Raw genomic sequence first — 288358 nt, forward strand, 5'->3', positions numbered from 1 at the left:
TTTTCAAACATGGATATTTAATAATTGAACTGGTAAATAATTGCCTTTTTACATGCATGAGTTCATTATTTCATCCCCAAAAGGTACTTTGTCTTTTCACACAAGTTGGATGAGATTTTCACATTTTATTTTGTCAAAATCCTGTATTTTTATGATGTGGCATGAATTAACCAGTTTGTCTGGTACTTGCTCATCCAAATAAATGCAGTATAATCATATAAAATCATTTATTTTAAAGAAATTGTGTCACACAAGGTGAAAATATCAGCAGCTATGTACATTCACAGTGGGTTCCTTATGCCACAGCTCAAACAGCTTATACCAACAATGAACTTCAAAGCAACTCACTGACGTGGGCAAGTGACCTTTATGATGACCTTTCTGCTCTTAATATACCTTGTTTGATCCAACATGGGGAATGCATTTAAATATAAAGACCACACATTGGTGGGCTTTTCTGTTGTTTTTATTATAGGATATCAAGTATTTTTTTTAAATGGGCACACATTTACACAAAATTTCTGGTTTCTTTACATTTTAAACGTGTTTGTTAGTATTTAGCATTTTAGTATTACAGTAGACACAAATCTCCACAACACATTCTAAACACAATAAAATATAAATCAAATAAGTGTGCATAAAGTGCACACACCTTTAATATAACAACTAAATTATCACTTTTACAGCCAGTTTATTTTAGGCAAATGAATAAACAAACAAACAAATAAAAAAAAAAAAATCCAATTCACAAAATATCCATATTTGTAAAATGCTAGCGCCGAGTCACAGCCCAGACCTGAATCCGACTGAACATCTCTGGAGAGATCTGAAAATGTGTGTGCACCAACACTCTCCATCCAACCTGATGGAGCTTGAGAGGTGCTGCAAAGGGGAATGGTCATAACTGCCCAAAGATAGGTGCACCAAGCTTGACATCATATTCAAGAAGACCTGAGAGTGGGACTTAAGGAGGGCTGTCAATCAAATCTCGTTCTTCAGAAACGACGAGTCACAGCAGAGCCAGTACCGATCCTTGTTCCCTCCCTGATAGTGCCTAAACCATCCCCCAGGTTTTGAGCGAGGAGAAAGCTGGAATCCACAGCACATGAGCAGAAATCAACTTTGAGAGGGCTGGTGCACGCTGGTCACATATTCCTCCTCAGTCGGAGCACCTTTTTCATCGCTCGACGAGCAGTTTCCTCTGAGTGCGTGCACGCAGAGATAATTTATACATGCACAGTTAACATTTATGCCTGTGAATATAATACGCCTGAATGCAGAGTAGTTTTGGCACCAATTTGACGCCATAGCTCTGACGTCTGGTTGGGCCACTCAAGGACATTCACAGAGTTGTCCTGAAGCCACTCCTTTGGTATCTTAGCTGTGTGCTTAGGGTCATTGTGCTGCTGAAAGATGAACCATCACCCCAGTCTGAGGTCAAGAGGGCTCTGGAGCAGGTTTTTATCCAGGATGTCTCTATACATTGCTGCACTCATCTTTCCCTCAATCCTGACTAGTCTCTGTTAAGTGACATTCTTTTATTTAGTGTACTCAGTTGTTATGATGAGATTGTAGTTGTTTACTAATGTGCAGTATTTTGTTTTCACCACTGTGAGGCGCATGTTTGCGGGGCTGCTTGAAGTGCGGGCTTCAAGCACGAGAGGGCGTCATAGCAACCGGGAGTGACAGCTGTCACTCGTCATCAGCACCAGCTGTCACTCATCCACATCACCACCACCATAAAGGCCGGACTGCAACTCCACCTCCCAGCCAAGAAATCAGCTACCTTGGAGGTAACTTCTCTGCTGAGTGTGTGATTGGAGGTGGATGTGCTCCCTCCCAAAAGAACACAGACTGTGGGATTACTGAGTGTGCGTACTCACACTCACCTGTGCTGTTTTTGTTCTCTGCCAGCAGTGCCAGGTCTGACAGCTGGAGACGGTGGCCACCTGGGGACTCAGGACTTGGCGTCTCCGGTGTTCTTCAGATCCGTTGGTGGTGAGCGCCGTGTGGGATCTGGCTTTGTTCTGGACGGGCGTCTCCTATCCTCAAGCCTGCCCACACGTCACCCAACGTGTAATTGACTGTAGTTCCAAACTTGTTGTTGTCTGTATTCCGTTGTGCACAATTTACAACATTAAATTGTTACTGTTTTGGCTTATCCATTGCCCGTTCATTTACGCCCCCTGTTGTGGGTCTGTGTTCCTACACTTTCACAACAGAATTTCTCGGCCAGCGTCATGGATCCCGAGGGGCGTCAACCATTGCTTGAACAGCCAATGGAAGAGCGAGGTGCACAGGCGCCAGCAGGAGGCGTGTTAGGTGAGCTGCAGCACATCTTAACCGCTTTTACTGCTCGGTTGGACTTAGTTACCGAGCAGATCATTGTTCTCAATCGAAGGATGGAGGCTCTCACCGCCCAGGTGGAAGCGCATGCCCAGGGTGCTGCTGCAGCACCTCCTCCTGCTGACCGAATGCTAGAAACAGACATTCCACTGGTCATTCAACGAACCCCCCCACCTTCCCCTGAAGCATACATAAGCCCTCCGGAGCCGTACGGAGGCTGCGTGGAGACGTGCGCGGACTTCTTGATGCAGTGCTCGCTCGTCTTTTCACAGCGTCCCGTCATGTATGCGTCAGACGCTAGCCAGGTGGCTTACGTTATAAATTTGCTTCGAGGAGAGGCACGCGCCTGGGCTACGGCGCTCTGGGAGCAGAATTCACAGCTCCTAGCGACATACGCTGGGTTTGTGAGGGAGTTCCGACAGGTGTTCGACCACCCTCAAAGAGGCGAGACCGCTTCAAGTGTGCTGCTGTCGATAAGACAGGGGTGTCGGAGCGCAGCGAAGTATGCAGTCAACTTCCGCATCGTGGCAGCGCGAGCCGGCTGGAATGCTGTTGCGCTCCACGCCGCCTTTATAAATGGACTGTCTCTGGTCCTTAAGGAGCACCTGGTGGTGAAGGACGAGCCGCGGGATTTAGACGGGCTTATCGACCTGGTTATACGGTTAGACAACCGATTAACAGAACACCGATGGGAGCGAGACGAAGGGCGTGGTCAGGCACAGGCCGTCCCTCTCCCTCCCGGGTCCGAAAGGGAGCCGACTTCCCCACGCTCCACAGCCAGGGCACTCCACATGACGACAGCTCCCCCTGCTGACGTTGCTATGGAAATGAGCAGGGCCAAAAGGCGATCAGATCAGAGACAAAGGAGGCTGATCCGTGGGGAGTGTTTTCTCTGCAGCTCAACCGAGCACACACAGAAAAAATGCCCCAAACGGTCAATACAGCAGCACTTGTCCTTAGAGACTGGGCTAAGGGTGGGTCACAATACCCATGCGGGGAGACCCCGAAAATCTGCACGCATCCCAGTCACGATCCAGAGTGGGGATCTAACCCTTCACGCCCCAGCACTGGTGGACACGGGGTCGGAGGGGAATCTGCTGGATAGCACATGGGCAAAGGAGGTTCGGCTCCCTCTAGTGGCCTTACCGTCACCATTGTCGGTGCGGGCACTAGATGGCACCCTTCTTCCACTAATCACACACCAGACACAGCCAGTGACATTGGTGGTGTCTGGAAATCACAGGGAGGAGATTGTGTTTTATGTAACACCTTCTACCTCCTGAGTGATTTTGGGTTTTCCATGGGTGTTAAAACACAATCCCCGGATTGATTGGCCGTCTGGGGTTGTGGTTCAGTGGAGCAAAACCTGCCACCGGGAGTGTTTAGGATCCTCGGTTCCACCCGGTGTGACAGCTAAAGAGGAGGTTTTAGTCCCCCCCAATCTGGTGGCGGTGCCAGCCGAGTACCATGACCTTGCAGAAGTCTTCAGCAAGGATCTGGCACTCACGCTGCCCCCGCACCGTCCGTACGATTGTGCCATTGATTTGATACCGGGCGCTGAGTACCCGTCCAGCAGGCTGTACAACCTCTCACGTCCGGAACGCGAATCAATGGGTGCTGGTTTCTTTTTTGTGGGCAAGAAGGACGGCGGACTCTATCCATGCATTGATTACAGAGGGTTGAACGAGATCACGGTTCGCAACCGATACCTCTGTTGGATTCAGTGTTCACGCCCTTGCATGGAGCCCAAATTTTCACAAAATTGGATCTTAGGAATGCTTATCACCTGGTTCGGATCTGGGAGGGAGACGAGTGGAAGACGGCATTTAACACCCCATTAGGTCACTTTGAGTACCTGGTCATGCTGTTCAGCCTCATCAATGCGCCCGCGACGTTCCAAGCGTTGGTTAATGACGTCTTGCGGGACTTCCTGCATCAGTTTGTCTTCGTATATCGAGACGATATACTCATCTTTTCTCCGGATCCTGAGACCCATGTCAAGCATGTACGTCAGGTCCTGCAGCAGTTGTTGGAGAACCGGCTGTTTGTGAAGGGCGATAAGTGCGGGTTCCACCGCACTTCTTTGTCCTTCCTGGGGTTCATAATCTCCTCCAACTCCGTCGCCCCTGATCCGGCCAAGGTTGCGGCGGTAAGAGATTGGCCGCAACCAACAAACCGTAGGAAACTGCAACAGGTCCTCGGTTTTGCAAATTTCTACCGGAGGTTCATCAAGGGCTACAGTCAGGTAGTTAGCCCCCTGACAGCCCTGACCTCCACAAAAGTCCCCTTCACCTGTTTGGATCGGTGCGAAGCCGCGTTTAGGGAGTTGAAACGCCGGTTCTTGTTCTGGTGCAGCCCGATCCCAATCGCCAGTTTATAGTTGAAGTGGAAGCCTCTGACTCAGGGATAGGAGCTGTGCTATCCCAGAGTGGGGAGTCCGACAAGGTTCTCCATCCTTGTGCCTACTTTTCCCGCAGGTTGACCCCGGCTGAAAGGAACTATGACGTCGGCAATCGGGAACTTCTTGCGGTGAAGGAGGCTCTTGAGGAGTGGAGACACCTGTTGGAGGGAGCATCGGTACCATTTACAGTTTTCACAGACCATCGGAACCTGGAGTACATTCGGACCACCAGGCGTCTGAACCCCAGGCAAGCCCGCTGGTCACTGTTCTTCAGGCGTTTTGACTTTCGGATCACCTACCGCCCCGGGACGAAGAACCAACGATCTGACGCCCTGTCCCGGGTGCACGAAGAGGAGGTCAAGACCGAGCTGTCAGACCCGACGGAAACCATCATCCCCGAGTCCACTGTCGTGGCCACCCTCACCTGAGACGTGGAGAAGACCGTCCGGGAGGCCCTGACAAGGAGGCCGGACCCGGGGACAGGTCCGAAGGACAAATTGTACGTCCCACCAGAGGTCAGGGCTGCGGTCCTAGACTTCTGTCACGGTTCCAAGCTCTCCTGTCATCCAGGGGTGCGAAGGACTGTGGCAGTGGTCCGGCAGCGCTTCTGGTGGGCGTCTATGGAAGCCAACGTCCGGGACTATGTCTAGGCCTGCACCACCTGTGCCAGGGGCAAAGCCAACCACCACAAGGCCCAAGGCCTCCTCCAGCCTCTGCCCGTGCCTCATCGCCCCTGGTCTCACATCGGCCTGGACTTTGTCACGGGCCTCCCGCCGTCCCAGGGCATGACTACCATCCTCACGATAGTGGACCGGTTCTCCAAGGCGGCCCACTTCGTGGCCCTCCCGAAGCTCCCGATGGCCCAGGAGACTGCAGACCTCCTGGGCCACCACGTCGTGCGTCTGCATGGGATTCCATCGGATATTGTCTCAGACCATGGTCCTCAGTTCTCCTCTCAGGTCTGGAGGAGTTTCTGCAGGGAACTGGGGGCCACCGTGAGTCTCTCATCCGGGTACCATCCTCAGACGAATGGACAGGCAGAGCAGGCGAACCAGGAATTGGAGCAGGCCCTCCGTTGCGTGACCTCAGCACACCCGACGGCCTGGAGTAACCATCTGACCTGGATCGAGTACGCTCATAATAGCCAAGTATCGTCTGCTACCGGCCTCTCCCCGTTTGAGGTGTGTTTGGGGTACCAGCCCCCATTGTTCCCGCTAGTGGAGGGAGAGGTCGGGGTGCCCTCGGTCCAGGCCCATCTGAGAAGGTGCCATCGGGTGTGGCGTACCGCCCGCTCTGCCCTGCTCAAAGCCCGGACGAGGGCCAAGAACCATGCAGACTGCCGGCGTGCCCCGGCCCCTACGTATCAGCCTGGGCAGGAGGTTTGGCTTTCCACAAAAGATATTCCCCTGCAAGTGGAATCCCAGAAGTTAAAGGACAGATACATTGGACCTTTCACCATACTCAAAATCCTCAGTCCAGCCACAGTGAAGCTGAAGCTGCCAGCTTCGCTGCGGATCCACCTGGTTTTCCATGTGTCACGCATCAAACCTCACCACATTTCACCCCTCTGTACCCCCGGACCGGCGCCGCCTCCTGTCCGGATCATCGACGGGGAGCCAGCTTGGACCGTGCGCCAGCTCCTGGACGTCCGTCAGAAGGGCCGAGGGTTCCAGTATTTGGTGGACTGGGAGGGGTATGGACCCGAAGAACGCTCCTGGGTGAAGAGGAGCTTCATCCTGGACCCGGCCCTCCTGGCCGAGTTCTACCGGCGGCACCCGGACAAGCCTGGTCGGGCGCCAGGAGGCGCCCATTGGGGGGGGGTCCTGTTGTGTGGGCCGCTGAAGAGGAGGTACTGCTGGCTCACCACCACCAGATGGCGCCCTGCTTGAAGTGCGGGCTTCAAGCACGAGAGGGCGTCATAGCAACCGGGAGTGACAGCTGTCACTCGTCATCAGCACCAGCTGTCACTCATCCACATCACCACCACCATAAAGGCCGGACTGCAACTCCACCTCCCAGCCGAGAAATCAGCTACCTTGGAGGTAACTTCTCTGCTGACTTAAAACTGAATAATAGTCTGGACTCTTTTGCAGCTGTTTTCCTGTGGTGTTTCCTTATCTGCTGGATTGGCTTTTGGTGTGATTAGCGACTGCTTCGCCTCACACCCCAACCAGATAAGTGGTTAAACAGGAGCTGCACGAGTGTGTGTGATTGGAGGTGGAGGTGCTCCCTCCCAAAAGAACACAGACTGTGGGATTACTGAGTGTGCATACTCACACTCACCTGTGCTGTTTTTGTTCTCTGCCAGCAGTGCCAGGTCTGACAGCTGGAGACGGTGGCCACCTGGGGACTCAGGACTTGGCGGCTCCGGTGTTCTTCAGATCCATCGGCGGTGAGGGCCGTGTGGGATCCGGCTCGGTTCTGGACGGGCGTCTCCTATCCTCAAGCCTGCCCACACGTCACCCAACGTGTAATTAACTGTAGTTCCAAACTTGTTGTTGTCTGTATTCCGTTGTGCACAATTTACAACATTAAATTGTTACTGTTTTGGCTTATCCATTGCCCGTTCATTTACGCCCCCTGTTGTGGGTCCGTGTTCCTACACTTTCACAACACAGGGGCTCTTGCTTGTTTTGTTTTTTTTTTTTTTTGTGCAAGGTTGGAGTTCATCCCTTCATGACCAAAGAATTATAATGAGGTTGAGTCCCCTTTAAATAAACATTCCATAAAGAGCTAAAGAGTATCTGTTGTGTGGGCCGCTGAAGAGGAGGTACTGCTGGCCCACCACCACCAGTCGGCGCCCTGCTTGGAGTGCGGGCTTCAAGCATGAGAGGGTGCCGAGACAGAGAGTGACAGCTGTCACTCATTTACACCAGCTGTCACCAATCACCTGCAGCTCTACAAAAGCCGGATCATTACTCCACGTCCTCGCCGAGAAATCACCTACCGTTGAAGGTAAACCTCTCTGCAGTTTTGGTGCCGATCGCACAGTGAGTTTTTGATTGCCTTGCAGGTGTTCCTGGACCTTTCCTCAGCTGGAGGCTGGGATTGCAGATCCAACAGGAGACGACGTACTTCTCTCCTCACGGATAAGTAGTATCAGGACCTGCACGTAATTGTTTGGAGGTGGAGGTTTTCCCTCCTTGAAGACCTGTAGAAAAAGGATTACTGGGTGTGTGGATACACACTCATCATAACTGTTTTTGTCATCTTCTGCCAGCAGTACCAGGGTCTGCAACAGAAGACGGTGACCACCTGGGGACTCAGGACTTGGTGGCTCCGGTGTTCTTCAGGCCGTTGGTGGTGGAAGCTGTGTGGGTCCCGGCTCTCCGATCGCCAGAGGTCTCCTATCTTCGAGCCTGCCCGCATGTCACCTTGTGTACAATTGGCATTATCTGTGTCTGTATTCAGTTGTGCATTTCACAACATTAAATTGTTACTCTTTGTCTTATCCATTGTCCGTTCATTTGCGCCCCCTGTTGCGGGTCCGTGTTACGACCCTTTCCCAACAGGATTTCTCAGCCATTCGTCATGGATCCCGAGGGGCGTCAACCACAGCTTGAACAGCCAATGGGAGAACAAGGAGCGCAGGCGTCAGCAGGAGGCGTGGTAAGTGATCTGCAGTAAATCCTTACCGCTTTCACCGCTCAGTTAAATCTGGTAGCCAAGCAGAATGCAGTCCTCAATCGGAGTGTGGAGGCTCTCACCGCCAGAGTGGAAGCGCGCGACTCAAGCGCTGCTGCAGTGACTCCTCCTGCTGGCTCTGGGCCACAGATAGACGTTCCACTGGCCGTTCAACAAACCCCCCAACCGTCCCCTGAAGCTTACATAAGCCCTCCAGAACCGTACGGAGGCTGTGTTGAAACGTGCGCAGACTTCTTAATGCAGTGTTCGCTCGTTTTTGCACAGTGTCCAGTTATGTACGCATCAGATGCCAGCCGGGTGGCTTATGTGATTAATTTGCTTCGAGGTGAGGCACGCGCTTGGGCTACGGCGCTTTGGGAACAGAATTCGTGGCTCCTGACGTCATACGCTGGGTTTGTACGGGAATTCAAACAGGTGTTTGATCATCCCAACAGAGGCGAGACCGCCTCGAGCGTGCTGCTGTCAATGAGACAGGGGCGCCGAAGCGCAGCTGATTATGCAGTCAACTTCCGCATCGCGGCTGCGAGGTCCGGCTGGAATAATGTTGCGCTCTGCGCCGCCTTCATAAACGGACTGTCTCCAGTTCTGAAGGAGCATTTACTGGCTAAGGACGAACCGCAAGACTTCGATGGGCTTGTCAGTTTGGTTATACGCTTAGACAACTGGTTGAATGAACACCGTCGGGAGCAGGCCGGGGGGCGTGGTCGGGCACAAGCCGTCCCTCTCTCCTCCGGGTCCGAAAGGGTGTCGTCTTCCCCACGTTCCACTGCCAGAGGGCTCCGTGTGGCAACAGCTCCCCCTGCTGACGAAGCCATGGACACGAGCAGGGCCAAATTAAAATTAAATATCAGACAAAGGAGGCTGGCCCGCGGGGAGTGTTTTTTCTGTGGCTCTTGTGAGCACATGTTAAAAGACTGCCCCAAACGATCAAACTCCAACGCCCATCCTTAGGAACTGGGTTAAAGGTGGGCCATAATATGTACATGGGGAAAACCCATAAATCTGCACGAATCCCAGTAACAATCCTGAGTGGGGATTTAACCCTTCACGCCCCAGCACTGGTAGACACGGGGTCAGAAGGGAATCTGCTGGATAGCAGATGGGCCAGGGAAGTAGGGCTTCCTCTGGTGGCTCTGCCTTCACCACTGAAGGTGCGAGCACTAGATGGCACTCTACTCCCGTTAATTACATATCAGACACAGCCAGTGACCTTGGTTGTGTCTGGGAATCACAGGGAGGAGATTGTGTTTTTTGTGACACCTTCTACCTCCCGAGTGATTCTGGGATTTCCATGGATGGTGAAGCACAATCCCCGGATTGATTGGCCGTCTGGGGTGGTGATGCAGTGGAGCGAAACCTGCCACCGGGAGTGTCTTGGATCCTCGGTTCCACCCGGAATTACAGCTAAAGAGGAGGTCAAAGTCCCCCCCAATCTGACGGCGGTGCCCGAGGTGTACCACGATCTTGCTGACGTCTTCAACAAAGATCTGGCACTCACTCTTCCCCCGCACCGACCGTACGATTGTACCATCGATTTGATTCCGGGCGCTGAGTACCCGTCCAGTAGATTGTACAACCTCTCACGTCCGGAACGCGAATCGATGGAGACCTACATCCGGGACTCCTTAGCCGCCGGGTTGATTCGGAACTCCACCTCCCCGATGGGTGCGGGTTTCTTTTTTGTGGGTAAAAAAGACGGCGGACTCCGTCCATGCATTGACTACAGAGGGCTGAACGAGATTACGGTTCGCAATCGATTCCTGTTGCCCCTGTTAGATTTGGTGTTCACGCCCCTGCATGGAGCCAAAATGTTCACCAAACTAGATCTTAGGAATGCGTACCACCTGGTTCGGATCCGGAAGGGAGACGAATGGAAGACGGCATTTAACACCCCGTTAGGTCATTTTGAGTACCTGGTCATGCCGTTCGGCCTCACTAATGCCCCCGCGACGTTCCAAGCATTGGTTAACGACGTCTTGCGGGACTTCCTGCACCGGTTTGTCTTCGTATATCTGGATGATATACTCATCTTTTCTCCGGACCCTGAGACTCATGTCCAGCATGTACGTCAGGTCCTGCAGCGGTTACTAGAAAACCGGTTGTTTGTGAAGGGCGAGAAGTGTGAGTTCCACCGCACTTCTTTGTCCTTCCTGGGGTTCATCATCTCCTCCAACTCCGTTGCCCCGGATCCGGCCAAGGTTGCGGCGGTGAGAGATTGGCCCCAACCAACAAGCCGTAGGAAGCTGCAACAGTTCCTCGGCTTTGCAAATTTCTACCGGAGGTTCATTAAAGGTTACAGTCAGGTTGTTAGCCCCCTGACTGCCCTGACCTCCACTAAAGTCCCCTTCACCTGGTCGGATCGGTGCGAAGCCGCGTTTAGGGAGTTGAAACGCCGGTTTTCGTCTGCACCAGTTCTGGTGCAGCCTGATCCTACCCGCCAGTTCATAGTGGAGGTGGACGCCTCTGACTCAGGGATAGGAGCCGTTCTGTCCCAGAGCGGGGAGTCCAACAAGGTTCTCCATCCATGTGCCTACTTTTCCCGCAGGTTGACCCCCGCTGAACGTAACTATGACGTGGGCAATCGGGAACTCCTCGCGGTGAAGGAGGCTCTTGAAGAGTGGAGACACCTGTTGGAGGGAGCTACGGTGCCTTTCACGGTTTTCACGGACCATCGGAACCTGGAGTACATCCGGACCGCCAAGCGGCTGAACCCCAGGCAAGCCCGCTGGTCCCTGTTCTTCGGACGCTTTGACTTCCGGATTACCAATGTCTTATCCATTGTCTGTTCATTTGCGCCCCCTGTTGCGGGTCCGTGTTACGACCCTTTCCCAACAGTATCACTGCCTCGGTCAAGTTATTCCCCAAATTTAGCAGCTGCAAAGCTCAACAGTCTCCCAGTTTCTGGTGCTGACAAACATCACCACAGTATGATGCTGTCACCTGAGTTCAATTGTGAACTTCCTGGCAAAGGCTGTGAATGCTTATTTGAATGTCATTTCTTAGGATTTTTTTATTTTTAATAAATTTGCAACAATCTAAATAAAATTCCCATTGTCATTATGGGGTGTTGTGTGTAGAATTGTGATAAAAAAAAGAAAAGAATTTCAACCATTTTTGAATAAGGCTGTAACACAAAAAATGTGGAAAAAATGAAGCGCTGTGAATACTTTCTGGATGCACTGTAACACTAAGATAAAATAAGGAAAAACAGTGAACCAGAGGAGTGAAACCAGAACACAGAGCTATGGCACACAGAAAAAAATATCAACTGTAGCTGCAAAACTGGAGGAGATATCGAACAAGACAAAAACAAGTCATATATGTCGCACTTGTAAAAAAATACCCCTTGAAGAGGAAAAGAACACCGGAACTCACACCGGAATATAAGTCACACTTTTTTTCTGTATTATCAGCTCTTTAATTTGTTATTTTTGTGCATTGTCTTATTTCTAACGTTTATTCTTTCATTATTGATGTTTATTTTGTTTAGTGTTTTGAATCCTCCATGACTGTACCGGAAGTGAGTAGATGGTTTCATCAGGTTGCCACCTGAACGGTGGTTGCCGCCTCAGTGTCCTAACGGTGTGATAAACTCATTTCTCATTGCCCCAGGGCCGAGGTGCCTGTTTAACTCTGATGTACGACGGCATGCTGCAGCAGAGCCCCATTTTTTGTTGCTGACGTCAGAATGAGGAATTCTTCCTGCTAATGAGCTCTCACACAGTCCCTGTTCTTTTCTGACATTCTCTTCCTTTCTTTTCCATTTTTCTGTGCATGTCAGATAAAGGTGAGAGCCATACAGCTTCTCTTCCTCCTCCTCCTCCTCCTCCTCCTCCGTGGGTTCTGATACAAGTGAACCGAGGAGTTCTCTCTCAGTCAGCAGCAATCACTTTACAGCACCAGGCCTCAAAGAAATAATGATCCTCCTAGAATAATGAAAGCCTGCAGCGTACACTTGCAGGTATTAGGTGATAATTCACATCATATTTTGCAGTCTTGTCAGATTTACAATAACGTTTGGAAATCTGGAGATTAAAGCTGATATTTTGGTCATCGGAAGGAGCTCAGTCGAATATCTCATGTCAGAAGACATCAGTCGGCAAGAAAATTGTTTATATCAAATCAACTTAAAGCAACAGTGTGTAGGATTTAGATGCATTTAATAACATAAATGGAATCTAGCTTTCAGAGCATCTGTTCATTAGTGTATAATTACTTGTAACAATGAATGCACATGTTCAACGAGCCCTTCATATCTACATGGAGGCCGTCATGTTGAAAAATGAAGAGGAATCAGTGGCATAATGCAAGTGCAACTTCACCACTAGATGATACTAAATTCAACACACTGTAGCTTTAACGATATTGTTAAAGTTATCCCTTGAATAAAAGTGTATTAATGTTTCAATGTTTCTGGTCACTGTGAATTAACAGAAGGTCATTGATGAGGCAAACTATACATTTTTGGATTTGTTCTGATGTGGATTGTTTGTCTACCTGAGTGGTGGTTGCCACCCAGGACCAACGGCGGTTCCTTGGTGTGGTGGATGCAGTGATGACTTGACTCTGTATGAAAAGACAGGTACTTTTTCTCACAGGGTTGGAGCATTTTGAATTTCAACTCCCCAGTTGACCCCAACTATAAATCCCTTTAAAGAGGGGCAACAAAGCCAAAATTGTTCAGTGTCCCTCAGGCAACCACAAAACACCCCTTGTGAAAGTGTCATGGAAGATTAAGGTTGTTTCTTCAGTAGAGATCCTTTGATCGTAGTTATGTTTGTAATTACACTTTAATTCGACGCCGCATTGGGCTGCCCTGTTTGAGTAAGACAGAGAGAAGGAAGAAGACTACCTCGACCACAAAGTCCTTCCTGTGAGATTGTGTGTATTTGTAGATATGTTATATCAATAGTATAACATAACTGGTGTTAATCCAGAAACAGTTTATTTCTCTGATTTAGTAAATGTCTGTACATTCACACTCTCTCTCACGGACCGCATCTATTGTGTACCTTGGTCAACCATCTCCCTCTCTTTGTCTCTCGCAGCCAAATTCATACAAAATCTTTTCTGCTGGATTGTGCGGATATATGATCATTGTCATTTGAATTTTATAATGCAACCACTGTTAATCAGAGAAAATAAAAGCTTACTTCTCTGGTTTAATGCAGTTTTGTGCAGAAAGTGTTTGTCTCAGTGAGTGAGGAGCACAGCTGTTACTAATCCAGCATCCACTGACCGTCCAGCAGGTACCAGCTACATCTATTAGACCTTACACAGGCAAATCAAAGTTACTTTTTTAAGTGATCTGGTGTGTTAAAGTTAAAGGACTATCATCATCATATTGTTTATTTTTTTAGTTTTGTGACCTATGAAATTATTACATTTCTTGTTTTTGAGTTATCATGAAGAAACTGGAGGTGATTCAATCATTCATTCATTTATGTGTTCACTCTGTATTTTCAAGGCATGGAAAAAATTTTTTTTAAATAATCTGATGATAGAAAAAGCACACATTTTAAAATGACATTCTCCACTTTACTTGCAGCAAATGATTAAGTTTTCTCACAAACCATCAACAAGTTAATTATTGACATTTTTCATAACTTTTAAATACATACAAATATTTCCTTTTTGTTATTTTGAAATGACATAGTATTTCATAAATTTAAATAGATTCTTCCTTCCTTCCTTCCTTTCTCGTCTTTTTTTTTTTATACTCACCCGTCCAGAACATAGGTTGCATATCCAGAAAGATTTTTTTTTAATCAACGCAGAGCTAAATAACAGCATTTTGTAACATAAAACGACAAGACGACGCGTCACTGTCTACGCGTGCTTTGTCGATAAAGTTTTTTTGAAAGAAAGATGGCTGCGTGCACGGTGAAGTTGTGAGTCAACAACCGGGTGGGTTTAAATTTCTTTAAATTCTTTTTTTTGACATGCTAATATGATGAACTGCTCGTTTAAATTGCTTCATACCGTAACGGCGAAATCACGGGACTGGAAATAGAAGCCGTTTTAATCTTTCGTTTTGTTCTTCATGTTATAAGTTCAACAAAAGATAAAAGTCTGATAAACACAAAGTATTATTTGGTTTTTGATGTTGGTTATTGTTTCAATTCCATAATAGAAACTGTTTATTTACGGTGTGTGTCAAAATGTGCTTGTAATGTAGACGGTTAGCTTTAATACAAAGGGTTAAAAAAAAAAATCAGATTTACTATTTAGGAATTACAGCCATTTTTAGACGTTCTGCCTTCATTTTCAAAGGTCATGTAATATGACAGACAAAAAAAAGACATGATTAAAAATACACACGACATCACATTTACAGCTAGTTTTCTTTTGACATGTCAGTGGAAGGATACATGAACATTTCCAGGTCACTAAATAGATCTTGAGCTTCAGTTACAACAGTCAATAATAAATGCAAACGAACTTCACTGGAAAGTAAGTTTGTCTGGAGCAGGCAGACTTGTGAGGGAAGCCACCAAGGTACCCAGACAGCACTGAAGGCATTATTAACCAAACCACTGTGGCTGTGATTGGAGAAACTACATGATGCAGCTTTTGTCTGTTCCATCACCAGTTAAACAGCTTCATGATAGATTGCAATTAAAGGAAGATGTGAAATTTCAGCTGCAGTTTGCCAGGAGGCACCTGTGAGACTTAACCATATGTTTAATCTCTTTTCTTCTATGAAAATCCTTTTCTGTGTAACTCCAACATGAAGTTATGACCAGCAGTGGTGATGTCATTTGAAATTAGAGCTGCAGTGATTCATTTTTCAGTGTTTTCTGACTTTTTAGAAGAAAATAATTGGAGAAAATAATTGATTTATCGATTGTAAAAATAATAATGGGTTACAGCCTTGTTTGAAATGCTACAAATGTTACAGTACCTTATTTTAACTGTTTGGCATTGAACATTTGCTTATGCCAAAAACAAACAAAAAAGTTTGTCCAGATATCAGTTATGAATTGTGTCCTTGGTTTGAAAATGGCAAATATCTATATGCCTAGAGGTAGATTTTAAAAAATAAAATTGAGAACACTTGGTCTATCACCCCAAAATGAACACACCTGACATACATAAAGTTTTTATTGTTCCAATACGAATTCTGTGCAGTGTGTCCTTGCGCAGTCTAAAATTTTTAAATTACATGAATACTTTCATATTCATGTAAAGTATGTTCCAATATAATGTTTGCACATTATCCAAGGGGACTGGAATTTTTGAGACAAAATATGGGGTGGTCCAAAAAACTGCTCTATTTTCTTTTTGATCTCATTTTTTACTCAGATGAGATATTTTGAAAATTCTTTCAACAAACATTAGCAGAATGGATAACATTAGCCAGAGATGGGAGAAAATCAGCAAACTCAATTGTACAAAGCAGAGAAAAAAATAAATATCACATTTTTGACAGTGATTAAAAAGAAGTTATTGATTACTTTTCTGCCAATCAAGCAATTAAAAGATTAAATTTTAAAAGATATAAGATGTAATTTTTTTGCCAAAGAAGAAATTTATTGTTACAAAGCCCCATAGAGGCATTTATTCTTGATTTTACTTGGCTAAAACCGGAAGCACAGTGTGTCACTTTGGGGAAAAAAAAGGTAATTTTGGAAGCATAAATTACATCCACATTCTGTCCAGTTCATCCCAGAAGTCTTAATTAGCAGTAAAGCGCTACCTGTGCTGTATTGCTGCACACATGGTTGTGCATATATATATATATATATATATATATATATATATATATATATATACATACACACACACAACCTTAAGTGTTTGACTCTCCTGGCCTAAACCTGAGGGAGGAGTGTTGGCTGCTTGGCCTGTCCTCAAGAGAATTTATTGAAAAACACTTTCCCAGAAGCATGTGGGTGGCAGAGAGGAGACATAGATCTTTTTTCTCTGGTTTTGAAGTAATTTGGCTGAAAAAGCTCAACTTTATCTCATGAAACACTATACACCTTGCTCAGGGAATGTTAGTTAACTTGTTACTGACTGAAGTCTTATATTTTAACATTTGAGTGAAATTTTTCCATAAAAGAACCCCCCCCCCCCCCCCCCCCCCACACACACACCAAAATGCAATTTATTCCTAAAATTAACAAAATTGATATCTCTTTGGCTTTAGATTATCAGTCATAGTAAGTCCCTTCGGCTGCTCCCTTGTTTGCACTTGGGGTCGCCACAGCAAATCCAAGGTGGATCTGCATGTTGAATTGGCACAAGTTTTACGCCGGATGCCTTTCCTGACGCAACTCCACATTACATGGAGAAATGTGGCAGGGGTGGGATTTGAACCCAGAACCTTCTGAACTGAAACCAAGCACATTAACCACTTGGCCACCACCCCTTTTAGATTATCAGTCATATATTTTTTAAATTCTGTTTTTGTTGTGCAAATGCTTGCTGTAGTTTGTATGGTCAGTGATGTCTGACGGCCTTGTTATTAGGGATGGGTATTGATAAGATTTTATCGATCGATGCCGTTATCGATTCTGCTTATCAAGCTGATTCCTTATCGATTCCCTAATCAATACCTCTTGTGAATTTTCTGTGTACTAAAAGTAGGCTTTACAGGCTTTCTATGTATTTTATTGAGTCTTAAAGTAAATAAATTTGAAATTGGTCACTGTATCCTTGATCTCTGGACATAAATAAAAATAAATAAAATCTGTAGTTTTTGTCAAAAGCATTTCCTTTCAGACATTTTGGCATGTATCTCTCCATACCTCTGAGCTGAGCTCAGCCGGCTGCTGCACGTCAGCGCAGGACGTCTCATTTTGGGAGGAAAAGACGTTTTGATCGATTGCAGTTTGTTTGTATTACAACATTTGGAAAGAGGTGTCAATTGATTTAAACGGCATTTCACTTTGAAGTTATTAATTCCGACTGGACTCTATCGTTCTAACTTGACTCGGCAGAGAGCCGCGCAGCGTTTGTCGCTGTGTGAACAGAACGGAGGCCACTCTGAAGGACCGATAAGGGAATTGTTAAGCAAAAAGGTTATTGATGCCGGTGGATCAAATCATTTCTTAACGATACCCGAAAGGAACCGGTTCTCGATACCCATCCCTACTTGTTATTAATTTGCTGTAAAAGCCCTGGCATTCCAAAGGTGCTTCGACAGTGAAAATAATCAAGCCAGGTTAGCAGCAGCTGTCTTCTGCAGCCACGGCGACACAGAGTGTGCCAATATCTCAAGTTACCTTGTAAACGCTATATGATATTGGGTGTTTAGTTGTGTTCTAGAGAAATTTAGGTCAAATTGTTTTCTCACATGTGCTTACTGTGACCTCCATCAGGACATTTCCAAGCCTTTTTTTCAAATACCTCACAATTAAATTACATTATTAATTGTGATTCTGTTTGGAATTGTCATTGTTTCTCCAGTAATCCTGTTCTGAATTAATCCTCTTTTTGCTAATCCCATAATTTTCCACCATTTTCTTCTTTGTAAGGGTGGCTGCCCTTCAGGGTGTTACAGACCAACTAAATAGCGATGAGAATTGATGCGATTTTATCTATTGATACCATTATATATTCTGCTCCAATTCTTTAATAATTCCTGATCAATTTTCTTTGCTCAAAAATGTAGCCCTCTGCAGTTTTTCAGCATCAATGCAGTTGTGTTCTTTTTTCTTGGACCTAGTGGTTTATGCCACAACATTACATCTGAAGTCATGACGCATAAGTTTTTGCAGCGTGGAACTGTCAGAAAAAAATGTACTCAAAAATTTGGAACAAGTTCTCATTGGGAACTGGTTCTCGATTCACATACTTGCTAATAAAGCATGTGATTAATAGGGAACTTTTTTCTTTGCACCTCTTGTTTATACATTCACTGGCCACTTTATTAGATACGTCTTGCTAGTACCCGGTTGGACCCACTTTTTGCCTTCAGAATTGCCTTAATTCTGCATGACAGATTCAACAAGCTGTTGGAAACATTCCTCAGAGATGCTGGTTCATACTAACATGACAGCATTACACAGTCACCCATTCAACCAGTCTGCCCATTCTCCTCTGACCTCTGATAGCAACAAGGTATTTTCATCCACACAACGCTGCTCACTGGATATCTTCTTTTTTTCAGACCATTCTCTGTAAACTATAGAGATGGATGTGCGTGAAAAGCCCAGTAGATCAGCAGTTTCTGAAATACTCAAACCAGCCCATCTGGCACCAACAACCATGTCACGTTCAAAGTCACTTAAATCCCCTTTCTCCCCATTCTGATGCTCAGTTTGAACTTAAGCAAGTTGTCTTCACCATGTCTAGATTCCTGAATACACTGAGTTGTTGCCATGTAATTGGGCGATTAGCTATTTGTGTTAATAAGCAATTAAACAGGTGTACCTAATAAAGTGAGTGTATATTACTTTTTATTTTATGAGTAATGCATAATAATGCTGAAAGCGAAGAAATGACACATTTACATGGTCATTGATAGGACATCATAAATGTGGCATAAGGAAGAAAGAGCAGTTTGACTGAAAAATGCTTGGAATATGAATTAGTTTAGGTATTAGTAAAGAGGATTTTATTTGTATATCTTAAGTGGGAGATATGTGAGTATACGTGTGGTAAGAGTATACTCATGTATTGATGTGCATGTGTGTGTCCATGCAGCATTTTACTGAGTGCAAAATATTTAACAGATAATTTGAAAATGTCAAACAGCTTGGGACTCCACCCCCAAGCTTGGTTGTGCGGCATGAAGCTGCTGCAACCCACACTCACATTGCCTCAATTCTGAGTTAATTGGGTGTGATATGAAATGCCCTTTTAGAGATCAATAAAGTTGTTTGAATCTTGAGTCTTGAAACATTCTTAATTTCAGCACCTCAAATATGAGAAAGTGGTGAAATTCTTTATTTCAGGTTGCCATATGTTGAATCTGGACAAAGCAAGCAGTCAAAAGACATGTCCTTGGGCTATGAGAAATTGTATTGGCCTTTTAGACACCAGTCACTTGATAGAAAAATAAGACTGTATTTTTGCTTGTACCTGCTACAGATTGCCCCTAGTTCATCTGCCTGCCAGCTGACAGACAGTTATATTCAAAGAGAGAACCATGCAGGGGGTGGTAAGAAGGCTTGTTGTGTATCCACTGGGCGTAACCTGGTTGAGCAGAACCAGCGGTGCACTCCTGGCCCTAAGGATACGAACCCTTTTCAGTGAGACAGGAGTGTGGGAGAAAGACTATCGACCAGAGACTCGATCCAGATTGGAAGAATGGTGGCACCCACGGATCATGGCACAGTGGCAGAAGGATGCTCTGAAAGAGGTAGGAAGTCCTTTATGTTCAAAACAGACTACAGTAAAACTCGCATATAATGGATTCAGGTGGACCAGCGAATTTTGTCTCTTATCAAAATATATGTATAAAACGGACAAAATCCGTTTTTTCTAAGTCCGCTGTGGAGTAGTACCTTAACATCCTAAAGCCTGATTAATGCTTCTTCAGCTCTGTAACTACAGTGAAGAAAATAAGTATTTGAACACCCTGCGGTTTTGCAAGTTCTCCCACTTAGAAATCATGGAGGGATCTGAAATTTTCATCTTAGGTTCACGTCCACTGTGAGAGACATAATCTTAAAAAAAAAAAAAAACATCCGGAAATCACAATGTATGATTTTTTTAATAATTTATTTGTATGTTACTGCTGCAAATAAGTATTTCAACACCTACCAACCAGCAAGAATTCTGCCTCACACAGACCTGTTAAATTTCTTTAAGAAGCCCTCTTATTCTGCACTCTTTACCTGTATTAATTGCACCTGTTTGAACTTGTTACCTGTATAAAAGACACCTGTTCACACACTCAATCAATCACACTCCAACCTGTCCACCATAGCCAAGACCAAAGAGCTTTCTAAGGACACCAGGGACAAAACTGTAGACCTGCACAAGGCTGGGATGGACTACAGGACAACAGGCAAGCAGCTTGGTAGAAGACAACAACTGTTATGATTATTTATTAGAAAGTGGAAGAAACACAAGATGACTGTTCTCCCTCGGTCTGGGATTCCATGCAAGATCTCACTTTGTGGGGTAAGGATGATTCTGAGAAAGCTCAGAACTACACAGGAGGACCTGGTCAATGACCTGAAGAGAGCTGGGACCACAGTCACAAAGTTTACATTAGTAACACATGATGCTGTCATGGTTTAAAATCCTGCAGGGCAGCAAGGTCCCCCTGCTCAAGCCAGCACATGGCCAGGCCCGTTTGAAGTTCACCAGTGACCATCTGGATGATCCAGAGGAGGCATGGAAGAAGGTCATGTGGTCAGATGAGACCAAAATAGAGCTTTTTGGAATCAACTCCACTTACTATGTTTAGAGGATGAGAACAACCCCAAGAAAACCATCCTAACCGTGAAGCATGGGGGTGGAAACATCATACTCTGGGGGTGCTTTTCTGCAAAGGGGACAGGAAGACTGCACCGTATTGAAGGGAGGATGGATGGGGTCATGTATTGCGAGATTTTGGCAAACAACCTCCTTCCCTCAGGAAGAGCATTGAAGATGGGTCATGGCTGGGTCTTCCAGCATCACAGTGACCCCAAACACACAGCCAGGGCAACTAAGGAGGGGCTCCGTAAGAAGCATTTCAAGGTCCTGGAGTGGCCTGGCCAGTCTCCAGACCTGAACTCAATAGAAAATCTTTGGAGGGAGCTGAAACTCCAAACCTGAAAGATCTAGAGAAGATCTGTATGGAGGAGTGGACCAAAATGCCTGCTGCAGTGTGTGCAAACCTGGTGAAAAACTACAGGAAACGTTTGACCTCTGTACTTGCAAACAAAGGCAACTGTACCAAATATTAACATTGATTTTCACAGGTGTTCATACTCGTATACGTATTTGCAGCAGTAACATACAAATAAATTATTTAAAAAAAATCATGCATTGTGATTTCTGGAATTTTTTTTTAGATTATGTCACAGTGGACATGCACCTAAGCAGAAAATTTCAGACCCCTCCATGATTTCTAAGTGGGAGAACTTGCAAAATCGCAGGGTGTTCAAATACTTATTTTCCTCACTGTACATGGACATGTAATGACGTCAGCATACGCGTGACCCTTTTAAAATTCTCCGTTGCATCTTAATGCAGCTTGCTGCAAGAGAAGCAGCTTTTTCTGGATTAATTTGTCCCTCAACCAGCTCCACTTCTTTATACAATCATCAACCTCCAAACCAATGTACGCTACGTGCAATTTTCCTCCGTAAATTATGGGTCATTTGAGCATTTTTTTCTGACTTCTTGTTGGGCAGTTGGTCATATTTGAGGACTTTTTTGCCAAAGGTGTTTGATCCATGATCAAAATGTAATCGGCGGGCACACTGCAAAAACTTTTAAAATATGATGGGAGAAGAAGGAATGGAAATGTAAAAGTGACAAATCACAGCCATTGTGGTCTCAATCATTAAAGCAGGTGCACGTCAGGCGACAGGCTCCGGGGAGGGTTTGCAGCCAGACAGAGGGCTCTGATCTAAAGCAGTTTGGTTCGTCACACCCAGGGATATGTGTGAAAACTAACATCATATTACATTGAAGGCAACAAGCAGCATTTTGTTAATAATCACCGCCTTGAATTACGCCCGGCCTTGTTTAGGTGCCGGTTTGAGCACGGTTTGAAAAAATAAATGGCCGGGCTTTTAATCAAGGAAATATGGCACTGACATTCTTCGATTTAGCAAGTGTCAGTGCTGAACTTCATTTTGTACCTCTTTTGTGGCTGGGCACACCCAGACTGCTCTGTCCAGGACATGCGAGGGGTTTTTAATGGTAATGCATCACGGTCAGATAGGATGTTTTGTCCGATGTGAGTGAAAATCCGTTATACAAAATACAGTATATATGCTGTTTATTACATGGAAAACCATACAAAAGCATTGGCAATGTGATTATCTGGTTTATACGATGATGGTTTAGGTGAGTTTTACTGTATCTGTCTGGTGCAGTTTCTAGAATGTTTAAACAGCTACTAGGGATGGGTCTGACAAAGGTTACTTGCCAGCATCGGCTGGTACTGTGCACCTGGACGGACTGGGCAAAAAAGGTTTACTCTGGTAGCTGGAATTCTTGTTTTTCTTTGAGTGCTTCACCACTCATCCAAGCATTTTCTTCAGTTTTAAAAAGTGAGATGTCCAATGTACACCCCTAGGGAACGGGTGGGTAACAGTGGGCCATGAAGGGCCAAAATGGTGTAGGTTTTCTTTGCAATCAATCGCCTCAGCAGGTAGTTTTCCAGATGAGCTCCTTCTCTCCTCAATGTAATGTCCTGATAGTCATCTGTACAGTGATTGCTAGTCAGGACACCCTGCACCGTTCGGGCCCTTCATGCCCACCAATTTTGTCGTCATCTGTAGGTAACCCCACTGTTTTAGTCTGCAATCTATACCATTGAGCCACATGGTTTGCAGTCCTGGATGGCAAGCACCCAAGTAATTGTGGGGAAAAAAATCTCTAAGTATTCCTTAACAATTCCTTAAGTATTCTTAAGTTTTTTTTGTTTTTTTTGTAGTGGCATAGCCTCCCTCTAGTGGTTTTCTTTTCAGCACTGCTAAATGGAAAAGAAAATGTACTAAATCCATGGTTGACATAAAGTCGGTAGAGAGATTGTCTAATGCAGTAATGGACAATCCAGCTGTGTGAGCATACTTATGTATTTCCCTTTCCCTATTAATTGACTGACCTGTTACAGGTCATTATCGATTATTATTATTTCTGTTCCCGTTATTGGCCTGTGCACAGCTTGGCCCCAAAGCTCTGCTCAATCATACAGCCTAAAGGTCCTACCGCACCTGTCTGGGTGAGGCTGTCATTGATTAAGTGCATTCATGACGGCCTTGGTCCTAATTCATTTACTGAAAAATTCATGAGTCAGGATTCTTGTAATCTCATAGCGGTCTGGGTATAACCGGTATGTGCTGTGTTGCCGTGGTAACAGTGTTGTGACTGTAAACCATCCATAATCAGCGCCGCCACATTTCAGATTCTGACCGTGTGTCAGATGCGATTAGAGACTCCAGCTGCAATATGGAACCAGACGACACCGCTGTCACTTTGTACTTGATGAGTTATTATACGTGTTATGACCTCACTAGGTTAATGCAGTGTCTATTACTGTCACCAATTAATTATTTATTTATTTATTTTACAAGGCTTTTATAATCTGTTCCTCATCCTGGAGCATTTCTCTGTATATTACACCCGTCAAGACGATTTTTCTTGCGTGGAGTTTTTCAATGGATTTTGGGTAATTTGGGGGAGTTGAATCCAAATCTGCTGTTAGTTTTTGCCAATCACATCACGATTTTGAGATATGAAACATATTTCTCGTATCAAGCATTGAAGCAAAAGCTGCAGTCTCACACACCTCTTCGGCGCCACAAATTATATTACTGATCTTGTTCACATTTTACGAACCTGGTTTAAAAACTATGCTTTCGAAGCTGCTTTTGTGCATGATTAGTGGCATCAAACTCGTGAGTGAATGAGCAACGTTTGCAGAATCCATCAATATGGAACATGCAGATTGTAAAACAATTGTGATGTGATAGAGGAAATCTGAACAATTGTGATGTGATAGAGGAAATCTGAGCTCAGATTTGGATTCAGTGCCCCAGAATTGCTCTAAATCAGTTCTCAAAGTCCATGCAAAGTCCATGTTGACCAGTGTTATTATGGTCCCCCAACCCTCTTGTTTTTCCAGGGTTCTGATAAGAAGAAGTTTTACGTCCTCTCAATGTTTCCATACCCATCAGGGCGACTGCACATGGGCCACGTACGAGTGTACACCATCAGCGATGTGATCGGACACTTTCAGAGAATGAGGGGGCATCAGGTATGTCTAGTTTATTTTTAAAAACATCATCACACTGTTTCTGTCCTCCCTAAAAGACGAGAGATTTTCACTCATGTGTTTTAATAAGGAATAAGCTTCACTATGATTTTATTTGTTTATTTTTTGCCAAATTGCTATTTGCCTCTTTTATTCCCAAAAAAAGCACAGTTGCTGTAACTTGTGTTATCAAGTCTGCATGCATTGACAAAGGCACTGATCTATCAGGAGCAATAACATGCTAGTCAGTTGTCGCACCAAAATCAAGTCTGTTACTGTATTCTCAAGAAAACTAAATCAGATTTTTATGATGCGCAGCACATATTGACTGTTAGTTAGTGGTGATTATCTGTGTTGTTTTAAATGGAAGGATTCCAGCCTGCAGTCTCTGGCCACTTTATTTAGGTGAAACCTGATTGTGACAGACTGTGAACAAACATGCAGAAAGCTCTAAATGTTCAGGTGTTCTTTTCAAGATGGAGTCTAAAGGGGTGTCACCACCTGTGGGTTCAAATCCTGAACCTCCTGGCCACTGTTGTCTTTCCTTGTATTGGTCTTTGCGTGCTTCTTGTCTGTACTGTTGTCTGGGGAAGAAATGAGCATGAGTTTCATCGTGGAATGATTTTCAGTGCAGGACAGTGTTCAGGCCTCTCAAATACTGCACATCTGGTAACATTTTCAACAGTCTTAATACAGAGATTTTTTTTTGTTAAAGCTATTTAAGGAGACTTTATTAGGCCCAGTTGTACTTAATAAAGCGGCTGTGGGCTCCACGTTTACTTTGTACACTCTGTGGGTCCACTTAATTGTTGACGGTGATGAAGCTTGACCTTCGAGTTGTTTAGGCTGTTGCTGCTCACCTTGCTCATTTAGTCTCTTCCACACATGTGCACGCACATACATATACAGCCACTCTCTCTAATTTGTCTTCAGCCATGCCATCCATCTTTACCTTTGTTCTCATAAAGTACAGAAGTTGGTGTGTGACTCTCCTCTCCTCTCTCTCCTCCTTTTTCATTTGATTCAACACATAATGCAAGATTTACAGTTTGTTCCACAACTTCATGAACAACCATCTTGTCAAGAAGATGTCTATATTAGTTATGTGCCCCACTCACAGTGTGGGTGAGCATGGAAGCCATCATTTATCATCTTGTATTGCGTTGATACTGTGTGGCTGCATACAAAATAAATAAATGTGCACTTTGCATGGAGCTGTCTGACCCCGTGACCCTGCTTGAGTGAGATTCAAACCAGTAGAAGAAGAATTAAACAGATGTTTGGCTGAGCGCTGATCTCCTTTACCCGCCATCTTCCGCCTGGTTTTTCTAGCAGCACAAATGTGGATTCACATGACCCCCAGCTGCTTTCTGCCCAAGAGAGTAGTTTCCATCAGCATCTGTCATCACGAGCAACTTGTTCCGCTGTTTGCACGCAGTCTCATTATTCTATTATAGTTTATTAAGGAAGGCAGAGACAAATTTCCTACTCTTCTCTAGCAGTGACTTGCAACCAAAACATCATAAATTGCTTCATTGTAGGGTTCCCTGTTAGGGTTGCAAGTAATGGTTAATTCATTTTACTTAGTTTTTTGGCCTGTGAAATCTGTTTCAGTAATCCATCACAGGTTTTCCAGAGCTCACGCTTCAGTATTTTGTTTGGTTAAAAATGCATAAAAGGAGGAGAGCATTTATTTGCCATTTGTACATGCATACGGCAATGTTTCTTCTCTGCACACATCCTAATTTCTAGTTACAAAGTCCAGTCACTAGATGCATTAGGCAGCTATACTTCAGTGCCCTCAAGGAGCACCTTCTAGTCTAGAGACTTGGCCTTGGTCAAGAGTAGAGAAAGGAGCACAAACCTAATGAGCATTTTATTTATTGATGGTAGGAGGAAACCAGAGTGCTCCAGAAAAACACACGTAGACATGAGGAGGATATGCAAACTCCACACAAAAGGGAGCTGGGCATGCTGGAATTGAACCTAGTGCCACCTTGTTGCGAGGAAAGAGGCCTAACCAAATGCATTCAATTTACAGCCAAGATTACGCGTTAGTGCTTATAGTTCTTCCAAAGAAAATAAGTCCCTTTGGCTGCTCCCTTGTTTTCAGTCGGGTCATCACAGCAGATCCAAGGTGGATCTGAAAGTTGATTTGGCACAAGTTTTACGCCGGCCCTTCCTGACGCAACTCCACATTATATGGAGATATGTGGCAGGGGTGGAGTTTGAACCAGGAACCTTCTGCACTAAAACCAAGCGCACAAACCACTTGGCCACCACCCCTGCTAGCGCTCCCAAAGAAGTATGCAAAAAAGAAGTTATTTCAGCTATCCTAAAGCCACATCTTTTATTCACTAACCCTAAAATTGATAAGATTTACTGTATTTCCAACCAGTTTCTGTTATCTAACTTTCATTAAAATTGTTTCATTAGTGCTTGAGTAAATGGATTGTATAGAATGGTAGTGTAGAATGGGAGGCAGAGCCTTCAGCTTTCAGGCTCCTCTCCTGTGGAACCAGCTCCCAATTCAGATCAGGGAGACAAACACCCTCTCTACTTTTAAGATTAGGCTTAAAACTTTCCTTTTTGCTAAAGCTTATAGTTAGGGCTGGATCAGGTGACCCTGAACCATCCCTTAGTTATGCTGCTATAGACCTAGACTGCTGGGGGGTTCCCATGATGCACTGAGTGTTTCTTTCTCTTTTTGCTCTGTATGCACCACTCTGCATTTAATCATTAGTGATTGATCTCTGCTCCCCTCCACAGCATGTCTTTTTCCTGGTTCTCTCCCTCAGCCCCAACCAGTCCCAGCAGAAGACTGCCCCTCCCTGAGCCTGGTTCTGCTAGAGGTTTCTTCCTGTTAAAAGGGAGTTTTTTTCTTCCCACTGTTGCCAAGTGCTTGCTCACAGGGGGTCGTTTTGACCGTTGGGGTTTTTACATAATTATTGTATGGCCTTGCCTTACAATATAAAGCGCCTTGGGGCAACTGTTTGTTGTGATTTGGCGCTATATAAATAAAATTGATTGATTGATATTTCTGGAGAGCTGTTCCATCTGATACAGCTGTTCAGAGACACACATGCACGTACCATGCAAGATGCTCAACTGCAGTTGCTCAAGGGAACTTCATTGAATTTGGTCTCTGACCAGTAATCGAACAGAAAATCCTCTGGTCACAAGCGTGGTGGAAGTTGACCTTGTTTGACCCTTACTTTGAAGACCAAACATTAAACACTGTCAAATCTATTACATTTATTAATCCTATTGTCTCAACTAATAATTTTCATCACTTTTTTTTTTACCAAAATTTTGCCCAACTTACCATTTTTGTGCAATTTAAAATTGGCCTTTTGCAGTTTTTACCCAATAACTCTATCATTTAGTCATAGTCCAAACTGTACCTTTTTCCAACCCCTGTGATATACAAATAATGTGGCATGATCGGAGCATTTCAAAATTTTGACCCCCGTTTAATCCTTCATCTTCCATTGACCCTTACCTGCCTACAGCGGCCACCCTCGGAAGACTATCATACATTTTTGTGGAGGCCATGAGAGACTGGATAGTAAGTATTGTTTAGTCCCCTTAAATGATACAGATTAGGTCAAAATCAGCTTAGGCCTCATCAACTAACACAGACGTAGGTAAAATCCTAACATCTTGGCGACAGTAATGGTGTAATACAGCGAAAAACAAGAAACCTGCTGGAACCAGACAGTGTTTGGCCTTCCTTTACGACCAAAATGGTTTTTGATTCATTTTCTAAGAAATGATCCACTAGAATATGTTCTAGTGGTTAAAGCAGTGAGCTTGAGACCAGAGGATCCTCCTCAGTTTCCCTATCAAACTGGAAAATCTCTAAAAGCTCTTTGGGACAGTCCTTAATCCCCAAAGTTGCTCACGGTGTAGTTGAGTGCCTTGTGTGGCAGCACACTGACATTGGTGTGTGTGTGTGTGTCTTCATGCAGTATTTTTCACAATGCTGTGTATTTGAGTTTCTAAATATGGCTTTCATACCTTTGTGTGTGATACTGAATTTGCATCATTATACTGTGAGTGCTGAATATTTTAAGTGCTACTATTTAAGTGTAGCTCTAAGAGTTTGGTTTGAATCGTTAGTGGAGTGAGGAAATATAGAAAATCCCGGCGTTATATTCAGAGCTGCCATCAACATGGTGAAGCTGCTTGCGGTCGCTGTGTGGGTGGACACATGCGCGATACTGTGTAGTTGTACGTGCACCGAGTCATTCCGCCGGCATTCCTCTCCTGTTTGTTGTCAAAGTGAGGCTCTTGCGAATGGATCAGTCCGTCTCAACACATTGATTCTCTCTGAATAACAGCACACAGGTTGTCATAAAATCAGCTTCAGTCATCACGGGCTCTCGTGTCTGTCTCCATCTGCCTGTTGTCACTCATGCACTGGCTGTCTCCATGGTAACATCTTGGTACTGAGCTTGTGAAATACTTGAGCTGGACTTCTTCTGCTGTGTGAGAACACAAGAATAAGTGCTCCTGCAGCTCACAGTCTAGTGATAATGTGCTACGGCCTCTCTGACTCTAGCTTATCCATCACAGCCAGTCCCTGTAACCAAACCTGTTTAGTATTTACATAAAATAAACAACATGGGAGTCTATTCATTCCAATGAGGTGTATGTTTGTCTTTTTGTTGTTTGCACAGGCCATCCTTGGCTTCAGCCTCGCTCTCAGCGTGCATTCATTACTCCTTCCAAGCATTCAGCATGATCTGCTGTGCTGAGCTCGCTTAGCTCTAACACCGTTTACAGCTTTGCTTTGGAAATCAGGCCCATGTAGTTACCAGGGATACCAGTTCGCCTGAAACATCAGACCCCTTAGAGTCCACGCAGTGATGTTCTCCAGTCCTTGACTTCTTGTCACTCTGCTTCTCTCCTACTTCACTTGCATCTTCCACTCTTGTGCTTTGATCTTGTTCCTGTCTCAGTAAACACGAAAACACAGCCAGAGACCAAAAGAGATGCGAGGAACATTATCTGAGTCCCTGAAGATTTATGTCAAGGAGGGTGAATGTTACAGGTGGTAATAATGTAGCTGTGGATGAAAAGCATACACACACACAGAGACAGAGAGAGAGAGAGAGAGAGAGAGAAAATAAAAGGCAGATGCAGATATAAAGCAACAGAAGATTAATTTAAAGGTATTAAAGGTAGTACATACTGCTAATAAGGAGCAAAAACTTAGCATTTTGAAGTCTCTTAATGTGTCATGACTCTTTCACGACTTTGCAGAAGATGCTGGTATCTTTGCAAAATCTATGAATCTCAAATGCTGATTGCAGCACCTGAGAGGCTGAATGAAGAAACAGAGTTTGTGAGTTTGCAGTTGTCCTAGACTGAGACTATGATCCAGGCTTTTCAGTGTTTTGTTTTGTTTTGTTTTACTTGGCTATCACAGGTGTATCTGTATGTGGCAAAAGTTTTGAACTTGTGGAGAAGCTTATTTATTTTGGCAGTGGCACTCATGTCACTGTGTCCTTGGCCTTTGAGATCAAGAAAGGCCTGGGAGGATCTTATGGAGTCATGAAGTCACTGGACAAAGGTGTTTGGTGATGCTAATATCTGCAGGAGAGCGAAGGTCCAAGTCTTTAGGGTCCACGTGGTGATGCTTAGGTGTCTTTGATACCACGTGTGATCCTTGGGTACTGATGCAATAATTTTGTTTCAAACAAATGGGTACTTGGAGAAAGTCAGATGAGGACTGTCGCTTGGCTTGTGAGGGAGTGTCAGTTAATGACATTTTGGCCTTGTGGTGTTTTTCTTTGGTTGTTGGACTTGCACAGTGGGTGGGGCACGTAAAAGATAAATGTGGAAAATTCATTATAGAAATACAGTGCACGTACCCTGTATTCCTGAGCATGCAGTTTTTAAATGAGTTTTGTGAAAAAGAATGCTAGTAATAATCTACTTTGCAGTTTAAAAACAAACAAAAAAAAATCCTTGATTTACCCTTTTTTTTTTTACATACTGTAGTTTTCTTTTTTTGGCTTTTATTTTGCAGATTAACCCCAAAATGTTTTGATTTCTTACCCCCTGAAAGCCTGGTGAGAGCCAGTTAATCTGTAGTTTTTAAATGCAGAGATGCAGGTATGAAACATCAGGCAAAAAAGGAAATAACAATTAAAGAAATTCTAGCAGTTCCATGTTATGCTGATCTGTGCTGACATGCAGCCACACCTATTAGCGTATATAAATCCTTCAATCCTGAGCTTTCATTTATGTATAACATTCTTGTTTCATTGCACTTATGTGTAGAAGCTTTGAGACAGCATGCATTAACAGCAGTGGATAATAGACTTGAGATCCTAATAGTTTGCAGCACATTATTGATTAGGGTTCACTGTACTGTAATTGAGAGGAAGTAGCAGTATTTTGTTGAAGAAAATTGCCTGCATGGGGGGAAAAAAAAAAAATCAAATACTTTGGGTATTGATATTCATTTTGTACAGAAGCTTGCCACTTATGAAAACCAGAGATTCTCAGTCATTCCCCATATACATAGTAGTCATGTAAGCTTTGGTCACTTTATATTGACTTGATTTGGAGTTTCCAACTGCATCTACAGGTATTAAACCCAATGGGTTGGGATGCTTTTGGGCTTCCAGCAGAGAATGCAGCCATTGAGAGAGGTCTTAACCCAGAGGAGTGGACTAAAGGGTATGGGGGATTATTATACCTCTTCTTACAAGCTTTCATTATTTATGTTCTGAGTACGCTGATGTACTCTTGCGGTTCTGTTTCCTCAGTAACATACAGTCCATGCAGGAACAGTTAAACAGTCTTGGCCTTTGCTTTAACTGGGACCGGGTGAGTTATTACAAGAAGTTAGAATCAACATGTCTGCATAGCTCAATTTTTCCTTAACCTAATGACTAGTTTGTATACTAATGACCTGACTCTGATTTTTCCTGACAGGAAGTGACCACCTGTCTTCCAGAATACTACAAGTGGACTCAGTACCTCTTCCTGAAGCTTTTTGAAGCAGGGCTGGCATATCAGAAGGAGGTACGAATGGACTTTGGATGAAAATGCTTATCCTGACCCTCCTTTGGAAGGAGTCAGAGTATTTGTATGTGATGTGCTATTGAAGTTCAGCTGTTACTGTTGAGAGAAAATGGATGTTATGAAAAAAGTAAACCCCATTATTTGTGTTGAATGGGGGTGACTTTGAAGTCTGCCTGTGAACGGTCTATTGAATTAAAGTTACTTCTTAAGCTTTGTGAAAGCTCTACTTTTTCAGTTTAGCTGTCTAGTTGTGTGTGTCTGTCTGGGTCCCTTTAAATACACTGTGTGGGAGGAAAAAAGTCTGTTTGCATAGTTGCTGTATGTTGTATCCTTACCTGCCATGCAGAGACAAAAACTTGTTGCCACAAGGTTAAACTTTCTTACCCATGTTTCTGGATGTTTGTGTGAGTAGGATGACCGGATCCATATGCATCTTTCTGTACGTACATTATGCATCCATTCATTCATCTTCAACTGCTTTTCCAGGTTCAGGTCGTGGGGGCAGCAGCTCTAGCAGGGGACCCCAGACTTCCCTTTCCCGTTCCACATTGACCACCTCTGACTAGGGGATCCCGAGACGTTCCCAAGCCAGTGTGGAGATATAATCTCTCCACCTAGTCCTGAGTCTTCCCCATGGTCTCCTCCCAGATGGACGTGCCTGGAACACCTCCCTAGGGAGGCGCCCAGGAGGCATCCTTACCAGATGCCTGAACCACCTCAGCTGGCTCCTTTTAACGCGCAGTAGCAGCGGCTCTACTCCGAGCTCCCCACGGATGACCGAACTTCTCACCCTATCTCTAAGGGAGACACCAACCACCCTCCTGAGGAAGCCCATTTTGGCCGCTCGTACCCGCAATCTAGTTCTTTCGGTCATGCCCCAACCCTCATGACCATAGGTGACCATAGGTTACATTATACATTTTAATCCAATTACATTTTTTCTGCAAATCTGATTGGTTAATCATGTGAGATTTCAGGCCGTATAATATCAGGTGTAAGGTTGCAAAATATTCAGCCGTTTCACATTTAATGTATTGCTCCGCGTCCTGACCGGCTGCATGCGCTGCTATGCAGATGTCAATAATGGCACTGTTAGATGAGAGTGAGAGAAAGTCACGAACCGATGACTATGCCGAAATGGGTGAATTTAAGCTACCATCCGACAGTATTGATGTGGATTCTGATACAGAATTACTGTTTCACATTTGATGGATTTTCACATTTAATGGATTACGCCGCGCCCTGACCGCTTTTGGAGTGATGCTGACTCGACGGTAAGCCTCGCTGACCGAATTCTTACAGAAAAATAAACCGTGCAAACTATCAAATTGGATTAGAATGGGAATAAACCCCTTGTGTCTGATTTGCAGACATTCATGCTGGATTACGGTAGCAAATATCCCTTTTACTGGGATCGCGTTAGCTCAATTTGCGACCGTATAACCAGCATGAACATCCGCAAATCAAACACAATAGGGTTATTCCCTAATTTTGATTTGACAACATATGATGCTTGTGGACCATAAATCTAGCACCTGTGGCTTTGTTTTGGATTAAAACTCAAGGTCTCAAGCCAGTAAAGAAAGTTTAAATTTACATCATTCTTTATAAAGTCTGTCATAGTATGTGCCGTCACTAGATGTCCTAAAGAGGGGTAATTTACAGATTACAGCCCACAGAAATCTAGGAAATACTCATGGGATTAAACTGGAAAATAAAACGTTAAACAAAGGGCTTAAGTGTTCAGTATTTCTAGTATGTATAATATTTTCGGTTAGTGTTAGGTGACAGGCTTATGCAGGATGTGATGGCTTGGTGATTATAAGTCTTCAGGGAGTTAGTTTGTCAGGTTAAGTGACAGAAACTACAAATTTCTTTCAACATCTCGTATTTTTCTTGAGTTCACCACAGTGAATCCCAGCCACAAGAAATTAGTTAGTTCCTATCACGTACCTTGACTTACTAACTCCTGCATGTTGCTTTGGCACAATTTTTATGCCAGATGTCCTTCCTGATCCAACTTCAGATGTACAGAGAGGTTGGGGGCATTGGTGGCCTTGAAGCTTGGAAACAAGTGTTCAGTAGGAGTGTGCAAACATTGTAGGTTTATGTTGACTCTCTTCCATCTTGGCTAGTGCATTTTACAATTAGCTAACACTCCACATGTTGTCTTTGTAGGTGAAGCAGTAAAATTGTGGAATAAGTTGTATTTTTAACTACAGCCCAAATAAAGTCTAGAACTGAGTTCCTAAAATATCAGCCAAGTATTAGCTTCATTTGACAGGTATGTTAATTTGCTAACCTCTTAATATACACTGTTTAGACCTTGTATATTTGGACATTATCAGAATCCTTTCTATCTTTGCTGTCTATCACAGCGTAAAGAGTTTGCAGGCTCACAGTTTTAATTTGCATCCAAATTGGATGAAGTGTGTAGGAATTCCCCCCCCCCTTTGTGTATCGCCCACAGTTTTAGGTTGCTAGAAATAATTGGACAGCTGGCTGCTGAGCTGTTTCTTGACCAAGTGCATGTTATGCTCACTATTTTATGGGCACATCTAACCATCAGTTTCATAGAAGTTGAGCCCTGAAGCAAATATTTCCCATATGCAAGAAAGATTAAATAACGGGAGTGACTACACAGACCTTAGTTGAGTTGGTACTTGTGTCTGTGTTGTAAAATGGAGGCATTAGTGGGAAAAAAGGACACATTCATCATGAACAGACATAACTTGTTGTGTGTGTTCTGTTTCTCAACAAAGGCAGCAAAGCAGTAAATTATGGTTGTTGTAAAACTGAGGTATTTCAGAAAAAAAGGCACATTTGGCATGGAACGTGATGTATGCCTTCCTTGTGAGCACATCAAATGTAGGTTATACCAAGAATCAAACTTGCAGTACCCAACTGACAGTCTACAGTCTTAATCCCTACATCCTACAATCTTTAGATCAGAAGAGGAGATTGTAGGCACATGTAAAAGGAAATATGAAACTGTTGTCGGTATCCTGTTAAAGAAGTATGTTCAAGGTTCTCTGTGATCCTGGTAGGAGATATCTAAAGGTTTATTCTTTCAGCTGGACTTCTTGGTGTTCTTCAGATGTTCCATCACTCATCCAAGTATCTTCTTCATTTTCATTCTCAAAAAGTGAGATACCCAATATATAATCTACAAATTTAGTGATAATAAATAAATTATCACTAAATTTGTCTAAAACCAAAATAATGTTATTTGGGAATTACAATAAAAGACATACAAATTCAGTTAAATATACAAGGGGGTAATCATAGAGCGTGTCAAAGAAAATAAGTTCTTAGGTGTTATTATTGATGAAAGAATTAATTAGAAAGCTCATATTCAACATATTCAAAATAAAGTGTCAAAACGTATTGCAGTACTAAATAAGGTAAGGCATGTACTTGATTACAAAGCACTTCATACTTTCACTGTTCATTGGTTGCTCCCTAATTGACTTACTGTCCTTAAGTATGGGGCAACAATTATAAAACCACATTGCAATAATTATTCATTCTATAAAAAAGAGCTTTAAGAACAATTTACAATGTAGGTTATCGAGATCTCACCAATTCATTGTTTATTAAATCTAAAATATTAAAACGTCATGATATGATTACATTTAAAACTGTGCAATTAATGTATAAAGTGAAAAACAAGCAACTAACCCTCAGAATTCAATTTTTTTTTTAAGGACAGAGAGGGAAAATATAATTTAAGGGGCTTGTATCATTTTAAAATTGCTGGCATTCGGACGACCAGGAAAGGCTTTTGTGTTTCTACTTGTGGCCCTAAAATATGGAATAATCTGATGTCCAAATGTCAATCAGTTTAAACGCCAATATAAGGAACTGATGTTCTCTGAGTATGTGAAAATTGTCTAAATTCTTTGAAAATTGAATTTATGGTTGAAGGACTGTTGGTTAAGTTAAGTAAGTTATTAATTTTGTATTATTATTATTATTATTATTATTTTTTGGATTATGCAATGTGTGCTGTTATTGGTGTGGATATGATGAGGAATTTGAGTTTATTGATTATTTTAAGATGTCTTTGTTTGCTGTTCTGCTCACTTTGTTTTGTTTGGTTTTGTTTCACTGTGATAAGTAAAAGTTGCTGAGGTAAAAGGGGTAGGTGTTCATAAGCTTTGCTTCTACCTACACCCTTTCAATTGCATGGGTTGACTGGCTGAGAAATCAGTTTTGTTTTGTTTTATTTTATTGCAAAGTGCTGAGTAACCCGAGTGAAGGGGTAAGTGCACAGGAAGCTTCACTGGCTTCCTGTCCCTGTGAGATCAGATTTTAAGGTTCTGCTATTAACCTAAAAAAACGATTCACGGACTAGCACCTCTCTACTTAGCTGACTTAGTTAAACCCTATGTACCGGCCTGGGCTCTGCGTTCTCAGGGTGCAGGACTACTTTGTGTCCCTAGGGTGAATAAAAAGTCTGCGAGTCACAGAGCTTTCTCTTATTGTGCACCTGCTTTGTGGAATTATTGCTGTGCATCAATAAAACAGATTCTGTAGAGACTTTCAGGTACAGACTTAAGACGCACTTATTTTCCCTTTTGTATGGTTAGCATACTGGCATTGCTATGCCTCCTACCCTTTTAAATTAATTTTATTACTACACAGAATGGGCCGTGGCCTCAACTTTATCTAAAGTCTGGGTCTTTTAGTGAAGCTTATGGCTAGTGGCCGGTGATCACCTTAGAATTTCTTCTGTTTTTCTTGTTGCTTAATGCTGACAAATTATACTGTATTTGTTGTCTTTCTGCCGCCAGATTCTGTTTTTTTTTTTTTTTTCTCTGTGTTTAAGGTGCGGCTCCAGAGATGGAAGTGGGTGTCTTCTTCTGCAGGCCTCCTGTCCTGTACACCAACATGGACTCCGAAAATTTCCTGTATATTTAAATTGTAAATTGTATCAGTAGCATGGCCCAAGTAGAGGGTCACACCTTTGAGTCTGGTCTGCTTAAGGTTTCTTCCTCAAATCATCAGAGGGAGTTTTTCCTTACCACTGTCGCCTGTCTGCTTGCTCTAGGGGTTGGTAAGGTTAGACTTTACTTGTGTGAAGCGCCTTGAGGCAACTTTGTTGTGATTTGGTGCTATACAAATGAAAATAAATTGAATTGAATTGGACCATGAAGGGCCAAAATGCTGTAGGTTTTCTTTGTAACCAATCACTTCAGCAGGTGTTTTTCCTGATGAGCTTCTCTCCTCAACATAAAATCCTGATAGCCATCTATCAGGTGATTTCTAGCCAGGAATCCTGCACTGTCCTGGACCTTCATACCCACTCCTGCTTTAGGCAAGATGAGAGTCTCTGTTGTAGAACGAACACGGTCAACCTGTTGAACAAAATGATTATACATTTTCTCTTAAGAGTTGATCAGATGTATTTGTGTCTGGAGGATTATTTGGGTATGCACTCCCTGATGCATGTGAAGTATCTTTAATCTTCTCCCGGAACAATGAAAGAACTTTGTTCTAAGAGGGGAAAAATATGGGGGTCTTTTCCTATTTCACATAGACTCTTTTACACTCCTCTCAAACCACTGATCCTCTCTGTTCAAGATGTGTGCCTTGTTGTCCTCTCCATATAAGTCAGGTAGCGCACCTCTAACAATCCCCTAGAGACACATGGACTTTATTGATTCTCTAAAGAAACTCTGTGTATGATGATCCTTTTACTGACTCGATTTACCTTGTTTGTCTGATAATAGAGACTCTTTAAGCCTCAGGTCATACCACACAATCTTATCTTTTTAAAACTGATCCCTTGAATGTGTGGTGAAAGGTCTTGAAGACCAACAAGATGTTCTGTTGCGGTAGAGTAAACTTTTAGACAGTTGGAAGTGTAGTTAATGATTAGTTATAGGATTTTTTATTATTATTATTATTATTATTATTACCAAATCAGCAAGACCGTACTTGGGCAGTTGTCATATGTGGAGAACCTCCTATATGTTATATCTCTGTTAAATGTTACAAGAATTCTGTCTGTGTTTTTTGTGATTTCTCTTGTCTATATTTATGTAAAATGAAGAATTGTTTTGTGGTGCGTGTTGTCCAGGCCATAGTGAACTGGGATCCTGTTGACCAAACGGTACTAGCTGATGAGCAGGTGGATGAAAATGGTCACTCCTGGAGGTCTGGAGCTCTGGTGGAGAAGAAAATGCTCAAACAGTGGTTCATCAAGACCACAAACTATGGAAAGGTAAATGTACACACGTAGGCAAATGTTTACAGGCACTCATTATGGACAAGAATATCATGACAGTGTTGGGCATTCAGTATTGTCTGTCTTGTTCTAGGCCAGAATGCTTTTTACAACATCTTTAATAGAAGAAAAATTCTAGAATTTGGTGCACAAACTGTAATTACCTTCACCAAGGATGTAATGATTTCACTCACATTTGTCCCTTCAGTTGCTCCCTTGGTTTATGTTTTTTCCACTTGGGGTCACCACAGCAAATCCAAGGTTCATCTGCATGTTGATTTGGCACACGTTTTTTTGCTGGATGCCCTTCCTGACATAACCCCATATTCCATGGAGAATGGGCAAGGGTGGGTTTAAACCAGGAACTTTCCCAAGTGGAAACAAGTGCACTTAAACACTTGGATGTCACGCCTGCAGGATAACTCAAAAAGTAATAAATGGATTTCACTGAATTTTGGTGAGCTGGTAGAGAATATGCTAGGAAATATGTGATTAAATTTTGGAAGTGATCTGGAATATACTCTGGAACTGAGATCCTGAAGAATGTTTGACACACAGCAACATTTAACACAAACTGTTGGGAGAACATGATGAAATTTGGTGAGCAGATGGATAATCTGATAGTCCTAGAAAACAAAGGATTTTATTTTAATTTGATTCAGAACATATCTGGTTTTGGTGGAGGTATGTGCTGTCTTAGTGCTTTCTAGTTTATTTTGTGATTCCTGAAATGAACACGGTCAATATTGTACATGCACCCACTTGGACTATTAATTCAGTGGTGCTGAAGGTTCCAAAATGTCTTTTAACTATCACAGACGTTGTAACTCGTGTTCTACAAGCATTCTGCCCCAGAAAAAGAACGGTTCATGACATGATAATCAAGTCCATGATGAGTGTATGTAAACTTGAGACATAACTGCATATATTCAACACATGGTGTTTGTGTAATCAGTCAGCTCTCTGATGGGCTAGAATGAGCAGCGGACCTTTGATGTCGAGCATGGGTGACATTTGAATAAAAAAGCTGCAGATCTGCCACTCTTCTGTTGCAATCAGACCCTGGAGACCAATGTGTATTTTGGTGCTCCATGGTCGAGACCAAAGGCCACCAGGCTGGTCCACCTTCTCAACACTCAGCGGGGAAGGTACCTCCTCCAGACTTCTATTAGCCACTCATGGGAGGGAAGATTTGTATTGGTGGTGAGGTGTAATTTATTGTACATGCAACGCATATACGAGGGCTGTCCATAAAGTATAGGTCCTTTTTATTTTTTTCAAAAACTGTATGGATTAAACTATATGGATTTCATTCATATGTTTTTACGTCAGACATGCTTGAACCCTCGTGCGCATGCGTGAGTTTTTCCACGCCTGTCGGTGACGTCATTCGCCTGTGAGCACTCCTTGTGGGAGGAGTCGTCCAGCCCCTCGTCGGAATTCCTTTGTCTGAGAAGTTGCTGAGAGACTGGCGCTTTGTTTGATCAAATTTTTTTCTAAACCTGTGAGTCACATCGAAGTGGACACGGTTCGAAAAATTAAGCTGGTTTTCAGTGAAAATTTTAACGGCTGATGAGAGATTTTGAGGTGATACTGTCGCTTTAAGGATTTCCCACAGTGCGAGACGTCGTGCATCACTCTCAGGCGCCATCATCAGCCTGTTTCAAGCTGAAAACCTCCACATTTCAGGCTCTATTGATCCAGGACGTCGTGAGAGAACAGAGAAGTTTCAGAAGAAGTCGGTTTCAGCATTTTATCCGGATATTCCACTGTTAAAGGAGATTTTTTTTAATGAAAGACGTGCGGACGGGTCCGCGCGTCGGGACGCAGCCGGCGTGGTGCGGCGGCACAGGAAAAACACCTCCGTGTTGATAACCATTTGTAAAATCCAGGCAGCTTTTGATGACTTTCAGTGGAGTGAGTATATGAGAAATTGTTTAACAGCTGGACATGTTCCAACTTGTCCTTAAGGCTTCCAACAGAGGTGTTTTTCCTGTGGCGGAGCGTCGCGGCGGCTGCGAGCCGACGCGCGACCCGTCCGCACGTCTTTCATTAAAAAAATCTCCTTTAACAGTGGAATATCCGGATAAAATGCTGAAACCGACTTCTTCTGAAACTTCTCTGTTCTCTCACGACGTCCTGGATCAATAGAGCCTGAAATGTGGAGGTTTTCTGCTTGAAACAGGCTGACGACGGCGCCTGAGAGTGATGCACGACGTCTCGCACCGTGGGAAGTCCTTAAAGCGACAGTATCACCTTAAAATCTCTCATCAGCCGTTAAAATTTTCACTGAAAACCAGCTTAATTTTTCGAACCGTGTCCACTTCGATGTGTCTCACAGGTTTAGAAAAAAATTTGATCAAACAAAGCGCCAGTCTCTCAGCAACTTCTCAGACAAAGGAATTCCGACGAGGGGCTGGACGACTCCTCCCACAAGGAGTGCTCACAGGCGAATGACGTCACCGACAGGCGTGGAAAAACTCACGCATGTGCACGAGGGTTCAAGCATGTCTGACATAAAAACATATGAATGAAATCCATATAGTTTTTGAAAAAAATAAAAAGGACCTATACTTTATGGACAGACCTTGTATGTATATATATATATATATATATGTGTATGTATATATATATATATGTATATATATATATATATATATATATATATATATATATATATATATATATATATATACACACACAGACAGTAGAACCTTGGTTTTAGAACTTGATTGGTTCCTAAATGTTGTAAACCAAAACCAGTTTTCCCATAACAATGTAAAATGGATTAATCTGTTCCTGGCCCCAAAAAAGAACAGTGTGTTTTTACCTTTTTAACAGCATTTCATGCATAAAAGGCAGACAAAATACAAAGAATATGCATAGTATTTTATATAAGATACTATGCATATTCTTTGTATTCTCTTATATAAAATATTGTACAGTAATTATAATAAAATAGACAATTTAATTTCACCTTGCCTGTACGGAGGAAACTTGATGGCGTAGACGGATGGTGAAGGGGATGGATATTACTGTCCGCTAAAACATTTCATCGCACAACAAGCCAGATTATTCAAGATGTTTGTCATAAAACACTCCAAACTAGACCGATCAGCCGCTTCTGTTGCAGTGAAACTCTGGTCGAATTTAATGTTGTGTGCTAACAGCATTAGCACTTTATACAGCTGTCGGTAGTTTCACCCATGGAAATAGAGACCTGGAATGGACGTGCGCGCCTCAATCTATTAGCGTCGCTCAGGACAGGAAGGCGCCATTACTCAGGGTGGAGATGTGCAGATCATTAATAATAAACTGCCCGCTTTTTTCGCACTAGCGTCGCTATTTCTTAATGGATTTTAATAACTTTAGGCTTGTTTTAAAGCCCTTTGTAAGCTCTTTCCAATGAACCTATGCATGTGTGGGTGAAAAAAACTTTTATGTAAAATGTAGAAATTTGGGGAAAGTATGACAAACTGTGCTGCTTCTCTCGCTCTATTGTCACTATTTGTTAACAGATTTTAATAAAAGTAGGCTTGTTTTAAAGCCCTTTAATTGGTCTTTCTAATGAACCCATACATGTCTGGGTAGAAAAATTTTTTTTTATGTAAAGTGTGGAAATTTGGGGGGAAATATGCCATTCTGTTCATTTACTGTGATGGTTTTTTCCTGTCATCATAATTCTCGATGTATTTTTATAAATGAAGCCTTGTAAGTTGTATTCAAGCTGATTAAAAGCTCTAACGAACCCATACATGCCTGGATAAACAATCCTTATGTATTAAAATATAAATCTGAAGTATGCCTTGCCATTGTGCTCATTTACCTTGCTGCTTTTTCCACTGTAATATTATTCTTTTAATGACAACAACATATATATGATTTTTACTAACATGTTATTCCAAGTAGATATAAAGCCATTCAGAAATTAACTTTTGACCCTCAGTCAGGGTAAAAAGTACCTCCTCCATCCCCCCAACCACACTGTTAAAATTTAAATGCCGCCTGTGACCACCATGTACATATCATATTAAACAACAACTGCAAGTATATATACATAAATATATTTAAACATTTTTGTTTCCGTATCTGTATGCATGTGAACGCAGCTTAATGAAAAGAACTTGTGGCGTTGAGTTATAGTCTCAGTATATCGATATTAGATTGTGACATAACGACTTTAAAATAGACATTTATTTTACATAATTACATTAAAACTCTTGTACAGTTCATTTTAGTATTGGAGAATTTGTTTTTGTAGTTGGTGCAGTTGATGGTGAAGCACTGGCTGCCATTTCCCCCTCATTTCGCTTCTGTTTAATAGGTGCCTTAACTGGCTCAAGGTCTCTCTCCACCCTTAGTAATGGCCGCCGTGCGGCACGGCACTAGTCACGTGACGTCCATTCCAGGTCTCTATTTCCATGGTTTCATCTGTTGGCTCCACTTAATGTATGATTACTGGAGAAAATACGCAGCTCAGAACTTAAGCTCACAACAAAGTAAACCGTTAGGAGAACCACCGTGCAGTCTCCAAAAATATTTAATAAACAACTGAACACAAAACAAAAATAATCCTTCTCCTTCTTTTGAGCTTATTAGTGGATTGCAGCGCAACATAGTGCATTACTGCCACCTACTGCAGCGGAGGTGTTTGTGTACCAAGACTTTGAAAAGTGATGCATTTTTTGTCAAAAAAAATCTGTTCGTGAATTCACAGGGAGCCGTTCTAAAACCGAGGTTCCACTGTATGGTTCCACTGTATGTATGTATGTGTGTGTGTGTGTGTGTGTGTGTGTGTGTGTGTGTATATATATATATATATATATATATATATATATATATAAACAAAAATCTGAGGTAGCACGCTGGCTTAGTGGTTAGCACTGTTGCCTCACAGCGAGAAGGTCATGGGTTCAATTCCTGCCTATGGCCTTTCTGTGTGGAGTTTGCATGTTCTTCCCGTGTTTGCATGGGTTTCCTTACTTCCTCTGATGCTCCGGTTTCCTCCCATGTCCAAAGACATATGGGTTAGGTGGATTGGAATCTTTAAATTGTCCGTAGATGTGCGTGTGGATGTGACTGTGTTTGTCTGTTTGTGGCCCTGCGACAGACTGGCCTCCTGTTGTGGGTGTACCCCGCCTCGTGCTCTATGACTGCTGGGATAAGGCTCCAGCCCCCCCACAGTCACACCTCGCATGATTTTGGCAGCAGCGCTGCACTTGCCCATGTTTGTCCATGTCACACATGTGAGTGGAAGCAGCCCACTGTGACAATGTGTTCCTGCATTTCTAATTTTCTCTGATGAGCAGAGAAGTGGGAAGGAAGGGAGTTAACGGTGTTAAAGGAAAGAAAGAAGTGAGAGAACCAGATGGATGAGAAAGAATGACAGGATTGAGCGAGCCAAATAAAAACACATAAATTGGCCTGATTTTCCACGTTTCCATTTCTGTGCTGGCATGGACGTGTATTCAATCAGCTGAACAACATTAACTTCAGAAAATATTTATTCAGCAGTCATCACTTTAGTCTTCAAGGCTCATGTGGTACTGAAACTGTTTTCCTTAGGAGTTGTAACCATGTTGTTCCTCTTGGTCACAGATGACTGCATATTATTACTAAAATTGAGTTTTTGTTGTTGATGTGGCAGATGCCAATAATGGTTTTCAATTTCATGGCTAATCACACATGTTGCACTCGTGCACGGGTGCTGTCTGCCTGTTAACGTTAAAATGATTCATAAACTGAGCACAGTGTGTCATTCACCTACAGTTTTGCTCAAACATTTGCTTTGTAAACATTTGTGGAGACGCTGACTGGTGGGGGAAAAAAAGGAGAAGCAGACGGAACTCACTATCAACAGTATTTTATTTTAAAATAGCCAAAATCCTAAAAGGCTTTTGCTTCTTGTTCATGCAGTGATTAACGAATGTCTGTCTGGCCTCATCAATCTTACCTGTGCTTTAATTCCCTCGTCCATGGCATTGTTCTGCAGTACAACCTTTAAGACATACAGTAGTGTTCAGAATAATAGTAGTGCTATGTGACTAAAAAGATTAATCCAGGTTTTGAGTATGTTTCTTATTGTTACATGGGAAACAAGGTACCAGTAGATTCAGTAGATTCTCACAAATCCAACAAGACCAAGCTTTCATGATATGCACACTCTTAAGGGTATGAAATTGGGCTATTAGTAAAAAAAAAAAAAAGTAGAAAAGGGGGTGTTCACAATAATAGTAGTGTGGCATTCAGTCAGTGAGTTCGTCAATTTTGTGGAACAAACAGGTGTGAATCAGGTGTCCCCTATTTAACGATGAAGCCAGCACCTATTGAACATGCTTTTCTCTTTGACAGCCTGAGGAAAATGGGACGTTCAAGACATTGTTCAGAAGAACAGCGTAGTTTGATTAAAAAGTTTATTGGAGAGGGGAAAACTTATATGTAGGTGCAAAAAATTATAGGCTGTTCATCTGCAATGATCTCCAATGCTTTAAAATGGACAAAAAACCAGAGACGTGTGGAAGAAAACGGAAAACAACCATCAAAATGGATAGAAGAATAACCAGAATGGCAAAGGCTCACCCATTGATCAGCTCCAGGATGATAAAAGACAGTCTAGAGTTACCTGTAAGTGCTGTGACAGTTAGAAGACGCCTGTGTGAAGCTAATTTATTTGCAAGAATCCCCCACAAAGTCCCTCTATTAAATAAAAGACATGTGCAGAAGAGGTTACAATTTGCCAAAGAACACATCAACTGGCCTAAAGAGAAATGGAGGAATATTTTGTGGACTGATGACAGTAAAATCGTTCTTTTTGGGTCTAAATTGTTCTTTTTGGGTCTAAGGGCCGCAGACAGTTTGTGAGACGACCCCCAAACTCTGAATTCAAGCCACAGTTCACAGTGAAGACAGTGAAGCATGGTGGTGCAAGCATCATGATATGGGCATGTTTCTTCTACTATGGTGTTGGGCCTATATATCGCATACCAGGTATCATGGATCAGTTTGGTTATGTCAAAATCAGAATCAGAAGAAGTTTATTGCCATTGCCAGTGAACAGGATTCACAGACTAGGAATTTGCTTCGGTACAATGGTGCAACATTAAGAAGAGATAAAATGCTAGGATAAAATATAACATATGTGTCAAAATAAGATAAAATATAAGATAAAAAAAAAGAAATATGAAAGGCTGTGTGCAACAGAAAAACAGAGAAACAGAAAAAACAGTGCAGTGGGAGGAGTGCAATTAAAAACCAAAGTACATTGTCTAAAGTGACCCGTGATAAAATGATAAAGTGACAGAGTTAAGCTTAAGGTGACTGAGTTATGAGGTGTTCATGAGTCTAACGGCAGAGGGGAAGAAACTGTTCTTATGGCGGGAGGTTCTGGTCCGGATGGACCGTAGCCTCCTGCCCAAGGGGAATGGTTTGAATAGACCGTGAGCAGGGTGAGAAGGGTCAGCTGTGATCCGACCTGCTCGGCCCAGAGTCCTGGAGACGTGCAGGTCGTGGAGAGATGGAAGGCTACAGCCGATCACCTTCTCAGCAGAGGCCACAATGCGCTGCAGTCTGTGTCTGTCCCTGGCTGTGGCCCCGGCGTACCACACCATGATGGAGGAGCAGAGGATGGACTCGATGATGGCCGTGTAGAACTGCACCATCAGCTGGACAGGCAGCTTGGCCTTCTTCAACTGCTGCAGGAAGTACATCCTCTGCTGGGCCTTCTTGATGAGGGAGCTGATGGTTGACTCCCACTTGAGGTCCTGGGTGATGGTGGTGCCGAGGAAGCGGTGACAGTCCACAGTGGTGATGGGGCTGTTGGTGAGGGCGAGGGAGGGCGGGGGGGCTGTGGCTTTCCTGAAGTCCACGATCATCTCCACTGTTTTCTGGGCGTTGAGCTCCAAGTTGTTGCTGCTGCACCAGGTCACCAGCCGGTCCACCTCCCTCCTGTAGGCAGACTCATCCCCATCCGAAATGAGTCCGATGAGGGTGGTGTCATCCGCAAACTTGATGAGCTTTACAGAGTCGTGGCTGGAGGTGCATCAGTTAGTGTAGAGGGAGAAGAGCAGAGGGGAAAGGACACAGCCCTGTGGAGATCCTGTGCTGAGAGCCCGAGTGTTCGAGACATTTTTTCCTAGCCTCACACGCTGACTCCGGTCCGTCAGGAAGTCTGTGATCCAGCTGCAGGTGGAGTTGGACACGTGGAGCAGAGAAAGCTTGTCCTGGAGTAAAGCTGGAAGGATGGTGTTGAATGCAGAGCTGAAGTCCACAAACAGGATCCTAGCGTAGGTTCCTCGGGAGTCCAGGTGCTGCAGGATGGAGTGCAGGGCCAGGTTTATGGCGTCATCTACAGACCTGTTGGCTCTGTAGGCAAACTGCAGGGGGTCCAGGAGGGGGTCGGTGATGGACTTCAGGTGGGATAAAACCAGGCGTTCGAAGGTCTGCATGACTACAGACGTGAGAGCCACAGGACGGTAGTCATTAAGTCCAGTGACGCGTGGTTTCTTGGGGACTGGAACTATGATTGAGGACTTGAAACAGACTGGAACATGGCATGACTCCAGGGAGGTGTTGAAGATCCCCGTGAAGACTGGGGCCAGCTCATCAGCGCAGTGTCTCAGGGTGGCAGGAGAGACACAGTCTGGGCCCGGGGCCTTACGTGGATTCAGCCTTTTGAAATGTCTCCTCACGTCCTCCTCTTGGACCGAGAGGGCAACAGGGGGAGTGGGGAGGGCAGCAGTGAGAGGGGGGAGGTCCAGAGTGTTTGAGTATCCAGTTGTGTGGGGGGTGGGGAGGTGTGAGTACTTGTCTTCAAAGCGTGAATAGAAGACGTTCAGGTCGTTGGCCAGCTTCAGGTCGTCAACAGAACGAGGTGCTTTGGGCTTATAGTTGGTGATCTCTTTCAACCCCCTCCACACAGAGGCCGAGTCGTTGGCAGAGAACCTTTGCTGCAGACGTGAGCTGTACATGGATTTAGCCTTTGCCACCTCCTTGCTAAATCTGTACTTTGCACCTCTATACTTGAAGAGGTCATATTGCCTTATGCTGAAGAGGACATGCCCTTGAAATGGGTGTTTCAACAAGACAATGACCCCAAGCACACTAGTAAATGAGCAAAATCTTGCTTCCAAACCAACAAAATTAATGCCTTGCAGATGTGAAGAAATCATGAAAATCTGTAGTTATACAACTAAATACTAGTTTAGTGATTCATAGGATTGCTAAAAAAGCAGTTTGAACATAATAGTTTTGAGTTTGTAGCGTCAACAGCAAACGCTACTATTATTGTGAACACTCCCTTTTCTACTTCTTTAACTAATTGCCCAATTTCATAGCCTTAAGAGTGTGCATATCATGAATGCTTGGTGTTGTTGGATTTGTGAGAATCTACTGAATCTATTGGTACCTTGTTTCCCATGTAACAATAAGAAATACCTAGATTAATCTTTTTAGTCACGTAGCACTACTATTATTCTGAACACTACTGTAAATAGAAATATAGAAATATATTTACTGAGAAAAATGGTGACATATTGTGGTGTGTGTGTGTGTGTGTGTGTGTGTTGTTCAAGCTCAGGTCCGCTACCAGAGGCCTGGGAGTTTGATGGTTTGGCGCAGCATCTTAGCTGTTCCTAGGACTGCACTCTTCTGAACAGAAACCTCTGATGTTGTGCCTGGAATCTGCTGGAGCCACTCTTCCAGTTTGAGGGTTACAGCTCCTAGTGCTCCTATTACCACTGGGACCACTTTGGGCTTTACCTTCCACATTTGCTTCAGGTGTTCTTTTAGCCCTTGGTTCTTCTCAGGTTTCTCATGCTCCTTCTTTCTGATTTTGCTGTTAGCTGAGGTTGCCACATCAATCACAACTGCAGTCTTCTTTTCCTTGTCAAGCACTACTATGTCTGGTTGGTTGGCCAGCAGCTGCTTGTCTGTCTGGAATTTGAAGTCCCACAGGACCTTAGCCCTGTCATTCTCAACCACCTTTGGTAGCGTCTCCCTTCAGGACTTGGGGATATCTAATCTGTATGCGGCACACATGTTTATGTACACTATTCCTGTCACTTGGTTGTGTCTCTCTGTGTACGCTATCCCAGCTTGCTATTTGCACCCCACTTTTATGTGCTGAACTGTTCCTGGGGCACATTTGCACAACTGTGGTAGATTCCTGCCTCTATGGATCTGGTATGTAGAGCTTGTTGTTGTGCTGCCACAATCAGAGCCTCTGTGCTGTCCTTTAGGTAAATGGACTGCATTGATATAGTGCTTTTCCATCCACATCAGAAGCTCAAATGTGCTTTACAGTTATGCTTCACATTCACCCATTCACACAAATACACTCATACACTGATGTCAGGGTGCTGCTATGCAAGGCACTCACTGGGGGATTAAAGACCTTGCCCAAGGGCCCTTAGTGATTTTCCAGTCTGACTGAGTTTTGAACCCCGAATCTTCTGGTTTGAAGCCCAATTCTTAACCACTAGACCATCACCTCCCCTTTAGGCCGGACTTTTCTAGCCACTGGTGGGACTTCTTGATGTCAGCCACTTCTTCTGTTTGTCGATGGTACATCCCATTGGAGGGGCTTGGTCTTCCATGATGTCTCCTCCTCCTGTTTCTTGTCACTGTCTGTCTTCAGCTGTCTGAGGGGGACCATCTTTGTGATGTATTCATGGATGCTCCTCGTCTTGTCCTGGATTGTGGCTCTGACACTCATTAATCCCCACCCTCTTTCCTTCTGTTGCTCATAGAGCCTCAGGGTGCTGCGCTTTGGGTGGAAACCTCTTAAAGCACATTTTATATCACTTCAGTTGCTCGTCACTACTTTCCTGATTTTGTTCTTGCTGATAGGATCATTGTACTGTATCTCCTGTGAGAATCTGTCATGCCAACACATATTTATTTACAGTGATTTATGTCTCTCTTCTTCCACTCTGGAACAAATCCTGAGCTGAAACACTTAGCTGTCATGCTACGATGAGTATACCCAGTGTTTATGTTTGTCTTGATATCACAGCAATCGTTTTCTGCCTGCTGAGAGGATCTGTGAATAGGATTGTGGGTAAGAGACTGAAAAGAAATGGAGAGTCTGCCATCTCTGGCCTGAGCCCATCTCTGGCTTTCCAGCGTTATCCTTGTTGATATGCATAGCCTCCTTTACTCACACAAAATAACCGTTGTTGTGCAATAGAGCTTTATCTGCGATGGCTTTGTGATATGAAGGGAAAAGAGGGCAAGTGGAGGGATTTTAGAAAATTCCTCTTTCTTTGCATAATGTGACCTGGCCGACTGCTGCTTTGTCTAAATAAATTGGCTGGGGTTTAGAAGCTGTAACCCTGAGATGGAGTCTTGCATTGTTTGTTTATATAATGAGGAACTGGTAGCTCTTCCACAGTAGTGTGGATATTTTGTCGGTTTTTAAATGTTAAAAGCAGTAAACTAATCTCAGTTACTCATGTGTCCAAAAGCTTTTTTTTTTTTTTCCTGTTTTTCTCCTCAAGTCTCTCCTGGATGCCTTGGCAGAACTTCCAGAGTGGTATGGGGTCAAAGCCATGCAAGCAAACTGGATTGGAGAGTGCACAGGATGCTACTTTGATTTCAAACTCAAGGTGAATTTGTTTTCTTCCTCCCTTCATTCTTGCTTTCTTTCAATCTGTCAGCCTTTGTCGCTTCGTGCTCTGCTCTCCGTCTCATTTCCCTTTCCAGCCTTTTACTTCCCAAGAACTGACTGCATACTTTTACTGTTCGCATGTGTTTATTTTCTTACATCTATTGAAAATCATGTGGCAACACATAAAAATTTTCACTTACTGTTCACACTCAGCAGGTGCATCCATCTGCAAGCTGCAATTTACCCAAACAGATGATGTCAGACACGAAATTCTGTTGGGATTTCTAAAAACCAAATGTAAAGTGTGTTTTCCAACTGAACTATTGTTTAAAGCCCCATGGGCCATTTCTTAAGCAAAGTCCTTGAAAAAGAAATGGAAAACGATAACTCAAGTCAATTTTTTTTTTAATTTTAAAATGGTATTTGAGTGAGTTTGTGTGATGTGATTTTTTTTTTTTTTTTTTCCCACAACATGAAACATTATTTTATAGAAAATGAAAGATAAGGCTGACAGAATGTATAATTGAAATTCAAAAAGAGGATATTACACAATTCTGTTTTGTCACAAAAACCCTTAGCTCAAGTACTCCTCTAATGCAGGGGTGGGCATGAAGCGCCAAGACGGTGCAGGTTTTCCACGGTTCACAGATGATCTGAGGAACTCATCCATAAAACCACTTGCTAAGAAAAATCTGCACCGTCTTCATCCTTTGTGGCACACTGTTGTTTTTGTTTTATGTACTTTTTTTAACCTGGGATTCTAACATTTATAGAAGTAGTTCTCAGGTTGTGGGGTACAGAGCTTTTGGGTAGAAGGTACAGTGAGGAAAATAAGTATTTGAACACCCTGCGATTTTGCAAGTTCTCCCACTTAGAAATCATGGAGGGTTCTGAAATTTTCATCTTAGGTGCATGTCCACTGTGAGAGACATAATGCAAAAAAAAAAAAATCTGGAAATCACATTGTCTTTTTATAATTTATTTGTATGTTACTGCTGCAAATAAGTATTTCAACACCTGTGAAAATCGATGTTAATATTTGCTACAGTAGCCTTTGTTTGCAGTTACAGAGGTCAAACGTTTCCTGTAGTTTTTCACCAGGTTTGCACACACTGCAGCAGGGATTTTTGTCCACTCCTCCATACAGATCTTCTCTAGATCTTTCAAGTTTGGAGTTTCAGCTCCCTCCAAAGATTTTCTATTGAGTTCAGGTCTGGAGACTGGCCAGGCCACTCCAGGACCTTGAAATGCTTCTTATGGAGCCCCTCCTTAGTTGCCCTGGCTGTGTGTTTGGGGTCATTGTCATGCTGGAAGACCCAGCCATGACCCATCTTCAATGCTCTTACTGAGGGAAGGAGGTTGTTTGCCAAAATCTTGCAATACATGACCCCATCCATCCTCCCTTCAGTATGGTGCTTTTGTCCTGTCTCCTTTGCAGAAGAGCACCCCCAGAGTATGATGTTTCCACCCCCATGCTTCATGGTTGGGATGGTTTTCTTGGGGTTGTTCTCATCCTCTAAGCATGGTGAGTAGAGTTGATTCCAAAAAGCTCTATTCTGGTCTCATCTGACCATATGACCTTCTCGCATGCCTCCTCTGGATCATCCAGATGGTCACTGGTGAACTTCAAATGGGCCTGGACATGTGTTGGCTTGAGCAGGGGGACCTTGTTTCCCTGCAGGATTTTAAACCATGACAGCATCATGTGTTACTAATGTAATCTTTGTGACTGTAGACCCAGCTCTCTTCAGGTCATTGACCAGGTCCTCCTGTGTAGTTCTGAGCTTTCTCAGAATCATCCTTACCCCCAAAGTGAGATCTTGCATGGAATCCCAGACCGAGGGAGATTGACAGTCATCTTGTGTTTCTTCCACTTTCTAATAAATAATCATAACAGTTGTTGTCTTCTACCAAGCTACTTGCCTATTGTCCTGTAGTCCATCCCAGCCTTGTGCAGGTCTACAGTTTTGTCCCTGGCGTCCTTAGACAGCTCTTTGGTCTTGGCTATGGTGGACAGGTTGGAGTGTGATTGAGTGTGTGAACAGGTGTCTTTTATAGAGGTAAAAAGTTCAAACAGGTGCAATTAATACAGGTAAAGAGTGCAGAATAAGAGGGCTTCTTAAAGAAAAATTAACAGGTCTGTGTGAGCCAGAATTCTTGCTGGTTGGTAGGGGGTCAAATACTTATTTGCAGCAGTAACATCACAAAAAAAAATCATACATTGTGATTTCTGGATTTTTTTTTTTTTTTTTACATTGTCTCTCACAGTGGACATGCACCTAAGATGAAAATTTCAGACCCCTCCATGATTTCTAAGTGGGAGAACTTGCAAAATCGCAGGATGTTCAAATACTTATTTTCCTCACTGTAGAAAGACATGCACAAAAAAGCAGTGGTCAACGTTTTCTGGGAATTAACAAATTTCATTGTTTTGGAGACTAAGAAGTGAGTCTGATATAGACCCTGATGTCCTTTGATGATGTGCTTATCACTGGACAACTGTCCCCTGGACCCTTTACAGTTGTATGGATTGGGACAATGCAGATGAAGTATCCTACTTGTCCAAGGACATCAATGTTTCTGTGTAGGCTCTCAGTTGTCTAGGTGGTTTCCATAGTAGAGAAGCTTGAATCTTCGACTGGACTGGGTTGCTTGACGTGAGCACGTTTCGCTTCAAATCGCAGAAGCTTCCTCAGCTAAAATTCTTGCTCTGGTAGTCTGACTTCTAGACTCTTGCAGAGAAGAATAAACAGAAGCCACAAAAGCTGGAGTTTTAAACCTAACCAGACCCCTCCTACTGAGAGGCAGACTGCTATAGGATAGTGATTAAACAATAGCGCTTATTAGCACCTATTGTGCTCTAGTTAGCACCCTCCTAATGACAGGGCAGCTGTCCCTCCTAATCATGGGACGGACGCCTCTCCTGATGGCTCCCTTGATGACTCTCCTGATGACGTGAATGACTCATTCCCATGAACAAAAGACTGAAACTGCTTTGACCTGAGTACCCCATTGTAAACAGGGGACAAAGCGTGTCTCAGACCCCCTCCCCGGTTAAGGCCAGAGAGAAGAAATGGTTTGAGAGAGGGGTCAAGGAGGCATTCTGTGTGAAACAGCTGAAACCCAGCCTTAACCGGGGAGGGGGTCTAAGACACGCTTTGTCCAATTTGTACATGGAGCGAGTGGAGAAGACAGCCTTGACGTCTTTCACGGGCATCCCTCTCAGTCACTGGTTCAGATATGTCGATGACATATAGGTTAAAATCAAGCAACAGGAGGTTGAGGACTTTACAGAACACATCAACTCGGTGGACTCCAATATCAAGTTCACACGTGAGGATGCCAGAAACAACCATTTAGCCTTCTTAGACTGTGATGTTATGATTGGAGAGAACAGGCAGCTCCAGACAGAGGTTTACAGAAAACCAACTCACACTGACCAATATCTGCTCTTTGGCTCAAACCACCCCCTTGAACACAAGCTCGGGCTGATCAGGACTCTTCAACACAGAGCCCTACAGGTGCCCACAACTGCAGAGGGAAGGGCTAAAGAACAACTACTTGTCTGGAAAACCCTCACAGGATGTGGGTACCCACGATGGTCCCTGGACAAAGTGCAGAAGTCCCAGAGAACAAAGAGACCCAATAGACAGGAGACGGAGACAAGAAGAAGAGTGTCTCTCCCTTATTTAGCAGGAGTAGGGGAAAAACTACAGAGGATCTTCAGACAGCACAAAATCGCAGTTTACTTTAAACCGGTTAACACCTTGAGACAGAAATTAGTTCACCCTAAGGACAGGATCCCTAGTTACAAACAGAGCAATGTAGTGTATTCTATCACCGCAGAGAGAGTGCCAGCAGACCTCAGTCTGCAGTTCATCTCCACCTTAAAGACACTAACCACACGTTTGAGGACAAGGAAGTTAAAATCTTAGCCAGAGAGAAGAAATGGTTCGAGAGAGGGGTCAGTGAGGCATTCTATGTGAAACAGCTGAAACCCAGCCTTAACCGGGGAGGGGGTCTGAGACACGCTTTGTCCCCTGTTTCCAATGGGGTACTCGGGTCAAAGCAGTTTCAGTCTTTTTTTCATGGGAATGAGTGCTAATTAGAGCTAGTGTTTAGTCACTAGCCTGTAGCAGTCTGCCTTTCGGTAGGAGGGGTCTGGTTAGGTTTAAAACTCCAGCTTTTGTGGCTTCTGTTTTATTCTTCTCTACAAAAGTCTAGAAGTCAGACTACCAGAGCAAGAATTTTAGCTGAGTAAGCTTCTGCGATTTGAAGCGAAACGTCCTCGCGTCAAGCAACCCAGTCCAGTCGAAGAATCAAGCTTCTCTACCAAGAACATCAAGTCACATGAAGAATTGCGGAATTCTGTGGACTTCTTCTTTTCCTGTAACACTCATCAGCTTTTGCTACGCATATGACGGAGGCTCTGTGATGAGAACACGATATGTTTGTGCCTATGCTATAAATGAAGCTCTCACAGCTTGGTTGGAATTTATTGTAAACAATGAAAAAAAAAATATCCCTATATGGAGTTGAGTTCTGTCACAAAATTCATATATTGGTATCTGTTCCAGACCAGGCCCAAGATTTTATGAAAACTGATTGTAGTCAGGTGTTCCATGTTTATTACGTATCTGTAATTTCCTGGCTTCTCCTCAATTTTGGTGGATGAAAAATGGCTTAATTTTTAGGTAATCCTGTGAACAAACAAACCCAGATGGGAAGGTAATGTCCTGAGCGGAGTTAATTATATGCATTACAGAAACAGAGCAATAATTTGATGTTTTTGTTGTATGCATTCATAAAACAGTAATCATGAGTAGTTTCTGTTGCCTTTCTGTCTACTGATTAATAAGTTTGGATTATGTCTAAACATAGATGCATTTATGCCTCAAATAATATTGATCAGGTTGCTTGTTTTCTAAAATGTTCCAGAATTGTGACTGAACCACTTTATGTAAATCAAACAACAGGTTTTCACCAATGGCAGCGTCATACATACTGATGTATAAATATCGATCTGCTTCTCTTGACCTCCCAGATGGGGGGTGAGGAGACGGGGGAGACGCTGGCAGCCTACAGCTCCTCTCCAGAGATGGTTTTTGGAGCTTCTCACCTGTCCATCCTTCCCTCACACAGACTGTTGCACGGCAGCAGCTCAGTGCGCGCTGTGCTGGAGGAAGCCTTTCAGCCCGGCAGAGGTGAGCTCCTCCCTCCCTCCTCCGAATGCAGACGGCCGTTGATCTTTAGACATGACTGCCTACTTCAGGCAGGGGATACATACGTGCGTACATACATTTAGACTATTTTTATTACCTCTTCCAACCACCAGTAGAGGGCAGAATCTATATTAAGGTCCTGACATGAGGACATGCCGGACACCCTCCTTCATCTGTTAGCAAGGATACTAATGTTGTTGGTTGCCATTGCGTTGGGGCATTTGTGTTCTCTGAGTGCTCTTCTAACTTTAAGAAAGTAATTAGATGATGCCAGTTGCACGATGTGCAGCAGTGTTCCCAAATGTATTCAGTGTAAAAGACAAGTTAAAAGGAGTTAAAGGTATAGTGCCACTGGGGTCATAAAAGAATTTCTTTGGCACCACTATAATTTTATTCCTTAGCATTTAGATAAGGGATTCATAATATGATATTGCCAATATGCTCAAAATTAATGTTGTCTGGAATCAATTTAGGGAGAGAAATTCATGAGATCAGATGTTATGACCAACATTTTAATGAATTGGAAGTGATTTACTAGAAATGTTATGGATGTTAATGTAACATGGGTCACAGATAATCTCAAAACCTTACGCAACCTTCCTCCTACAGTTAGTCTGCATGACGGTAATGAAGGAAAAGACAATATTCACTATGGAACTTCCCCCCAGATAAATATGTCTTCTTGATTAAAAAGAGCTGTAATTTTGCAACATGTTACAAAAATAAACCTACATTATAATTGCTTGGATTTCAGTAGAAACAACATTTTCTCAGTTTTGTGAAATTTGAAATGCCATATGGCTTTAATTATTTTTAAAGCCCATATAGTGACAGATTCGGCACACCCTACAAGTGTTGTCGTAAATATAAATTAACGTGTACACAGAACAGGTCAGAGCTTGTGATGACACTGTTTTCTTTACAGTGTAATTTGCAGGTTGGATTTCATTACATTCATAGAGTGCATTGACATCCAAGATATGTCAGTGATTTCTATCCAAATTTTTTTCCAAGTACTCATTTTCAACATTTCGATTTTATGTGAAAAATTTAATTAACCTAAAATTAACATGAAATTAACAGAGGCTGCTGAGAGCGGAGCTACACTGTGCGCAGTGCATGCTGGGACAACCATTTGAAGACGTTCTAATACAGTCTACGGTCATAAACAACTATTAACTGTTATATTTGTGTGCAGCATATACGTATTTTGCTGATGCTAATTTCTTTTCCTTGTTTGGACGCGTGTATCGGATTGTATGCATGAATGTTTCAGCATAGATTATAAAGGCATGGCTGTACTCATTAAAATTTCTGATTTGGGATTCCCTTGATTGTTAATAATGAGTTCCCAGGAGAATGAGCACTACCTCCCTCACGCCTCCTCTTATAATCTCCAGACTCGCTGACTGCGGTCACTGCTCACAACCTGTTTACTGGTCACGAGGTCCCCCTGGTCATCTCCCACAAGGAGGCATTTGATGGTTATCTGGACACAGTGGTTGGTGAGTTCTTGTTTGTTTACACAGTGTCACCAGATTTGATTATGTCCGTGCCTTGATACCGCAGACAAAATATATTAAAGCATGATTTAATAAGAATACTTTCCCTGTGTGTGAATCATTATCTCTTATTGTTTTTTTTTTTTTTGTAATTATGTTTTTATGAAGGCTCTTTTCATTTGCTTGTTAGCTTTTTAGCAGAATCACTCAATTAGGCAGGTCCAGAAAAAGTTGTACTATATTTTTAACACAATTTCTGTAATTTTTAATCGAAATGAAACACTGAAGATGTGCTGGTAGTGTCGTCTTTCAGCTTTAAATCAAAAGGTTTCACAAAAACGACATGGAAGAATTTCATAATTACAGCCATTTTTATCCCCCGCTGGCTGAAGGCCTGAAGGACGATTATCAATCAATCAATCAATCAATTTTTTTATATAGCACCAAATCACAACAAACAGTTGCCCCAAGGCGCTCCACATTGTAAGGCAAGGCCACACAACAATTATGTAAAACCCCAACGGTCAAAACGACCCCCTGTGAGCAAGCACTTGGCTACAGTGGGAAGGAAAAACTCCCTTTTAACAGGAAGAAACCTCCAGCAGAACCAGGCTCAGGGAGGGGCAGTCTTCTGCTGGGACTGGTTGGGGCTGAGGGAGAGAACCAGGAAAAAGACATGCTGTGGAGGGGAGCAGAGATCGATCACTAATGATTAAATGCAGAGTGGTGCATACAGAGCAAAAAGAGAAAGAAACAGTGCATCATGGGAACCCCCCAGCAGTCTACGTCTATAGCAGCATAACTAAGGGATGGTTCAGGGTCACCTGATCCAGCCCTAACTATAAGCTTTAGCAAAAAGGAAAGTTTTAAGCCTAATCTAAAAAGTAGAGAGGGTGTCTGTCTCCCTGATCTGAATTGGGAGCTGGTTCCACAGGAGAGGAGCCTGAAAGCTGAAGGCTCTGCCTCCCATTCTACTCTTACAAACCCTAGGAACTACAAGTAAGCCTGCAGTCTGAGAGCGAAGCGCTCTATTGGGGTGATATGGTACTACGAGGTCCCTAAGATAAGATGGGACCTGATTATTCAAAACCTTATAAGTAAGAAGAAGAATTTTAAATTCTATTCTAGAATTAACAGGAAGCCAATGAAGAGAGGCCAATATGGGTGAGATATGCTCTCTCCTTCTAGTCCCCGTCAGTACTCTAGCTGCAGCATTTTGAATTAACTGAAGGCTTTTTAGGGAACTTTTAGGACAACCTGATAATAATGAATTACAATAGTCCAGCCTAGAGGAAATAAATGCATGAATTAGTTTTTCAGCATCACTCTGAGACAAGACCTTTCTGATTTTAGAGATATTGCGTAAATGCAAAAAAGCAGTCCTACATATTTGTTTAATATGCGCTTTGAATGACATATCCTGATCAAAAATGACTCCAAGATTTCTCACAGTATTACTAGAGGTCAGGGTAATGCCATCCACAGTAAGGATCTGGTTAGACACCATGTTTCTAAGATTTGTGGGGCCAAGTACAATAACTTCAGTTTTATCTGAGTTTAAAAGCAGGAAATTAGAGGTCATCCATGTCTTTATTGTCTGTAAGACAATCCTGCAGTTTAGCTAATTGGTGTGTGTCCTCTGGCTTCATGGATAGATAAAGCTGGGTATCATCTGTGTAACAATGAAAATTTAAGCAATACCGTCTAATAATACTGCCTAAGGGAAGCATGTATAAAGTGAATAAAATTGGTCCTAGCACAGAACCTTGTGGAACTCCATAATTAACTTTAGTCTGTGAAGAAGATTCCCCATTTACATGAACAAATTGTAATCTATTAGACAAATATGATTCAAACCACCGCAGCGCAGTGCCTTTAATACCTATGGCATGCTCTAATCTCTGTAATAAAATTTTATGGTCAACAGTATCAAAAGCAGCACTGAGGTCTAACAGAACAAGCACAGAGATGAGTCCACTGTCCGAGGCCATAAGAAGATCATTTGTAACCTTCACTAATGCTGTTTCTGTACTATGATGAATTCTAAAACCTGACTGAAACTCTTCAAATAGACCATTCCTCTGCAGATGATCAGTTAGCTGTTTTACAACTACCCTTTCAAGAATTTTTGAGAGAAAAGGAAGGTTGGAGATTGGCCTATAATTAGCTAAGATAGCTGGGTCAAGTGATGGCTTTTTAAGTAATGGTTTAATTACTGCCACCTTAAAAGCCTGTGGTACATAGCCAACTAACAAAGATAGATTGATCATATTTAAGATCGAAGCATTAAATAATGGTAGGGCTTCCTTGAGCAGCCTGGTAGGAATGGGGTCTAATAAACATGTTGATGGTTTGGATGAAGTAACTAATGAAAATAACTCAGACAGAACAATCGGAGAGAAAGAGTCTAACCAAATACCGGCATCACTGAAAGCAGCCAAAGATAACGATACGTCTTTGGGATGGTTATGAGTAATTTTTTCTCTAATAGTTAAAATTTTGTTAGCAAAGAAAGTCATGAAGTCATTACTAGTTAAAGTTAATGGAATACTCAGCTCAATAGAGCTCTGACTCTTTGTCAGCCTGGCTACAGTGCTGAAAAGAAACCTGGGGTTGTTCTTATTTTCTTCAATTAGTGATGAGTAGAAAGATGTCCTAGCTTTACGGAGGGCTTTTTTATAGAGCAACAGACTCTTTTTCCAGGCTAATTGAAGATCTTCTAAATTAGTGAGACGCCATTTCCTCTCCAACTTACGGGTTATCTGCTTTAAGCTACGAGTTTGTGAGTTATACCACGGAGTCAGGCACTTCTGATTTAAAGCTCTCTTTTTTAGAGGAGCTACAGCATCCAAAGTTGTCTTCAATGAGGATGTAAAACTATTGACGAGATACTCTATCTCACTTACAGAGTTTAGGTAGCTACTCTGCACTGTGTTGGTATATGGCATTAGAGAACATAAAGAAGGAATCATATCCTTAAACCTAGTTACAGCGCTTTCTGAAAGACTTCTAGTGTAATGAAACTTATTCCCCACTGCTGGGTAGTCCATCAGAGTAAATGTAAATGTTATTAAGAAATGATCAGACAGAAGGGAGTTTTCAGGGAATACTGTTAAGTCTTCTATTTCCATACCATAAGTCAGAACAAGATCTAAGATATGATTAAAGTGGTGGGTGGACTCATTTACTTTTTGAGCAAAGCCAATAGAGTCTAATAATAGATTAAATGCCGTAATTATGTCGTACCGATTTCCATCTGTCTGTCCATCCGTCCGTCCCAAAAAAGGTATAAGCATTCTGAAATCAACTCCTTTCACATTTTTAGAAGGAATTTTGTGAAACTTGGTACAAGTCCTTGTCATAGGTTATTAATATGCATATTGTAATATCGTTCAAGTTGGGCCCATTTTACCAGAATTATGGTTCTTGATTAACAAATCTAGACTCCGTCAGTTTCATGAGTGGGTGCCTGCATTCTGAAATCAACTCCTCTGACATTTTTAGGAGAAATTTCATGAAACTTGGAACAATTCGTTGTTATAGGCTGGTAATGTGCATATTATCATATTATACAAGATTGACACATTTTGGCAGAGTTATGACCCTTGATTTTCAAACTTAGACACTGCCAGCTGGATGTCTAGTAACTTCCTACTTTTAAACTCTGATAAGACTGAAATGATGGTTCTTGGTACAGCGAGACATCGACATCAATTTGACCGGCTGGCGCTCAGCCTGGGTTCCTGTGTCATACATCATACGGACAAAATGAGGAACCTTGGGGTAATTTTCGATTCCACATTGTCCTTTGGCCTCCACATCAGGGATGTTACTAGGACTGCTTTTTTCCATCTGCAAAATATAGCGAGGATCCCCATCCCCATCCTGTCTATGGCTGATAGTCCGGTGGCTAAGGGACAAATTTTAGGGGAATCATGCACTTTTATACAAATGCGCCAAAACTTTATCAGAGGTACTTTATAGTGTCCTGAAGTATATAAGATCGGGAGACATTGAATCCATAAACGTCTAAATCAAATCAGTTTTATTTATATAGCGCCAAATCACAACAAACAGTTGCCCCAAAGCGCTTTATATTTTCTACACTCTAAAAACTAAAGAGAATAACCATTTTCAGCCTTCTACAGCATATAATTCATGACAAACTCTTATCCAAATGTCTTTTTAAGTTCATAATATAAACTTGAAGGTTATGAAAAATGTATTAAGGCTAAGTAGGGATGATTCGAATGTACTTCAGTGTGCTTACACTCTTAGAAAAAGCATTAATCTAGGGAAAGTGACTAAATATTGTCTAACTCATTGTGAATATCAGTATACCTATGCAATATAGCTGTTTGCAAGCATAGGGCAAAGGAAAGATGCTACTCATGCACTCTAACATATTTACACTCTAAAATAACAGTGTTTGAACGGAAAGAAATGCTTTTTTATTAATTACAAGAAATCAGTTTTGTTTTTATGGCCATAACCATTATTATTATTATTGTTGTTGTTGTTATCGTTATTATTTTATGTTATTGGTATTAAGACGATTATCACCATATTTTTTAACTGAAAACATTGTAAATACCTGGTTGGCAAACTTCCTAGATATGCACAAATGTTTCATGAATATTTTTAATGAACTACTCTCCACAGCTTTCATGCTAGGAAGATCACACTGACCTAATTTTATGTCTCGGAGGTAGAGGCCTGTTAAAGATCCCTACAGGCCTGAAATGATTCCTGTACCTCTTTCCATTTTGAAACATACCACCCTGCTAATGTATAAGGATGTATGACGACGTACTATGCCGCACGACGAACGATACATGATCACATAAGCTCAGTATAGCTTTGCACTAGTTGCGGTAGCCATTCTCTACAGCTTAACAATGTCCAATCTTGATCACTGGCCCCCTACATAATAACCATATGATCGTATTGTTATATGAATAGCAAAATATACACTGTATTATAACCATGCAAACACCCTTTAAAAAAAGCAGGATACAGGGCTAAAATCAAATGTCTCCCGCTTTGACATGACTTAATATAACCTAAAGAGTCCCTGGACAAAGTTTGGCGCTTTTGTAAAAAACTGCACGATTCTATCCCTTAACTGCTGGACTATATCATTGCCGTAATGGCACAACCCTCAATCGAAATTGACCTTTTTGCTGGTGTTTTGTCATTATTGGCAACAACTTTTTTTGCAGTTCATGCTTACTCTGGAATTTTGCCTCAGATATGCCCAAATTTGCTCCAAGAACCTCCTGTTTTATAAAATTAGCCAGCCCCCTCTGCACCTTCCCTGCATGCCATTCCAGCTTTTTCCACAAAAATCCCAAATTACTCACGTTTTGTGCCTCGTACAATAACATTAATTTGCTCCTTAGCATCTGCTTGCTAGCAGTGCTTTTGTTTTAAATGAACAACGCGCTGAGTTTTCAAATCCTTATAATGCAATATTTCTGTTTATAAATAAGCAGTCTGCCATGCTTCTTGATGTATGAAGAAGTAGCACCATGTTTCAAAATAAGTGTGACCTATAGAGCAGTGTGAAGGTAATGTTGTTTTTTTTTTTTTTTCCTCTCTCTCTCTTCAAGATGCATTTTTGGATAGTGCAACTAATACTTCAGTGTGACTTATAGTTTAAGAATAATGTCTAAGAATACTGTAATTTGATTGTGCACAATATGCTGCACTTCAGTGTCAAGATGATGTTTCTGGTGTTTTGGAAATTAATTATATTCCTCTACCATCTTTTACTGTGGATGCAGTTTTGACGTAAAACCTGTAGGTGTTTGTTTCTCAGAGGGAGGAGGTGAAAACAAAGAGGTTGACTATTAGTCACATCACAGCTTCATCACAGGAGAGATTTATGTTTATTTATTCATTTATTTGTATGAGTGTCTTCCCGTGTTTCTTCTTTGCATTGTTTTCCTGCTGATCCTGTCTGACAGGTATCCCAGAATCCTGTGAGGAAGATCTGTCTGTAGCTACAGCACTCAATCTGAAGTGGACCACTGTGTTAACAAACCAAGATGAAGATGGAACCCAAACTCTGCTCAACTCTCATGAGGTCAGTGCTTTTGATAATGACTGCAGCACTGATCAAGATCCAAAACACTCATGGACTGTGACTGTGCTGGATACATCATCTATGTCTTTCCTTTGTATATAGATTTGTTCACTCAACACTGTTATTTAGTTCACAGGCCTTACCAGAGAGCAGGCATTTCACTCAATTACCCAGAAGGCCAGAGAACAAAAGGTCGGTGGACATCTCACCAGTTCCAAACTCAGGGATTGGTTGATATCAAGACAACGGTACTGGGGCACACCCATCCCTGTGGTGCATTGTGGAGCTTGTGGTCCAGTTGCGGTCCCTGAAGAGGAGTTACCAGTTATTCTGCCAAAGCTGTCATCGCTTACAGGAAAGGGCGCATCGCCTCTGGAGACTGCACATGACTGGGTCAATTGCAGATGTCCCAGGTAAGAATTTCAAGTTTGATTTGAAAGCAAAGCTGTAAGTGGTGTGGAGGCACCGCAGTAGTGCTCTTGCCTTCCAAAAAAGACATCTTAGTTCAAAACCATCCGTGTGCTGGAGATCTGTTAGATTTGATCTGATCTGGAGACTTGTTAAGAAGGGCAACCGGCATTAACTCAGTGTGGGGATCCATCTGTGCGACCCCAAGTAAAAAGGGGAGCAGCCGACAGAAAATCAAAGTATCACATCTAGGATTGTGCATATGCTGTTGTTGCATCTTCTTATAAGAAATATTATTTTTGATTTCCGCAGGGGAACAAAAATACATCAATGTTTGGTTATAAATTATGCGTTATTGTGCAGAAATCTTTTTTCATAGAATCACCAAAGATAAAGTGTAAAATGTATCAGATCCCACTCCAGAGATACCACCCGCGGGTTGCAGGAGGCACTTGGACCAGCTCTCCGTCACAAGGGTCCGACCCTCAATCCCCCACTGGTATTACCGGGTGGGGTTGATCGAAGGCTGTTTAAACTGGTGGCGAGGAGATTCGTCTAGCTGCTGCTCACTGCCTCCATCCGGATGTCCATTCCACTGAAGCTGGACTCGCACCCCGATCAAATAGCCTTCAGTAGGACCAGGATACGAGCCGGCCACGCCCGGTAATGGCAGCTCTCCTTTAATGGACCGGGGCTCTTGGAAATTGCTAGATTTAGGTTTTAGTGATCCATACAGCGGATCTCAGGGGATGTGTTAATTTTGTTAAAACTAGACCAACCCTTCAGAACTATTTGATGTTAAACACCTAGCCACCTTACTTTTACACTCTGAGAAGATTTAATGATCCACTGTCCACAACCAACACTTTAACTACAAGATCATTTTATTGCAGAATTAGCAAGTGCTGGTAAGTAGTTTAAAACAATTTCTCACTTATTTGATCAGATCAATTAAAATAAGGAAAAATCACATTAAATTTGATTAGAATAATGATCCAACAATAATTAGATAAAGTCCTGATTATAAAGTCCTTAAAACTGATCACTTACTTGACTGGGTTAGGTCTCAATTAATTGTAAAGTCCAATTGGGAGAGAGAGGGAAAAGTCCACTGGCCATGTGGGCTTATCCTTTGTTGCCAAGTCGTGATCCTCTTGTGGTTACATTCAACTTTGTCCAAAGTGTTTGTAATCCACACAGATCCTAATAGTTGTAAGGTGGTGGAGCTGAGGAAGTCTTCAATCCAATGATTCCATCCTGGCTGAGGGGTCGCTTGGTTAACCTCTGTAGCCTGAATCCTCTGTTAGCTTCTTAGCATCACCAGGGTGTTGTCTGAAGTTTTTCTCTTATGTTGAAAAGTCTTGTTCAGCAGGTTGAGGTGGTCGATCCTACAGCCACTAGATCTACACGAGGTCTGTTAGAAAAGTATCCGACTTTTTTATTTTTTGCAAAACCTGATGGATTTGAATCACGTGTGCTTGCATGAGCCAACCTTGAACCTTCGTGCACATGCGTGAATTTTTTCACGCCGTTCGATTGTGTCATTTGCTTGCAAGCGGCCTTTGTGTGGGATGGGTGTACAACCCCTGGCAAAAATTATGGAATCACCGGCCTCGGAGGATGTTCATTCTGTTGTTTAATTTTGTAGAAAAAAGCAGATCACAGACATGACACAAAACTAAAGTCATTTCAAATGGCAACTTTCTGGCTTTAAGAAACACTATAAGAAATCAAGAAAAAAAGATTGTGGCAGTCAGTAACGGTTACTTTTTAGACCAAGCAGAGGAAAAAAATATGGACTCACTCAATTCTGAGGAATAAATTATGGAATCACCCTGTAAATTTCCATCCCCAAAACGAACACCTGCATCAAATCACATCTGCTCGTTGACATTGACCCTATGTCATGAAATTGACCCTATGTGTCTTTTTGCAAGGAATGTTTTCACAGTTTTTGCTCTATGGCAAGATGCATTATCTTCTTGAAAAATGATTTCATCATCCTCAAACATCAGAAAAGTGTCCAAAATATCAACGTAAACTTGTGCATTTATTGATGATGTAATGACAGCCATCTCCCCAGTGCCTTTACCTGACATGCAGCCCCATATCAACAATGACTGTGGAAATTTACATGTTCTCTTCAGGCAGTCATCTTTATAAATCTCATTGGAACGGCACCAAACAAAAGTTCCAGCATCATCACCTTGCCCAATGCAGATTCGAGATTCATCACTGAATATGACTTTCATCCAGTCATCCACAGTCCACGATTGCTTTTCTTTAGCCCATTGTAACCTTGTTTTTTTCTGTTTAGGTGTTAATGATGGCTTTCGTTTAGCTTTTCTGTATGTAAATCCCATTTCCTTTAGGCAGTTTCTTACAGTTCGGTCACAGACGTTGACTCCAGTTTCCTCCCATTCGTTCCTCATTTGTTTTGTTGTGCATTTTCGATTTTTGAGACATATTGCTTTAAGTTTTCTGTCTTGACGCTTTGATGTCTTCCTTGGTCTACCAGTATGTTTGCCTTTAACAACCTTCCCATGTTGTTTGTATTTGGTCCAGAGTTTAGACACAGCTGACTGTGAACAACCAACATCTTTTGCAACATTGCGTGATGATTTACCCTCTTTTAAGAGTTTGATAATCCTCTCCTTTGTTTCAATTGACATCTCTCGTGTTGGAGCCATGATTCATGTCAGTCCACTTGGTGCAACAGCTCTCCAAGGTGTGATCACTCCTTTTTAGATGCAGACTAACAAGCAGGTCTGATTTGATGCAGGTGTTAGTTTTGGGGATGAAATTTACAGGGTGATTCCATAATTTATTCCTCAGAATTGAGTGAGTCCATATTTTTTTCCTCTGCTTGGTCTAAAAAAGTAACCGTTACTGACTGCCACAATCTTTTTTTCTTGATTTCTTATAGTGTTTCTTAAAGCCAGAAAGTTGCCATTTGAAATTACTTTAGTTTTGTGTCATGTCTGTGATCTGCTTTTTTTCTACAAAATTAAACAACTGAATGAACATCCTCCGAAGCCGGTGATTCCATAATTTTTGCCAGGGGTTGTAGTCTCTCGTCGGATTTTTATTTCAAGGAAAATGGCGGAATGACTGGAGCAGCACGACTGCATCAAATTTTGCCAGAAACTGGGCGACAGCCAGGTGGAAACCATTCGGAAGATTCAGACAGCTTTCGGTGACGATCCTATGGGCATCACACACATTAAGGAACGGTACAACTGGTTTAAAGACAGCCACACAACGGTGGAGAGCGAGCCACTCTCCGGTTGGCCATCAGCATGCTGAAATGACCAGATCATTTCCAAAGTGAACACTGTGGTGATGCGGGACTGTTGTGTGACTATCCGAGAAATTGCAGAAGAGGTGGACATCAGCACTTTTTCGGCACATTCCACTGTGACAAGATTTGGCCATGAAAAGAGTGGCGGCGAAATTTGTGCTTCGGTACGAAGCTGATAATGGCGGAGCAAAAGCACCTCCGTGTTGAAGTCTCACAGGACATGCTGTGACATGCCCACCTCTTCCACCATTCGGAAGATTCAGACAGCTTTTGGTGGCTTTTCAGTCGTGTGACTATCTGAGAATTTGTGGAAGAGGTGGGCATCATTTTTCGGAGACCAGCATGGTGTACTGGTTACATTAGCATACTGCCATTGCACTATTGTATTTAATGTTATATTGTTTACGTCAGCATAATGCTATTGCACTGTTGTATTTAATGTTATATTGTTTACATGATCATACTGCCATTGCACTGTTGTATTTAATGTTATATTGTTTACATTAGCATACTGCCATTGCACTGTTGTATTTAATGTTATATTGTTTGCATCACAGTGGCGGCTGGCCCATAGGGGGCGCTCGGGCGCTGCCCTCCTAGATGTGGAGGGGAAAAGTCATATTTAAAAAGTATTATCAATGTCAGTTTTACTTAATAGTATGTGCCTACATGTAATATGAATGATTAAAACAACACTTCCTCCAACTGACTGTCATTCAACAGTGCATTTCCACCGACAGAAGCAGAAAACGTATCATTCCTCGTCTTGGGCGATCATTCAAAGCGCCCTTGAAGTTCAGCGAAATAACCAATTGTATGTAGTTGCTAGGGAAAATTAATAAATATTTGGCAAATCAACATTGCCAAAATTAATGGCGTTGGGGCGCCGGAATTTTAGCCCCTGCTACAAAAATGCGGGAACGTTAGATTGCTACAGTCAGTGATATACGTGACGCTGCAGCTGCTGCTATCAGTCAGTCAGGCAGGAAGAGATGATGGTGACGACGACGTTTGGGTTATATTTATTTATTTTTATTTTGTCTCCGAGTGTTTTGCTGGAGTAAGTTGAAGAACTCTTCGGAGGTTTAAAACGGGACAAAACTAATCAAATCAATGACACCAAAGTTTGGCGGGGATCCTTTTGGAGGCGCATGGAGGTGCGCACAAAAGATCTTTCTCGTGGTTTAATGACAATTGCACATCCCGGTTGGAGGAGAGACGTTTGTCTGACTCGTGATAAACCGTGTCAGGCTTCATTCACACTGTCAGCGCGCACACGTCACGGAGGCTGCTGATCTGCGCTCTTTACTGGGGGGTGGAAAGGAGCGCATCCACCTCTGCCAGCTGCAGACTGACTCCTCTGGATCCACTTCAGCTCAGGTGAGCTGACGAGCTGCTCAGATTTATTCCCGAATGTTGCTCCTGGTGTGGAAACAAGGACGAAAATTTAAGATAAAACGAATGAGTGACGTTTTTTGTTTGTTTTTAGGGGGTCAAAGCTGTGATCTTTTTTGGGACAGCGGACCAGTTATAATGGTAATAGGGGAGGCCGGGGCTGTTTGTAACAGTGTTCAAAGCTGCAGCCATGCTGGTATTTTGATTTCACTTTACACGTTATGAGGATCAGTTCACAGAAGTGAAATATTCTTTGGAGTATTCCACACTCTAAAACAAATTATTTGCTCAGTTTAAAAACAAAACAAAACCCTGAAATAGCAATTTGCATGTTTTTTTAAAGAAATTGTAACTCAGCCACTGAGTACACACTCAGTGGCTGAGTGGCTCATTCTCTCTCTCTCTCTCTCTCTCTCACACACACACACACACACTCTCTCACACTCTCTCTCTCTCTCACACATGAACACTTTCCCTCACACACGAACACTTTCTCACACACACACAAACATTTTGTCTCTCTCACACACACACACACAAACATTTTCTCTCTCTCTCTGAAGGTGGTATGAACATTGTAGTATGTACAAAATGTTCTTTTGTCAATTGAAGAATTTTTCCATATTTTGAAAGAGTGTAAATTTGGTGATATTTTCTATTTTGTTAAGGTCGGTGTCATTGGTAAGGTTAGTCCTTACTGGCATAAATTGCCTTGATTTGACTTTCTTGTGATCTGGTACTATATAAATATAATTATAAGTGAATAGTATATTGATGTGTATGTCTGTGTGTAGACATGTAGTAGTGAATTTATATTTATGTAAATATGACTGATTAGAATTGTTGGACTTGTACTAGCAGGGGTGGGCGCTAATAAGCTTTGCTTCAGCCCACACCCTTTCGGATTCACTAGTTTTGTCTGTGTTTGTTTGTGGAATTGTTCATTTTTTTCTATTTGAATATTTTGTGTGCCGAATAAAACTTTGTCAAACTTGTCAAACAAACCCCAGGATCTGTTTGTCTGAAGATGATGGCAGTGCAGTACAGTTTGGTGTACTATGTGTGTAATTGGTGTCAAATGGTGAAATGTTCTTTTCTCAAGAACTTGAGTGTTGTATTTGATACTGTTCCTTTCCAAAGTAGAAATGGGGCCTAATATAGCTGTAAATGGTTAACTTTATCTGTAAAACTGCTGATTTTGAGGAGGACATGAAATGATTATTGTGGAATTGTAGTAATTTTCCGAATGTTCACTTGAATGCCTGTACTGGACAAGGCAAGGGAATCTATTGGCACAGCAGCCCCACCAAGACTGTTTTTTACCAGCCGCCACTGTTGCATCAGCATACTGCCATTGCACTGTTGTATTTAATGTTATACTGTTTGCATCAGCATGCTGCCATTGCACTGTTGTATTTAATGTTATATTGTTTGCATCAGCATACTGCCTTTGTACTGTTGTATTTAATGTTATATTGTTTACATCAGCATGCTGCCATTGCACTGTTGTATTTAATGTTATATTGTTTACATCAGCATGCTGCCATTGCACTGTTGTATTTAATGTTATACTGTTTGCATCAGCATGCTGCCATTGCACTGTTGTATTTAATGTTATATTGTTTGCATCAGCATACTGCCATGCTGCAGTATGATACTGCCATTTGCACTACAGTATCATACTATTATACGTACACTGCTTACATTGTTTATACTGTTTTATATTGTTTTATTTTTTTGTAAATTAGTCGTGTTAAGGTAGTGTTTTTTACTTAGCTTAGTAGTAGTTTTTATTCTATACTTTGCACTGCGGTCTGAGAGGACTGAAATTTCATCTGTGCTGTATGTTGAGCATGTATAGCATATTTGACAATAAAGTTGACTTTGACTTTGATTGAGATATATATATATATATATATATATATATATATATATATATAATATAACCCCAAGAAGTCTGTTGACTTTAGAGTGAAAAGGTCAAGTTCACTGTAGTGTACTTTGAAAAATATTTTGAGCTCAGTAACTTCTTTTTTAACTGCCTGATGGTCAACAAACTTGGTTTGTATGTTCGGTTTATTTACCCCAAGAACCCTGTTGACTTTGGGGTCAAAAGGTCAAGCTCACTGGAATGTACATTTGTAAAAATTTTGTGAAATCAATAACTTATTTTCTAACTGTCTGATTGTCATCAAACTTCGTCTGTATGTTCAGTTTATTTACCCCAAGAAGCCTGTTGACTTTGGGGTCAGAAGGTCAAGCTTACTGGAGTGTACATTTGTAAAAATATTGTGAATGGAATAAGTTTTTTTTTTTTTTTTTTTTTTTTTTAACTGCTGGATTGTCATCAAATTTGGTGTCCCCAACCTCAAAGGTCAAAATCTTTATTTTGTAAAAGCCTTCAGTAGAAACGCGTCACTTGTCAATGGTAAGATTGTCAACATTTTTCCAGGGCACTGTGGGTTAGTGCAGACTTTGCCCTTGTTGACCGACTGATTGTGGAATTGATCTTTTCCATTACAATGCTTGTGGAGTGAGAAACGAATTGTGTGTCAGTTGTTTGTTGTGACAGTGACTTCTCCATACTTCTTGTTTTGCCTCTTGAGACCGACACCAAGAATGAGTCCACTGTCAGCCCAGCCTGAGAGAACTGACATCTTCACGAGAACACAGAGCGCTGACAACAAGGCTGTCCTTTTGTTCTAACAGTCTTATGTAATGAGGAGCATGAGCTGATGGTTGGGGTTACATAAGTAACTGAGTGTCAAGTGTTACTACACACACGTGCATCACTCACCAGACTTGCAACAAGTCATCTGAGTCAGCGTGTCCTAAAAATACTCGCTTGTCTTCTTAAGTTGCAGGGACACGTGGGAATTCCTCTCTGAATGACACTAATCGCGATCAATGAAGCCGTGCTGATTAAAACAATGGTGCTGTTCACTCACAGATGGCACCAGTTGCAAAATTGTGTTCACTCGCTTCCACAGAGCTCTCGGAATTCCTTCCCTCAGTGCAGATTGATGGTTGTAATTGCTAATGCGCCGTTATCTCCTCTCTTCCTGCCTCTCCTTTGCTGTTAAGTGTCTTTGGAAATTTGTTCTCTTCACTTGCCATCCATGTCCAATTAAAGTTTGAGATGAGAAGTGTGATGAGAGATGGGCGGCAGAAATGGGGTTTTATCTGTCCTCGAGGAAGTCATTTCCTGTGCTCCTGTCTCATCTCCGGCCCTGTGTCCCACTGCAGATTGGCCCGCCAGCCAGACCCTGTCTCAGCTTAGAATGGCTAAGAAAGGTAAAGACTGGCACGTCATAGTTTGCTCAGCTCACACATTCACAGACGTGCCATGTTTGAGGACGGCTTTCTGTTGGGAGTGGGTTTTTGTGGAGTGGAAAACCTCTCGTTCTTCATCTGTTCAAGAGCCTTTTGCATTCTTCTGGCTGCTCCTCCTCTACATGCAGGTGACCTTCCTACAGATTTAACTAGTTTTAGAGTTTTGGTGCTTTGATCACTTGGAGATGAGCCATTTGTCGCCTAATCTGAGCTGTGCGGAGTGTGTTCCAGCTGTCTGTCGGATAGTCATAATCTGGCCTTTGATTGGCCGATCTGCGCTGAGAACGAACATGTGAAATCTCACTTGCTGAAGAAGAATTCCCTGTTAGTGGCTGCTGTTTTTGAAAGTTTTGTGCCAAAAAATGGCTTGCACGAGTGCCGGGTTTTCATCATAATGCCTGGCTTCCAGCGATTAACCTCTCTGTGCCATGTTTTTGTTGCTAGGCAACCACCCCAGCTTTCACCCCAGCTTCACAGCCATGTTGTAGATGGTTATGGTCAATGGCCAAGGGGTTTTGCCTCTTAGTGTTTGTGTGCTTAAAGGGTGTAATTGAATATTAAAATCTCTGCTTGAGTGAAACTGTGTGACTGATAACAAAGAACCTTCCTGTAAAGTCCATGGTGCCTATTTTGTTGCACATCACAAAACTTGTGAGCTCCGTCTTTGTTTATTTTTCTGGGACGGTGATTTTAACTCTGAGACTCATTATGAGATGAGAGGCAGATGCTTTCATTGTAACATTAAGTATAAAACTGAACAAAAGAAACCCCTTTTTCGAAAAGTTATGTCCACATCTTTGCAAATGTCCTCTCCTCCACACTGAGGGAAATGTTGGCGGATGCACATCACGAATACAGTGCTGTTTAACTTGGATTGGAGGAGGCACGAGGTGGCATTTCCAACACAAACGAGCGCTCGTGTTAGGCCCACTGATTCTCTCCTTGTTAGCACAGCATGTTAGTCCAGGCACAGAATCAGCTCTCTGGTTGCCAGTCTGGCTTCTCTGCAGGGACGTGACCTCCACAGCCAGATGGAGGCGGCTTTACACAGGCTCATGCATAAACACATCAAATAATGGATCATTTGTCTGAGCATTTAAACAGAAATTGTTCACTTAGTAATTTTCTAACTTGTTAGCATTATAATTTTTCTTCTGCCTCTGTCAACTCTTTCTGTCAGATGTAAAGGTCCAGCGAGGCGGGAGACGGACACTATGGACACATTTGTGGACTCGGCATGGTATTACTTCAGATACACAGATCCTCATAACCACGGCAGGTATGAACAGCAACACACACACACACACTCTTAATCCTGTCTTCACTCTACATCCATGCACAAGTTCATTTATTCCTGTTTGGCTATTTTATTACGGTGAGGCAAATAAGTATTTGATCCACTGTTGATATGCAAGTTTTCCCACCTACAAAGAATGGAGAGGTTTGTAATTTTTTATCTTAGGTACACTTCAACTGTGAGAGACAGAATCGAATTAATGCAGAAAATCGCATTGTATAATTTTTAAATAATTCATTTGTATTTTATTGCATCAACTAAGTATTTGATATAAAAGAAAAACAGACCTTAATATTTGGTACAGAAACCTTTGTTTGCACTTACAGACATCAAATGTTTCCTGTAGTTCTTGACCAAGTTTGTACACTGCAGCAGGGATTTTGGTCCACTCCTCAATACAGATCTTCTCCAGGTTTTTCAGGTTTCAGCTCCCTCCAAAGATTTTCTATTGGGTTCAGGTCTGGAGACTGGTAGGCCACTGCAGGACCTTGAAATGCTTCTTACAGAACCACTCCTCAGTTGCCCTGGCTGTGTGTTTCGGGTCATTGTCATGCTGGAAGACCCAGCCACGTCCCATCTTCAGTGCTCTTACGGTGCAGTCGTCCTGTCCCCTTTGCAGAAAACCACCCCAAAAATGATGTTTCCACCACCATGCTTCACGGTTGGGACTGTGTTCTCGGGGTTGTTCTCATCCTCCAAACATGGAGAGTGGAGTTGATACCAAAAAGTTCTATTTTGGTCTCATCTGACCACATGACCTTCTCATGCCTCCTCTGGATCACCCAGATGGTCTCCGGTGAACTTCAAACGGGCCTGGATATGTGCTGGCTTGAGCAGGGGAACCTTGTGTGTCCTGCAGGATTTTAAACCATGACGGTTTTCTGTGTTACTAATGTAATCTTTGCAGCCGTGATCCCAGCTCTCTTCAGGTCATTGACCAGGTCCTCCTGTGTAGTTCTAGGCTTTCTCAGACTCATCCTTACCACATGAGAAGAGATCTTGCATGGAGCCCCAGACCGAGGAAGATTGACAGTCATCTTGTGTTTCTTCCATTTTCTAATAATTACTCCAACAGTCGTTGCCTTCTCACCAAGCTGCTTGCCTGTTGTCCTGTAGCCCATCCCAGCCTTGTGCAGGTCTACAGTTTTCTCCCTGGTATCCTTAGACAGCTCTTTGGCCTTGACCATGGTGGATAGGTTGGAGTGTGATTGGTTGAGTGTGTGGACAGGTGTCTTTTATACAGGTAACACGTTCAAACAGGTGTAATAAATACAGATAAAGAGTGCAGATTGGGAGGGCTTCTTAACGATAAACTAACAGGTCTGCGAGAGCCAGAATTCTTGCTGGTTGATAGGTAATCAAATACTTATTTCCTGCAATAAAATGCAAATTAATGGCTTAAAAATCATACAATGTGATTTTCTGTATATACAGTGCCAAATCACAACAAAAGGCCCATGGTGCTTCACAAGAGTAAGGTTGAACTTTAACCACTCTGTGTACAAGCACATTGGCAGCAGTGGTCAGGAAAAAAATTCCCTCAGATGTTTTTGATTACAGGAGGAAACCTCAAGCAGACTAGACTCATTGGGTTGGCCATCTGCTTTGGCCATCCTGTCAGTATGAAAATAACAAACAAGCAAAGCACAGCAAAGAAATGTCAACATGCAGACACAGAAATGTTGCAGTAAAGGAACCCTGTACATATAGACTCCAGTGATCACAACAATCACTGTCTCAAAAAACACCCACATGATGCAGAGCAGAGTCTCAGTAAATGGAATATAAGTGGCAAGTGTGGGTTCAAGTAGGAAACTAGTAGGAACATTTTTTCAGAATTCATCATTAAGTCTTCGCCATCCACAGCAGAGTCTGGATTTCCAAAGTTCACCCAAAGATCTCATGTGTCCCAGTTGTATAAGTACTGCTTTTTGCTTATTTTTGTGCATAAACTGATCAGATCATGTCCAACTCACACAGGTGAAAACCTGCTTTGGTATATAAATATTAAATGAAGATAATAGAAAGTCTTTTTGCAGTGGGTGTTTTTTTTTTTCTTTAGTCTGTAAAAATCTCTTTGGAAAAGCAGCTACATAATTTAGAAAACCAGTTGCCCTCTGCTCTCTCCAGTGCCGTTCAAGTGCAATTGCAAATGTCTTAAACACATAATTATGCTAACACGGTGGTCACGACTTACTTATTTTAAGCATGCATATCCAGTTATGACCATAAATAATTGGATGTTGCTACATTAGATGTGTGCCACAGTGTTTCGGAGTTGAAAGTTCATCTTTCTGATGGTCTGCATCAGTGGACCTGAACTATAATAAACTCATCCTTGCCATTCAAAATGTTGTTAATACATGGCATCTGCTAGTACCGTTTGTTGTTTTTAAAACCTGTGCCCTGTTGTCCCATCATGGCATGTGTTTTGATTCCAGTCCTTTACATTTTGTGGTACGTCATCTGGAATAAGTCATCTCATGATTGCAAATTTAAAGCTCTTTCACACATGCTCCTGAACTTGTTCAGACATTGCTTGGAGGAGCTATATGTGAGGATCAGGTCAGGTCTTGGACCATGTGCTGGTGTCCAGCACACTATGAAACAGGCTTGGGTCCTGAGTGGCAGCCATCCTGGCAGACAATGCCACATACATCTTAATCTCTTGAAACTACCAATCTATCTGAGGCAGCCCTGAAAAACCTGGGCGTCCTCTTGACCTTTTCCAGATGTTTGGGTCCCCAATACTGAGGCACCAGTGTGCTGGATCATGTTGACAGAAACGCACCATATACACTGAATGTTGTAGCTGACGTTCCCTCACAATGTAAATGGTATGTGTTGAAGTATGCTATATATACTAGTTAGTATATATACTAGTGTGTTGCCCTTTAGGCTCTAGATTGAGTAGTGTTTATCAAATAGGTATCTGACGTTTTTCAAGGGTGGTAATAAATTGTGCAAAGTTTCTGTAATGAGGGCTAAAGTACCCGGGCATCCTGGGATCTTGTACCAAAGACATCCAGTCATCTCCTTCGATCACTGGTTAGCATAAAAGCATCACAACCAATACAGTAAGACTGGAAGCGTTGGTCTTTTATTCTCTTGCAAAGGTATCTGCATCACCAAACACGTCTGCCTTGGGAACTCATGACCCCAGAAGCTGTTCCTGAGAGCCTCTTGATCTCAAAGTCTGAGGACCCAGAGACATGAATGCCACCGCCAGGATAAGTGCATGTAACTGCAAGTTCAACAGTTTCCCCACATATAGATGCACTTCTGATGGCTATGTCCAGAAAGTCATTGAAAAATTTTTAGATCCAGTACAGTTGCAAACAGAGATACTACGATTCATCACTCAGCTTCTCAAGCGCTGTGGTCAGGGTGTCCATTGATTCAGTGAAGGTCACAGCATCATCTGCAAAGCCAAGGTCTGTCAACATTTCCTGACCGATAAAGGTTATCAGTGTCTGAATCATTTGGATCAGACAGTGAATGGACTTTAAACTGCAGGTGCCTTTGTACTGCATCATGTCTGATTTAGCCCGTGCATGCATAGTGCAGGTCATTGTCTGGAGGATTCACTGCAAATGTGTGTTTGTTTTGGTGATGGAGACAGCACCAAAACCAGACTCTTGCAACTCTTGCAAAAATAGTAGAATAAAAGAATCGAAGAATAACCAGTCACAGGACGTCGCCTAACAAAAATATCTAACTGGACAGATGATGAGATTCAGGAACAAATCGAGCAGTGATAGGGCCCATGTCAGACTAAATCACAAAACTTCTAAAGTGGTTTCTGCAATGTACTTTTTTTCTCATCCTTCTTCCTGCAAACCCTCCTGAGGTGAAATGCATTGCCTAAACCACGTGTCCTTAACATTGTCTGCATTTATATGAGAAATCACCTTCAGCTGCAAATATCCCTGACGTCCCGGAGGGTGTTCTTGATCTGGACACCGATTGTGCAGGAGGTTTTCTTCTCAGAATTTCTTGTGCAATGTGTTCCACTTGTTAATTGTTCCTTTGTTCCTGAGCCCAATAGGACACTCTTCATCTTTAAAATGTTCCAACGGGTTGATGTGACTGTACTCAGTCTTCTCTCACGAGTGGATTTGCTTTGGTTTTTCAACCCTGACTGACTTGCTTCATTGGCAATAACAGCATTTTGTACTTCTTAATAACACTTAACGCCAGTAGAATAAAATCAACTGTAGACTGCTTGCAAATGTACTAATTAGGGAATGACAAACACATGGCCGTGAAACAGCTCAAGATGGGACCATATACAGAAACTTTAGTAACTCATACTCTGTTCACTCCATCTGGTCAACACCCTCAATCCTGACGTTGTCCACTTTGTGTTCTTATTCATTTTACTGTCATTATTTTCAGTAATGCAGTGATTTATTTCTAAAAGAATAACCTGGTTATCGTGCCCAAATATTTATGAGCTTGACTTCGACGCTCCTGCTGCTTCATATTCACATGCGCACACATGCTTTAAGTAAGATTCACTTTCAGAAGCGATTATGAAGGCGTAACTGCCACCTGCTGAGATGATGGCAACACTGTGCGCTTAACAAAAGAGATTAATTTTGCAGTGGCCTGAGCGAGCTGTAAAGCTGCTTTAAAAGGGAGAGGGGCTGCTCTCGCTCACTTAACTCTTCTTGGTAGGACAGATTATGGAATAACAGAAAAAGCAATTACAATGTTTGTACATTTCAGTTGGGGCGCTGAACTTTCTCTGCAAAGTGGAAAGATTGAAGGTATGAATCGAAAAATGTTGATAGTGTAAAATGAGAAAAAGGGGAGAAGGCAGTGTGTGTGTGTGTGTGTGTGTGTGTGTGTGTGTGTGTGTGTGTGTGTGTGTGTGTGTGTGTGTGTGTGTGTGAGAGACAAATAGGGCAAATTATTTTTAGGCTTGTGAGTTCATAACTTTCTTCCTGGTTTAATTATCCCCGCACAGCATAAAGTCTGAGAGACATGAGGGTGGCAGGCAGGGTGTTGTAGAGCGGATTAATGGCTGATGTGAAAGGTGACACACAGCGATAGCAGTCTGCCCCCCAAAAAAGCGTCATTAAGCAGAATCCCTGCCTCTGCTGACCATAATGGCTGGCGGGTAAACGGCGAGCATTTGCCCTATGGGAATTGAAAAGAAATGGCCCAGTCTCAGTTAATTTCTGATGTGATTTTTCTCCACAGCTACTTCATTTTGAGGAAGCTGTCACAGCTGAACATTCCTCACTTTGGTTAGACTTTTTTTTTTAGCTTCAGACTGACTGCCCCCTAGTGGATGCATGCATGTGTGTCTTATGAAACACAAGTAGCTCTGCCACCTGGTAAAAGGTGTGTGTGTGTGTGTGTGTGTGTGTGTGTGTGTGTGTGTGTGTGTGTGTATATATATATATATATATATATATATATATATATATATATATATATATATATAATACACACGCATACATATTTCCACTGTTCCACCAGCTTCCACCGGTGAGCAAATAAGTCTGCAATATGCACATGATCAAGCAGCAGAGAAGCTTAGTAGAAGTTCAACACATTGAGATGTGGAGGTCTTCAACTCTATTACATTTTAATCACACTTGATACCAGCATAGACTCACCCAAGAGGCTAACAGATGATTGAATTTCAAACCTTCTTTCTGTCCAGACCCTTTGAGCGCCACCTAGCAGACTACTGGCTGCCTGTAGACGTGTACATTGGAGGGAAGGAGCACGCTGTCATGCACTTGTATTACGCTCGCTTCCTCTGTCATTTCTGCAAAGACCAGGGTCTTGTGGGTCACAGGTAGAGAACACAGTGCAATATCTGCTTTGATTGTGTATTCATGATTGTCAGTATGTGTTATTTATCAACACAAACCTCCGTCTGCAACAGAGAGCCTTTTCGGAAGCTGCTGGTCCAGGGTCTGATCAAAGGCCAAACTTTCAAACTGGCAGACAGTGGGCAGTACCTGAAGAGAGAAGAAATAGACTTCACAGGTATACACCACTGAGTCTGCTAGGTTTTTGTCCGTGTGACAAATTTAAACAAGAGAGACCGAGAGAGACAGTGTTTTTTTTTTTTTCTTCATGTTAAAGGTGCAAAATTATTTACAGCGTCACTACAGAATAAAGTTAAATTAGCCTGTTTGATCAGTACATTATATAATATATAGGGGCTATCTTTCTGATGTATATACATTAGAAAGATGGCCCCTGAGATCAGCTCAGATCTCAGATCAGATCTGCCTGAGAGACAGCTGAAGACAGACGGTGATAAGGAGCAGGGGGAGGAGATATCATGGAAGACCAAGCCCCTCCATGGACTGTACCATTGACTGATAGAGGAAGTGGCTGACATCAAGAAGTCCTACCAGTGGTTAGAAAAGGCCAGCCTAAAAGACAGAGGCTCTGATCATGGCAGCACAAGAACACGCCCTAAGCACCAGATCCATAAAGGCAGGAGTCTACCACAGTTGACAGGACACAAGTTGCAGGCTGTGCAAATGTGCCTCAGAGACAGTCCAGCACATAGTAACAGGATGCAAGCTGGTACACTGAGGGGTACAACCAAGTGTCTGGAGTCATGTCCAGGAACATCTGTGCCGCATACAGATTAAAAGTCCCCAAGACCCAATGGGGAAGTGCCCCCAAAGGTGGTTGAGAATGACAGGGCTAAGGTTGTGTGACTTCAAATTCCAGACAGACAAGAAGGAGCATGAGAAAATCAAGAAGTACCAGGGACTGAAGGAGCAAACGGAGCAGATATGGAAGGTAAAGTCCAAAGGTTTCTCAGTGGTAGTAGGAGCACTAGGAACTGTAACCCCCAAATTGGAAGAGTGGCTCCAGCAGATATATATATATATATATATATATATATATATATATATATATATATATATATATATATATATATATATATATATATATATATATATATATATATATATATATATATATATATATATATATATATAGTTTACGTCTGTCCTCTAAGTCTTACTTGACTCTACCTGGTAGGTACGGAGCCATTGACGTTGGACGGTGGACGTGTTGAGGTGACATGGGAGAAAATGAGCAAATCCAAATGCAACGGACTGGATCCCCAAGAAGTGGTGCAGCAGTATGGTGTGGACACTGTTCGACTCTACATCCTTTATGCTGCACCACCTGAACAGGACATTCTCTGGAATGTCAAGAGTGAGTTGAGACCTTGCTGCAAACACACAAGTTACTGTATTTTCTGCAGTGTTCAAACTGCATTCCAAGAAAATGAGAATGAGCTGCTGTTAATGTTACAATTTGTCATGTCATAGTTGATTTTTTTTTTTTTTTTTTTTTCTCCATTTGGCTTTTTGCATTGTCCTCCAGTCAGGTTTATCACTTAAAGTTCCAATAATGCATCAGTCCAATAATGTTCCAATAATGCATCACAGTCTAGAAAAAAAACAACACTGTCTATCCTTAGATCTATTTTTGTGTCAGCAATTAGCTTCTCATCCAGAATGGAATTGTTACAAACAATGGAAACTTCACTGTTAAAGGGTTTTGTATGTATCCATGTTCTGTATGTTCATGTTGCTTTCATTTAGCGGATGCCATTCCTGGGGTCCTGCGATGGCAGTCTCGACTGTGGCGGCTGGTCAGTAAGCTGAGGGGGGCTCGAGAGCTTGGAGATGTACCTGATCCGTCCCTTCTGAAAAAGAAAGAGCATGAAGAAGTCAAGACGATCTGGTCAAACAAGAACTGTGCTATTCAACAGGTAGCAACATTATTCCCTATAAACATATATGGTCCCCACAAATCCATCAAAAATCTTAAATGTTCAAAAATTTTGTTTTTGATATTCCACGTCTTAAAATGTCTTGAAATGTCTGGTGTTGTAGGAGAGGTGACATTCAGTTTGAACTCGGACAAAATGAACGAGATTATCTATTTTTCTGTTTTTATTTTGTATCCTGCAACAACCATTTCCAAACTGTCCAATACCTGGTTATGTATTATGTTGGTTACACTTGGTAGGTGGCAGTAGTACACTTTGTGTGGCTGCCATTTGCATTATTTACTAGAGTAATGTTTTTCTTCAGCGTTGTCCTGCAGATAAAACAAGAATGCAAAAAAAAGAGGAAAAACAAAATGACAGTGTGAGCAGGCACTACAGGCTCAACCATGGCAAAATGCTTATTCAGTGTCAATTGGTTCCAGGATGACAGTGGCTGAAACTTTTCTAAATGGCTGAAACATCTAGTGATTTTATATGAAGTGTGATGTGAACTTCATCACAAAACATTCAAACTTGAGACAAAGGGTTGTGAAGTACTGGATTCTCATGTGAAATCTGAAAACCACAAGTGCTATACTACAACCCCTGGCAAAAATTATGGAATCACCAGCCTCGGAGGATGTTCATTCAGTTGTTTAATTTTGTAGAAAAAAAGCAGATCACAGACATGACACAAAACTAAAGTCATTTCAAATGGCAACTTTCTGGCTTTAAGAAACACTATAAGAAATCAGGAAAAAAAAATTGTGGCAGTCAGTAAAGGTTACTTTTTTAGAACAAGCAGAGGGAAAAAAAAATATGGACTCACTCAATTCTGAGGAATAAATTATGAAATCACCCTGTAAATTTCATCCCCAAAACTAACACCTGCATCAAATCAGATCTGCTCATTAGTCTGCATCTAAAAAGGAGTGATCACACCTTGGAGAGCTGTTGCACCAAGTGGACTGACATGAATCATGGCTCCAACACGAGAGATGTCAATTGAAACAAAGGAGAGGATTATCAAACTCTTAAGAGGGTAAATCATCATGCAATGTTGCAAAAGTTGTTGGTTGTTCACAGTCAGCTGTGTCTAAACTCTGGACCAAATACAAACATGGGAAGGTTGTTAAAGGCAAACATACTGGTAGACCAAGGAAGATGTCAAAGCGTCAAGACAGAAAACTTAAAGCAGTATGTCTCAAAAATTGAAAATGCACAACAAAACAAATGAGGAACAAATGGGATGAAACTGGAGTCAACGTCTGTGACTGAACTGTAAGAAACCGCCTAAAGGAAATGGGATTTACATACAGAAAAGCTAAACGAAAGCCATCACTAACACCTAAACAGAAAAAAACAAGGTTACAATGGGCTAAGGAAAAGCAATCGTGGACTGTGGATAACTGGATGAAAGTCATATTCAGTGATGAATCTCGAATCTGCATTGGGCAAAGACCAAGCATTCATGATTTGCACACTCTTAAGACTATGAAATTGGGCTATTAGTAAAAAAAAAAGAAAAAAAAGTAGAAAAGGGGGTGTTCACAATAATAGTAGTGTGGCATTCAGTCAGTGAGTTTGTCAATTTTGTGGAACAAGCAGGTGTGAATCAGGTGTCCCCTATTTAAGAATGAAGCCAGCACCTGTTGAACATGCTTTTCTCTTTGAAAGCCTGAGGAAAATGGGACGTTCAAGACGTTGTTCAGAAGAACAGCGTAGTTTTATTAAAAAGTTGATTGGAGAGGGGAAAACTTATACGCAGGTGCAAAAAATTCTAGGCTGTTCATCTACAGTGATCTCCAATGCTTTACAATGGACAAAAAAACAGAGATGCTTGGAAGAAAACAGAAAACAACCATCAAAATGGATAGAAGAATAACCAGAATGGCAAAGGCTCACCCATTTATCAGGTCCAGGATGATCAAAGACAGTCTGGAGTTACCTGTAAGTGCTGTGACAGTTAGAAGACGCCTGTGTGAAGCTAATTTATTTGCAAGAATCCCCCGCAAAGTCCCTCTGTTAAATAAAAGATACGTGCAGAAGAGGTTACAATTTGCCAAAGAACGCATCAACAGGCCTAAAGAGAAATGGAGGAATATTTTGTGGACTGATGAGAGTAAAATTGTTCTTTTTGGGTCCAAGGGCCGCAGACAGTTTGTGAGACGACCCCCCAAACTCTGAATTCAAGCCACAGTTCACAGTGAAGACAGTGAAGCATGGTGGTGCAAGCATCATGAGATGGCCATGTTTCTCCTACTATGGTGTTGGGCCTATATATCGCATACCAGGTATCATGGATCAGTTTGGATATGTCAAAATACTTGAAGAGGTCATGTTGTCTTATGCTGAAGAGGACATGCCCTTGAAATGGGTGTTTCAACAAGACAATGACCCCAAGCACACTAGTAAACGAGCACAATCTTGGTTCCAAACCAACAAAATGAATGCCTCGCAGATGTGAAGAAATCATGAAAAACTGTGGTTATACAACTAAATACTAGTTTATTGATTCACAGGATTGCTAAAAAATCAGTTTGAACATAATCGTTTTGAGTTTGTAGCGTCAACAGCAGATGCTGCTTTTATTGTGAACACCCCCTTTTCTACTTTTTTTACTAATAGCCCAATTTCATAGTCTTAAGAGTGTGCATATCATGAATGCTTGGTCTTGTTGGATTTGTGAGAATCTACAGAATCTACTGGTACCTTGTTTCCCATGTAACAATAAGAAATATACTCAAAACCTGGATTAATCTTTTTAGTCACATAGCACTATTATTATTCTGAACACTACTGTAACTTGGTAAAGGGGTGTGCGTACACATTATTATATGAGAAATACATTGGCTGGGGGTTTTTCCACATTTGCAGGAATGTACAAAAGAATGCATACTTAAGATCGTGGTCTGCTTGCTGATGAATGGGCCCAGTGTTAATCGGGAGCTTGTGAAGGTCTTACAGTAAGAGCATGGTGAGGAGTTTCATGGGGGTCAATTAGAAAATGTGGGATGGTGTGCCCTCTATACTTCTGGATGTCATTTACATAAATCATTAATGAATACAAGCAATGTGATACTGTATGGTAAATCCATCTGGAATAGACAGTTCTTAAAAGGTGGGTGACCGTGCAAGAAGGAGACGAATGAGAGAAACCAGCAAGACACCCATGACTCCTCTGAAGGGACTATCAGCTTGTGCGGCTGTGACTGGAGAAACTGCATTGTTGTATTTCATCTGTTTTCTTTTAAATAAAAAAAAAAGGTCAGCCTTTATGCCAGGTTTACCTGAAGTTGTTGTTGGTGAAGCACCAGACGACAGTATGTCGTTTCTCCAGTCACAATTGCAGAAGCTTGCTCATTCAGAGTTGTCATTGGACTCTTTGAGGCTTTCCATTTCACTAATCTTCTTTGTTTACTGTCATTCTTTTTGAAACCAACCTGTGCAATATGAGTGTCAACATCAGTAAAAATGCATGAATTATATGAACCCCAAGCGATAGTTGTGATCTATAATAATAATAACCTTTATTTAACCATGTAGAATTCCATTGAGATCGGAGCCTCTTTTACGAGGATGAACTAGCCAAGAAAGGCAGCAACATATGTCATAATGGACAGGTTAACATTGCACATGAAAATGTTGGTGATAAATAAAATACAATCAACTTGGTCATAATAACATTGCACATAATGTAAAGTCTCAAACAGGTTTATATTTAGAAACATAGACATTGCAGAAAAGAATCCCATTCACGATCTCATAAAATAGACTTTAAGGTGTGCAAGGAAGTCAGTCTGGGCAGTTTATTATCCATTTCCTGACTTGTCTTAAAAAACTGTCTGGAAAAGTGATTAAATTGAAGGGTTTGCATACTTGCATGAGTTTTTTTTTTTGGCACTGAGGTTCAGTTTTGGGGTCCTCTATTTTCAGTGTAATTGTTCTAAAGTATTTGTTTTTGATAGTTTATCAACGGAAAACACATCAACTTGGACAGAGTATTTTGATATATTAGACTTTTGAATTTTTTGACATTTAAATAATATTGCAGAGTGGTATGACCACCTCTGTGTGTACTGTACATAGTTAACCTGGCGATTTGCTGTCGGTAGTGTTTTACTATTTTTTTGCCTGTATATGCTGCAATTGTAGGTGGTGTGATTTCATAGCCAAAGCCATAAACTTCATGTCCTTCATTCCGCAAAACAGAGGTTTCAGGTTCGATGTGTTTTTTTTTTTTGTTTTTTTTTTTTTTGTTATTCACATTTTATTGATTTTTCGATTGTATACAAATACAAATAGAACAGAACACGAACACAGTGGGGTTTAGTACAAATCAGACAAAGTCAGGCCTAATTACTATTACAAAGGATAACCATTTTTTCCAGAATTCTTCAAAAACGTTCGTCTGGAATTTCACCTTAAATGTCAGATGTTCCATAATGAAAATCTGATGTATAATGTTAATCCACTCTTTAATAGTTGGTCTTTCTTTCTGAAGCCAGTGCCTGGTTATACATTTTTTCCCTGCTACCAATAACACTTTCATCAAATAGAGTTCTGCTTTCGCAAGTTTTAATTCTAACAAATCTCCAAGATATAGTATTTCAAATTTTCTATGAATTTCTTTTTAAAAACTGTTTCCAAAATAATATGCATTTCATCCCAGAATGGAGTAACAGAAGAACAATTCCAGAATATATGAAAATGGTCTGCCAACGTTTGACCACATTGCCTCCAGCAGTTGATCTGATCTGAATATTTCAACCTTTGGGCTGGTGTACGGAAATAATGAATTGCATTTTTCCAAGAAAATTCTCTCCATGAAGGGGCACTGGTGATAGACCATTGTTGCTGACATATTCTCTCCCAGCTGTCCAACGTTAAAGAAAGATTGCACTCTTTTTCCCACCTATCTTTTAAATGTGTGGAGTCATTACCTTGTAAGTTTTGAATCACCATATATAATTTGGAGATAATGTTTTGGATTGGGGCATGGTTATATGCACTTGACAGGATATCAAAAATGTCCCCTTTCTCAAAAATTGGTTTATGAATAAATTTTTTATTAATAAAGTCCCTAATTTTTAAATACCTGAAGTGGTCCTGATTTATTAGTCCGAACTTTCTTTTAGATCCTGGAAGCTCATTATCACACCTTTCTTGAACAAAGTATAATATGTAGTAAGGCCCTTACTGCACCAGGTTTTAAATCCTGAATCTACTTTCCCTGTTATGAAATCTGAATCATAAGCAAACCATTTAAAAAATTCTGATTTCTCAGAAATGTTGTATTTTTTGATGATGTCCCTCCATACCTTCAGTGAACTGTTAAAGATTGGGTTATTTATATCTAATACTACATTTTTCATCAAGGGATCTCCAATAAGTGTACTAATTGGACATTGTGCCATTAAACCCTGCTCTATCTCCTTCCATTTTGAATTGTAACTTGGGTTACACCAGCAAACTAATGGTTGCAGTTGTGCTGCTTTATAATAATCAATGAGGCAAGGTAAAGCAAGCCCCCTTGTTCTTTAGACAGTTGCAGTGTTTTAAACTTTACTCTGGGTTTTTACCAGCCCAAACAAATCTGGAAATACTTTTGTCCCATTCTATAAAATATACTTCTGGTCTTGTAATTGGAATTGACTGAAATAAATATGATTAATAAAAAATAAATTCTCGGAAGGATGTTCATTTTTACAGTATCCACTCTTGAAGTAATATTCAAATATGGTATCAAATTCCATCTCGCAACATCCTGAATAATTTCTTTTTTTAAAGGATCATAATTTAATTCTTCAAGGTTAGACAGATCAGTTGGAAAATTGATACCTAAATATTTAATTGATTTTTTTTTTGTTTGTTCCAGTCAAATTTAAATGCTTGACTCATATGGATGGAAGGGCAATAATTAAAACACAAGACTTGGGATTTTTGTTTGTTCAGTTTGTATCCAGAATAACTCCCATAATCTCTCAGGGTTGCAATTAATTCTGGAAAGGTCTCTGTGGGATTTGACAGATAAACCATGACATCATCTGCAAACAGAGCCAATTTTTGTTCTTCTGCTGTCATTTGAATACCTTTTATTTTTTTTATTTTCCCTTATACTCTGAGCCAGAGGTTCAATAAATACTGAAAACAAAAGTGGACTGAGCCCACATCCCTGTCTCGTAGATCTTTCAAGCTCAAAGGGGTCATAAAGAGCACCATTTATCTTTAATCTTGCAACGGGTTTGCTATATAATGCTTTTAATGTCCTAATAATCACTTCATCAAATTTGAATGTTTCCATAACTTTAAACAGGAAATGCCACCTCACTGAGTCGAAAGCTTTCTCCGCATCTAAACTCAATAAAATTGCCTGTGTTTTGTTTAAATTTATATGTCTAATGATTTGTAAAGATCTCCTCACGTTGTCGTGAGTTTGCCGTGCCTTAAATCCAGTTTGGTCAAAATGTATTATTCTGGGTAAGATCCTTTCCATCCTCCTGGCTAAAATAGATGTGAATATTTTATAGTCTATATTAAATACACTTATAGGACTATAATTTAAGCATTCAGTTTTGTCCTTGCCCTCTTTAGGTATTAAAGAAATGATTGCCTCATTCCATGAGGGAGGAATCTCTCCTCCTCCAAGAACCCAGTTATAAGTTTTCAACAAAATTAGAGTTAAAGCAGTGCTTAATTTTTTTGTACCACTCTGCTGTGAATCCATCGGCGCCTGGACTTTTATTGGATTTAAGTCTACCTATAGCAGATTGTATTTCTTCCTTTGTGATTTCAGAAATCAATTTTTTATTTTCCTCTTCTGTGACAGAGGGTAAAGTGAGTGAATTCAGTAATTTCTCCATGTTTTAATCGGTGCCCACGGGTGGTTGGGAGTATATATTTGGTGATATATTTCTTTTGTTGTAGGGTCTTTTATCTTACTAATTATGTTTTCAGATGTCTGTTTTCTAAGTTTATAAGCTAATTGTTTCATATGTTTAGTGCCTCCTTCATAATAATTCTGTTTAGTAAATAAGATTTTCTTCTGGATTTCTTGGTCATATAATTCCTCTATTTGATTTGTTTTCGTTTTTATCTCTAATTGTGTATGTTCATCTAATGTCCCCTTATGTTTAATCTCTAGCAATAACAACTCAGATTGTAATGTCTTAGGTTTTTCATTTCTTTGTCTTTTAATATATGAAGATTTTGCTATAATCCTTCCTCTCATAACTGCTTTACAAGCATCCCATAATATGTGCACCAAAGTTTCACCATTGTCATTTATTTGTAGATATTCTGATATTTCTGCAGATAGCTGCTCACGTATTTTGTTATTCAGTATACTATTATTTAATCTCCAATAAGTCTCTTTTCTACTCTGATTCATGGAAACATGGAGACAAATATAAAGGGGAGTGATCAGATATGTCCATGGCCCCAATCGGAGCAACTCTGTATTCTATCCATATCTGTTTTAAATGTAAGAAAATAATCAATTCTTGAATAACAGGAATGTGGGGATCAATAGAATGTATAATTCCTATCAGCAGGATGCAAATTTCTCTAGATACCAACAATACCCATTTCTTCCAACATTAAATTTATCTTTTTAGTCATTTTTTGAGGTTGAGAGGCTCTATTCCCAGATGAGTTGGTCCTCTGTCTCAATGCCATATTAAGGTCTCCTGCACAAACAAGTAGCCCCTTTGCCTCAGTCACTGCTTTTTCTATTATTTGAATATATTGCTCTGATTTGGAGCTGGGGGGGACATATATGTTGTATAGTGTAAATAATTCTCCATCTAATTTCCCTATTACCATTACATACCTCCCCTCTTTATCCTTGATTGTTGAAATATGTTCAAAAATGACCCTTCCTGTTATTAATATTGCTACTCCTCTTGCATGATTTGATCCATTGGATGAGAAGAAAACATGTTTATAACCTTTCTTTTTAAGTCTCTCATGCTCTAATCCGGCCACGTGTGTCTCTTGCAAAAATGCAACATCAAGTTTTTCCCCCTTCAATTTACTCAATATTTTACTTTGCTTATTGGGGCTCAAAAGCCCATTTACGTTAAGAGTTAAAAAAAATTTAGCATATATGTGTAATAAAAATCTTGATAAGAATATACCCTTTATGTTACACCCTGAACTTGACGGTATGAGTTTCTTGACTGCAATACACATAATACCCACTGTAAACTGAACTATCAAAAACATTAAGAACACCAAACAACATAAAATAAAATGAAATCAGAAAGTCTTCCTTTTCCTCAGGATCCCTGGATACCTGGATGTCTTTGCGGGAAAGTGGGGAGAAAGGTCCCTCCCTATGGTCAGGGCTCCCCCTTGTGGTGAAATGTCTGACCCACATATCCATCCCCCACATTAAGTCCAACAAACTGCGCTGCTTCCGCTAACGCCCAACTGGCCACGTTTAACTAAACAATTTACAAAGGACAGCTAACAAAGCACTCATACCTATATTTTTTCCCTTTTTTACCTTCCTTGTTGAACTATACCCTCTTTCTATTTTCTCGTTGACAAATCTCTCTCTCCTCTGCGGAATTCTTGAAGTCTCTCTTTCGCTCTCCTCTCGATAGTTGATTCACGGCCTCCTGGGCGTACTTGTTGCCATGGGAATGCGTCGTTGATTCTCTCCTCGATGTCCACGTCTGGAGGCGTCTTCATCCTGCCCACTGTCACCTCCAGCCCTCGGGCCCATAACTCCCGCGTAGCGTCCTCAGCGTCATTGTACATTCTTGGCCCATCGCTCCAGTGAATGCGTATCCGCGTAAAAGGTGTTTGGAAACGGATACCCTTTTCCTTGAGTACTCGCTTAATGTCTCCGTATGATCTGCGTTTCTCCATCACCTCCAACGCATAATCATGATCAAAGTAGATCTGTTTATTATTCAGCATTACCTTTGTCTTCCATGCCAGTCTCAAAACTATTTCCTTCACCTCAAACTGCAAAAAATTGACTATTATTGATCGCGGAGGTGAACCTGTCTCAGGTTTACGTGCGGTTGACCTGTGTGTATGCTGGATTTGAAGTGAGGTGCCTTCAGGTAATGGTAACTCCTTGGTGAGGAGATTATTCACAAAAGTCACCATAGAGCCGCTTTCAGTGTCTTCCGGGATTCCATATATGCGAATATTGGATCTTCTTGAATGGGATTCAAGACTGATTACTTTATCTTGTAGTTTTCTTTGCTCTTTCAGCAGCTTGAGTAGCATTTCTCTTGTTACCACGCCACAAGCCTCGAAATCCGCAATGCGCTACTCGGCACTGGCTATGGCTTTGCCGTGTGTTTCCAGAGTGGCTGCTTGATCTATCAGCCTTTGGTTCAAATCTTTAGTAAATACAGCAAGTTCCGCTCTTATGGTTTCTGCGATATCTGCTTTCATGCCCAGGATAGCCTCCCTCATTTCCTTCAAAGTTGGAGAGTCTTTGCTTGAATCTGCCATTGACACGGATAACGCGCCGCCATTTTCATCCTCCTCGTCTTCGAGTTGTTCCTCATGCACAATTTTAGATATATCCTCCTCATTTGTTGTTTTTCTTGGATTCCGCTGTCCTTTTTTGGATTTACCCCCACTCATAATGTCCTCTGTTAAGTTTCAGCGTATTTCTCAAGTTTGGAGGGATGTTTTAAGCCAGTTTTAGACGGAGCGAAACGACTATGCACCCGTCTTGTCGGTAGCCATTCCGGAAGTCCCCAGGTTCAATGTGTTTTTATATCAGTACTTCCTTACTCTGAGCTCTGGAGTTTTTTTTCAAGAAGTTGACGCTCTTGTTCAATAGGCAGACAGATGTCAAACAGGGATTCTCTGTTGATGAAAAGGTGGAAATATGCAACATAACAGAGGACACCGTTACCAGACTCGACTGTTACTGTGTCAGAGTGTATAACGCCATGACCAAAGGGCCTCTTACAGAAGAAATGCTGAACTACTGTGAAACTGCAGGTATCAGCTACACAGCTCACCAGAACCAGGCAAAAAGCAAAAGCTAAAGGGAAAGAGTGCTGAGGAAAACCTTGAGAACCTGAAGAAAGAGAGAGAACTTCTATACAAGATATGTGGATGTGTCTAAAAGGAGACTGACAACTTTGTAGAATAATAAGAGAATACTGAAGGTCAACAGCATTGGTAAAAGGCAAACGTACTGAAGAGACAAGTAAAAGAAAAGTGAGAGCACTTGCTAATCCTAAAGAGTAAAATTGATAAGAAGGTTATGACACATGATGAAAGATTTGAACATGAAAATACGGGGTCAAACTGTTCTGACAAGGAAATCCAGTAAGTTTGATGCTTATTGGATGAGAAATGAAAAATTGAGGAACTCAAGGATTATAACTCTCAAGAAATTACCCAGGGCTGGCTGACATTTAAGCGTTCATTGGACTTTTATAGAACAAGTTGATGGTTTATGTGCACATTTTTGTCATAATAGGTCAGAAGGTTGTTGAGATTGGGTTGTCAGGTTGGTTCTATTTGATGGTGAATGAAGGGAAATGTTTTCCATTTGACTATCTGCCGTACAGTTTTATTTCCTGTAATAAATTCAATTTATTTCTGCGGTCACCCAAGGCTGTCCACTAAAAATATCTAGACCTTCGTAACCTTCCTGGTATTAATGACATTTACTGTAGTGGTACAGAGTAGCAGTACATAAAATTTTTTAAATGTCATTGAATTTGTACTTAAAATGTACTGATAACATGGTGTTTGTTGTGAAGGTGTAGGAACACGGATCCACAACAGGGGGCGTTAAATGAACGGACAATGGATAAGCCAAACAGTAACAATTTAATGTTGTGAAGTGCACAACGGAATACAGACAAACAGTTTTGGTACCACAGACAATTATATGTAGCGTGACGTGTGGGCAGGCTTGAGGATAGGAGACGTCCGTCCCGAACCGAGCCGGATCCCACACGGCCTTCACCGCTAATGGATCTGAAGAACACCGGAGCCGCCAAGTCCTGGTTCCCCAGGTGGCCACCGTCTCCAGCTGTCAGACTTGGTACTGCTGGCAAAGAACAGAAACAGTATTGATGAGTGTGAGTTCGCACACTCAGTAATCCCACAGTCTGTGTTCTTTTGGGAGGGAGCACCTCCACCTCCAATCACACACTCGTGCAGCTCCTGTCTAACCACTTATCTGGTTGGAGTGTGAAGCGAAGCCGTCGCTGATCACACCAAACACCAATCCCTCAGATAAGGCACACCACAGGAAAACGGCTGCAAAGAAGTTCAGACTCTAAGTCAGAGTTAAGTGTAGCAGGAGAAATTAACCTCTCTAGTGGCTGATTTCTCGGCGGGGAGGTGGAGTTGTAGTCCGGCCTTTATGGTGGTGGTGGTGATGAACTGTGGATGAGTGACAGCTGGTGCTGATGATGAGTGACAGCTGTCACTCCTGGTTGCTCCAACGCCCTCTCGTGCTTGAAGCCCGCACTTCAAGCAGGGCACCATCTGGTGATGGTGGGCCAGCAGTACCTCCTCTTCAGCGACCCACACAACAGGACCCCCCCCCCAACGGGTGCCTCCTGGCGCCCGACCAGGCTTGTCTGGGTGACGGGTGTAGAAGTCGGCCAGGAGGCCCGGGTCCAGGATGAAGCTCCTCTTCACCCAGGAGCGCTCTTCGGGTCCATAATCCTCCCAGTCCACCAGATACTGAAACCCCCGGCCCTTTCGACGGACGTCCAGGAGCCTGCGCACGGTCCAGACAGGCTCTCCATCTATGATCCGGGCAGGAGGCGGCGCCGGTCCGGGGGTGCAGAGAGTTGATGTGTGGTAGGGTTTGATTCGTGAAACATGGAACACTGGATGAATCCACAGTGAAGCTGGTAGCTTCAGCTTCACTGCGGCCGGACTGAGGACTTTAAGTATAGAAAATGGTCCAATGAACCTGTCCTTTAATTTTTGGGATTCTACCTGTAGTGGAATGTCCTTCGTGGATAGCTTCGTGTCTGCATGGGCCTTAGCCCTCGTCCGGGCCTTGAGCAGGGCAGAGCGGACGGTACGCCACACCCGACGGCACATCCTCAGATGGGCCTGGACCAAGGGCACCCCGACCTCTCCCTCCACTAGCGGGAACAATGGGTGCTGGTACCCCAAACACACCTCAAATGGGGAGAGGCCATTAGCCGATAATACCTGGCTATTATGAGCGTACTCGATCCAGGCCAGATGGTCACTCCAGGCCGTCGGGTGCGCGGAGGTCACGCAGCGGAGGGCCTGCTCCAGTTCCTGATTCATCCGCTCTGCCTGCCCGTTCGTCTGAGGATGGTACTCAGACGAGAGACTTACGGTGGCCCCCAGTTCCCTGCAGAAGCTCCTCCAGACCTGGGGGGAGAACTGAGGACCACGATCTGAGACAATGTCCGATGGAATCCCATGCAGACGCACGACATGGTGGACCAGGAAGTCTGCAGTCTCCTGGGCCATCGGGAGCTTCGGGAGGGCCACGAAGTGGGCCGCCTTGGAAAACTGGTCCACTATCTTGAGGATGGTGGTCTTGCCCTGAGACGGCGAGGGGCCGTGATGAAGTCCAGGCTGATGTGAGACCAGGGGCGATGAGGCACGGGCAAAGGCTGGAGGAGGCCCTGGGTCTTTTGATGGTTCGCTTTGCCAGGACGGCAGCTCTTGCTTCTGGTGGGACGTATAGTCTGTTCTTTGGGCCGGTCCCCGGGTCCAGGTTCCGTGTCAGGGCCTCCCGGATGGTCTTCTCCACGTCCCAGGTGAGGGTGGCCACGACAGTGGACTCGGGGATGATTGTTTCGGTTGGGTCTGACAGCTCGGTCCTGACCTCCTCTTCGAGCACCCATGACAGGGCGTCAGATCGTTGGTTCTTCGTCCCGGGGCGGTATGTGATCCGAAGTCAAAACGCCCCGAAGAACAGTGACCGCGGGCCTGCCTGGGGTTCAGACGCTTGGCGGTCCGAATGCACTCCAGGTTCCGATGGTCAGTGAAAACCGTGAACGGTACCGAAGCTCCCTCCAACAGGTGTCTCCACTCCTCCAGAGCCTCCTTCACTGCAAGAAGTTCCCGATTGCCGACGTCATAATTCCTTTCAGCCGGGGTCAACCTGCGGGAAAAATAGGCACATGGGTGGAGAACCTTGTCGGACTCCCTGCTCTGGGACAGCACGGCTCCTATCCCTGAGTCAGAGGCGTCCACTTCGACTATAAACTGGCGACTTGGATCGGGCTGCACCAGAACTGGTGCAGTCGAGAACCGGCGTTTCAACTCCCTAAACGCGGCTTCGTACTGATCCGACCAGGTAAAGGGGACCTTTGTGGAGGTCAGGGCTGTCAGGGGACTATCCACCTGACTATAGCCCTTGATGAACCTCCGGTAAAAATGAGCAAACCGAGGAACTGTTGTAGTTTCCTACGGTTTGGTGATTGGGGGCCAATCTCTCACCGCCGCTACCTTGGCCAGATCAGGGGCGACGGAGTTGGAGGAGATTATGAACCCCAGGAAGGACAAAGAAGTACGGTGGAACTCGCGCTTCTCGCCCTTCACAAACAGCCGGTTCTCCAACAACCGCTGCAGGACCTGACGTACATGCGTAACATGAGTCTCAGCATCCGGGGAAAAGATGAGTATATCGTCAAGATATACAAAGACAAACCGATGCAGGAAGTCCCGCAAGACATCGTTTACCAAAGCTTGGAACGTCGCGGGGGCGTTAGTGAGGCCGAACGGCATGCCCAGGTACTCAAAGTGACCTAACGGGGTGTTAAATGCCGTCTTCCATTCGTTTCCCTTCCGGATCTGAACCAGGTGGTACGCATTCCTAAGATCCAGTTTTGTGAATATTTGGGCTCCATGCAGGGGCGTGAACACTGAATCTAACAGGGGCAGAGAGTATCGGTTGCGAACCGTGATTTCGTTCATCCCCCTGTAATCAATGCAGGGACGTAGTCCGCCGTCTTTCTTGCCCACAAAAAAGAAACCAGCACCCATCGGGGAGGTGGAATTCCGGATCAGCCCGGCAGCCTATGAGTCCCAGATGTAGGTCTCCATTGATTCTCGCTCAGGACGTGAGAGGTTGTACAGCCTGCTGGCCGGGTACTCAACGCCCGGGATCAAATCAATGGCACAATCATACGGACGGTGCGGGGGAAGGGTGAGCGCCAGATCTTTGCTGAAAAAGTCAGCAAGATCGTGGTACTCACTTGGCACCGCCGTCAGATTGCGGGGGACTTTACCTCCTCACTAGCTGTCACACCAGGCGGAACCGAGGATCCGAGACATTCCCGGTGGCAGGTTTCGCTCCACTGAGCCACAACCCCAGACGGCCAATCAATCCGGGGATTGTGTTTATCATCCAAGGATAACCCAATATCACACGGAGGCAGAAGGTGTTACATAAAACACAATCTCCTCCCTGTGATTACCAGACACCACCAATGTCCACTGGCTGTGTTCTGGTGTGTGATTAATGGAAGAAGGGTGCCATCTAGTGTCCGTGCCTTCAAAGGTTGAAGGTAGAGCCACTAGAGGGAGCCCGACTTCCTTGCCCATCTGCTGTCCAGCAGATTCCCCTCCGACCCCGTGTCCACCAGTGCTGGGGCATGAAGGGTTAGATCCCCACTCAGGATCGTGACTGGGTGGCCGCGTGGGTATTGTGACCCACCCTTAGCCCAGTCTCTAAGGACGAGTGCTGCTGTATTGACCGTTTGGGGCATTTTTTCTGTGTGTGCTCGGTTGAGCTGCAGAGAAAACACTCCCCACGGACCATCCTCCTTTGTCTCTGATCTGATCTCCTTTGGCCCTGCTTGTTTCCATAGCAACGTCAGCAGGGGGAGCTGTCGTCACATGGAGTGCCCTGGCTGTGGAGCGTGGGAAGTCGGCTCCCTTTCGGACCCGGGAGGAAGAGGGACGGCTTGTGGCTGACCACGCCCTTCGTCTCGCTCCTGTCGGTGTTCTGTTAATCGGTTGTCTAACCATATAACCAGGTCGATAAGCCCGTCTAAATCCCGCGGCTCGTCCTTCGCCACCAGGTGCTCCTTAAGGACCAGAGACAGTCCGTTTACAAAGGCGGCACGGAGCGCAACAGCATTCCAGCCGGCTCGCGCTGCCGCAATGCGGAAGTCGACTGCATACTTAGCTGCGCTCCGACACCCCTGCCTGATTGACAGCAGCAAGTTCGAAGCAGATTCGCCTCTATGGGGGTGATCAAAAACCTGCTTGAACTCCCTCACAAACCCAGTATACGTCGTTAGGAGCCGTGAATTCTGCTCCCAGAGCGCCGTAGCCCAGGCGCATGCCTCTCCTCGAAGCAGATTTATTACGTAAGCCACCCGGCTGGCGTCTGACGCGTACATGACGGGATGCTGTGAAAAGACGAGCGAGCACTGCATTAAGAAGTCCGCGCACGTCTCGACACAGCCTCCGTACGGCTCCGGAGGGCTTATGTAAGCTACAGGGGACGGTGGGGGGGTTCGCTCCGGAGGGCTTATGTAAGCTACAGGGGACGGTGGGGGGGTTCATTGAACGACCAGTGGAATGTCTGTTTCAGGCCTCCGGTCAGCAGGGGGAGGTGCTGCAGCAGCACCCTGAGCCTGCACTTCCACCTTGGCGGTGAGAGCCTCCATCCTTCGATTGAGAATCACATTCTGCTCAATGACTAAGTCCAGCCGAGCAGTGAAAGCGGTTAAGATTTGCTGCAGCTCACCTAACACGCCTCCTGCTGACGCTTGTGCACCTCGCTCTTCCATTGGCTGTTCAAGCGATGGTTGACGCCCCTCGGGATCCATGACGCTGGCCGAGAAAATCCTGTTGTGAAGGTGTAGGAACACGGACCCACAACAGGGGGCGGTTAAATGATACGGACAATGGATAAGCCAAACAGTAACAATTTAATGTTGTGAAGTGCACAACAGAATACAGACAAACAGTTTTGGTACCACAGACAATTATATGTAGCGTGACGTGTGGGCAGGCTTGAGGATAGGAGACATCTGTCCCGAACCGAGCCGGATCCCACATGGCCTTCACCGCCAACGGATCTGAAGAACACCGGAGCCGCCAAGTCCTGGATCCCCAGGTGGCCACCGTCTCCAGCTGTCAGACCTGGTACTGCTGGCAGAGAACAGAAACAGTATTGATGAGTGTGCGTTCGCACACTCAGTAATCCCACAGTCTGTGTTCTTTTGGGAGGGAGCACCTCCACCTCCAATCACACACTCGTGCAGCTCCTGTCTAACCACTTATCTGGTTGGAGTGTGAAGCGAAGCCGTCGCTGATCACACCAAACACCAATCCCTCAGATAAGGCACACCACAGGAAAACGGCTGCAAAGAAGTTCAGACTCTAAGTCAGAGTTAAGTGTAGCAGAGAAATTACCTCTCTAGTGTCTGATTTCTTGGCGGGGAGGGTGGAGTTTGTAGTCCGGCCTTTATGGTGGTGGTGATGAACTGTGGATGAGTGACAGCTGGTGCTGATGATGAGTGACAGCTGTCACTCCCGGTTGCTCCGACGCCCTCTCGCTTGAAGCCCGCACTTCAAGCAGGGCGCCATCTGGTGGTGGTGGGCCAGCAGTACCTCCTCTTCAGCAGCCCACACAACAGTGTTAAATAGTCTCATAGTGGCAGGTGTAGCCAGTAGGGGACAGTAAGGGTAGAAAAAAAGAAAAAAAAACAGGTTTTCACAGTGTTCATCTCCCTATGTCTCCCTATGATAAGATATGTTGCGTCCCTCATGGTAAGCTGTCTTCTCTGAACTACAGCAAGGTATCAGAGCACAGTCCAATGAAATGACAAATCCATCTACTCCCATCCATCCCTGAGCATCCAACGTAACCGGAAACCCTCCGAGTTAAATAGACTGGATGTTAATTGATTTGAAATCCTCTCAGTCCCGTTTGGCACTTTATAATAGCCTCCTTTTACAGCCTGGAGTCTCTCTCCAGCACTCAGGGCCTATTGCTTGTAAAAGAGCTCAGGATGTTTGTCCCAACCCCTCAAAACCGAGACTGTCCTTTGATCCGGTCTTGATTATCGACCTCCATCCCAAAGGTCAATTCCAAACGAGTTCTTCTTCCGAGAAGGCTTAGCAGTGGAATGCTCGCATGCATGCTGCTTTGTGGCTTCAGCTTCATACACATGGTGTTGACGGTGGGAGGGTCCCCTCCTCTGCTCTGTCATTGTGTTGTAGTAATTCTTTGAGGGAACAGACAGCTTCAATGTATTCCACTGTGCAGGCGACCTATCTGAACGCAGCCTTGACCATGAAAGGCAGCACATAAATCGACATACTGTGTAAAAGGGCAGACTTCATAGCGTTTTACCGTCAACTGTTTATTCTTTGTTTCAGGTGACGTATCAACTTCAACAACCAACTTCCATTTAAATGCAGCCATTTTCTCGTCTGATGGGACTGTCCAACACGCTGTTTGTGAGTGCACGCAAATAACAATTACCTGTTTCCCTGAGCGCAATCACAATTCCGACCTGTGTGTTGTTTCAGAATGCGGACACTCAGGGTGGTGCAGCACAGCACAGAGTTTGAGGAAGCTCTCGCTACGCTGGTTGTCATGACAGCACCATGGCCCCTCACCTGGCATCTGAACTTTGGGCAGGTTGGTGTATGTGATTATGCTTAAATCACTAACGTACCTATTATACAGTAACTTTAGAACTTCAGACTCATAGTTCAAAGTGGAAAAGTGAGTATAATTGAGCAATTATCTGTTCTGTGTTAAACTTGCAGACATCGTGCAGAATTTTTAAATTGTTTTGAAGTCTGAATATGTTGCACGTAGCTGTGTTTTGCCAGTGAACATTCTAAACCCCTCATGATAAGAAGGTGAAAATTGACTTCATTTAGTCAGCTTATAATGTGCCAAATCCACACAGAAGGTTGCCTCAAGGCGCCTCACACAGAGCAGTTCAAATAAAATTTAGAGTAAATAAAAAAAAATAAAATACACAAGTAAAAGAATAAACAGATAAAAAATAAAAGCTTGTGTCATAAGAAAGAGAAATAAAATACTTGACTTAAAAATGTCAACAGAACTCTGGCTGCCTCACAGTCGCAGGGAGAGTTCCTCTGTTCCACAGAGTGGGTTGCACGATAAGAAAAAGCTTTTGACCCACTGACTTCTTCACCCTGGGAACACACAATAGTCCCGCGTCCTGCGACCGCAGAACCCAGGCTGGCACGTAGGGTTTGACCAAATCGGCCAGATAAGAAGGGCCCAGTCCATGAACATTTTAAGGTAATAGAAAGACCTTAAATCTGCTCTTACAGAGACAGGAAGCCAGTGCCAAAGATGCCAGAATGGGTGTCATATGTTCAAACCCTTCTGCTTTGTGTCAAAAGTCGGGTAGCAGCGTTCTGAACCAGGTGAAAGACCCTAATGCGGGACTGAGGTAACCCTGAAAATAGGACCTTACATAATCCAATCTAGAAGAACAAAAAGCATGAATCAGGACTTGTGCTTTCAATATCAGTTCCTTGCCCTACAGTTAGTGTGTGTCAGACACTTGGTCATGTAGTGGAGCAGATAACTGTAACATTCGTTAATTTCTGGAAACGAGCACCAATTTGGCACACATGCTCCTTAGACATTACTTTGTTGAAAAAACAGATTGGCCACTTGAATTTTCAATAGGCAGCCAGGTAGGGGTCAATTGAAGAATTACACAGGGGTGAAAATTTAAAGATGCTCCAATCATATTGACAACTAGACCACATTATTTTGACTGATCACAAAGATTCCAAAAAGGTATAGTTTGGACTATCTGTGACTGAATGTTATGGGGTAAAAACAGCAAGAATGGTGACAAAGGTCAATTTCAGTTTGTACAGTGGTTTTAAAAGTTAAATTTGCTCTAATTTTGGTAAAAAGTGGTGCAAAATATGGTTAATATGTTTTTAAAAAGGAATAGTTTGCACCCTGTGTCATGCTTTGTTATCACGTTATGGGGTAACATATGTCACATGTCCTATAATCCAATGGACGTCAACATTGACATTTATTCTGCACACTAACCATGCAACACAGTCAAAACTATTACACTTATTAATCCTATTAGCTCAACCAGTGTTGCAAGTAGCAATACAGGAAGGCCGCTGTGAAAGACATTGGACTGAAATAAATCATGTGAACTTCGGTTCTGTTAATCGGTCAAGCACAGAGGAAAACTCACGGTGACCGTGTCCTTTATAATCTATACTTAAATTCTGTGCACACCAAGTAGCCATGAGCTGGCCCTGGGAAATGGCCGTCAAATAACAGCTTTCACCATTGTCCCACACTCACTGTCGCTCTTTCCACATGGCCTAAACATCATGTTGTCATTGATTAATGGAGAAATTGAAGCGCTTGACTTCATGCAGCTGATGCCACAAATGAAATCTATTATAACTGCTGTCATTAGTAAATGAGATGCAGAGGCATGAAAGCTCATAATTTATAATATAATTAATCGTGCAGCCTTAAGAGAAAGCGTGACCATGGCACGTTTTTTTTTAATTTGCATGACCATTTAAACGTTCTTCACAAAGCAAATTTGAAAGTAGATTTTTGCTGAATAGGCTGTAACATCCTTTAGCTAAAACTGAAATTGAAGCTCTTTGCGGAGTACAGAAAACAATAGAAGGAGGATTTAGCATCCGTGACATGTGGAAGCTTTGCCCTCATGGTGGCCCTATAGGACATCCCCTTATTGTTGATGACACACACAAGCAGAGCAGAGTGCGATCCCAGAAGACAGCCACAGTGAGAGAGCTCAGCATGTGATCTTCCCAAATGTGATGAGAAGAAGTTAGCTTTTCTTTTATTTCCACCAGAGTGATTTGTTTGTGTTTTTGATAAGCAGGACATAATGTGTGCATGTTCCTCTGGTGATCTCAGACATGTACTTTTCACTCACTGTTATTTGTAAAACAGTGCAGGATAGAGGAAGTTCACATCCTTCCCTTGAGTCAGGAAGGGGCGGGGCTGTGCGGGTAGCCGGGTTGTTTCAAGAGATTATTGTTATTATTTGTCAGTAAAAAGTAAAAACGGTTTGAACAAAAGGGTGCAGAAAAATGATTTTCTTGCATTATGGTAGTCAGAGATCCACAGGTTTGGTCCCCTCTGTTGCACTTTCACACTGTGTTTTCCTCCTCACCCTGCATCTCTCAGGGTTTAACACACACATGCACGCATACACGTACACGGCACAGTGCCACGGCAGGTGGCTAATATTGTTGCCTGTGTTTTCTCACAGGTCTTTGCCATGTGAGAAACCCCATCACGTCGCTTGTTCTGCGTGGAGGAGACGTGCTGCAGCAGCCCTGGCCGACTGTGGACCCCGAGTACCTCATAACTCCAGACTATGTGGAGCTGTCTGTATTGGTAGGAGCACTCACATCACACCCTTCACATGCACAGTGATTTACAGAGTCTGTGCACATCATCTTTGACTTCTTTTGCACTTTTACAACAACAGCAACAACAAAGATTTTTGATTGCAGTCAGTGTGCAGAAAAGCCTAGAACAGCACTTTTATAGGCCAAAAATGCAACACCTTACAATGTGGGAAAGAAATTATTTTGAATAAAAACAACCTGGTGCTCTGTCCTGTTTATGCTGTCCCAAAATCTGGTTTTCTGAAAATAATAATTGTTTTTCCTGGTTGTCTGCCTGGGTAGTTGCCATCCAGGACCCAAGGTGGTTGCATGGAGTCATGGATGTAAAGCTTGACAATTGTTTTTTCCCTTGTATGAGTCACAAATTGCTGCTTCCATTCACCCCCCACCCCCAGCAATTATCCATATCGCATATAGTCACCTACGACCCAACATAGGGGTGCACTAGTATTATTGCATTATTTTGCTGATTTGTGGTGAGCTGTACTTCCATGTAGTTGCTTTGTAACCTGCACAGTGTTCATAAAGCGAACATTAAAAATACAGTAAGTGTAAACCAGGCTGGACAAATTGATTAATAAATGCAGGGTGACACCCCAGAACCCATAAAAATTGTAATAAATCCTTTGATGGACTTTGTCTATTGTTCCAATCGTCTTCCCCAACATGTGTTCTTCAACCAAGGAAAAGACATTTTTTTGGGTTCTGGGTTTTTTGGGAGTCACCCTGTAATCAACACACCTATACTCAACAAAAATATAACGCAACACTTTTGGTTTTGCTCCCATTTTGTATGAGATGAACTCAAAGATCTAAAACTTTTTCCACATACACAATATCACCATTTCCCTCAAATATTGTTCACAAACCAGTCGAAATCTGTGATAGTGAGCACTTCTCCTTTGCTGAGATAATCCATCCCACCTCACAGGTGTGCCATACCAAGATGCTGATTAGACACCATGATTAGTGCACAGGTGTGCCTTAGACTGCCCACAATAAAAGGCCACTCTGAAAGGTGCAGTTTGTTTTATTGGGGGGGGGATACCAGTCAGTATCTGGTGTGACCACCATTTGCCTCATGCAGTGCAACACATCTCCTTCGCATCATCCGTGAAGAGAACACCTCTCCAATGTGCCAAATGCCAGCGAATGTGAGCATTTGCCCACTCAAGTTGTTTACGACGATGAACTGGAGTCAGGTCGAGACCCCGATGAGGACGACAAGCATGCAGATGAGCTTCCCTGATACGGTTTCTGACAGTTTGTGCAGAAATTCTTTGGTTATGCAAACTGATTGTTTCAGCAGCTGTCCGAGTGGCTGGTCTCAGACGATCTTGGAGGTGAACATGCTGGATGTGGAGGTCCTGTGCTGGTGTGGTTACACGTGGTCTGCGGTTGTGAGGCTGGTTGGATGTACTGCCAAATTCTCTGAAACGCCTTTGGAGACGGCTTATGGTAGAGACATGAACATTCAATACATGAGCAACAGCTCTGGTTGACATTCCTGCTGTCAGCATGCCAACTGCACGCTCCCTCAAATCTTGCGACATCTGTGGCATTGTGCTGTGTGATAAAACTGCACCTTTCAGAGTGGCCTTTTATTGTGGGCAGTCTAAGGCACACCTGTGCACTAATCATGGTGTCTAATCAGCATCTTGATATGGCACACCTGTGAGGTGGGATGGATTATCTCAGCAAAGGAGAAGTGCTCACTATCACAGATTTCGACTGGTTTGTGAACAATATTTGAGGGAAATGGTGATATTGTGTATGTGGAAAAAGTTTTAGATCTTTGAGTTCATCTCATACAAAATGGGAGCAAAACCAAAAGTGTTGCGTTTATATTTTTGTTGAGTGTATATCCCGCTGATTGTACTTCTCCTGAAGTTCAAGTTCCCAAGTTCCTCACGCTTGACATGGCGGTCGTAAAACATCCTATAGCCATCGTCACATTTGTGTTTCTTGATTCTTTCATTTGTCCAACCACAGTCACTATTCAGGTAAGCATAAACATCGCTAACATTTAACAATGCTAAGTGTTTGAAAGTCTTCAGTTAATTCAAAATGCTGCAGCTAGAGTACTGACGGGGACTAGAAGGAGAGAGCATATCTCACCCATATTGGCCTCTCTTCATTGGCTTCCTGTTAATTCTAGAATAGAATTTAAAATTCTTCTTCTTACTTATAAGGTTTTGAATAATCAGGTCCCATCTTATCTTAGGGACCTCATAGTACCATATCACCCCAATAGAGCATTTCGCTCTCAGACTGCAGGCTTACTTGTAGTTTCTAGGGTTTGTAAGAGTAGAATGGGAGGCAGAGCCTTCAGCTTACAGGCTCCTCTCCTGTGGAATCAGCTCCCAATTCGGATTAGGGAGACAGACACCCTCTCTACTTTTAAGATTAGGCTTAAAACGTTCCTTTTTGCTAAAGCTTATAGTTAAGGCTGAATCAGGTGACCCTGAACCATCCCTTAGTTATGCTGCTATAGACTTAGACTGCTGGGGGGTTCCCATGATGCACTGAGTGTTTCTTTCTCTTTTTGCTCTGTATGCACCACTCTGCATTTAATCATTAGTGATTGATCTCTGCTCTCTTCCACTGCATGTCTTTTTTTTTATTCTCTCCCCTCAGCCCCAACCAGTCCCAGCAGAAGACTGCCCCTCCCTGAGCCTGGTTCTGCTGGAGGTTTCTTCCTGTTAAAAGGGAGTTTTTCCTTCCCACTGTTGCCAAGTGCTTGCTCACAGGGGGTCGTTTTGATCGTTGGGGTTTTTCTGTAATTATTGTATGGCTTTTGCCTTACAATATAAAGCGCCTTGGGGCAACTGTTTGTTGTGATTTGGCGCTATATAAATAAAATTGATTGATTGATTGATTGAAAGTCCCGTGTCCACGGCACAGCTGCCCGTTGCGATCACGAACACGCTGGCACTTCCTGTCCAAGCCTTCAAGGTCAAACTCTTCTAAAATCAGATAAACTTGTGCAGCTTTCGCTTTTAGACACAATTAGAAATTAAACATGGTTTCAGGTGCTGCAAAGCGAAACTGTTGACTGTGTGACAATGACCGGATGTTCAGCTGTCTGCGAACAAAATAGCAAGATGTTGAAGACACATTCTGGATCAATTTTGCTTATATGCGATGGCAAAGGCTATACGCCCAACCGTTGGGCAAATAAATATAATGTCTTACCTTATTCACCCAACTGTTGGGCAGATAAGTCATACATTGAGCGTTACATGCACAACCGTTGGGCAGATAAATATAATGTCTTATCTTATTCGCCCAACTGTGATCGTGTATTTGACATGTTTTGTGCATCTAAACTACATTTTTTACACCACTTTTTTAAGTCTCTATTGCGACGTATGTTTGACACATTTAATGACGCCGTCTTTAATTATTGCGAAAACACCGCAATGGATGAAAACAGACAAACTTCATAAGCATTTTGAACGGAAGCCTGTTAACGACGACGAAACAGTTTTTGAACAAAATGCTGCTTGTTGGCTGTAAGATGGCGTTAGTTTGAAACTGTTCCCTTGGTGTGATGAACCAAACAGAACCGCTTTAGGTCACAGCTTCTGCGCGGGCTGGGAACCCTCCCACAGCCGGCGAGAAAATATCCACCTTTTTTCCCTCCTGCGTTGAAACCGGAAGTGAGCTTACAAGCGCCCTCATTGGTTGGTTGTGGGCGTATATGCTCGCGAATTTACTTTATTGACCCAACGGCTGGGCGTATAGCCACTCTCATATGTGATACCGAGAATTAAGGGGGTAACACACAAGTGACAAATCATGACAATTCCTATTAATATACTCTGATTTTCACCATTTTGAAAAATAAATACATTTTCTCTACCTGTTGTGGATGCAGATCAAAATGTAATGTTTTCTATTTCTCATTGCATCATCTTTTTCACCAACTTTTAGCCTTTTTTTTTTATCAAACCAACTAATGCATGTGAGTTAAAACATTTTGCTTCCATTATTATATCCCCAGCAAACAGACGTTTGAGGGGTTATATGAACCTGTCCGTCTGTCCATGAGTCTTGTGATCGCAACTCCACCCAAATTGTTTAGCAGATTTCATTGACACACCCCACAATGATCACACAGCATATGAATATATGTATAAATGAAATTAATTCCAGTTTGGCATCTTCAAGGGGAGAGTATTAACTTTGTTATTAACTCCGCCAACAAAGTTGGGCAAAGTTTGTTTCACTCCTTATTTGTTTTTGAACAGCCTGTAACCCACAATTTTTCATATATCTTTATGATTTTTTTTTTACAGAGGATTCATATCCTGATAGGCAAGAACTGATTAAATTTTCAAGTTCAAACTCAGGAAAAATCTTGGAAAATTGGAAAACTCCCTTTCCTTTAACATTGAACGAATGTTCAAAATTCATAACTCTGTCAAAAAGATCGAATGCCTTTCATATATATCGACTGACAAAGTTTGATCTGGATCTGATCCAGATTACAGATTTTGTGGCCATTTAAATCTAGCATTGAAACCCCCATTTAATCTATGTACATTATATCTTAATCAGATGTGCCCCAATCACTCTCATATTTGAAAGTGAGGTGCAGACTGGCACTCATGATCACCTGACAGTTTGACCCGGTGTAACAGTTTATCTTGCCCCCTGGATAACTTACCCTCCCACACTGGATATTTTCAGATATCCAAGGTGGATATCTGATATCTTCAAGATATGTTTGTTAATAGAGTATAACAGTTGTTCTATCCTGATTGGGCCATATGAAGGTTTGGGTTAATCAGTGCTGCCCTGTAGGAATGTTGCCTGGTGGGGGGGTACTGTTACACCGGATATGATTCGGATTCTGGATTTTGTGGACATTTGAATTTAATATTGAAAAGCCCATTTTGTGTATATTTTGCATTATATCTCAATCAAAATTGCCTCAGCCACTCTCATTTTTCTCTTATGGATTTACCTACACCACCAAAATTGGATAGAGGTTCCAATTTTATGCCTGTTTGTCTGTCTTCCAGTTAACAGTCGGAAACCAAGTGCCAAAAAGCAATGACAAATTGTACATAGCAGAGATAACCAATGTTCTGTAAAAATTAAACTCAACAAAAATATAAACGCAACACTTTTGGTTTTGCTCCCATTTTGTATGAGATGAACTCAAAGATCTAAAACATTTTCCACATACACAATATCACCATTTCCCTCAAATATTGTTCACAAACCAGTTTAAATCTGTGATAGTGAGCACTTCTCCTTTGCTGAGATAATCCATCCCACCTCACAGGTGTGCCATATCAAGATGCTGATTAGACACCATGATTAGTGCACAGGTGTGCCTTAGACTGCCCACAATAAAAGGCCACTCTGAAAGTATATCTGAAAAACACTTCAGAAACTTGTGAAATAGAAAATTGTGAAAGTTTTGTGTTGGACTGTGTTATATTACAAGGTAGTTCACTATACTTCTGTTCCTTGTGAATTGAAGGCTGTAAGCATTAAATAACATCATCATCAAGCTGAAGCCTCAAAAATGACTGCTGAGGTCAAATTACTATTTTTCTTAATTAGCATTTATTATTGGTGCATGCACGTGTATATTTTTAAATGCAGTAACATTTTGTTCCTCACTGTTTCAACACAAAGTCTTTCGTCTGTGATTACATTCACAGTCTGTAATTTTACAGAGAGCCTATGATTAGCCTTTGTGTTTGCTCGAGGTTTATACGTCTGCATGTCAAGTGGTGTGCTTCAAGCAAAATAAACTAGTGGCTCAATAACTGAAAGCCATGAACAGAGTTACTGTGCTATTTTTGACTCACTCTCATTTCTTGGCTCTTCTATCTCTCGAGTGTTCCAATCAATCAAACACTGAAAGGTAGCGTGTGTGTCTGTTTCATCAGAAAACAAACACTTATTGTGCATATGCTCTTAAGTCACTGTAGATAGAAACAGAGAGATTGTTGCCCCACGCACCCAGGAAAGACAGAAATGAAAGTGCATGTTTGTGTCAGTGTGCATGGAGACTAATTAAACTAAATAAACATATCTGTTGCACATAATAAGGACCTGTGGAAGTAATATTTCTACAGAGGTCATGCTGAATAAATATGGTGCTAACAGCCTGTCTTTGATTTAGATTTTTTTTTTATTTTACGTAGTATGAATTTACATGGTCTGTCTCCATAGTGAAAAGATTGTTTTTCCCCTCATCACTTTATGCAGTTTGAGACAGAATTATGTTATTTTTTTCTCCAGACTTTTCCAAAAAAAAAAATAGTCATGTATAAATGCAGTGAGTGAATATGTGATTGATTGATAAACCCATCCAATTTAATACAATAACTGAAAAACACGAAATGCTGCAGCCCGTCACATTAAAACAGCCTATAAAGAACACAATATCTTTCCAATTTTGTGAAAACTTGCTGCATCAAATCAATGGGGGGTAAAAGGGCAGCTTTATTTTGTGTGTGTAATATGCCTTAGATGTGTCTGCCACCTGCTGGATGGATGATGGATTAGGAGCAGGTGTGGTTGTCAGTGAGAGAGACGGCGGTTAGAAGACAGCAGTTACATTCTAAAACTCAAATAAACACGGTCATGCCTCCACACAACTCTTCAGGAAGAATTTTTCTGTGAATTTAACCAGAAAAGAAAGAGAGCAAGGCACATGGTCGACGTTGGCACACTGGGACTGGGGTCTGTGAGAGGAGACGGTTTCTGTGCAGAAATGTATTAAACCAGAGATATAAACCCTTATTTTCTGACTAACAACATGGTCATGGGTCCTCACAACCCTCCAGATAGGATTTTGTATGAATGTAACTGTAGCAGACACTTCTTCATTCTCTCTCTCTCCCTCTCACTCTTTCTTTGTCTGTTTAAAATTCGAGTGGTTTTGAAGTTCCATTTCTGTCACTTCCAAACACGAGGTCTGGTGACCACTAATCACACCACTGCTTGCATGTTGCTTTTTTTTTTTCCTTCTCTAAAATGTGAACACGATTGTGAGGAATGTCTGGTTTGTGTCCTGCAGAGACCCCTGCTTGTATTTTTATTTTTTTTTAGGTGTGCATATGGACACTTCTGTCTTTCTCCCAACACTTACTGTAAAAGTCATCAATCTTAAATGCACCTTACTTTTTAAGAGACATGTGTTTACTATATTTGAGCGCCAAGTGATGGATGACTGTTGCGACTGAGCTTTGTGTTGTGGTCATCCTCAGCCCTGCGGAGTTGACCTCACTTCCTCAGTCCTCTAATCGCTTCCTTGGGTTTGTCCCAGAAGAGAGGTCAAGGCTGAATGACCTCAGACACACCATTAATTTTCAACCGCTTCCAGAGACACTCTACATGTGTACAGGTTCACATTAAGGCTGCGCACACACTCATATAGAAAGTAAACTAGGTTTTAATGGGTCAGTGTCTACAGGGTTTTATTTTGGGACATTTGAGCCAAAGGGACAGATTCAACTTAACGGGGCAGAAATTCTGTGAAAGGTGAAGATGAGTTAAAAGCGGAACATTTGTCAGAACAGATTAGTAACATCTCCCGTCTGTTCTTGATTTTACCCTCAGATAAACAACAAGGCATGTGGGAAGCTGACGGTGCCTCAGCAGGTGTCCAAAGATGTGGAGAGTCTGCAGCGGCTGGTTTTAGAGAGCCCACTTGGACAGACGTTTCTCTGTGAACACACCATCAAACGAGCCATCCTTTCCCCCAGGACCACGCTCATCAACTTCCTCACTGAGGAGTAATTGTTGGGTATCAAGGACTAATTTTGCAACTGTAAAGTGGATGCGTATGCCTGGCAATCAGTGAGTTAAAGGGTAAGTTCACTTTTTTCTTTTTTTGTGACATTAAACTCTTCTTAGCAATCAAGCCTCTGAGTGTTCAACCCACATTGATGATTACTGTGTGAGAAATTATCTTTTGAAAAAAAATATTTTGGAAGCACTGAATGACAGTGAATAGGGCAACTCTCACTCAAGTTACAATAACACTAACAGTCTACTGTATAATCATCAGCACCTCTGTGGGAATCGACATTTGAAGAAATATGGCTAGCCAGGTGTATTTTTTTCTAATATACCAGTTTATTAACTGCATCAGTGTAAGAAAGTGGTTCCACTCAGTTTCTTTCCTGCTTATCTCATACACGGGTTAGGTGGGATTTTTTTCAGAACTGTTTTACTAAAGTACATTATAATAAATGATGTAAAGGATTTAGTAAAACCAAAAACAAATGATTTAGTAAAACCAAAATTGGAATTTATTAATACAGTGCATCCAGAAAGTATTCACAGTGCTTCACTTTTTCCACATTTTATGTTACAGCCTTATTTAATTTTCAATTTCAATTTATTTTCCTTTATATAGCGCCAAATCACAACAGGGTTGCCTCAAGGCGCTTCACACAGGTAAGGTCCAACCTTACCAACCCCCAGAGCAACAGTGGTAAGGAAAAACTCCCTCTGAGGAAGAAACCTCAAGCAGACCAGACTCAAAGGGGTGACCCTCTGGGCCATGCTACAAACATAAATTACAGAAACAATTCACGGACAAATATACAAGAATTGCTGTTGGTGCACAGGACAGGAGGGTCGCCAACACAAATACAACTCCCATCTCTGGATGGAGCTGCACCTTAAACAGAGAGAAAAAACAGAATCGGGCATCAGAAAGACAAAAAATACTGTATAATTTGCCAGCATTAAACAACAAGAAAAACAGAGAAATACTAAGGTGATCGCCGGCCACTAACCCAAAACTTCACTAAAAGACCCAGAATTTAGGTAAAGTTGAGGCCGCAGCCCGCTCCAGTTACTAATAAATGAATTAAGAGTTAAAAAGCATAAAACAAAACTGTACCAGTATGCTAGCCATATGAAAGGGAAAAGAAGATTCAAAAATGGATGAAATTAACTTTTTCCTCACAATTATACACAGAATACCCCATAATGACAATGTGAAAAAGTTTTCTTTTTGAGATTTTTGCAAATTTATTCAAAATGTAAGGAAAAAATAAAAAAAACAGAAAATAAAAGAAATCACATGTACATAAGTATTCACAGCCTTTGCCATTAAGCTCAGAATTGAGCTCAGGTGCATCCTGTTTCCACTGATCATCCTTGAGATGTTTCTACAGCTTAATTGGAGTCCACCTGGGGTAGATTCAGTTGATGATTTGGAAAGGCACACACCTGTCTACCTATAAGGTCCCACAACTGACAGTGCATGTCAGAGCACAAACCAAGGATGAAGTTGAAGGAATTGTCTGTAGACCTCCGAGACACGATTGTCTCAAGGCAGAAATCTGGGGAAGGGTACAGAAACATTTCTGCTGCTTTGAAGGTCCCAGTGAGCACAGTGGCCTCCATCATCCATAAGTGGAAAAAGTTTGGATCCACCAGGACTCTTCCTAGAGCTGGCCGTCCTTCTAAACTGAGTGATCGGGGAGAAGGACTTTAGTTAGTGAGGGTGACCAAGAACTTGATGGCACTCTTTCAGAGCTCCAACATTCCTCTATGGAGAAAGGAGAACCTTCCAGAAGGACAACAGTCTCTGCAGCAATCCACCAATCAGACCTGTATGGTAGAGTGACCAGACGGAAGCCACTCCTTAGTAAAAGATACATGACAGCCCAACAGGAGTTTACCACAAGGCACCTGAAGGACTCTCAGACCATGAGAAACAAAATTGTCTGGCCTGAGGAGACAAAGATTGAACTCTTTGGCGTGAATGCCAGGCGTCATGTTTCATGGAAACCATTTCTGCAGTGAAGCACGGTGGTGGCAGCATCATGCTGTGGGGATGTTTTTCAGCAGCAGGAACTGAGAGACTAGTCTGGATTGAGGCAGAGATGAATGCAACAATGTACAGAGACATCCTGGATGAAAACCTGCTCCAGAGCACTCTTGATCTGAGACTGGGGGTGACAGTTCATCTTTCAGCAGGACAGTGACCCTAAGCACACAGCCAAGATATCAAAGGAGTGGCTTCAGGACAACTCTGTGAATGTCCCTTGAGTGACCCAGCCAGAGCCCAGACCTGAATCTGATTAAAAATCTCTGTAGAGATCTGAAAATGGCTGTGCACCGACGCTCCCTGTCCAATCTGATGTCGCTTGAGAGGTGCTGCAAAGAGGAATGGCAAAAACTGCTCAAAGATAGGTTACACCAAGCTTTGGCATCATATTCAAGAAGACTTGAGGCTGTAATTGCTACCAAAGGTGCATCAACTAAGTATTGTGCAAAGGGTGTGAATACTTGTGTGCATGTGATTTCTTAGTTTGTTTGTTTTTTATGAATTTGCAAAAATTTAAAAAAAGCATTTTTATGTTGTCATTATGGGGTGTTGTGAGTAGAATTTTGTGGGAAAAATCGAATTTACTCTGTTTTGTTAACAAAACAAATGTGGAAAAAGTGAAGTGCTGTGAATACTTTACGGATGCACTGTAACATTAAATAGTTGGCAGCGTTTTCTGGTAAGCTAGCAAAGCTGCAAGTGATGCTTGTTTGCTGTTAACTGAACCAGCTAACACTTTTTAACTCCCATACTTTACTGAACAATGAACACCTGCAGTAGAAGTTCACAGTATAACTACTAATGTGTTAATAGCACAGACTGTATATACTGGACAGATCTGTCATGATGTCACCGGTAGGTTTTCTCAAGAGCGGTTTGAAGCTCAAATGCGGTGGCTCTCGTTGATGTCTTGGCAGTGTCCGACTCTGTCTGAGTCCCATAAATGGGTAAAGAGGTGGAGCATAGGCAAGACCGCCGTATCCTGTCTGGGATGAATCAAACCCAACCCCAATCACCAATAATAACTTTAAAAGAAATCATAAAATGCATATTAATGACTGCACTGTACAATATCAGGTTTTGAAAAAATGTGCATTGTGTTCAGGTAGAGCTCTACTACACTTGCACTATTAACACCTGCGGATTTCCGTTTGTGATAAAAAGATTTGTCTCATGACATGATTAAGGGTGAGTAGAGGATCAGTTGCTAACAATGTTTAAGCATGACTAAAGTTCTAAAAGGTGAAGTTGTCCTTTAACACAGAGATATACAGTTTGTGAAAATGATAATAATTTAATGTAAATGTGACAAACTTTTAATTATATTTTCCAGTTTTTAATAAACAGTTCAAATAACAGTGGGTTTGCTGTTTCTCTGGTGGAATTGCCTCGTGAGAGTCAGGTGTTCATTCTGAATGTAATATTTTTTTATAATCATACATGGGTTCAGGCACTGTGAGATCTACATGCAGTGTTCCACATACAACCTCAGCTTCATGCCACTCTCTGCCTCGTATCTTGACGCCGTCACGTGGTCATACCTCTTGTCTTATCAGTCTTTGCTTCCGCATTTCTTTGCTGCTTTTAGCTGCAGGCTACTTCTGAGCACCATACATGGACCGCGGTCTGGCTCTGGGGCATGGCACTGATCCCTGTGACCCATGTCCTTGGATCTGTTGTCATCAGAAGGCTTGTTGGAAGTCAGTGAAAACTCCAATGCACTCAGGGATTTGACTCCTCAATGCCGATGCCTGTCCCTCAGCTCTCTGCTCAGCTTTGATCCAACATGACTGTGGCAGCAGCACCGTGATGACAGCACACACACTCCATTGACAACATAACTGCGTGCAACACCCATTGACCTATGTTTAATTAGTTGTGCCCCCCCCCCCCCCCCCCCCCATGAAGTGGGTGTGATCTTAAAAAAATAAAATAAAATCTCCAAACATTAAAACTCTCTTAAATAGCTATATTCATAGCTATATTTCTGCACCATCTAGCTTTATATTGTATTTTTCATATGCTGCCTTTATAATTGCTTATATTTCCTTTATTGTGTATCATTATTATTGTATTTTTACTACTACTTATCTATTTTATGTGCTGATTCTCTATATTGTTTGGCATTCACTGTGGGCAGCAAAGAAAGATTTTCATTGTACACAGAAACATGTTTCCTTACTGTGCATCTGACAATAAACTTTTATCTTAAACTAAGGTGTCTAAAAACTGTATTAAAGACAATGTGATACATCCTGAAAGGAACCTGTTTTTAGGTCTTTGAGAAACTACTCTTTTGTGCCACTTGTTTCCTTGTTGGCCTCTTTCACCCTCATTGGACGCATCTCACATGCAGGGGTTAAGATACTGACTTCCATTATAAATGTTACACACGTCTAAATTGTAAGCCTAGATTATGCTTGTAGCAGGAGGCTTTCTACGTGCACAGGCAGACTTTAGGGTCTTATCCAGGTTTTGCACAGTACGGCGCCTTTAAACAACCTGTAATGTGCAAAGACATTTTCACTCCATTTCAGACTTCATCACATTTCACTGGTACCAAAATAGATGGCAGCATAGTGTTGGGAGGGAGGAGGGGGTGATAATTGGTCTGCTTTGATAGACGGATGACCCGTGTACAGGGTCACTAAGGGTGCTTTCACACCTACTATGTTTGGTTTGGACTTTCTGACTTTTCAGTTTGCTCTGAACCAAAATACACATGAAAGCTGCCTTGGACCACAGTCCAGACCAAAGAACCATAATTTGGTGGGACCAAAAGTAGTGAGTGGGCTCTGTCTAGCTCAAACTGAACCAAAGGCCACTTCATTTTCAGTGTGTAAACAGTTTTTTGATGGTGTGGACCAATTAGATGAAGGTGAGGCAGGTTATCACTCACTCACTTATCTTCAACTGCTTCTCTAGTTAACGGTAGGCAGGTTATTGTCATCCTTTAAAAGTAGAAGATGAAAAGAAATGAAAGTAGTAACAGTCGTCGGAGCACATAGGAGGAGGAAGATACGCAGTTTAATTGCTATTTTGTCAGGAGAAGTAAATATAACTCATTGCTAAAATACCCTCAGCCGTATTAATATAGGAAACAGAATGTGACCTTTTGACTTCTTAAAATAGGTCAAGGTTAGCCATCTTTGAGCTTGTCCAAGGTCTGTATCCCAAAAATGCTCCCTCTGAATTTTAAGACCCTGGTAGTAATAGGACTGGACTTATGCTACGGACGGATGTAAGGCCTTTGCAATATCCGATGGCCTCGGGTAAAAATCAACTTGAAAAGTTGCATAAAAAGTTTCTGCATTCAAACTGAACTCCACATCACATTAAAAACAAGCCAGCATCCGACACACGACTACAAAATCAATTAATGTCAAGTATAGGGAGATACAGCCTACGTACCTGATGATGTTAGGATATAAGGACGTCATGGAAAGTTTTTTAGTGCAAATGCAAAAATGCAATGTGAGACCAAACATAAAAACATGAATCTTGCTCTGGACTTTCAGGTATAAAAAATGGCTGAAACTTTCCAAATTTTCACCAAATTTGTCAGAATAGACTTAGTGGGCAATTGCACCGTGACAGATGTTACATTTGTAAGGGGTCTGAGCCTTTTCAACCAGTCTTGCACTAAAAGTTGAAGCCAGAAGTCCCTAAGCTTGTGTGTGTGCACAGTTAAGGTCTTGAGGTATTTAGGCAGGGAAAAAAAGATATCCAGTGATGCTTCTCTTTTGTTGTGAAAAGAAAAATATGGTGTGACAGATGTTACAAGAAAAAGACATGAAAATTTCCTTAAACTTTATTTCAAACTTCTCTGAAAACTAACAAGGATTCATGATTGTGAACTCCAGGTATATGGGAGAAGTAGGCTCGCTAATATACTGACTGCAGTAGAGAACAAATATATGTTTGGCAGCACTGACTTCAGCGTTGTGAAAAATTCCGTGTGACTGACATTACATCTGATTCATTAACATGACTTGCAGATAAAAAGACATGTTTTCTGAAATATTTTACTGATTTGCTTAGGAAAAGATGAAATAATCCAATTATTGACCATTTTTTGCATCAAGTTACACTCTTCATGCATTTCTGGGTTTTAAAGGTTTTAGGAAATCTGAGAAAATAGTTTCCTCTCCCCCTACATGCCCTACCTTTCTAGAGATACATACAATAATAATACTATGTTTAACCAAAAAAATCAAATGTAAAAATCTGGCAAAAACTGATAACCAACCAATTTAACTAATCATTTAATAGTCAAAATTAATGTGGGAAAGGGATATTTCCCAATGAATTCAACTTGTATTATCAAGTTGGGGTTGTGACCTTTTTTCAGAATCCATAACTGAAAATAATTTTTTTCTGCTCATGTCCCATTTTAATGGAATTGTACTTGTGTAAATGTCACACACTCCCTTTGGCTAAATGTTCTGTAATTTTATGGTATACCTTTGAGTTGCACTCCGTGAGAAAACACACCTCATGCTGCACGACACTCTCCGAAGGTTACCAAACCCAGCCAAGACTGATAAAGGCTTAAAGTGATGTCTGATGAGATGGTTTAAAACGGCAGGTGTGAGATTACAGATGTAGTTCAGGTGAGCTATTTTTTTTCAGAAACTTTTACCATAGTTGGTGGTGAAAGTGTGGTTGGGGACACCACATACAGTCATTGGCCACTTCATGACTTACACCTTGCTAGTACTGGGTTGGACAGTTTGCCCATTAATTGTTCATTCCATAGAGTCAACACTTCATGACTCCACAAGGGAGGTGATGGTCTAGTGCTTAAGCGTTGGTCTTGAGGCCAGAGGATCCTCTGTTCAAACCCCAGCCAGACCAGGGAATCACTAAGGGCCTTTGGGCAAGGTCCTTAATCCCCATGTTGATCCCAGTGTGTAGTGAACACCTTGCATAGCAGCACCCTCACATCGGTGTGAAAACAGGCGCAGTCCAACAGTGTGCTGAATTGTTCCTCAGAGGTTTTGCACCACATTAACCCGACAGCATCACTCATTTGCCACATTTCACCACCACACCAGCCTGAACTGTTGATACAAGGTAGGATGGATCCATGCTTTGATGTTGTCAACCCTACCATCTGAATGTTGCAGCAGAAACTGAGACTCAGCAGAACGGGCTGTATTTGTTTTTTCCAGTATGCCATTGTCCAATTTCCTTTTCCCAGCTGATAGGAAGTGGTACCATGTGTCATCTTCTGCTGTAGCCTATGTGCTTCCAAATCTGCCATGTTTTGCATTCAGAAATGACCTTCTGCATATGTTGACCATCACGACTGGTTATTTGAGTTACCGTTTCAATTTTATCAACTTAAATAATTTTGGCCAGAAGATACTTTTCACCCAGAAAACTAGTTTTACTACTACATATTTTTTTTACTACTACTGTGTTTTCCTATTGGATGTTTTTTTCCTTTAACACCATCGTTCGTAGACCATGCAGATGACAGTATGTGTCAGTCAGCAGTTTCTAAAATATTCAAACCAGACTGTGTAGCACCAAAAACCATGGCAGGCATTCATTAATTCATTTGCTATACCTGCTTACTCCAATCAAAGGTCACAGGCATGTTCTGAGTAAAGAAATGAACCTTTCTTCCACATTTTTATAACTGGTAAGAACTTAAGCAGATCAAACACAAAAGTGCTGTGTTCTCAATTTTTAAAAAAATAAACATTGGTTTAAAAAAAATGTTTAGACATAGAGATAAATCATACCTTCCTTCCTGAACCTCAGAACCTTACCAGGAAAAGACTCACAGGAGAAACAGAATAACAGGAAGATAAACAAGGAGGAGAAAAAAGGGAATAAAGAGACAAATGCTGCATATCCAGACTTCTTGTGTTTTGTGTGTGATCTCAGTTTGGGTGAATTTTTATCTTGACTTGCTGCTGCTGCGGCACAAAAACAAAAAGAGAATTTATGAGAGCAACTCAATATTACAACGTTTTATCTTCTCTCGTTTCGTCTGTTGTGTGCCGTGTTGTCTTTCACACTTTCACACCTGATGTGCGAAATGTACAAAACAGAAAAAGATAACCCACAGGGGTAACTGTGAACCTTTAACTGCTGTAGTTATTGCACTTTAGCTACTAAACACGCCTGAACTTGACCTGCACGTTCAGCTGACAGCAGCACCGTAATCATTTTTAACCAGGAAAAAGCTTTCAAGTCTCAAACTCCAAAGCAGACATTTTTGGGAGCAGTGTTGCTGATGAATTCTAAGCTGTACCAGTGTGATTCCTCTCATTAATTTTCTTTCCAGCAGCTCCTGGAGTCATTTAACACTTTTTTTGTCAGCTCTCCCGTTTCCATGACGACTCAGATTATTATTGACCAAACAGTATTTCCCTCAAATGTACAGTGTGATTTCTCTGAGCGCCGTCCTCTTCACAGACTGTGCCGGTGGAAAGAAGCAGGGTGAGAGCCTGGACCAGGTTCTGTATCCAGAGGGTCACACGGTCACACCTCAGCTCATTATCTTTGGAGGTTGACCTCCAGACTGCTAATTTGGTCGTACGTTGAAGCACATTTTGTTCTGTGATCTCATTTTACGAGCAGATTTTTCAGGGAAACTTGACTCTGAGTGTGCATGTGAAGATGCTGCACTTCTCCATGATAAGTCATTCATTTTTCCTGTGAATGATGGAAATATGATGTCACATTCTATTAGCAGCTACATTTGCAGTTCTGATGTTTTCATACAAATGTAAAATATTTAAGACTACGAAGGTGTCCAAGTATTCACATATTCAAAGCTTGTTCAGATTGCTGCCTCAGAGCAGATGTTTTTATATGTGTGTGTATGTATTATTTATATATATATACATATATATACATAAAGGTCTATGTCTGTCTGTCCGGGATAAATTCCCAAACTATAATATGGAGCCCTAAAAACTATATATTCTGAATCATGACATGGGGAACAAACTGGTACCATTTTTTTAAAGGTTGAACTGAAAATTACCCCAAAATAGCCCTTTATGTAAGACCATACAGTGTTGTACCATGTGCTTTTCATGCTGCCACTTCTGTCTTTCTGTCCGGGATAAACTCCCAAACTATAATATGTAGCCCTAAAAACTGTATATATTCTGAATCCTCATGACACGGGGAACAAACTGGTACAATTTTTTTTTTTTTAAGTTGAACTGAAAATTACCCCCAGAATAGCCGGCTGTGGGTATGAACAGGCAGATTCAAATTTCTAGCCCTGTATATGTGTTGGCCATCTCTGTTTATTTAATCCCTTCCTTCAGCTACTTTATGTTCTCAACTGTTAAGCACCTGACTGTCCTGTACAACCCACTTTGCCTTCCTGTCTGAATACATTCATTTTATGTTTGTAAAATTGCAATGTAAAAACAGTGAAATACACCACTACCTCAGTTTTGATTCATTGATATTTACATTTACTGTTACCTACCTTTTGTGTGTAATTTTGTTATAAATTTGATTGCAAAACAAAGTCTGCATGAAGGACTTCAAATGTGTTTGTCTTTTAACCAAGTATTTCCACTTAGTTTGGGGAGTCCACCTCTTATAGTTCTGCTGGACAAACTTTAGCCCATTAACTGTTATATTTTTAAGACATCAGCATTACAAAAACAAATGTTGGGCAGTTGTTTTGATTAAAATGAGTGGCATTTGGCTTATGTCTAAAACAGGTTAACGTGGGCAGTGCTGGGTACCGCAGCTAGTGTGTGTGTGTGTGTGTATCTATCTATCTATCTATCTATCTATCTATCTATCTATCTATCTATCTATCTATCTATCTATCTATCTATCTATCTATCTATCTATCTATCTATCTATCTATCTATCTATCTATCTATCTATCTATCTATCTATCTATCTATCTATCTATCTATCTATCTATCTATCTATCTATCTATCTATCTATCTATCTATCTATCTATCTATCTATCTATCTATCTATCTATCTATCTATCTATCTATCTATCTATCTATCTATCTATCTATCTATCTATCTATCTATCTATCTATCTATCTATCTATCTATCTATCTATCTATCTATCTATCTATCTATCTATCTATCTATCTATCTATCTATCTATCTATCTATCTATCTATCTATCTATCTATCTATCTATCTATCTATCTATCTATCTATCTATCTATCTATCTATCTATCTATCTATCTATCTATCTATCTATCTATCTATCTATCTATCTATCTATCTATCTATCTATCTATCTATCTATCTATCTATCTATCTATCTATCTATCTATCTATCTATCTATCTATCTATCTATCTATCTATCTATCTATCTATCTATCTATCTATCTATCTATCTATCTATCTATCTATCTATCTATCTATCTATCTATCTATCTATCTATCTATCTATCTATCTATCTATCTATCTATCTATCTATCTATCTATCTATCTATCTATCTATCTATCTATCTATCTATCTATCTATCTATCTATCTATCTATCTATCTATCTATCTATCTATCTATCTATCTATCTATCTATCTATCTATCTATCTATCTATCTATCTATCTATCTATCTATCTATCTATCTATCTATCTATCTATCTATCTATCTATCTATCTATCTATCTATCTATCTATCTATCTATCTATCTATCTATCTATCTATCTATCTATCTATCTATCTATCTATCTATCTATCTATCTATCTATCTATCTATCTATCTATCTATCTATCTATCTATCTATCTATCTATCTATCTATCTATCTATCTATCTATCTATCTATCTATCTATCTATCTATCTATCTATCTATCTATCTATCTATCTATCTATCTATCTATCTATCTATACAGAGAGAGAGAGAGAGTGTGTGTTTCATCCTGTGAGAATATATACAATTTTTAATATATAGTAACAGACGATTGCTGCTGTTGCACTCGTAATTTAAATGATCCCCCCCTAAAACACAAACAAAAGGATAACAAAGATGCAAACTGTAACAGCAAGCATCAAACAGTACTTACTGGACCAGGAGGTCATGATTATGCTAGTCCTAGAAGTACACAGTTTGCCATGCATGAGCAACCCTGTTAAATAAAAGGTATGCATTGTGCTCCACATGCATTGAAAGGGCGGGCAGCTCAAGGATCAATTCCCCACAACACCAACAGGTAATGAGTGACCCCAAGTAATTCAGACCAATCACACCTCCTGCAGGAGCATGCCAGCTAAATGACTGCAAGAGAGAAGGTCCCAAACCTCAGAAAGAGGACAAGCTAATGTCCCATCTACATAACCCTGCCTACCAAGGAAAGAGCAGGTTATGGTACCCAGCACCACTGAATGCCTTGCGGATGATGACGCAGCACTGGAGCCAACAGGCAGAAATCCTCCCACCACTGGCACAAGGCATGCACCCATACAGTCAGGACCATGAGCTCACTAGGAACGATCAACACTACTCAGAAGTCCATCTCCCACTCCTCTAGCATGCCACCCCACTACCACTTCCAGCCAAAGCCAGACCTAATACCTTGAGCTCACCAAGCAACAGCAGCATCACCAAACACCCCTTCAACAGTCCACACCTACAGTGTATGTGTGTATTATGGACACAAAATTTTTGCAACCCCGTAGTCCAATGTCATATTCTGATTAGCTTTTCCTAGCAAACAATGAAAATCAATTGGATTTTGTTTGTTTGTATTTGATCAAAAAAAGGTCACCCATGATGACTAACATTGAAATTTTTTATACTCTGTTGCATTTGGATGGATTTCCAAGAACTAGAACCCTGGTTGAAAAATTAAAAAAAAAAGGGAAAAGCATGATGACTCAGCAATACAATTTCATCACCATTGAAGTCTTACAAATGCTAAGAATTTATTGAAAGCCAAGAGAGCTAGGCAACATTGCCCATATGCAAACAGGTTTTGCATAAGAGTACAAACATGGGTTCATGGGTGAATTGTTTTGGAGGTAGCTCAAAAGTGAGTTCACTTCAATTGCTCATGCATAAAAGTGCATCTAAATATGATACAGGAAGTTGTTCTTGAGGAAAAAATTAAAAAGTTGCATACAACCCCAAATTAGAAAACACTGGGATGGCATAGAAAATGCAAAAAAATACCATGATTCTTTGACTTCTATTTCATTGCAGACAGTATGAAAACAAGGACGAAGAGCAAGAGCACAAGCTGAAGAACGATGATATCTGATCCTTCAGATGGCACTGCATCAAGAACAGTCATTCATCAATAGCTGATATAAGTACATGGGTAATTAATTATTTTGGGAGACTTGTCAAGCGGTACCATACAGCATTACATTCACAAATGCCGCTTAAATGTTTACAGTGCAAAAAACTCTTTATATTAACCTTGTCCAGAAGCGGCATCAACTTCTCTGGGCTTGGTGGCATCTGAGTTGGAGTATCACACAGTGGAAAAGAGTATTGTGGTCACTTCAGTATTCCAGGTCTTTTTTGTTGTTTTTAACGAAGTAATGGAGGCCATGTGCTCCAGATCAAAGATGAAATGGACCATCCAAACTATTATCAACAGCAAGTCCAAAAGCCAGGGTCTGTCATGGTGTGGAGTTTTGTCAGTGCTCTTGGCAATAGTAATATCTACTTCTGTGATGGCAGCATTAATCCAAAAAAGTACATTGAGATTTTAGACCAACATATGCTGCCTTCAAGATGACATCTTTTCCTGGAATACCCGTGTGTTTTCAACAGGACAATGCAAAACCACATTATGGACACATTACAAAGGCATGGCTCCGATAGAAGATACATACGTATCCGTATACGTATACATCTCGTATGCTAAATTGGCCTCCCTACAGTATTGACCTACACAAATTAACAACTGGAGCTCTTCATCACTTGGTCCATACTCTTCATCACTCCTCCAAGCCAAAACGTAAGTGTTGTGAGAAGGAATAGCAACATTAGAAAGTGGTAAATGATTTAGCATCCCAACTTTTTTGGAATGTTTTGCAGGTCGTAAATGTAGGAATAGATGTATATTAAATGAAATGAAGTTGACACAAAACATGAAATATTTTGGGTTCATACTGTCTGTCATGAAATAGAGGTCAACTGGGATGTAGAATTAATTGTCTTTTTTCCATTTATTGTTGACTGATTTAACTAAACCCTGAAGGATGTTCAGTGAGTTAGGAATGTATTTGTTTTCACCCCTTGACTGTATCAGCTGGTCATAAAAGTACTTTTTGTCATTGTGTTGAGTGTGTGAATTTTTGCAGTCCATTATTTTGTCTTGTATTTTACTGAATTTAGCTTATGTTGCGAATTTCCGTTTAGCGAGTAAGGATTTAATTTAGTTCATATATGTATATATATATATAAACTTTTTGGATACAAAAAAGCTGATGTTTTGTAAAAAAAAAAATCCTGTGCCAAAATTGACTCAACCTTATTAGATAAATGTTGAATGTTTTTGTTAGATCTGTAAGAAGATATTGTCATGAATTACGGGAAGTGCTGTTGTATGGCTGGGGGGCCTGGCTGCATTTTGTTTCTGTCTTTTGTTTTTCCTTCCAGGTGGCTTGCATTTGGGACTGAGTGGCTGTGTTGCTGAGGTTATCAGGACCTCACCCTGATCACCTGCGGCTCGTCAGGACTCACAGCTGAGGTGCATCTATATGGATTGGAACATGGTGGCATTTAAGACTGGAGTATACAGTGTGTATTTGCCAGAGACTCGACCTTGTGACCAGACGGGTGAGATTGTCGTCTCGGGAGCCATCTCATCATCAGTGGATGCAGAGAACGTCCAGGGTTTGATGCACGGTCTGTGAAAGAGGAGGAGGTGAGGTCTCACGTTCGTCAGCACACTTCCTGAGGTACGTTAGATTTTGTGACTAACATTTATACAGTCAGTAAATGTGGTGTCCCTCACACCTTTTTATATTGAGCTGTATGTTAGTCATGTATCGGCTTCCACTGCAGTGGAGTTTTGTGAACTGGATGTTCCATGCCTGCAGGTTGGGAAGCTGATTAGTAATCAAGCCAGGAAGTGTTTGCTGTTTGTACACCTTTAAGTGTTCTCTCTGTGTGTAGAGTGTGGACTCACATAATGGTTCCTTCTTTCACAGACTCGGTTTGTTGCGGCCACCTGGGGGGTGTCGGCGGGGTCCTTGGGTCCGAACAGCTTCTGGCTCCGGACGTTAGCGCTGCTGGGAGCGCACCACGCCAGACCGCACTTTCTGTTATTTTTGTATCACTGTTATGTATTAAATTCAGTTAGCCTTTGTACCGTGCTCTGCTTATTTCATACTGGGTCCTTCAAACGCTGGTCGGTTCTCTGAGCTGCGTCCGACACATAACAAGTGCATTGCATTCATTTGATAAATTTATTGTTTTTTTGGAGTAATTATTTGTGTTTTTCTGAGTAATTTATTTTTTGTCTGTTTTTCAGAGTAATTTATTTCTTGGTTTGTGTTCTGAGTAATTAAAATTTTTTTTGGTTTGTTTTTCCGAGTAATTTATTTTTAGGTTTGTTTTTGACTATTTTTTCTGTTTATTTTATTTTTTTTATTATTTTTTGTTGTTGTTGTTGTTTTGTTTTAACTATTTCTTGAGTCACCACATAGCCAGCCTGGATGCATTTCAAATGCATCATCCTGTATCCATGGAGTATACCATATCTGTCCCACTGATCCTGGAGAAAAACTGCAAATCAGGAAAAAAATTACTTTGAAAAACCAACCATAAAAATAAATTACTCTGAAAAACAGGAAAACTCAGAAAAAAAAACCAGAAATAATTATTCCAAAAAACAGTTAAAAAAAAAAAAAAAATTATTCAGAAAAATGCAAATAATTACTCTGAAAAACAAACCAAAAAATAAAAAAAAATTAAATAAACTTATCAAGTGAATGCAATACGCTTCCCTATGAAATAACTTTGATTCTTGTACTCAAAATTGTGTTTCAGGTATTTTTTAAATTAGAAAAATCAATCCATCAATGTGAATCTACAGTATAATCAAATGAACAGACGGTGGGTCAAATAGTCATCAAACTTACCAGGCAAACAGTCCAATAAAAGGCAGGCAAGGCTCAATGCACACAACAAGGGAGCGTAGGTCGGCAACTGGAGATCAAACACAGAGAAACAATGTGAGAGAGCAGCATGCAAGCAAGATAATCTGTCACTCGAGCGATGTCCTGTGTATGGTTAAATAGTGACGCAGTCAAAGGAGGAGGTGAGTGTGCACATGAAACCATAGGTCCATGCGCATGAAGTAAAGTCAAAAAACACACAAGGAAAGCAACATGGAGAGTTCACTACAACAAACAATAATGAGGTAAAATATCACTACAAAATCATCATAATAATAATGATAATAATAAAAAGACAGCAGAAGGCAGACACCAGAATCATGAACTGTGACAATTTGATGTTTCTTAAATTGTACCATCAACAGCAAAGAGTCTTTTCATCATACCACTGCACATCAACTGTAGCGTCCCACCATCATCATCATCATTCGGCTCACAAAAACGGTTTGAATATATTCGCTGTGGTTGGCAGCATTTTTCCCCATTTACAGAAATGAGTTCACCTGCAGCTTTGCTGCACTCAAAGTCTGCCTCATCTCAGCAAAACATTCCATCCAGGGTCAACACACAATGTGGAGAGGTCAGTGTGTGTGTGCAGGAATGTGTGATGTCATATTGCCAGAACAGAACGGGTACAGTGGCGGTAAACAACCCCTCCCACCACATGCAAAATACATGGAAGATTAAACATACAGCCACATCCATCACTGTTTGAAATGTCACATCCTTTTAAGAAGTCAACCACCAGCTATATTGTAATTCTGGAAGTACTCACTATGTCAAGAGCATGTCTCTGCAGTGTTTGTGAATTTTTGCAAAGCATTTGATTTGTTTGATCGGGTTGCTCAGAGGGACATCCTGAAATTTCACAGGATCCATAATAAGTTGCTGTACATCACAGCTAGCATTTACACATGTAGTGAGCGCACCGTGTGGAGTGGAGATGGTCTCTGACTTCTTAATGGTGAACTCTGGTGCTCCTCAGAGATGTGTTCTGGCTCCTGCAATGTTCAGTGGACACTTGGCCTGTGTGTCGATTAGGGGTGGAAACCGGTGGCTTCAGTTCCAATGTTGGCAAGAAGAGGTTTACTGACCTTGACTTCACGGATGATGCTGTTCTTTCCAGACTCAGTGGATATGTTGATTGCAGCAGCTGAGAAGTCGAAAGAGTTGACGTTTCCGGGATTGCAATTGTCTTGTATCAATATTAAGAGCCGTATGTTCTGTGACTTAAAGGACTCCACCATCAGAGATGTATCTATACGTGGTAAAAGTGTTGATCTTGGCTTTGATATCGAGAGATGCCTGGGAAGATTGAATAAAGTCATGAGGTCAGTGGACAGAGATATTTATGCCAATATCTAAGCAGGAGAACAAAGGCCCCAGACTTTAGCGTCCCGATTCATCTGTCAAATTACAGTAAAGGACTGTATAATTATGTATAATATGGACTTCTCATCTTCTTTGTATTATGTTGTTTGATTTTGTATTTTCTGTTTCTTCAGCATTGTAAAACTTTGCAAAACCTTGAAATTGTTACAATGGCCTAAATAGTGGGTCACCCCTTTGAGTCTGGTCTGCTTTAGGTTTCTTCCTCAATATCATCAGAGGGTGTATATTGCCTTACCACTGCCACCTGTGTGCTTGCTCTAGGGGTTTGTAAGGTTAGACCTTACTTGTGTGAACTGCCTTGAGTCAGCTTTGTTGTGATTTGGCACTGTATAAATGAAATAAATTGAATTGTATAATTTAAAGCCACATCAGGGTTGACCTCACCAGGACGTAAGGATGCTACTTTTGGCATGGAAACTATCTCATTCATTCATTTATTTTCTTTTCCAACTTATTTCAATGGATAGGCTGGAGCCTATCCCAGTGGACAAGCCGCCAGTCTATCACAGGGCATGCTATCTTGTGCTTTTGTTGAATTTGAGTTGGACTGTGGTATCAGAAAACATAGTGTCTGATAAGCACTCTGGTTTTATCCCAGCCTTTAAAAAAGAAAAAAAGAACAGCATTTAACTACGTTTAGCACCTACTCATTGTAGAAATGCAAAAATTGACAAACAGCAACACAACAATATCTGATATAACTTCAGTGGGGTATATACACACGCAGCAAATGAAACAAAAATGTGTCACTTATGTGACAGCACAAAATCAGTGTGTTTGTGAGACATAAGGGTTAATGATGTAAGCAGTGTTCTAAACTCATCAGCAGTCATTCAGGGAACAATCAAACTCTGATTATATGATTTCAACAAATTTTGGGGTGGTAATGACAATTGGTTGCTTCACAAATTGTTGGGGTGGCTCTGCCCCCCCTCAGCCCCCAAATGGATCCGCCCTTGCTAACCTGTTTCCCTCCTTGAACGTTGTTTAAAAATACATTATATATACGTGTATTTTACACCATTTTAGTGTTCTTCTAAACAAACCCATCACTTACTGACTTTGTCTTTCCATTATCAATGCAAAATTGTGAAGCTTAAGGACAAAAGCTGAAGCTTTTTTCTTTTTTTTTTGCTGATGAGTCAAACTGCTGTGGTTATTTTTAAAGCTAACGCAGGATGTAACTCTCCGCTTTTGGAGCTGTGGGGAGGAGGAGCAGGCGATTAACTGCCCACAATGAGAAAGTTCAGCTATTTTCAAGCGAAACGTAGGAAGTCAGCGACCAACACTTTTATGATTAATGACACACGGACGGTAATTCACACAACGCTTCGTTTGAGCGCTGCGCCTTTAAAAAACAAACGGTTCCCGTTTGGGTCCCAGCTGTCGGCCGGTGGCCACGTCCCAATCCGCTCCAAAGCGCCCTACCTACGGTGTCGTTGTCAACGACAAGGCGTGATAGTTTTTTTTTTTTTTTTGAACGACCTATCAAGTGATTTTTAACTACTTTAAAGTAGTTTTTCGTGACTACTTGGCTGCTGCGGAGGATGAAGTTTTGAATGAGATGTCGTAGCAGGAGGAGGGGGCACTTTTGGGGGGCTATCAGATTTGGAATCTGCCGCATTTATAACCAGAGAGACGGCGGCTCGCTGAGGACACAGCGAAACGGGACGGACACGTTCAGCCGACAGAACGCCGAGTTTCAAACTTGGAAGTGTTCAGAAGTTTTTTTAAATTTTCTTTTACAAAGGACCGAAAACTTGGAAATAAGAGTGGGGTAGACTTTCCATCTGCTTCTGGATTCATGTCTCCTGTGAAGGCTGCTTCACTGTAAGCTTCTAACTCACTTTTTTGACTTTACCCGAGTAGGACTCTCAAAATGGATAAATACGAGGATTTAGGACTGGAGGCAAGTAAATTCATCGAGGATCTGAACATGTATGAAGCATCCAGAGATGGATTGTTTCGGATGAGGAGGGACGCAGGAAATAATCCAGATTTTGAAGAGACAAGAAGAGTGTTTGCCTCTAAAATGACTAAAATCCACATGCAAAAACACCAAGAGGAGATGGCAAAGAATCACCTGGCCATGAAGATGAACGGAGGCCACAATAGCACCTATTACACCAAAGACCGACCGCCCATCAACAGCTCCAGGCAGCCGGGCGAAGCGGCAGCAAAGCCCCCAATCCTGTCTGGTCCTGGAAGTCCATACACACAGTTTGATGGCCAGAAACCGTATAACAATTACGATAATAACCAACCCAACTCTCCTACCAGCCCAGGGAACCCAACTCAAGGTGCACCAACACTTGGGCGCCCAGTTTGGGCCCCATCCAAGGAGAGTCCGCTTTCTCCATCTTTTGTTGGGAGCAGCAGTGCACCTCCCGTTACCAGTAGCCTTCTATCACCGCAGAATCAAGCTCCAACACCTTCAGAGAGCCGGAATTCATCCTCCACTGCTGGGACAGCCAGTGTATGGGCTGGAGATCTGGCAAAGCCAGCTGTCATCCCTGCCTTGCCCCTGAGTGCTTTCACAGGAGAAACGGAGCTCCACGTGCAGCAGCCTCCTTACCCGGCACCATCTCCAACTTCAAGGCCCTTACCGGGTTCGCTTGACCCTTACCACAATGGTCCAGTGGCAGCTTCCTCGCTCCTGCCTGCAACTCCTGACTCCCCTTCGCCAAAAGGTCAGGTCACATCCCCGAACCCTGGACATGTCTCCAGAAGCAGCAGCGGGGGTCAAGGTCAGAGCCACATACCCGGCAGTGGACAGGCGATTTATAGTGAAACTGAAGGCCTGTCCTCCCCTAAATCTCTGCCGCTGCCCTGCCTGTCTCTGCACATGCAGCCACCTGAACAGGGCCCGTCAGCAGCTGAAATAAAATTAGAAGCTCTCACTAAGCGGCTAGAAAAAGAGATGGATGCCCAGCCAAAGGCTGACTACTTTGGTAAGCCTGTTTAGTCTGTCATTTAGACCGCTGCTCAAAAGCCCATTCAGTGACAGAACTGCCCACCCACAGCTCACGACGTTAACCCACATGTTTTCAATTTAATATATTTACCTCTGTCAAAGAGGAAATCTTCTGTTGCATTTGTTAGTTTGTTGGTTCCTTAGTTAGTCAGCAGGATATAAATTTCATGTCCTTCTATTGGAGACAGCTTGGGTCAAGGAAGGTTGGTTAAGTATCAGGCTTAGAAGATCCACATCAAGGGGCAAATTTGGTCTTTGGTTTTCAATTCTAATTCCTTTGATCCTGCCTGTGATGTTTAATAAGAATTCCTTTAATCCTGGTGCAGAGCTTATCTTTGATTTTTGATTGTAATCCTTGGAGTCTGCAATCACATTGCTGATTAAATTCAGTGGTGAGGATTATAGAGTATTTTATGACCTTTCTTCTTGATTATGAGCTCTAACCAAGACAGAAAGAAAAATGTGAAAAAACACAACTTAGTCAAACAGGTGAGTGATAAGAATCAAAAGCTCAGCAATTAGGATTGAAGTTCAACAATCTGGATCAAAGCACAGCAATGAAAGATAAGTGAGCAGGATTAGTTTTCTCTGGGCCCCTCCCCAATCGGACCGGGAGTGACATGTTTAGCCGCATGTTCTCCTTGAATTGCTGGCTGTCTGAGTGGTGTCCAAAAAATGAGGTGGGCTTCATAGATAATTGGCAAAGCTTCTGGGGAAAACCTGGTCTTGTTAGGAGAGACGGCATCCATCCCACTTTGGATGGAGCAGCTCTCATTTCTAGAAATCTGGCCAATTTTCTTAAATCCTCCAAACCGTGACTATCCAGGGTTGGGACCAGGAAGCAGAGTTGTAGTCTTACACACCTCTCTGCAGCTTCTCTCCCCCTGCCATCCCCTCATTACCCCATCCCCGTAGAGACGGTGCCTGCTCCCAGACTACCAATAACCAGCAAAAATCTATTTAAGCATAAAAATTCAAAAAGAAAAAATAATATAGCACCTTCAACTGCACCACAGACTAAAACAGTTAAATGTGGTCTATTAAACATTAGGTCTCTCTCTTCTAAGTCCCTGTTGGTAAATGATATAATAATTGATCAACATATTGATTTATTCTGCCTAACAGAAACCTGGTTACAGCAGGATGAATATGTTAGTTTAAATGAGTCAACACCCCCGAGTCACACTAACTGTCAGAATGCTCGTAGCACGGGCCGGGGTGGAGGATTAGCAGCAATCTTCCATTCCATCTTATTAATTAATCCAAAACCCAGACAGAGCTTTAATTCATTTGAAAGCTTGTCTCTTAGTCTTGTCCATCCAAATTGGAAGTCCCAAAAACCAGTTTTATTTGTTATTATCTATCGTCCACCTGGTCGTTACTGTGAGTTTCTCTGTGAATTTTCAGACCTTTTGTCTGACTTAGTGCTTAGCTCAGATAAGATAATTATAGTGGGCGATTTTAACATCCACACAGATGCTGAGAATGACAGCCTCAACACTGCATTTAATCTATTATTAGACTCTATTGGCTTTGCTCAAAAAGTAAATGAGTCCACCCACCACTTTAATCATATCTTAGATCTTGTTCTGACTTATGGTATGGAAATAGAAGACTTAACAGTATTCCCTGAAAACTCCCTTCTGTCTGATCATTTCTTAATAACATTTACATTTACTCTGATGGACTACCCAGCAGTGGGGAATAAGTTTCATTACACTAGAAGTCTTTCAGAAAGCGCTGTAACTAGGTTTAAGGATATGATTCCTTCTTTATGTTCTCTAATGCCATATACCAACACAGTGCAGAGTAGCTACCTAAACTCTGTAAGGGAGATAGAGTATCTCGTCAGTAGTTTTACATCCTCATTGAAGACAACTTTGGATGCTGTAGCTCCTCTGAAAAAGAGAGCTTTAAATCAGAAGTGTCTGACTCCGTGGTATAACTCACAAACTCGTAGCTTAAAGCAGATAACCCGTAAGTTGGAGAGGAAATGGCGTCTCACTAATTTAGAAGATCTTCACTTAGCCTGGAAAAAGAGTCTGTTGCTCTATAAAAAAGCCCTCCGTAAAGCTAGGACATCTTTCTACTCATCACTAATTGTCTGAGTTATTCTCATTAGTTACTTCATCCAAACCATCAACATGTTTATTAGACCCCATTCCTACCAGGCTGCTCAAGGAAGCCCTACCATTATTTAATGCTTCGATCTTAAATATGATCAATCTATCTTTGTTAGTTGGCTATGTACCACAGGCTTTTAAGGTGGCAGTAATTAAACCATTACTTAAAAAGCCATCACTTGACCCAGCTATCTTAGCTAATTATAGGCCAATCTCCAACCTTCCTTTTCTCTCAAAAATTCTTGAAAGGGTAGTTGTAAAACAGCTAACTGATCATCTGCAGAGGAATGGTCTATTTGAAGAGTTTCAGTCAGGTTTTAGAATTCATCATAGTACAGAAACAGCATTAGTGAAGGTTACAAATGATCTTCTTATGGCCTCGGACAGTGGACTCATCTCTGTGCTTGTTCTGTTAGACCTCAGTGCTGCTTTTGATACTGTTGACCATAAAATTTTATTACAGAGATTAGAGCATGCCATAGGTATTAAAGGCACTGCGCTGCGGTGGTTTGAATCATATTTGTCTAATAGATTACAATTTGTTCATGTAAATGGGGAATCTTCTTCACAGACTAAAGTTAATTATGGAGTTCCACAAGGTTCTGTGCTAGGACCAATTTTATTTACTTTATACATGCTTCCCTTAGGCAGTATTATTAGACGGTATTGCTTAAATTTTCATTGTTACGCAGATGATACCCAGCTTTATCTATCCATGAAGCCAGAGGACACACACCAATTAGCTAAACTGCAGGATTGTCTTACAGACATAAAGACATGGATGACCTCTAATTTCCTGCTTTTAAACTCAGATAAAACTGAAGTTATTGTACTTGGCCCCACAAATCTTAGAAACATGGTGTCTAACCAGATCCTTACTCTGGATGGCATTACCCTGACCTCTAGTAATACTGTGAGAAATCTTGGAGTCATTTTTGATCAGGATATGTCATTCAAAGCGCATATTAAACAAATATGTAGGACTGCTTTTTTGCATTTACGCAATATCTCTAAAATCAGAAAGGTCTTGTCTCAGAGTGATGCTGAAAAACTAATTCATGCATTTATTTCCTCTAGGCTGGACTATTGTAATTCATTATTATCAGGTTGTCCTAAAAGTTCCCTAAAAAGCCTTCAGTTAATTCAAAATGCTGCAGCTAGAGTACTGACGGGGACTAGAAGGAGAGAGCATATCTCACCCATATTGGCCTGTCTTCATTGGCTTCCTGTTAATTCTAGAATAGAATTTAAAATTCTTCTTCTTACTTATAAGGTTTTGAATAATCAGGTCCCATCTTATCTTAGGGACCTCGTAGTACCATATCACCCCAATAGAGCGCTTCGCTCTCAGACTGCAGGCTTACTTGTAGTTCCTAGGGTTTGTAAGAGTAGAATGGGAGGCAGAGCCTTCAGCTTTCAGGCTCCTCTCCTGTGGAACCAGCTCCCAATTCAGATCAGGGAGACAGACACCCTCTCTACTTTTAAGATTAGGCTTAAAACTTTCCTTTTTGCTAAAGCTTATAGTTAGGGCTGGATCAGGTGACCCTGAACCATCCCTTAGTTATGCTGCTATAGACGTAGACTGCTGGGGGGTTCCCATGATGCACTGTTTCTTTCTCTTTTTGCTCTGTATGCACCACTCTGCATTTAATCATTAGTGATCGATCTCTGCTCCCCTCCACAGCATGTCTTTTTCTTGGTTCTCTCCCTCAGCCCCAACCAGTCCCAGCAGAAGACTGCCCCTCCCTGAGCCTGATTCTGCTGGAGGTTTCTTCCTGTTAAAAGGGAGTTTTTCCTTCCCACTGTAGCCAAGTGCTTGCTCACAGGGGGTCGTTTTGACCGTTGGGGTTTTACATAATTATTGTATGGCCTTGCCTTACAATATAAAGCGCCTTGGGGCAACTGTTTGTTGTGATTTGGCGCTATATAAAAAAAAATTGATTGATTGATTGAGGATTAGATGTCAGTAATGAGAGTACAAAGTCAGTAACCAGGATCAAAAGTTTAGTGATCAGACATGAGTGACCAGATGTCAGGAATCAGGATCAAAGTTGGGGGTCAAAGGTTAGAATCAAAGGTCAGTCCTCAGAGATGAGTACTTTAAATGGGGTCAAAGGTAAGCAATCAGAAACAGGTGAGTGATCAGGATCAATGGCCAGTGCTCAAAGATGAGTGATCCGGCTTAGAGGTTAGCATTGAGGATCCAAGTAAAGATCAAAGGAATAACTTGACACTGAAAGCAAAGCTAAAAGGAAAATGCCAACAGAGGATAGCTGGATCATGGCGAGGGTATGGACTTTTTGAGGAATGGAAATAGATTTTTTTATTGCTATTTGTGTCATCATTTATTTTATTGATCCAGTTCTGTATCAGTTCCCTTAACTTGGGATGATCATTCTCTGTGAAAAATGTGGGTCTGCAGAGGTTTTCAGAGTCATTGCCGCTGTTTCCTTGTTAGTAGATGTAGACTTTGGCACCGTGATGTCAGAATTCATGGCAAACATGACTTTGTGTAAGAGGTTTTGCAAAGTGGGACTGTGAGAGAAACATGCAGACATTTATAAGAGGAATGGACAGTGCATGAGGCCTACAGTTCCAGTGCACTAAAAAAATGGAGCCAGTTCTTGATTCCCAACCACATTTGATCATTTTCTTCTTTTCTTTGTCTTTCATTTATTATTCTGATTGCCTTCTTTATGGTCTTTGCCATAAAACTGCACACTCCTAGAGGCGGTTTCTGTCCCATTATGATTTGTGTGGAATCAAGAGCAAACACCTTTCCAATCTGTTTCATCTCTGCTTTAAAAAAATGAATCATTGTCTGTGTTCTTGGCTGTCTTGCAGAAAAATGTGAGGTCTGCCCGGATTGAACAATGTTACTCTTTTGTCTCCTTTCAGCTTTCAGTGACTTGATAGAATGTTTTTTTTTTCCCCTCTTTATTTATGAAATTATTTCTCAGACCAGTATTTGCACATTCCTCAGTGCTCTTTTGTGAGTCTGTCATGCATGATTGTGCATATGATTCACAAATGCACTTATGACTATTTTTGACCATGTCAGTTGGTACTTAGGATATTTTAGAAATGGGTAACATTGAGTACTTTTACATGGTTCCGAATGTTCTGCTTGTCATTTTCTTTATGGTTATTCCTGGTTTCCTCTAAGCTACCATGTTGTCTGAGCTACATGTCGCACCAATCCAACAGTACATAATGAAGGGAAAAAACCCGAAAACAAAACAAAAAAAACCCTGTTGCACTGGCCTATAAGTCACGTATATTTTTGAAAAAATGGTGCAATTGCTTCATGTGCCAATAAGCAAAATTAATTTAATTGGTGCATTATGTGCAGTGTTGCCACAGTTTCAGGGGTCGAAATACATTTTTTAAGCTACTTGCACTTGTGCTAGTAACAAAAAAATTACTTGCACCAAAAAAAAGTTACTTGCACAACCAAAAGTCAGTCTTATATCAATCTTAAAACTCCTCCTCTGATGTGTCAGACTCTTCCTCTCTGGGGAGAGTTTGAGGGGAGAGCAGCAGCAGCAGCGGCAGACACTTTTTTTTTTTAATGTGCGCACGCGAACGAATCGTCCGTGAAGATTATTTTATTTATTAACTACACAGATGTATAATAAAACAAATGGTGACTGGTTTATAACACAATTATGACAGAGGTTGAGGGCAGAGAGAGCGAGGAACTACGGAGCCCTGGAAGTGTCATCGCAAAATGTTTTGCATGTGGAGAGAATGTGCGCACGTTTTATGATATTGTGCGCACGTTTTATGATATTGTGCGCACGTTTTAAGCATTGTTTGAGTAAAACAAGGGCACGATCTACTTAAACGTGGCCACAATTTGTAAAACATGCACTCAATTATTCAATATTGTCTTGACACATAAATGTTGACTATTAGCCAACAAACCAGGAGACAGTGTAATACATTTCCCCATTAGAAATGGATCTGGTCAGGGTATATCATGATGGTTTGGGCGTACAAGGACCTACAGAGAACTTCAGCTACCCAGCATGGCATCATCTGGAGTTTAAGCAAATTAAAAAGGATGCTGAGGGCGAAGCGTCTCCCCGTCGTGAGGATGACAATTTAGGTCATATTATGGAGTTCATTTTGGACGAAAGGAAAACGTGCGCACGTTTTATTAATTCGAGGGCTCAATTAAAGGAAAACGTGCGCACGAATTATCACAGCCAGGAAAACGTGCAAATCTTTTATTAATTTGAGAGCACATTTTATTAATTTGTGGGCTCAATTAAAGGAAAACGCACAAATTATCATGGCCAGAAAAAATTATCACTTTAAGTGACCTCTCCCGGGTTCCGTAAAGGAACCGCAGCGGCAGCCACTTTTTTTTTCACGTGCACGCGCAAACTAATTGTCCATGAAGATAATTTTATGAACTACACAGATGTATAATAAAACAAATGGTGACTGGTTTATAACACAATGATGACAGAGTTTGAGGGCAGAGAGAGAGAGAAGAACCACAGCGGCGGCCAGTTTTTTCTTTGTTTACATGTGTGCGCAAACACAACAAATAGAGCACAGCAACTTGCTCCGTGTGTGAGAGTCATAAAATGCAGGGAAGATGAAGACAACACACTGGAAATTGTTTTTTATTTATTTATTAATTTATTATTTATTTATTTATTTATTCCTTTATTGGTTCATTCTACTGGTGCTTATATTTGATAAAACCTGGGTAAAGTTACTTGCACCAGTGCTAGTGCATTATAAAATTACGTGCACCGCTCGAATCATACGTGCACAAACTAGCACATGCACGTACTGTTTTGACCTCTGCCTTGAAAAGTAATGTTTTTGTTCCTTTATGCAGTTACATAATTAGCAGCTTTATGCAGTTACTTTACTAGCAGCTGCCGACAACTTGTAACTAATAAGTAATGTAACTAATAAGGTAACTAGTAATCTGACTTGGTTACTCTTAAGATTAAGTAATCAGCAAAGTAACTAATCAGCAAAGTTACTTGTCTGACTAATCAATTTTAAAAATAACCAAATTAGATAGTTACTTTATTAATTACATTTAGCAGCTGCCTACTTTGCAGCTGCTAATGAAGTAACTGTATAAAGTAAGTGTAAAATGTACCTGTAAAAAGTAACTAATAAAGTAACATTTAAAATTTACTGTGTCAACACTGATTATGTATAATGCAAACACTGTGTTAGCGAGCAGCAGTTAATGGGTTTATTCATATCATTGTATGGGGCACAAAGAACTCAAGACTAAACTGCGTATTGTCATTACTGAGCAGACAAGAACATTTGTTCAGAGCTAAACCTGTGCATGTTTACCTTCCTAAATGTAATTAAATGTTTTGAAAATCTTATACATTTTTAAAACATTGCAAGGGTGGTGGCCAAGTGGTTAGCATGCTTGAAGTCAGTGTCGAAGGTTCTGGTTTCAAACCCCAACCCTGCCACATTTCTCCATGTAATGTGGAGTTGCATCAGGAAGGGCATCCGGTGTAAAACTTGTGCCAGTTCAACATGCAGCCCTACCTTGAATCTGCTGTGGTGACCCTGAGTGCAAACAAGGGAGCAGCTGAAAGGACTTACTTCACACATTTTAAAAAAAGTATTGTTAGCTTTACCATAGCCTAGCTCTCTGGTGTTCTGACTGTCCCACAAAGTCCAAACAAGCGGAGTAATGAGTAATATGAAGGTTATTCCTTTTTTAAAATTCAAGACCATGGTCTTTCAGTTTGAGAGCATGGATTATTAATTTCATTCATTGTTGAAGACTCAACACATCCTTCTAATTCAGATCTTCTCCTTCTTGTTTTATGGAGGTTGGCATCCAGCTTTATGGTTGTTTACCACCGTCATCTTCTTTGGAGTATGGGTCAGACAGTATCTCATTCAAATCAGTATACAGGACCAGCTTGTCACATGTGTGGCAATAGATGATAATACAGCATTTTTTTTTTCCATATTTGTTTTCCATATTTGTTGCTTCAACATATATGTTGCAGGACTAGCCAAACATGTAGCTAAAAAAAAAACCTAACAAACCCTGACTTGTAGTCTGGGAAATAGGATAACTTTGCCATAGATGAATAAGGGTGCAATTTTTCCCCCGAGATGTAGGAAAGGAGAGTACCGTTATGGAATTAGATTTGTGTCAAGAGTGTTGCAAAAAAATTCAGAGGTATGAAACAAAATCGGTGGTGTGAAAATATAAGGAAATGCAAGTATTCAACTAAAACTACTTTAAAAAAAACCCCACTTTCTTGTGTTGTGGGGGAATGCAGCAGGTAGTTGGTTACTTTAAAGAGGTGGGGATGGAGTGGTTGTCTGCCTGGGTGGTCTCCATCCAGGACCTAAGGTGTTTATATACCATGCACTAAAACACACCTGACCTGACTGAGTCTTTTGATTTGAAAGGGTTGGCATCAGGTTTTTGAGTAACACTTGCAACAGTGATATGGTGACTGCAAAAACTATACACTTCATTGAAACGTCTCTTTATGAATAGTTCAGGAAATAGACTAGTTCATTTGGTTCCTGTTTTCAAATAATTCTAACCCCATATGGAGTCCTGTTACTGACATTGTACTCCACACTTTTGGTTAATAAAAACAACAACAACAACAAAAAACAACAACAAAGAGAATCAGAGATGAAGAGGAATGTCCATCCTCAGAGAAATACTTTTGTATCTGCATGTCACCGCCTGCAGCAGGACATCTGGATCTCTTTGGTCTTTGGTAGCGCTGTCAGGAAATTAATGCAACATTGGTTCAACAAATACAGTTTTGTGAGATCAGCTGACAGGTTTTTGTTGCAGTTTGCATTTTTCATCACAGCTGCTCCTGCTTTTTGGGATTCAGTGGTGTAAGAAATAGTGGAGCAGATAAGTATGACTTTTGGCCAGAATTGTTCACTTGGTGATACAAGTATCAGATTTGGCATGAATGTTCTTTATAAATCAGTGTTTGTGGGGAAAAAAAAGGTGCTGGCCACTTGAAAATCCAGTATGGTGGCTGGGTAGGGGTCAGTGAAGAATTAATTACACAGGGGTCAAAATTTAGAAATGCTCCAATCATATTGAAAAGTATAACACAGTATTGTCAGATCATAAACAGCAAGAATGGTGACAAAGGTCAGTTTCAGTTTGTACAGGGGTCAAAAGTTAAAGTTGCTCTAATTTTTGTAAAATGTGATGCAAATTATTGGTTGAGTTAATAGGGTTTTCAAAAAAGAATAGTTTGCACCATCTGCCATGCTTAGTTGTCACGTTACAGGGTAACATATCTCACATGTCAGACATTGTTTGACTTTTACTTTGCAAACCAGTCATTCAACACGGTCAAAACTATTCAGTGTATTAATCCAACTAGTTCAATCAATAATTTGCACCACGTTTTACCAAAATATGAGCAGCTTTAACCTTTGATCCCTGTACAAACTGAAAGTGACCTTTGTCACCATTCTTGCTGTTGTTGCTCTATAACTTCAGAACATTCAGTTTTAGATAGTCCAAACTATACCTTTTTGGAATATTAATGATCAGGCAAATACTGTGTTATACCTTTCAATATGATTGGAGCATTTATGTGTAATTCTTCATTGACCCCTACCTGGCCACCATATTGGATTTTCAAGTGGCCACACTCAAAAAAACCCCAACTCAATTCAATTATGAGCAGGATTTCCATCTAATAAATATGTCACCCCCAACTAAATTTAAATTATCTTGCATGGATGTGCCTTATCTGAGTTGGGGACTACATATATTTAATAGATGGAAATCCTGCACATAATTGAACTGAGTTCATCCAATGAGTCGGTTTTGTGAGCGCAGCACTTTTTTCTCAAACATTGATTTATGAGAACATTCATGCCAAATCTGATGCTTGTATCACCAAGTTAAGGATTGTTTCAGTTATTTGCTGCACTAAAATACTGTATTAGTAGCAGGAGGGTGTTTCAGAGAGAGCTGGTGCTCATGTGTTGTCCAGGTGTTCAGAGTCATGGCGATGCACAGAAGTGGGATGTTCAAAAGACGGGAAGAGAGCGTGTGAGTTGTATAACTGTGTTTGAAGCCCCGCACGTGCACCGCCCACCCCCACCTCCTTACCTAAGGAATTTCCTGCTGCCGTGTCACGACTGTAATTCAGCATCTCTCTTCAACGTTCTGCTGTGCTTAAACTAGATCACTTTGGTGCACGTCACCGTCACAGTGAGAGTCATCACCAGCACACGAACATGAATATTATGGATATGGGGGAGCAGATAATGTGCCTTCAGAAACTAAACCACTCTTGCACATTCCCACATAACCCACACACACTTCCTGTATGGAGTTTCCCAGTAGAATGTTGCTCATCTTCTGAGTCATAGTTTCATACCAGCAATTAAAAAAAAACACTTTGTGTACTATTGTTTTGGACAGAAAAGTTATTTTTTTGTAGCAAGGTCTTCAAAATTATGCATCAGAAAATGTGATGTATCATTATTTTTAGTTTGCCTTGCGACAGACTGGCATCCTGCTCAGTGTGCACGCCGCCTCACGCCCTATGACTGCTGGGATAGACTCCACCCCGTGACCCTTTATTTGGAGAAAGCAGCTATATAAATTGGATAGATGGATTATTTTTTGTTTTGAAATGATAGCTGATCAATACCTGTAATAATCAAACATTTAAACTAATGAAGAGAAAATTTTGACATCTCAGCTTCTCAGATTTGAAGCTGAGATGATCAACAAGGCACATCAGTCTCGCTCTGTTTAATACAGCCCATGTCAGTGTCACAGTCAGTGCTGCAGTGAGGCAAGTTTTAAAAACACATTTCATTCTCCTTCAAACACGTACCACGTGTTTCTGATGAAAGGTGCATGTTAAAAGCCCGTCTTACTGGCTAATCAGGTATTGATTTCCAAAAAAATAAACATCTTTGCGTCTGTTTTTCTCTGAGTAACAGAGATGTACAGGTGCGTAGCCAGAGGGGTGAGGGGATGAATGCTCTCCCTACCTCCCCTCTACCTTAGAGTAAAGGTCCACTTTTGAAGACATTTTTTTCACTTAATAATAATACTAATAATGAGAATTAATGTTTTTTAACAACTAAAACATCATTCAATCAATACTACTCTGAGTGTCCTAGTTTTACTACTGCAGTGCCGCACTAAGTGGAATTGATGAGCCACATTAAACAAAAGTCTGTTGACTAAAATTCTTTAAAATAAACCAATTTTTCATGCCAAAGTTGCACCAGTCTCTCAAATTAGCTTTAATATTTCCTTTTCTGCTGGGGTGGGGTGGGGGGTGGGGGGGGGCATATATGAGGTCTAGGTAACAAAAAGGAATTGACTATTTTCCAAATAGACCTGCACTTTGCATTTCAGTCCATGCATTATATATAGACTAGCTGTTTTATCTGAGATAAACAGTTTTTTAAATAGATTTTTATATGCAATAGCAAAATTTAAATCTTATTTTGATTATAACAGCCGTAAAACCAAATTGTTGGTAAAATAGTTTATGGGACAAAATACACATTAGAAAATTGCATTGTTACTATGGTAACAGCCAAAACCATAAAATCCTCCACCCAGTAAGATCTCAGTGATCACTGAGGCTGGAGCATAGGTTTAACGCTGAAATTACTCAGATATTTAAAGTTTCTGTTTACTCCAACTCTCCATATCGTGTATCTGCAAAAATCCACCCAGAAGGCATTGCGTCATCAACATTTTTAGCAGTCAATTTCATGCAATGAACACTTTAGCTTCACAGCACCTGACAACTACGCTTTATTTCTACATGTTACCTTCTGATTGCAGTACTGCAACTCTGACGTGTGTTATCTCTGAAGTCCTTTCATATCAAATCACAGTGAAAGTTGTGCAATTCAAAAAATAATGCAATGCTAAAATACGCTCGGCCGTATGAGCATTGTGTTCTTTATAATTTTCAGTTGTTTAATTGGTGTCATATACAATTATTATACATTTGTTGTTATTTACATTAATCATTAAGATTCTGTCTTGTAAATCACTCCAGAGGTGTTATCAGGTTACAAAAACAGCATTTCCCATTTTAGAAGTGTTTATTTCTCACTAGCTTTTACATATATATATGACAAAGAGGTTCTACTGTATTTACACACAAACGAAGCAGTTTGCAGCTGGCTAGACCAGGAAGCCCTTTCTGGCCACAGCACGGGTTACAACGCAACCGGATGCGGAATTGCGGCTGACTGCAGTTATCGAAAAACTAATGGCACACCCCTACACTGGTTTGTAGGTAACTATATGTGATATAGAGAATATCATTTTTTTCCTGAAAATAGTGGGAAATTCTTGTTTTGATTGAGAAGAAACTAGTCCTCGCTATATTTCTGTAACATATATGAAAAGCGATTATATTTGGATAATGTTTGGATGTTGTGAATAATTTTGTGAGTTGGGGTTTGTGACATAGTTGGTTGTTTACCATTGGAAAAATTTGCGTGGCATTATTTAAACATTCTGTGTGCTTATTATTTCATAGTGTCTTACTCTGGTCTGTGTCTATACACCAGACTGAGAGATCCTTTAGAATTCCCAACTGTAAACCCAGTACTGATTGGTAGAACTGCAGCTTGGGCTGATGGGAAAATGATTCTGCTGCCAAGTGGCTCCTCCAGGGGAACGCTGAAGAATGTCTGGCAAAAGAGAGCACGGAATTTCAGAAATTGGTTCTTAAATTCAAAAGTCAGAGGAGTCCTGGATGAGTTTAGAACATCCTGCTGTGCACTTGAATATTTGGACAAAGATTTAGGGGCAAGTTCATGGGCGCGTCTTTGTTCTACTTGGCCCAAAAAACTAGACGGCTTCATCCAAGAGAAGAAGAAAAAGTAGGACATCCCATTGTGCTAACCTGTGTTATTCCTCCACCATTTTCACACACTTATTTAATGTTGTATTCAGATGGAGGATTAATTTATCCCATCTGGATAGTGAGTCATAACTCCTCATCATAACTCTACCCAGGGATTCTTGGCTTTTGCTCTGGCAGACTTTTGGAAGCTGTTCCTGTGTGTGTGTGTGTGTGTGTGTGTGTGTGTGTGTGATTTGGTCATGTCTGTGTAAATGTGGTTTTTGACATACTTTTGGGTGTGTTTTCTCTGTGGACTATGACATAATTTAAAAAAATGACTGTTTCATTCATTACTTTGGCCATTGAAGTTGTTTTTGCTTGTGTTTGGTTGTTATGGGGATTATGACTGAGATTAGAGGTGTATATTTTCAGTTGGCGTCAGAAGATATATTGGTTGGGAGGAAAAGATCCAATCTATTTTGGTGATCATCTGCAAGCTGATACAGGAGTTTATTACCTCCGCAGAGGAGGTTATGTGTTTGTTGCCATTTCTGTCTGTATGTCAGAATCATATAAGAACAGGAGCAGAGTTCAATCAAATTTGGTGCAGAAGAAATTGATTACATTGTGATGTAAATTAAGGAGGTATGGATATTGCCATTGAGCTTTAATTGTGATTCATTTTATCCACGTCCTGCTTTTTAACTTTGATCCTGACTCCTTTGATCTCAACCATCATGTTGTGTGGGCCGCTGAAGAGGAGGTACTGCTGGCCCACCACCACCAGAGGGCGCCCTGCCTGGAGTGCGGGCTCCAGGCACCAGAGGGCGTCGCCACCTGAGATGAGCAGCCAGGGTGACAGCTGTCACCCATTATTGGACACAGCTGTTTCTACTCGGCACCAAGGTATATCAGGAGGACGGCGTCTCCACCTCAGTGCCGAGATATCGCCTAAGACTGAGGTAGTATCTCTGCATTCTTATTCTGATTAACCAGCTAATCATTTGTTAAACCTTTTCAGGATTGTTGACTGCTAAAAGCTATATTGCTTGGATAAGTACTCACCTTCCTGTTGTGCATTGACAAGAGGTGGAGGCGGCTTCTCCCCTCTTCGTTACTGGGTGCTGTCGCATCACACCTGTGTGTTGTTGCTCTCTCCTGCCAGCAGTACCGGATCCGACGAGCGGAGGCAGTGGCCACCTGGGAATTCGGGACTTGGCGGTTCCAGTATTTCCAGGGTTCGGTGGCAGAGGAGATCGGGGTGGTTCCGGTTCGACTGAGACGGGCGTCTCCTACCTTCGAGCCTGCCCACACGACACCAGCAAATTCGACCCCAAATTGTGATTGTTGTACTTATTGTGCTTGTTTCACAATAGTAAACCTTGTTATTTATCTTCCTCCATTGTCCGTTCATTGCGCCCCCTGTTGTGGGTCCGTGTTCCTACACTTTCACAACAGGATATCTCGGCCAGCGTCATGGACCCCGAGGGGCGTCAACCGGCTGTTGAACGGCCAATGGAAGACCAAGGCGCGGCGGAGGCTTCGGGAGGGGTAATCGGTGAGTTGCAGCGGATCCTCACCGCTTTCACCTCTCGGATCGACTTAATGACCGAGCAGCACGTACTCCTAAACCGCAGGGTGGAGGCTCTCGCCGCACAAGTGGAGGCGCGCCCTTCGGGCGCCGCTGCGGCTCTCCCTCCTGAGGACCCTGCGCGCGAAAGCAACGTTCCTCTGGTCGTTCAACGGTCCCTTCTTCCGTCCCCAGAAGCCTACATAAGCCCTCCAGAACCGTACGGAGGCTGTGTGGAGACGTGCGCGGACTTTCTTATGCAATGTTCGCTCGTCTTCGCTCAGCGTCCCGTGATGTACGCAACTGATGCTAGCAGGGTAGCTTATGTGATAAATCTGCTTCGCGGGGAGGCACGCGCTTGGGCTACAGCGCTCTGGGAGCAGAACTCACGGCTCCTTCAGTCATACGACGGGTTTGTACGGGAGCTCAGAACGGTGTTCGATCATCCCAACAGAGGAGAGTCCGCTTCAACCGCATTACTGTCCATACGACAGGGACGTCGGAGCGCAGCTGCCTATGCAGTCGCCTTCCGCATCGCGGCTGCGAGATCCGGCTGGAATAGCACTGCCCTCCGCGCTGCCTTTGTAAACGGACTGTCTCTGGTCCTAAAAGAGCACCTGGTGGCTAAGGACGAACCGCGGGATCTAGATGGGCTCATTGATCTAGTCATACGGCTTGACAACCGGTTAGAAGAACGCCGTCGGGAACGAGGCGAAGGGCGTGGCCAGGCACGGGTCGTCCCTCTCCCTTCCGGGTCCGATCGAGTTCCGCCGTCCCCACGCTCCTCTGTTCCGGCGCTCCGTGCGCTTACGGCTCCCCCTGCTGACGAAGCTATGGACACGGGCAGGGCAACATTTAGGGCACCTGGAGCACAAAGGAGGCGGGCCCACGGAGCTTGTTATGTTTGTGGCTCGAGTGAGCATATGGCAAACGAATGCCCCGAGCGGTTAAACTCCAACGCCCGCCCCTAGAGACTGGGCCAGGGGTGGGCCAAAACATTCACGTGGGACACACCCACATTGCTACACGACTCCCAGTCACGATCCTGTTTGAGGATTCGACCCTGAAGGCCCCAGCACTGGTGGACACGGGCTCTGAGGGGAATCTGCTTGACAGTAGATGGGCCAGGGAGATAGGGCTCCCTCTGGTGGCTCTTACCTCGCCTGTGCAGGTTCGAGCACTAGATGGCTCCCTACTCCCACCAATCACACACAAGACACCTCCAGTAACTCTGGTAGTGTCAGGCAACCACCGGGAGGTGATCGAGTTCTTCGTGACTCAGGCCACCTCCCGTGTGGTTTTAGGGTTTCCATGGATGCTTAAGCACAATCCCCGGATTGATTGGCCGTCCGGGGTGGTGGTTCAGTGGAGCGAAACCTGCCATCGGGAGTGTCTCGGTTCCTCGGTTCCTCCCGGCTCCCAAGCTAAGGAGGAGGTCCGAGTCCCGCCCAATCTGAAGGCGGTGCCAGCGGAGTACCATGACCTTGCGGACGTGTTCAGCAAGGATCTGGCTCTCACGCTTCCTCCCCACCGCCCGTACGATTGTGCCATTGATTTGGTTCCAGGCAGTGAGTTCCCGTCCAGTAGGCTGTACAACCTCTCACGGCCGGAACGCGAATCAATGGAGACCTACATCCGGGACTCATTAGCCGCCGGGTTGATCCGGAATTCCACCTCACCGATGGGCGCTGGTTTCTTTTTTGTGGGTAAAAAAGATGGCGGACTTCGTCCATGCATTGATTACAGGGGGTTGAACGAGATCACGGTTCGCAACCGATACCCGTTGCCCTTGTTGGATTCAGTGTTCACCCCCTTGCATGGAGCCAGAATCTTCACCAAGCTGGATCTTAGGAACGCGTACCATTTGGTTCGGATTCGGAAGGGAGACGAATGGAAGACGGCATTTAACACCCCCTTGGGTCATTTTGAGTACCTGGTCATGCCGTTCGGTCTCACTAATGCTCCCGCGACCTTCCAAGCGTTGGTAAACGATGTCTTGCGGGACTTCCTGCACCGGTTCGTCTTCGTATATCTAGACGATATACTCATCTTTTCTCCGGATCCTGAGACTCATGTCCAGCATGTCCATCAGGTCCTGCAGCGGTTGTTGGAGAACCGTCTGTTTGTGAAGGGCGAGAAGTGTGAGTTCCACCGCACTTCTTTGTCCTTCCTGGGGTTTATCATCTCCTCTAACTCCGTCGCCCCGGACCCGGCCAAGGTTGCGGCGGTGAGAGACTGGCCCCAACCCACAAGCCGTAGGAAGCTGCAACAGTTCCTCGGCTTTGCTAATTTCTATAGGAGGTTCATCAAGGGCTACAGTCAGGTAGTTAGCCCCCTGACAGCCCTGACCTCTCCAAAAGTTCCCTTCACCTGGTCGGACCGGTGCGAGGCCGCATTCAAGGAGTTGAAACGGCGCTTCTCGTCTGCACCAGTTCTGGTGCAGCCCGATCCTAGCCGCCAGTTAGTGGTTGAAGTGGATGCCTCGGACTCAGGGATAGGAGCGGTGCTCTCCCAGAGCGGGAAGACCGATAAGGTCCTTCACCCGTGTGCCTATTTTTCCCGCAGGTTGACCCCCGCTGAACGGAACTATGACGTCGGCAATCGGGAACTCCTTGCTGTGAAAGAGGCCCTCGAAGAGTGGAGACATCTGTTGGAGGGAACAGCCGTGCCATTCACGGTTTTCACTGACCATCGGAACCTGGAGTACATCAGGACCGCTAAGCGTCTGAACCCCAGGCAAGCCCGCTGGTCACTGTTCTTTGGCCGTTTTGACTTCCGGATTACCTACCGCCCCGGGACCAAGAACCAGAGATCGGATGCATTGTCCCGGGTGCACGAAGATGAGGTCAAAACGGAACCGTCGGATCCCCCGGATCCCATCATCCCGGAGTCCGCTATCGTGGCCGCCCTCACCTGGGACGTGGAGAAGACCGTCCGGGAGGCCCTGACCCGTGTCCCGGACCCCGGAAACGGACCAAAGAACAAACTATACGTCCCACCAGAGGCCAGGGCCGCAGTCCTAGACTTCTGTCACGGTTCTAAGCTCTCCTGTCACCCGGGGGTGCGAAGGACCGTGACAGTCGTCCGGCAACGCTTCTGGTGGGCATCCCTGGAGGCCGATGTCCGGGATTACGTCCAGGCCTGTACCACCTGCGCCAGGGGCAAGGCCAACCACCAGAAGACCTCAGGGCAGCTACAGCCACTGCCCGTGCCTCATCGCCCCTGGTCCCACATCGGCCTGGACTTCGTCACGGGTCTCCCGCCGTCCCAGGGAAACACCGTCGTCCTCACGATAGTGGACCGTTTCTCCAAGGCGGCCCACTTCGTGGCCCTCCCGAAGCTTCCAACGGCCCAGGAGACAGCGGACCTCCTGGTCCACCACGTCGTCCGTCTGCATGGTTTACCATCAGACATCGTCTCCGATCGCGGTCCCCAGTTCACCTCACACGTCTGGAGGAGCTTCTGCCGGGAACTGGGGGCCACGGTCAGCCTCTCGTCTGGGTATCATCCCCAGACCAACGGGCAAGCAGAGCGGGCGAACCAGGACTTGGAGCAGACACTACGCTGTGTGACAGCCGCGCACCCGACGGCCTGGAGTACCCACCTGGCCTGGATCGAGTACGCTCACAACAGCCAAGTGTCATCAGCCACCGGCCTCTCCCCGTTTGAGGTGTGCTTGGGGTATCAGCCCCCCTTGTTTCCGGTGGTCGAGGGAGAGGTCGGTGTGCCCTCGGTCCAGGCCCACCTACGGAGGTGCCGTCGGGTGTGGCGTGCCGCCCGCTCTGCCTTGTTGAAGGCCCGGACGAGAGCGAAGACACATGCAGACCGGCGGCGGGCCCCGGCTCCCACGTATCGTCCTGGGCAGGAGGTATGGTTGTCCACCAAGGACATTCCCCTTCAAGTGGACTCCCCCAAGCTCCAAGACCGATACATCGGCCCCTTCAAGGTCCTCAAAATCATCAATCCCGCCGCAGTGAGGCTTCAGTTGCCGGCCTCGCTGCGGATTCACCCAGTATTCCACGTCTCCCGGATAAAGCCCCATCACACCTCACCCCTCTGCACCCTGGGTCCGGCACCACCTCCTGCCCGGATCATCGACGGGGAACCGGCTTGGACCGTGCGTCGGCTCCTCGATGTCCGTCGAATGGGTCGGGGTCTTCAGTACCTGGTGGACTGGGAGGGGTACGGCCCCGAAGAACGCTCCTGGGTGAAGAGGAGCTTCATCCTGGACCCGGCCCTCCTGGCCGACTTCTACCGTCGCCATCCGGACAAGCCCGGTCGTGCGCCAGGAGGCGCCCGTTGAGGGGGGGGTCCTGTTGTGTGGGCCGCTGAAGAGGAGGTACTGCTGGCCCACCACCACCAGAGGGCGCCCTGCCTGGAGTGCGGGCTCCAGGCACCAGAGGGCGTCGCCACCTGAGATGAGCAGCCAGGGTGACAGCTGTCACCCATTATTGGACACAACTGTTTCTACTCGGCACCAAGGTATATCAGGAGGACGGCGTCTCCACCTCAGTGCCGAGATATCGCCTAAGACTGAGGTAGTATCTCTGCATTCTTATTCTGATTAACCAGCTAATCATTTGTTAAACCTTTTCAGGATTGTTGACTGCTAAAAGCTATATTGCTTGGATAAGTACTCACCTTCCTGTTGTGCATTGACAAGAGGTGGAGGCGGCTTCTCCCCTCTTCGTTACTGGGTGCTGTCGCATCACACCTGTGTGTTGTTGCTCTCTCCTGCCAGCAGTACCGGATCCGACGAGCGGAGGCAGTGGCCACCTGGGAATTCGGGACTTGGCGGTTCCAGTATTTCCAGGGTTCGGTGGCAGAGGAGATCGGGGTGGTTCCGGTTCGACTGAGACGGGCGTCTCCTACCTTCGAGCCTGCCCACACGACACCAGCAAATTCGACCCCAAATTGTGATTGTTGTACTTATTGTGCTTGTTTCACAATAGTAAACCTTGTTATTTATCTTCCTCCATTGTCCGTTCATTGCGCCCCCTGTTGTGGGTCCGTGTTCCTACACTTTCACAACACATCATGTGGATCCTGCTTTTAGTCCTTAAGCTTTCATCTTTAATCCTTATACCTTAGATTCTGGTCTTACCTTTTACTTCTCATCCTGTTTCATTTGGTCGTGATACCAGGATCAAAGCAATGAGCAGTCAGGATCAAGATAGACACATTTTTTTTTAGCACGGTAAGGTTCTTCCCCTTTGTCCTGATTCCTTTGATACTGATTACACAATCAAAGCAAAACACAAAGGCAAGGTTCAAAGGGCAGTGATCAGGGTCAAAGGTCAATATCAAAAACCAGCAATTGAATATTAGTGATCAGGACCAAAGATGAGGATCATGGACGAACAGTCTGGTTCAAAGACCAGGATCGACAGTCAGCCATCAGAATAAAAAAAATGTTATGTATAAAAAAAAATAAAATCATAATACAGTGGGGAAAATAAGTATTTGACCCCCTGTCAATTTTGCATGCTTCCCCACCTGCAAAGAATGGAGAGGTCTGTAATTTTTATCGTAGGTACACTTCAACTGTGAGAGACAGAATCTAAAAAAAAAAAATACAGAAAATCACATTGTATGATTTTTAAATAATTAATTTGCCTTTTGTTGCATAAAATACGTATGTGACCCCCTAGAAAAACAGAGTTTAACAATTGGTACAGAAACATTTGTCTGCCATTACAGAGGCCAGACGTTTCCTGTAGTTCTTGACCAAGTTTTCACACACTGCAACAGGGATTTTGGTCCACTCCTCCATATAGATATTAGACATATTAGACATATAGGGGTGATTCTTTAACTACGGACACTATTGGCCTTGTAAATGTAATTTCCACCACACCATTGCCTTACAATATAAAGCGCCTTGGGGCAACTGTTTGTTGTGATTTGGCGCTATATACATGTGCTCTGATGTCACTGTTTATCTCCATAGTAACTACCCAAACAATCTTTCATACAAACTGTTTAAAGGGACATTACAGTGTTGCGGTGGAAATTATGGCAGTATTGTGGGACAACTACATTGTCTTTAAAAAATCACAACAGTTGTATGACATTGAATACCCCAATTATGTTTTGATTATTTTACTGATATTATATTCAGAAATATTTTAAAACATTAGAAAAAATGTTTCTTTACCATTCATTTTTATCATTGAAGATCAAAAGTCTGGGTGTGGGAAAAGCACAAAACGGCAATATTTGCATATAATGATGCTGAAAAAAGGTGAAAAAGTCATCATAGACTACTAGAACAAATTTCTTAACACACTTTCATTGTAAAGATAACTATAAAAGTGTGAAATTTCCCCTTTTTTCTGTTTTTCATACAATATGATCAAAGGACATAATAAGTGCCCGTAGTCTAAGAATCACCCATAGACATATTGCTCCCTCCAAAGATTTTCTATTGAGTTCAGGTCTGGAGACTGTCCAGGCCACTCCAGGACCTTGAAATGCTTCTTAGTTGCCCTGGCTGTGTGTTTGGGGCCATTGTCCTGCTGGAAGACCCAGCCATGACCCATCTTCAATGCTCTTACTGAGGGAAGGAGGTTGTTTGCCAAAACCTCGCAATACATGACCCCATCCATCCTCCCTTCAATACGGTGCAGTCATCCTGTCCCCTTTGCAGAAGAGCACCCCCAGAGTATGATGTTTCCACCCCTATGCTTCACGGTTGGGATGGTTTTCTTGGGGTTGTTCTCATCTTCTAAACATGGTAAGTGGAGTTGACTCCAAAAAGCTCTATTCTGGTCTCATCTGACCACATAACCTTCTCCCATGCCTCCTCTGGATCATCCAGATGGTCACTGGTGAACTTCAAACGGGCCTGGACATGTGCTGGCTTGAGCAGGGGACCTTGCTGTCCTGCAGGATTTTAAACCATGACAGCATCATGTGTTACTAATGTAGTATTTGTGACTGTGGTCCCAGCTTTCTTCAGGTCATTGACCAGGTCCTCCTGTGTAGTTCTGAGCTTTCTCAGAATCATCCATACCCCACAAAGTGAGATCTTACATGGAATCCCAGACCGAGGGAGATTAACAGTCATCTTGTGTTTCTTCCACTTTCTAATAAATAATCATAAGAGTTGTTGTCTTCTACCAAGCTGCTTGCCTGTTGTCCTGTAGTCCATCCCAGCCTTGTGCAGGTCTACAGTTTTGTCCCTGGTGTCCTTAGACAGCTCTTTGGTCTTGGCTATGGTGAACAGGTTGGAGTGTGATTGATTGAGTGTGTGAACAGGTGTCGTTTATACAGGTAACAAGTTCAAACATGTGCAATTAATACAGGTAAAGAGTGCAGAATAAGAGGGCTTCTTAAAGAAAAATTAACAGGTCTGTGAGAGCCAGAATTCTTGCTGGTTGGTAAGTGTTCAGATACTTATTTTGCAGCAGTAACATACAAATAAAGTATAAAAAAAATCATACATTGTGATTTCTGGATTTTTTTTTTTTTGTTTTTAGATTATGTCTCTCACAGTGGACATGCACCAAAGATGTAAATTTCAGACCCCTCCATGATTTCTAAGTGGGATCACTTGCAAATCTGAGGGTGTTCAAATACTTATTTTCCTCACTGTATATGCATACATCTAGATTTAAATAAATGTATGTCTCACATGACTATTTGTCTGGATATGTAAATTGATAATGATCCAATTCTGACACGTTTGCAAACACAGTATTATCCCTCAAAAAAAGATTACCCTAAATTTAAGACAACCCCCTTTTTTTCCAAGACATGTTTTTGGGAGAAGAAGAAAAAAAACTTTCCAAAGATCAAATATTTTGTTGCTGTTTTAAAAGAAAATGTTTTTTTTTTTTTTTAAATAATGTTAATAAAAACACTTTGAGAATGGAAAAAATGGGCTAGATTACATAAAGCAGTTCTGCAATAAAGTGGTCCAATAAAGATTTTATTGTGATGTCCTCATATTATTAATCAGTTCATCAGTAGCAGAACTTTCTCTTCGTGCTCACCACTTGCATAATGACGTAACACCTGTGACATACTCTGACGACTTTTCAGATGAATAAATGCCTCAAAGATCCACAGAGATTCCCTTGAAGAGTAAGGAAAATGAATATGGCGAGTTTAAGGCTTGAACTGTTTTTGTTTGTCAGAAACAAACATGAAAAAGTATCTGGTTGTAGAACATGGAAAACGTGTCACTCTGCTTCTTGGAAGCAAAAAGTACACGTCGTGGTATAACTCTGCTGCTCTTTTTTCAAAGAAATCTCTTCTGATGCATATTTAGCTGTGAAAATAGTCCAAGCACTACTGGGAGAACTGTAAATAATTGTGATTTATTGTTATTTATGGATGTTATGTGCTGGTTCTTGTGGTGATGTTGGTTTAAGTTGTGGAGAGTGATTGTGGCATTAAAATGCAGAGAAGTTTCACTTGGCACATTTGCCTGTCGCTGCTTGTGTAGGAGGTGTGAGAGGGGCGCATGCCTTTCACGGGTCTGTGGCACCATCTATGTTTGTGGATGTATGACCTGTAAACATCTAGTCTGCTGTTACAAGATGATGCCATATTATTGACAAGAATTTCTAAGAAAAAAAAACCCTTTTATATTCACGTCAATACTGTATTTTTCAACAGGGCTCATTAAATATGAGGTCACGTGCCGCCAGAGTTTTCAATTACATGTTTTATGTGCACTTAAAGCCACAACTGGTGATCCTAAATATAGATTTTTTTTTTAAATTTATCCTTAAATTTTGTAGTCCATATTAATCTCAGATAATGATGACTCTTACATTCTCAGAAGCCATGACTACAATTGAATTGTTTTGTCCAGCGTCAATGCAAAATTCATATCTGTAGTGATATCAAGCAAAGAAAAACAAATCTTTATGTTGTAAAAACTGGATCAAGTGAAAATTTGGCTTTTTTTTCTTAATCACTCAATTCACAATGGTAATTTTGCGCATTTTAAAATCAAACTGTTGCGCCAGAAACGGCATCTGGTGTAAAACTTGTGCCAAATCCCAATGTGGATCTGTGCTGGAACTGCTGTGGTGACCCTGAACAACTGGGGGCAGCTTAATGGCAAACAAGAGCAACAACATTGTTTTAGTAATTTGTGATCTCAATCCTGAAAGATGAGGGAAGTTGTTCCATAGTTGCTCTTGTGTGTGACTGGTTTAGTTTTCACTCAGGGGTGCACTGATGAGCGGCCCACTGCGGATTTTGACAGCTGGGAAAGGTGAGGCGGGGAGGTTAGTTGGAGGGGTGAACGTTTGGCCCAATGTTTTTATTCCCCTCCCTCTGATGGAACCAAACAGTCAGTCCCTGAATAATCTCAGTGTTTTGGAATATGGGACTCTGGCCAAAGACAGATTTGTGAGGTCAAACCAGTCAGGAGGTTCTATCAAAACAAGTGGCAGTGGTACCAAACGGGAAAGAAAACAGAGAAGGGTTCTTCATGCTTTTATTTATTTATGTATATTTTGTTCCCACACCAATCTATAAAAATTAGAAAGGAAAAAAAATGGCCTCGCTCCGGTGTCATATTTGGTTTTGAATGTGAGACCCCTATAAACCAAAGGTCTATAGGTTCAAAAGAATCCTATAAAAAGTTAGAATTTATTATATTTATCCATTCTCCTCCACCTCCAGCCTTTAAGCATTTTTTAGCAAGGTAACAAGAAAAAAGGATAAAAGTGGAGTTTTAAATTTGAAATTGAATATTTAAAGGGGTCATATTGTGCACATTTTTAAAAAAAAATCTACCATATACCGTTTTATATAGTGAGGGCTTCACGTTACAGATCCCCAAAGTCCATACGTTGGTAAACATTTAAAATCTCTTGTGCAACGAATTTATAAAAATGAGGTGTTATATGACTTATTTAAAACCTCTGTGACATATGTAACAAGTACATTTGGTCTCCTCCTTGCTGTTTGACAAATGCAGAGTGAGGCAGCCTACATGCTGGGTGTCAGGATTCGGCCCATTCGGGGCCCTGGTCATGGGTTTATCATTTTGCCTCACTTCTGGTTTTGATTATTCTGTCTGTGGTTTCTGTTTTATCTTTTGTGTTTTATCATCGTGTTATGCTCTCTTTATGATTAGTTTTGTTTCATTTATTTTCTTTGTATCACCTGGTTGCCATGCATTTAGTTTTGTCTTTGTTCCTGTCCGATCTCATTCATTCATTCATCTTCTACCACTTAGTCCAATTAAGGGTCGCTGGGGGCTGGAGCCTAACCAAGCAGCCATAGAGCACGAGGCGGGGTACACCCAGGACAGGACGCCAGCCTGTCCGATCTGTAGTTTGTTTTTCTTTATTGCTCATTGCAATGCATTTGTATTCTTTTACTCGTGGTTCCTTTAGTTACTTCAGTCCCAGTTTAGTTTTTGTTTATCACATTTACTGCTTTAGTCACTGGTTTTGGTTGATATTTATCTTAAGTGTTTTCTTCTGGTTATGTTTCTTTAGTTATTTATTGCTTTCGCTGGTTATCAATTCTGTGTTGGCCTTCATTGTATTCTTTTGCCACTGGTTTAGTTTTGTGTCTTTTATTTTCTTGGTCAGCTGGTAATCGGTTATGGCATTTACTTTCATACTTTAATCTGTATCAGTTTGGTTCTAATCGAGACTTGCTTTTTATTTTCTTCTTTACTTGCACTCTGCCTTGCACTATAGTCATTAGTTGTATTTCCCTTTATTCTTTAAACCACATGGTGAGTTCTGTCTTAGTTAAGTCTCCGTCTTTTATTTTCTGGGTCCTGACACATGAGCACATCAGTTTGTGGTTTCATTTCTTTTTATCTCTGTTGGTTGTGGGTGTGTCACTGCCACTTAGTTGTCTTGTCTGGCCACTCCCCTTCCAGAACCTTCCACACACCTGTTTTACATCACGCCCTGATTACTCCCCCTGTATTTAAGCTCTTCACAGTCCCTCACTTCCCTGCTAGATTGTTGATCGTGTCACATCCTTGCCTTTTTTTGTCATAGTCTGTTTGCCTCGTTTTTTGACCTTGCTTGTTTGACTTGATCTCCGCCACACCGTGAACCTGACTCCAGCTTGTGAACTGAACTTCAAATCTGCCTCTCGTCTGTCTGTACCGCCGCCCCGCTGACTGCCTTTTTGTGTACCGAAACCATTGCCTGTTTTTTTCGATAAAGCCTATTTTTACCTCCACACTTCAGCCTGCCAGTTTGCATCGTGTGTCCTACCACTTCTCTGCCACGCCACACCCAGTCATGACAAGGGGACACATGTCCATGAGGTCTGTAGGAGACAGATGGACAGTCCCTTCATCTCTGAAGAGGGAAGAGGCTTTTTTTGTTTGTTTAGGAGACATCAATGTTTTTAGCATGTACTGTATCTCCTCAGTGTGTATGGGGCATTTTTTTGGATACAAACTATAATATCCCTTTTTTAAAGCCACCTTGACACTTAGCATGAATTTGATCCCTGCACTAGCACACAATTCATCGTGTCAATGCGTGTCATTAGATAGTACTCTTGAAAAGCCACCTTGACACTTTGATAGGATCAGTGCCTCTTTGGCGTGTGACACCACAAACATCTCTTCCAAAACCTAAAGAGAAGCTCCATCTGTAGAACCTAACTTGGCTTAAATATTTTGTATCATGTTTAATGCTACAAGTGTCTGTTTTGTCTTCAAGAAGAAAGTTGCTTCTCTCAAGTTGCAGTTAAAAAAAGAGGGTAGATGGCTTGCTGCCCTCAGGTAATCCTCACGTACGAACGCTTCACTGTTCTCCTGCAGAGCTTCTTGCCTGCCGTTAGTAAGCTGATGTAAATTTTTCATGGAGAACATTTCAAAGAGCACACTTTATTGACATTTTGAGAGCCTGACATTGATTTATTATGTTTTCATGTCAAGAACTTGCATAAGAGCAGCAATCTACCCCTTTCTAATAATATCCCTAAATTACTGCTAAATCATCTTTCCAGCTATTGAGCTTTGATGACGTGTCCTCTGTTGTGGCTTTAGGAGAGGCTCCGATGACTTGTATATAGTTTTGCTAATGTCTTTGAGGGGTAATGTTTGAGAAAATGCTCTCATACTGCAGCAGTGTGTTTTTGCTGGAGCTGGGCACATGATGCCAGGGGACACAGTGGAAACAGAGGTGTCTTTGTGTCTGTGGAGGACGTTGGCTGCTGGAAACTTTCTCCATCACACACTCTCGTGCTGACGAACAAACTCCACTTCCAGGCTTCATCTTCCACCGCCGATGTCCCTCTTCTGTGCCGACTGTTTTAACTCAATATGCCACATTCAGCTCTGTGATTGGGCACAGTGTTGCACAGGATCTTATGACTAGGGATGGGTATTGATAAGATTTTATCGATATTGATCTCATTATCGATTCTGCTTATCGACCCGATTCCTTATCGATTCCCTTATCGATACAGCTTGTGAATTTTCTGTGTACTAAAAGTATACAGCAAAATCAACATTGTAAAACTAACACTGAAAGTGTTAAATTAACACTGCCAGTGTACATATGGTCCTACTCTGGCCAGAGTGGGACACATTTATTAACACTGATGATTTTATTGTGTAGGCTTTACAAGTTTCTATGTCAACAACATTTTATTGAGTCTTAAAAGTAAATAAATGTGAAATTGGTTCACTGGATCCTTAAACTCTGGACATAAATAATTCTACATGGTGGATCCTTGATCTCTGGACATAAATAGAAATAAACAAAATCCGTAGTTTTTGTCAAAAGTATTTCCTTTAAGACTTATTGGCATGAATGTCTTTCCATACATCGGAGCTGAGCTCTTGCAGCCGGCTGTGCTGCACGTCAGGTTGTAATTCATAAAGAATGCAGGACATCTCATTGTGGGAGGAAAAAAAAAAAAAGTTTTAGTCGATTGTAGTTTATTGTCTGTATTACAGCGTTTGGAAAGAGGTGTCATTTTATTTAAAGCGGCGATTCACTTTGAAGTTACTAATTGTGAGCGGACTCTGCCTTGGCAGAGAGCGGCGCAGTGTTTGGAGCTGTGCCAACGGAACAGAGGACGATTCTCGTTTTTTGACTGCAGCAAGAGTCCCAGTTAGTGACTTTAATCCGCACAAACGTGACTCACGATTAACATATTTTAATGGCTTTGAGAGGGGTTAAGAAGGGGCCTTGCCGCTTCTGAAGCACAGTGAATCAAAGAACCACGAGCCAGCGGATTGAAGCATTGGTTCATGCTTCAAAGTGGAGTCGCCCTGCAGAAACGGTTGATTACAGAGCCGCTGCAGGGTCTGCAATCAATATAGAGGAATGATCATTTTCCCGACAAACACCTTCAAACAGAACGGCTGCTCTGAAGGACCGATAAGGGAATCGTTAAGCAAAACGGCTATTGATATCGGTGGATCGAATAATTTCCTAACGATACCTGAAAAGAACCGGTTCTCGATACCCATCCCTACTCATGACACAATGGGACTGGACATTATGGCAACATCAACAACAAAAAACAATCAAGATCATTTTAACTGATTTCATACAGATGAGGACTAAACAATTACTCCCCCCCCCCCCCAAGAAATTTGACGTTTTCTTCAAAAATTTCTAAAGTGCTTTTTATTTTTAAACAGAAAAATGAATTTTCGATACAGCATTTCTAACCTCCTCGTTTTATTTTGGATGCTTACATTACTTTTCTTTGCACACACGTACTGGGCTCAGCCGCTGTCACTCAAAGTGACCATGCCCCCAATTATATAATTTCATGGCTTCAAACGTCTTAAATTAAAAAGATTGGAAAAAAAACCTTAACCCCTCATGCAGTTGTCACAAAGGAGGAAACTATCTATAGAGACCAAAACTGTTTTTTGTACCAGGCTGTAAACTTGTTTAATTCTGCCCTGAAGTTGGACATTTTAACATGGACTTCTATGGGAATGTGCTCCCTTTTGGAGCCAGCCTCAAGCGTCCAGTCAGGGAAATCTAACTTTTTTTCTTCTTCCAGTAGGGCTTCATCTGAGACCATCCAAGCTTACTGCTTTTGTCAAACTCATGAAGATGCAGTGCAAATATTGTCTGACTGAGCTACAAAACAGATCCTAAAACATCATATGAAAACAGAGTGCATACATTTTCCTTCACCTCTTCATGAATCCTGGTGACCACTACAAGGGTTTACCACGATGCCAAAGCTTGCAAACAGCATTTAATGTAAAGTATCAGTTTGAGAGGTGGGAAAATTGATAGTATCACGGGAAAAAAAATACTGCAATACTCTGCGGTATCACAGTTTTTTGTTTTGTTTTGCACAGCATTATTATGTAACTGATTTAATAGCAGGAAGGGTGGGGATGAGGGTTGCTATTACATTCTAGCTTGCTATGTCTGCAGGATCGTAAGGAGAGACATTGGCTGGAAAAGTAAATTCTGATAGATAATCTTTTGTCCCAGTTTTCAGAGTCTATGTTTGAAAAAAACATCTTATCGAAGAAACCCTGTGACTTTAGGGGTCATCTGAGGTCATGAAAGGAATTATGTAACTTCCTTGCCACTTTGGCCTCCCTTGTTTAAAGACCTGACCCCACATTCTTAACCTGACACACAGGAGAGGAAGCGCTTCCAGTGATGTGTTTTGGGTTTTTATTTCTATTTCATTACTTTTATTTAATGCAGATCCAATGCAAATCTAATTTAGCTGCTGTGGGTGACTGGAATAATGTTAACAGACTGCAGTATCTACATATTTAAAGCCTCTGACTGTGTGTATACTCAACGTCGGAAAAGTTAGATTTTCATCAAAGACGTTATTAGCAGACCTCTTTGTCTGTGAGCCAACTCAATAAGCAATGAAGGATATATTTCCACATTCCACTGATACGGCCAGCTAACCAGCTTCCTGATTTTGTGGAGAATTCTTTTCTTGCCTTATTTATTTTATCTGATTCATCCTGATTATATCCTCTGCCCCACATTTTACTCCCCTCTGGTCTGCTATAATAAGATAATAGTGCAAATTACTGATAGTCAGGTTGATAAATTGTTAGACATTAGCAAAGGATTTGTTATTTTAGCTGTCTACTACAGCATGTTGGAGCTGAAAGCACAGATTTAATGTGCAGTCTAAGTTGATGTTTGTCTCATCTGCCTGCAGGATGATGTTGCAGAAGAGACTTTTGTTTTTCCCAGATATTTAGACTTTTTCCCAAATTTTGATCTGGTTTTCATGTTTTTTTAGGTTTGCCCATAGTTGCCATCTTATGGTAAAGCCAGTTGGCTTTACCATATGAGTATTGCAACTCACCCTCATATGGTAAAGCCAATATGAGTAATGGCTTTACCAATGAGGGTGAAGGGTGAAGCCTTTCCTTAATTGGTGACTCTGACATAAACATGCCTTCCTTCTGTAGGGTGTGCTTGATTTAGCCATCTGTTGTGACCGTAGACTGTTTATATGCAGTAATGAACAAAGACTCCGTGATGTCACCCATACGCTTTCTGAAGAATGGGTTTTAAAGCTCAATTGAGTTGAGTTTGAATGTCACCATCTTGGCAGTACCTGACTCCGTTTATGTCCCGGCCAGCCCATAAATGGGTAAAGGAGTGGAGCATGGTCGAGGTCATGTTTGATATCAAGTGACCTTGACAAAATAATGAAGGTCACAGAGCCAAAACTAGTATCCGTGTGTGATGAAGACTATACTGTCAGTAACTTTCCAAGGATTTCAAACAGCAGGGTTCTCACCAACGCAGTTGAGCATAAGGGGCCCCTGTTCTGTGATTCGGAAAAAGAAATAACACAGATTTCACAAATTTGGAAAGGTTGAGGTCAAGTTCGATGACGACTGACCTTGACCAAATATTGAAGATCACAGAGCCAAAACGAAGTCCAAAACTCTGTACTCCCTATGACTTTTAATAGATTTGAGACAAGTTACCAAATTTGTAGCAAACATGCATCCCTTCAAAGTCTAGGCCATCTTCAGTGATGAGTGACCTTGACCTAAATTTGAAGGGCACAGGGCCAAAGATATCTGCAACACTGTATTTCCAATAACCTTTCAAAGAAGTAATACCCCCGTCACACATAGCCGGAATTATGCAGAATGGCATTGGAATGACGAATTGGTGCACATTCGAAAAGTGACAGATTTCAGTTCCAAAACGTTCTGACAGCCATCCGTTCACACATTTGGTCAAACTCAGCTGGCAACCCCAAGTGTGATGCACATGTTCAGAACTCTCCTTGCGCCGTCGAGATGGGATACTTATACGACGGCGGTCCATGTGCAATCTGAGGACCATCTGACCGCAATTTACATATTCTGATGGCGGAAATACAGGATCCAAAATGATTTGAGGGCATATGAGGGAACCTCAAGATTGATCTGGCACAGTATGCCTGCCCATATGACCTGCACGTGCCATGTATAAATGCCCCCCCTCCCCAGTTAGTGGCTCATATATGCATACACACACACAAACATACACAGACACACGGCTGAGTGATAATTGCAGCCTCACATGTGTGCGCGGAGCACTCGGGACATCGGACAGTCTGCAGCGCCTTTTATGGCTGTGTGACAGCAGTCTGTGTCATCTACCTGTTGTCCACATACGCTTTGGATGCCATCATGCAGGTGTGGACGAGGTAATCTGGATGCGTTGTGACACGGCTGACCATGCCTCTTTTCCTCTCGACTGCATCGGATTATGGCACTATTTGCTGTGTCGGGCATGGTTCCGGCACATTCTCTATGTGTGACGGGGGCTTGACAAAGGTTTGCCAAATTGAGAGCAAGGATACATCTCTTGAAGATCTCGGTCACGTTCAATGATGAATGGCCTTCATCTACTTTTGAAGGTCACAGAACCAAAAATTATGCCCATGTACGATGAACACTGAATTCATTTCCAGGGATTTCATTTGCAGCAAGAATGCATCCCTTGAAGATCTCGATCAGTTTCATACTCCAGCACTGTAGCATTCATGCCCTTTTCAGGCAAACTTCCACATCTTTCCCACAACTTTTCCAAACCAATAAAATAACTGTTTTTCTCTTAAGATAGTCTCCCCAATAACAACCTGGAAATTAGTCTCCACAGTGCTTTTACAATGCTGTTTGAAGTCGCCTTGTTGCATTGTGATTATTATGACATGACTGCATGACAAAACTGCAAATTCGCAAATACGTATGGGACAACATACATTTCTACGATTGGGGACACAAGGCCAAAATCACAGTGTGTTCTTTCTTACAGTCTGTGTCTTGCTGTGACGTATCTGACTTGGTCATGTTGTGTTGTTTTCCAGGACTATGTGCTAAGTGCAACAAAGCAGTTTATGGCGCCAACCAGGCCTGCCAAGCAATGGGAAGCCTTTACCACGACAGCTGCTTCACCTGCAGTGCCTGTGGTAAGTACACGCAAACGCACAGTGTGTACACACTCAAACATTTGCTCCCATTCAGTATCTGTCACCTTTCTTTATGGTTGAATCGACCATAAAACATATATCACCTTCTGACTAACAGCCTGCCAGACTATACTCAGCCAGACAAAAGTGGTGACTTCTTAAGCCTTATTTTTTCACCCCTGAGCACAAACACGCACATCATTTAAGGATCACGAGCCTCTACTGTTGGTGTTTGGTTTCTGGGTGTGTCAGTAAATCCGGGAGCCCACACAAGGACACAGGAATCAAGGCTGTTCAGGCTAATTCATCCATTCAGTCAGTCAGTCAATGAGGTCTTTATTAAGTTCTCACTCAGTGTGTGAAAGGCTGTTGACTTTTGTAACCACAAATCACAGCAGAATTTCAGCATCAGTGACTGTGATGAACTACCAAGGACACTAGTGAGGGAAGCCACCAATACACTGAAAGATTTACAAGCTTTAGTGACTGTGGCAGGGGTTTCATTAAGGAAGGAAGTTTGAATGGAAAAAGTTGCACTTTCACACGTTTTCCTTTTCTTTCATTGGGGGGACTGCAGTAGCAGGAATTTTACTTGTGTCTGTATATTATTCTGATGCCTTTTCAGAAACAAGTAAGAATATGTTATTTCTCATATAAATGACAATAATGTATTGTTATTATTACAGAGAATCTAGGGCTGTAATTTGTACTGTTTTACATTATGCATTATTTAAATCATCCACCCGTTTTCTCATCTCAACCCTGGAAATCTGCATTCACATTATGACTTTATTTCTTGAGTTGCACAAATGCAACAGGTTCAAGCATATTTCTGTACAGTTTTAATGTAAAACATCTAATTACGTATGCCTTAAACTAAAACAGAACCATTCAGTAACAGCTTTAATCACCCAGAAAGGGTCACATCGGATAAATCTGAGGGAGGAATCAAAAGATCAGCACACTATATTTTATCAGTATGACTGAGTGAATCTGAAACTCATTCAGTGGTTTTGCAGCAGCCGAAGGGGCTTACTATTATTGTAGAATTGTTGGAAAACGTCTGTGTGAAATACTTAAAAACATGCTGATCAAGAAGTGAACAGAGTTTGTCTTCTTAAGGTTTAAATGCAACAAAATTTGCCAGTCTAATGACTCCGATTTTTCATAAATGTAAGTTTTGGATCATTTCTTATTGTTGATAATTAGTTGACATCATTTTAAAGCTGCACTTTGCACTAATAATTCAGATGTCTGCTATTTTCCTCTTTGTGTGCATTCCTGCAGAGGTTCTGTGAGAAGCCGGAATAAAAAAGTTACCATCACATTTTGTCGATGTTACACAACCGCTGTGTGACATAACAAATATTTCCCACCATGACCAAATATATATGTACCTAATTGCACGTGTCAGAGTGAGAGAGATAAAAATTGGAGCCACATATTGGAGGAGAGTGACGCTGATGTCTGAGCTGGAGGTAGAGAGGAGTTTACACACCACATAGCTCTCATAGCTTATTCCATGTGAGGGCATATGGGTTGTGATCACTCTGAGCGGCCCCACGGTAAAGTATCTCTGCAGGGGAGGAATGCAGGCATGGGGGGCCCTCAGTAGGTTGAGCTCCAGCAGGACACTGGTACTGTTATGTCAGCTGGGCCCAATGAGACAGAAGTAGAGTACTACAGGGAGACCATTGACTGACTACCGGCTACACACCAGTGTGCATACACATACAGTGTCTTTATACAAGTACAGACAGTAACAGACACAAATCTACATGACTATGATTTTCCTACTATGCCAGGGCTCTTCAACTCATTCCAGAAAGAGCTGAGAGGCTACAAGTTTTCCTTGCAACCACCCACTCCACCAGGTAATTTCAATGATTAACTGATTCCATCTGCTCAGTCAAATCACCTGGTGGAGTGGGTGGTTGCAAAGAAAACCTGCACCCTCTCTACGCTTTCTGGAATGAGTTGTAGAGCCCTGTCCTATGCCTTCACTTCAGTTCCCTAAAGTAGTCTGATAGCCAAGGCTATATTCTTGGTTTGGGATTCCAGACTTTGCAGCAGGCAGTTCCCCTCCAGCCTTATTTCACACACCTCCAGCGAAAACACTTTTTTAGCTATTACAGATCACATGAATGGAAAGTGTCACATGACATTCTACAATACACAATATAGTACATGTGGACAAAGTAACAGATGGATGAGGTTGCTTAAAAACAGCAAAATGGTAATATTTAGCACCTGTTATTATTGGAATTACAGTTCTCACGAGTGCCTCGCTAGATTGACAGTTCTTGCAAGAAGACAAAACAGCAGTGGGAATCAATAATGTGATGGAAATGCTGTCATATCACAACTGTTTTTATTGGGATTCTGAATTATACTAAACATTTGCATAAATACATAATGGAAACCCAGCCAGTGGTTGATTACTATGTGCTGTTGAGGCAACCATGAAGAATCAGCAAGAAGCACTGGAGTTAGACCACGAGACAGAGATTGAAGAAATATATTTCTTACCTCCACCAAGCAGGTTCAGTTTTTAGTGGTATTTATTTGTTGGGCTGGCTGACTGTTGGCATGATTATGCAAAACGTTTTCAGTTGACCTCTGCGAAACTTGGTGCAATCATTAGTTGTATCAAGAGAAGTGCAATATAGGTCCTGAGGCCCATTGGTGCCAGTGCTTATCCCTGGATTCCATAGCATGGATGGGACACCAGTCCAGTGCAGATTACTTCCCCAGTGAAGCTGGTACCCATTTTAAGTGGGTGTTTCGGGACATGGAAATGAAGTGTCTTGTACAAGGACACGAGAGAGAGATGGTGTGACAAAAAATCCAAACCCAGGTCTAGCCCAAATCCTTGTCCCATTGGGATACCTGCTCTACTATCAAGAGGCTAAACCCAATAAATGTTGCTGTTGACTGGGATTCTGATGTGGACTCTGGATTATTTCTTTTCACTCTTTAACATCAGGCAAATTTTTTCACACTGTTCTTGAACCTCTACATCACACGCTGTCACCAAATACATTTTGAATCTGGATTTATAGTTTTAGTTTTATAGGTTTTTTTTTTTAGCATAAAAACCAATCTCCTTCTGCTTTATCGCAACAGAATTAGAAAAAATATTCTACTGGGATCCTTTGGATTCTGTTAGTTTATTGCTTGACATGTGGAAATAATGTCTTGAATCACTGAGATGTTATTGAAACACAATGAGAAGTCATATCATCAGGGGTCAAAGGTCAACATGGAAAGGTTCAGTTGGCACAAAGTAAAATTTGAGGTTCTTGAGTGATTTAAAGTGTAATTTCTAGTGTACGTGGTTAATTGAGGTATATAGCAATGAGGAATTTCAACAGGGTCAGCGCCAAAACAGGCAATTCCAGTAATTTTCAGGTAAAATGTTGAGTTACAGTTAATAGAAACTTGGTGTTGTGGAAGTTAATTTAATCCCAAAATTTGCTCTTTAGCCTCAGTAGTTCTGAGATCTGAGCAGGAGTTAAATTTAGATGTTTTGGTTCTTTAGAGCTGCCATGGACACTTTAGTTTGTGACGTGTTCCACTAAATGCTATAGAAACTTGTATCTTGCAAAGAATTTGACACCCAAAATTAGGCCGTGTAGACAAGTTACTGAATGTATGCATGGACAGACTGAAGAAGTTGCATAAATTACTACTACTACCAATTTTATAATTCAGTTTCCACACCAAAAGTGCCACCAAGGTCAAGCGGCAGTGGCAGTCATTAGCTGATAGAAGTGTACTGCAGAGTTAATGTGGAGCTGTAAAGGTTTCAAGGACTGCTTTTAGATCCTGTCTTCATAATGTCAGCCCCTACAGGAACACAAACACGTATCCGATTGGCCATGAATCCAGTGGTGCATTAACATCTGGGGGATAGATTGCCCTTGCTTGAACTGAAAGTTCCAGGTGCTGGTCACAGTTTTAAAAAAAATGCATCTAGATGACCAGAAATACCTGAAACCACCACAGAGTTTGTCTTGTAGATCATCTTAGTGGAAGAGGAAATGACTTGATGACCTTGATGTGCACTTTTAATAGTGTGCCGTTGCCCAGTGTGAAATTGGGATGAACAGGTGTGGTGCTAAAAGCAAGATCTCTCGCTTGGGTAAAGAATAGTGTTGTGGGCTCATGAGGAAGTCAATGAATGTGACTTTTTTTTCTGAATGGAGTTACATTAGCAAATTTATAGAATGATTTCATAAAAATGGCCTTGTGTGGCATTCTCTCCCTCACATATTTTACATTTATATGAAATTTAAAATGTCAGGTTTTTTTTTCCCCAGGGACTTTTTCAGACAGTCAGCCCCAACCTCTTGACTTTAATTAAGCTCTTATCTTTCCACAAAGCTCAGTGCCTTCCCTCAGTCACTCACTGGAAAGAGGCAGGAATGTGAGGAAGACCAGTGGCCCATATCTCACGTTCTCCTCCCTCATCCTTGTCTCATTCCTGAGGGACACAGTTCCACAAATGTGTGTCAGTAATTATCCAAGTTCATTTCCAGACCTTAACTTGATGGACATGGTGTGCACGCCCCTTGGACAGATGTTGGTGCTTTGTGATCTTTTATTTGTCTGCTGATGCCACATAATTGTGGAAAAACAGGATGAGATAATTCCACGTAACATTTAAACACAGAAAATGACTGAAATTAGATCTGTACAAGGTCATCTCATTTAATAATAAAATAAAATAAAATTAAATTAATCCTACTATATCTGCAAAATTGTGCTTCCTTTAATATGGAACAACCACATCAACTTTTGTCAATTATTTTTAGAGCTCACAGAATTATGAAAATCCACATGTCCCATATTTAGTCAAAGTGGGCCTGCATGATATTGGAAAAAAACTGATGTTGCAGTATAATTTTTTTTTTCTATGAGAGATATTGTGAAGTGTAAAAATATAAATGCATTTAAACCATATAGCTTGGGAAGCTCTATTTGGAAAGAATGACTCATTCTACCAAGTGTGTTTTTGTAAGGAAACGTCCACAGAACATAAAATTTATGAAAAAAAGTGGATGACTCTGCAAGGAACTCTCAGCAATTTATCTGTTTTTGGTCAATATGCCCCTGCTTGTGTTTGTTTGTTTGTCTGCTTTTTTTCTGGAGCCCACAATTTTTCATATATCGTTATGACATTTTTACTGAAGATTCATATCCTGATTGGCAAGAAATGATTAAACTTTGAAGGTCAAAGGTTGAAGTCAGGAAAAATCATGGAAAAATCCCAAGCTTTAACATTTAACAAAAATTCATAACTCTGTCAAAAAGGATCAATTGTTTTTGTATTTGAGAGCATTATGTAGGATGGTATGGTAAATGGACTGCATTTATGTAGCATTTTTCTCAAAGTGCTTTACAATAATGCCGCACATTCACCCCGATGTCAGGGTGCTGACATACAAGGTGCTCACTACACACTGGCAGTAACTAGGGGATTAAGGACTTTGCCCAAAGGCCTTTAGAGATTGTCCAGTCAGGCTGGGATTTGAACCAAGGATCCTCCTGTCTCAAGCCCAACGCTTTTTGTGGCCATTTAAATTTAACATTGAAAACCCCATTTAATGAATATTTTACATTATATCTTAATCAAATGTGCCCCAGTCACTCTCATATTTGAAGGTGAGGTGCAGACTGGCACTCACTATCACCTGACAAAGTTTGATGCATATCTGATCTGGATTGTGGATTTTGTGGACATTTGAATTTAATATTGAAAAGCCCATTTGGTGTACATTTTGCATTATAGCTCAATCAAAAGTTCCTCAATCACTCTCATTTGTGACAATGAGGTGCAAACTGGCACTCTCAATGAATAGACTTAAGTTTGAACCACATCTGATCCAAACTGTGAATTTAGCAGATATTTGATATTAACATTGAAAAGTCCTTTTGATCTACATTTTGTATTATATTTTTGCTTATGAAAAGCCACTTCTGACAAGAATTTGACCTTGAAAATGTTTCCCAAGGTAAAAATTTCTGGAATTGGAAACTAGTGTTGGCGGAGGTTGGCGCTCCATACAGATTCCATACAATGTATGTTGATTTTGCTTTTGTGATTATCAGCACAGTTTCAACACAGTTCTTGCACAGTCAAATACAACACAAAGGAAACATGCAGGGTGGCCACACAGAGTGGCCTGTCCAGGAACCTCCTTCCCTACAGTTGAATATTGACGGGTACAGACAATCACTGGAATTTGTGACAGCTTTGACCTGCAGTGTCATGTCAGTTGAATGGGAAAGCGTGTCTAAATGCTTGACTGGTATCATTTAGCTACACACATCTGCACATCCTGATGACATTGCTGAAAGTATATATATATCGTGCTGCCCAGATTCACAGCATTTCAACTGACTGAAGTGGACTGAGTGTGTGGACAGTCCAACCTGTGGTAAGTCAGTGTTTTGGAAACTCACATCATTGAAGAAATTTCCATAAAGCCTGATGGTGGCAGCGTTAATGTTGTGGTGATGCTTTTCTGCTGTACACCACGTGAGTCTTGTGAAGGTCAAAGGTAAAAGAAGGTAAATCCTGGAGAAGTAGCTGGTGCAGCCTGTAAAAACATTTGACTTGGGAGAAGATTTGTTTTCCTTCAAGACGATGACTCCAAGAAGTTAAGAATTTGTGTCTGGAAATAAAAAGGCTGTTCACTCCTCAATCCAAAGGCAACCTGACACAGTTCTTTCCATATGTGTAACGCTGACAGAAATACAGTGTAGCCACTTTGGCGTTCCGTATCCTTCTTATGTTGATCAGTATAAAATACATATGGATTATTATGTTCCATTTGAAAGCGTCAAAGGGTTGACTGCTTTTTGGAGGGCGTGTAAAAAGGTGGCTCATTAGCGTTCCTTTTCTCTTTGGATGCAGTATGTGCTTTGTTCTTGCCTCTGTGCTCTGTAATTTAAGCTCATTGTTGAAGAACAACAAAGCTAATTGCTTTCTTTAGCCCTTCAAGTGAGTCAGTTCTTAATTTTCAGTTAATTGTGTTGTGATTTTTGAGATATCAGTAGAGGATTTTGTAGAGCGAGAGAGAGAGAAAGTGAGAGAGAGAGAGAGAGAGAAGTCAACTCTTTACTCAAAGAAGACATTTGCCTCAACCTCAGTGGCTGATCTTTGATTCCCATTTGATTACTGATAATAATATTAATAATCCCCATTTTCTTTACTTTAAAGATTGATGGATTGGTGGCTATAGTTTTAGCAAATCACTGGCAATGTGGATTTGTCCAGCCACACGCAGTCTGCTTCACATGGTGCGAGAGGGGTTGAAGGAAGAGAAGATTTGAGTTAACCCCCTCTCCTCCTCTGCACTCCCCTCCCTCACCTCCCGACTCAGAAAATGTCTGGAATGTTGTATGTTCCTGTGGGACCTGCTAACAAAAAAGCTATGTGAAGGGAGCGAGACGGTTGTGCCGCGTGTATGTGCCGCTATAGGAAGTCAAATCCAGATCACGCTGCTGTTAAAGCGCACAGACAGGAAGTGCAGTCAGCGTGAGGAATGACATCAGACATGAAAAACTGTGATTGTCATTGCAGATATGTCGTTGTAATCCAACTGCCTTATGTTTGTCTTAAGTTGCATTTTTAGTTTTGTTCGCAGCCCTACTGCACCACACACTGTGTCCGTGTCATTATTTGAAGTCTCCAGCACACCATATTTGAGTTATCTGCCCAGAGTTCAGTGGGGTACAATAAATATTGCAAGAGTCCATTACTTTTGAATGGCTGTAATTAATCACGGTGGTCTTTGTGCATTAGCACTGTAACTATTTTCTGACACTGAGCTCATGTCTATGCAAGATTTTTCACAGAGCTAAAATAATTCAAACCTTCTGTCATAGTTGTACCTGTTTGTAGCTGTAACTAATTTGTATATTGTAAATAAAGGAACCACAAAAGCACACAATAGTGTATACATCAGGTCAAATTCCTGGGTGAACTCCTCTTTCAGATTATTCTACAGTTCAACTCAGGTTTTATTAAAATTGGTTATTTTTTAATACTCCTGCTAACTATGGCTCACAATGTGGAATTATTTGTGATAAATCTTCAGTGTGAGACAGGTGGACCAAATTTCACTCAAGTTTCATTTTCAATGCTTCTTAGTTTTGGCTGATGTAGCACTGATGTTTGTAGCTAGTTGCTAAAGCTCAACGTTCAATATGTATCAAACCTGTAATAATGTATCAAATCCTGTATCAAACTTTGGCACATGTGTAGTAAAATCTATTTCAGACACCCCAGGCGATGTTTCACTGAAATATGTTGTCTGACTTTTCCAAATCAATGTTTAAAGGTTAGCTAGCAAGCAGGTGCTTCTAATTTTAGACATGCATAAACAGAGACTGTGGAGACATCAAACACTCACGGTAACAGCAACATGACACTTAACTAAACTGACTAAACCAATCGAACTACTAAAACACAATAAATCAATAACACTGACAACACTGTAAAACTAACTTGAACCACAATAGCAACATTTAAAACCCCGAAAACTCAAACTCCCATGGCGCGTTGCATCACGGCGTCCATTGCTTAATGGTTAGCTAAAATTGCTAATTTCTCCAAAAAATATTTCCATTTTTACAGTGTTCATCCTTGACCCAAAATACATAATCATATCAAACGGCAAATGTCAGCTCTCCCCAGTTTTTGCAAGCCATACACGCACACAGAGGCCATTTAGCTATTGATGATGATGATGATCATAGAAGAAATATCAAGAATAAAGAGTACACTACAACACTGCACATATATCCCAAATTAAAGAGCTGATAATACAGAAACAAGATGCGATTTATACTCCAGTGCAACTAAAATACGGCTTTTCCCTCTTCAAGGATCTTTTTTACGACTTACACTCCGAAAAATATGGCAATAAATGCAGGCCTGCCCCAAAGTTGAATGGGTTCTGTTCCAGTCCAGGCTCAGCCTGTAGACCGACGTGTCATTGTAACTGTTCCATCAGTTTCTGAGTAACCCTCTCTGTGTCATGAATGTGGTAATAAGTGGCACCGGCACACCTTCCCAGACTATTTGCAACCTGACAAACCAACCAGTGATCAGACATGGCCAAAAATACAGTTTCATTCCTTAAAGAGTGCATTTCTAAACTCCCAGTTGCAGAACTTGCTGTTTGCCACCTGTATGATGGACAAAAAAAATCTGCTGTTATTTTGCAGGTCGGAGGCTGAGGGGGAAGGCATTTTATTATGTTGGAGGAAAAGTGTTCTGTGAAGAGGACTTTCTAGTGAGTGGTCTGCAAATATCATTTGCTTTGTCTTCAATTGTCAAATGTCAACAATAAGGAAAAATGATACAATGGTGTGTGTGTGTGTTAATTTTTACCAGATGCCCTTTTTGATGTAAAACAAAAATAGCAAATATTTATGAAGCCACGACATCAAACCTTTGACATTTTCTTATTTCTCAACATTGTTATTGATTGCTCATAATTGTTGTTGAATGATTTTAAATTTATGTTGACCAATTACTTGATTGATTAACTAATTATTTGCTTTCTAGCCAACATATGTGTGTGGAGCCCAGGAAGAGTAGCTGCTCCTTTGGTGGTAGCTAATGGAGACCCAAATTAAAAAATATAATCAATATTTTGAAATATTTAACCAGAGATTACACATAACCTTTGACAAACTAAAATATAATTTGCTGTCACTCAGTCTACTTTTTTATTGTCTACAAATCTGCACTTTTATATGTGATCCAACCTTTCACAAAAATGACAGGTCTACAAATTTGTTAGCCTGTACTAACAACCAGTAGACAGTGTACAGGGAAGCAAAACATTATTGCCCTTAGTTTTGCTTCTGTCTTCCGGCCAAGCTACAAAATGGGAAAGAGAGTGTTCCTTATGGGCTACTGTATCAACATGGTGCTGCAACGCCTAGGGTCCACTAGTCCTACTCGTAGTATTAAGGAGAGCATGTTGAAGATGTTTTTATATTTATGGTAGGCTATATGTTGCACTAAAGTAGTGTAAAGTATAGTAGTAATGTTACAAAAGTGTGACAATAAAAGAAAACCCCATTTAATTATGGTGAATTACTATTATTTGTTGATTTTCAACTCAACAGATTTATAGACAACAGTACAATTAAAGGTGATTAATGGTGTATATCAACAGAATCATATGTTTTATTTTTGTAAATTGAACAAAACTGGATATGGTTTGTTAGTTAAACTCAGTTTAGGGTTGTAATATACACCATCAGATAATATAAAGAGGTTAGGACCAGTGGAGCCTAGGACCAATGGACGCTAGGACCAGTGGAGCCTAGGACTAGTGGACCCTCCCTCGCTGCAACATGGTGGCCTCTATGAGGAGACTCTCTCCACTGTAGAGCTCATTTTAAGGTTATGATTTGTTGTTGCAGGTAATTATACACTAATGAACAGATGGTCAGATGAATGTTATGTTCCATTTCTGCTAATATAATCCCACACACTGTAGCTTTAAAGCTCTATTGTTCCAGTGGTTATTGGATGACCCATTTAAAAGCAGCTCATACTGGATCAGGAATATTTTTTAGAGATGTTGACTTGCTGTCTACATCAATCAATCAATCAATTCAATCAATTTTTTTATATAGCGCCAAATCACAACAAACAGTTGCCCCAAGGCACTTTATATTGTAAGGCAAGGCCATACAATAATTACGTAAAAACCCCAACGGTCAAAACGACCCCCTGTGAGCAAGCACTTGGCGACAGTGGGAAGGAAAAACTCCCTTTTAACAGGAAGAAACCTCCAGCAGAACCAGGCTCAGGGAGGGGCAGTCTTCTGCTGGGACTGGTTGGGGCTGAGGGAGAGAACCAGGAAAAAGACATGCTGTGGAGGGAAGCAGAGATCAATCGCTAATGATTAAATGCAGAGTGGTGCATACAGAGCAAAAAGAGAAAGAAACACTCAGTGCATCATGGGAACCCCCCAGCAGTCTAAGTCTATAGCAGCATAACTAAGGGATGGTTCAGGGTCACCTGATCCAGCCCTAACTATAAGCTTTAGCAAAAAGGAAAGTTTTTAAGCGTAATCTTAAAAGTAGAGAGGGTGTCTGTCTCCCTGATCTGAATTGCGAGCTGGTTCCACAGGAGAGGAGCCTGAAAGCTGAAGGCTCTGCCTCCCATTCTACTCTTACAAACCCTAGGAACTACAAGTAAGCCTGCAGTCTGAGAGCGAAGCGCTCTATTGGGGTGATATGGTACTATGAGGTCCCTAAGATAAGATGGGACCTGATTATTCAAAACCTTATAAGTAGAAGAAGAATTTTAAATTCTATTCTAGAATTAACAGGAAGCCAATGAAGAGAGGCCAATATGGGTGAGATATGCTCTCTCCTTCTAGTCCCCGTTAGTACTCTAGCTGCAGCATTTTGAATTAACTGAAGGCTTTTCAGGGAACTTTTAGGACATCCTGATAATAATGAATTACAATAGTCCAGCCTGGAGGAAATAAATGCATGAATTAGTTTTTCAGCATCACTCTGAGACAAGAACTTTCTAATTTTAGAGATATTGCGCAAATGCAAAAAAGCAGTCCTACATATTTGTTTAATATGCGCATTGAATGACATATCCTGATCAAAAATGACTCCAAGATTTCTCACAGTATTACTAGAGGTCAGGGTAATGCCATCCAGAGTAAGGATCTGGTAGACACCATGTTTCTAAGATTTGTGGGGCCAAGTACAATAACTTCAGTTTTATCTGAGTTTAAAAGCAGGACATTAGAGGTCATCCATGTCTTTATGTCTGTAAGACAATCCTGCAGTTTAGCTAATTGGTGTGTGTCCTCTGGCTTCATGGATAGATAAAGCTGGGTATCATCTGCGTAACAATGAAAATTTAAGCAATGCCGTCTAATAATACTGCCTAAGGGAAGCGTGTATAAAGTGAATAAAATTGGTCCTAGCACAGAACCTTGTGGAACTCCATAATTAACCTTAGTCTGTGAAGAAGATTCCCCATTTACATGAACAAATTGTAATCTATTAGATAAATATGATTCAAACCACCGCAGCGCAATGCCTTTAATACCTATGGCAGCATAGGTATCACACCTTTTTCCTCTCTTGGGTGGTCCTCTAACGAGGTCACTAATTAGCATGAATTGGCAGTGACAACGACACTCTAGGCTACTTTGAAAACTGCAAAACCTTCATTTTATGCAAAGTTATAAACATTTGGTAAAACATGTCAGGAAGTTCTTCAGTTAAAACAGAAATGTATCCTGAATTGTATTTGCTCTGGCTGTTCTCTCTCTGTGTGTGCTGTTCATTACATCTCCCCCTCTATCTAGGCTTTTTTGTGGCCTGTAATCACTGTGACACACTTTTTTATGTGGTAAAATAATAAATATAATAAAGCAGAGCTGAATAAAGTAGCTGCCACATAAAGGTCAGTGTGTCGGCTTTCCAGTGTTTAACTCAGATGGATATGGTTATGAATAAAAGAGGAGAGATTAGGAGGGATGGGGACCACACAGAATACTTTGGACTGTGTCTGAGAGATGTCGTGGAGTTGTTTGAGTGGTCGATCTAAAGCAATCAGAGAATAATTTGTAGCCCTTTGAGTTCTGTTCTGTTTGGGTGTTGACGTCACCGCTGTCTTGCTTGTGTGTTTTTTTTAGTACTCTGGTTTCCAGCAGTCTGCTGACAAGTGCAACGCATGTGGACATCTGATCATGGACATGGTGAGATCGAGCGAATCGTTTCTCTCGAGATGTGTAGGTGTGGCTGTGCGTTTCCGAGCGAGATGATCTCAGCCGAAACGCCGTCCTCACTGAGCTTTCTCTGGGCACATCTGGATAAAGTGTCAGGAGGGTGGGGCTTTGTATGTGCGCATGCTCTCTCACAGATTCACATGTGCACAAACTGATTTATGGGCAAAAACTAAACGGAGAAATATGAGGGATGTGATCCTGAGGAAGTGTTGCTGCATATGAAGAATTTGTCTTGACACGGATCTAAAAATCCATTTATATTATACTGCCTCATAAAATACACACTTTTTTTTTAACAGTTTATTTACCTCTGACAAGAAGGTTATGTTTGCATTGATGTTTGTCTTCCGACACATCTGCTAAACAGGGTGTTGTCATCACTCCAGTGTGTGTGTGTGTGTGTATAAAAAAAATGAATAAATAAATAAAATGGTTGAATGGATTTTCACCAAACTTGGTGTGAATATTACTTGGGCTAGTGTCTGCAGATGGTTAACCTTTGGTAGAGATTGGCCAAAGATCATGGTTATGCCACACGTATCTTAAAAACACATTTACCATAAAAGATCATGACGGATTTTCAACAAACAAACTTGGAATATTACTTGGGAATTTTATTAGTGTCTATACGAGGTCTGTTAGAAAAGTATCCGACATTTTTATTTTTTTCAAAAACCTGATAGATTTGAATCACGTGTGCTTGCATGAGCCAACCTTGAACCTTGGTGCGCATGCGTGAATTTTTTCACGCTTGTCGATTGTGTCATTTGCTGGTAAGCAGCCTTTGTGTGAGGATGGGTGTTGTCTCTCGTCGGATTTTCATTGCAAGGAAATGGCGGAACAAATGGAGCAGGGCGACTGCATCAAATTTTGCCAGAAACTGGGCGACAGCCAGGTGGAAACCATTCGGATTATTCAGACGGCTTTCTGTGACGATGCTATGGCATCACACAGATTAAGGAGCGGTACAACCAGTTTAAAGACGACCGCACAACGGTGGAGAGCGCGTTATGCTCCGGGCGGCCATCAACATGCTGAAATGACCAGATCATTTCCAAAGTGAACGCTGTGGTGATGTGGGATCGTCGTGTGACTATCCGAGAAATTGCGGAAGAGGTGGACAGCATCACTTTTTCGGCACATTCCACTGTGACAGACGATTTGGCCATGAAAAAAGTTGCAGCAAAATTCATGCCGATGGCTTCGGCACGAAGCTGACGGAGCAAAAGCGCCTTCGTGATGAAGTCTCACAGGACATGTTGTGACATGCCCACCTCTTCCACAATTTATTGGATATGTTTCTGTGTAGGCTCTCAGTTGTCCATGTGGTTTCCATAGTAGAGAAGCTTGAATCTTCGACTGGACTGGGTTGCTTGACGCGAGGACTTTTCACTTCAAATCGCAGACGCTTCCTCAGATAAAATTCTTGCTCTGGTAGTCTGACTTCTGTCTTGACTCTTGTAGAGAAGAATAAACAGAAGCCACAAAAGCTGGAGTTTTAAACCTAACCAGACCCCTCCTAAGGAGAGGCAGACTGTTGTGGGCTAGTGACTTAACAATAGCTCTAATTAGCACCTATTGTGCTCTAGTTAGCACCCTCCTAATGACAGGGCAGCTGTCCCTCCTAATGATGGAATGGACGCCTCTCCTGATGGCTCCCTTGACAACTCTCCTGATGACGTGAATGACTCATTACCATGAACAAAAGACAAACTGCTCTGACCTGAGTACCCCATTGTAAACAGGGGACAAAGCGTGTCTCAGACCCCCTCCCCGGTTAAGGCTGGGTTTCAAGTGTTTCACATAGAATGCCTCCTTGACCCCTCTCTCAAACCATTTCTTCTCTCTGGCTAAGATTTTAACTTCCTTGTCCTCAAACGTGTGGTTAGTGTCTTTAAGGTGGCGATGAACTGCAGACTGAGGTCCACTGGCGCCCTCTCTGCGGTGCTAGTATAGCCTTTTGTGTAAAGGTTGCTTAGTTTCACCTATGTACTGTTCATTACAGTTTTCCTGACATCGGATAGAGTACACTACATTGCTCTGTTTGTAACTAGGGATCCTGTCCTTAGGGTGAACTAATTTCTGTCTCAAGGTGTTAACCGGTTTAAAGTAAACTGGGATTTTGTGCTGTCTGAAGATCCTCTGTAGTTTTTCCCCTACTCCTGCTAAATAAGGGAGAGACACTCCTCTTCTTCTTGTCTCCTGTCTATCTGGTCTCTTTGTTCTCTGGGACTTCTGCACTTTGTCCAGGGACCATTGTAGGTACCCACATACTGTGAGGGCTTTCCGGACCAGTTGTTGTTCTTTAGCCCCTCCCTCTGCAGTTGTGGGCACCTGTAGGGCTCTGTGTTGAAAAGTCCTGATCACCCCGAGCTTGTGTTCAAGGGGGTGGTTTGAGCCAAGGAGCAGATGTTGGTCAGTGTGAGTGGGTTTTCTGTAAACCTCTGTCTGGAGCTGCCTGTTCTCTCCAATCGTAACATCACAGTCCAAGAAGGCTAAATGGTTGTTTGTGGCATCCTCACATGTGAACTTGATATTGGAGTCCACCGAGTTGATGTGTTCTGTAAAGTCCTCAACCTCCTGTTGCTAGATTTTAACCCATGTGTCATCGACATATCTGCACCAGTTCATGCTAATGAGTCATTCACGTCATCAGGAGAGTCGTCAAGGGAGCCATCAGGAGAGGCGTCCGTTCCATCATTAGGAGGGACAGCTGCCCTGTCATTAGGAGGGTGCTAACTAGAGCACAATAGGTGCTAATTAGAGCTATTGTTTAGTCACTAGCCCACAGCAGTCTGCCTCTCCTTAGGAGGGGTCTGGTTAGGTTTAAAACTCCAGCTTTTGTGGCTTCTGTTTATTCTTCTCTACAAGAGTCAAGACAGAAGTCAGACTACCAGAGCAAGAATTTTAGCTGAGGAAGCTTCTGCGATTTGAAGCGAAACGTCCTCGCGTCAAGCAACCCAGTCCAGTCGAAGATTCAAGCTTCTGTACTAATTTCTCAGATAGTCACACAACTGAAAAGCCACCGAAAGCCGTCTGAATCTTCCGAATGGTGGAAGAGGTGGACATGTCACAACATGTCCTGTGAGACTTTAACACGAATGCGCTTTTGCTCCGCCATCAGCTTCGTGCCAAAGCCATCGGCATGAATTTCACTGCAACTCTTTTCATGGCCAAATCTTCTGTCACAGTGAAATGTGCCAAAAAAGTGCAGATGTCCACCTCTTTCGCAGTTTCTCGGATAGTCACACGACGGTCCCACATCACCACAGCATTCACTTTGGAAATAATCTGGTCATTTCAGCATGTTGATGGCCGACCGGAGCGCGGCGCGCTCTCCACCGTTGTGCGGCCATCTTTAAACCGGTTGTACCGCTCCTTAATCTGTGTGATGCCCATAGGATCGTCACCGAAAACTCTCTGAATAATCCGAATGGTTTCCACCTGGCTGTCGCCCAGTTTCTGGCAAAATTTGATGCAGTCACGCTGCTCCAGTCGTTCCGCCATTTCCTTGCAAAGAAAATCCGACGAGAGACTACACCCATCCTCACACAAAGGCTGCTTACCAGCAAATGACGCAATCGACAAGCGTGAAAAAATTCACGCATGCACACGAAGGTTCAAGGTTTGCTCATGCAAGCACACGTGATTCAAATCCATCAGGTTTTTGAAAAAAATAAAAAGGTTGGATACTTTTCTAACAGACCTCGTATATATGTGTGTGTGTGAAATTTGGTGTAAATATTGATCCTGATTACTGACATAATCATCAATCCCAAAAACAGGATCAAAGGAATCATGATCAAAGATCAAAGGCAAGATCCACCCCTGAATAAGGGCCACATTTTAACTTTTCAACTTTTTGTTACCTAATGTCTACCTCTCCACCAAATGTAATTTGAATTCATTCATGTGCTTTCAGGAAATCATGCTTTCCCCCCCCCAAAAAAAACAAACAAACAAACAAAAAAAACAATCTTCAGTATAATGAATACATAACATGTAGGCTAAAGGAGTGCTTCCCAACTATTTAGTTTTTTTGTTTTTGTTTTTTACCCCAAAGCACTTCAAACCAACCTCATTTCACTTTACTTTGACCTTGAGAAGACTTAGTCTGTGCAGTAGAGAAGCGTCACCTCAGCATGACGCTGCCACCACCACTTCTCACACTCAAACTTTGTTTACTCTGATGCCAAACAAAGTGACCTCATCACAACATGTAAACCAATAAACAAACATGGTTTTACCTGATCATGTTAAGATGAATTAAAATAGTGTAAAAAAGTGCACTCTAATTAAGTAAGAGTGGTGTAAATACTGAAAACTATAATATCACATACATACATTGTCAACTTCTTATCCTGGATCGGGTCACGGGGGCTATATTATATTATATAAACACAATATGCTTCAAATTCATTCCAGACTTAGAAGATTGTCAATTTGTTATTTAAAATATATTTTATATGTATTTGCAAACAATTAGTGGCAAAATATTTCCTTCATAATATTTATTTGCATGGGAAGCGTACTCCGTACTGGGAGAGCGATGACGGAGTCCTGACATTGTGATATTTTCCTCATAGATCCTGCAGGCCCTCGGGAAGTCGTACCACCCCGGCTGTTTCCGCTGTGTCATCTGTAACGAGAGCCTTGATGGAGTGCCCTTCACTGTGGACACTGAAAATAAGATCTACTGTGTCAAAGACTACCACAGGTGAAAGTCACTTTTTACATGCTTCTGAGGAACATGACCCCGAATTATCCGTGTTTAATTAGCCGAGCATGACGCTGGCAAAAATGTCATGGTTTCATATTCCAAGTTAAATCACCGCCGGATAGTGTTCCTCTGCTTCTCCAGGGTCAGGTGGAGAGGGCATGCACGGGTTGACTGAGTTTCTCTGCCACGTGTGGCAGATAGATGAGAAGCAGAGTCAGGGTCGATGGAAGGGAGGGGGTCAAAAAGATCACTGCCCAGTTAGAGTCAGGAGAGTGGCAGCGGGCCATCGCTCCTCTCTTCCAGACTCAACAGTACTATCTGAACTTAAACAGGATCTTTGAGGGGAAAAAAATCAAGGTATTGTATATAACTAATATAACTGCTGTGTATTTTATCCATTTTTAAAACTAGTGTGGTGAATGTAAAATGCATTCATCAATGATGGTACCTGTGCTGCCCTCAACAGCCCCTCTGTGCACCTCTCTGCCTGTAATAACACGCATGTAACATAGACCTGCTGCGTTAGTTCCCCCCTGGCAGATCCCGAGCAGCCGGGAAAGCAGGCTGACTGGGTGACTGTGAGGAGGAAGCGTAGCCCTAAACAGAAGCCCCGTGTACACCGCCAACCCGTTCACATCTCTAACCGTTTTTCCCCACTCGACGACACACCCGCCGAGGATCAAACTCTGGTTATTGGCGACTCTATTTTGAGAAATGTGAAGTTAGCGACACCAGCAACCATAGTCAATTGTCTTCCGGGGGCCAGAGCAGGCGACATTGAAGGAAATTTGAAACTGCTGGCTAAGGCTAAGCGTAAATTTGGTAAGATTGTAATTCACGTCGGCAGTAATGACACCCGGTTACGCCAATCGGAGGTCACTAAAATTAACATTAAATCGGTGTGTAACTTTGCAAAAACAATGTCGGACTCTGTAGTTTTCTCTGGGCCCCTCCCCAATCGGACCGGGAGTGACATGTTTAGCCGCATGTTCTCCTTGAATTGCTGGCTGTCTGAGTGGTGTCCAAAAATGAGGTGGGCTTCATAGATAATTGGCAAAGCTTCTGGGGAAAACCTGGTCTTGTTAGGAGAGACGGCATCCATCCCACTTTGGATGGAGCAGCTCTCATTTCTAGAAATCTGGCCAATTTTCTTAAATCCTCCAAACCGTGACTATCCAGGGTTGGGACCAGGAAGCAGAGTTGTAGTCTTACACACCTCTCTGCAGCTTCTCTCCCCCTGCCATCCCCTCATTACCCCATCCCCGTAGAGACGGTGCCTGCTCCCAGACTACCAATAACCAGCAAAAATCTATTTAAGCATAAAAATTCAAAAAGAAAAATAATATAGCACCTTCAACTGCACCACAGACTAAAACAGTTAAATGTGGTCTATTAAACATTAGGTCTCTCTCTTCTAAGTCCCTGTTGGTAAATGATATAATAATTGATCAACATATTGATTTATTCTGCCTAACAGAAACCTGGTTACAGCAGGATGAATATGTTAGTTTAAATGAGTCAACACCCCCGAGTCACACTAACTGTCAGAATGCTCGTAGCACGGGCCGGGGCGGAGGATTAGCAGCAATCTTCCATTCCAGCTTATTAATTAATCAAAAACCCAGACAGAGCTTTAATTCATTTGAAAGCTTGTCTCTTAGTCTTGTCCATCCAAATTGGAAGTCCCAAAAACCAGTTTTATTTGTTATTATCTATCGTCCACCTGGTCGTTACTGTGAGTTTCTCTGTGAATTTTCAGACCTTTTGTCTGACTTAGTGCTTAGCTCAGATAAGATAATTATAGTGGGCGATTTTAACATCCACACAGATGCTGAGAATGACAGCCTCAACACTGCATTTAATCTATTATTAGACTCTATCGGCTTTGCTCAAAAAGTAAATGAGTCCACCCACCACTTTAATCATATCTTAGATCTTGTTCTGACTTATGGTATGGAAATAGAAGACTTAACAGTATTCCCTGAAAACTCCCTTCTGTCTGATCATTTCTTAATAACATTTACATTTACTCTGATGGACTACCAGCAGTGGGGAATAAGTTTCATTACACTAGAAGTCTTTCAGAAGCGCTGTAACTAGGTTTAAGGATATGATTCCTTCTTTATGTTCTCTAATGCCATATACCAACACAGTGCAGAGTAGCTACCTAAACTCTGTAAGGGAGATAGAGTATCTCGTCAATAGTTTTACATCCTCATTGAAGACAACTTTGGATGCTGTAGCTCCTCTGAAAAAGAGAGCTTTAAATCAGAAGTGTCTGACTCCGTGGTATAACTCGCAAACTCGTAGCTTAAAGCAGATAACCCGTAAGTTGGAGAGGAAATGGCGTCTCACTAATTTAGAAGATCTTCACTTAGCCTGGAAAAAGAGTCTGTTGCTCTATAAAAAAGCCCTCCGTAAAGCTAGGACATCTTTCTACTCATCACTAATTGAAGAAAATAAGAACAACCCCAGGTTTCTTTTCAGCACTGTAGCCAGGCTGACAAAGAGTCAGAGCTCTATTGAGCTGAGTATTCCATTAACTTTAACTAGTAATGACTTCATGACTTTCTTTGCTAACAAAATTTTAACTATTAGAGAAAAAATTACTCATAACCATCCCAAAGACGTATCGTTATCTTTGGCTGCTTTCAGTGATGCCGGTATTTGGTTAGACTCTTTCTCTCCGATTGTTCTGTCTGAGTTATTTTCATTAGTTACTTCATCCAAACCATCAACATGTTTATTAGACCCCATTCCTACCAGGCTGCTCAAGGAAGCCCTACCATTATTTAATGCTTCGATCTTAAATATGATCAATCTATCTTTGTTAGTTGGCTATGTACCACAGGCTTTTAAGGTGGCAGTAATTAAACCATTACTTAAAAAGCCATCACTTGACCCAGCTATCTTAGCTAATTATAGGCCAATCTCCAACCTTCCTTTTCTCTCAAAAATTCTTGAAAGGGTAGTTGTAAAACAGCTAACTGATCATCTGCAGAGGAATGGTCTATTTGAAGAGTTTCAGTCAGGTTTTAGAATTCATCATAGTACAGAAACAGCATTAGTGAAGGTTACAAATGATCTTCTTATGGCCTCGGACAGTGGACTCATCTCTGTGCTTGTTCTGTTAGACCTCAGTGCTGCTTTTGATACTGTTGACCATAAAATTTTATTACAGAGATTAGAGCATGCCATAGGTATTAAAGGCACTGCGCTGCGGTGGTTTGAATCATATTTGTCTAATAGATTACAATTTGTTCATGTAAATGGGGAATCTTCTTCACAGACTAAAGTTAATTATGGAGTTCCACAAGGTTCTGTGCTAGGACCAATTTTATTCACTTTATACATGCTTCCCTTAGGCAGTATTATTAGACGGTATTGCTTAAATTTTCATTGTTACGCAGATGATACCCAGCTTTATCTATCCATGAAGCCAGAGGACACACACCAATTAGCTAAACTGCAGGATTGTCTTACAGACATAAAGACATGGATGACCTCTAATTTCCTGCTTTTAAACTCAGATAAAACTGAAGTTATTGTACTTGGCCCCACAAATCTTAGAAGCATGGTGTCTAACCAGATCCTTACTCTGGATGGCATTACCCTGACCTCTAGTAATACTGTGAGAAATCTTGGAGTCATTTTTGATCAGGATATGTCATTCAAAGCGCATATTAAACAAATATGTAGGACTGCTTTTTTGCATTTACGCAATATCTCTAAAATCAGAAAGGTCTTGTCTCAGAGTGATGCTGAAAAACTAATTCATGCATTTATTTCCTCTAGGCTGGACAATTGTAATTCATTATTATCAGGTTGTCCTAAAAGTTCCCTAAAAAGCCTTCAGTTAATTCAAAATGCTGCAGCTAGAGTACTGACGGGGACTAGAAGGAGAGAGCATATCTCACCCATATTGGCCTCTCTTCATTGGCTTCCTGTTAATTCTAGAATAGAATTTAAAATTCTTCTTCTTACTTATAAGGTTTTGAATAATCAGGTCCCATCTTATCTTAGGGACCTCGTAGTACCATATCACCCCAATAGAGCGCTTCGCTCTCAGACTGCAGGCTTACTTGTAGTTCCTAGGGTTTGTAAGAGTAGAATGGGAGGCAGAGCCTTCAGCTTTCAGGCTCCTCTCCTGTGGAACCAGCTCCCAATTCAGATCAGGGAGACAGACACCCTCTCTACTTTTAAGATTAGGCTTAAAACTTTCCTTTTTGCTAAAGCTTATAGTTAGGGCTGGATCAGGTGACCCTGAACCATCCCTTAGTTTTGCTGCTATAGACGTAGACTGCTGGGGGGGTTCCCATGATGCACTGTTTCTTTCTCTTTTTGCTCTGTATGCACCACTCTGCATTTAATCATTAGTGATCGATCTCTGCTCCCCTCCACAGCATGTCTTTTTCCTGGTTCTCTCCCTCAGCCCCAACCAGTCCCAGCAGAAGACTGCCCCTCCCTGAGCCTGGTTCTGCTGGAGGTTTCTTCCTGTTAAAAGGGAGTTTTTCCTTCCCACTGTAGCCAAGTGCTTGCTCACAGGGGGTCGTTTTGACCGTTGGGGTTTTACATAATTATTGTATGGCCTTGCCTTACAATATAAAGCACCTTGGGGCAACTGTTTGTTGTGATTTGGCGCTATATAAAAAAAATTGATTGATTGATTGATTGATTGATTTGAGTGTTATTTATTGAATGTACAAATTCTCTGATTTCAGTTTGTTAAATCAGACTATTTTCTAGTTACGTTACTACTTTCTTTACGCCTCAAACTGACAGCAAACTGATTATGTTGGGATTGTGCATAAAACAGTTTTTTTCAATTTTTCAATTTATTTTCATTTATATATCGCCAAATCACAACAGAGTTGCCTCAGAGCGCTTCACACAAGTAAGGTCTAACCTTACCAACCCCCAGAGCAACAGTGGTAAGGAAAAACTCCCTCTGAGGAAGAAACCTCAAGCAGACCAGACTCAAGGGGTGACCCTCTGCTTGGGCCATGCTACAAACATAAATTACAGAACAATTCACAGAACAATTCACGGACGAATATACAAGAAATGCTATTGGCGCACAGGACAGGAGGACACACAGGAAACAACACATTTGATGGTCATCTGGGGTTTTGAGGAACACTGGTTGATATTTTTCACACATTTTATAGACCAAACAACTAATGGGTTAATCCAGAAAATAATCAAACAGATAATTGATAATGAAAAGAATTAGTTGCAACCCTATGAAATATGCTAGGATTTTATTTTCTTATTTTTGTGTCAAGACAAAGAAGATTTTCTTCCATCTTTGTTCCATTAGTTATGCCCGCGATGCTCCGCCACAGGAAAACACCTCTGTTGGAAGCCTTAAGGACAAGTTGGAACATGTCCAGCTGTTAAACAATTTCTCATATACTCACTCCACTGAAAGCCATCAAAAGCCGCCTGGATTTTACAAATGGTTGTCAACACGGAGGTGTTTTTCCTGTGCCGCCGCACCACGCCGGCTGCGTCCCGACGCACGGACCCATCCGCACGGACCCGTCCGCACGGACCCGTCCGCACGTCTTTCATTAAAAAAATCTCCTTTAACAGTGGAATATCTGGATAAAATGCTGAAACCGACTTCTTCTGAAACTTCTCTGTTCTCTCACGACGTCCTGGATCAATAGAGCCTGAAATGTGGAGGTTTTCAGCTTGAAACAGGCTGACGACGGCGCCTGGGACCGCTGCGCGACGTCTCGCACTGTGGGAAGTCCTTAAAGCAACAGTATCACCTCAAAATCTCTCATCAGCCGTTAAAATTTTCACCGAAACCAGCTTAATTTTTGAACCGGTCCACTTCGATGTGTCTCACAGGTTTAGAAAAATTTTTATCAAACAAAGCGCCAGTCTCTCAGCAACTTCTCAGACAAAGGAATTCCGACGAGGGGCTGGACGACTCCTCCCACAAGGAGTGCTCACAGGCGAATGAAAAAAACTGGCACATGCGCACAAGGGTTCAAGCATGTCTGACGTAAAAACATATGAATGAAATCCATATAGTTTTTGAAAAAAATAAAAAGGACCTATACTTTATTGACAGCCCAAGTATAATGTGAAATTATGACAGTGGTCGTTTTCGAAAATGCTCGAAATGATATGTGTATTCTTCTTCTTTTCATCTTTGACTTGCATGGTTAGTCATTTGATGTTTTGTGCCATAGGCTGTTACTAGGGAGCGATAACGAAATGGTAAATGGACTGCATTTATATAGCTCTTTTCCATCTGCATCAGACGCTCAAAGCGCTTTACAACTAATGCATCACATTCACCGTGATGTGAGGGTGCTACTATACAAGGTACTCACGACACATCGGGAGCAACTAGGGGCCCAAGGACCCTTAGTGATTTTCCGGTCAGGCTGGGATTTGAACTGAGGATCCTCTGGTCTCAAGCCCAACGCTTTTAACCACTAGACCATCACCAACCCTAAGTTTATCTTAACCTTTTGTGTTGTGTTGTTCATTTTTTATGTACAATCTACGTATGTACATGTGACCAATCACACGGCCTGTAAGGGTCTGACTCCTCCCTCATGTTGGAGAAGTGTTTGCCTAAAGTTTGAAGACGCGGCCTTGTAACCAGAGGGTTGTAGGTCTGACTCCTGACCCAGATAATTTGGGTGGGGAAGGTGAAAGAACAATGTTTGTCTCACTCTCATTATCACCGCTAAAGTGCCCTTGAGCAAAACCTTTAATTTTAATGTGTCGCTGAACACATTAAGTGGCAGTTTCTCACATCTGTGTATGTGTATAAATATGAGGCATTTCTCTAAACCCCTTTTGTGCTCTCAGATAGAAAAGGTGATAGGAATTCTTTAAACTTGTTAAATCGGAAACCATGTCTGACTTTACCCACAGTTGCCTCGTCCACACTGAGGTCCTTTGTTAGTGTCCAGGTGCTGTCCACCTGGTGCCGTATCAGGGGAAAACGGTGAAATAATTTAATTCTTTTTCCAGTTGGTGTTGGATTTGGGGGAATCCAGTGTGTGAGGGAAAGCCAGCACATCTGCCAAAGTGGCATCTCCTTAATTAGGATCTGAAATCTTGTAAAAGATTACAGAAGAATCAAGACTGTGTTTAAAGCTACATGTGTAGGATTTAGGGGTGTTCTTTTTCTTTTTTTTCTTTTTTTTTTGCAGAAATGGAAGATAAACATCTGTTCACTGGTGTATAATTACCTGCAACAGCAAAACGTTTTCATGAGCTTAGAATGAGCCCTACATATCTACATGGGAGTAGGCTCCCTCATGGAGGCCACCATGTTACACTGCCATGTTGATATAGTAGCCCAAAAGAGACATACTTTATATTTCAAATTTTAATGGGCATCATGCATACTGATTGTCACAAGATAACTCAAGGGAGCATGAATCCCTGTTGCCAAAAAAGCGAAAACGTGAGAGGAAACAAAATTGTGACCCGTGACGGCATAATGCAAGCTGCAACCTCACCACTAGAGGACAGTAAATCTGACACACTGTAGCTTTAAAGTTTCAGGAAAGCATGTGGTCGATGAACGGTAAGCTTTTTATTCACACTTTGAATAGAGTGAATGTCAGTTCAGATTACATACACTGAATAATTCATTTTCTGCAACTTATTTCAGTTTAATTTTGTTAAAAGCATGAAACCTCTCTCTTTGTATTCCAATCCTGCAGGGTTCTGGCTCCTAAGTGTGCAGCGTGTAACCAGCCCATTTTGCCCTCAGAGGTAAGTCGGTCTCATCAGTTTATCGCGCTTTGACAAATCCACAAGCAGACAACAGTGACCTCCAGTGGCCACCATGACCCTGTGATGAGGAAAAAGGCATCACAAGCAAATTAATAGGGCCCTGTCTGTTTTTATTTTATTTTCCATGTTAAACAAAATACCTGGCCCAAAATACCAGGTTCGCTGCTTCTCACCTGTATCCACCAGAACTCAAAATTTCAGATCTGAGAATGCAGCAGTCTTTATGGAGTTTCAGATGGAAAATTTTCAGGCCAACTAACTGATTGACTCCATCAATCCTGGACGTGCTGTGCTAATCACAGAGAATAACAACATTGTCCCTACAGACAAATTGAAAGATGATGTAATTGTCACACAGTCAGGAAAATTACTGACAAACTGTTTCAGTTAAATGATTCAATTAATGGAATTTTGATTTTACGATTTTGGCTTCCAATTATTACGAATGTAATATAAATGAAATGAAATGATTGTTTTACCTCATTCCATTTTGCAACAGTGCTCTTTTCCATGTGTTTTAAAACCAAGTGCCATCCTCCAGAATGAGTGAGTGTGCATGCGCCAGACGCTGATTGGCTACTTCTGCTAGCGGCAGGTTCTAGTACTAGGGTGATAGGCTAGCTGCTGTCGAAGATGGTTTTCTTTTTTATTATAAATATCTGAGATAATATGGCATGCTTTGTAGTTAATTGTACTAAAGGACCATTTAAGAAGTCTGTGCTCCTGTATTTCTGTTGAGTGAAATTTTAGTATTAATTCATTTGCACACCGTTAGCACTAATTAACAAGTATCGATAGCTTAATACCTGCACCCAAGCCACCCATTAGAAAAAGGGACTGCAAAGTCCGCAAAAATATGCGTTATTCAAACAATTTAACCTAAGTTGGGGTTAACTTCTGTGTTCAGACTACGTTGCACCCCTTTACCCATATTTCGATGATATTTAAAATTGAAGCTATATCAAAGAAAAAAAAAAAAAAAAAAAATATATATATATATATATATATATATATATATATATATATATATATAAATTTTAAAACGCAGTAAATGCAGGATGTTTGCAAAGTCAGTGAGTCAGTGTGTTAAATAAAGATGATTGATTTTCTACCATTATCAAGCAGCCCTAGTCCAGGGACTGAACAGTGATTTTTGCATGTGACGTAAGTCACATCAGACTGACACCCTCCACAAGAACTTGGCACCTTATAAACCATTTTTTTTATTTTTCAATATGGTCACATTTCCCACAAGACCACAGGTCAAATTGGTGTCAGATCAACGAGGTTTGAACCATGATTATGAAGGAAGGATGGACAAACAGAAAAGAGAGGTCTCTGTCTGTCACACAGTCAGGACACAGTGGCAAATGTGAAGAAATGTCCAAAATTAGAGTTGACTTTACCGGAATGCCCCCACACCCACCCCCACGCCCTGCCCTGCCCTCCCCTGACAGTAAGCCATGGAGAGGTAGTGTGTTCTGAGTGTGCATGAGGAAAGGGTTTGTGTTGTTCACTTGTGGAAGTCATTTTGGCAGAAGTTGATTTGTAACAGAAAAGCAGGTTATTGCAAAATATGTTAAAGCCCCTCCTCTTTTTGTAGCCATGCATAGGACATTAATGTGCAGAGACAGTTTCACAACTTCTTGTCTGTTTGTGCACATTTACTTTGTTTTACAAATTCTGTTGTACCATGAGGGGTGTGAAACTGCCTTGTTTTTGTTTTTTTTGTTTTTTTTTATTGAGCCCAAAAATTTAAATTTGACTAATGAAGGAGATGGCCTTTGCATAATGTGATGATTGACATCCACTTAAGCTCCCATTGTAAAGCAGAGAAGCAGGTTAAAGTGCAGACACTGTAGTCCTTTCCTACGAAGAGTGTGCTCAGATGCCTTCCTGATCAATTTGAAGGTCTCTTCCCCCCCACCACACGCGCACACACACACACACACACACACACACACACACACACACACACACACACACACACACACAGAGGTGTTGAACTGAATAAGATGTCAAGATTGGTGTCACTGTTTGCTTGAATTTCTTTCCAGGGCTCTGATGAAACCATTCGAGTGGTATCCATGGACAGAGATTATCATGTTGAATGCTATCACTGTGAGGTAGGCACATTTGTGTTACACCACTTAAAGCTGTGTGCATGTTAAACATTTAAAAACATGCATTAGTCGTGGGCCTATCTGAATGTCTCATTAAGACAAATCATAGCGATCCCAAAACTTAATTGCAGTCTTGGCGATGATGCGTAGCTGAGGAGAGCAGGTACGCAGCACCTAATCACTGCCGTTTCATTATTCTACTCAGGAGCCACTTCTTTTTTTCTTTTTTTTTTCTTTTTTTTTGGTCAAAAGTGATTGACAGTTGCTTTTCTTTTACTTCATGGAAATAAAAATCATTGAGTTGTGAGAAAATGTCTTTTGAAGCAGCTCGCCATTAAAGTGAACTGCTGATTGACAGACCCGTTAGCATTTTATTTTTAAATGTTATTGTTTGAGGCTGTTCAGTCATCCATCCATTATCTATACCTGTTTTGTCTTTTTGCTTGGGGGGGGGAGGGATTACCCAATTCAAGTGAAGGGTGGGCGGCCAGTCCATCATAATCTCAATCATCCAACCTTGCCATTGATGGACTATCTGAGAGCTTCTACATCATCTTTACGACCTCGTTGCTGTACAAGTATGATGGATTTGGAGGAAAAGATTATTTTGGTCATAGAAAAAACAAGAGTTCCTCCAATACTATATAATATAAAACAAAAACAACTCGAGTGCTTACAGTTATTGCTGTAGAAGAGGGAGAACCATAAGTAACTGGGTCACTGTTTCCAACAGACCACAGCGCGCTCTGGTGGTCACATACAAAAGGCATTTCTGTCACTAATTGTGTCCAACTCCCATGATGGAGGAGGTCTCTCAGACTGGGAAGAAGTAGACTGTAAGACCCCCCATCACACTTAGTACGAATGACCATGAGTCAAGCCAAATCAGGCAGAATATTAAAAAAAAAAAAAAAACAGAATTTGTGCCACATCTGGGGGGGATAAGAATTGTGGAGGACAGCCGTCCGAATACCCAGACTGCGCTCTGACCTGCCCGACTGATTCATGCACGTGCCGTGCACATGAGCCTCTGAACGCAATACAAATGTAGGTGGAACATAGTAAATGTACCTGGACAGCTGCCAGATTTCAGTAAGAACAATAAGAATGCAGTTAGAAGCCGCCTGATTGCAGTTCGGCAGCACTTGAGGTGTGCTTGTGGTGCGTTCCAGTGCATTCGAGACATTTGGCCGTGGCGGAAACATGCCGAACATCCCCCCAAACGCGATCAAAATGTCACAAATGCCATTTTCACGGCGTCCGATTGCTTGGACTACGGTCAGACGGCACTTCGACTGCCGTTCAATAGTTTTTCCACCTCGACTGCACCACGACTGTTTCGAACATAAGCAAAACATTCGAGGCCGTCGCACAACTGTTTAGACTGTGCTCAGAACACTTTCAAATGCACCTCGACACCTCCCGAATGTGGATCGAATTTTCATTTGGATGGGATTCAGGCTCATTCGGTCTCTAGTGTGATGGGGCATAAGGCTTATACAGGCCCTGTGGTCCACATCCCCAGATACTGGAGCTTGAAGAGGATGAGATTCAGTGAGTCTTCCTGTACAGGATGCAGGTTACTTCCTCAGCCAAGGCTGGAACTCATGTACAGCTGGTGGACTGGGGACAATGCAGGTGAAGTGTAGGGTCCAAGGACATAAACAAGTAACCTGAAGTGCACACACCAGGAACCGAACCCCAGTGTACATATTGGTAGCCTCCAAGTCCAGTGGTGTCCAAAGACATTCCAGAAAAGGCCAAGAAGGTGCAGGTTCTGTTTGCAGCCATGACTCCAGCAGGTGATTTCCTTATCTCATCTGCTCAATGTGATGTTAATCAGTGAAATCACCTGCTGGAGTCAGTGGCTACAACGGAAACCTGCACCCTCTTGGCCCTTTCTGGAATGTCATTGGACACCACTGGACTTGGAGGCTACCAATATGTAGACTGGGGTCCAAGTCCTCCTGCACAGAGCTACGGGCATACAGACAGCCAATCACTCACATCTACACCTGACTGCAATATACCATAGTCACTATTCACGCTTCCCTTTTTTACAACCATAGTCATATTAAAACATGGTTTACGATGGAGCCTCTGTCTGTTGCACTCATCTTTGGCAATTACTGTTTGCAAGAAATGCTTTTTAGTACATTTTTAAACGTTAATTCATGACCGTCCAGGGGGCAGCCATCCTGTGGACTTACAAAAACCCACCAACCACTCAAAATGGCAATGACGTAATGCCAATGACCTATTTTTTGTCAATCATCTTTTGTTTTTAGTATAAAACACAGAAAGAAATACAGCCAGCTCTGTATTTTTTTAAACCTGTTGATATCAAGCCTGCCTTGGCCTCAGACGTTAGCTCCGGTGTAGCACATGGTAATAGTCTGTACATTAATTTCGTAAAATCACCAGATGTATTTCTTGTAAATAATCAGAAAATGCGTTTGAGTTTTGGAAAATGTTGCTTTGAATTGAGTTAGACCTCAGCTATAGATGGCCTGTGGGCATGTCTGTTTTTCCTTTTCAGTATTCTTTTTTCCAAAAATAGAATTTTTTTTCCCCATATGACAGTTTTTAATTTTGAGTGGAGGACTCTAACACTTGATTGATAATATGACTAAGGCTGTGATTTAAACTCGTGTGCATAACTTTGGACAGTGGTGGACCCCAAGTGAGTCTTGAACCCACAACCTTCTTGCTGCGAAGCGACTGATTCCAGAACAGGAATGTCTTCCTGTTTGGTTTTTCTCATTATAAACAGATTTCTCTGAACTGGCAAGAAAAACAAAACCTTCATCAAGCCAGAGAACCTTTTCTCAGTTTTCACAAACAATTTTGAGATGTTCTCATAATAAGAAGATTGCAGCCCCCATCAGTTGTGGTGTCTCCATCTGATCTTAAATGCTCCTTTGTGTTTGTGTTCCAGGACTGTAAGATGGAGCTGAACGACGAGGAGGGTCATCGCTGCTACCCTCTGAATGGACACCTCCTCTGCCACACCTGCCACCTGAAGCACATCAATCCTAGCTGCTCCTCCTCCCTCATCTCCTCTTCCTACCTGTGCTAGTGTAGGTTCAGGGAGGCACCTTGTGGATTTCTAGAGTTTGTGCTGTGTGGCAGATCGGTGTAATGGATCAAACCATTCTGTGGCTTCATCTGTGCTTTGGAAAATTATATTCATGAAGGCTCAATTACAGCGGATATCATAATCCTGAAGAAGATTATGACCTCCTGATGAAGTATGCTAATGAACACACCAAAGCCCTATTTTTAACGCAGTGAAGTATTGTGTAATACCCGCTGCATAATGACTTTGCAGAGGCTCTTTTGCTCTTTGTGTGGTTGTGTAAATATGAGTTGCGCTGGCTTGTAAATACCTTACTTTCATCTCAGTTTGGATGATGTGTGCCTTCACTTTCACTTTGACATGCAGCTCCAGTTGCTAAGAGCATCAAAACAGAAATATCCTGAAATCCATTATGAAATATGTCACAAATCGCAGGTACAAAATGTGTCCATCAGAGAGAAATGTTCGCTCACTGGCTCGCTAATGAACACCATGATTTATTTATGTTGTACTTTTCATGCATGATTGCTTTTCAGACTCTTCCGGAGTGCCATTGTTCCTCATTTGTGCAAAACAGAAGCTGCTTTGCATTTCCATAAGAAATATGCACAAACAAATGTAATAATTTTTATTATAATTGGGTTTTAGGTCAGAGCATAATATAAATTGTAATTGTTTCCCCCATTATTACCCAGCTTTATAAAAAGTGGTCATTTGGTTACTGATCCAGTAGCTACTAGGTCAGAACTAATCTGGACACAAAGCCAATATACTGATTTACATATGAAAGTATGTAATAACAAACAGAGGAGGGTTTAAGCCATAGCTGCTATAAACCTGGATCAATAGTGAGCTTTATGTGTCAGTACAAACTCTCACTCTGTCTTGAATAAGAGAAGACAGCTGACTTTATTTAGTGCATAGTTTTGTTTTGTATTTTTGCTATGATGCATTATTTTCCCAACCTCAGAGCAACAATGTAGATTATAGTTAATAAATCTTTCTTAGCACTTATATTGACTTTTTCGTGCACCTATTGTTTACATGTTTTAGTAAAAATTTATGATGAAATTGGCAAATATTGTAATATATTTAAAATGTACTCTTGACCCATTTCCTTTTTGGCTTTTTTTATGCTGAGCCCCAATTATACAAATTAGATTTGCTGTGAAAACACCTTTTGTCTTGCTGTACCTTTGATATCCACATTCTCTTCATGTCTTTGATTTTATTAACTTATTGGAAGACTTTATTTCACAACAAGCTGTAGTTCAGTCAACTTGTGTACTGATTGTTGTAATTAAAATAAATACAATGCAACAGCCCCATTTTTCACCATTTTCTTTTTTCTAGATAGATACAGTAGTGTTCAGAATAATAGTAGTGCTATGTGACTAAAACATTAATCCAGGTTTTGAGTATATTCTTATTGTTACATGGGAACAAGGTACCAGTAGATTCAGTAGATTCTCACAAATCCAATAAGACCAAGCATTCATGATATGCACACTCTTAAGGCTATGAAATTGGGCTATTAGTAAAAAAAAAAGTACAAAAGGGGGTGTTCACAATAATAGTAGTGTGGCATTCAGTCAGTGAGTTCGTCAATTTTGTGGAACAAACAGGTGGGATCAGGTGTCCCCTATTTAAGGATGAAGCTAGCACCTGTTGAACATGCTTTTCTCTTGAAAGCCTGAGGAAAATGGTACATTCAAAACATTGTTCAGAAGAATCAATCAATCAATTCAATCAATTATTATTTATATAGCGCCAAATCACAACAAACAGTTGCCCCAAGGCGCTTTATATTGTAAGGCAAGGCCATACAATAATTACGTAAAAACCCCAACGGTCAAAACGACCCCCTGTGAGCAAGCACTTGGCGACAGTGGGAAGGAAAAACTCCCTTTTAACAGGAAGAAACCTCCAGCAGAACCAGGCTCAGGGAGGGGCAGTCTTCTGCTGGGACTGGTTGGGCTGAGGGAGAGAACCAGGAAAAAGACATGCTGTGGAGGGGAGCAGAGATCAATCACTAATGATTAAATGCAGAGTGGTGCATACAGAGCAAAAAGAGAAAGAAACACTCAGTGCATCATGGGAACCCCCAGCAGTCTAAGTCTATAGCAGCATAAACTAAGGGATGGTTCAGGGTCACCTGATCCAGCCCTGACTATAAGCTTTAGCAAAAAGGAAAGTTTTAAGCCTAATCTTAAAAGTAGAGAGGGTGTCTGTCTCCCTGATCCGAATTGGGAGCTGGTTCCACAGGAGAGGAGCCTGAAAGCTGAAGGCTCTGCCTCCCATTCTACTCTTACAAACCCTAGGAACTACAAGTAAGCCTGCAGTCTGAGAGCGAAGCGCTCTATTGGGGTGATATGGTACTATGAGGTCCCTAAGATAAGATGGGACCTGATTATTCAAAACCTTATAAGGAGCCAATGAAGAGCGGCCAATATGGGTGAGATATGCTCTCTCCTTCTAGTCCCTGTCAGTACTCTAGCTGCAGCATTTTGAATTAACTGAAGGCTTTTCAGGGAACTTTTAGGACAACCTGATAATAATGAATTACAATAGTCCAGCCTAGAGGAAATAAATGCATGAATTAGTTTTCAGCATCACTCTGAGACAGACCTTTCTAATTTTAGAGATATTGCGTAAATGCAAAAAGCAGTCCTACATATTTGTTTAATATGCGCTTTGAATGACATATCCTGATCAAAAATGACTCAAGATTTCTCACAGTATTACTAGAGGTCAGGGTAATGCCATCCAGAGTAAGGATCTGGTTAGACACCATGTTTCTAAGATTGTGGGGCCAAGTACAATAACTTCAGTTTTATCTGAGTTTAAAAGCAGGAAATTAGAGGTCATCCATGTCTTTATGTCTGTAAGACAATCCTGCAGTTTAGCTAATTGGTGTGTGTCCTCTGGCTTCATGGATAGATAAAAGCTGGGTATCATCTCATAACAATGAAAATTAAGCAATGCCGTCTAATAATACCCGCCTAAGGGAAGCATGTATAAAGTGAATAAAATTGGTCCTAGCACAGAACCTTGTGGAACTCCATAATTAACCTTAGTCTGTGAAGAAGATTCCCCATTTACATGAACAAATTGTAATCTATTAGATAAATATGATTCAAACCACTGCAGCGCAGTGCCTTTAATACCTATGGCATGCTCTAATTATCTGGTAATAAATTTATGGTCAACAGTATCAAAAGCAGCACTGAGGTCTAACAGAACAAGCACAGAGATGAGTCCACTGTCTGAGGCCATAAGAAGATCATTTGTAACCTTCACTAATGCTGTTTCTGTACTATGATGAATTCTAAAACCTGACTGAAACTCTTCAAATAGACCGTTCCTCTGCAGATGATCAGTTAGCTGTTTTACAACTACCCTTTCAAGAATTTCTGAGAGAAAAGGAAGGTTGGAGATTGGCTTATAATTAGCTAAGATAGCTGGGTCAAGTGATGGCTTTTTAAGTAATGGTTTAATTACTGCCACCTTAAAAGCCTGTGGTACATAAGCCAACTAATAAAGATAGATTGATAATATTTAAGATCGAAGCATTAAATAATGGTAGGGCTTCCTTGAGCAGCCTGGTAGGAATGGGTCTAATAGACATGTTGATGGTTGGATGAAGTAACTAATGAAAATAACTCAGAACAATCTGAGAGAAAGAGTCTAATCAAATACCGGCATCACTGAAAGCAGCCAAAGATAACGATACGTCTTTGGGATGGTTATGAGTAATTTTTTCTCTAATAGTTAAAATTTTATTAGCAAAGAATGAAGTCATTACTAGTTAAAGTTAAAGGAATACTCGGCTCAATAGAGCTCTGACTCTTTGTCAGCCTGGCTACAGTGCTGAAAAGAAACCTGGGGTTGTTCTTATTTTCTTCAATTAGTGATGAGTAGTAAGATGTCCTAGCTTTACGGAGGGCTTTTTTTTTATAGAGCAACAGACTCTTTTTCCAGGCTAAGTGAAGATCTTCTAAATTAGTGAGACGCCATTTCCTCTCCAACTTACGGGTTATCTGCTTTAAGCTGCGAGTTTGTGAGTTATACCACGGAGTCAGGCACTTCTGATTTAAAGCTCTCTTTTTCAGAGGAGCTACAGCATCCAAATTGTCTTCAATGAGGATGTAAAACTATTGACGAGATACTCTATCTCACTTACAGAGTTTAGGCAGCTACTCTGCACTGTGTTGGTATATGGCATTAGAAAACATAAAGAAGGAATCATATCCTTAACCTAGTTACAGCGCTTTCTGTAATGAAACTTATTCCCCACTGCTGGGTAGTCCATCGGAGTAAATGTAAATGTTATTAAGAAATGATCAGACAGAAGGGAGTTTTCAGGGAATACTGTTAAGTCTTCAATTTCCATACCATAAGTCAGAACAAGATCTAAGATATGATTAAAGTGATGGTGGACTCATTTACATTTGAGCAAAGCAATTGAGTCTAATAATAGATTAAATGCAGTGTTGAGGCTGTCATTCCTCAGCATCTGTGTGGATGTTAAAATCGCCCACTATAATTATCTGAGCTAAGCACTAAGTCAGACAAAAGGTCTGAAAATTCACAGAGAAACTCACAGTAACGACCAGGAGGACGATAGATAACAACAAATAAAACTGGTTTTTGGGACTTCCAATTTGGATGGACAAGACTAAGAGTCAAGCTTTCAAATGAATTAAAGCTCTGTCTGGGTTTTTGATTAATTAATAAGCTGGAATGGAAGATTGGTTGCTAATCCTCCGCCTCGGCCCGTGCTACGAGCGTTCTGGCAGTTAGTGTGACTCGGGGGTGTTGACTCATTTAAACTAACATATTCATCCTGCTGTAACCAGGTTCTGTAAGGCAGAATAAATCAATATGTTGATCAATTATTATATCATTTACTAACAGGGACTTAGAAGAGAGAGACCTAATGTTTAATAGACCACATTTAACTGTTTTAGTCTGTGGGTGCAGTTGAAGGTGCTATATTATTTTTTCTTTTTGAATTTTTACGCTTAAATAGATTTTTGCTGGTTATTGGTGGTCTGGGAGCAGGCACCGTCTCTACGGGGATGGGGTAATGAGGGGATGGCAGGGGGAGAGAAGCTGCAGAGAGGTGTGTAAGACTACAACTCTGCTTCCTGGTCCCAACCCTGGATAGTCACGGTTTGGAGGATTTAAGAAAATTGGCCAGATTTCTAGAAATGAGAGCTGCTCCATCCAAAGTGGGATGGATGCCGTTTCTCCTAACAAGACCAGGTTTCCCCCAGAAGCTTTGCCAATTATCTATGAAGCCCACCTCATTTTTTGGACACCACTCAGACAGCCAGCAATTCAAGGAGAACATGCGGCTAAACATGTCACTCCCGGTCCGATTGGGGAGGGGCCCAGAGAAAACTACAGAGTCCGACATTGTTTTTGCAAAGTTACACACCGATTCAATGTTAATTTTAGTGACCTCCGATTGGTGTAACCAGGTGTCATTACTGCCGACGTGAATTACAATCTTACCAAATTTACGCTTAGCCTTAGCCAGCAGTTTCAAATTTCCTTCAATGTCGCCTGCTCTGACCCCCGGAAGACAATTGACTATGGTTGCTGGTGTTGCTAACTTCACATTTCTCAAAACAGAGTTGCCAATAACCAGAGTTTGATCCTCGGCGGGTGTGTCGCCGAGTGGGGAAAAACGGTTAGAAATGTGAACGGGTTGGTGGTGTACACGGGGCTTCTGTTTAGGACTACGCTTCCTCCTCACAGTCACCCAGTTGGCCTGCTTTCCCGGCTGCTCGGGATCTGCCAGAAGGAAACTAACAGCGGCTAAGCTACCTTGGTCCGCACCGACTACAGGGGCCTGGCTAGCTGTAGAATTTTCCACGGTGCAGAGCCGAGTCTCCAATTCACCCAGCCTGGCCTCCAAAGCTACGAATAAGCTACACTTATTACAAGTACCATTACTGCTAAAGGAGGCCGAGGAATAACTAAACATTTCACACCCAGAGCAGAAAAGTGCGGGAGAGACAGGAGAAGCCGCCATGCTAAACCGGCTAAGCGCTAGTAGCTGCGCTAAGCTAGCAGATTCCTAAAAACACAAAGTGAATAATGTGTAAATAATTTAGAGGTGATTCAGCAGAGGGAGTGCTTTAGTTAAGGCACATGAAGATTACACTGTGAAACAAATCGTTATCTAGGTAACTAGATCAATCTAACTGCGCAGATTAAACAGCTAACAGATACAGCGAAACACCGCTGTGCTCCGGAACAGGAAGTGATACAATACCGCAGTGAGAGCCAACCACCAGTAGAGGCAAGCAAGACAGACAAGAACAGTGTAGTTTGATTAAAAAGTTGATTGGAGAGGGGAAAACTTATACGCAGGTGCAAAACATTATAGGCTGTTCATCTACAATGATCTCCAGTGCTTTAAGATGGACAAAAAACAGATGCGTGGAAGAAAACGGAAAACAACCATCAAAATGGATAGAAGAATAACCAGAATGGCAAAGGCTCACCCATTGATCAGCTCCAGGATGATCAAAGACAGTCTGCAGTTACCTGTAAGTGCTGTGACAGAAGACGCCTGTGTGAAGCTAATTTATCTGCAAGAATCCCCTGCCAAGTCCCTCTGTTAAATAAAAGACGTGCAGAAGAGGTTACAATTTGCCAAAGAACACATCAACTGGCCTAAAGAGAAATGGAGGAATATTTTGTGGACTGATGAGAGTAAAATTGTTCTTTTTGGGTCCAAGGGCCTCAAACAGTTTGTGAGATGACCCCCAAGCTCTGAATTCAAGCCACAGTTCACAGTGAAGACAGTGAAGCATGGTGGTGCAAGCATCATGATATGGGCATGTTTCTCCTACTATGGTGTTGGGCCTATATATCGCATACCAGGTATCATGGATCAGTTTGGATATGTCAAAATACTTGAAGAGGTCATGTTGCCTTATGATGAAGAGGACATGCCCTTGAAATGGATGTTTCAACAAGACAATGACCCCAAGCACACTAGTAAACGAGCAAAATCTTGGTTCCAAACCAACAAAATTAATGCCTCGCAGATGTGAACAAATCATGAAAAACTGTGGTTATACAACTAAATACTAGTTTAGTGATTCACAGGATTGCTAAAAAAGCAGTTTGAACATAATAGTTTTGAGTTTGTAGTGTCAACAGCAGATGCTACTATTATTGTGAACACTCTCTTTTCTACTTTTTTTTTACTAATAGCCCAATTTCATAGCCTTAAGAGTGTGCATATCATGAATGCTTGGTCTTGTTGGATTTGTGAGAATCTACTGAATCTACTGGTACCTTGTTTTCCATGTAACAATAAGAAATATACTGGATTAATCTTTTTAGTCATATAGCACTACTATTATTCTGAACACTACTGTAGATAAAACAATTTACTGGTGCAAACTAGTCTTCCCAATTAGTCTTGGTGATTTTATGAAAGTGCAAACAATTCTCTTTCGCAATGGGTGTCCTCAGATTTAAGCTATCTTGCTTCGTTCAAGCTGAAGAATTAGGTTGAAAATGTAATTTTCGTAGAAACTGTCAAATTTTCCCATGGTTGATGACATCATAAAGGATTTGGGGACCTTTCTCAACCACCCTACTACACACAGTAAATGGTTATCTTGCAGATTATCTTGCATAACTGAAATGCTGTTATGTTTCCTGAGTAATGCGGGTCATTTTGCTATCATCCTCCCCTCTGTATGTATCAATTAATGTATCCCGCACATAACATTGACTGGGTTATATATCGAGTCTTGGCAAAGTTTCCACCCTACTACACACAGTAAATGGTTATCTTTCAGATATGGGCTGCAAAATTCTGCATCTATTATGGTTCCTGAGTATTAAGCATTACAATATGGGTGATTTTTCTATCATCTTGTATGTGTAATGCTGATTAAGTAAATTGATTTCTTAATTGTTTAACTATGAATTTATCTTAGAAAGGGAGTCAGGGTCAATGCCAGGGCCGAAATTACATAAACGTTGAGGGTTATTGCATAAATGGACTGCATTTATATAGCGTTTTCCCATCAGCATCAGACGCTCAAAACACTTATGCGTCACATTCATGCATACACACTCACACACCGATGTCAGGGTGCTGCCATACAAGGCACTCACTACACACCAAGAGCAACTAGGGGATTAAGGACCTTGCCCAAGGGTCCTTAGTGATTTTCCGGTCAGGCTGGGGTTTGAACTGAGGATCCTCTGATCTCAAGCCCAACGCTTAACCACTAGACCATCACCTCCCCTACAGGGGTCAAAAATTAAAGTTGCTGCAATTTATGTATGCAATTAAGTCAAGGATGAACGCTACAAAAACGGAAAGTGGAAAGGACAAATATTTTTGGAGAAATTAACAATTTTAGCTAACCAATGGACGCTGTGCTGCAAAGCACCATGGGAGTTGTGGGTTTTAAATATTGTTATTGTGGTTCATGTTAGTTTAACACTGTTGTTAGGGTTATTGATTAATTGTGTTTTTGTAGTTCACTTGGTTTAGTCAGTTTAGTTAGTTTAGTTTTGTTGCCGGTACCATAAGTGAGAAGTGTATTGTGTTTGATGTTTTCCGCCACCGTCTCTGTTTGTGTCTAAAATTAGAAATACCTGCTTGCAGCAGAATGTGGAAAAGACAAAAAGCTTAGCGAGCATGCATTTAACCTTGATCATGGAGAAACTGAGGATAGCTGACATTTGCTGTTTGGTATGCTTATGTAGTTTAGGTCAAGGATGAATGGTGCCAAAACAGAATGTTGATAGGACTCATATTTTTGGAGAAGCTATGGATATTAGCTAAAGTTGCTAACTACATTCTGGACTCTCATGCCATTCAGCAGGGGGCAGTAAATCATCTTCATATTAAAAGCGTGAGTGTGTGCATGCTTTTAATTCAGTACGTTCAATGTAAGTACTTAATATAATTGTAAGTACATTAAAAATACATGGATGACACAAGAAAGTGAAAACACTTATTTCCAATGTGGTCCATTTAAAACTCAAATGACAAAATAGAAGTAATAGTAAAATAAAAATTAATAATTATAATGATGATAATAATAATAATAATCATCATCATCATAGTGTGTATATGATAACAAGAACCGAAATAATTTATAAATGCATTAAGACAGTAAATTAATATTAAAATTACATAATTAACATGAAATAAAAGGGTTGCTTTCTTCTAAATATTGTTGAGATCTAAGGTCTAAGGTTCTAAAAACATTCTAGACTCACGTTATTCCAGCTCATAAAAGAAACTTTGCATAATGTATTACCACCCTTGAAAAATGTCAGCTAAATAAATGGTAAATGGACTGCATTTATATAGCGCTTTACAAATAATGGCTCACATTCACCCCGATGTTAGGGTGCTGTCATACAAGGTACTCATATACACACTGGGAGCAACCTATTTTACAAACACTACACAGTCTAGAGCCCAGCAATTTACACAGTGGGCAGCTAGTGGACTTTATAGCTGAATTTAAACTAAAAGTAGAAGTCCTGTTTAAGTAAGTAATATTAAACTGTGGGAAGGTTTTACAGTGTTTCTCACCATGAGTTTCAGTCTGTGTTGTCATTGGTTTTTCGAAGCATTGCTAAAAAATGTTTTAAGATTTTATGTTGTTCAAATATGAATTATATTAAGATTTTACTCCCATATAAGATAAAATAATCATTTATTATCCGGAAGTGGGGAAATTTGCATTGTTGCAACAGCAAAGTGGCCCTGGAATATAAGAATAAGAAAAATTGACAAAATAGCAAGTACTCAAAATAAATATATAAATAAAGTGAAGTATTCTGATCCAGATCCACGGATTTAATTACTAGCCCATACTCGGCATTGCCTGAAATGTTTAAAAATTACATATGTCGTCTTGGTTGACGTCTGTATTTGGAATTGATTTAAAAAAAAAAAAAATTCGAGCCAGCCAGGAGTCGAACCTAGAATCTTCTGATCCGTAGTCAGACGCGTTATCCATTGCGCCACTGGCCCGATGACAAAAAGTGTGTACTAGCTGATAGATATAGGAAAGTATAACACTGTTATGCGAGACTATCATTAGTATTATTATTATAATTTTAAGTAAAACATGTAACCTTTGTAAACGAGGCAGTCTTGTATGATAACTACGGATCATATTTCATCAAAACATAACTTGTGCATTTCGAAATCGCTGCTATCTCGCAAAGCACTGCACGGGGGCAACGTAAATCCCTGATAAAAACGTACAAATATATGATATTTATCAAGGTAATTTAAAGCTTGATTTTTAGGAAAATAACGTTTAAATATATCGATGGGGGCCATAGCGCCACCAAGTGGTTGTGTAGTCAAACCAAGAACACATACGTTTTTTGTGCTCTCAGCAAACATCTGGGTGAAAATTAACACCAAGAAGATTTTATAACATTACCAAGTTTGTTATTGTAAATCGTTTTATGTGACTGTTTAAAATTCCTGCGAAATTCGCCGTTTCTGTTGCTGTTTTCGTGCCTAAATATCGGCGGGGTTCATTATATCGCTAATACATCATGACAGAAACAAGAACATTAAATGAAAGGTCGAGCCTGATCCGTGTCAAGGTTTAGCTCCTTAAGATCGCCACCGACAGGCCGATTCACGGTATTTCTCCTCAATATTTCGATTTAAATTTATGCAAAATATGCTTTCTGTTATGAAGTGAGTGAAGTCAGGGAAATTAGTGTGTTGTCAGAAAATGCCACTGCACCCAAAAGTTATACCGTTTCACGAAATGCTTCCCATTCACGTGTTTTATACGAACACCCCTGAAACAGTTCAAGATAGCACCGGTTTATTCCCAGAGGTGTCAAGTAACGAAGTACAAATACTTCGTTACTGTACTTAAGTACACTTTTTAGGTATCTATACTTTACTCCTTTACTTATTTTTCTGCCTACTTCTGACTTCTACTCATTACATTTTCACACAAGTATCTGTACTTTCTATTCCTTACATTTTTTAAAACAAACAGCCTCGTTACTCTTGGCTTCAGTTTAATGTTTATATATATATATATATATATATATATATATATATATATATATATATATATATATATATATATATATATATATATATATATTTCACGTCATGTGCGCCTGTAATCAACATGCTTTGAACCGTGAACCAATCCAAGCAGTGGTTCGCAGATTGAAGCAATGCTTCGACCTATTGCTTCGTTTATTCTTTCTTTCTTTCGCTTAATTTTCCCCCGCTAAAACCCTAAAGAGCATACATCTGTGAGTATTATTTACCTTTTCTATGTTAAACCGACCTGTTATGGTCTTCTGAAACAGTTGATAGATGTATTTTATAACTTAAAAACGGGAGCGACGCTAACGCGTTAGCATGTCTATGGGATTTTCAATGTTAAAAGTTAGCATTAAGCAATTGCAGCTGTCATAACGTTCGGGTGCATTTGTTTTCAAATTGTAATATTTCTTAAATTTATTTTTGTTTATATATTAATAATCTAATGATTATTATATACAATTTTAGAGAAAGAGGCAAAAAGAACCTGAATAGAAACAACAGAAAATATAAAAGCAACTAACAATGAACATACATAAATAAATACATACATACATAAATAAATGTTTCCTGTAAACACCTAGTGACTCTTACACCTCCACTTCATCCCTGTCTTATTTAATGACAATTTGTTTCGGTCAAACCATATTTTCAATGTGTTAATTTCTTCAGTGATTTCCTCCAGAACTATCTGCCAAAATAGAAAACTACTGCATCCTTGTAAGAGCAGAATACTACTGGAATGAATTTGAATAAGGAAAGTTGTTTTTTTGTTGTTTTTTTCCTCACTAAATGGATGCTGCACTCACTGCAGTTTATTGTCTGGAATAGTCCCAGATTGCATTTCAGAGCTTCTAGAATTGAAACATTTGCGTGCAGGTGGTGTTGGGGGGTAATTTTGGGTTTTGGGTCTTGGGCCACATGTAGAACGAATCAGTTTTTAAATTAAGCTTTCAATTCATATAGTGGCATATAGTGTAAAGGTTACTTTATACTTTTATACTTTAAGTAGGTTTTGGAGCACATACTTTTTCACTTTTACTTGAGTAAAGAGGTCAAGTTGATACTTCAACTTTTACCAGAGTGTTTTTAAACTGCAGTATCTGTACTTCTACTTAAGTAACAAATGTGTGTACTTCTGACACCACTGTTTATTCCCCCCCTCACCTTTTTGTCTTGGCACTCGACTGCGGGTTGCTACGCCAACATATTGGTAGAAATCATCTCTGTGATTGGCCGGTTCTTGCTTGGTACTGGCTTGTGATTGGCTGCTTGTGATTGCTCCCAAAGTTGCTCAGGTTGTGTGTGGTAGAGGTGGGCGATACCGGGAATTTTGGTATTGATCCGATACCAAGTAAATACAGGCCCAGTGTAACGGAGGCCAGCAGGTGTCGCTGTGCAAATGTAGTTAGTAAACCTCACTCCCAACAGCTCAAAAGGATTCTCTGGTCATAAGGCCAGAACCCTGGATTTTAGCCTTCTGGTTAGAGAGTCCGGCTCCCATGCCGGAGATCATGAGTTCGCGTCCCGAGGGGAACAAATAGGCAGAGTCATAACAACACAATGCAGAGTACAGCCGCTACACCAGTATCATCGATGCTGATACTTTTTCACGTGTAAGCTTCATAGATCCAAAGGATCCAAAAGACCTAGGATAGAATTTCACCACAACCACAACATTGTACGTGACAACAAAATACTTTATTATGACAATCAACATTTTTGTTTAAAAAATATCACTCAACACAACTTAAAACAAACTCTCCTGAGGTAGAGGGCTGACTCGAGGAGAGCGCTGAGTGGGCGGGCCAGACTGAGCCTACCTGCATGGCTGTTGGCTGGCGCCGCTGAGCCACGTGACGGCGCAACAACAAAAGACCAGAGGGGGGAGGGTGCGCTGCTCTGTGTTGTGTGACACAGTGCAGCGCTGCTCTTACAGACAGAGAGTAGACCTTGATGAATCTGCGTGCGCAGCAGTCAGTGTGTGCAGGAGAGAAAAAAAAGCTTGAGTATCGATCTTTTTACATGAGGACCGTTCAAGAAAGAAGTTCAGAAAAGTGTGACGTCACCAACAAACCACTGGTATTGGCAGTATTTCATCATTTTAACCTGCAGAGGGCAGTTCAGCAGCATCTTTACTGATCTTTCAGGTGGCTTGTATGGAATTAAAGAGCAAGTTCATATATTATTTCTTACTAGCGTGTCAACTATGTGGCAGTAAATGCGACTTTTCATCATAACTTAAAAAGAAAAACAGAACTAATATGTCAAAACATCTTTATATACAATATTTTTGTGACATTTTCTTTCACATGAAGGATGTCAGCAGCTCTTTGTCTGGCACTTCTTGGATGAAGCTTTTCTTTCATCATCTTGGATGCCCTTTCTTTTTTATCCTGCAGGAGCTCTTCTTTTTCTTCACAAGTTTTTGAATGATTCATTTTCCCTGGTCTTTTTCTAGTTCTTCTTCCTTTTCCTCAGCTGATAACATTTTCCTCCTTTTAGCACTCTACAAGCTTTCCTATTCCTATTTTCCTATTAATGTACATTTTCTTTTTTCTTTTTTTTTGATAAAACAAATAATGAATGTTTTTCCATTCTTTCAATGAAACGAATATTTAATTCAGTGAAAGCTGGAAGGTACCATTCCATGTACCACCGGCTTCACTTTGTTGAGTGGTACGTTCCATCTTTCACCTAATGAAATATTCGTGCCATTAAACTCATAAACATTCATTATTTGTATAATATCCACTGCCAGTGGTGGCACCAAAAGGGCGGCTTGGGGGGCTTAAGCCCCCCAAATAATGAGCCAAGCCCCCCTCAGCTCCCCCAATAATTCTGCCAATAATGTGAATAGCGAATGACATATTTGTGGATCTCAACTGCAGTTTTGCGCTGAGAATGTCTCAATATTGTGTAACTGAGCAAAGTGATGAATGTGTGTTCGGTGATCCACCAATGCTGAATCACCCTTCACAAACAGAATTTTCAGTTTTGCAAATTAGCATTTATTTGTATTTGTTCCATGCATTGTCTTGAGCACCATTTCAATGAATTCAGTTTCTACACCTATGTGCAGGTTTACTGAACTTGCAATTATTCTAAGTGATGTGTATGTGCATTGATACCACATTTTAGAGGAACATGGGTGACTAAAACATATACCTTGGTATTTATGAAGCAATTTACTATATATTGTTCATTTTAATGACATTTTGTGGAGCCCCTCCAACTTGTACCCCAGCTCCCCCTACAAAAATTTCCTGGAGCCGCCACTGTCCACTGCCACTGAAATATCCACTGTTTTGTACTTACTTTTCTCTTTTTTATATACAATCTCTTTTTTGCTACCACATACTTATAATTTTTTTCTTATTTTTTTTATTTTGCGCTTTGACATTTTCATTTTCTTAAATTTTATGTTTCTTTTCTTCCCCAGACCTTTTCTGTCTACGTGCGATTTACTCAGGTTTATATTTGCACTGAAAGGCTTGCACCTTACCTTTCGTTGTACTTTACAATGACAATAAAGAATCTGAATCTGAATCCAACACAAATGAAAGAACAGTTACAACCAGTGCTCGTACGTGCACGAGCATGTACTTTACTTGTGGACAAGATGACCCCTTTAAAAAATGCTGCAATGGCATCCTAAACAATAAATTGTGTGGCCATACTCCACCAGGTTTTATTACAGTTATCACACAATGTTCTGAACAAACACGTCAGGATTTTTTTTTTTTTTTTTTTTTTTTTTTTTGCGGTGCAGATTAAATAAATAAAGCTCGTGGAAAAGATAGAAAGAAAGAAGCCTGTGAACCTGTTCGGTGCTGTGGTGTCGAAATCGAGCGCACCCGCATTCCTCTTTAGCTCCGCCCACGTGGGCAACGCCCCCTGTGACGGCTGTATTGTCCTTCCAATGCGGGCCGCCGTGGACCGCCGCCTGGCTGCACCGTGGGCAAAAATGTGTGTGGTGTGTCAGTGACAAACAAGCAGCCACGGTGCGGTGATTGTGTACTTGTTGTTGTTATTTATGTTACGGATAAACAGGACTAAATGGTCCATCATCTGTAGGTGAAGCGCGCCTGACTGTTGCACATGTTTGCTGCTGGGATGGAATAAATTAAAGTCCAGAGGAATAAAGACCCAAACTCTTCCGTCTCCATGGTGTTTGAGAGGTGAGGTGGACGAGCTGCACGCTGCCTTTGTGCTGAGATCCGGACGCTGCTGTTTGTGTCGGTGCATTCTGCTGCATGCTGTTTGTTAAAACATTTAAAGGCGCAGAGCTTAGCGTGTGCGCTTTGTCTCTGCGTGTCCGCAGGAAAATGGACGGGTTCGGTCACACCATGCAGAAGAAGGCTGCCGAGCTGGAGCGTCTGGCAGAGGTGCTCGTCACCGGAGAGCAGCTGAGGTAAGTCGCTCAGCTGATCCGCCCCCCCCAGCTGTGATCAATGATCAGTGATCAATGATCAGTGATCGGAGGCTTTGAAGGCGTCACGTTGTGCAAAAGGAGCTTTTGTTTCCTCTGTGGATGGAGGATGCTTCATACAACCACAAATGAGAAAAAGTTTGGGCTATGGAGAAATTTTTTTTATAGGACACACACACACACAGTTTTTTTTCTTTTACTTTGACCTTTATTTCATTATAGACAGTAAAATTTTACATTTTTTGTGGTCTATTTTATTTGTTAATATACTATTTGTCTTTCATGAGCCTCAAATCCAAATGAAAAACTGTATTTATGACATATTTTATCTGCAAATGAAAATTTGCCAACTGAGGCGACTCACCTTTTGTTCTGTAGCCCAAAACTGAGCAGTATCAAGATGAACAAGGGGGTTATTATCTGTAAAAGGCCATAACTTGTGCTACCCCACAATTTCAGTGTGTAAAGTGCAGTGATGCCGGGAACACGTTACTTAGTGTTACTCTAATCTGACCACTTTTTTTAGTAACGAGTAATCTAACGCGTTAATCTTTCCAAATCGGTAATCAGATTAAAGTTACTTTTCTCCAAGTCACTGTGCGTTACTATTATTTTTCATTGTGGGTCGATAGCAGCATTAAACTTGGTCCGTGGGCAGGGGGTCGGGGTTCGACTGAACTGCCCACTTTAAGCGAGCTGTGAGCTTTTCATCCGCAGTTTTCTGCAGCAGCTCGTCCTCACCTCTTAAAGCGCGGTGACAACAGCACACCTGCACTGAGCTCTACAAAGATATTTGAATGCTTTTTTTTTCTCCTTTATTTAGAATTCTGAGCTGAGCCGCTCCGTATCTGCTCGCTAAAAACAGCTGATCCTCCGCTACATCAACAACTAACACTATTTTCCACTCAAATGCACCTAAACTCTCTTGCTGAGGACCACATGATGTGAAATAGCAATAAAACTTTCTTACCTGTAAATCTGGTCCTGTTTTCTGCATAAATAAATGTTATCCATTCTTTGTGCTCAAACACCAAGGCAGGGGCGAATCCAGATGGAATGGGGGCGTGAGGCAGGGATGTGCCCCCCCCCCCCCCCACACACACAACACCCCTAGATTAAAGGTCCAGTTTTGAAGCCTTTTTTTTACTACAACTACTAATACTGCTTATAATAATAATAATAATTTCGACAAGTAAAATGTTTAGAGAGAATTTAAATGTTAAAAAAATGTTAAAGAATGTAATAGTTACATTTATAAACAATGTAGGTTAGAAATTGCAAGTTTTACTGTTACAGTGCTGTCAACAGTTAAATATGAGGTCAAGAAAGAGGTCTTTATTTTACTTTTTATAAAACAAGTATTTATTTTCATTGAAGTCAAGAAAGGGTGACTATAAAGTGAGTTTTGGCAAAACAGGTATCATTGTCATGTTGAGGTGGCAGAGGGTTGTTGTCGACAGCTGGGGAAAGTAACTAAAAAAGTAGCTAGTAATCTAACTTAGTTACTTTTACAATTGAGTAATCAGTAAAGTAACTAAGTTACTTTTTCAAGGAGTAATCAGTAATTGGATTACTTTTTCAAAGTAACTGTGGCATCTATGGTAAAGTGCAGGTGTGCAAGCCTAAGATGAACACGGGATCGCTGATTTCTGCATCAAGAGAATTTAGTCATCAACAGCTAATATAACCACATTGGCAAAGGTTTAACTGAGGTTTGAAGCTCAAATGTAACGGTTGTGGTGGCTGATTCCACGTAACTCCTGACCAGCTCGTGAAAGGGTGGAACTCGGGCAAGACCAGCTGAATTCCAATGAAGAATGGACATTTTTTTGCAGCCTGGATGGTGGTTCCTGTATGTTGTCATTGTCATGGCAGTCCTTCAGTTTTGAGGAAGATGGTCTCCCAGTTAGTTTCATGGTGAGGACGATGAACCTGGAGATGACTGAAAGTCTTGATGCGCATGCTTTCTGACAGACGCTGAATGTAGTTGCTGCGGGAAGCTTCTGCCGGTCAGGATCTTGCTTTCTCTTTCGTTTCTTATCCTCTGTGTTGTTCATCCACATTTTTTTTTCAGACAACTTCCACTCCTGTGTGGATCATTGCTCGCCAGCTGATCTGATTCCTTGCGTGTTCTTACCAGGTTCTTTGTAGCATTTCTTCTGCCCTCCTTTGGGACTTTTTTTTTTTTTTTGCTTAGCTGGGAGTAGAAGATCTGCTCGGGAAGTCAGCAGTCATGCATCCTGATGTTGTGACTCGCTCACCAAAGCTGGTTCTTCATTATGACGCCCTCAATGCTTTGCGGTTTAGGCCATGACGCTGATGTCAGTGCAGTAGTCTTCCCACTTGTTGTGGAAGATGCTCCTTCAGGCAGCATTGGATTCTTCAGGTGGCTGCGGAAACCACTGTGGAATCTGCTTCCTGTCCACCAGGATGCTGTGGCCCTTTGGGTTTTGCTTCATTGTCCAAATGCCTGCCTCTCCTGCCGGTGATTGCGAGTTCATATACAGTCAAAAAAAAAAAAAATATATATAATTTTTTTTTTTACTTGTTGCAGGTTCTCAAAATTGTGAATTTGCTCATGTTGTTGTTCTTGTACTGATTTTTGAACTCTGGCATGCAAAAGGACATACTATGTTAAAACAGATGTAATCTGGCTCTATAACCGGTTTCTGAAAATAGCATCCACACAAACACTGACGTCAAAACTCTGTCACGACATTATTGACACACTGTTCAGCTTTTAAGCATTTTTGTGTCAAATATCAATTCCATTTTTTTAGATGCACACGCACTTAACTTTTATGTTCACCAAAGACGTTGTGTATAATTACTTAGCTACTTATTCTTATTTAAGCTATTTAGATATACAACTCCAATTCCAATGAAGTTGGGACTTTGTGTAAAATGTAAATAAAAACAGACAATGATTTGCAAATCCTCTTCAACCTATATTCAATTGAATACACCACAGACAAGATATTTAATGTTCAAACTGATAAACTTTATTGTTTTGTGCAAATATTTGCTCATTTTGAAATGGATGACTGCAACACGTATCAACGAAGTTGGGATAAGAATATGGAAAGATCTTGAATAAAAACAAAAGCTGACTGATGAATGCTGCTGCCTGCAGAATTAGATTTCCAGTGTTAAAAAAATGTGAGTCAGTATTTGGTGTCCCACATTGCCTTAGAATGCATGAAAAGGGCTATAGAATTAATTTATTTATTTAGTTGGGGGGTTGGCACATCCCATCATTTGAAGCTGGATCCACACTTGGTGATATCTGGAGTTATGTTTTCACATATGTGGTACACAGCAGGATATTGGCTGTAGTAGACACTTACTTGCCCACTTTGAAATACTGGTTTTGGCAATTGGTGGCACCTGGGCACAGTGTGCAAGTGGCAGACTATCACACACAAACATACAAAAAAAAAAAAAAGAGACACTGCGTTACTGTTGGAATTTGTCAGACTACTATTACATTGACCTTAATGAGCAGAAATGATAAATGTTGTTGTCTTTGTCTTCAGACATTTTCATTGGTGTCAGCATGGTGGCCAAGTAGTTAGTGCACTTGTTTCCAGAGTGGAAGATTCCCAGTTCAAGACCATCCCTGTCTATTCTCCGTGTAATGTGGAGGTGCATCAGGAAGGGCGTCAGGTGCAAAACCTGTGCCAAAATCAAAATGCAGATCTATAGGGAGGAGATGGTCTAGTGGTTAAGCGTTGGGCTTGAGACCAGAGGATCCTCTGTTCAAACCCCAGCCAGACCAGATAATCAGGAAGGGCCCTTGGGCAAGGTCCTTAATTTCTGAGTTGCTCTCGGTGTGCAGTGAACGCTGTGCATAGCAGCACCCTGAATGTGTGTTTGAATGGGTGAATGTGAGCCATCATTGTAAAGTGCTTTGAGCTTCTGATTCAGACTGGAAAGTGCTATATAAATGCAGTCCATTTACTGTAAAAGATCTGCTGTGGTGACCCCAAATGGAAAATGGGAGAAGCCAAAAGAACTTACTATTGGGGACTTTGTACATATAATTCTTCTTCTTCTTCATCACCACCACCACCCTTGGATATTTGTGTTGTTCCCCTAGTGAAAAACAAGGGAGCAGCGGAAGAGACTTACAACTTGCATGATGTCGCCAACACGCCCGCTCACTTGGTGTGAATCCCCCGAACAATGACTTGCACTGTTCATGCATGGGCTCAGTCGGACATTACACAGACTTTGTTCTTGGGAGCTGGTGGGATAAAGTCCTTTTGAAGTAGAATCTAAGTGATTCAGATATTTGGGTTTTCACATACAGATCCTCTGCGTACCGTAACATCTCGACAAGCCCATAGTTGCTCTGCAAGTGTTATAAAATGGATATCTCATCAGGACACAAAGATCGCATTTAAGTTTGATGGACAGGTTGGCCTTGGCTAGAACTAATTACATTTTGGTGCAGATCCAGTTCAAAGGTTGTATCTGTTTATGGATGCTTTAGCTTGGATATTTTTTCCTTTAGTTCTGATCCTACATTTGATCTCTGGTCCTAATTTCTTTGATCCTGAAGTTGGGATTCTTGATTGGTTCAGCATTCATGATCAAAGATTAGGAACTGCTTCTTGATCCTGACTACAGGTTCAAAACAAGGGCAGGGCTGACAAAGTCAACAAAAAATAACCTCCTTGGAAAGGTTGAAAGATAAGTGATCAGCAATAAAAAAAAACAACTCAACATCATTGATCAGAATTTTAACAAATGACAAACTTGGACCAAAGATGAGCGAGCACGATCAAAGGATATTAGAGAAGAAATAAAAGAAATAACCGCCTCATGATGAATATAAGAGAAAAAAGGACAATGCGAATGGGGACCTTGGCAGAGGTATGCACTCTTTGTCTTTAGTTTGATTACACTATGTAACACAATTTTTGTTCCTGGCTTCTAAGTGTTATATTTCAACTGCTTATGTCTAAAGTCTATGGAAAAATGACTACATTCAGCACAAACTTTGATTTGATTTTTTTTTTAATGTTCTAAAAGTTTCTTTAAATTTCTAGATAATTCTGAAAACTTCTAGAAAATTCTGGACAGTTCTAGCAGTTAAAGAATATTCTAGAAGACTACTCAGTAGTAGTGAAGGCGAATCGAGAATATTCTTGAAAACAGACAAATTTCAAAATATCATTGTCCCGATCACAGAAGCAAAGTTTCTGTGGAATAACAGCTATTTTCTATTTATTTAAGGCATAACAGGTTAGGAAAACACACTGTGTACCCAGGAACAAAACAAAACAACAACAAAAAAATTGTTACATAGTGTTATTTACCTGATTTTAAATACTTCTATGACCAGATAGGCTGGTTTAAAGCACTTTAAAGTAAATTATTTATACATTTGAGGTCAAGATTATTTATTTATTTATTTTTAATCCAATTCTGAATACATTCAAAGTGGTTGCTGTTATTCATCAATAATAGAGTATTGGTGAGTTGCAGCCCTGCACTGAAATGTGTCAGTGCTGCTGACGTGTTGCACTCTTTGTATGTACACAATGGATGTGCAGCGCTCACTGCGATGAAAGAGGCCCTGTAGGTAAAGTCCAGCACCTGTGCCTGGAGTTGCGCACATACACACACACTGAACTTTGACAGAGATGCAGCTGGATTGTTTACCATCTGACTTTTGTGCCTATGAAGAAGTACACTGTGTAACCATAGCAATAATAGGTACAGTAACATTAAAATGACAGCGCGCACATGTACGACATCCTGTCATTGTGAGCACTGTGGTCTCGTCCCTGTTGGCACAGCTATGTGCCCATGCTGCCAGCATGTGGGGTGGGCGGTGCCTGTGAACCGGGGCCCAGGTGGGTACGATTTCTCCACCATTTACACGCTGCTGGGAGAAAACATGCACGGCTCACTCACTTTGCTTTTTCCTCCTCTTTTGCACAGCTTTAATTCAAGGGTTGAACAAAAAGATCACATTAACCATTTTTATTCAATTGCTCCATTTTCAGATCCCAAAACTAATTGGACATATATCAGAATTATTGTAAACACAAATCATAACGTTTACAGCCAATTTTCTTTAAACAAGTCAGAGGATGAATACATGAACTCAGTAAATATGCAAGAAGGAGAATAGTGAGGGAAGCCACCAAGACACCCATGATGAACAAGACATCAGTTATTGTTATCACTAGGCGATTGATTCAGAGACTGAAATGAAAACTTCATCTTGACCAACAAAGCTATCACTTCCCATCTATCCTGTATTCCAGAGAACTGCTAAGGTGTGACTAAAGCTGCCTCAAGAAGAGACTACTACTACTACTACTATACTACTGTTACTTGCACAAATGAGGAGGTAAAAAGTTCAAAGGAAAAAGAAGAGAATAGAAAATATGACACCAACCTTTTAGCATGCTGATGATGATGCAGCACAAAAGTGTATCTCCACTTAACTACTACTATTACAGTAACTAAAGTGCTTAATAGCCTATATCACTCCCCATATGTCAAAGTAGATGTATTCCAAGTTTGGCTCAATTCTGAGGTGCTGTTTGGACAGGAGAAGGAAACACACACAGTTTCCACTTAATATATGATTACTATTATTATTATAACTCAAGAAGTTACAGGCTTCTTAAGGTGTGATTGTGGAAAAAACTGCATAGTGCAACTTTTGTCTTGCATCCCAAAATAGAAGTCACTCAGAGAGGGACTTTTAATACAGTATGCAGATCCTTTATTGGTGCTGATCTTCAGTTAGAGTCTTTGCCATGCTACCAAACTGTGTCGTTAGCATGGCCCAAGCAGAGGGTCACCCCTTTGAGTCTGGTCTGCTTGAGGTTTCTTCCTCAAATCATCAGATGGAGTTTTTCCTTACCACTGTCGCCTGTGTGCTTGCTCTAGGGGTTGGTAAGGTTAGACCTTACTTGTGTGAAGCAACTTGAGGCAACTTTGTTGTGATATGAAGCTATATAAATGAAAATAAATTGAAATTCAAAAATTGATTAGGACCTGTGAAAGTTGTTGGGTGTACATAACCTGCACTCTACTCAGAGTGCATACCTCCACCAAATCCACATGTTCACGATTAAATTAAAAACAAAATCTCTAATTTTCTAGGACATTATCCATCTGCTCACCAAATTTCATCAACTTCTGCTCATATCTTTTTGAGTTAAATGTGTCAATCATTGTTCTGGATCTCAGTTTCAGAATAGATTCCGGATCATCTCAAAAATGGAATTTATTTGCTGGAATGCTTTCTATCTGCTCACCAAATTTTGTTGAAATCTGTTGATTACCCTTTTGAGTTATACTGTTATACTGTTAACAGACAAACAGGCTAGTGTTGGTTGAAACATCACCTACAGTAGTGTTCAATTTCAGTTTCAATTTATTTCATTTATATAGCGCCAAATCACAACTCAGTTGCCTCAAAGCGCTTCACACAGGTAAGGTCTAACCTTACCAACCCCCAGAGCAACAGTGGTAAGGAAAAACTCCCTCTGAGCAAGAAACCTCAAGCAGACCAGACTCAAAGGGGTGACCCTCTACTTGGGCCATGCTACAAACATAAATTATAGAACAATTCACAGAACAATTCACGGACGAATATACAAGAAATGCTATTGGCGCACAGGACAGGAGGATCGCCAACACGAATACAACTCCTATCGCTGGATGGAGCTGCACCTTAACAGAGAAAAAAACAGAATCAGGCATCAGAAAGACAAAAAAAATACTGTATAATTTATTCAGTGTTCAGAATAATACTAGTGCTATGTGACTAAAAAGATTAATCCAGGTTTTGAGTATATTTCTTATTGTTACATGGGAAACAAGGTACCAGTAGATTCAGTAGATTCTCACAAATCCAACAAGACCAAGCATTCATGATATGCACACTCTTAAGGCTATGAAATTGGGCTATTAGTAAAAAAAAAAAAAAAAAAAAAGTAGAAAAGGTGTTCACAATAATAGTAGTGTGGCATTCAGTCAGTGAGTTTGTCAATTTTGTGGAACAAACAGGTATGAATCAGGTGTCCCCTATTTAAGGATGAAACCAGCACCTATTGAACATGCTTTTCTCTTTGAAAGCCTGAGGAAAATGGGACATTCAAGACATTGTTCAGAAGAACAGTGTAGTTTGATTAAAAAGTTGATTGGAGAGGGGAAAACCTATATGCAGGTGCAAAAAAATATAGGCTGTTCATCTACAATGATCTCCAATGCTTTAAAATGGACAAAAACCAGAGACGCGTGGAAGAAAATGGAAACAACCACCAAAATGATGATGATGAATGATAGAAGAATAACCAGAATGGCAAAGGCTCACCCATTGATCAGCTTCTGGATGATCAAAGACAGTCTGGAGTTACCTGTAAGTGCTGTGACAGTTAGAAGACGCCTGTGTGAAGCTAATTTATTTGCAGAATCCCCCGCAAAGTCCCTCTGTTAAATAAAAGACATGTGCAGAAGAGGTTACAATTTGCCAAAGAACACATCAACTGGCCTAAAGAGAAATGGAGGAATATTTTGTGGACTGATGAGAGTAAAATTGTTCTTTTTGGGTCCAAGGGCCGCAGACAGTTTGTGAGATGACCCCCAAACTCTGAATTCAAGCCACAGTTCACAGTGAAGACAGTGAAGCATGGTGGTGCAAGCATCGTGATATGGGCATGTTTTTCCTACTATGGTCTTGGGCCTATATATCGCATACCAGGTATCATGGATCAGTTTGGATATGTCAAAATACTTGAAGAGGTCATGTTGCCTTATGCTGAAGAGGACATGCCCTTGAAATAGATGTTTCAACAAGACAATGACCCCAAGCACACTAGTAAACGAGCAAAATTTTGGTTCCAAACCAACAAAATTAATGCTTCGCAGATGTGAAGAAATCATGAAAAACTGTGGTTATACAACTAAATACTAGTTTAGTGATTCACAGGATTGCTAAAAAAGCAGTTTGAACATAATAGTTTTGAGTTTGTAGCGTCAACAGCAGATGCTGCTTTTATTGTGAACACCCCCTTTTCTACTTTTTTTTTTTTACTAATAGCCCAATTTCATAGCCTTAAGAGTGTTCATATCATGAATGCTTGGTCTTGTTGGATTTGTGAGAATCTACTGAATCTACTGGTACCTTGTTTCCCATGTAACAATAGAAATACTCAAAACCTGGATTAATCTTTTTAGTCACATAGCACTACTATTATTCTGAACACTACTGTACTTGGTGGAGGTAATTATACAGCTTGATGGTGGAGTGGGATATCTTACACAGGCCCTGAGGTCCGTTGGTGTCGGTGCCTGTCCACGGATTCTGTAGCATGACGCTAATAAGAGTCTGACTCCCACATATGACATGCCAGTCCAAGGCAGGTTACTTCCCCACTCATGGTGGGTTGTCATTTACAGCTGGGTGGACTGGAACAATGCAGATGAAGGATCTTGCTCAAAGGCACTGATGTGAAGTGTGATTGGGAGTCGATCCGACATCCACATACTGGTTGCTTATCCCATGGAGCTACCTGGACTGAACAGAGAAGGATTTAAACAACAAAATAAAATAAAACAAATTTTCAGCTGTGATTTATGAGAAGGCACGAGGCAGACTGAACCTATATTTGATCGGCTTTCTTGTTTGAATTCCTTCTCTGTTTCACTTCACCATGAAGTTGTGTAACTGTTAATGCAACAGACAAAAGTTTTGCTCTCCCCAGTTTGCCCATTCACATCTGCCGAAGTCTCTAATGACTTCAGAGTTGCTTTGGTGGCTTCCCTCACTCGCCTCCTTCTTGCACGGTCCAGACAGATTTACCACAGTGACAAACCGATTGATGTAAATGAAGTCAAAGAAACATTCATTGACTTGGAAATGTCCACGTATTAATCCCCAGAGTTATCCAAAGAAACCTGGCTGCAAAAATATGTTTTTTGCAGCAATAATCCTTATATTTAATTTATCGAAGTACTTATGGCCTGTGATAATGGGTGAGATTGTGTTCAAGCTGAAAGCCGACACTACAGGCACATCTTGTTTCGTTTAATCTTCTATCTCATGGTGTACAGAGGCAAAATGACAAAAATTGTCACTGTCCAGCTTCTATCGACCTGCCTGTGTGCACCGCATGGTTTAATGATTGACGCCTTCCCTCTTGCTTTCTCTTTTTTAATTTTCTACACCATGCAATGAGAGTGGAAGAGAATCAGTTGCTTTAATTTTGTGAACAGTATCATTCAGCAGGTTAAATTTATACCTGGTAGAAGCACAACTGGTGCAAAAGCCAAAGTCAATCTAAGCTTCGTCTTTTGTGTTATTGTTTTATCAGGAGGAGAGCTCATAACATGACATGCCAGCAAGAGAAAAACACATTTTCAGGCAGAGTGACGGTGACTGTTACACAGGGACATGCAGCCGCTCCGTCAAACCTTGTGACCTTTGTGAATGCATCATTTGTTGTCGCACTAATGCAGTAGAAATGGCCCTTCATTATTGTTAGACGGGTATGATATATATATGGAAAGTGAATTTTAAAGGGCTCATGTTATGCAAAATTAAATTTCATCTGTCATACTTACATGTTTGGGTTTTTATGCAAAACACCTTCTAAGTCTCACAGTTATATCTGGTTGCAGACATTTACCTGTTTTAAGATTTGGGTCTAAAATGTTTTATTTTAGTCTTCTGTGACATATGTCACAGAAGTTCATACGTGACATTCTGCTTATGAGACATGGCCACCTTGTTGAACATGTTCTGCTCAAAAGGCTTATTGCTGTTGAACACATGATAACAGAGTCATTTACTTTGTACCACCTTCAAGTTTAGACATATTCAGATTAATCAGCGAGGAATAAAAGCACGGATATTCAGGTAATCCGAGGTTTTCATGGCAAGTTATGCATTTTCAGAAATGGTTCCTTCATTTACACAACAAGCCGGCAAATTTTTTTGGTCATGTTAAATATGTATTTAAACTGTTACATTAGAAATATTTGTAAGTAATGAATAAAATTGTGTGTGTGTGGGGGGGGGGGGGGGGGGGGGTGCACACCAGTGTTATGAGGTTTCTGGAGGAAAAAGTTGCAACCATGCCCAATATCTTTTGCAGTACAACAAAGGTCCAAGTCTTGAGGGACCTGGTCCTCACTGTTTCATTGTATGGATTTGAGACATGGACTCTAACAGTGATCTAAGGCAGTGACTGGATGTCTTGGGTACTAGGTCCATTAGGAGGATCCTTGGGTACTGCTGGACTGACTTTATCTCAAACGAGTAGTTAGTTAGGGAGAATAAAATGATTAGAACCACTTGTCTTATGCAGGTGTGTCAGTGTTGAGGACCCATCAGCTGGAGAAGGCCAAGTGGACCCCCTTGTTTCTTGTGTCTGAGGCAAGTACGTGGTTACTTTCAAGATGTGGTAATGGACCGGTTGTCTGTTTAGGTGGTTCTGTGGTGTGGTGGATGCAGCGATGTGTGGCACCAATGCATGCTCCCAAATCTGACTTGACCCTGATGTACTTTTGTGAAGGAGGTTATGTTTTTGCCCGTATTTATGTGTATGTTTGTTGGTTTGTTAGTAGTATTATGCAAATGTTGTACCAATTTTCATTAGATGTGGTAGAAGGGTGGGGTATGGGCCATTGAAGAAACCATTAACATTTGGAGTGGATTTGACTAATTAAGGGGGTGTATCCAGGAAATATGTTTTCACTTTCTCTTCACACATAGTGCGAAGTTTGGTTAAAGTGCACATGAAGCAGGAATCGTGCAGTGTGTAAAATCATCCTTGCCTCGAATGCCTCGTACACCTGTTGCTACACCTATTTACGCACACTAGCGGCTGAAAGACAGATTGTGCGCTGTGCGAACCCATCAATCCCTCTCGCGGCAAGTGTCGGCCAAATTCCAGCTGACACACACAAACATCTAACACTGCTCGTTTGGCACTTAGAAAATGTGTGGCCATTCACACTCTTGGCATGACAACAGCCAGCAGACAATCACTGTCGTGCTGGCAGTGAAATTTGTCTAAGATCCCCACGAGTGTGGCTTTGGTGTGTGCGCTGAAATGACAGGAGGTGTGGCCACCGACAGAAGCAGCTGTGGAGATCTGTGGATCCGGACATTCCAGTTGGACAACACGTACTATGTTTGGACAGACATGGACTAACAACTGCTCACTGTGACGCATGTGTGTCTGTTTGCTGTCATCACATGGACATAAATAAAAGCATATATTGCTGTGGTGATATATGCTGTGAGCTGCAGTGAGGGTACGTGCGCTCCCTCATTGCAGCCCAATGACAGGCTGCCCCCAGGTTGAAACGGACCGTCAGATCAGAACACGCAGCAGGCGATCTGACTTTCACGTCACCCACGTGAGCTCTGTTCCATATGACGCGGTGTCAGTTCTGGCACTCCGTCCACAAGACACGCGTGTCGGGCAGGACACACGCCAGCAGATATGTACATGAGAAGAGCGAGCTGCTTCTCATTCATGTCATTTCATGACTGTATGTCTGTGACCATCGGCCATCTACAGAGGAGCAGACAGATCATACTTGTATTGCCCGCTTGGTAAGACGGATTATTTATTTTTATTTATTTATTTTCATTTATATAGCGCCAAATCACAACACAGGTAAGGTCTAACCTTACCAACCCCCAGAGCAACAGTGGTAAGGAAAAACTCCCTCTGAGGAAGAAACCTCAAGCAGACCAGACTCAAAGGGGTGACCCTCTGCTTGGGCCATGCTACAAACATAAATTACAGGATTCAATATAAAATGCTGTGTTTTTATGGTGTATGGTTCTTTTTTTTTTTAAATGTGTCCATCTGTTGATTTCAGGCATTTTCCCTGCACCATTTACAGGCCAGTGATGGTAGCTCAGTGGTAAAGTTTTGGGCTGGCAATCAGTAAAGTGCAGGTACGAATCTTGTGGGTGGTATGTTTATTTATTTATTATTCCACATCAGTGGCGCGATGTGGTTCCACAGGTACCAGCTGGCTTTTATGTTTTATTTATTCGACATCAGCAGCGCGATGTGGTTCAACAGGTACCAGCTGGTTTTTATGTTTTATTTATTCCACATCAGTGGCACGATGTGGTTCAACAGGTACCAGCTGGTTTTTATGTTTTATTTATTCCACATCAGAGGCGCGATGTGGTTCAACAGGTACCAGCTGGTTTTTATGTTTTATATATTACACATCAGTGGCGCGATGTGGTTCAACAGGTATCAGCTGGTTTTTATGTTTTATTTATTCCACATCAGTGGCGCAATGTGGTTTCGCAGGTACCAGCTGGTTTTTATGTTTTATTTATAGCACATCAGCGGTGTGATGTGCTGCACCCCGCACTGTGTTCCCGCTCGAAAGACACCGTCACATGCGTGAACCCTCGCAGCGGGATCATGCACGCCTGCACTGGTGCACTAATTCGAACTGTTTTGTGCTGTTTCACTGTATTCAACCAAACTTCGCACTATGTGTGAGGGGCATTTAAAGTTGCACCAACTCTGTGTTTGTTAGGTTGTTTTTGGTATAAAGATTGATGTTTGTTGCTTGACATGAAGCATTGCATTATTACCCCTTTAAGATTTTTTTGCATGTATTGAGACATTGCTTGCCCCAAAGCTGCGTAGAGGGGGAAAAAAAACAGTGTTTCTGAAATGCGAAATTAGAATCAAGGAGAACCATTGAGAAATGTTCCTGTCTGTCATTTTAAAGTGAGGCCTCCACACAATGTTGGCGTGGAGCTCTTGTGTGCTTGTGGTTTTAGGAGACGTTAATTTAGAACTGTTAAATCTCATGAGCGAATCAAGCAACTGTGTCTGTGACCATAAGCCCAAATAAGTGCCCTCTAAAAGCGCCCACTTCAATTAATCTCCTACTGTATTTCTTATTTTTTTCACTTTAACAATATCGATTCTGAACTCCGGGAAATTACGTGCGGTGTGCCGCAGGGATCAGTATTGGGTCCATTGTTATTTTTACTGTATATTAATGATATAAGCTGTGTGTCGAGATCACTGAGGTGTGTCCTTTTTGCTGATGACACAACTGTGTTTTGCAGTGGTAATAATGTCGAACAGCTTTCTGGACATGGTGGAGAATGAATTGGGAAAGTTCAAGGCTTGGTTTGACGCTAATAAATTGTCACTCCACCTTGGGAAAACTAAATGTATTATATTTGAAAATAAACAATTACCTAAATTTAAAAATTTGACTATAAACAATACGGAAATAGAGGTAGTAACAGAGAATAAATTCCTTGGTGTTATAATTGACAAACTAAGCTGGAAAGCACATATAAACTATATCAAATCAAAAATGTCCAAATCTATCGCCATCTTGTATAAAGCCAAAGACATACTATCATGGGAAGGGTTACTTACTTTATACCATTCTTTAATAGCACCATACATGACATATTGCATTGAGTCGTGGGGAAATACTTACAAATCAAACACTAATCAAATATTCCTTCTACAAAAATGAGCCATACGTATCATCTGCAATAAACACTATCGGGAACCAACTCATTCCCTATTCATTTCTTTGAACGTAATAAAATTTAGAGATATGGTGGAGTACATTACACTACAGATTTTGTTTAAAGCAAAAAACCAAGCCTTGCCGAGACATGTCCAGAGGCTGTTCGAAATGAGGGATTCTGAGTATAGTTTACATGGCTGTGTATTATTCAAGAAACCATTAATTCGCACTAATGTAAAAAGTTTTTGTGTATTCGTGACAGGGGTGAAGATGTGGAATGAGTCTCCTATTGAGATCAAAACGTGTGGTACTCTGGCATGTTTTAAGCGACTCTGCAAGAAAGTAATTGTTTCAAAATATTGTAGTGAGATCGTTGTGAAGTGACTGTGTCTAGTATGTAGTGTTTGCTTGTGTGTAGGTATGTATGCTTAGGTATATGTGGGTATGTCCTGTAACATGACTGGGAGGTGTATGTGATGGTATATGTATCGTACAAGTATATGTGTGTGTGTATATATGTGTGTGTATATATGTATGTATGTATGTATATGTATGTATATGTGTGTGTGTGTGTATGTATATATATATATATATATATATATATATATATATATATATATGGATGTGTATATATATATATATATGGATGTGTATATATGTGCATACTTGTGTGTGTGTGTGTGTGTATGGATGTGTATGTGTATATATGTGTGTGTCTGTGTATCAATGAATCTAACTAGTAGTGAGTGTATTTATTGAATTTGTGGAACAAGGGGTGGGTCTTGATAAGTTATGCTTCTACCCACCCCCTTTCGGTCACATGGGTTTTGATTTTGGTCAGTTCTGGAATGTTGTACGAGGTCTCTTAGATAATAAACCGACCCTGTTATTTATGTTTTTAACTATATGGATTTGAATGACATGCGATTACACCAATCATGCTTGAACCCTCGTGCGCATGCGTGAGTTTTTTCACGCGTGTCGGTGACGTCATTTCCCTGTGGGCAGGCCTTGAGTGAGATGTGGTCCTGCCCTCTCGGCTGAATTCCTTTGTTTCACACGCTGCTCGAGACGGCGCGCTTTGCTTTATCAAAATTTTTTCTGGACCTGTGAGGATTATCCGAGTGGACACTATTCGAGAAATTAAGATGGTTTTCTGTGAAAAGTTTAACGGCTGATGAGAGATTATGGGGTGTTTCTGTCGGTATAAGGACTTCCCACGGAGCGGGACGTCCTGCAGCGCTTCCAGGCGCTGTCGTTGGCCTGTTTCGAGCTGAAAACATCCTAATTTAAGGCTTAATTCACCCAGGACATCGTGAGAGAACAGAGAAGATTCAGAAGAGGCCGGCATGAGGAATTTATGCGGACATTCCACTGTTTAAGGACATTTTTTTAATGAAAGACGTACGCGCAAATTCGCCGAGTCGTTTCCGTGACGACTCGGCAAATCTGTGTGCGCCGCGAGAGGAAAAACACCTCCGTGTTGAAAACCATTTGTAGAATTCAGGCGGCTTTTAATGGCTTTCAACAAGTGAGTAACTGAGAAATTGTTTAACAGCTTGGGCATGTTCCAACTTGCCCGTTAAGATTTCCAACGGAGGTGTTTTTCCTGCCGCGACCCCCCGCGGTCGGGTCCAGCCCGACATGCGACTCTGCCCGCACGTTCTTTCATTACAAAATGACCGTTAACAATGGAATGTCCGAATAAACTCCTCATGCCGACTTCTTCTGAAAGTTCTCTGTTCTCTGACGACTTACTGCGTCAACAGAGCCTGAAATGTGGAAGTTTTCAACTTGAAACGGCGAGACGCTGCCGCCTCGAAGTGCAGATCGCCGTCAGGCGCCGTGGACCGTCCTTAAAGCGACACTACCAGACCAAAATCTCTCATCAGCCGTTAAAATTTTTACCGAAAACCAGCTGAATTTATTGAATGGTGTCCACTCAGTTGTGCCTTACAGTTTTGAAAACATTTTTATCAAACAAAGCAACAGTCTCTGAGCCATTCCTAAACAATGAAAAAAATCGACGAGCGGGTGGACGACTCCTCACTCAAAGACTGCCCACAGGCGAATGACGTAACCGAAAGGCGTGAAAAAACTCTCGCATGCCCACGAGGGTTCAAGCATGTCTGATGTAATCACACGTGATTCAAATCCATATGGTTTTTGAAAAAATAATAAGGTCGGATACTTTTCTAATAGACCTCGTATTTTGTTTTCTGTTTAGCTGTATTGTTGTTTTGTTTTGTGTTTGTAAATATTGTATTTATTTTTTTTATTTAACCATGTGTGTCGAAATAAATAAATTCAATTCAAATTAAATTCAAAATAAAAATTCAATTCAATTTTTAAGTTCAAGTCCAGAGATGATTTTGATGAGCAGATCTGGCAACCCTGACTCTGACAGGTAATTCCAAGATAATACAATAAGTCAGATCCTGTAAACCAAAAGGAAACGACCACGAGGTGGACAAATATTGCTAATCATCATCATCATCAACAACATCATGGAACAACTGTTTGAGGAAAGAACCTTGTGACGGTGAATAAACTTTACATATAAATGAAGCTACTATTTGGTGAGACTGAGGTCTGTTGCTTGTTCTTTTTGGGCTGCTGGCTCCTCTGGAGTCTTGGCAGAACAGTGAGTGAGACGAGCTGGGCACGCTCTGACTCTGCTGTCACCGCAAATCCGGGCTGATGCTTGCCAGCTGTGCACAGGCTCAGCAAGAGCTGCCTGATGCTTGGCCAAAGCTGGAGTGGGCTGTTCCGTGAGTTCAGTAAAATGTCAATGTCAGTGTAAAATGTGTTGATGTAAACCCATCATATGGGCTGCCTTCGGATGCAGGAGATGTGTTCAGGCCAATCTCTGGTCAGAGGTATCAGAGGTAGCCGGCTTTGCCCGGATGAAGAATAAATGAGCCTTTTCATTTACATGCTTTACCCAAGAGTGCTTAGATCATTTTTTTCTTACGTCCTCTAGTTACCATGTTTTAAGCATTTTTCCTTGTTGGAGGTATGTACTTTGTGAGTACTGTAGTTTAAGTATAGCTTAAAACCACCACATTGACTTGCTGATTCCATAGTTGTGCTTATTATTTTTTTGTCTAGGCTCAGCAGTTACCAACTTATAAGTGTTCCAACCAACCAACAATATTTATATATTTTTTATTTATATATAGTTCATTTCTCTTCATCAGAAAAAGTTGTATAAATGATAAATGCATAAGGTATAATTAAGTAAAAAGCATAATGCAATGCTAAAATACCCTCATCTGTATGTGCATTGTCTTCTTTATAATTTGCAGTTGTTTAATTGGTTTCCCAGTGCAAAGTGTGTGTGTGTGTGTATACAGTGAGGAAAATGAGTATTTGAACACCCTGCGATTTTACAAGTTCTCCCACTTAGAAATCATGGAGGGGTATGAAATTTTCATCTTAGGTGCATGTCCACTGTGAGAGACATAATCTTAAAAAAAAAAAATTAAAAAAAAATCCGGAAATCACAATGTATGATTTTTTTTAAATAATTATTTGTATGTTACTGCTGCAAATAAGTATTTGAACACCTGTGAAAATCAATGTTAATATTTGGTACAGTAGTCTTTGTTTGCAATTACAGAGGTCAAATGTTTCCTGTAGTTTTTCACCAGGTTTGCACACACTGCAGCAGGGATTTTGGTCCACTCCTCCATACAGATCTTCTCTAGATCTTTCAGGTTTGGAGTTTAAGCTCCCTCCAAGATTTTCTATTGAGTTCAGTCTGGAGACTGGCTAGGCCACTCCAGGACCTTGAAATGCTTCTTACGGAGCCCCTCCTTAGTTGCCCTGGCTGTGTGTTTGGGGTCATTGTCATGCTGGAAGACCCAGCCATGACCTATCTTCAATGCTCTTACTGAGGGAAGGAGGTTGTTTGCCAAAATCTCACAATACATGACCCCATCCATCCTCCCTTCAATACGGTGCAGTTGTCCTGTCCCCTTTGCAGAAATGCACCCCCAGAGTATGATGTTTCCACCCCCATGCTTCACGGTTGGGATGGTTTTCTTGGGGTTGTTCTCATCCTCTAAACATGGTAGTGGAGTTGATTCCAAAAAGCTCTATTTTGGTCTCATCTGACCACATGACCTTCTCACCATGCCTCCTCTGGATCATCCAGATGGTCACTGGTGACTTCAAAACGGGCCTGGCCATGTGCTGGCTTGAGCAGGGGGACCTGCTGCCCTGCAGGATTTTAAACCATGACAGCATCATGTTTTACTAATGTAATTTTTGTGACTGTGGTCCCAGCTCTCTTCAGGTCATTGACCAGGTCCTCCTGTGTAGTTCTGAGCTTTCTCAGAATCATATTTACCCCACAAAGTGAGATCTTGCATGGAATCCCAGACTGAGGGAGATTGACAGTCATCTTTCTTCCACTTTCTAATAAATAATCAGTTGAGATGTTGACAGAGTTTTGTCTTCTACCAAGCTGCTTGCCTGTTGTCCTGTAGTCCATCCCAGCCTTGTGCAGGTCTACAGTTTTTGTCCCTGGTGTCCTTAGACAGCTCTTTGGTCTTGCTATGGTGGACAGGTTGGAGTGTGATTGATTGAGTGTGTGAACAGGTGTCTTTTATACAGGTAACAAGTTCAAACAGGTGCAATTAATACAGGTAAAGAGTGCAGAATAAGAGGGCTTCTTAAAGAAAAATTAACAGGTCTGTGAGAGCCTGAATTCTTGCTGGTTGGTAGGTGTTCAAATACTTATTTGCAGCAGTAACATACAAATTATTTAAAAAAATCATACATTGTGATTTCGGGATTTTTTTTTTCTTTTTTTTTTTAGATTATGTCTCTCACAGTGGACATGCACCTAAGATGAACATTTCAGACCCCTCCCTTTCTAAGTGGGAGAACTTGCAAAATCGTAGGGTGTTCAAATACTTATTTTCCTCACTGTGTGTGTGTGTGTGTGTGTATGTATGTATGTATGTATGTATGTATATATATATATATATATATATATATATATATATATATATATATATATATATATATATATATATATATATATATATATATATATATATATATGAGGTGTATTAGATAAGAAACCGACACTTTTTTTTTTTTTTAACTATATGGATTTGAATGTCATGCGATTACACCAATCATGCTTGAACCCTCGTGCGCATGCGTGAGTTTTTTCACGCATTGGTGATGTCATTTCCCTGTGGGCAGGCCTTGAGTGAGATGTGGTCCCGCCCTCTCGGCTGAATTCCTTTGTTTCACACGCTGCTCGAGACGGCGCGCGTTGTTTTATCAAAATTTTTTATATAATATAAATATATATAATAATAATATCCGAGTGGACACTATTCGAGAAATTTAGCTGGTTTTTGGTGAAAAGTTTAACGGCTGATGAGAGATTATGGGGTGTTTGTTGCTGTAAGGACTTCCCACGGAGCGGGACGTCGCGCAGCGCTTCCAGGCGCCGTCGTCGGCCTGTTTCGACCTGAAAACATCCTAATTTAAGGCTTAATTCACCCAGGACGTTGTGAGAGAACAGAGAAGATTCAGAAGAGGCTGGCATGAGGACTTTATGCGGACATTCCACTGTTTAAGGACATTTTGTAATGAAAGATGTGCGCGCAAATTCGCCGAGTCGTTTCCATGACGACTCGGTGAATCTGTGTGTGCCACGACAGGAAAAACACCTCCGTGTTGAAAACCATTTGTAAAATTCAGGCGGCTTTTGATGGCTTTCAACAAGTGAGTAAGTGAGAAATTGTTTAACAGCTTGGGCATGTTCCAACTTGCCCGTTAAGGTTTCCAACGGAGGTGTTTTTCCTGTCGCGACCCCCCCGCGGTCGGGTCCGGCCCGACATGCGACTCTGCCCACACGTTCTTTCATTGCAAAATGTCCGTTAACAATGGAATGTCCGAATAAACTCCTCATGCCGACTTCTTCTGAAAGTTCTCTGTTCTCTGACGACTTCCTGGGTCAACAGAGCCTGAAATGTGGAAGTTTTCAACTTGAAACAGCGAGACACTGTCGCCTCGAAGCGCAGATCGCCGTCAGGCGCCGTGGGCCGTCCTTAAAGCGACACTACCAGACCAAAATCTCTCATCAGCCGTTAAAATTTTTACCGAAAACCAGCTGAATTTATCGAATGGTGTCCACTCAGTTGTGCCTTATAGTTTTGAAAAAATTTTTATCAAACAAAGCAGCAGTCTCTGAGCCATTCCTAAACAATGAAAAAATCGACGAGAGGGTGGGCCACTCCTCACTCAAAGACTGCCCACAGGCGAATGACGTAACCGACAGGCGTGAAAAAACTCTTGCATGCCCACGAGGGTTCAAGCATGTCTGATGTAATCACACGTGGTTCAAATCCATACGGTTTTTGAAAAAAATAATAAGGTCGGATACTTTTCTAACAGACCTCGTGTGTGTGTGTGTGTGTGTGTGTGTGTGTGTATGTGTATATATATATATGTGTGTGTGTGTGTGTATTGTTATTTACATTAATTCTTAAGATCATATTGTCTTACTTACTATTTGTACATGTTTAATCAAGCCCGTCTATCAATCATAAGCAACATTTATGTTTAGGAGCTTTTGACAAGAGTGGAAGTTAGCTTTGTTAGTGGAAGTTGGCGTGCACACTGAAGTCCGCAAATTGTCATTTAAACCACTATAGAGGTGTTATCAGGTTACAAAAACAGCGTTTTCAGTTTCATGTGCCGCTCTACTCTGATTGGCTGTCAGCTCCACCACTCAGAACAAAAACAAACAAAAAAAAGGAACAGAATGAAACAGAATGTGACTTTTTAACCTCTTAAAATAAGTCAAGGTTAGCCATCTTTGAACTTGTCCAAGGTCTGTGTCCCAAGAATGTTCCCCATGAATTTGAAGACTGGCAGTAATAGGACTGGATAAATGCTGAGCACGGACAGACGGATACAAAATCTTCTCAATACCTGATGGCCTCGGTAATGAATGAATTTGCTCAATTCTGTGATTTAAGTTTTAAAAAAAGAAGCCAAGTGTTACAGTCATAGCACAGCCCTGGGTTCAGTCATTACTCAACATTTATGTTTTAGAAGTGCAGTATGTCAGTGCATTGTGCATAATTAAAGGGGTCATTTGTAGTTAAGGGCATTCTGTGCATCTGTCTCACTGCCTTCTAGGCTCCGGCTGCATGAAGGGAAGGTGATCAAGGATCGGAGGCACCACCTCCGAACTTACCCTAACTGCTTTGTGGGAAAGGAGCTTATCGATTGGCTGATCGAACACAAGGAGGCCTCAGACCGCGAAACGGCTATCAACATTATGCAGAAGCTTTTAGACCAGAGCATCATTCATCACGGTAAGACTGATGTGAGAGTGTGACACCATGTATCTCCGGAAGGCTTCCTTAAATGGACTGCATTTATATAAATGGACTGCATTTATATAGCGCTTTTCCATCTGCATCAGATGCTCAAATTGCTTTACACATCAATGCCTCACATTCACCCCGATGTCAGGCTGCTGCCAGGCAAGGCGCCCACTACACACTGGACGCAACTAAGGGCCCTTAGTGATTTTCCGGTCAGGGTGGGATTTGAACTGATGATCCTCTGGTCTCAAGCCCAATGCGTTAACCACTAGACCATCACCTCTCCTTCCTTCCCCTGCTTTGTCTTTCTTTCTTTCTTCTGCAATGTTTTCTGAGAATGATTGGCATTCCATAATAGATGTTGCTCTTCCTCTCTCACTTCCTGCCCCCACTGCCTATTACCTCCTCCACCTCTGGTTCAGCTGGGACTTGAACAAGCAGCTGTCTGTGCTCTGATCACTGAGCCGCCACACCCCATGTCTCACACTGAGCCAACATTAATAACACTCATCACGTACACACCGTCATCCAGAATGATCTTTTTAATAACAACAAATCAAAGTAATTAAATTGAGGCCAAAAAGAAACATGCAATTTATCAAAAAGAACATTTTACCAGCACGTCATCAAATTATTTACTGTATCAGATTGTGTTCTCCTCATTTTTGGTCCCAGAGTTAAATTAATTAATTTATTTTTGTTATTATGGTAAAAAATATGAAGAGAACTAACACAAAGGAAAATCAGTGGTGGCTTTTGTTGTTGTCTCTGTCCATTAGTGTGTCAACACTAATGGACATTAAGCTACCTGTCAACAGTGAGTATTTTGTGCTGTTATTATTCAGTGTGTGTTTAACTCAGCCACATGGGGTGTGCAGCCAGTACATTCTGAGTGCCGGTGCCAAGCCCAGATAAATGAGGAGGGTTGCGTCAGGAAGGGCATCCGGCGTAAAACAAGCCAACCCAACTATGCAGACTAAGAATCGAATTTCCATACCGGATCGGTCGAGGCCTGGGTTAACAACGTCTGCCACCGGTGCTGTTGCCCAAAGGGTGCCGGTGGAAATTGGGCTACTGCTGGGCGAAGACGAAGAAGAGGAGGAAAACATTTCCACAAACAGCGGGAGAAGAGGAAAACTAGAAGGGTGGAAATGAGAGTGGGGACTTTGAATGTTGGTAGTATGACTGGTAACGGGAGAGAGCTGGCTGATATGATGGAGAGGAGAAAGGTAGACATATTGTGTGTGGAAGAGACCAAGTGGAAGGGAAGTAAGAGCAGGAGCATCGGCGGTGGGTTCAAGTTGTTGTACCATGGTGAGGACAGGAAGAGAAATGGTGTTGGGGTCATTTTAAAGGAAGAGTATGTTAAAAGTGTGTTGGAGGTTAAGCGAGTGTCTGACAGGGTGATGAGTGTGAAATTGGAAATTGAAGGGGTGATGATGAATATCATCAGTGCATATGCCCCACAGGTAGGTTATGAGATGAAGGAGAAAGAAGATTTCTGGAATGAGTTAGATGAGGTGGTGGAGAGTGTGCCCAAGCATGAAAGAGTGGTGATAGGAGCGGACTTCAATGGCCATGTTGGTGAAGGGAACAGAGGTGATGAGGAAGTAATGGGTAGATATGGTATCAAGGATAAGAATGTGGAAGGAAAGATGGTAGTTGATTTAGCAAAAAGGATGGAAATGGCTGTGGTGAATACCTACTTTAAGAAAAGGGAGGAGCACAGGGTAACATATAAGAGTGGAGGAAGGTGCACACAGGTGGACTACATTCTTTATAGGAGATGCAAGCTAAAAGAAATCAGAGACTGTAAGGTGGTGGCAGGAGAGAGTGTCATTAGTCAGCATAGGATGGTTGTTTGTAGGATGACTTTAGAGGTAAAGAAGAAGAAGAGAGTGAGAGCTCAACAAAGGATCAGCTGGTGAAAGCTGAATGAGGAAGACTGTTGTGTGAAATTTAGCGAGCAGGTGAGAGAAGCACTGGATGGAGGGGAAGCAATCTTGGACAACTGGAAACGTACTGCAGATGTGGTGAGGGAGACAGCTAGGACAGTACTGGGTGTGACATCTGGACAGTGGAAGAAAGACAAGGAGACTTGGTGGTGGAATGAAGAGGTCCAGGAAAGCATAAGGAGAAATAGGTTGGAGGAAAAGTTTTGGGATAGTCGGAGAGATGAAGAAAGTAGACAGGAGTACAAGGAGATGCAGCGTAAGGCGAAAAGAGAAGTGGCAAAAGTGAAGGAAAAGGCATATTGTGAGTTGTACAAGAAGTTGAATAGTAAGGAAGGAGAAAAGGACTTGTACCGATTGGCCAGACAAAGGGACAGAGCTGGAAAGGATGTGCAGCAGGTTAGGGTGGTTAAAGATGCACATGGTAATGTGCTGGCAAGTGAGGAGTGTGTGTTGAGAAGGTGGAGGGAATATTTCAAAGAGCTGATGAATGAAGAAAATGAGCAAGAGAAAAGGCTGGATGATGTAATGAGAGTAAGTCAGGAAGTACAAGAGATTAGTAAGGATGAAGTGAGGGGTGCTATGAAGAGAATGAAGAGTGGAAAGGCATTTGGTCCAGATGACATTCCAGTGGAGGCGTGGAAATGTCTAGGAAAGATGGCAGTAGAGTTTCTAACCAGATTGTTTAATAAAACCTTGGAAAGTGAAAGGATGTCTGAGGAGTGGAGACGAAGTGTGCTGGTTCCTATTTTCAAGAACAAGGGTGATGTGCAGAGCTGCAGTAACTACAGAGGCCAAAAGTTGATCAGGGAAAGAGCAGTAGAAGCTAGGCTTGGAAAACAGGTGAAGATCTGTGAGCAGCAATATGGTTTCATGCCAAGAAAGAGCACTACAGATGCAATGTTTGCTCTGAAAATACTGTTGGAGAAGTACAGAGAAGGCCAGAAAGAGTTACATTGTGTGATTGTGGACTTAGAAAAAGCTTATGATAGGTGCCAAGAGAAGAGCTGTGGTATTGTATGAGGAAGTCTGGAGTGGCAGAGAAGTACGTTAGGGTAGTGCAGGACATGTACAAGAATAGTGTGACAGCGGTGAGATGTGCAGTAGGAATGACAGACTCATTCAAGGTGGAGGTGGGATTACACCAAGGATCAGCTCTGAGTCCTTTCTTGTTTGCAGTGGTGATGGACAGGTTGACGGATGAGATCAGACAGGAGTCCCCATGGACTATGATGTTTGCAGATGACATTGTGATCTCTAGTGAGAGTAGAGAGCAAGTTGAGTCTAGTCTGGAGAGGTGGAGATATGCTCTGGAGAGAAGGGGAATGAAAGTCAGTAGAAGCAAGACTGAGTACATGTGTGTGAATGGGAGGGAGCCCAGTGGAATAGTGCAGTTACAAGGAGTAGAGGTGGTGAAAGTAGATGAGTTTAAATACTTGGGGTCAACTGTTGAAAATAATGGAGAGTGTGGTAGGAGGTCAAGAAGAGAGTGCAGGCAGGGTGGAATAGGTGGAGAAAGGTGGCAGGAGTGATTTGTGACTGAAGAACATTAGCAAGAGTGAAGGGGAAAGTTTACAAGACAGTAGTGAGACCAGCTGCGTTATACAGCTTAGAGACGGTGGCACTAACAAAAAGACAGGAGGCAGAGCTGAAGATGTTGAGATTCTCTTTGGGAGTGACGAGAATGGACAAGATTAGGAATGAACATATCAGAGGGACAGTTCAGGTGGGATGGTTTGGAGACAAAGTCAGAGAGGCGAGATTGAGATGGTTTGGACATGTGCAGAGGAGGGACCCAGGGTATATAGGGAGAAGGATGCTGAGGATGGAGCCACAAGCAGGAGAAGAAGAGGGAGGCCAAAGAGGAGGTTTATGGATGTGCTGAGGGAGGACATGCAGGTGGTTGGTGTGACAGAGGAAGATACAGAGGACAGGGTGAGATGGAAACGATTGATCTGCTTTGGCGACCCCTAACGGGAACAGCTGAAAGAAAGAGAAAATTATTCAGTGTGTGTTTTTGTCACACTTTCCTCTGCCTGTGGTAACAACGAAAGTTTTATGTATTTATTTTTAAAAACAGATTTTCACCTCCTTTGAACTGGACATCCTGAATGAATTAATCTCAGATGAGTTTAAATCTGAGGTTGATTGTTGTTCCCACATTACTGAACACCACATTGATTTTTGTAATTTATTGTCTCTCGGCAGCCTTTTATTTATTCACTTATGTCAATAACTGTCTCTTTTTCATATTCCTACATGAACCAATCAGCCACAGAAAAATACATAAATATTTGTTTTACATAAATTCTAAACCTTCTTGCTTTAAATCTTGAAAGCAGAATTGCCAAAACTCTATTCATCCCAATCCTAATGTGGTACCATGTTTAGATCGGCAACACAGCTGGTTGTTTTTATTTCCAAATACATCATCAGAACAAAAAAAAAAGTCTTGCCTCAGTGAATATCTCTGAATTAATCTGCCTATTGAATACCACGGTGCACAAGTGGGATTTCACTCGATGAAATGGCGGAATAAATTTTTATATTTTACTGTCATTTATTCCTGTATTTGGTATTTTCAGGAAATGCTTTTGTGCCCACTAACAAGAACACAAAACCTGTTTTTGTCCATCTTTGGCAAATTGGTGCAGTGGAGATCAAACACATGCGAGTATGATTTTGACAAAAACTGAGGGAAGAAAAAAAAAAACCCAGTTTGCATACTTCTGCTTTTGTCTAGGCACACTTTGTGTTGAATCTTGAATTGAATATACATAGTGCTTTACAGTGATGCCTCACATTCACCAATTCACTTGCACATCGATGTCAAGGTGCTGCCATACAAGGTGCTCAACCGTACATCGGGAACAACTTAGGGATTTAGGACCTTGCTCAGTAGCCTATGTCTTATGTCCTGTGTCTTTATAATAATGATACTCATGATCCGCCGTCTTCACGTGTCAGTCGCGCTGGAGGTCAGCACTTTGGACAAACTAACTTCTTTGTTTCTGTCCTCATTTCTTTTCAGTGTGCGATGAGCACCGGGACTTCAAAGACATGAAGTTATTGTATCGATTTCGTAAAGATGACGGCACATTTCCGCTGGACAGTGAAGCCAAGGTGTTCATGAGGGGACAGAGGATCTATGAGAAGTATGGACACACCCTGAAAACACATCTAGTCTGACTAATAGATCTATGAGAAGAAATACTAAATATTAAGAGTTGTTAATACAAACAAGAACCAAGATACCTCTGTCCCGCTTCTGTGTAGTGTGTGTGGACACATTTTTGTGAACACGGTACACATGACAAACACATGCACCGTCACTATTTGAGTTTATTACATTTTAGCATTGTTTGTTGAATATTGTATGCAGGTTCCTTTGGCTTCACCCTTTTTCAGTCTGGGTTACCACAGTAGATCTGAGATTGATGTGCATGTTGATTTGGCACAAGCTTTACGACTGGCGCCCTTCCTGATGCCACTCACCATTACATGGAGAATGGGCAGGAATGGTCTTCAACAAGAACCTTCTGCTCTGGAAACAAGCATATTAACTACTTGGCCACCACATTGCCTGATTGTTGAATATTGTATATTATTAATAACTACATCATGGCAACAAGCCTCCACGGGTGCAAACAAGCCAGTGAGATGGTGCCAGTTGGCTGGTTTGGGATAGCGTTCTCTTTCTCTGGAGAGCCGAGGCTCATCAAGCCAGGAGAGAAGCACGGCATTGTCTTCTTTTAATCTTCTGTGATGCAGTAGTCGCAGTTTTAAAGTACAAATTCATGGCATTTAGTTGTAATCAATGAATACCAGTGTTGCGTGTTTAATGTCCGTGTGGATTTGTTTGTGCCCAGTATGACGTACCTCCATGGTGATAACTGCTGTCTTATGTCACCTTGCTGAAGGGTGCTGATTTGTAAATACTACAGTTTTTAAACATTGTAAAGTGCCTAAAAATTCACTGAATATTAAGCAATTCAAGTGCCCCCTTGAAAGAATTTAATCTCATTTCAGTTTGCATAAAGGAGAATAAGTGCTGCTGTGCTGTTTGCAGCACTGCCTCTTTAATGTTGGTCATCTGTCGTTGAGTGTTTGCGGTGGATTGATGTTCAGCAGGTGTAGTTCTTGGATGCTGCTGCCATTTATTTAGATTTATTTTAATTGTTCTTAGTAAGCAGAGTATTTGCGTTGTGCTTTCCAGTGTTTTTGCTGAGCCGAATGTCTGCAGGAGGCTAATAAGAGTACATTGGAAGCATGTTTACAGAGGGTGACTCACAGTATTTGTCCAATGAAAAACTATATTTAGATACCACTAATTGAACTGCTTTTGTTTGTCATCACTTTTGTCAACATTTTTCCCCAAATAACACAGAGATTCAATTCCCAGGCTTTGGAAAAGCTGAGATTTATACAAGCTCATATAAAACTTGCTCTTATGGTAGACGAAGGCACAAACAGGAAATGACACAAAACAATTCGGAAATGGCACAAAAAAAAAAAAAAAAAAAAAAATCACAATCCTGAAATGGCACAAAAAAATCTGCCCATAGAGGAAAAAGCCACAAACACAACATTGTCATGGTCTGATCTCTAATTCGAAAGACAAATATTCCTGCTACATTTTCAGTTTTTAATTTACATTTAATCGCTACAACAAAAAAAGTCAGAAGCACTGTGATAAACTATTGAACACAGTGTTTCTTCAATAATTTGTTTTTTATTTCTAAGTTTCAACTATAATTTAAATCTCAAGGAACATGAGAGTATAGCATAGAGGGTGAAGAGCTAAAACTTTTTTCTTTACATTACTACAGTATTGTCGTAAAAAATGAATCGTAAGGACAACTGTGAAGTAGCCTGTCATTACTTTGAGGTTCTGCAACTATTTAATTTTAAATTATTGTTTGATGATATATACAAGGTTTATTAGAAAAGTATCCGACCTTATTATTTTTTTTAAAAAACCATATGGATTTGAATCACGTGTGATTGCGTCAGACAAGCTTGAACCCTCGTGCGCATGCGTGAGTTTTTTCACGCCTGTCGGTTGCGTCATTCGCCTGTGAGCAGGCTTTGTGTGAGCACTGGTCCACCCTCTCGGTGGATTTTTATTGCGAATAAATGTCTGAACGATTTGGAGCTTTGCTGCATCATTTTTTTTCCAGAAACTGTGAGAGACCTCCAGGTGGACACCATTCGAAAAATTAATATGGCTTTCAGGGACGATTTTATGCGGATTAAACAGATTAAGGAGTGTTACTGCCGCTTTAAGGACTGCCCACAACTCCTGAGAGCGCGGCGCGCTCCCAGCCCCCATCGACAGGCTGACACCCCGCTGAAACAACCAGATCATTTCCAACGTGAAGGCTTTGTTGATCCGGGACCTCGTCTGACTTTCACAAAAAGGCAGAAGATGTGGACATCAGCACTTTTTCCGGCACATTCCACCGTTACAGGAGTTTTTTTTCATGGAATGAAAAGCGGAGGGACGCGCCACGGAGCCGTTCATTACGCGGGACAAAACCACCTCGGTGTTGGTCTCTCAGGATGGCTTTCAGGTGGATTTCAGACGGATTCCAGTTGCTTTCCAGTCGTGTGAATATCCGATTATGATTGTGCATGAGCTGGACATGCCAGAACATGTCCTGTGAGGCTTCATCACGGCGTTTCTTTGCGCCGAGCGGCTGCCACCGCCGCACGCGCGTGAACTCCTCCGCACGTCGTCTTAATGTGGCCGAAAAAGTGCTGATGTCACAACGTCTTTTGCACAATGACATTACCAGATCAAGACAGCGTCCAGGCTTTAAAATGAATGGCACCGTTTTGTCATGGAAGAGAGCGGCTCCACCGCGCATCGCAGTGCAGCCGCTCGGCGCAACGAGAAACGCCGTGATGAAGGCCTCACAGGACATGCTTCTGGCATGTCCGCTTCATTGGCACAATCAAATCAGATATTCACATGACGGAAAGCAACCGGAATCCATCTGAAATCCACCGGAAAGCGTCCTGAGAGACCAACACCGAGGTGGGTTTTGTCCCGCGTAATGAACGGCTCCGTGGCGCGTCCCTCCGCTTTTTCTTTCCATGAAAAAAACTCCTGTAACGGTTGAATGTGCCGGAAAAAGTGCTGATGTCCACATCTTCTGCCTTTTTGTGAAAGTCAGACGAGGTCCCGGATCAACAAAGCCTTCACGTTGGAAATGATCTGGTTGTTTCAGCGGGGTGTCAGCCTGTCGATGGGGGCTGGGAGCGCACCGCGCTCTCAGGAGTTGTGGGCAGTCCTTAAAGCGACAGTAACACTCCTTAATCTGTTTAATCCCCATAAAATCATCCCTGAAAGCCATATTAATTTTTCAAACGGTGTCCACCTGGAGGTCTCTCACAGTTTCTGGAAAAAATTGATGTAGCAAAGCTCCAAATCGTTCAGACATTTATTCGCAATAAAAATCCACCGAGAGGGGTGGACCACACAACACTCAAAGCCTGCTCACAGGTGAATGACGCAACCGACAGGCATGAAAAAACTCACGCATGCGCACGAGGGTTCAAGCTTGTCTGACGCAATCACACATGATTCAAATCCATATGGTTTTTAAAAAAAAAAAATAAGGTTGGATACTTTTCTAATAGACCTCGTACACAGATAGTGAAGAGCTTTGCTCGTTAATGTCAGCGACATCGAACATATTACCCAGTACACTGATGTGAGTGACTATAGATGCCCTCCAGTTTCTTAACATGACCTTAACTTAAAAAAAACAAATGCCATAATTTTGCAAGTTATGCCATATAAGCGTAAAGTTTAAGAGTAAACATTTATCACCAGATCAATCCAAAGAGCAACTTTGTTTGGTCTATATAATGTCCCATTGACATGTCTGCCACCTGGTGGATGATCGTTGTATACTAGATTGATGATAAATTAGGAGCAGCTGTGGTTGTTGGTGAGACTGACCATTTCCATAACAATGTACCAATTCTTGTACTCGTACAGCACAGATAATATCAGCACCGGTAGTTCTGGTGCGTGCCGCTGTTCTGTGCCGCTTTTCGCAGCACGGCCTCACCTCACATTTCTTAGAACAGAAAAAGTTGAGAGGGAAAACGGGGAGAACATAAGAGATAGCAAATGTTGCTCAGGCTGAGATTTTAGCGGCTGTGCAAATTACATTTTAATTTTCTTGACAACACTTACAAACTCAAAACATTTTTTCCCATTTAGTAAATGGGAAAATACCATGGTTTCACATCCACACAACACTGTGGAAAGGGTTTTGTATGAATGTAGGCCAAACAGACACTTCTTCCTTCTTTTGTGTCTCTCTCTAATTAAGTGTGGGTTTGAAGTTGTATGTTCTTTGAATTGACCTGCTTGTCAGTTTCTTTCATTTTCCAAGCTTTGATTTGATGTTCACCAAGGCTGCTTGTTTCTATAGAAACCGTAAAGAACTGTTTTTTGCTTTCTTTTGATGGTGATGCATCAGTACCGCTGTATGGATTTGGATTAAACACATTGATTGTTGTGATATAAATAAATAGGTGCAGACACACATTTGCTTTCTCTCTTACACAAAACATACATGTGAGCTTGTTTTTGGCACTTCGGCAAATGTTGCATGGAGTCTCATCAAATCTGTGGAGATGCTTTCCAAACTAGGATTCAAACCTTCTGGTTGCAGGAAGAGCCTCAATGAAATTCAGATTGACAGTTGCTTTGTGTGTTGGGGGGAAAAAGCTTAGAACCACTGAATTCCCCCCTGAACCAAACCGGAAACAGTCTTAAAACTGTTGTTAAGCCATGTGGGGGCTGATTTATTGTCCCAAAATGGGATTTGCAGCAAGTTCCCACAATGTAATTGTGCAAGAAAATTATTGTCCCTGTCACATGATGGACACAAACATACAGACAGTGGTTGCATAAGAGGAAGAAACTATCCAAGAACAGACATCTGTCGTCTCAAAGCGATGCGTTTATGTAATCACCATGTTGCAGCCTAAGCATGCACACACACACACACACACACACCCTAAAGTTTGCTGTCAAACAAAAGAGCAGCTTCACATTTACACTGTTGATATAAGTAATCCTGCTGGAGTGTAAAATGCAGATGTCCTCCTCATGAAAACAGGATTGTTTCCATTATTTTCTGAAAAGCTGTTGTTGACCAGCTGACAAATATACTATGGTATTGCAAGTGTTGGAGTGGTGGAATGAATGAAAGGCTTTTCATTATTTTGCTTATTGGGGATCTGTATTTGTGGAAATGCAACAATTGAAGCTTGTTTTTTGTGCAACTTAATATTTTCCTGACATCTAAATCTGCTTTGTGTTTTTGTTGGCTGTTTTGGTGCTAGCATAGAAAACGTGACGTAAATTTGGATGGCGAGGTATAAAAGTGCAACACAAAGCTTTTTTCTTTTTGGGCGTGGAGGGGTTTGTACATGCTGTGGTGAGAAACTTGGAATTCTGTTTGCAACAATGCTACAATTGATACGCAACATTTTTAGGACTCTTTTTGTTTTTTGATAATTGTTGCTTCTTTGATAGCCTCCAACAGATTTGGTGGGAAGTAATGAATTTTAAAGTTACACTGCTGCAAAGGAAAAATGGCAAACATGACAACATTTGGGGTTTCAGTGTCTGTGCTCAATAAGATTATGATCAAAAACCAATATTTGCTTTGTGGCTGCAGATTTACAGTTTTAATTTCTGTCACTCTGCACCATCCAGACAATATTGCGTCTTTCTAGTTTGTGAAATGTTTTTGTTGTGTTTCAGTGAGATGAACTCGGCCGAGAAGGCGGCTGTGATTGTTCGCTACCCCCCTACAATTTGTGCCAGCTCTTTTTGCACACATCACCACTGTTTCTCTTTTAGTGTTTGAACAATGTGGGTTTTTCAGTGGCTGAGGTCAGTTTTTTTTAAGAGAAAAAAGCAGATGGCACATGTATAACCCATCCATTCGTTTTCCGTACCCTCTTTTTCCAATTAAGGGTCACAGGGAACACCAGTCTGTCACAGGGCCACATACAGACAAACACATTCACACCCGCACGCGCACCTATAGACAATTTAAAGTTTCCAATCCACCAACCTACATGTCGCTGGATGTGGGAAGAAGCCGGAGCAGCCGGCTTCTTGCCAAAGATAAGATAATAAGCTTAAAGATAATAAGCTTGTCGCTTGGGCAGGGGTGGTGGCCACGTACTTAGTGTGCTTGTTTCCAGAGCGGAAGGTTCCTGTTTCAAGATCATCCCTGCCCATTCTCCATGTAATGTGCATTTGGGTCAGGAAGGGCGTCCTGTGTAAAACCTGAGCCAAATCAATATGTGAATCCATCTCTGGTTTGCTGTGGTGACCCTGAGTAGGGGAAAAAAGGGAGAAGCCAAGGGGACTCATGGGAATTACTGTACTTATTAGGAACAAATAAATACATCACTTAGCCACATTATCTGAGCTTTAAAACAAATCATGCTTGGAGTTTTGATACAGATTTGACAGAAAATGCATTAAAACAAACTTCTTAAATATTAAAAGAACTTCTGATCTTGCAGAAAAGTGGTTGCACGAGCCACAGAACAATAAATGTGTTCAGAATGTGGACGGCGTGACCGTGGTGCTGCTGTGAGGGTTCCTTATTTGGGCTCCAGTTATGAACAATGCAGTCACACGCGGTTGCTGTTTGTCTTTGTTCCTGTCATGTCCACTTCTGTCCATCTTTTATAGCATAAGGAAGTGCTTTGATACTGAAGAGACAGAAAACACACGACCAAACAGAAGGAACTGACTTGCAGTCGGAAAAAACACTGTTCTGTGTCAGTGCCAGTACTCAAACCAGCATCCATAAAGCCCAATAAACGAATATTTCAAAATATTTTTACTGAGGCTCCTAAGTGACAGTGTTGTACGTCAGAGGTTTGAGAAAGCTTTCACAATGAGATATAAAAAGAACCGACCTGCAGCTGGAAAATATTGTTCTGCGTCAGTGCCGGTTGTCAAACCAGCATCCGTAAAGCCAAAAACATAAAAATATTTTACTGAGCGACAGAGTTGTACGTCAGGGATTGGAGAAGCCTGTTCAGCCATTGTTCTCTATATATTCATTATATAGCCATAGTTTTTGCATGGAATAATTGTGATTATATGAAAATATAGTTTGATATTCTGATTTTACTATTCATTCAGTCAGAGATCTTTGTAACAAAATATGTGGTGATAGAACTACTTCTTTTTGTCCAAACTGTACCCAGTTTTTTTTTTTTTTTTTACTTTATCTCACTTAGCTTCAGAAATACCAAGTTCTATTTCCATTATAATTCTTTTTAAAAAGTGTTAAAATTTACTTAAAAGAGCTCAAATAACTGTTTCTGAAACACTTTATTTCAAATGGGCCATTCTGAAAACAGTGTTGGTACTGGACAAACAAGACCTTTTCAAAAATTAACAGAACAGCATTAACGACTGATTTAGACAACAAATTCACTGGTTGATCTGTCACTAAGTTAAACTGAAACGCCAACTGTACTAAAGGGCCAGATAGGCTGTATTTATCAAAATTAAAATAAGAAAGGCTTGAAACATTTTAGGTTATATGTAATCAGTCAGATTTTTACTTTCTGAAATGTTTGAAAAAAATAACTTTTTTAACTTTTTGATATTCAACTTTTCTGAGATGCACCTGTGGGTCTCTGGGTCTCTATAACATGAACAGTCACAGATGGTCGAAACTATACCTTTTTGGAATTTTTATGAACAGACAAATAATGTTGGAGCATCTTTTTTATTTTGACCACTGTGTTATTCTTCAGTTGACCCCTAGCTGGCTGCCTCTTGAAAATTCAATTGGCCAATCAGAGTAATGTCTAACGCAGGGGTGCCCAACCTTTTCTGAACTGAGATCTACTTTTGAAGATGACAGTATATCGAGATCTACCAAGCTATATCAAACACCATAGTGTAGCCACAATTTATTGTGCACCAATATACACATATATAACACAATTTTCTGGCACAAAGATAAAGTTTTAACAATAATAAAGCATTATTAAAGTAAATGTGCATGGTGCATGAGTGCATGGCACTCACGCACTCTCTTTCTGTATTAGATTCCAGAATTGGACATTCATGGCAGGTGTTGCTCTGGATTTGAGCTCAATGTCATTTTTCAGTGTGAGGATATCATTTTCAATAGCACAGCTATCTAGGTTGAAGAGTGATGCCACTTCAGATGTTATATAATGCACATCTATATTTTTCCCAAAATAGAAAACAGAAAACTAACAACAGGCTCAATGGATGCAAAGTCAGTAAAGCACCTGTCAAATTCTGACAAGATGCTCTGCACTTGATCATCATAACGTGTGCTCTCAGGCTCCACAGTCTTTGTCCTGGTGCTTACGTTCTGTGTCCATGTGTGGAAAGTTCTGCAGGTCACACTGTTGCAACCTGCTTTATCAGTGTAACTTGCTTTTAAACTTGCTTTCAAATCCAAAATCTGTGCACATTCAGCATGGTTTGAATATTTCAGAAATTCTTTAATTTTGGGCAACAATTCAGAAAATCATTCCAGAAATTTACCTCTGCTGAGCCACTTAACAACTGTGTGCAGCAGATGTGTGTGTCCTCCAGCTGCGCATGGAATACATACATTCTCATACTCCTGGCCTGAACAGAACATTCATCACTCTTCATAGTTATGGGCCATTGTGCTGCTAGCCGACTTTCCAATTCCTGGACTTTTCGGTGGGCGGGGTGCATTTAGCCGGGACGTTAGCATCATAGCTGTGGTGAATCGTCTTGAAATGCCGCTTCAAATTCCCTTTCTTAAAGCCACATTTACATTGCAGATAAAACAGATGAATTTGCCATTTGAATAAATTAAAAAATAATTTTTCTGTTTTTTTTCTCCTCCACCATAAAACAAGAAGAAGAAGAAGAGCTCTTCTTCTTCTATGGCATGTAATGACAGCCGACATCCTTATTGGTGCATTGCTGCCACCTTCTGCATCAGTCTGTTATAGCAGCACTAAATCCTCTTGAGTCCAGTGACAAGATTTTTTCTTCATGCCATCAGCTGGAACTCCTTCCACGGTCGGTCGCGATCGACTGGTTGGGCACACCAGGTCTAATGGGTATTTTTTGCCAAATCTGGGGCTTGTTTCACTATTTGAAAGATTGCTTTGTAAATATTCTGTTATCCGCTGCACTAATGGACCACTGTTCTCCTGCAGAGAGCTTGGCATCGTCAAGCACCTCTATCCAGGGACTGCATAACTTGATAAACATCTCTTGATCCCAAAGTTTGAGAACCCAGAGACATGAATGTTGCTGCTGAAACAAGTGAATTTTTCGACAAGTTCAACAGTTTCACTGCATAAAAGATACATATCTGATGGCCGAGTAGAGGAAATTATTGAAATACTGGATCTTGATCTTGATCCAGATGGTTGCAAACCTGGACTAAATATGAGAACGCTGAAACGTCTGATTGTTCTCCAGCCCGGTATCAGTGGACATTATGGAGGCTGGTATAGTCCGCTCAATGAACAATGCAGCACTGACGTGTTTTTGACTGTATGCTTTAGAACTCTCATAACATGATTTGTTGATGAAAGATATTGAAATACGTAAAACAGTTCAGTGCAAACAGTGACGCCTAGGGAACATTGTCCCTCTCTTATGAAGAAATACTAGCCATATGATAATATGGCTAGTATCAGTATCATATCTGTTAATGTTCAAATCAATCATATTTGACGTCTGTAAATAAGTCATGTGTTCTGCAGGGAGTGAGTACGTAGGTGTGCACCCACTGGACAAACGTACTGTGGTCATTTTTCTTTATGAATTGAAGCTGCAGGTTTGTTCTCCCTGATGTGTTTTATAACATTGTAATTATTAACTAGACTTTTGGTCGACAGCGTGCTGCAGTCAAGTTTTAATAATTCAACAATTCAAGAGTTGTAAGAGGACACAAGGTTTTCATGTGAAGTCCTTTTTAGGATTTTCCATGGCAGGAGTCTGTAAGTGGCACCAGACAATTAAGAGCAAACACAGACATGTCAAGAATCCCAACTCTAATATAGGCCTTGGTAAAATGGCATCAATTCATTTTATTGATTATGAAATATGAAAATAATTTCATATATACTCATTAATAGATATCTATAATTTGGCAGCCTTTTATACAGTTTTGATCATATTCCCAATCAAAAACAAATATAAGGGATTAAGAGTCTTTCGCTGGCTTTCGAAAATGTTCGCAAAATGCTGTTCATAAATGAAAATTCAGTAAGGTATGTCTTCTATAATACAGAGTGTTCAATATTTTGCATATTGCAAAAGGTTGAGGTTGTCAACACAACCGATGGCCAGGTTGACCAGCAGTGGATCGACTAATGGCAGTTCACAGGAATTGTGCCTTCAACCTTTAACCTCAGCAAAAATGATGTTCTGCTCCAAACATCCAAAAGCGGTGTTGTTGTTGTAGAACTTAATGTATGTATGGCTGAACCAGTCTCATATTTTGATCCTGTTGGACTGTCCTAATTTTGGTCAGTGTTGGTTAAAATTTTCTATCTTGAAGCTTAGAATCAGGACTTGGATTATGGGTAATGTTTGTTTGTCCTTGCTTGCCAGTTCTAAGTAAGACGGCTCTAAATTCCAAGATGTTTGTGTTGACAGATGGTGGTGAGTTTTACTTATTCACAAACCCAGTCTATTAAATCTTGTACCAAACAGTTGAAGGTTTTAGTGAATAATTGAAGGCTGTCACAGCTGAACACACCGTTACGAATACACTGTAATCTGAATCAGTTTGCAGACTGTTGTGTGTCTGTTTGTGTGCTGGCGCTGCTCGCTGTCAGGACGCGTTTTAACGTGCACAGGTGAATGACAGAAAGGGCTCATTGTTTTCTTTTGAGCGGTATCCGGCTCGTCTGGTACTGTCAGTGTGAGTGACGCGTCTGAGCATCTTGAGGAGCGTCTGCACTTCTGCTTGTTGGTGTCTGTTGTTTGTCTGTCAGTCATCATCCACGACATCTCCGTGTGAACAAGGTGGCTGCAGTTGGACTGAATGCATTAAAAACATTAAACCTTTCTGAAAAGAGGAATGTTTGATTTGTGAGAAATGTTATAGGTTACGACAAATAATTTAAATATTGTTACTTGGTTATTTGTCAGATGTACAGTAGTGTTCAGAATAATAGTAGTGCTATGTGACTAAAAAGATTAATCCAGGTTTTGAGTGTATTTCTTATTGTTACATGGGAAACAAGGTACCAGTAGATTCTCACAAATCCAACAAGACCAAGCATTCATGATATGCACACTCTTAAAGGGTCCCTGCCACGCTATGACGTTTTTACATATTCTTGAAGAATAAAAAAAGTTTTTTCTACGTTGTCTTTGTTTTTTTTTTTTACCATAAAATTACACTGAACAAGTATTTAGATGTTTTGTTACTCATCTGAGAATTTGAATTTTCTGCCTCTGAGTTGACCTACTTTTTCGCTGGGACGGATGTGACGTCATTCGAGTAAATGTGTTGCAGCGGCGCTCTGTTTACCAACACGGCAGACACGGACAGCGAAGGCATAGTGCACGATTATAGCAAAGATTTAAGTGACATATCGATTGTTTTTGAAGAAGATGAGGAAGTTTCTGATGAAAGGAAGCCACGGTAAAAATAATGGGTGGCTCCAAACCGTGTATGTTCCAGCCGAACGTGACAGAAAGAGGATGAAGTGCAGCTGTCAGCTGACAGCAGCAGCGCTGAGGAGGACGATATAAGCTGCTGAATGGTTTGTTCACTCACCACTTTCTTATAAACGATCATTTATTCCTGACACGGTGTGTTTGTGTATGGAAAAAAAAAATTGAGCAGCACAACGTGCTTAAACTCAGGAGTTTGTTCTAAAATCACTGAAAATAAAGTATCTGTACATTCTGTATATATTTAATCATTTATAAGTCAGTTTCTTGTGATAGCTAATTCTTCACTTTTTATTCAAAGCAAATGATTGCAAATCTTTATCTGAAAAGCTGTAGACCCACATGGGATGGGGAAAAAGATTTCTAAATAAAAGAAAATTTTACTTCTATATTTGTTGTCAAATTTTATCAGGCATAATATTGTAGAAAAATGTTTATGGGTGATTCTTAGACTACGGGCACTTTTATGTCCCTTGATCATATTTTATGAAAAAAAGAAAAAAGGGGAAATTTCACACTTTTATAGTTATCTTTACAATGAAAGTGTTTGAAGAAAGTTGTCCTAGTAGTCTATGATGACTTTTTCACCTTTTTTCAGCATCATTATATGCAAGTATTGCCGTTTTGTGCTTGTCCCACACCCAGACTTATGATCTTCAATGATAAAAATGAATAGTAAACAAACGTTTTTTCTAATGTTTTAAAATATCTCTGAATAAAATATCAGTAAAATAATCAAAACATAATTGGGGTATTCCATGTCATACAACTGTTGTGATTTTTTTAAACAAAATGTAGTTGTCCCACACTATTTCTGTAATTTCCACCACAACAATAATGTCCCTTTAAAAAGTTTGTATGAAAGATTGTGTGGGTAGTTTCTATGGAGATAAACAGTAACATCAGAGCACATGTATATAGCGCCAAATCACAACAAACAGTTGCCCCAAGGCACTTTATATTGTAAGGCAATGGTGTGGTGGAAATTACATTTACAAGGCCAATAGTGCCCGTAGTTAAAGAATCACCCTTATGCTAAATGGAGACTTTCCTGTCTAAAATACACATACAGAACATCTGTAATCATAAATTGTATCACATCTAATCTACTTTGAATGAACAGACGTCTGAACAACAAACAGGCTGTTCAGTTTACATGCATATGTATATTAGGAAAACACAAAAATGTCAATGTTCTGTTTTTTTTTCTTCAGGTGATCATGTGAACACAATCAGCCAATGCCACTCGTGATCAAGTCTCGCTGTTGCAGGGAAATTTCTGCAGTCTTGGCGGAGATGCAACGTGGTGGCGAAAATCCTCAATGTGTCACACAGCTGGCTAGTTTCTTGATTGTGTGTTCGGATGCAGATGCCCTCAGAGTGGCACAGTATGCCTACATGATGCTCCATAATACGACTCAGCACATGAAATAGTTACAAAGTTTCATTTACATGGTTTATAGAAAAAAGTAAAAAATATTCAAATACAAAAAGAATGAACTGTTTTGAACATCAATCCATGCTATTTTTTTGTTGCAGAAAGTATCATCATATCGCCTATCAGCAATTTGTGCGGTTGTGCTGGGGACACTTGGGAAGGCACAGAAGGGTGCCACTGCCAGCTTGTGTTGTATTCAAAATAAGGAGCATTTTTCCATCACCATCATCCGACTACACTGGCTTCCAGTTTGTTCCTCTGGAGTGAGGGGTCGGGCTCATCGGTGGTACCTGGTCCGCTTGGCAGCATCAGCCTCAGCTTTGTCCGTTCACATTGGTTGCTCATTGGAGGAGGATCATTGGTCGGGATTTCTGGTCGGTTTGGTGTTTTGCAGATCTGAAGAACCTCTTTTGCTGTTACTCATATAGACTGAATAAAATGTTTTTAACAAATTGTAAAACACTTCTCATTTGAATGAAACAATGTGAAACTTATGTGAAATTGTATTTTTATTCATTTTATCATGCTATATAAAAATATACAAATAACAATCTTTTTTTTTTTCATTTTCCACATATCACATGTTGGATATGTGGCTAACTTTCTCACTGTGAATCCTCCTCTTTTCCCAGTAAGGAAAGTATATTCTGAACCTTGGTCTCTCTTGCTTTGTCTGCTTTTGTTGTCTCCCTGCATTTTTATTAAAATGAAGGGTTGCCACCAAAGTCCTAAAACAGAAGTTAAAATAACATTAACAAAAACATTGCTTATATACATTAAAAAATGCTGTTTGAAAGTTAGGGTGTTATTGAGATAACATAGACAACTTACCTGCAAAGCTGACCCTGATATGAGAAGGAGACTCGATCACGAGTGGCATCGGCTGACTGTGTTCACATGAGCACCTGAAAAAAACAGAACATTGACATTTTTGTGTTTTCCAAATATACATATGCATGTAAACTGAACAGCCTGTTTTTTGTTCAGACTTATGTTCATTTAAAGTAGATTAGATGTGATACAATTTATGATTACAGATGTTCTGTATGTGTATTTTAGACAGGAAAGTCTCCATTTAGCATAAACATTTTTCTACAATATTATCCTGATAAAATTTGACAACAGATATAGAAGTATATATAGAAACCTTAGCTGTCCATGTCTGCCGTGTTGGTAAACAGAGCGGCGCTGCGAGACATCTACTCGAATGACGTCACATCTGTCGCAGCGAAAAAGTAGGTCAACTCAGAGGCGGAAAATTCAAATTCTCAGATAGGTAACAAAACGTCTAAATACTTGTTCAGTGTAATTTTATGGTAAAAAAAAACAAACAAAGACAACATGTAGAAAAAGCTTTTTTTATTCTTCAAGAATATGTAAAAACGTCATAGCGTGACAGGGACACTTTAAGGCTATGAAATTGGGCTATTAGTAAAAAAAAAGTAGAAAAGGGGGTGTTCACAATAATAGTGTGGCATTCAGTCAGTGAGTTCATCAATTTTGTGGAACAAACAGGTGTGAATCAGGTGTCCCCTATTTAAGGATGAAGCCAGCACCTGTTGAACATGCTTTTCTCTTTGAAAGCCTGAGGAAAATGGGACATCCAAGACATTGTTCAGAAGAACAGTGTAGTTTGATTAAAAAGTTGATTGGAGAGGGGAAAACTTATACGCAGGTGCAAAAAATTATAGGCTGTTCATCTGCGATGATCTCCAATGCTTTAAAATGGACAAAAAAAAAAAAAAACGTGTGGAAGAAAACGGAAAACAACCATCAAAATGGATAGAAGAATAACCAGAATGGCAAAGGCTCACCCACCGATCAGCTCCAGGATGATCAAAGACAGTCTGGAGTTACCTGTAAGTGCTGTGACAGTTAGAAGACGCCTGTGTGAAGCTTATTTATTTGCAAGAATCCTCCACAAAGTCCCTCTGTTAAATAAAAGACGTGCAGAAGAGGTTACAATTTGCCAAAGAACACATCAACTGTCCTAAAGAGAAATGGAGGAATATTTTGTGGACTGATGAGAGTAAAATTGTTCTTTTTGGGTCCAAGGGCCGCAGACAGTTTGTGAGACGACCCCCAAACTCTGAATTCAAGCTGCAGTTCACAGTGAAGACAGTGAAGCATGGTGGTGCAAGTAGCATGATATGGGCATGTTTATCCTACTATGGTGTTGGGCCTATATATCTCATACCAGGTATCATGGATCAGTTTGGATATGTCAGAATACTTGAAGAGGTCATGTTGCCTTATGCTGAAGAGGACATGCCCTTGAAATGGGTGTTTCAACAAGACAATGACCCCACACACACTAGTAGACGAGCAAAATCTTGGTTCCAAACCAACAAAATTAATGTTTTGGAGTGGCTTGCCCAATCCCCAGACCTAAATCCAATTGAGAACTTGTGGGGTGACATCAAAAAAGCTGTTTCTGAAGCAAAACCAAGAAATGTGAATGAACTGTGGAATGTTGTTAAAGAATCTTGGAGTGGAATATCAGCTGAAAGGTGCACAAGTTGGTTGACTCCATGCCTCGCAGATGTGAAGAAATCATGAAAAACTGTGGTTATACAACTAAATACTAGTTTAGTGATTCACAGGATTGCTAAAAAAGCAGTTTGAACATAATAGTTTTGAGTTTGTAGCGTCAACAGCAAATGCTACTATTATTGTGAACACCCCCTTTTCTACTTTTTTTTTACTAATAGCCCAATTTCATAGCCTTAAGAGTGTGCATATCATGAATGCTTGGTCTTGTTGGATTTGTGAGAATCTACTGAATCTACTGGTACCTTGTTTCCCATGTAACAATAAGAAACATACTCAAAACCTGGATTAATCTTTTTAGTCACATAGCACTACTATTATTCTGAACACTACTGTAGGTAGGACTCAGACATGATCAGTACATGTTTCTACTAGTGAGAAAACAACCAGTAAAAATTCAGTCTTTAACCTCAAATGATGGAAGTATGTAGTCGGGGAAATTTTTCTGATTCTGCACAAGACGGTTGGTCCTCCAAAAGCTGCTTTATTGGCTTCAGTGGTTATTGAACAAAGTTCAAAATATGCATTCCCAATTATTTTCAGGAAAAATGTTTAATTACAGCAAATATACTCCATTTACACTAAAGTAAGTCCCTTCGTCTTCTCCCTTGTTTCACTCAGGATCACTACAGCAGACCCGAGGTAAATCTGCATGTTGATTTTGCACAAGTTTACGCCAGATGCCCTCCCTGACCCAAGTCCCCATTACATGGAGAATGGGCAGGGGTGGGTTTGAACCTGGAACCTTCTGCACTGGGAACATGCACACTAATCGCTTGGCCACCACTCCTGCACTTAAACCATAAACTACAAAAATTCAGTTCTTTTGTTCACGAGGCACACAGTAAATGTGCACTATAATAACAATAATGATGATAATAAAAATATCAAATTTTCTCAGCTGCTTACTATCTGTGTTTTTTTATCTTTTGTATTTTTAATTTTCATTTTTTATATTGTCTTTTAGGGCAGCACGGTGGCTTAGTGGTTAGTACTGTTGCCTCACAGTGAGAAGGTCGTGGGTTCAATTCCCGTGGACTTTCTGTGTGGAGTTTGCATGTTCTCCCCGTGTTTGCATGGGTTTCCTCCGGTGCTCCGGTTTCCTCCCACATCCAAAGACATGCGGGTTAGATGGATTGGAATCTTTAAAAATTGTCCTTAGGCGTGTGTGTGGGGGTGTGTCTGTGTTTGTTTGTCTGTTTGTGGCTCTGCGACAGACTGGTGTCCTGTCCTGGGTGTACCCCGCCTCGCGCCCTATGACTGCTGGGATAGGCTCCAGCCCCCCGCGACCCTTAATGCAAGTTCCTATTTATTTTGGATTGGCATGCTTTGTATATGACATTTTTATTTTTAATTGTGTATTAACTTTGGAAGCACTTTGTAGATATGGTGTGAAAGTGCTTTATAAATAAATGCTATTTTCATTGTTAAATATGTAAATGATTAGGGGGAAAAGCTCTTTGATTGGACCCATTTTAAAATGTGATGCACCACCCCGGTTGGTTGATGCATCATGGGAGAATCATAAACCCTGTTATAGATGATCCACCACATTGCTACGTGTCTACTGTGTGCAGAAACCATGAAGCACTAACAGCTGCAAGTCCAGTGAATTATTTACATCATTTCTGATCAATTCTGTGATGGTTTCATTTGTAAATTAGCTCAATGTTGCTCCCACTCATTCCACATCTCCTGCCTGTATCCATCTGTTCAACCCACACTGTTGACATCAGAAGTGTCCAATGTGAGTGGCTGCTAGTGGCGACACACTTAATTGGATATTTCCAGATTTTATTTGGCCATCATGCACATGAGAAAGTAAATCAGGTGCATATCTGATATTCTACCATTGTGACTGTGATCTGAACACAGATCAGAAATTCTTTCTTGTTTCAACTTGTTTGGAGTCAACGCTTGTACAAGAAGAAGACCAGAGTTAGCAGCAACCTTCGTACTACATAATACTTGTTTCTGACAAAAGGTTCAATTATAGCCGAAGTAAACTGACACCAAAATTATAAGAGTATGATCAGTGAGTCCTGAGATGAAACGTCCAGAGGAAGCACAGAAGACGGGCCGACAGGTGGAATATAGTGGGTTATATGTTTTTATTAAGATGAATGTGTTTCCCTGAGAGAAAAAGATCATCTTCAGCTGAAATTGTCACAGTCATCACTGTTATCTCAGGAAAAAAAAAAAAAAAAAAGTTAAACCTCTGAAGAGTGCCTGAACTGGAAATTTCTAAAGTAGACACGTCACATTGTTTATTATTTAAAATGTTCACGCAGGATATTCTAAGTAGTGCATTAAATCAACATTAAATGTGTGGTTGTGGTGTCAGTTTATTGGAGGTGTGATCTGAGGTCACACCATCATCAGACCTCAATTTATCATCACTGAAACATGTTGAAAGATTTCTTAAATGAATTGATGTGGTCATTTTGTCTTTCACATTTTTGCACAAAACGTAAATAATGTCAAACACTGACCATGATGTAGAGGAGCATTAATTTGTTTTTTAAAAAGTATGCTCAGGTATTTTAGCTAAAATGTTTGCGCACACAGATTACAGTTTATGTTTTGGAAAGTTTTTTTCTTGCTTGATTTTTTACAGAATTTTCTTCTGATATTTGTCTCAGTTTTGGACATTTACCATGAGTAGCGAAAACGTATCTATGGTCCTTTCTGTCTGCAGGTTAATGAACTCTGAGAACAGCCTATTACAGACCAGAGAAGAAGGCGGTGAGACGTTTGAGCGCACGTTGATTGCATCCGAGTTTATCGATTGGCTGCTCCAGGAGGGCGAGATGGCAACCAGGGAAGAGGCAGAGCAACTGGGGCAGCGGCTTCTTGAACATGGCATTATTCAGCATGGTAAGGGGAGGGGCTTATTAGACAACTGTTTATATCTTCTGTACTTGATTATGGATTTTGCATGTCAGCATATTTGATTGCACAGTGAATTTATTTTGTCTGAAATGGTGTCTTAAAGCAATTAATTCACTTTTACAAGCCACAAACATTATTTTCAGTTTCTTTAGTTGACACAGCAGGATGAGCAGAATGGAAGTGTGTGTGTGTGTGTGTGTGTGTGTGTGTGTGTGTGTGTGTGTGTGTGTGTGTGTGTGTGTGTGTGTGTGTGTGTATTGGGGTGGGTGGGGTGTAAAGTTAGGCATGAAAAAAGTTGCCGGAAGTTGATCAGATTTTTATATGTTGATAAAAGTGATAACATTATGCCTGAGTTTTTTGTTTTTTTTTGTCAGTCTTGGCAATCACAAACCATTCAACAGTTTCTTTTTATGACAGACTTTGCTATTTGAACACTACGTGATGTGTGTGTTTACATTGTTCCTATAAGTTTTGTAACCTGATAAGTCCTATCTGTGCCCAAACACTATGTACTATGTCAAAGATGCCATGATGAAACTTTATCACGTCTTGTATTAAAATCAACTCGCAAGACATTTCAACAATGACCCCATAACCTTATTATGACATAAAAGATTCATGACTATTGCAAAACCACCATGATTTTGCATGACACCATCAAGCCTAGTAAGATTACGTAAGAGCGACAACAGAACAAGAATGAGCATAACACCACATGATGGGGTAAAATAGTAAGCAGGCAACTGGTCAAGAACTCTGACTTGACACGAATATGAAAATGCCCAGGATTCAAGATGACACCTAATCGAACAAGATGTTAGACGGATGATGTTAGATTAACCTGACGGATGAACTCAAACGATGTCCAAATATCAATCAGTTAAAAAAAAAAAAAAAAAAAAAAAAAAATATATATATATATATGTGTGTGTGTGTACATGTATACTGTCAATGTATGTAAATATGTATGTAGACGAAGACACGGTGTTCACTTGATATGTTTATGATAATGGGATTTGAGTTTGTGTTGTTAAATGTGTTTGTAGCATGGCCCAAGCAGAGGGTCACCCCTTAGAGTCTGGTCTGCTTGAGGTTTCTTCCTCAATACATCAGAGGGAGTTTTTTCTTACCACTGTCGCCTGTGTGCTTGCTCTGGGGGTTGGTAATATGTGTATATATGTATGTATGTATGTATATATGGGGTGGGCGTTTATAAGCTTTGCTTCTGCTCACCCCCTTTTTGTGTATCAATTTTTGTTATTGATGAGTTGTGTGCCAAATAAATAAGTTCAGAGTTCAAGTTCAGATGTAACTTGAATACAGTCTTCAGAAAGCATGTGGGTAGAAATTTACATTTTATTTTTTTTAATCTTAATGGAGACTTTCATGTTTCATGAAGGAAGTGGTATTTGAGTGTGGCTAGATGTGAAATGCTTGATGCTTGCTTGATGACTATCTTGCATGAGTGGATGTGCAGACCAGATGTTATAGCTTAGTTTCTGATAAAACTAATCTACCTTGAATAATGCTTAAAGGAAAAAGTAATACCTAATAAATTTACATAACCAGCAAAAAACATATGAGTTCTGTTGTCTTGGGGACTTATGCGGCTGGTTACTTGATGCAGATGCATGTGTATCTCACAGAATACGTATTTATGATTATTAATAAATAAAACCTGTGATTTCTGAGTAAAGTTTTTGGAGGATTGAAATCATTTGAAATGTTTAATCATATGACAAGCAGAAAATCTGAGCAGATTGGGTCCTGGTTAGTACTTGGATGGGAGACCTCTTCGGAAGATCAGGGGCTGTGAGTGGTTCTCTGGAGTTGCATCAGGATGAGCATCTGGCGTAAAACGTGACAAATCGCAATGCGAGTCTGTGCTAGATCCACTGTGGAAACCTCGACGAAATGGGAGCAGCTGAAAGAACATTCATATGACAAGCAATGTATATGCTTGTGCACATACAGCCCCTACACTGACTAGCTATTAAATCTGAAAATCATTTGATATAAATGCACATTCCTAAAGTGTTCAGCAGGTGGCAGCACAGCACACAGCATCTTCCTTTGGATACGGACTCTGGAGCAATGTTCTAAAACATGGGTGTTGGAAAGGTTTCAAAACATTTTGGAGCACTTTTTTTTAGTTTGCTGTCACTAATTTGCAGTATGGACAAAAATCTTTGGTATTTCTCCAGCCGCATGTTCTATCTCTCCTTTAATTCTGGTTTTACTGTCCCATTCTGTTGTCCATTAGTCCTATATTTGGCAACATAGTAGGAGTTATGTTTCTTTGCACAACTGCTGATTCAGGTTGTTCGGAAATGCTCACATGAAGGCAGCTGGCCATCCAGCATGTAGCAGATACACCTATGATATTGTACATAGAAACAACACTGGTGCATCATAATTAATCACCATCTAATCCTCTCTACATTTTTGCTGTACAAGCACTGCGTTGTACCAGCACAGGATATAATGTCTTTTTGAGTTGTCCTCTCACATATGATCTCCTAATTAATTATTATTGTTGTTAATAATTACTCCCTGACTACGTCTCTTTAGCCCTTAGAGGAATACTGCCTCGCCAGCACATCCATATCAACTCTTTATCATATTTCCTTTAATAACTCAGCAGACATTGTTTGACCACTTTTTGAAACTACAACTTTACACATCTTTATTTAGTGTCATTTTATCTAAATCACTTTAAAAATCTCACTCAATAAATTACATACATTTAATTTTGGACATTTATTATACATTCATCATTTTTTTTTCTTTTTTTCTCCCATATATTACACTACTTTTGTGACCCAAAGACTCTGGTAAACCAAAAGAATTTCTTTGAAAAAGTTCTATAAATTAATTTCATATTTTCAGCTTTACAGCCTTTACCCAGTGTTCTAGATAAATAGGTCTTGCATTCAGAAAGCTGGCATTGATCTGAACATTTTGATATGTAATACATGGGCATTGGTTGCAGTCTATACCTTAAATGGCGAATTTCTGAATGTATGCTAAAATTGGGAAATACCTCAATGTGGACTCTGTGGTTGCCAGTGAGTTTTCAGAATTATTCATGAAGGTTTAAAAAAAAACACTTTTTTTTCCCTGAACTCAATTTCGTTTACTCTTAATGTTATTTTCTGTCTTTTCTTGCCACCAGTTACCAACAAGCATCATTTTGTTGATGGGGCTCTCCTCTACCAGTTCAGGATGAATTTCCGCCGGCGGCGGCGACTGATTGAGCTCCTTCATGAGCGCGCACAAAGTATCCCCGAGAGCCAGGATAGTCCCTTCTGTCTCCGCAAGCAGAACTCAGATGGCGGCAACACCAGTTTCCTCTCAGGTACGTACTCACCTTTCATATTGTACCTTGATGTGATATTGCTAGGTTTGGGCACAGGTGTGGTTGAAGTTGTGTGTGGCTTGAATAGATCATGGTCATCAGTTTCTTTAATCTGCAAACGCTAGATTTGGTGGCCACAAAGACTTTTACTGCTTGTTGTATTAGTCATGTTAAACTACAAAGTAAGCATGACCTATATTGTTAAAGTTTGTGTCCTGAATTGAACTTGATCGAAAGCATCCCAGTTTTAATGATCCTGCATTCTACAAACGGTTCTCCTAATATACTCCCTTGACCTCCTGCCCACGCATTTGATTTGTTCTGTTGGTCAAATATCCCAGTGACAAAATAATTCCTTTTACTTTATCTTGTGTTGACACAATGAAGATAACAAGTGTCCTTGATGTTATCTGAAATGTAATGATAATAGAGTGGTTTGTGTTGCTAGGCAGGAGTAAACTGGTCTGCTACAATGTACCGCTGAGTTCTGTTTTTAATAAACATTTTGTTCTGCTGTTATGACTGCGGAACAGTAGTGAGCAGGACACTTCATCTCGGCTTTGGGTGTAATTGTGTTTGCTTGTTTCAGGTTGTAAATTGTTTTATTCAGCTCGGAGAAATGGGGTGTTTGGCAGGTTTCTTCTTCCTAACATGATCGGTTTGACTGAAAGCGGTCACATATGAATTTAAAGAAATGTTAAATGTGTTCCTCCATACTGACAGTTGCAATGCTACATACTGTTCATCCAGAAAGTATTCACAGCGCTTCACTTTTTCCCACAATATTCTACTCACAACACCCCATAATGACAACATGAAAAAGTTTTATTTTTTTAATTTTTGCAAATTTATTACAAAATAAACTAAGAAATCACATGTACAAAAGTATTCACGGCCTTTGCCATGAAGCTCAAAATTGAGCTCAGGTGCATCCTGTTTCCACTCATCATCCTTGAGATGTTTCTACAGCATCATGCTTGGTTTGTGCTCTGACATGCACTCTCAAATGTGGGACCTTCTATGTTGACAGGTGTGTGCCTTTCACCTCCCTGTAGATGTCACATCATTTCTTTATGTTTAATAAATTAGCAATAATAAAAAAAAAATCCCACATTGTCATTATGGGGTATTGTGTGTAGAAATTTGAGGGAAAAAAAAAAGAATTTCATCCATTTTGGAATAAGGCTGGAAACATAACAAAATGTGGAAAAAGTGAAGTGCTATGAATACTTTCCGCATACCGTAAACCTAACGGCCTTAGAGATACAAATCCAGAAATGTTCAAAGCATTTTACCTTCAGATTTTAAGGGTATTTTGGGTGTTAATGGAGGTATGTACACTAATGGATGCCATTCTTGTTTGAGTTAAATAATAACTATTCAAACACGACTTAACTGAGGTGGTGGAAAAACAGGTTCATGTACAAGTTCATGTACATAAGCTTGAAAATGAACCTGCCTGAAAGACCTGTACGTTGTTTTATTTTCCTATATTTTTCTCTTTTCTGTAGCTGCAGAAAATCATATACATTTTATATGTGTTTTTCAGATTGATTTTTGCATCTACATTGGCAGCATCCCATCAATTTGAACTTTTTAGAACGTAAAACCATGTATCCAACAACCTGTTGCGTTTATGTGTGTGATAAACAGTGTCATCAACCCGGGATTGCTCTGGCATTGGAAACAGTACGGCACCTGTCAGTTAAAACTCTGGAATGTTGAATAGAGGCACTCTACTCCCACTGGATGGGACGCACACCTATCACAGATTACTTCCATAGCCACGGATGGGAGGACTGGAACAGTGCAGATTAGGCATGGCAAAGAGAGGAATAAGACTCTCACAGATTTGTCTTGAATTACGACAATATATACACTGCATAGAGTCTGAAAACGGGTTTAAAACAACAAATACTGTCTCTTTGAAGGAAATGATCATTTTAACAGTTTTACCAACTGTTCTAAAGCCAAACGTCTTCTGTCTTTTATGCCAGTGAGTCCCACTAAAGAGATAAAGGTGTTGCTCGGAGTTCGTCGAAGCAGCATGAGCAGCAGCTGTGGCAGCAGTGGGTATTACAGCAGTAGTCCTACACTCAGCAGCAGCCCGCCTGTCCTCTGCAACCCCAAGTCTGGTAAGACACCACCCACACATACACAGCTAGGTCTGTTAGTATTTGGGCAGAAATGCAGTTTTGCAATTCTGCCTCTGTACACCACCACAATGGAGCTGAAGTGAAACAATCAGGATGTGCTTGTAGTTCAAGTGTTTAATAAAAATATTCCCTTGAGTATTTAAGAATTACAGCCATAGTCCCTCTGTTGTCAGTTCCCAGGCACAAGTAATTGGACAGACTAAATCTGAGGATTATTTTTTTTATATATATATAATTTTATTTTTTTAGAAATTTTCAAATAATTTTACACAGAAAATACATTAACACAGAACATCTACAAGGTGTACAGTATTGTCCTTAAGTATGTTCCATATACAAAAATTACAGGTTACATAATCAAACAAACTCGGGCCTTCGTAGCACAATATAAACCTTCCATTTAGCCCATATTTTTTCAAATTTATCTCCCTCAAGTCTGTTAGACATTGTAATTCTTTCCATTATAAAAATTGAATAGACCAGGTTGTGCCAATCATCAGTTGTTGGGGAATCAGGCTTTAGCCACTTTTTAGTGGCTAAAACGTTTTAGTCTTTTAAGACAACTGAGCCACAGAAACTCTGCTCTCTCACAAATTGGTTGGCCATAATTAAGGAATGGCTCACTGAGAACAGTCTGCAGTTAAATTCCAATAAGACTGAGACTCTGATTGTAGCACCAGATAGTGCTGTACCTGGAATTAAGCAGCATCTCGGTAGCCTAAGCTGCACGGTCAAAGCAGCCTGCGTAACCTGGGTGTCATTTTGGATGGAGGGATGTCTTTGGAGCAGCACACAAATTACCTGGTTAAGAACTGTTTTTTCCAAATTCGGAACATCTCTAAGCTCCGTAAGATGGTGACTTTAAAAGAGCTTGAGATGATTGTTCATGTGTTCGTCTCATCGCGTTTGGATTATTGTAACAGTCTCTTCACCTGTCTGAATAAGAAGGAGTTGGCCCGCCTGCAGGTTGTGCAAAATTCTGCTGCGCGCGTGCTTACCCGCACCCGCAGGAGGGACCATATTACTCCTATTCTTAATACTTTGCATTGGCTGCCTGTCTCCTACAGGATTCATTACAAAATCCTGGTATTGACTTTTAGAGCTCTGCATGGACAGGCACCGGAGTACATCAGGGACCTGATCCAGCCTTATGTTCCTCCAGGAGCATCAGGTCGTCCAATCAGAACCTGTTGATGGTTCCTCGGACCCGTTTTAAAACTCGCAGGGACAGATCTTTTAAAGTGGTGGCGCCTAGCCTCTGGAATGAGCTTCCCTGTGCCCTTCGTTCTCTGGATTGTATAGATACTTTTAGAAGGCAACTAAAGACGCATTTCTTTAAGTTAGCTTTTTATCCTAATATTGTATTTTATTGTTTTCGTATGTTATTTTTAGATTATTTTTGTATGCCATGTGCAGCGCTTTGTGACCCTGGTCTGTGAAAGGCGCTTTATAAATAAAGCTTACTTACTTACTTACTTACTTACTTAGTGATAGATTTACGTGCTGCTAAACTTAAAATTCCAAATGGCGTTTCACATTAGCATTGGTGTCCACACAGTTCAAAAAGCCAAACAATAACTCATCCCAGTTTAAGTTTGATGGTAAATTTAACATTGTACTCAGTTCAGACTGAACATTAATCCAAAAATTTTGTATCAAGGGGCATGACCAAAACAAATGAAAGTGGTTTGCTGTTTGAGTCCCACAGTTCCTCCAGCAATCGGACTGACCTGAATAATGAGAACTTTGAGCAGGTGTAATAAAATATCTGCTAAGACATTTCCAGCCAAAACTTCTCCAGGAATTTGAATTTGTGATCTTCCACTGGAAAGCAGTATATTTTATATATTTTAACCAGCTTTCATTAGACATGATTGAATTGGACTCCATTTCCCATTTTTGTTTAATGTATTCTGTGTTTAAGTTTTTGATGTCCTGAAAATCCTTGTAAATTCTTGATATCAATTTAAGGCCAGAATCACCTTGATATACTTTGATAAATATCCTTAAAATTGGTATTTCAAATACATTGCTGTCTTTTGGTAAAAAGCCCGTAATAAGGTGATGAATTTGTAAAAATCGAAAGTCCCCCATAGTTTCTTTCAAGAAGTATGTACAAAATGAAGTTAGGCCCCGCCTTGCCCAGACCTCATATGTCTTATCCATTGTGTTTGGTGCAAAGTCTAGATCATTGGGAGCCCACCGTAATATTCTGACTTGTTCATAAAGATTATATTTTTTAATGAAATGCAACCATAATTTCAGTGGTAGGTTAATCCACTGATTATTTTGTTGAATTTGTTGTTTGACAAGTCTTTTATCTCCCAGTATGGCTTGAATTGGGCAATTCTCTGAAATTTTAATTTCTATTTGCTTCCACCTGGCTTCATAATCTGTGTTGCACCAACACACCAATGTTCTAAATTGGGCTGACATATAATAATCCTTGAAACATGGCAAGGCAAGGCCTCCCCTCCCTTTGACCAATTGAAGGGTCCTCAATCTCAATCTTGGCCTTTTCCCTGAGGATTAGTTTTAATACCCTCACCATTTTATAGACAGTTTTCTTTAGACGTGTCAGGGGATGGATACATGAACATTTCCAAGTCATTGTATATGTCTCGGAATTCAATTACATCAATCATTACAAATACAAACAGTATGTTACTGCATGGTAAATCTGTCTGGAGAGCACAGCACTCAAAGATTCATTGACAGTGCGAAGAAGGAGACGAGTGAGAGAAGCCAACAGGACACCCATGACAACTCTGAGCGAGTCGTAGGCTTCTACGGCTGCGATTAAAGACACTGTGCATCACCACAGGTAAAGTGTCACGGTGGAGTCGCACAGAGGATTCTTTGTTCTTTTAAAGAAGACTTTACGTTGTGTGGACAACTGTGTCCTGTATTAATTAAATTGGACACATCTGAGATTAGGTAGAAATCACAGATGAGGTAATAACGACATTTTCTTTTCTATTTCAGTCGTTCAGGATTTTCACACTGAGATGATTTATCATGAGAACAAAAGCTCTTTTCTTTTCTTCCTCTGGTCCCAAATTTTACTCTGCAGCAGCTGAACTTCATGTTGGTCTTTGGATATTTTTCAGCTCATACAAGGGACGTCTTCAGTTCAAAAACTGAAAATGTCACTTGGACAAGTGGCGAAATGTCTCTAAGACCAATAATAAGTCCAGTTGCTGCAGATTAAACTTATAAATATCTCTTAGCGGGATGACTAAGAACCTTTACTGACATCCTGCTTCCTCTGTTTCATCAGATGAGGTTTAAGTACTACAAGTACAACTGCAATAAACCTTTATTTTTTTCTCACCACATGCACACATGGTTTCATCACATCACACACATGTATCATTTCTCTGCTCTGGTGGAAGGAAGTAAATGATGTTTCAGGTAAATTGTCAGTTCTAAACATAAAAACTGTTGTATTTGAACTCTGGACTGCATTATGCAGAGTGTTTCAATTAGATTTATACATTTGTGCTTCTGCTTTATGAGTGTGCGTCACTGTGAAACTGCGTGTGTGTGTGTCTCTCTTCCACTTTTACAGCTGCCATAAATACACACGCCCATAATAAAGTGTTGGCATCAACACCTCTGCCTGCGCCTCCAGCTTCAACACCAGTCAGCAACGAGCAAAATAACAAGATTTTTTTTTAATATAAATTTATTTCAGTAACGTGGCTGAGCCAACAAATGAACCATCAGTAGATCCTTCAGCCAACCCTGAACAATAATAATAAAAACAATATTAAAGAAAATCTTTTGAAACTTTTTGTGGCTCTACCCCAAAATTTGAAATAAACAAGATGAGTGGTTTGATTTATGTGTAATACTGCAAACATAAACATAATCTCCTCATCGTAAGGAAGAAAAATGGTAAACCATTGGAGTGCTTTATTAAAATTTCAATATTTTTTACATGTAATATTATGGTGGCCAAGTTCTCACTGGTAATTGCTTCCAAAACAGAAGGTTGTGTCAGGAAAGACCGAACGTTCCCCCCCTAAAAAGTGGTCCGCCCTGACTTCACAACGCATGCATCATTTGGGATGACAGCAGCTCGTCTGAGTCCGACTCTCTTCACCCAAAGTGATCAAAGGGAATAATGTGATTATTAACCATCAGATGACAAGGTAAAACCTCTTAAATCATTCTAAAGTCAGTTTTAAGCAGAAACAAGGCCGTTTTAAACAGAAACGAGGTGATAATCGGTGAGCCGCTACTGATGCTTTGAAATGACGGAGGCGCAGTGAACGCAGCAGCCAGCAGCTTGTGTGGCTGTGGCGCTCTGATCACTTCCTCTGTGTTTTATTATGAAATAATGCTGAATTTAGGTGAATTAAAAAAAAAGAGATAGATCAGGGGTGGCCAAATTCGGTCATCGAGAGCCACCTTCCTGACACTCTTAGTTGTCTCCCTGCTCCAACACACCTGAATCCAATGAAAGGCTCATTAAAAGTCTGCTAACGAGTCTTTCATTGTGTTGGAGTGTGTTGGTGTGTTGGAGCAGGGAGACAACTAAGAGTGTCAGGAAGGTGGCTCTCGAGGACCGAACTTGGCCACCCCTGAGATAGATGATGACTGGAGTGCAGTTTTAAGCGGAAACGAGGTGATAATCAGTGAACCGCAGCTGACGCACAGAAATGACGCATGCGCAGTGCAGGCAGGGTGGACCGATTTTTTTTGGGGGGGGGGGGGGGCGTTCGGTCGGTGACACCGGCATAAAGCCAAAAGTATTAGTAGTGCTGATAAATCAGCCTTTGTTTGGCATATTATTTTAAATACAGAAACATGGCAAACACAAACTCCTTAAAAAAAATAAAAGCATATTTAATATGTATTATACATACGAGTACATTAGTACATTCATGTGAATTGTATTTTTGCCTTTAGTTCTCAAAAGACAAGTGAGTCCAGAGGAGCTCCAGACACCAGGAGGACCATTTATAAAGAAGACATTCACTGTAGGATACACATACACACACAATTTTCACAGTTTTGTTGAAACATTTTAACCATAAAAAAATCAACAAAAAACAGAACCAATAATAAATGTTACTTACAGACACACTTCTTTTCTACATCCACTTGTTATATGTGCTTTGCTTCCAAACAGGTCAAAGGGTTTGGGGTGATGTGATTTTGATCTTGTTGCTTCCCAGATTGTAGGCGACGCTGTGGGTTGGGGATTTGTGGTACGAGGTAACAAACCGTGTCACATCCAGGCGGTGGACCCCGGTGGGCCTGCAGCTGCTGCTGGTATGAAGGTAAGCGAAGGTGAGGATGCCGGAGATGTGTATCTGGCTGACACGTGGCCTCAAGATCTGACTGTAATGAGGCAGGAAGCTTCAAATGCAAGTTGGAGGTTTATGAAACATAGTTTAAATTGTTCACTCAAAGAGCATCCTGGGAAATAAATGAAAAAATTAAAGTGCAGATAAGAACATTTTAATTAAGTTTGTAATTTTTGAGCTTTTCCCTCTCTTCTGGTTTGCGTTAAAATATCTAGATAAAATGAATTATTTTTAGCATATTATCAACAACTAAATTACAGAGGTGGTTTGCCCCTTCATCCAAAACTATGATTATCTACCCAGTCAGACACAGGATTTGGACCCTTTGATAAATAAACCTGTACGTGTAGAGGTGCAACAATCAGTGTCATTTTGGTCATCTGGGTTGGGGATCATATGTTGGTGACAACGTAACAGCCTTAAACCTGAATAATAACTTACGAGGTCTGTCCATAAAGTATAGGTCCTTTTTATTTTTTTCAAAAACTATATGGATTTCATTCATATGTTTTTACGTCAGACATGCTTGAACCCTCGTGCGCATGCGTGAGTTTTTCCACGCCTGTCGGTGACGTCATTCGCCTGTGAGCACTCCTTGCAGGAGGAGTCGTCCAGCCCCTCGTCGGAATTCCTTTGTCTGAGAAGTTGCTGAGAGACTGGCGCTTTGTTTGATCAAAATTTTTTCTAAACCTGTGAGACACATCGAAGTGGACATGGTTCGAAAAATTAAGATGGTTTTCAGTGAAAATTTTAACGGCTGATGAGAGATTTTGAGGTGATACTGTCGCTTTAAGGACTTCCCACGGTGCGAGACGTCACGCAGCGCTCTCAGGCGCCGTCGTCAGCCTGTTTCAAGCTGAAAACCTCCACATTTCAGGCTCTATTGATCTAGGACGTCGTGAGAGAACAGAGAAGTTTCAGAAGAAGTCGGTTTCAGCATTTTATCCGGATATTCCACTGTTAAAGGAGATTTTTTTAATGAAAGACGTGCGGACGGGTCCGCGCGTCAGCTTGCAGCCGCCGCGACGCTCCGCCACAGGAAAAACACCTCTGTTGGAAGCCTTAAGGACAAGTTGGAACATGTCCAGCTGTTAAACAATTTCTCATATACTCACTCCACTGAAAGCCATCAAAAGCCGCCTGGATTTTACAAATGGTTATCAACACGGAGGTGTTTTTCCTGTGCCGCCGCACCGCGCCGGCTGCGTCCCGACGCGCGGACCTGTCCGCACGTCTTTCATTAAAAAAATCTCCTTTAACAGTGGAATATCTGGATAAAATGCTGAAACCGACTTCTTCTGAAACTTCTCTGTTCTCTCACGACGTCCTGGATCAATAGAGCCTGAAATGTTGAGGTTTTCAGCTTGAAACAGGCTGATGACGCCGCCTGAGAGCGCTGAGCGACGTCTCGCACCGTGGGAAGTCCTTAAAGCGACAGTATCACCTCAAAATCTCTCATCAGCCGTTAAACTTTTCACTGAAAACCAGCTTAATTTTTCGAACCGTGTCCACTTCGATGTGTCTCACAGGTTTAGAAAAAAATTTGATCAAACAAAGCGCCAGTCTCTCAGCAACTTCTCAGACAAAGGAATTCCGACGAGGGGCTGGACGACTCCTCCCACAAGGAGTGCTCACAGGCGAATGACGTCACCGACAGGCATGGAAAAACTCACGCATGCGCACGAGGGTTCAAGCATGACTGACGTAAAAACATATGAATGAAATCCATATAGTTTTTGACAAAAATAAAAAGGACCTATACTTTATGGACAGCCCTCGTATGTTTTATTTTTAATCAAGTAAGCTAGTGACCCCTGCATACATCACTGCCCGCTGAGAGTCACCACAGTCAAATACTGTAGGTCTAGATGTACCACTGACTTTGGGTGAGGATCCTGACACTGAGTGATCCATCATATCCGTCTTGCATGTTTGATGATTGTTTGTTGTGCTTGTCATTGTCATTGGTAGTATACCGAAACCAGTTGGTCACCTCTCTGAGTCTGGTCTGCTTGAAGTTTCATTCTATAATCAAAAACCTTCCCACTGTTGCCAGTGAATCAAAATCTGAATCAAATTCAAATACTCCTTGTTTGAGTATGTACTCTATGTAGCATCCGCTAGATCAGCGGTTCCCAACCATTTTCTTTTAGAGCCGCTACCACATACTGTATTTAATAAAAGCAGAACACCCCCTCCAGGTATTTTTTTTCTGATTATATTTTCCTCCTTTTGTATTTGGGTTATCAAAAAAAAGTAATTAGTTTTGATTGTTCAGAAAGTGTGTTATTGTGACTTAACATGTGCACTTCTAATTTTGACAACGACTCCCCTTCCCCTGGGATCTTTGGATACCCCCGAAGAGGTTGATTACATGACACATCTGTTTAGTGTGAAGGGGATGAGACTCTACGACTCCCTCTGTATGGGACACCAGTCTGACAAGGGTTACTTCTCCAGCTACGGCTGGTACCCATTTACACCATTTACATCTGGATGAACAGGAACAGTGCAGATAAAGTGTTTTATCCAAGTGCACAGACAGGTAGCATGACAGGGAATCAAACCCAATGTACATTTACATGTTGGTAGGGAAACTCCTTATCCCACAGAGCTAACTGTTCTTTTAATAAATAAAGATATAAAAAGTTTTATACATTCATTTGTTCTTATTCAAGCATATTGCTCACGTCGTGCACCATCTTGGCTCCAAACATCAAGGTTGTTTACTAGGGGAGTCACGACCAGTACCTTTGCATCCCCCCAGGACTAAACCAAACCAACTTTTTTAGGTTCCTTAGATGACCCCAAAACAGAATCAGGATGTTCCCAAAACTAAAAACTGGCCTCAAGCCAGTTATCCAAGATGGCGTCCAAGATGGCCACCCACATAGGGTTTTTCACTAAAACACCTTCAAACAACATCTGAACAACTTAAATATCACAGATATTCAATGGGAAGACCATTGCAGGTCACAGCAAACTCATATTTGCCTGAAGTAAATTCATTACGAGTTTAAGATCCAAAATGGCCACCAATTGGTCCTTATCATTGAAACTATTTGGGGGAGTTAAGGTATAAATTGTTCAGTTATTGTTAAATTGTTGAGGGTGGCTGGTTACTACTGTAACTACTGTAACATGAAGTGTAAAGAATGGAGGCAGAAGCTCCAGCCTGAGAAGAAGCTGATCATTGTGGGACAACTAAGGTTAAGACAAAGTAAAGTAGGGCAATGGTAGATAGGCTGGCAATGAGGCTGCAAGGAATTCTGGGAATGCAGAATTTCACAACACTGACTGTGACCACAACATGCTGTGGAGTAGGTGCATATTTATAGCGCAGAGTGAGAAATGAATGTGAAATAGACAACTAATCAACCATTAATCCAGTAAACAATCTGAGCTGTTGGGTGAAAATATTATTAAAAATATATGTCAAAATCATCTTGAGTTTAGAATGGTTACTGTACGCTATGACCACATGAAGTTATACAGAGAACATACGTAGACATTTTTTGTGTGAATAAGTTGGCTAAGATGCAGCTACTGTGTAGTCACTGTAGAAAGATCACACAAATATCTAACTGGGTAGCTGCCTAATGTCACCCCATGGGCATATTAATAGAATACAGAATACATAATAAAAAGCAACATGCTGGCTAGCTTGCTTGCATACCCTGTAGCAGCTAGAAGGTAACTAGCGTTCATCTTCCTCAGCTGCCTTTCCAGGTAATAATAATTACTTGAAAGGAATGTACTTGCAGTATCCACAAGAATTTTGAGTTTTGATGACATGAAACTGCATTACGGGCAGAACGGTGCATTCCCACCTGTGGCCTTTCAGTGTAGAGTTTGCATGTTCTCCCCATGTTTGCATGGGTTTCCTCCAGGTGCTCAGGTTTCTTCCCACATTTAAAGACATGCAGGTTAGGTGAACTGGAAACTTTATTATTGTCCAGGTCTCCCTGGCAAAAGAGGTCTCGATCTCAATGGACTAACCTGGAAAAAAGATTTAATGTGACACAGATAGCTGATAGCACAGCCTCCTTCATTGTGAACACTTGGATTTTTTTTGTTTGTTTTTGTCTCAAAGGTCGCAGAGGGTCCACTGGGCCTAAGCTCTTTATATTATTTGGTGGTGTGTATTATAACCCCAAACTGATTTTCAAGTTAACAAATAAATGTAATACTTTCAAGTACAGTGAGGCTAATAAGTATTTGATCCACTGTCGATTTTGCATATTTTTCCCCCTACAAAGAATGGAGAGGTCTGTAATTTCTATCGTAGGTACACTTCAACTGTCCCTTCGGCTGCTCCCTCGTTTGCACTCGGGGTCACCACAGCAAATCCAAGGTGGATCTGCATGTTGAATTAGCACAGGTTTTACGCCGGATGCCCTTCCTGACGCAACTCCACATTACATGGAGAAATGTGGCAGGGGTGGGATTTGAACCCGGTACACTTCAACTGTGAGAGACAATCTAAAATAAATAAATAAATAAAATCATTAAATCACATTGTATGATTTTTAAATTTTTAATTTGCATTTTATTGGATGAAATAAGTATTTGATCACCTACCAACCAGCAAGAATTCTGGCTCTCACAAGCCTGTTAGTTTTTCTTTAAGAATCCCTCCTATTCTGCACTCTTTACCTGTATTAATTGCACCTGTTTGAACTCGTTACCTGTATAAAATACACCTGTCCACACACTCAATCAATCATACTCCAACCTGTCCACCATGGCCAAGACCAAAGAGCTGTCTAAGGACAACGGGGACAAAATTATAGACCTGCACAAGGATGGGATGGGCTACAAGACAATAGGCAAGCAGCTTGGTGAGAAGGCAACAACTGTTGGCTTAATTATTAGAAAATAGAAGAAGTACAAGATGTCTGTCAATCTTTCTCAGTCTGGGGGTCCATGCAGGATCTCGCCTTTTGGGGAAAGGATGATTCTGAGAAAGCCCAGAACTACACAGGAGGACCTGGAGGACCACAGTCGCAAAGATTAGAGTAATACACTACACTGCCATGGTTTAAAATCCTGCAGGGCATGCAAGGTGCCCTTGCTCAAGCCAGCACGTCCAGGCCCATTTGAAGTTCACCAGTGACCATCTGAATGATCCAGAGGAGGCATGTGTCGCGGCTCGTCTTTAGTCTTCTCAGGATGTCGTCTTTTAGATAACACAAACTAATTGCAAGTGATATGCTAGAAAATGACACAACATTTTAGAATAATTCAGCCTTAAGCAAGATAAAATGCACAGAGTTTTTAAGTTTATTTAAGCCTTTGACACAGAGCTTAGACAAACTGAGTCCTCTAGAGAGACTGAATATGACAACCGCGCTCGTCTATTTATTGGAGACCCGCGGGCATCGCTCCTCCTTCGACTTTTTTATTTATTTCATTCCCAAGACATGGTTTTCTATTGGAAGCGTCCTCTAGTGAACCCTAAGCAGGTGTTAGGCCATTATTTCAATGTGACAAACGCTCCCATTAAAACATGAAGGATTTACAACTGATTTTTTTAAAAGACCTTCAGCCACAGGTGCAGCTGGCCTGAGGCCCCCTCCACACGTGGCCTCAGCCACACGTGCAGCTGGCCTGAGGCCCCTGCATGTGGCCTGCGGGAAAGCACCTAAAAGGCCTTGGAAAGCCCCTGACAGACTGAATGACTAATAGAGCCCTTTTTTTGGGTTGAACACCTGCTAGTTCAACCAGAGGACATACAGTTCGGATCAGGACACTTGATAGTTCATCACAGTTCAAATATGGACCTAAAAATTCTTCTACAGTCCCTCCTCTGGGACTCGAAAGAGTCCCATTACATCAACTATACTCTTGGGTTGTTTACTGACAAGACATCCTCATTTGTGCATTGCAATAAAAAAGAAAAACACATCACTCGACTTACTGATAACTCTGGTGCGGATATGAATATCAGTGATACTTCACACGGTAAATATATTGCAGTGCAGGTGAACCTACATACTAAGGCACAAGGTGAGCAATTAGCCGGATTATATCAACACAAGGTGACATTCAAACATTGAGTTTTGGTATAATTTAAGGCACTTAAAATGGCCACCTAAAACAAGTTACAGCAACCTCTTAATCATGGCAAAGTAAAGGCTTTACATTGACATCAGTGCAACCAATCATCTTCTGGCATCTATTGTCTCACTCGACCAGAGGCTCCAACCCATTATACTTGGTTCTACATATTATTTTGTTAAAGAGTCACACATGTATTACTTAAATGCATCAAATAACGCCTACGTTACCACTATTTAGTCGACCAATCAAGAAACTATTCTAAGGTTAGCGCAGCTATGTCTAATTAAATGATAAAACACAATAAATGGTTTCCCTTCATGTCCGTCCTTAAGTCATTTGCCTTAGTCAATCATATAATGGTTTTCATTATAGGCCATTTCTCAACATTTTCCACTTTGTTTTTCTTCTTTTTCAGCTTGTTTTCTAATGCCCTTTTTGGCCAGACGCCAAACTTAGGCGATGCATGTCTCTTGAGGCATGCTATAATTTAAGAAAAAGGGGTCCCTATGGTGCATCTTTACTACTAAATCTACAAACACGCTGTGTAAGGGTCCCCTTTTTATAACTTTGCAATGTGATATCTATGTGTATGCATTTAGCTTTATCTGTGTTACGCAGATGATGGTAAGGACAGACATTTACCCAACCTTCGTTACTAACATATATCCTTCGTTGTTTTTATTTACACTCAGATTTCTGAAACCAGTCCGCAATTCAAACTCAAGAACCAAGATCATAGTCCGTGTTCAGTGCCATTACGTCAGTCCGCGCTCCTCAGCATTTACTCAGCATCTGAAGTTTTGGGAGAAGTTGGGGAACATGGGGAGGTTGGCCTTTCAGGGGTAGTGGGGGGAGGATCAGGAATTCTGGCTTTCAGACAGTCGTGCAGTTCTCTGATGGATCTTTCCAGCTCCTTGTGCTGCTTGGCCAGGTTGTACAGGGCCCCCAGAGAATTCTTGCCCACATTCAGGGTGGTGGTGGCCAGCCCTAGCTGTTCCCTTTCCATATGCTCCATCATGCTGGCTAGCATGTCCATACTAGACTGAAGACCACACAGTTGAGTATGGAGGCCCTCCTGAGCACAAGAGATGTTGGCATTGTCACGGTGTATCCTGAACAGGTATGCAGCTGTCTGACTTAGTTGTGGCATGATTTCCTCAAATAGCTCATGGGGAATGTGATTTGTGAGGGGCAGGAGCTGCTCCAAGGTTTTTGGAACAGACTCTTGTGGAAGACGAAGCTCTCGAACCAAGATTGCCATGTCCTGTGGGGTGACCATGACCAGATTAAGGTTGTGCAGTCCAGGGGACAGGAAGTACAAGGGGGAAGGCATTTCGTGTGTGGGGGGAGTATTGTTGATGTCGCACAGGCAAGTGGGTGGGACACTCTGGGCATTTAGCAGCCTGTACAAAGCTCCCCTCTGTCCTGGTGGGTGAGTTCGGCTAAGGTCTACCCCTGCTGATCCTCCTCCAGAGGTACTGGGCTGATCAGAATATCTCTCCTGCCTTGGGGGTGGAAAGCTGGGGACAGGTCCTAGCAGTGAATTGGGTCTAGGATGCACTCGGGCGGTTGCTGCATATGGCCGACCTTGGCTGCCTCCCCTGGAGGGTATCGTTGCCACTGGCACATGTGACTGTCTCCATGGCATCTGCGGAAGGGGTGTGTTCCTGAGTCCAAAGGGTCCTTCAGGTGATGGTGGAGTCCTCGGGCCGACTCTTGCTGCAGGCAGATTCTGTGAAGCCGTCATCGCCAGGTGCTGGAACGATGAAGATCCTTCTGTTGCCAACTGGTTTAGCTGCTGGATGGATGGCGGCTGTGGCGACCAATCATGTCTCGACCATCCCTCCTGTATATCCTCTTCTCCAAACAGTTCTGAGAGTCCAATCAGACTTGATAGAGGCAGATCAGGCATAGGTCCCTGATCAGGGGAGTCTGGTCTCTCAGCCATACTCCTGTGTCCTAGTAATATACATATACGTTCATTATTACAGCTCCATGTCATTCTTTCAGATATTGTCTATCCTATCCCTCATTTTTGTGGGTGCATGTGTGTGAATGTAAATGTGCGTGCATGTCTTCTTCCTCGTCTACAATATCACCAAGCACGGTCCATCCCAGTCCTCCCTATCTGGGGTATACGCCACAATATTAGGGAGCTGGGGGCTGTCGGGGAGGATAATTGGTATTTCATCCATTTCCATATATTCTGGTTCTCTGTCTGTTTCGTTTGTGCTTTCTTCCAGAGCTCGGATGGCTAACAGTGGGAGCTGTCCTACTGTGGATGAAATCAATTTATTGACCAGAAATTTTATCAAGGGAATACCACAACATATTACCAGCAAGACCGCCACCCCTGTTAGTGCCAAGATTACACCTATCTGGTATAACCAGTCTTTCCATGATATCCACCCTCTCCTTAGAGTCCCAAACAGTGAAAATAGTGGGCCAATATTCATTCCATTCCCTACAATGTATCCAGAATCGTCAGTTTCATTTCTCCCTCCTATGGAGTTACTTAACAGTTCCTGTTGCATCTCTTCAAGTGTGATTAAGAGCTCTGTCAAATTTCCGTCTTCCCCTGTACGCATGGGAATAGCTGTGCAACATTCGGTGGCTTTGATCATAATACAAACTCCTTGTTCATCAGCCATCATCATCTCGATAGCTAATCTATTTTGCATTGTCATTAGCGAGGTGGCGTGCAGTTGTTCGGTTAAGGCTCCTACAGCTGCCAATGTCCAATTCAAATATCTTTGTTGATTATACCACAAGTAATTAATCCACTGCACCTCCTGGAACCTAGAACGGATTTTTGGAGTAACCCCGAACAGAGCCAATGCCCATCCCCATTTATCCGCATCTTCATCTGCTTTAACTCTGCTACTGTCTATGGCTTCTAACTGTCGGGGTATCCCTTCTGGTATCCCGTTTCTTACTGTGATGTTGTAGTCTGTTTTAAACGTCATTATTCCTCTTTTCTTACGAAGTTTCTGTGGCATGGGTTGTATTGAATTTGGCATTTCAATTACTGTTATAGCTCCTGTGAGCATCACAGGAGCACAAAGGCCCTTCCAATTAGGGGACAGCGATGACAGGAGTTTCCTTCTTTGTCCGCATATCCAAAAGATGTCAGCTAAGGGTACCGTTCCCTTAGCTAAATTTGGAGTAGATACCCATGAAGCATGGGTGAGATTCAGTCCAATTACAGACCCCCCTGTGTCCGGTACTATTTGTTCACACTGTATGCCTGCTGCTGGCAGGGTGTGACAGACGGTAATGTTCCATGCTGTTTTGGCCGGTTTGTATTCTTGCTGCTTTTGCATACACTGTATGTGGTGTTTTGGCTGGGTCGTCCCTACCTGCCAATCGCTTATGTATTGTGCTACTAAGCCTTTAGCTATACAGAATGGGTGTATCATCCCTTTCTCTATTTTAATCATAGGTGGAACGGTTCCTTCTGTACTTAGGGGCACTGGACAAAGTTTACTGTCGGCAGCATATTTTTCATCACCTACTGCCATTTTCATAACACATTGTGTATAGCATTCTGCTTGGTCTGAGTTATGTTGGGGACTCCTATAACAGTTGTTGATATCAGGTAGGGGTTTAGCCTGAGGTATCACACCTTTCCGGTGACAGGCTATGCAAGGCTTTTCACTGATCTGCCTAGCCGAAAATTTCAACCATTGGTAAAATAAATTGGTCTTCAACCCTTGTGTGCGGGCTAGGTCTGTACTGGGATCCCATCTCCCTAAGTGACTGCTTGTTTCTAGGCTTCTAATTGTCCTCTTTTTCCTTGGTTTGATTTTTACCCATTTTGTGGCTTCATGTACTGTAACAGTTACGTCTTGCTTGGTTTCCCTGCATCCTCTTTTATCACAAATTACCTCTATGTTGAGTGTTCCCTCCTCTTCACATTTGATGCTAATGGCTTCGCCTAATATGTAATCCCCCAGCTTTCCCTGTATTCCTATGTTCTTGTAGGCTTTTGATTTAATGTATACCAAATTATATGTTTTTCCTGTGTTTAGAATGCCTTGTTTAGCTGCTATTGCGGCCATGGCCACGGCACAGTCCGTTGTATGTTTTGGATGTCTATTTTCTCCCATACTGACCACCAGTAGTATTGTCAATCCCTTGAATAATTCCTTAATCATTGCTCTGATGACTGTTGAGATGTGCTACTAGATGTGCTACTAAGTGAGCCGTCACTAGATGAGCTGTCACTAGGGATGTGTGGTGTATCTGTGCTTTGTCTGGGTTGTACTTCCTGCGGTTCTTCTGTCGGTAAATCTACTGAGTTGCTGTCCGAGTCTGATGTCTCCTGTGGCCTGTCTATCTGTCGGTCTGTATTTCTGTCTGTCTGTTGGCCTGCGTCTCCAGTTGTTTCTGAGTCTGCATCTGAGTCTGTTGCTGCTCTATCTGGCAGGGATCCACTACTCTCTGAAGCTGTGCGTCGTCTTTGTTCAATCAGTCTCTGTGAGCGCCTTGGCCAGTGTTCGCCTGGCTGCAGGGAGGCGTGGCCTTCCCTCGGTGCTTCTTCTGGCTGCAGGGAGGCGTGGCCGTCCCTCGGTGCTGCTGTAGGGTCTCTGGCTTCTCCTGCTCCCCCCCTTGGCCCGGCGGCTCTGCCAAGACGAGCTTGCCGAGGCCGCAGGGGCGCTGGGCCACCAACCCTACAGCAGTGGTTTAAATGAAACCAAGTGTCCTTACCGTCTACTTTGACTGCTGTACGTGAGGCAAGAATAACTTTGAAAGGACCTTCTCGGCGGGGCCTGTCCCACTTCTTTTTGAACACCTTGACGTAAACCAGATCACCAGGCTGGATGCTCTGATTTTCAAGTGGAATCTCTGCTTCTCTGTCTTCTGTAGCACCTTTGACCTGCAAAAAGATAGTTTTGTGTATTTGGGTTAACTGTCTCAGATAATTATGCCATTCGTCTTGTAGCTGCTCCAGCGATGGTCCTTCGTAGGGTCCTCTCAGGTATGGAATAGACATCGGCCGACCTGTAAGAGCTTCAAATGGTGTCAAATGGGTTAGTCGGTTAGTTTGTGAGCGCATTGACAATAAAGCAAGCGGCAACGCATCCAGCCAGGTTAGTTTGCCATTGCTGTCTGCTATGATTTTTGCTAGTTTGTTCTTTAAAATGCCATTAGCCCGTTCCACTGCCCCATTTGATTGAGGGTGATAAACACACCCAAACTTCTGTTTGATACCCAATTGTTTGAATGTTTCTTGTGTAACCTTGGCTACAAAAGCCCTACCATTGTCAGATGAGATAGTATCTGGAATGCCAAATCTTGGAAAGACGTCTCGGCACAAGAATTTGGCTACCGTTTTATGGTCTTGATTTGCAGAGGCTACTGCCTCAATCCATCGGCTGAATCTGCATATCACTACCAAAACATATCTCATTCGTTTAACTCGGTTTTCAGCTCCCATGTCTATGAAATCCATCATAAGATGTCTGAATGGCCCATCAGGGACCGGAATGTGGGCTAAAGGGGCTGTGAATGATTTCCGGACATTGTACTGTGCACATACCTCACACTCATTCAACAAATGGTCCACTGTTGCTGCCATATATGGTGACCACCAGACAGCTTTTAGTTTGTTCATAATTTGGACTCGCGAACAATGATCGGGTCCGTGGGTCCAAATGATTGCATGTCGTAATAAATTGGTGGGTAACACAAAATGTCCATGACTACTGCGCCACAGCTTGTCCACTGGCCCCTGACTGCGTGTCTCAATAGCGCCTCGTTTAACCCACATTCGTTTTTCTTCTCCACTGGCCCTACTTTGAGCCACTATCAGTGCGTCAAGTGAAACCAGTGGGGCACAATCTTGGATGGTTAGCAGGGGAAACATATTTTCTCCTTGTGCTCCTTTGCGAGCTGCGTCATCTGCTAAGTTGTTACCTTGAGCTATGATGTTATTATTCTTTTGATGACCTGCACATTTAATGATGGCTACCTCAGACGGTAATTGGAGAGCTTGTAACAGTCGGGAAATCGCTTCTCCATGAGTGACAGGGGTGCCATCTGCTCTCAGGAATCCCCTTTGTTTCCAAATGTTTGCATGTACATGACATACGCCATAAGCGTAGGCTGAGTCTGTGTAGATATTAACACGTTGATCTTTAGCTATCTGGCAAGCCATAGTTAAGGCTTTGATCTCTGCCAGTTGGGCTGAACAAGGCTGATCAATTCCTTGGGACTCCAGTAATTCAAAGGTCTCGCCATCCGTGTTTAGTTTAACTATCCCCATACCCGCATGCAATCCCGCGGCATCCCGAAAGCATGAGCCATCCACGAACAGGGTTAGATCTGCATCTATGGCGTGATTATACAAATGTTCTCTGGCTCTCAAAAATTTCCCTGTCTCTGCCACACAGTTATGTGGAGTACCATCTAACGGTGTGGTCAATTTGGTGGCGGGATTCACCGTGTGACAACGTTGTATTGTTATTTCTGGAGCGGACAACACAACTTCATATCCAGTGCGTCTAGCTTGTGTTAAGACAAAACGTTGACTGGTTAGCAGGGCATGTAACTGATGCGACGTGTACAACGTTACTGCATGTCCCATGATTATGGATGATGCTTTTTGAAATGCAAAGGCAGCTGCTGCTAGACCCTGATAGCATGGTGGCAATCCTGTTTCAATGTTGTCAAGCTTTGTACTATAATAGGCCAATGGTTGTTTTCCTTCATTTGTTTCCTGCATTAGTACAGCACAAGCATAACCAGCTTTTTCAGTAACATACAAATGGAAAGGTTTCCCATAATCTGGGTTACCTAACGCGGGAGCAGATTGCATGTCTGTTTTTAGGGCCTCAAAAGCTCCCGTTGCCTGATCTGTCCAGACGAGGAGAGCTGCATTGCTTGTTTGCCCCACTGCTCTAATCATGGCACGCAAAGGTGCAGTTTTTATAGCATAATCACAAATCCACGGCCGACTGTACCCTGCCATCCCAAGGAATGAAAGCATCTGTCCCACTGTTTGGGGATTGGGAGCCTTGATTATAGCCTCCACTTGGCTTGGGGCTATACATCGCGTGGTCCCACACAACTGTCTTCCCAAGTATTCTACTTGTTGTTTGCAGAACTGCAATTTGTCCTTACTTACTTTATGGCCTCCATCTGCCAATGCATGCAATACAATTAATGAATCTTTTTCACACTGTTCTTGAGTCTCTGATGCAATAAGGAGATCATCCATATATTGCACCAATGTACTGGGTATGTCAAGGTGTTGTAAATCTTCAGCCAGGACTTTGTTAAAGATGGCTGGGGACAGGTTCAGTCCCTGAGGTAGCCGTGTATACGTTAGCTGTTGTCCCAGAAATGTGAATGCAAACAAATGTTGTGAGTCTGGGTGCACAGGCACACTGAAATAGGCTGAACACAGATCGATTACTGTGTACCATTTTGCTCCAGCAGGGATGCTTGATAGTATAGTATGCGGATCAGGTACTATAGGTGCATCCATTTCTATTATTGCATTGATAGGACGCAGATCATGTACCAGCTGATACTCTTTGGTATTGTTTTTAGGGATAGGATAGATAGGAGTATTGCATGGGCTTGCAGTTTTTATTAGAACTCCAGCTGCCATTAGTCCCTTAATTACTGGTTTTATGCCTTCAATAGCCTGAGGTTTTAATGGATACTGCCTTTGGTGAGGCAGTTTTGCTCCCGGTTTTACTTTTATTTTTACTGGTAAGGCTGTTTTTACTAGTCCTACATCCGTTTTGCTTTTGGACCACACCACTGGTGGTATTTGCTCTAACAATTTCTCTTGTTGGGCCGATAACACCATCTGTCCCTCTGGTCTAGGATTGAGCTCCACTTTTGAGCTATAGCCTCATCATTTACTTTTAAATTAATTTGTACAAACTGCTGGTCTTTTGACAGATGTACTTGTGGACTTTCCATGTTTTGCCATTCTTCAACTTCTGAGGCTGTCTTTACCATTGGACCTAGGTCATGGGATTCGTACTTTTCTGAGACTAAAAGGGTCACATGAGGTGTGGCATTCGGCACTTGATACCATTGTTGTTCAGCTGAAGTTAGCTTGACAGAAGCTGCGGCCCCTTGGGGGCCTAAATAAATTTCTGTGGTGGTTATGTGAAACAGCCGTTGATTCATCAATGCATCCCAGCAGCATGCATAGTCAGTTTGTTCTTGTTTGGCATCGAACATCAGGGTGACATGTAAAGGTAAACTAGGTGTACATACTGCTTCATAGTGTTGTTCTGCCCAGGGCTTCCATTTTTCCCATTCCAGTTGAAGATTTGAATTTTCTGGTTGTAACTTCAGCCAGTATACCATGGGTTGCACAGGTCGGACCTTGTTTTCCATGTCCATAAGCACCATAATGTTGGCGAGTGCTTCGTCAGGAAAGTGTATTTGCAGTCCTTGATGGGTACACACTATCTGGGTTTGTAGCTTACATAAAATGTCTCTTCCCAGCAAATTCACAGGTGTATTTTGTGAGTATAACAAGGGTGCTTCAATTGTTTTTCCTGCAATCGTTACAGGAAGTGGGCGTGTAAAAGGTATTATTTGAGTTTTCCCAGAGAAGCCGATGGTCTTAATTACAGACCCAGAGAGGGGGAGATGAGCGCCCATTTTCCCTATGCAGGAGTATGTTGCCCCTGTATCCACCATGAAAGGGAAATCTCTGTTTTGTATATTAACGGTGACGGTTGGCTCTTCCTTAGGTATCATCGAAATAGCCAATGCCACCGTTTCTCCCTCTGTCTTCTCTAGGCCTCCCTATTGCCAATAGGCAGAGGGTCCAACCCAAGGTCGGGCCGGACAATTTCTCATTCGATGTCCAGGTTGTCCACAGCTCCAACAGCTGGGGGTGTTGGTCCCATAGGCGGTCCCGCTTGACTGTTCCTGGGAGCTGAGTTTTGGAATCTGCTTCCAAATGAAGGTTGGCGAGATCCTCTTCGCCACCCTCCTCTTTGACCTTGAAAGTTCCGTGACTCTCCTCTCCACCCATGACTGTAGGTGGGTCCATTTCCGGGTGTGCCAGTGCTATGGTAGTGATAGTGATGCTCCACTGGTGCCGAGACTTCTCCTGCAGCAGTGCTCCCTGCTGCTCCTTGGGGGCTCTGTGTGGCTGTTACCACAGGTGCCTGTATGGTGGCAGCAGTGTTTGCCGTAGGGCCTGTGCTTGCCGACTCAGAAGGAACAGGGGTCATCATTGGTGCCTGGGTCTTTGTTTTTTCTTTCTTGACTTTGGTTAGCTCTCCCAACTGCATCTGCACCAATTTTTTCGTCAGGGATTTTGCTGCATCTTCTTCTTTTTGTTTTTCTTTCTTGTAGATTTCAAGATGGTGACAAATATGCTCAGAGTATAAAGCCCAATTCATTTTTGATAGTCCCACGACTCCATCTAGGGCTTTCTGAACCTCATCTGGTAGAGCCTTTTTTACAGTTATTTTAAACAGGATTTCTGTTGCTGGAGAATGGTTCCATGCATTTCCTGTTTCCTCCGCCCATCTTTTCTGGAATCGGTGCAGGAACTTCTTTGGGCACTCTTCAGGTGTCCACTCCTCATCATCCAATTTAGAGGGATCCAAGACCTCAGGGTACTTTCTTCTCAGTCCTTCCCACATGGAGTTTCTATAGCGATTAAAGGGGACTTCATCATGTTGATTTGTGCCCATCATCTGTGTTAGTCCAACCTTTCCTGCTAATTCTTCAGTGTCATGTTTTCCCATGACATGCATTAGCAAGGCTTTTATGTCACCTAAAGACAAGGTTACCCCTGCAGTGCCTTCTTCTAAGGCAGTTATCCATCTCCCAGCTCCTTGGGTGATGTCTGGCAGCCTGTTGGCCAGCCCCACCATGTCTGTCCAGCTCCATGGGGTATACACATGATGACCATTTCTAACCACCAATGGGCATATGAGGTCTTCGTCCTCCTCTTCTTCTGTGGGGGCTCCATACTGTCTTCCAGATCGAGTGCGACTGACTGGTTCCAGGCAGTCCATCCAGTCGGTTATATTCTGTTCTAAAGCCGCTATGTCTTTGCCTACACATTGTTGTCTTTGCCTGAGTCGGGCCTCTTTTGCACTCTCAATGATGATCTCACCAGAAATTTTTCGGGTGGGTGACTCTATAATGTGATTTCCTTGATTGGGCGTCGATTGTTGGAATATTCTTCTTTCCTCGGCGTCCCTATGTCTTTGTATTCTTTCCTTCGCTAGCCGAAGTTGCTCAGCTAGTTCTTCATTATCTCTTCTGGCCAGATCCAGTGTGTCACAGAAGCTCTTGTGCCACTCTTCAGAGCCTCTATAGCCTGTGAAGGTCCAGTCGGCTGACTTATGGTGGGAGGGGACGGTTTTCAGTGGACCTCGATGTGCAGGCGGAGCCTTCAGGTCTCTCTCTTTATCCTCGTCTGCCTCCGTGTCACTGTTATTTGTGGCCCCCCCTGCTGGTCGTGGTGTGCGACCACTTACTTTCGGACTTGGAGACCTTGTATGATCCATTTGACAGACTGAGGACCTGTCTCCTTGTGGCTCTTGAGCTTTTAGTGTCAGTGTGAATTTGCCCTCCACATCCATGCCTTGGTCCTCTTCACGAGTTCCTAATACAAATTGTCCAGCTGTCTTCCCCATATCATGACGTTTATATGGGGGTGGCTCTGATTCCCAGCTCGGTGCACTGGCTTTAGTCTCTTTGGATCTTTCCTCTGTCATTTTTTCTCTTTTCTGCTGTAGCCTCTGTGCTTCCTGCTTGAACAAGGCCAAAACTTCTTTTTCTTCAGTGCGTTTTTTGTTGTTATTTACGTTCTTCTGCTGATCTTTAATTTCTTTTTTCTGTATTTCTACCGCAACTGCTTCACACATCACGGGATCAAATGATCCCTCCAAAGGCCATTGCCTGCCCCCATGTGACCTTTTGTGCCACTTTTTCATACATTGGTTGGCCTTAATGCGTTTTCCTGGATATTTTCTTAGTACTAAGTCTAGCGGGGTACTTTCCCGACCTTGACCTTGAGAGTTACCCATGTAACCCTGACAAACGCTATGTGAGGTGTTTCTATGGTGTTCTGGTAGTCCCTCAGGGGCTGTCCTGATCCAGACCAATAACTTGCTGGCTGTAACACCTGTTTTGTATTTTAAACCCTTAAAAGGATTAAATTTCCAACTGCTATGCCCGTCTTCTTTTTCTTTAACTAAATATGAAAATTTACCTGTTTCCCACCGAACCTTCCTTGGGACCACAGTCAGAGTCAACCTAGGAAACAGTTCTTCACCTGGATCGGTTGGTAGTGTTACTAAATGATTTAATGGTATGCTAAGTTCTTTATTAGGGTCAGCACAAAGCAGCTCCAGCCACGGGGTTAAACCCTGATGCCACAGACGTCTTATCAGCAGCTCCCAATTAATTAGAGGGAATTGTTCTTTCTTTTGCTTCAGATTGATTACCTTAGTAATCTGCCATAATTTCTGATTGATCTCTTGTTCGTCCTGCCAATGTTCTGCTCCTACCCTGTCAAAATAGGTCCTTTCCAGCCAAAAATGTGTCCTGATTCCCTGGGTTTCGATGTCTCCGTCAGTCAAGTAATGTTCTGGGAGTATTATTTCATCATCACTTAAGTCTCCCATCAATGACTGTCCCAAGCATTGATCAGTCTGTCAGCTTTTTCACTATAATCTAAGCTTTATCTCTTTTGATTTATAACCAATTTTATTTATTTAATCCTCTTACAACCCTAACACTTCCTAATGTCTTTGCTCCCGACTTTCTATTTTCCTTCTAATTTTTTTAACTTTCTGCTTCTAGTCTTTTTTCTGCTATATTTGTTTATTAGTTTTCTCTCTTTGAAATAATATCTACCTTCTCTGTATTTACATAGCACTCTTCTCCTGTCTTTTTCTTCACTGTCTCTGTTTCACACTTTCCTCTCTGCCTGTCATGCACCTCCCAAGTCCTCCTGTTGGGTCTAAATACCTCCCCCTCGTACTCTTTCACATTAATCTTGTATGTCAGCCAGCCTGCAAGTTCTCACAGCTTTACACAGATTACTCTCCACTCTCCCACACACCAATCTTCAAAAGCTTTATACACAAAAATTATTAAAAACAACTTTCTATATATCTCTATCTAGACTTCTGCCACTTTTCACTCCGCGGCTTTAAACAACCTTTTTATTCACTTAACACCAATGTGTTCTGTTTAAGCATGTATCTCTTCTTCACGTTAGACAGCTTCTCCGGCGCTGTCAGCAACTTCATATATTACTTTTTTACAAGCCCTCTTTGAGCGTACAATATTTCATTTACTTCTACGCCTTACCGCGCCTCGCGTGCGTATCCTGTGCTTACTATATTATTTTCACAAGCTCCTTTCTGAGCATACAATATTTCATTTATTTCTACGCCTTACCGCGCCTTGCGTGCGTATCCTGTGCCTTTCTGCACTTTCTTCTACCTTTTTTTCTTCACTTACTGAGCTCCTCGTGAGCTTAATGTGCCTTTGCACTGAAAATATTCTCTTTTTCTTTTCTTATAAAAAACTCATATTACTGTGTACTTAATTACTTATTCTTCTCCCACGCCCCACAAGCGTGTATCTGGTGCCTTACTGCACTATTTTCTGCTTCATTAATTCTCATGTATTCTGCACTAACTCTTCATTCATTTTATCTTTTTTTATAGTTTTTCTCTTTTCTTAAAAAATGACGTCCTTTATTGAGCTCTTTTACTTACTGTCAGCTGTGCCACTTTGCACTTTTAAATCTCTTTATCATGTACGGTATTTCTACTGCGCCCCCTCAGGCGCTTATCTTGTGCTTCCTCTGCACGTATTCTCTGTTAAACTCTTTTTCTCACTTATTTCACTTCAGTCTCTGTTAAACTCTTTAAATAACCTTGTATTACCTTGTATCTATTTGTCAGTATACTCCCCTAAATTAACCCCTACAGCGCATGCTATCAGCCGGCACGTTAGTAACGAATTTCAACACCAATTATTCCCCAAGCATCCAGGTTAGTTCTCCACGCACTCTTTCCGCACCAGAGTTCATGAACATTCCTTTCACTCACACAGACATTCTTTTTCCCGGGAACACACACACCTTCTGAGCATTTTATCTACAAGGCCTGATAATTTTCAATCTTATCTTTTTTAGTCTCTTATCAATTTTCTTAGTCCAGGTTCTTTTGGGTAAGAGGCAATTAAAAATATCACCTGTCAACTTGGGCGGAAATCCCGACTCACTCCTCCAGATCATGCAGAAATTATAAAAGGTTTCTGCTTACCTTTTAGTCGTGATCACTGTTATTTACGGTCTGGAGGGATGAGCTGGACTGCCCCAGGCTGCCGGAATGCCCCAACACTTGACACTGACAATGACACAACACTTTAGAATAATTCAGCCTTAAGCAAGATAAAATGCACAGAGTTTTTAAGTTTATTTAAGCCTTTGACACAGAGCTTAGACAAACTGAGTCCTCTAGAGAGACTGAATATGACAACCGCGCTCGTCTATTTATTGGAGACCCGCGGGCATCGCTCCTCCTTCGACTTTTTTATTTATTTCATTCCCAAGACATGGTTTTCTATTGGAAGCGTCCTCTAGTGAACCCTAAGCAGGTGTTAGGCCATTATTTCAATGTGACAAACGCTCCCATTAAAACATGAAGGATTTACAACTGATTTTTTTAAAAGACCTTCAGCCACAGGTGCAGCTGGCCTGAGGCCCCCTCCGCACGTGGCCTCAGCCACACGTGCAGCTGGCCTGAGGTCCCTGCACGTGGCCTGCGGGAAAGCACCTAAAAGGCCTTGGAAAGCCCCTGACAGACTGAATGACTAATAGAGCCCTTTTTTTGGGTTGAACACCTGCTAGTTCAACCAGAGGACATACAGTTCGGATCAGGACACTTGATAGTTCATCACAGTTCAAATATGGACCTAAAAATTCTTCTACACATGGAAGAAGGTCATGTGGTCAGATGAGACCAAAATAGAGCTTTTTGGTATCAACAAATAATTAAATGTTTTTTTTTAATTGTAACACTTTAATAACATTACTTAACCTACTTTAGTGCAACATATAGTCTACCATAAATGTACTAGGACTAGTGGACCCAAGCATTAGTGAGAAGTTCCCCAAAGGTCAGCAGTACCAACGTGGATTTGCATGTAGGTGTCTGCATCAAATGAAATATGTATACAATTCTCAAGCATATATTATGCCTGGAGTGAATGCAGTGATTGCTGTGAATTATTTTGCAAATGATTAAAAATTTAGCCCAAAACTTCACAGCCTGAAAGTAGGATCAGCCCCTGGGACATTAAAAAAAAAAAAAAAATTTACATCATCTGTAAGTTCTAACATATCAAATTCACCACCGATAATCACTTAAATTTCATTATGTGCTCTTTGTAATGTGATGAGCTACAAGATAGCATTTATTGTCTTCACAATCTAGATGGGATGGACAAACCCGCCCACACAACTTCGTTTTTGCTGTCCACATCCTACACTGTTACCAGTGCACAGAACAAAGGAACATTTCTTCAATTTTCCAGTTAAAAATGTAGAAGAGTGCTCCCCCCACATCTGTGTTTGACATCTGCACCGCTGACATCACAGATCACTTCTCTGCTAATTGCTGGCTTCACTATCAGGGTATTTAAAAGCACAGCACGCTGGCCTGCAGTGTTCACAGAACAGCACAACAGTTTTATGGTGGCTCCCATGTAGCGTTCACTGCCAACGTGGAGAAAATAACGTGTTTGATCACAGCAGCATTCCTCTCTGGTTCACTGGCACAGTCTATCATCCGGACATGTGGATGATATTACGAATGACGAGCCAGATGAAATGCATTTCTAATCTTAATTTAGTCCTAGAAATAAACAAACAGAATAGAAGTTTTTGATGGGGTTTGAGCTGAGGAGGAAGGAGAAGGAGCAGATTAAGTGCAGGTGTCAAAAGAGGAAAACGGAAAACTATTAAGATGATACTTCTGTGTTGGTTTAAATTAACTATCCTACTTGATCAGGTCAGAAAGATGCACCGTGGTACAAATATGAACAGTAGGGCTGCAACGGATCACAAAACTCAAGGTTCAGATACGATCATGGTTTTTTTTGTACATGGATCAGATTATTTTTGGATTTTAAAAAAAGGATAGCTTTGCTTTCCATTGTTAGAGAAAGAATATTTGCCAATTGTCCTGTATGAAAACAAGGTGTAAAATATTTAAGTAATGTAAAGTAAAATGGAACAGCCTCTTGTTAGGTACTGAAGTGTCAGACAACTCGCAGCAGCTCACCCGACTGCCCCATGCAGCTCCGGATCGGCCGTGCTGAGTCCTTCTGAGTAGAGAAATCACTTGGCAGACATCTAGAAAAGCTGTTTACTTAACTTTTTCCAGTGGGCTCCATGCCAACATGGTCCCACACATGCTTGGCTCATGATGGCACTATCATGGCTGCACACGCTCCACCCTCCTGTTATTTCAGAGTGATTCTTTCCATGTTTGGACCCCAACGTGCTTTGAGCCTGCACCAGGCTGCCTCACGCGAGGCAGCAGAGGCTGTCTGCTTTTAACATGCTCTGTTCACTTGACTCTGATTTCTCTGATTTCATGGCAACTGTGCATCAAGATTTAAGGAATCGTTATGAAAAATAAAATGACCTTGACAATAAATCTGTTTTTCATACTATTATTTAAACTTTGAAATTATTCTGCAGGATATATGCACACCAAATTGTTGGGAGCTGACCGTACGGATCAATTGTGATCTGTTACACCGCGGGTTAACTGAACATGAGTGCTGTGAAGATGTGTATCCATTGTATGGCCCATTTCCCCTTTAATCTTTTTTCCATTCCAACTGCAGATCCATAATGGATCGCGCTAATACAGAGTAAACAGGAGTAACTGAAAGTGACACATTTAGATGGAAGGGTAACACTGTTTTATACACAGAGGAGTGTTTATTAAGATAAGGCTGGTGAAAGTTGTGTTTGTGCTTAAAAGCTATAACCTTGTGTCCAAATTACAAGACTATCACACAGTGGCTCCCTAATTGTGCAGCTGTGTGTGTGCTGCACTTTGCAGATTTACAGGGTTATTTTTGAGTATTTACGTAAGAAGGTTCACTGTCCTCCTTGCAGTTCGGAGAGGTTGGCCCATTTCTGCAAACCTGAGAAGCGTTTTATTGGTGTGTAATTAAGCAGTAACATAATTGAGGGAGTGTTGTGCTGGCACTTAAGTCCAGGAGAGAGATTTACACCCACTGGACTCTGATTGCAGGTAGTAAAAAGCATCAATGGGGCTTTTCTCCTTTTTGCACTCAAACACCACACCTCTGCTTTGGTATCCATCACATGTACAGCAACTGTTGTCAGCCGGGTCTAAAGCATAATGGATTCAAGCACTTAGTGTATGTAACCATAACCGACGTCGGCTTTACTTCTAAAGCACCTCAGGAAAATGGACCAGAGAGCCCATTTGTCCATTATGGTGTGTGTGTGTGTGTGTGTGTTTCTTCACATTATTTGCATAATGTAGAGTTAAATATTGCAGTTTCTGTTCATTTTAAAGCTTTTGAAATGTTTGCATAATGTGTATAAGTTTATAGACAGATTTGTGAAACTGCAATCTGTGCAAAATTCAGTAACCTTTACTTATCTTCTGACATGACATAAAACTTTTGTAGTGCAGCGAGGTCTGAAGGGAAGAACATAATTATAGCCTCACAGTAGATTAACAACACTCAGAGACTGAGAATATAGAATGAGAGAGAGGGGAAGTCCTACTTAGTCAGACCATAAGTATTTGCACCCCCCCCCCACCCCCATTTTGCCTCTGTGCACCACCACAAGGGAAGTGAAATGATGCTATCAAGATCTGCTTGTAGTGTAGACTTTTAGCTCAGATTTGGATAAGCTTTTTTTTTTTGTTCTCTACAAAAATATGGCAGCCATTTAGGAATTACAGCTATTTGTATACATAGTGCCTCCAGTTTTCTTTAGTCAAGTCAGATGCGGGACATGTGAACATTATGCAAGTTACTGAATACCTCTTGGACTTTTTTCCCCTCTTCAATCAATCATTAAGAAATACATGCAGTATGATACTGTGTAGTAAATTTTTCTGGAGTAGGCAGTTCTCAAAACCAGACTGTGCAAGAAAGTCTACTGAGGGAAGAGTGTAACTTTTGTCTGCTGCACCTCCGGTCACAGCTTCATGTTTGAATGTGACAAAGGAGAATTTTCACACAAGTGAATGGATCAAATCTAGGGTTGTATCTCCCATGTGCCTTCTGGCAAACAACAATTGAAATTTCACATGTTCTTTTTATGAAAATGCTTCTTTGTTCCACTCCACCATGAAGCTGAAGCACATTATAGGCAGAATGGAACCGGAACAACTGGTAATCGGTGTAATGGGTCATTTTTGCTTATATTACATCCAAAACAAGTATTGATAAGATTTTCAGGTCTCACCATTAAAATATTCAAGGTATTTAGCCACTATATAAAGCTATAGGTCGGCATTAGAAGCCCCAAACTCTTGACAGAACAGTGACGGAATGGCAGAACGGGAGCTTGTATAGTGCCATCTGTTGCTAGTCTGGGTAAATTTTACAATATGGCGATCTGCTATTCTGGTGATTAGTGCTAATTTAAGTTTGTGCTTTGAACACAACGGGGGAACTTTGTGCTTTGCATGATAACATTTTATTACATTATCTTGAGACTGGTTATCAATATCTTGAGGGTCGGAGCATAGTAAGGTGCTGTTCTGTCGATTATTCCATCAGTTGTATTATCATTCTGGTTCTGCCAATTAGTACCCACTATCTCACTGCCAGACTGTGTCCTGGTTTTCGGTAATCAAAATATGGTCACCCTATACTTACTTACGAGGTGTATGTGCTGGTGAGTGTCTCTGCTTAGCATTTATTGGCTAATGTTAACATTACATGTCTAACATACTCAACTTTTGTGGGAAATTCAATCATTTTCCGATAGACACTTATTCCATTTTATGGTGATGGGTTAGCTGGAGCCTGTCCCAGCAGTCACTGGGCGCGAGGCGAGGTTCACCCTGCATAGGACACCAGTCTAGTGCAGAGCCACATATAGACAGACAGACACATGCTTTCACACTTGCATGTGCACACCTACGTTCAATTTAGAGTCACTATTTCACCACCTGCATGTCTTTGAAAGAGGCGAGGAAGCCAGAGCCCCCTGAGGGCACATGCAAATTCCGCACAGAAAGGACCAGGCTGCAAGTAATCCCAGAACTTTCTTGCTCGGAGGCAACAGTGCTAACCACTAAACCACTGTGACGCCCGAACAGAATCTATCCCCCCGTGACCCTGAACTGGAATAAGGGGTTTTAGAAAATGAATCAGTGATTCCCAAACTTTTTTCTTGGAGCTTCCCCCTAGTTGTATCTAAGAAAGGCTGAGGCCCCAGCCCATACACACACACACACACACACACACACACACACACACACACACACACACACACACACACACACACACACACACACACACACACACACACACACACACACACACACACTTCAAACCAATGAAGTAATTAATTCCAATCTTTTTCCCTTTTGGCAAAAATTTACTTTTAACACAGATAAAAATTTTACTAGAGTTACCCCCTCCCGTCTTCCCATTGGTTCATTCAAAGAAAAACAGTTGACTTTTGTCCTGTATGACTTTATGTAATGTGTGCACCCCCCCCCCCCCCCCCAATAAAAAGTCCTTTTAAATAAAATTGCAATGCAGATGAGCTTCATGTACTGTTCTGTTTTGTGTGCAAAATGAATTTAAGGAACAAGACTAAAATAGTTACAGCCTTTGAGGTTGTGACAGTGCGCTGTGTGTGCACGCACTCGTGTGTGTGGCAGCTGATGAAACCCGTGTTTTGAATTTCCTGAAAGCATTTTTCTTCCGTTGTCAGCAGTATCCTCATACACTTTAATTTACTGCTGATAGTCAGAGGTCTCAAATTGATTCCAGAAAGGGCTGGGAGGGTGCATTTTGCAACCACCACCCACAACACCAGCTGATTTCACTGATGAGCATCACTTTGGGCAGATGGAATCAGTTAATCAGTGAAATCACCTGGAATCAATTTGAGACATCTGTTGATAGTTCTGGAAAAAGTTTGGGTGCCTAAAGTGGCGGCGTGCATGTTTGTGACTGTGCGCCTGTAATAACTTACAAAACCCAAACCGCAGACTGAGCTGCATCACATTTCAGGAACAGCGGCTTCAAATCTCCTCCGGCAGTCGCTGTTACCAGAGCAGTCATTAAGTGTGCGATACGGCGGGTGTGATTGAGGCACAGTCATCACGTTGTACTTCTCAGAGTTTGTGTGTGACGTGTGAAGGCTGTTTTGCCAAACAAACATATCTTCTTTCTCTCTGCCTTTCTCCAGGTGTGTCAGTTTGTGGTGTCGGTGAACGGACTCAATGTCCTTTCTCAGGACTACCGGACTGTCAGCAACCTGATTCTAACTGGACCCAGAACAATTGTCATGGAAGTGATGGAGGAGGTATAGTTTTGAGGGAAGTCTACATGAACGACTAGTTTAGGATGGACCAAGTTCAGGGTGTGGGCTGGAAGGTTTAACACTTCAACTCCACAATGATCGACAGATGTAGACGTTTGGAATCTCTCTTTGCTGATCGGTCAAAGCTCATGAGTCAGAATCGACGCGTTTGTCAAAATGATTCAAACCTTAAGCAAAGCGCACAGGTTTTTTTCCCACCTTAACAAAGGCCAGTGTGGGAGTCACCGGTTCCACACATGGTGATCTGATCCTAATCCGAAGATTCAGTCTTTAACAAGCTCCGTCTTTATGTGGAAAACAAAAACGAGACTTTGATACAGAGTTGTATCATGAGCCTGGTGAGCAGGATTGCAGCTGCCAGAAGAATAAATCAGACTCATTCTGTGACCTTTCCCCCAGTTTGTTCAAAGCTCCTAAAGGTCCTGCACTGCCCTCTGCTGGTGAGCAGAGAGAAACAGAATCCTTTGACTTCACAGCAAAAAAACACAGGAGCAGAGGACCTAACAGAAAACCTCAGAAATTGTAATTCCACAGTTGGAATTACCGTGTTAATTAAAAAGACAAATATATACAATGATCCTTGTACATATGGAGTAGCATCAGAAAGGGCATCCTGTGTAAACCTTGTGCCAAATTCAGCATGCAGATCCGTAGCAGCCGCACACACCCTCAACATGTGAAGAGCTCCTCGACAGTTAAGTAAATAAAATTTACACATAACTTTCAGAGGTCTACTAGTACAGAGGATTTAATAATAATAAAAAAAACAAATCCTGAAAATGTGTGACATGAATAGTGTTTGGAAGTGATGATGATGATGTGATGGAGCTTCATTCTGGCCTAAACCCAAACCTGTTTATGCACAAAGCTGCAGTATTGATGCGATCACATATATAAAAAAAATAGATCAAATAACTGCCAGTTTTAAAATGTGCTGCATATTTTTGCACACAACTTTCTTGAATAACCTGATAAAACCTTTATATTTTATTTAAGATGCAAAGTGTGACAGGGAAGACCCCCCCCCCACCCCCCCCCCGTGAAAACTTAATTTTTTAAGAAAATAACTGGCAGTGTGATCTGTATAGTACACCAAAGCCGAGCACTCCTTTAAACAAGATGGAAAAACAAGAATCATTACTTGTATTGATCAGTTTGAGTGTTTCTAATGATGTTATATGACTTGACAATGAACGTGTGTGTGTGTGTGTGTGTGTGTGTATTTATATCTGCTAAATTTACCTTGTGAATTTACAATCAGACGTCTCTATTTGAATATTATCTTTTTTGGTTGCCTCTACAGCATGGCCTTATTTGTAACAGGCATTCCAAAATTTAAGA

At 41.6% G+C, this 288358-nt stretch overlaps 3 protein-coding genes, 4 long non-coding RNA genes and 1 other non-coding gene across 9 annotated transcripts in view; 4 read left to right on the forward strand and 4 right to left on the reverse strand.

The window, feature by feature from the left end:
- Positions 1 to 14250: 14250 nt before the first annotated feature.
- lars2 (leucyl-tRNA synthetase 2, mitochondrial) lies at positions 14251 to 108165 on the forward strand. Its single transcript, XM_034175187.1, is given in 23 exon segments — positions 14251 to 14409; positions 19433 to 19703; positions 24138 to 24269; positions 30868 to 30959; positions 31049 to 31109; positions 31218 to 31307; positions 37393 to 37536; positions 49035 to 49142; positions 54189 to 54348; positions 55767 to 55871; positions 61838 to 61956; positions 62086 to 62369; positions 71574 to 71672; positions 77368 to 77505; positions 77596 to 77699; positions 78720 to 78899; positions 79292 to 79492; positions 86304 to 86311; positions 96844 to 96878; positions 96955 to 97031; positions 97034 to 97066; positions 99705 to 99832; positions 107437 to 108165. Coding segments are annotated over 22 exon segments (2691 nt in total). The 5' UTR covers positions 14251 to 14409; positions 19433 to 19490; the 3' UTR covers positions 107617 to 108165.
- Positions 108166 to 125410: 17245 nt separating this feature from the next.
- On the forward strand, positions 125411 to 190882 carry limd1a (LIM domains containing 1a). 2 transcript variants are annotated; one of them, XM_034175188.1, is made up of 8 exons: positions 125411 to 127111; positions 158961 to 159062; positions 168303 to 168370; positions 171767 to 171829; positions 176446 to 176576; positions 184283 to 184334; positions 186413 to 186481; positions 189417 to 190882. In XM_034175188.1, exons 1-8 carry the CDS (start codon positions 126040 to 126042, stop codon positions 189555 to 189557), a joined length of 1698 nt encoding a protein of 565 aa, XP_034031079.1. In that variant the 5' UTR covers positions 125411 to 126039; the 3' UTR covers positions 189558 to 190882. The 2 variants fall into 2 exon arrangements, with proteins under 2 accessions (XP_034031079.1, XP_034031080.1); XM_034175189.1 differs by lacking the exon at positions 125411 to 127111 and adding an exon at positions 149666 to 149765.
- Positions 140794 to 146845, reverse strand: LOC117514635. The gene is made up of 2 exons (XR_004561914.1): positions 146710 to 146845; positions 140794 to 140824 (listed from the first exon to the last, which is right to left on the reverse strand). It is a non-coding gene; the product is annotated as an uncharacterized LOC117514635 (long non-coding RNA).
- Positions 151861 to 169440, reverse strand: LOC117514634. Its single transcript, XR_004561913.1, has 3 exons — positions 169323 to 169440; positions 152744 to 152755; positions 151861 to 151870 (listed from the first exon to the last, which is right to left on the reverse strand). It is a non-coding gene; the product is annotated as an uncharacterized LOC117514634 (long non-coding RNA).
- Positions 190883 to 197950: 7068 nt separating the features above from the next.
- LOC117514637 lies at positions 197951 to 219529 on the reverse strand. Its single transcript, XR_004561915.1, has 3 exons — positions 219401 to 219529; positions 204184 to 204193; positions 197951 to 197962 (listed from the first exon to the last, which is right to left on the reverse strand). It is a non-coding gene; the product is annotated as an uncharacterized LOC117514637 (long non-coding RNA).
- trnar-acg lies at positions 199524 to 199596 on the reverse strand. Its single transcript has one exon. It is a non-coding gene; the product is annotated as a tRNA-Arg (tRNA).
- The window catches only part of deptor (DEP domain containing MTOR-interacting protein), an 86012-nt gene continuing 2241 nt past the window's right edge, over positions 204588 to 288358 (forward strand). Inside the window, exons 1-10 of the mRNA XM_034175190.1 lie at positions 204588 to 204836; positions 204980 to 205069; positions 226781 to 226959; positions 231955 to 232078; positions 250338 to 250516; positions 253707 to 253889; positions 255887 to 256024; positions 260963 to 261033; positions 261232 to 261336; positions 286883 to 288358. The exon at positions 286883 to 288358 is cut by the window's right edge and continues 2241 nt beyond it. Of these exons, the coding sequence (XP_034031081.1) occupies positions 204823 to 204836; positions 204980 to 205069; positions 226781 to 226959; positions 231955 to 232078; positions 250338 to 250516; positions 253707 to 253889; positions 255887 to 256024; positions 260963 to 261033; positions 261232 to 261336; positions 286883 to 287005 (1206 nt within the window). The 5' untranslated portion in view covers positions 204588 to 204822 and the 3' untranslated portion in view covers positions 287006 to 288358. The remainder of the gene's footprint in view (positions 204837 to 204979; positions 205070 to 226780; positions 226960 to 231954; positions 232079 to 250337; positions 250517 to 253706; positions 253890 to 255886; positions 256025 to 260962; positions 261034 to 261231; positions 261337 to 286882) is intronic.
- On the forward strand, positions 265380 to 281765 carry LOC117514638. Its single transcript, XR_004561916.1, has 2 exons — positions 265380 to 265437; positions 281559 to 281765. It is a non-coding gene; the product is annotated as an uncharacterized LOC117514638 (long non-coding RNA).

Source organism: Thalassophryne amazonica, chromosome 7, assembly GCF_902500255.1.
Source record: "Thalassophryne amazonica chromosome 7, fThaAma1.1, whole genome shotgun sequence".
Classification (NCBI taxonomy): domain Eukaryota; kingdom Metazoa; phylum Chordata; class Actinopteri; order Batrachoidiformes; family Batrachoididae; genus Thalassophryne; species Thalassophryne amazonica.

What these genes read in the sequence shown, in the direction of transcription:
- limd1a (XM_034175188.1), top strand. Translation starts at nt 126,040, where the DNA reads ATGGATAAATACGAGGATTTAGGACTGGAGGCAAGTAAATTCATCGAG. An exon ending in CTTCACCTGCAGTGCCTGTG is followed by an intron (nt 159,063 to 168,302) that starts GTAAGTACACGC and finishes GTTATTTTGCAG; the next exon opens with GTCGGAGGCTGAGGGGGAAG. An exon ending in GACATCTGATCATGGACATG is followed by an intron (nt 171,830 to 176,445) that starts GTGAGATCGAGC and finishes TTTTCCTCATAG; the next exon opens with ATCCTGCAGGCCCTCGGGAA.